The following is a 287,733-nucleotide window of genomic DNA, read 5'->3' on the forward strand; positions in this document are numbered from 1 at the left end:
CAAACATTGCATAAAATGTGGCTCTCTCACCTTCAGGGCAGGGGTGGGGTGTGGTGGGGTGGGGAAGAAGTCAGGCATCCCTCATGGGGGAGGCCAACGCCTGCATCTTTCTCCTGCCAAGGACACCTGACTACCCTGCTGCGGCCCAGAGGTGCCATAGATACACCTGGGACAGCTCCAGCTTGGAGCTGAGTGTTGCTGGCCGGGGGACGAGAGTCACTCCCGAGTTCCCCAGGCTGAACAGACTATAACCTTTATTTCAGTCTGGCCTTTAGGCCTGCAGAGAGCCCACCCAGGACCTGGATGTGCCTTCTACATCTTGGCCACTTTAGCCTGAGAAGCTCAAGCCACTAGTCTCTGGGCTCACGTTTCATCTTCCTAGGACCACATACACAGGGTCTCTGTGGCATGGACATGCTCCTAGGCCGTTACATGTTTCTTATACAATCTACATTCACATGTATACCCAAGAGACATCTTGAGGGCCTCTGGTTTAGATGGAGAGAAGAAAACGTTTCTTCTCATTTCTGACCCCATACCTTCACTTCAACCGCTTCTCCCTCCTTTCTTCTACCATATATTTCTCAGTGCAAAGAATGGTCCCATTGCTTCTGGGACGGCCTAGACTTTCTTCCCTCAGTGCCCCGTGGCCCATCCATCCGATACCAACAACTTTTCACTTGGCTTTGCTGTTAGTGACTCACTGGGAGTGAAATCCAAGCGAATTGCCTGAAGGCTCTATGTCTCTTTTTGTCTCATTAGTGACATGTCTGGTCTGTTTTGTTCTTAGCCTTCCAGACAAGAAGCTTCTGCACCTCTCAAAGCCACTTGTACCTATGGTTTCTGACCTTTCCCATGGGGCCTGGAGCCTCACTCATGCTCCTTTGAGACTCAGGATGACTGTGGGTCACATCTAAGGGGATAGCTGCTGTTCTGTAAAAACACCTGGCAAATCTGTAAGAGCTAAACAAACAGCAAGAATTTAGGCTCTCTGCCTTCCTATTTCCCTGTGATATCCCTACATCCAGTGGTGTTTATGGCTGGACAGATATTTGCAGGTTGGTATCTTTCTGCCAATGGTCAGAGGAAGGACCTGGTATTTTCTTGGGACCCTGCCTTCAACCCTCTTTGGGACTTTGATCTTATCAGTTGGCTGTTTCCCAGGCCTCTCTGGTGGAACTTCAGGAAACATGCTGAACCTGACTGGTCCTGGCACCTGGCAGTAGGGGAAGGAGGAAGAAGGAGAGATTCCTCCTGAAGGAAAAGTGTACTTGGCTTTCTCATTAATGGGTTCCCCTTGGGCAACAGGCAAGCAGCAGATGTATGGGCAATGGCCAACTGATCCATTTGGAGATAGATTCAGGGTGTGGTGTTCCCTGTAAGCCTGGGCAGGTCCTGGGAAACAGGAGCAGGGCTAGATCTGCTAGCTGAAATTGGGCCTGAAATTGGGTAAGCAGCGTGGAACTTGAATATGCTGATTTCCCGTGTGCGAGCTCTGCTCCCAGTGGAGACTGGGTCTGGGGAGCTAGTGTGTCTGTTGCTCAAGCATGCTTCTCAAACATGGAGCTGCACTGATCATTTTCACTCATGAACACAGTAGCCAGCAAGGAGGCTTGGCTTGGCCCTTGAGAATCTCACTTCAGAGCAACTTAACAGTCCCTTCTCTCGATACTTGCCAGCACAAACCGTCTATCCCACTCCTGGATCCAAGGTCACTCCAGGCCTTCATATCTTTGGGCCTTGCCTCATGCCATTCTCTCTTCGTAGAATGTCTTTCCTCCTAGGAGACCACTAGAGTGGTCTTGGAGAAGCATCCCCCAATGCCCAGAGGCTCAATACGTCTCTCTCTCCTCTGTTCTCCTATGCCCCAGACTCACTCTGCTGGTCTCCGGTCTAGCCCTATTACGTTTACTTCGTGCCTGCCTCCAGTCATGCCCATGGGTAGTTCCCTGAGCTTTTTGCTCCTGCATGACCGGCTCCTTCTCATCCTTCAGGGTCAGCTCAAATATCATCTCCTCAACTAGGCCTTCCTTGACCATTCATACACATTCTGCCCCATTATCTGGGAGTTATCAACTTCGTGAAACTTAGCATCTGAAATTATCTTCATCTATATGTTGGCCTGGACTAGGTCTCTTCCTCTAGAATGTAAGGTCCTGGAGGGCAGAGATACAGCAGAATCAATTGATAAGTGGTTTGTGCCCAATAAATATCTGTTGATTGATTAAATGAAGGCAGGTATGGGGTATTCGAGTTGTCACCCTGAGGCCCTGGCACAGAGCCTGGCGCAATAAAGGTTGGCTGCTTGGAACGTTTGCTAGACGAATGAATGAACCAAGGAACAAACGAACCAAGGGATGCAGCGATCTGATTACTGACTGACAGGTTGACTGACAGTTGGGGGACGCTTGGCCCGCACACTGTTGATTGACGACTGACAGCTGAGTGGCAGCCAGCGGACCCGCATCGGTGCTCCTGATTGGCTGGTTGCTGCAGCCCCTGAAAGGGGAAGGGGAAGGGGAAGGGGCCTGAGGCTACTGCTCGGCGTGCGGAGGAGGCGGCACCAAGCGGCGGAAGGCGGCCCAACCGCCAGAAGCTGAGCGAGCAACAGTCGCCTCGAACCAGCAAACCGACGTCTCGCGCAAGGGCCCGGCGCGAGGGGCGGGGCGAGAGCGTCACGTGAGCGTGTTTTGGGCACGTGACCCGCGCGGGGCCAAAGCTGGCCCCCGCCCCCTCCTCTCCTCCTCTCAGCGGGTGTGAGCCGAGCGGCCTCGCCTCACCGCCTAGCGCCCCCCTCAGCCGCCGCCGCCTCCGCCCGTCGGCCATGTCCCCCGGCCGCCGCCGCCGCCGCTTCAGCGCGGCGCTCCGGTGGCCCAGCGCGCAGTGAGCGCGGGGCCCTCTCGCTGCTCGCCCGCCCCGGGGCCCCCTTGTTCTCAGCGCCGCCGCCGCCGCCGCCATGTTGGGTTTAGAGCCGCAGCGGAGCCGCCGCCGCCGCCGCGGGTGAGGGAGGCCGAGAGCGGAGCCCGCCCCGCCCCGGGGCCCAGGGCGCGGGGCCGCCTCGGAACCCGGCCTCTCCCCGCCAGACGCCTTCCCGGCCCGCCCGCCGTGCAAGCCAGCGACCGAGCGCCGGGCCGCGGCCGCGCCTTCCGCTCCCGGCCGGAGCGAGCCCGCCGCCTGTTCGTTCCCGCGCCGCCGCCGCCGGGCCCGGCCAGAGCCTGCAGCGGAGCCCACGAGAGTCAGCGCCATGGCGGAGCAGACCTACTCGTGGTGAGTGCGGGGCTTGGGAGGCCGGGGCGCGGCGCAGGTGGGGGTCGGGGCGCCGGCACGGCGGGCGGGGGGTGGGGGAGAGGAGGAGGAGGAACAGGTGCGCGTTGGGGGGGCGCGGGTTGGGGGTGCACGCCCCCCTCGTCCCCACCAGAGGGGGCGGCTGGCCCTAGTGGCGGGCGGTCAGCGCCCGGGGACCCAGAGTCCAAGACAGGGGATGCAGGCGGCGGCGGCGGCCGCGGCGGATGTCATTTGGTCATGGGCGGAGCAGGTGATGGAGAAGGGGAGCATGACCCCAAAGGTGGGAAGCCCACGGATGGGAAGCTGAATCCTGTGGGCACCCCGGAACTAACTTGAGGGGGTGGCTTCTGGGCAGGAGGGTTGAAGGGGTGGGTAGAGGCGGGTCGGGACAAGGGTGGGCCACCGGGTTGCGAGGAAGCTGGTGGGGAAAACAGGTGATAAGAGTCTGAACTTGGAAGTTGTGAGGGAGGAGGAGCCGTCTAACTGGGGGCCGCTGCTTATTAGCGCCGGGCTGGCTGAGTGAAGGGAGAGTTGGTAAGGTGGGCAGAAGCTCGGGTGTAACCGAAGGAAAACTGCGGAAGGAGTGTCTTGGGAACCATGGAGGGGAGTCCCTCGTGAAGAGGTTGGAAGGGGATCCTGTTTGGATAACCACGTTCTGGAAAGGAAGTCGTTGGTGGCAGTGAGGCATGAGTAGAATCTTTGTGAGGATTGGTACTCTCTTCTTCAGAATTTAAAGTGGCCTGCTGCCCTGGTTCAAGTATGGAAATGGAAGATCTACTAGTTATGTCCATTTTTATGGGACTTCTAAAGTTATTAAATAGATTGTTAAGGATTGAGAAGTGTATTCTGCGGCTTATGGAGTGAGAGCTTACCTATCCTGAGAAGGGAATGCAATGTTTGGGGAGAGGGGACTGAGAGGCCTCCCTTTAGCATGTGGAGGTGGAATAATTGCAGGAGGGGTTGAAGGATGATGATAGTTTCCTTGAAGAGTGGAAATCGGACAGTGGGGAGGAAGTAATAACCGGAGGTTAAGGAAAGAAGAAATGGAATGGTAAGTGTGGGATGGGAAACCTGGTTGCAATCTAGAGAGATTGTTTGAAGATGGTTTTACTCTTCCAAGCAAACGTGATTTGGGACGGAATTGTACTGCTTTCCCTTGTTAGAAAAAACACAATTGGGAAGAGCATGGCTTTCGGAGTTGGAAGACTTTGTTTGGAAGTCCTGTTCATCACTGACTTGCTTTGTAACTGGGCAGGAGAGTAAGTTCTCTGTTCCCCTTCCCTTACCTATTAGATAGGGAATTGCCTTTTTCATAGGTGGTAAAGATTAAATGAATAACTTTACAAAGCACACGGCAAACTGTAAAGTGTTGCATTTTATTACATTATAGCTAGGGAAACAGCAAAGAAATGGGTAATACATGAAAATGAAGAATGGTTTTAGGTAGAGGGCTTTAACGGAGTAGATGTTTTGTGGTGGTTGAGGTTATGATAGGTAAGTCAGGAACTCATTGTGTCTTCACATAGGGAAAGAGGGTTAGTGATGGAAGATGATAATTCAGAAGGGAACGTCAGTGCTCAAAAAGAAGATAACAGAGTCTGCAAAAAGTAACACTAAAAGAAGAATTAAAACATTGGTGAACAGTTGTGACTGCAAATGTATTTTTAAAAGTGTTAACTAATTGGATAGTTTTGAGCAGCAGTGAGCTGTCTCTCTTTAGCAGGTACTAATGGAACACAAGATCACAGTTTGAGCTTTCTTATGGACCAAATTAAGTCCCATAACTAACTTAACTAACTCATCTTGAGCTCTTAACACTGACTGGCCCAGCTGAGAGTTCTGATGGCTGCCCTTCTGCTTTTATTGTGCCATACAGTGACTGAATGGTTGAAGGGGTAAACACAGGGGCCAAGAAGTGGGGAAAATGAACATGTTTTGCTAGATATTTTGGCCACACACTATATGATGTTGGACAGCTCTACTAGTTAAGGGGAGACTACTTTGTGAAGTTTGGTATTTTATAATATTTATCCTTCTGAAATACTTCAAATCTTAGCTGCTTTTGCTTTATAGGCAAAGAATCTTCTTGAAATCAGAATGGTTATTAGCCTGCCACCTTTGGCAAGTTTTGAGATGGTGAAAGTTTTTACAGCATCTTGAGAGAGGGAGGTGTTTGAGGAGGGAGGATTGGGAAACCAAAGAGCATTCTAGGTTCTGATAGTTACCATAGGTAATTATCCATGTAAGGTACACGTTTAATTCTCACCAGTCCCTGAGGTAGGTGACCATTCTGTTTTATGGAGGAGGAAGCTTAGGCTGAGGAGACCAAATGGATTTGTCTGAGATACTTCACCTGTGATGCTTTATTTCATTTGACACAAATTCCCACATCATTGTTTTCATTCTCCTTGTAATATAAGTGTGGAAAAGGTATTCCAAAAGTACTTGTGAACTGAGTTTTGGATTATCTCTCGTTTTGCAATATCTTTGTCACTGTTCCTAGAAGTTGATTTTTTTTTTTTTTTTTAAACAGACTTGTACTTCACTCATTTGTATGTGGCCTTTAGGAAAATCAACCTTGTGGGGGCTATTGTGGTAGTATAGATTTGTCTGAGGATGAAGTCAGTGAAGAATGTAGAAAGTAGATGTTAGAAGAATGAAAATAGGTTCCTTAGGCTTTTCTTTTCTTTTTAAAGATTTTGTTTTTAGAATCTCTACACTTAAATGGGGCTCAAACACAATCCTAAGATCAAGAGTCAAAAGTTCCACTGATTGAGCCAGCCACGTGCCCCAGGATTGTCATATAATGATATGTAAATTATAAAGCAAAATTGGCCATGCGGTGGTGATTGTTGAAGCTTAGTGATGAGTACTTGGAGGTTTATTGCCATGTTTACATTTTTTATAATAAAAAGTTAATTTATGAAAACTAATACATGTTGTTCATGCAGTTTTCTGGTTTCTCGTGCTTGCTTTCTGTGTTGAGAAGCCAGAATGGGTGTGCTGAATTAAGAATATGAAGATTATGACCTGATGAATGAGGGGGCACAAGCCTCTCAGGTAGTTGGCAGGTAGTTTTCTCAGCATCTGAGCTCCCACTTTGGGGAAGGGAAATCCAGGGGGTCATTGCAGTTGTAGATGCAGTTTCAGTACACCCATACAGTGGAAGTACAGTAGCCCCCGTTATCTGTGGGGTTTACATGCCGGGATCCCAGTGGATGCCAGAGGTTGAGGGTAGTATAGAGCCCTATATGTACTGTGTTTTCTCTATATGTACATGCCTGTGGTAAAGTTCAAGTTATAATTTAGGCCTTGTAAGAGATTAATAACAAATAATAAAACAACTACAACAATACACTGTGATAAAAGTTATGTGAACGTGGCCTCAAAATACCTTATTGTACTGTATTCACCCTTGTAACATACGACCTGATAAAATGCTTATGTGATGAGATGAAGTGAGATGAATGACATAGGCACTGTGACATAGCATTAGGCTACTATCAACCCAAGGACAATACGTAAGGAGGAGAATCATCTGCTTCTAGACTGGTTGATCCTGGTAACTGAAGTGGTGAGGCTCAGTGAGCCAGGGAAAGGGCAGTCCTCTGTCCCAGGTCACAAACAGGAGATACAGAATAGGGTAGCAAACACCTATTACTTATAAGATGATGGAGGTGGAAGTCAGTAATTGGGGGTCTTACTTCTAGAGGTTATTTTTAAAGGTGCCCTGGGGAAAAGCAAAGCAGAGACTTGTGGGCCTCCTAAACTCAAATCGTTATCTAAATGTCCAGACTCTGGGTGTTATTACAGATAATCATACTGTAAAATGGCTGGGCACCAACTCTGAAAAACAAAATTCTTGTCTTTGAAAGTTGTTTTCCTCATCACGCTTTCTTCCAGCAAATTCTTTCAAAATCCCATTACCCAAGGTTCACCTGAAATTCCACATAGCTGAGAAGTATTTTCTGAACACCCCAACTGAAAGTGATCTCTTTGTTTTGGATACTTGTAGTCTGCATCTTTCCTTCTTTTACTTGTGTGAGTACCTAGCTTCTTCATTAGATTGTAAACTCCTTGAGGGAAAGGACACTGTTATGCTAGCTACCCTTTGTCCTCCCATATACTTAGCACATTGTCTTGCCCGTAGCTTCTACTTAAAACACGCTGACTGAATATGATAGGTTTAGACGGTGGTTCTTCCTTTGTTGAAAGAATATTTTAAGTGTAAGGGAAAAACTACAGATAGATAAGTATTTATTAAAATCCTTGTACTTATAAAAGAGAGCTTTTGGTAACTTAGTTTCCTGGTGTCACAGTGCTGTAAGAATGAGTAATGCCATCCTTAATAAAGTTTTAAATAAAAGCTATTGACAGATGGAATTAAAATAATTGGTAGTAACACCACAGTCTTTATCACCATGTACCCACAAGATTCATCTTGTGTTCTTTTTACTTGTATACTGAGGAAGAAAAAGAACTCATGTGAAAACACAAATAGAAGGTGCAAACTAGATTTTTATTAATTTGAGAAAAACACCTTGCTCAATATATATTTGTGAGCTTTATTTTAGCAAAAGTTCTGTGGAAAACAGGAACTTCTCTCTCTCTCTCTTTTTTTTAAAGGAACTTCTCTCTTGATGGAGTCAGTGCAGTACTTCAGTCTTGGTGGTAAAAATGATTTACGTTAGGATTAATATTGGTGTGGAAAGAAAAGGAAATAAGTACATGTTAACTTCGTCGAGATGAATTTTGTTACCAGAGTAGTATCATAATATTTTATTGTGTGTTTTCTGAGTGTTAGCTTTAAAGAATTGCTAAGTAAGGAAACTGAGGCTCAAGGAATTTAAGTAACTTGCCAAATAACATGTAAATGGTGAAAGGGCTCAAAGTCAAGACTGTTTAATGTGAAGATTCTGTCACTGAATCTGTCAACTTCATTTCCACAATCACTCCTCTAAGCCAGCCCAACTTTTGCTTGAGTTCCCTGTTAGCCTCCTCTCTGGGTCTCCCTTTCCCCATTCTCCACATGATGGCCATTCTCCTCAGTGGACTTTTTTTTTTTTTTTTTTTTTAAAGATCTTATTTATTTATTTGAAAGGGAGAGAGAGTGAGAGAGAGCATGAGAGGGGAGAAGGTCAGAGGGAGAAACAGACTCCCCATGGTGCTAGGAGCCCAAAGCAGGACTTGATCCCGGGACTCCAGGATTCTGACCTGAGCCGAAGGCAGTTGCTTAACCAGCGGAGCCACTCAGGCATCTCTGAGTGGTCTTCTGACAGTTTAACTTAGATTGTGCCTGTCCTCTGCTTAAAACTCTTCAGTGTTCATACTTGGAATAAAATCCAGGTTTCTCAGTGTGCTCATCATGGTCTCATCTTGTGTGTCTCTAAGGGTTGACAGACAATAAACAAATTAAAAGTTGCACAGTGACACAGAATCTTTCTATTTGGGTACTCTCTTGAGTGCCTGGCATGTAGTGGGTAGCTGGTAAATATTTATTGAACAAATGAGTGAGAATGCTTCTCCCTGGGCTAAGTATCCTAACATCTACTCTGAGGATTGCATTATATTGAGGTAATATACTGTGATGATAATGGGCTTTACCCTGCTGGGTATTTGCAAATAGTGCTACACCTGAGAATGAGAAATAACACAGATCTCTAGAACTTGATGGAAGTCACTTCCCTGCAATTACTGTTGTGTATTATCATTGTATCTCTTGATGAACATACCTGTTCTTTGTATCTTGTGATCTTTGCATCTTATGCAAGTTTTTAACCTACTGAGCCACCCAGGGGCCCCCTTATGCAGGTTTTTCAGAGAGAAACTATTTTGTTGAAAATGTGTGTCTTGCTACTGGGTATTTACCCCAAAGATACAGATGTAGTGAAAAGAAGGGCCATGTGTACCCCAATCTTTATAGCAGCAATGGCCACGGTCGCCAAACTGTGGAAAGAACCAAGATGCCCTTCAACGGATGAATGGATAAGGAAGATGTGGTCCATATACACTATGGAGTATTATGCCTCCATCAGAAAGGACGAATACCCAACTTTTGTAGCAACATGGATGAGATTGGAAGAGATTATGCTAAGTGAAATAAGTCAAGCAGAGAGAGTCAGTTATCATATGGTTTCACTTATTTGTGGAGCTTCAACAAATAGCATGGAGGACAAGGGGGGATGGAGAGGAGAAGTGAGTTGAGGGAAATTGGAAGCGGAGGTGAACCATGAGAGACTATGGACTCTGAAAAACAATCTGAGGGTTTTGAAGGGGCCGGGGGGTGGGAGGTTGGGGGAACCAGGTGGTGGGTATTAGAGAGGGTACAGATTGCATGGAGCACTGGGTGTGGTGCAAAAACAATCAATACTGTTAATGCTGAAAAGAAATTTAAAAAAAGAAAGAAAGAAAGAAAGAAAATGTGTGTCTTGGGATGCCTGGGTGGCTCAGTCGGTTAAGCCACTGCCTTCAGTCCGGGTGGTGATCCCAGGGTCCTGGGATCAAGTCCCACATCGGGCTCCTTGCTATGCAGGGAGCCTGCTTCTCTCTCTGCCTCTGCCTGCCACTCTGCCTGCTTGTTCTCTCTCTTCTCTCTCTCTGACAAATAAATAAATAAATAAAATCTGTAAAAAAAAGAAAAGAAAATGGGTGTCTAGCATTATAGACTTCAGATTTGCTCACTTTAAAAACATGTTTTGCTTATAGTTAAGGTGGTATAATAATGGTTTGGTGATGCGTGATTCAGACTGAAATTAACCAAAACTAAGACCAGAAATTTGTACTGAAATCATTTCCCTCAGGGTTTCTTATGAAGCCTGGGGATGGGGGAGAGGGAAGCTGGAGAGTCTGTAACCATATCAGCTTTTAATTTCCCAAATGGTGTTAGGAGTTAAAATGCCTAATGTCCATGCATTTCTTAGAACAGATTTCTATGTGACCATTTATTTTAGAGATGACAAATGCCACGAATTGAGGCATTAACGGAGCTCTGTGTAACTGTATTTTACTTCAACATTAGTAACTTAGTTTTTATCATTCTCCTGTTTCACCAAATCATCTCTTAGAAAATCAGGGGATGTTCTAAGAGGAGGGTGTCTAACCAAATACTCTTGGCTACATTTGGCATCTGAGCCTTATGTGATTGCTGTCCCCAGCAGTAGAGCCATAAGTATGACTTGATTTGTTAAATTCTAGAATATATTTTCTGGAGTTTAATGGTTGCTTCTTGGGAGTTAAAGGAAATAGTGGTTTTATATGTTGTATGTATAAATCAATAAATTTTTACAACTTCGCAACAAGTTTCTGTAATATTTTCCAATCCTCACTTAAAATGTTAGAGGTAGAGGGTGCCTGGGTGGCTCAGTGGGTTAAGCCGCTGCCTTTGGCTCAGGTCATGATCTCAGGGTCCTGGGATCGAGTCCCGCATCAGGCTCTCTGCTCAGCAGGGAGCCTGCTTCCTCCTCTCTCTCTGCCTGCCTCTCTGCCTACTTGTAATCTCTCTCTGTCAAATAAATAAACAAAATCTTTAAAAAAAAATTAAAAAAAAAAAAGTTAGAGGTAGAATGCTCTTCTTCTGTAATTTTAATCTCTTAGGTGTCTAGAGGGGCTTCAGGTACCAAATTCAGTTTTATAGGGAAAATCTACAGTTAGTCCCCAGGATCCTCACAATGAATTCTTACCTCCCAGATTTTATTAATAGGTCTCACTAGGGCCACAGCTTAAAACAGACCCATGCATTAGCTGTGATTAGACTAGATTGAGCACCTTTGAAAAGTTAGGTTAGAAAATATTTTTAAGGTATTAGGCCAATTAATATATATAAGCCTAGTAGAGACCTAATAGAAAATCCCATTTCTTGGTTTTTAGGTGTCACCCTAATTTGGTAAGGAGACTTGAGAATCTCTATTTTGGAGTTCTGGTATGGATAGTGAAGAACCGCTAAGGGATAAAAACCCAGAGTGTGCTAAAGTAGAGATGTGCTCTACTTGGTTTTTCTGTGTTTGTGAATTATATTGAATATAATTGGTTGCTCAAGAAGTATTCAGTTCTGCCAATTCCCCTGGTTAAATTTTTGTTTGAAATCAAAATTCTAAAATACGAGGATCTAATTCCGTTCTGGTTTCTTTGAATTGGGAAATTTTTTCTTTGAGGGTGATTTTTATCTCTGATGAACTGTGATCCTAGTCTTGTCTTTGAGTCACAGTATTGTATTCTGTACAGTGGTTATGCCTGTCCTACTCCGAAGAGTTGTTGCAAGGATTCAGTGAGATAATACATGTGCAAATGCTTTGTAAGTTACTAAGTGAAATATAAAAACAAGGTATTTGTGCTCTACATTGTTAGATCCAGAGAGGTTCCAAGTACAGAATTCCTCACTACAGAAATGATTTTTCTCGTTTCATAATATAACCAGTCTTTAAACTTTGAGATGTCCATTCTGAGAATTCTTTTGAGGATATCCAAATAATGCCATATATAAAAAGAAGGAGAATAGTTTGCATATTGTCATTGATTAATATAGTTGCCTTTGAAATGTGCTATAAGGCCATCTTCTTTTAGTCACATTTCCAAAAAGAAAAAAGAAAAATGGTGAATTGAATAAAACAGAGAAAAATAAGTTTTTTCATGTAAGTTTTATTTTGATCTTAAAGGCAATTTCCTTCATAATATACTCAGATGAGGGAAGAGGACAATGATGTAGATAATCATAGTCTTTCCCTGGTTTTCTTTGGAATGCACAGGATACTTATACCCTAAAATGCCCAAGGACGGGCTCTTAGCAGTCTCTTACCTGTTTCCTTACTCCACATTACTTATTCAAGGCACACCCACTTGCCCCTCATCTGAGGGCCTCAGACTTTGGGACATGTGCAGCAAAGTTTTAATTGTTTGTTCAATTTGGCTATACAGACATTTTGACTGAAGTATAGTGCTTGACTTTGTTGTTTTCTTGTCTTAATTTTTGCCCAAGTTGTCTAGCTTTCCAAACTTGTAAATCTTGGGGCTTTGTCGGACAGCCTTAACTTTTTTAAACCTTTGACTGTATGCTCTGCTGACTTACAAACTCCCCCAATTTACATTTATTTCTCAAAAGTGCTTGCAAAAATACTGTTAGAGGTAAAGGTTAGTTTTAGGCACACTTGGGGTGGCTCAGTCATCAGGGTCCTGGGATGAAGGCCCTGTGTTTGGCTCTCGGCTCAGCAGGGAGTCTGCTTCTTCCTCTCTCTCCCTCTGCATGCTCTCACCCTCTCTCAAATAAAATCTTTAAAAAAATTAATTTCAGAGATTGAATTCTCTTACCTCTGCATTGATTAGTGCAAGTGCCAGTACCTTAAAAGTATTAAGGTCAGATATCTTAAAAATATTTTCAAATGTAAGTTTTATAAGGACTCAAGTCTAGGCTTTTACAGAAATGCCACCTGGGACCACTGTGAGGCTAGTGAAAGTTAAAGATTTGAGATGGGGTCAGTTAACCAAGACGGAGAGAGTAGTTCTGAGGGCAGAATGGAGGCTTGGAAGTTGAGGCTTGGGAAACCTCACAGTTGAGAAATGGGAGGAAGAAGAGGAGTAAGAGGAAGCTCCATCAGAAGTAGGATAATTCGCAAAGCTCAACAGTGATGAAAGAAAAGGCATGGAGCATTTTGAGGGACAAGAGTGTAAAAGGCTACAGGGTTCAAAGAGAATGAAGAAAAAACAGGCTGTTGAATTTGCAAAGGAAGTCATTAGTGAAAGTGCACTAATAAAGATCAGAGTAGTGAGGGTGAAAGGCAGATTAGGTCAGGGTAATGAAGAAATAAAAGCATCCTTTGGGTATGGGCCATTTGTTGGCAAGATAAGATGAGAAAGACATAAGGAAAGAAGATAGGATGCTTGATATAGAGAGGGCCATAGTCTTGTGGTTTTCTTTTTTTTTCCTTTTCTTTCTTTCTTTCTTTTTTTTTTGGTAAGGGGAGAGAATTGTGCATTTGAAGCTAGAGAGGAGGAGAAACTGATCTTGGAAAGACTTTTCTGTTTTTAACTGTAGTTTAAATTTAGAGATTTTTATTTGTTTATTTTAATCACGGATTTCCATTAGGAGTTTTGAAGGGAACTTAATGGGGAATGTGTATACATTTACTCTTTGCTTCTCTGGTGTTTGTCTTTGTATTGCCACTAGTTCAGCTTATATTGCTTTTGAAGGTCTTGTTTCCTGTTTTGTGTGTGTGTGTTTAACTGTATCAGTGTAAAATCCAACCTCTTTGGTCTGACTTTCGAAACAGTCTTGCCTTGTAACCCTACTTCCCTGTATTTTCTTTAAAATGAAAATGCTTGTTATTTCTGCCAAACTGGGTTACTCATCATTTCCCCTTTTATATAAGATGACTCCTATACCTGGTTAGTCTTTCTCCCAAGTCTCTAAATATGTAAGTCCAAAGCATCTTTCAAGGTACTGTTGAAATGCTGTCCTCTTGTTACAGAACCTTCTGATTCGCCCAGGAGAAATATTCTTCTGATGCCTGTAGTTCTTTTTCTGATCCTGTGATGTGGCAGCCCTTTTATGATTTTTCTGACCTTGTATTGAATATATTTATGTGGCTGTCTTCCCACCCTGCATGAATTCTGTAAGCATAGGATTTTAGGTGTAAGGATCTACACATAGTAGAAGCTGTGATTTTCCCTTTTTTTTTTTTTTTAGATTTTATTTATTTTGACAGAACGAGACACAGCAAGAGAGGGATCACAAGCAGGGGGAGTGGGAGAAGCAGGCTTCCCACCTAGCAGGGAGCTTGAAGCGGAGCTCAAACCCAGGACCCCAGGATCATGACCTGAGCCGAGGGCAGATGACTGAGCCACCTAGGCGCCCCATAGATTTTCCTTTTTTTAAAGATTGGATATTTTGGAGGTGAAATTTACCAGGTGCTGGATTTAGAATAGACAGGACACACAGAAGAGAGAATACTTACCTAACATTTCACAACTCTTGGAAGAAAATACTAAAGTAAAATTGTTACTGTTAAGTTGGGTCAAGGGTTGTGACTGGATTTTGCCTAACTTACTAATATCCACACAGCACCTTGAGAAGAGAAAGTGGCTCAGCCCCTGAACGGAACACGTGAGGAAGACATTTACAGAGGACCACAGGCTCTTTAGAGTCACCATCTTTACTTATCTCATCTTCTTCAACTTGACCACAGACCAACTGCTACCAACTTAGTAATACTTTTATCTCCCAAACAGGCACTTTGTGACATATATTATTTTTTTTTTTAAAGGGGAAAAGCTCTGCCTTTTTTGTGCCGGGGGCAGGGGGAGGCTGGATGGTAATTAGGGAAAAGTTTCAATCTTGTGCTCAAATGAAATATTTTGCAGGAAATTTCCTTTAAGGTATGAGAAGAAATAAGCAATATGGAAAGTAACTTCTGAGCAATTTAACATTTTCTGTCTCTCTTGCTACAATTTCAGAAATTCATACTCCTATATTTAAGCTTTTGTTTTAAGGAGCTAAAAATATTTTAAAAATAGAAACTTATTTTGCCTTCATTTTTCCCCCCATTTCTAAGTCTATTTTCTCTTTTAAATCATTTCTTTTCTCTTGTTTAATAATTATAATTTAGAAAGGGCAATTAAAAAAAAATCTCTTGGCCTAGTGCATGCATATTTTGAATTTCATAGCTGCAGCAGTGCCTCAGTCTTAGTTCAGAATTAAATCAACTGGTCATCTGAATAGACATGAAACAGAAGTTTGGGGGATTAGAAGTTTGTTTTTGTTTTGTATCTTTGCTTGTTGTGCAATGGTGAAAATAACCTACAGACCTAAAGGTGATATATTAGAGCAGACTTAGAACAAAAGAGAGTAACAGGTAGAAGTGGGAGAGAGCAGTGAATAGCAGAGGTGATTGGACAGTAGAAGTAAGGTTAAGGTTAGAGACTCAGCATCAGGAAGCTCAGATAATGAGAGCAAATGGAAAAGATAGCCAGCTCCTAGAATAGGAAAGTCAATGAGAGTCATCATGTGGCAGAGATGCAAATGGCCTGCAAATCCAGCTTTGTGCTTCAGGGTAGACTTACCAACTTGCCATATGGAGACCTTGGAGACATTCTTAACCCTCATCAAACAAGTCAGTAAGTCTTGTTGATTTTATACATATAAAATTAAAAAAAATTATTTGTTTCTTTTTGAAGTATTAAGGACATGACTACATTTTATTTGTGTGTTTATTTTCAGTGATTTGACCCATAGTTTATTTAAATATTATTCCAGGGCACCTGGGTGGCTCAGTCAATCAAGTGACTCTTGATTTTGACTATGGTCGTGGTCTCAGGGTCGGATTCCTCACTGGGCATGGAGCCTGCTTAAGATTCTCTTTCTCTCCCTCTCCCTCTGTCCCTCTTCCCCATCTGAAAAAAAAAGTTTTTAAAAAAATTTAAAAGATTTTAAATACCTGATAGAGCATACAAGTGGGGGAAGCGGGAGGGAGAGAAGCAGACGCTGCTGAGCAGGGAGCCAAGTGTGGTGCTCCATCAGTCCCAGGACCCTGAGATCATGACCTGAGCTGAAGACAGGCGCTTAACCAACTGAGCCACCCAGGTGCCCGCCCCCAATTTTTTTCAAATAAATAAATATTTTGTATTTGATTTTTAAAAAAATAACCCTTAAAAAAGTAAAATTAGTAAGATGGGAAAGTATGTTGCTCTCAACTTTCAGTTTAAGAGCTCAAGGGGACAAGCATCAAATATCATTTGAGGTCAGTAGCTCACTGTTTATGCTAAGTAATTTAAAGTATCATTGTGCAGAATGTTAGGCCAGATCTGCCTTGATCATCACTGTTTAATTTATGGAACCTCTTCAAAATACAGTGGGAGTATTGGTTACTGTATTGGCTAGCTGTTGCTATCTTAATGCTGTATAACAAATTATCCCCACATTTAGTGGCTTAAAATAGCTGTCTGCACGTTGGCTGGTCAACTTCAGATCTGTATGTCAGCTGGGTAGCTCTGTTTCATGTGTATTTATTTTGAGGCCTAGACTGAATGGGCAGCAGCACCTAGGGGAAGTTCTTCTCATGACAGTTGACAGAAGCATAGGAAGGCAGGTGGAAATCTACAAGACTTCTTGAGGCTCACACTCAGAACTGGCATACATGACATTTCTGGGTCTTTCTTTCAACCAAGGCAAGTCATATGGGGGAAACCAAAGACAAGGAGCCACAAAATTAAGCCTTGCCCATTTGTGGGAGTAGCTGCAGAATCACAGGGCTAAGGAGTAGATTGCAGGAGGAGTGAGGAATCAGGGCCAGTAATGCAGTCAACCACAAGTGAAGTTCCCTCTTTGCTTTGGTATGACTAGTTGTCAAATATTTTCATTCAATTCTAAAATGAAGTGTAGTCCGATTTCATATAGGTCCCTTCTGTAGCATTCAGGTTTTGACTTTAATGTTTTATTTTATTTTCCGTTAATGTTTTCTATCTTTAAGAAAGCTTTTTTGAGATATAAGTCACATAACATACAATTCACTCTTTTAAAGTGTATAATTTAGTGGTCTTTGGTACTTTCACAGAGTTATGCAGCCATCGCCACAATCAATTTTAGAATTTTTTTTTCATCTCAAGTGAAACTCTGTACCCATTAGCAATTACTCTCTTTCCCCTGTTTCTCTCCAGCCCCTGGCAGCCAGTAATGTACTCTTGGTTTCTATGGATTTGCCTATTTCATATAAATGGAATAATTCGATAAAGAATTATTCGATAATTCGATAAATAATTCGATAAAGAAGTCTTTTGACTTCCTTCACTCAGTCTCCTGTCTTCAAGGTTCATCCATGTGGCATGTATTAGTGCTTCATTCCTTTCCATTGGCAGATATATTCCATTGCATGGATATCCCACATTCTACTTATCTGTTCTCAGGTGATGGTTTCCCTTTTTTTTTTTTTTTTTTTTTGCTATTATGAATAATGTTACTATGAACATTTGTGTTTGTACAGATGTATGTATGTTTACATTTCTCTTGGGTAAATATCTAGGAGTGGAATTGCTGGCTAATAGGGTTTCTCTGTGTTTAACATTTTGAGGAACTGCTGATTGTTGTCCAAAACATCTGTACCATTTTACATTCCTAACTGTAATGTGTGAGGGTTCTAATTTCTCCACCTCCTTACCAACACTTGTCATTGTTCGTGTTTTTTATTATAGCCAGTCTAATGAGTGTGAAGTAGTTTTTACTTCTGTAATGTTTATATTGAAGGGTTTATAGAGGATGAAAGCAATGGTTACAAATTAAATCTGTTTGTAAAAAAGTAAATAAAAAATAAAATGTTAAATCTCTTTGTACTTAACAGTGTAGTACTAAAGTCACGCTTCAGTTTTAGTTACCTAAAAAATCTAGCATTAGGGAAAAAATTTTTTTTGTCTCACACATTTTTCTTCAGACTACTCCTTTATTTTACATGCTAGAATCATTTAGGATGAAATTAACCTCAGATGATTGTTACATGAGTTCTTAATTTTTGGGTAAGTGAATGCCCAGATTACTCTGGCAACCTGCTGCATCCCAGTCGTCTTGGGACTATGACTGGTTTAATGACTGAAGTTGTTGGGTTGTTTTTGAGGAGGGGTGCGGGGAGTCCTCCATATCTATTCTTTGCCAGGAAGATAATCACTAGAGGAGTTAGTTGTAAAATATGACCTTTTGGGGCTTAGCACTGTCTGATAGAAATACAATATAAAGCACCTATGTCATTCATAGTATTCTAGTAGCTTAAAAAGTAAAACACATGAAATTAATTTTAATAATATAGTTGATTTAATCCAGTGTATCAAATATTTGTATCATTGATTATATGTAATCAATACAAAAATTATTAACAAGATATTTTACATTTTTTAATACAAAGTCTTCTCAGTTCAGGCTAGCTACATTTCACAAGCTCTGTAGCTACATGTGGCTAGCAGCTGCCATATTGAACAGCACCATCCTGGAGGTCTAAGAGCTTATGATCTGAATTTCTTCTCACAAGCATAATGATCCATATCTTCAGGAAAAACAGATGAGTGCTTGATCAGCCTGTATTTCTGATTCTTCAGTTTTACATTGTTACTGCATTTTCTCTTTTTTTTAAACATGGGAGAGAGTCTTCAGAGGGGTATAGAGACAAGCTCCTTACAGCGCAGATTTTTGGCTGTGAGTAGAGATTTGTTAGCAGGAGGAAGAAAAAACTGGTCTCCCTCATCATTAAGGATGCACCAGGTTCTATAGTTCTTAGCAAATAAAAGAACTACTGCTATTTGGTTGTTATTCTGATTATTTTAGATAGTCAGAGTCTCTTTTGGCCTGTTCTTGTACTGTCTGACCACATAGCTCACTTGGTTAGACAAAATAAAGCTGTAGATTTGATCTCTGTAATTAATGACTGACTTTATGCCTGCTGGGGCTTCACTATAGTAACTAAGGCAGAATAAACAGGATTCTCTGTTCCATGAGTTTACACTGTTTTTCGAGACTGCTGGCATTTGCTGGATCTAGTGCCAGCAAATGTAATTAAAACTTTAAGAGGAGATTTCAGAATGGGCCATTCATTGTATAGAAGGCATGTCTTAGAGGGACTGAATTTTGTCAGGTGTCTTAATAATTGAGCGCCTTCACCCATAACTTACATTTTCTAGTTTGCCTCAGTGCCTCCCACTTTATGTTGCTGTACCCTGAATCTCTACATCACTAGTTTTATATTATTTACCTAGCCCTTGGTGGCAATTGAGTGGTGACCCCTTGATGTCTGTGACCAGTTCTAGGTCATTGCCACAAAGGTGGGTTAGGGATAAGGAGATAGCTGATCAGTGCTCCAGTGACAGTAGATCAAAAAAAAGTCGTATCTTAAGAGCACATGCAACGTTAGACACAAAAAGTTTCCCCATACTTGACTATTGCATTAAATATTGCTGACTACTGGATGTCTTAAGGTTCTAACAAATGTTCCATTGGCCATGGTTCTGGTTTTTCTGAGCATTTACATGCAGTTATTCTAAATGGAATTCACTTGCTTTTATATTGTAGTCTGAATGGTTTTCTGATGGAGAGAACAATGTCACTATCTAATTGACATGATATATCCTATTGCATTCATTTTTGAATTCTTTTGAACTCTTTTCTGAACTTTTGAACTCTTGATATTTGTGATCGTGTGGACCCAGGGCCCATTTGTTGGGTTCATGGACTTGAATTTGAATTTTAAGTCCTTATGAGTTGTAGGTCCTCAGTGCACAATTGTGGAATTAAAGAATACCATGAGTGGTACTTTCTTTGGTCAATAGTTTACTGGGTGGCTATGTCAAATTTTTGATACACGTTATGATTTTGATAATCTCCAAATATTTTAGTTTGACACTTGTTTATTCATTTTTGAAATGTGCTTGAAAGCTTTAGCTTTATTAAGAGAAAAGTAATGTTTTTTAGTTTAGAATTTGAAATGCTTTGATTTATTGCTATTATGAAATATTCCTTTAACAGCTATTTTACTTGTTCTTAACTGAGTGCACAGCCTCCAGTGTCTAAGCTCCAAGTCGGTTGGCCCAGTGGGGACAGAATTGGAAGCCTTACTTCTCTGGTTCTGTGTACTAAACAATTCTACTCTTTTGGTGATAAAAGCCAATTTAAAGCTTTTCTGATGGCAAAAAAAAAAACAAAGACCTGATGTGAAGATTTTTTTGTTGTTGTTTTAAGATTTTATGTTTATTTGACAGAGAGCACAAGCAGGCAGAGCAGAGCAGCAGGCAGAAGGAGAGGGAAAGCAGGCTCCACTGAGTAGTGAGCCCGATGTGGGGCCTGATCTCAGAACCCTGGGATTATGACCTGAGCTGAAGACAGCCACGTAACTGGCCGAGCCACCCAGGTGCCCCATGAAATTCTTTGTATTTATCTGTTTATCCCTCTTAGTGTGACTCTTCACTCTGTGGCAGAAATATTTGTGTTTGATTATGGGACACTGCTTGATGTAAGGGTATGTTACATAATCCTAATACATGTTTTTGTGTTGCCTTTCTAAAAGAAAAAAGAAAACTGATTTCTGAAATGTCTCTGGCTACAAGAGTATCAGATAAGAGATTATAGAACCCTAATACATATATTATTGGTGCAGTTTTGGAAAATGCAGATGAACAGGAGAAGAAAAGAAAACCGCATATTCCTCTTCCATGTCCTCATTAAATTTGTTGCATATTTTTCAGGTCTTTTTTTTTCTTTTAAGATTTCATTTATTTGTCAGAGAATGGGGGAGAGAGCACAAGCAGGGGGAGCGGCAGGCAGAGGGAGAAGCAGGCTCCTCACTGACCAAGGAGCCCAATGCTGAAATCAGTCCCAGAACCCTGGGATTATAACCTGAGCCAAAGGCAGATGCTTAACTGACTGAGCCACCCAGGCATCCATTTTGCAGGTCTTTTAAAAATACATATGCTCGTGACTATTGTTTAATTACACACAAGTTCATAAAAAAATCGGACATCTCAGGTAATAAAAAAAATTGTCATTACCTAAAATTTAACCTACCTAGGAAATTCACGGAAAAATTTCATGCAACTCTTCTGGGTGTTGTAGGAATTATAGATCATTTTTTATACAAAAAGGGGAATCAGTTCATAGTGTATTTTCCTTCTTACATCATATGGGATACCTACTCTGTGTATATAAGTTATGAGACGAAATAAGCATTCATGAACCTCACTAACCACCTAAAGAACTACAGGATTACCAGTACTCTCTTTTTTTTTTTTTTTTTTTTTTTTTTTTAAAGATTTTATTTATTTATTTGACAGAGAGAAATCACAAGTAGATGGAGAGGCAGGCAGAGAGAGAGAGAGAGAGAGAGAGAGAGAGAGAGAAGCAGGCTCCCTGCTGAGCAGAGAGCCCGATGCGGGACTCGATCCCAGGACCCTGAGATCATGACCTGAGCCGAAGGCAGCGGCTTAACGCACTGAGCCACCCAGGCGCCCCACCAGTACTCTCTTGAAGCTCCTGTATACTCCTTGGTTCCTCCTCCTACCTGTTCTCCCTCTACTGCTGTCATGAATTCTGTATTTAGCATTCCCTTGCTTTTTTAAAAAATGGGTTTTACATTTACTGTGTATTAATGTTTTACTGTGTACAACATGTTTGTTTTTACTTTTTTTTTTTACAGTTAAGTGTGGTAAAGATAAAATATGTGGTCTTATACCTTGCTTTTTACAATCAATATTGTTTTCAAGTTGTGTCCTACTTATTGCACTCATTTTCATGAATGTATAATGTTCTACCCTGTGAATTATACCATAATTCATATATTTTCCTGTTATTATGGATATTTAGGTTTCTAGGTTGGAGCTGTTTCAAAGAGTTCTGTGATGTGTTCATGTTTATATATATAGTATATATTCCTGGGGTTTATGTTTTAGAGTTTTCCTAGGGTTTATACCTGTTGCTAGAATCTCTTTTTGGTGAGTGCTTTTGTGTCATAAGAAATCCTTTTCTGGCCCAAGGTCATATAGGAGAAGGTATTCTCCTATATTATAATTGGAGTGGGTTAGTGTTAACACTTTGCCTTTCATGTACAAGTTTTTAATCTAAAGTCTAGATTAAATTTAGAATTTAGCCTAAATTAACATGAATTTAGGTAAGAATTAAGACATGTGTAATTGTTGGGACGCCTGGGTGGCTCAGTTGGTTGGATGACTGCCTTCGGCTCAGGTCATGATCCCGGAGTCCTGGGATCGAGTCCCGCATCGGGCTCCCAGCTCTGCGGGGAGTTTGCTTCTCTCTCTGACCTTCTCCTCGCTCATGTTCTCTCTCACTGTCTCTCTCTCAAATAAATAAATAAAATCTTAAAAAAAAAAAGACATATGTAATTCTTAGTTAAACATAGGATAATAGGATTATTGATTATATTATTGTATCCTATTAGTAGAACGTAATAGGAATCCAATTGTCCCAGCTCTATTGAACAGTCCCTTCTTTTCTCACTGATCTCTGATGTCATCTCTGAGACTTTTTGGTGTGCTTTGTGTGTTTAAGTAATTTCGTTGGTAAATAATATTTTGTTATTAAATGACAAATGGTATTTTGTTATCCGCCTTTTTTCTGTTTAAAATTCCTTGAACATCTCTTCATACCATTAAATATTATAGATTAGTTTTTAGTGTATGTGTAGTAGACCACTATATTCAACGCCCCCCCCCCCCTTTTTAAAGATTTTATTTATTTATTTGACACACAGAGAGATCACAAGTAGGCAAAGAGGCAGGCAGAGAGAGAGAAGGGGAAGCAGGCTCCCTGCTGAGCAGAGAGCCCAATGCGGGGCTCTATCCCAGGACCCTGGTATCATGACCTGAGCCGAAGGCAGAGGCTTTAACCCACTGAGCCACCCAGATGCCCTTATTCAACCCCTTTTTATTTAGTCGTGTTCATTCCTTCTCCTCCAGTCTCCCTCTCCAGTAAAATTTACAATTAGCTTTCTCTCCATTCTTCTAGAAATGTATGCACATGTATAATCCTATGAAATCCTTTTTTAAAAAATTGTGGTAGCATATAGAAAATACAACATTTTCCATTTTAACCATTTCCAGAACTTTTTCATCTTACGGATTGGAAGCTCCATATCCATTAAACACTAATTCATTCTGACTTCTCCCTTTCTTGACAGCCACCATTCTCCTCTCTCAGTGAATTTGACTACTGTAAATATCTCATATAAATAGAATCATACTATTTCTCCTTTTGTGACTGGCTTATTTCACTTAGCATAATATCGTCAAGTTCCATCCAGGTTGTAGCATGAGTCAGAATTTCCTTCCTTTTTGAGGCTAAGTAACACTCAATTCTGTGTATATACCACATTCTTTTTATCCACTCATCTATCAGTTGGCTGTTGTATTATTGAATAATGCTGTTATGAACATGGTTATACAAATACCTCTTCAAGTCCCTGCTTTCAAATCTTTTGAATATATAATTGGAAGTGGGACTGCAGATAATGCAATAATTATTTAATTTTTTGAGGAACCGTCACAGTGTATTCCATGGTAGCTACACCATTTTATATTCTCACCAGCAGGGTTCCAGGCATAGGGTTCCAGTTTCTCCACATACTCTCTACTACCACTTGTCATTTTCTGTTTTTTTTGTGTTTTGTTTTGTTTTGTTTGGATAATTGCAATCATCCTAATGGTATGGTATCATTGTGCTTTTGATTTATATTTTCCTAATAATGAATGATGTTGAACATCTTTTCATGTATTTTTTGGCTATTTGTATATATTTGAAGAAATGTTTCTTTAAGTCCTTTGCCTATTCTTTATTCAGGTTGTTTGATTTTTGTTGTTGAGTTGTAGGAGTTCTTTATATATTCTGGATGTCTTTATATATTCTGGATGTCTTATTAGTCATGATTTTTTTTCATTCCCTAGGTTGCCTTTTCATTTTGTTAATAGTTTCCTCTGGTACGCAAAAGTTTTTAATTTTGATGAAGTATCAATTTATTTTTTCTTTCATTGCGTGTGTTTTTGGTGTCATATCCAGGAAATCATGGCCAAATCCCAGGTCATGAAGCTTTTCTTCTGTGTTTTCTTCTTTGAGTTTTATTGTGTTGGCTCTTATGTTTAGGACTTTGATCTATTTGGGATCCATTTTTGTGTATGATAAGCATTTGATTTCATTCTTTTGTTTAATCCCTTTTTAATGAAGTGATGGTGTGTTCTATACACCATGATGCCTGTGTCTTGCCTTTTTCACTTAGTAATGTATCTCAACCCTACTCACTCGTTTCTTTTTTGTTCTGTCTAGTATTGAGTTGAACAGTGTAAGTCAGTATATAGGAGAGCTTCTGGGTATGGCTGCCTTAAGTAACAGTTAAATGAAAAGAAAATCAAATAGGAATGTTAAACCCAGGAATGAAAACTCAAAGGAAAAGACAAAAGCAAGGAAGGGATAAAGAGAGGGAGATATGGGAATAAGTTCATTAATTTTTACTCTCTGGAAGACAAATTGCAATTTTGTGGAAAGTTATTGGTTTATTTATTCCTAATACTGTGTGTATGTAATTTATCTTTAAATCAGTCCTCTGAAGTATAGGTATTGCTTCCCCCACTACAATTTTACAGTTGAAAAACTGATTACTCACTCAAGATTATATAGTTAATGAATGGCAGAGCTAGAGTTTGAACACAGATAATTTTTAACTCCAAACCCTAGGCTCTTTGCCACTAATGGTTCTCTGAGAATAAAGGGAACCTTTAACCAAGTAAGCTTGAGAAAGGCTGCATGTTAAATCCTTCTCTTGGAAATTCATAGTCTGAACTAGTGTATTTTGAGGTCTGATAAGTCAGGTGGTAATAAAGAAACCTGTTTAATTTTGTTTTAAATATTAAAAGACACTTGCTCAGGGAAAGAGTTTGCTTGGCATCTTAATACCTAGAACAGTTCTCCATTAACACTATTTTGGGAAGTGCTGCTCTCAAGGTTGTGTTTTCTTTCTTGTATCAAATCTCATCAAAGGCTAAGGACAGGAAATTAAATCCTAACTTGGTGAAGAAAAGAAACACCCTATAGAACTATGTAACACAGACAGGCATGTCGTAGTTTGGAGAGTGAGAGTCAGCTTATATCCTAATATCTGTGAGGTGACTCAGATGGACAGCTAGCTGCTTTTCCAGAGGCAAATAACATGTGATTGCAACTTCTGTTGTCCACAGGACAAGTAAAAAAGTTCTAGCTTTATTTCAGTGTGTATGATATAGTAAAATTGTAATACAATAGAAGAATTTAAGACATTTATTTAGAAATATTTAAGAACAGATATTTGACCTGCAGTACTTCTTACATGTGAGATTTCTGTTAAGGATTCTATCTTGGTCATGAATTGTTCATTTTAGCTGTACCACAGAGCTAGGACTTAGGAAATGAAAGATTGTCTCTATTATGAGTGTGCCATTTAAACATTGAACAGAGGGATGCCGGGGTGGCTCAGTTGATTAAGTGTCTGTCTTTGGCTCAGGTCACGATCCCGGGGTCCTGGGATTAGGTCCCATGTGTGGCTCCTTGCTTGGTGGGGAGCCTGCTTCTCCCTCTGCCTGCTCTGCCTGCAGCTCTCCGTGCTTCTGCTCTCTCTCTCTCTCTGACAAATAAACAAATAAAATTCCCCCAAAAACAAAACAAAACATTGAACAGAAATTAGTGTCAGTGATTGTCAGCAAATGAATGAATCAGCAGCCTATTTGCATTTATTTTGCAAGAGAAAGTCATTTTTTAGTTTCCTTAAGCATTGCTTTAGTATAACATAGGGCTAATCTTATTTTCATGATTTAACAGATGCTCCTTGATTTTTCACTCATTTATTTTTCCAAGTGCTCAGGTTGTACCACATTCTTGTTAGTGTTCTAATTGGAGGTACGTTATATTTGTTTATTTTTAACTTGGACAGAATTGTCGTCTTCATGTTATGGTATATGTTCTATAACCAAGTTTTCTCCCTTTAAAGTTTAGTTTTTTTATATGTTCAGGACACCAGTTACTAAGTATTTTATACTTTTTGTTGCTCTTTTAATGGAGAGAGTTCCCCATTCTTTTTCTAGCTGGTTACTGATGCTGTATAGGGTTACATTGATCTTTGCAGACTCACTTTATACCCAACAACTGTAGTAGACAAATTATTCTGCTGATTCTTTGCTTAAATTTTATGCAGACTGAAGTAGTGATACCTATATTTCAGTAATTTTTTTAATTCTCTCGTTTTATTTGTACCTTAAAAAAATACTCTGGAGTAAAAAAAATTATTCTGGAGTAAAGAATATGTAATATATGCTATTATAAATAACTGAATAAGGCACTTCTTCATCTTTTAAGTGGAAGGCCACTAATGTTTAACCATCAAATTTGTGGTGTGGATTGTTTTAATTATATTGAGTAACAAGTATTTTATTGCTTTTTATAAAAAGGAATGGGATTGAGTTTTATAAAATATGTAGAGTCTATTGCTATCATCACATTTTGCTTAAATCTTTGTACACTATCAGTAATTTTACTTACTGGGCGCCTGGGTGGCTTAGTGGGTTAAGCCGCTGCCTTCGGCTCAGTTCATGATCTCAGGGTCCTGAGATTGAGTCCCGCATCCGGCTCTCTGCTTGGCGGGGAGCCTGCTTCCCTCTCTCTCTCTCTCTCTGCTGCCTCTCTGTCTACTTGTGATCTCTCTCTGTCAAATAAATAAATAAAATCTTTAAAAAAAATAATTTTACTTACTTAAAAAAACAGTGTTTGTATTTGTGGGACAAAACCTATTCAGTAGTTTCTAAAATCTCTTGAGGTATTGTTTAATTGCTTGAATTTTATTTCATATTTCTCACATCATTATTCATAAATAAGATTGTCTTGTAGTTTTCTATTTTAATTTTATGGTTTTTTTTGTTTTGTTTTGATTTTTTAATATCTTGTTAGAGAGCAAGCAATTGAGCACAGGGGAGAGCAGCAGGCAGAGGGCGAAGCAGGCTGCCTGCTTAGCAGGGAGCCTGATATGGGACTGGATCCCAGGACCCTGACACCATGACCCGAGCGCAGAGGCTTAACCCTCTGAGCCACCGAGGCGCCCCTTATTCCATGTAATTTTTAAAATTTCTTTCTGAGATATAATTGTCTGCAGTAAAATTCACCTATTTTATGTGTATAATTCTCTGAGTTTATGACCATACTCTTGTTGGATCTCCAGCACAATCAAAATACATTTCTTCCCAGCTCTCCAAGTAATCCTTTATGCCTCTCTCTCATTTCTAGGCCCTTAGCAATCACTGATTTGTTTGTCGTTGTTTTTGTTTTTGCTTGGAATTTCAAATAATGAATCATATAGCATACAGTCAATTCTAGCTTCTTTCACTTAGAAAAATGTTTTTGAGATCACCTGTGTTGTTGGGTGTATCAGAAGTTTTTGTTCTTTTTATTGCTGGATAGTAGTCCTTTGTATAGGTGTATCACCGTTTGTTTACTATTCACCATTTGTTGGGTACTATTTCTTGTTTGGGAGCTATTATAAATAAAACTGCTATGAATACTTAAGTATTTTCACAGTTCATGTTGCAGCTGGTAGTTTTGTCTTCTCATTTCTGCTAGGTTGTATCATTTGTTGGTATAATATTTTCTATTCTGATAATATTCTTATTTTGATAATCTTTCTTAATTTTTAACAATATTCTTTCTGGGGGCACCTGGGTGGCTCAGTGGGTTAAGCCTCTGCCTTCGGCCTAGGTCATGATCTCAGGGTCCTGGGATCAAGCCCCGCATCAGGCTCTCTGCTCAGTGGGGAGAGAGGCAGGCAGAGAGAGGAGGAAGCAGTCACCCTGCTGAGGAGAGAGCCTGACTCGGGGCTCCATCCCAGGACCCTAGGATCATGGCCTGAACCGAAGGCAAAGGCTTAACCCGCTGAGCCACTCAGGTGCCCTTGTTTTTTATATTTAAACTGTTTCTTATAGATAGCATATGGTTGGGGCTTGCTTTTTTATGCAGTTTGACAACATTTGTCTTTTAATTGAAGTAGACTGTTTATATTTTCTTTAATTATATACTTGTATTAAACATAAATTCAAGACCCCAAAATTAGGAGTTGCACGTTCTACTCACTGAGCTAGCCAGGCACCCCCATATTTTCCTTCTTGCTATTTGTTTTCTATTTGTTCCATGTGTTCTTTCTCCTTTCCTATATTTCCTCTTTTTTTTTTTAAACATTTGAGAATTTTTATGATTCCATTTTAGCTTTTTTTGCTTTACTTGGTTTATGTCTTTGTTTTATATTTTTAGTGGTTTATATAGGGCTTATAGTATACATCTTTAATTTCTTACTGTGTTGCAATAATGTTATACCACTTCACCTATAATTTACAGGATTTACGATGGCATACTTTAATTTTTCCTGTCCCAGTTACTTTCATGGCATAAGAAGTTATCAGTAACTTAGTGCCTAAAAACTATATACACTGTTAATTTTACAAACCTATTCTGATGGTGAGGTATTTGAATGGGGTATAGTGGGGACGATCCAATGATGTGACCTCTGCAGAAGGAGCTCAAAGCTGGGGGACTGGGATTATCTGAAGATTTTGCTCATTCACATGTTGAGTGGTTGAGGCTGGCTGAGACCTTAGCTTATTAGTCTGTTGGCTAGAACTCATATACATGAGCTCTTTATGTGGCCTAATTTTTTTTTAAAGTCTGGTAGTTGGGTTCCAAAGGCAAGTATCCTAACAAAAACCAGACAAATAGAAATTATTTTGCCTTTTATGATCTAGCCTTGATCTTGAGTCATGCAGTGTTTCTCTTGCTGTATTCTCTGGTGGAGGCAGTTACAAAGATTTGCCCAGGTTCAAGGAGAGGGAACATAGATGTCCCCCCAGCCCCCAATCACACATACCCTATCACCATCTTATTGGAGGAATATCAGTGTCACATTGGAAACAGAGCATATGGGTTGAGATGGGAGGCGATCTTTGGAAAATGCAGTCCAATATGCTCTCACATATCTCTGTTCCTCTGTTATCAGACATTTTAATTTTTTGTATGTTGTAAACACCACAATGTGTTACTTTGTTTTATTTTATTTATTTATTTATTTTTAAAGATTTTATTTATTTATTTGACAGAGAGAGCTCACAAGTAGGCAGAGAGGCAGGCAGAGAGAGGAGGAAGCAGTCTCCCTGCCGAGCAGAGAGTCCGATGCAGGCCTTGATCCCAGGACCCTGGGATCACGACCTGAGCCAAAGGCAGAGGCTTTAACCCACTGAGCTACCCCAGGTGGCCCTGTTATTTTGTTTTAAACATGCCTTTTATATTTATGCACATACTTACAATTTGTTTCACTCTTTATTCCTTTTTATAGATCCAAATTTATATCTGATAGTATTCTTTTTTTAAATTTTTTTATAAACATATAATATATTTTTATACCCAGAGGTACAGGTCTGTGAATCGCCAGGTTTACACACTTCACAGCACTCACCATAGCACATACCCTCCCCAATGTCCATACCCCACCCCCATTCTCCCAACCCCCTTTCCCCATATCTGATAGTATTCTAATGTGAAGAACTTCCTTTAACATTTGTTGTAGAAGGGGTCTGCACCTGATGAATCCTCTCAGCTTTTATTTGTCTAAAAGATTTATTTTGTCTTTGTGTTTAAAAACACTTCACTGGGTATAGAATTCTATGTTGACAAAATTTTTTTCTGTAGCGCTTTAGGATCTTACACTTTTTTCTGTCCTTTGTGATTTCTAGTAAGTCTGCTTTCATTTTCATCTGTGCTCTTATTTGAATAGTGTGGCCTTTTCCCCTGGATGCTGCTCAAAGTTTTCCTTATCATTTTTTCTTTTAAGCAGTTTGATGTACTTCAGTGTTTTTTCCCCTTTGTTTCTTCTGTATGAGACTTGGGTTTCTGGCTCTCTTACAGTTTTTACCAAGTGTGTCAGATTTTCAGCTATTACTTCTTCAAGGTTTTTTGTTTGTTTGTTTTTCTGCTCTCCCTTCAGTTTTTCTGGACTCTAGTTATCTGTGTTTGAACACTTGATAGTGCCCAACAGCTTACTGAGGCTCTGTTCTCTTTTTATTTCCCCAATCTTTTTCTCTATGGATAGTCTCTATTTGCTGTCTTCCACTTCACTAATATTATCTTCTGCAGTGTCTCATCTCTTTTCCCAGTCAAGGTAGAGTGTGTGAGGCAGCGCGTATGTGCGCGCACACACACACATACACACACACACAAGTGGTGCGGGGAGAGGCAGAAGGAGAGAGAGAGAATTTTAAGCAGACTTTGTGCTGAGTGTGGAGCCTGACTCCACGCTCAGTCCCATGACCCTGAGATCATGACTTGAGCCAAAATCAAGAGTTGGCCAGCCGTCCAACCAGTCAAGACACCAAGGTGCCCTGTATTTTTCATTTTAGATAGTATCTTCTTTAAAACCTCTACAAGTTCCATTGGGTCTTTTTTTTTTTTTTTTTTTTTTTAAAGATTTTATTTATTTATTTGTGAGAGAGAAAGAGTGAGAGCGAGCACAGGCAGACAGAGTGGAAGGCAGAGTCAGAGGGAGAAGCAGGCTCCCTGCGGAGCAAGGAGCCCGATGTGGGACTCGATCCCAGGACGATGGGATCATGACCTGAGCCGAAGGCAGCTGCTTAACCAACTGAGCCACCCAGGCATCCCTGGGTCTTTTTTTTTTATCTATTTCTTTTCTTTCCACTTCACATACATCTGAACCAGATTTATAATACAATATCTTTGTATTTTAAATCCATAATGTCCCATTTGTCTTTAATTCCATTTATGGTTCTGTTTCAGTTGATTTTGATTAACTTTCCTGGATGTGGATCATAGTTTTCCTCTTTCCTTTGTATGGCTGAACATTGTGAATTTTACATTTTACATTTCTGGGTACTGAATTTTGCTGTATTCCTTTAAAACATGTCAGACTTTGTTGTATACATAGTTAAGTAATTTTTAGGCCAGTTTGATCTTTGTGAAGCTTTGAAGGCTTATATGGCTGGTCACAGCAGTCTTTCTCCTTAGACTTTAGCCCCATGTTGGAGTGTGATCCTTCTAGTGACTCTGAGTTTCTCCATTTTGACTAATTGGATCACAGATGATTCCCAGCCCTGTGTGAGCTCTGAGAATTGTTGGACTGATTGCTTTTTGGTAATTTGTTCCTTGCTCTTGAGGAGAAGGTTTCTGAGATCAAAAGGAACTCCTTTATAGATCATTAGATCTCTACATGCATGCAGCTAGTTGCTTTTCAGCCCTTCATTCCTCAAATTCTGACTGCAAATTCTCAGCTTCCCCCTACTCTGTTTTTCTCTTCAATACAGTCAGACCTCTGAATCCTATTTCAAATTTCTGTCCCTGCAGTGAAGCCTAGTAATTGCCTCCAGGCAGTAAAGTTTGGTCAGTCATGGACTTTACTTTCTTTGCTTCCTTTTTCTCAAGGATCACAGTCTGTGCTGCTGTTTGTCCAATGTCTAAAAACTGCTATTTCATGTATTTTGTCAGGTTTTCTAGTTGTTTACAAGAGTAGGCCAATTCCTGTAGTAGTTACCACTTCATGTTCAGAATTAGAAGTCTTCCTGTTTAAATTGCATTTGTACTTTCAACGTTTTATCTGTTTCATTGGACAACAAATTTTTTTTTAAGATTTTATTTATTCATTTGAGAGAAAGAGAGCATGAGCAGAGGGAGGATCAGAGGGAGAGAGGGAGAAGCTGGCTCCCCACTGAGCAGGAAGCCCAAGGTGGGGCTTGATCACAACCTGAGCCAAAGGCAGATGCTTAACTGATTGAACCACCCAGGTGCCCCTCATTGGCCAACAAATTCTGTGTCAATTCTACTTTCTAATTTTTCAGCCCCCCCCCCATTGCATTGTTAAAATTGGTTTAGATATACAAATACATAAATATATAATAAAATATATTAACTGTATGTAACATAATGTAAATTAAAATGTACCATTTTAACTATAAGTGTACAGTTTGTGGCATTAAGTACATTCACATTGTTGTACAACCATCACATCGTTCATCTCCAGAACTTTTTCATTTTCTCAGACTCAAATTCAGTGCCCATTGAACACTCAACTCCTCATTGCACCCTCTCCCCAGGACTTGGCAACCACCATTTTACTTTCTGACTACTCTTATTTTAAATGGAGTCATACAGTGTTTCTCTGTATGTGACTGACTTATTTTACTTAGCATGGTGTCTTCAAGATTCATCCATGTTGTAGCATGTGTCAGAATTTTCTTCCTTTGTGAGGCTGAACATTTTATTGTATGGCTGTATCACATTTTGCATATCCATTTGTCTGTTGATAGATGTGGGTTATTTCTGCCTTTTGCTAATGCTGCTATGAACATGGCTTTACAGATACCTGTTGGACTCTGGTTTCGGTTGTTTTGGGTATATACCTAGGCCTTACTAATTTTTATGGACACATGCCTGAGAGAGTATTGAGACATTCAGGAACAGTTCCTGGTAGTGAGTAGATTGCTAATCCAGTAAAATCCAGTTTTTAAATATTCCTATTTTTGGATTCTCAGCTGTCTATTTGAAATCACTACATTTGAAATTCTTTTTGTTCCGGAAGATATATGTTTCCATTCTGGTATTTGAATCATGTTTGAGTACATATATATGTGATATGCTTAGATGTAGTATTTGTTTCTGTTTTTATAACTACTTCTATGTGAATCACTAAAGTGAGTTGTAGCTACAGAATAATACTGTGTAGTAGCAAAAATTCTAATTTAAGAAGTAAATAGTAGCATGCCAATGATTTTTAAATACCTAGCCTAGTTACTTAGCTCAGTAGTTCTCAGGTAGGATAGTGCTGTTGGCGGGGTGGGCAGGCATTTTTGGTTGTCACCACACTAGAGGTTGTTGTAGGTGACAGTGAGCTAAGTTTGCTAGATGTCTTACATTGTGCAGGATAGTGCTGTATAGTGAATAACGGTTCTGTCTCTTAGGAGGTTAGAATCTCCTCTGATGACCTCAGTCTAAAATATTCTACATACATATACAAGACATTTTTACGTGATGTTAATATATACTGCAGTCAATGAATGCAGTTGGTATGTACATCAGGGACTGAGTACATAGAGGTTTACAAAGAATTGTTTACCGTTTTGGAAAAATGGTTCACAGTGGTACCTCTTAGAGTATTTTGGTCACCATTTCATATACCTGATTGAGTTAGCATTTGTAGGTGTCAAGTTCATGGTGATTCATAGTATTGATGCAGACATTTTACTAGATCATATCTTCTGGTGTAGTGATGCTCAAGTTTTTACATGTTAGCGTTTTATGAGTCGGTTTCCTTTTCTCTTTCCTTCATATTATAGTTAGGGCATTGTATTTTTTTTTTTTTTTTAAGTTATGTGGCTAGGTAAGTTTTCAATATAATTTCAGGGTTTAGTAAAGGAACTGTTAAAAAGTTCATTGTAAATGGGAAGTTTTGAGTCTGGTAAGCTTGAAGGCCCTGAATTGATTGAATAGCAGAGAGGACTGAGCTGCAGAGTCCCTGTGGCACACACACACACCTTTAAGATTCCTGTAGTATTTCTATGAAAAGTTATCATTAATATTGTCTTACAGATACGTGTGAAAATACTCTTTTATCCGTATTCTTTGGAAGTTACCAATATCTCATGAATGGACATACCATTGGTACTTTGAGAAACAATGCCGTGTATCTTGTCTTTTATATATTGACCTTATTTTTTTCAGTTACTGTTTTTGTTGTAAATTCTTTATATGTAGTTTTTTACTCCAAGCCTCTTTTTGTTTTGTTTTAAATTATATTTACTGAGGCATAACTGACATACAACATAGTAGTTTCAGGTGTACTCCAAGGTGCTTTTTATTGTAGTTCAGTACTAAACTTTACCTTTCAGTCTGTCCTTTTTGAACAATTTGTTATTGAATTTGGGCTTTAATTCATTGCGATGAGACTTTTTATAAGGAAATCTGATCCTTTACATTTATCACTTTAATTTTCCTTTTTTAACTTTAATTTTCTTATATATAAATTATCTGATACTATAAGCCCAACTGTGGAATGAATGTTTTTTAACACTTTTAAACATTTTTGATGTGCCTTTGCAGTCCTTAATGGCAAGTGAAGTTTGCGATTTACTGGTGGATAACTTTGTACTGCAGTTGTCACTGGCTGCTTATATGTCAGTTTAGCCATGTGTAAAGGTGTCTTTTCACTCACTTGCCACCTCAGTTATTTGCACTGGCAACATTACACATGGCTGAATTTTAAGTTAAATTTAGGTTAGAACTTGTGTATTCAACGGGAATGTGATACAAAGATTTTTTTATGTACAGGAAGCAACCTGTACAAGGACAGATGATACAGTTAAAAGAGATAAAGTTGTTAACACATCTTAGAGTTTGAAAGGTAAGGAAGTTGAGTATGACGAAAGGTAAGGAGGTTGAGTGTGACGATTCATGATTTGTGGTGGATTATAACCCGAGTGCTGACATCTTTTATTTTTTTTTAAGATTTTATTTATTTGACAGAGATCACAAGTAGGCAGAGAAGCAGGCAGAGAGAGAGGAGGAAGCAGCCTCCCTGCTGAGCAGAGAGCCCAAAGTGGGGCTTGATCCCAGAACCCTGGGATCATGACCTGAGCCAAAGGCAGAGGCTTTAACCCACTGAGCCACCCAGGTGCCCCAAGTGCTGACATCTTTAAAAATCCTAATTTTTAAACAGAAATTGCTCAACATCTTGCGGTCTAGTTAAGAAAAAATGAAACAGTATAACCACGTACAAAATTTAGTAGTATACTAAAAAGTATAACCACGTACAAAATGTAGAAGATTCCCTGATATTTCTTTGTTTGCCTCAAAGTTATGTGTTCTGAGGTTGTGAAAGAGAATGCAATTAGTTTTTAAAAAGTGACATGTTAATCTGATAAGACAGGACTGCTGATGGCCAGAAGTTCAGAAAAATTGTTAAATTTTGAATTTGAAGAAAGTTTCAGTTCAAACTTCGATCAGCTTTTGAAGAGGAAAGTCGTATGTAATTGTTTTGAGAAATGTGTTGCCATGATTTCACAGTGGATGGCCCCTTAGAATGGAAGAAATGAGTTATTTCTCCCTTTTAAATCTTTCCTGTTTTCAAACATGCTTTTTTCAAGATAGATTATGCCTTACCATTCAGTTTATTCAGAAACTGACTTTATATTATCAACCTTTTATTTATTTACTTATTTTTAAAAGATTTTATTTATTTTAAAGAGAAAGCGTGCATGTGAGCGGGGAGGGGCAAAGGGGAAGGAAGAGGAGAGGGAGAAAAAAACTGAACTAGACTCTTCACTGAGCTTAGAGCCTGATGTGGGGTTTGAGCCCATGACCTCAAGATCCTGACCTGAGCTGATCTCAAGAGTCTCTTGCTCAACTGACTGAACCATCCAGGTGCCCCATGTGTCAGCCTTTTAATAGTTACATTTGTAATTAATTTCATGCTTTTTAGAGAATAAAATATATAAATTGTGTGACTATAGGTAGGATCTAAATTCCTCAATTACAGTGTTTCTTCTAAAGTATGTTTCCTGCCCTCACATGATCATAAGAATCCCTAACATGTTGCTGCATAGGATTCCCAGGCTTCTTCCTTGAAGTTTCTGGTCTACTAAGTCTGTGGTAGAGCCCAGGAATCTAGATTTGTAGGCACCCTAGGTGATTCTTCAGGATAGTTTGGGAACTGCTAGAGAGCCTAGGCTCATTCCTGGGAGTGCTGCCTAATTTTGACTGCTATACAAAATTTTCTTTGCTACAATTTAGGATACATCTGTTCTAGTTAAAGAGATATTTTGACTATTACTGATATTTTGCAAGTACTTCTTTTGTATCAGGCCCCATGCTAAACACTGAATGGGTTGAATCCTCACAACTCTTAGACGTATAGGTACTATTATTCTCATTTTGTAAATAAGGGTAAATAATTTGTATAAGGTCTTTGCTAGTAAGTGATAAACCCAGGATTGGAGCCCAGACAAACAGACTTAAAGCCAGTGCTCTTAACCACACTATATTGGCTGTTGCAAGTCAGATGCTGAGCTAAGCTGGTTGTGCAGTACGTTGTAGAATAATGTACAGTTCACTGTGTGTACAAGGTGAAAGACATAGTAGAACATAGGTTGAAAGTCCAGCAGTGTTGTCTTCTAAATATGTGAGAGTCCGAGGGGAAAACAGTAACCAAACCTGAAAGATCACAAAAGGATCAGTTAGATAACTATTAATGATAGAGATTAACAGTTTTCAACATGTGGTATCTGTACTCCTGGAAACCCTGAAACCCTTTCATGGGGTCCTCAGGGTCAAACGTTTTATAACATTATTGAGAAATTCTGACTTTTTCTGTGTGCTAGTAACATTTGTACTGCTGGTACAGCTGCACTGGTAGATAAAGTGTTGGTGCCTAAGCACAAAACAGGGCATTGGCACCAGATTGTCTAGTAGCCATTTTACTCTTCACTGCCGTATATTCAATAGTTAAAAAAAAATAAAGGTCCATTTCATTAAGGAATGCCCTTATTGAAGTAAAAAATAGAGTAAAAGAGTATGTGTCCTTTGATTTGTCTGTATAAGGTAATGGGGAGTATATAGATGGCACTTTTGCATATTTATATACCAAGGTGGTTTTAAGGAAAAACACTTGGAGGATTAGAGTTGCATACTGATCTAGCAGATTTCTTCATGGAACACTGTATTTATTTATTTACTTGAGAGAGAGGAGAGCCCGCACACATGTGGGGGAGGGGCAGAGGAAGAGGAACAAATAGACTGGCTGAGTGCAGAACCAACATGGCCAGTCCCACAACCCTCAGTTCATGACCTGAGCTGAAATCAGGAGTCAGTTGCCTAACTAACTGAGCCACCCATTTTTACTTGAAAGATTAATTGAAAGAAAAATTATAGTTATTCTGATTTGGGTATTTAGCAGACATTTTCTCAAAAATGAAAAGTCGGAAGTAGGAGGTTCTGGGTGACTTTGGATGTCATTCATCCTTACCATAGGGACTACTTAGTGCCAGACCTTGCAGATTTGATCTTTTCTCCTTCTGGACCTGAGGCCTCTACTGCAGCCATGTTATGTCAGATCCTAAGGCATCCAAGCTTTTATGTCAGTGGGTTAGGAAGAATAACCCAGAATCCTGGAACAAACTGGATGTTGGTGATTAAAGCAAGTTCTACTCAGTGAATGTTGATTATAGCAAGCTGAAGAAAGGAGTCCAAACTTCTAAATGAAATGTTTCACTATATAAAGCTGCCTTGAATGAAGCCATCTGCACAGTTTTCCACTTATCTAGGAAATATTTCCTCTCTAAATGTGAAATCATGTTGGTGTATTGTGTTGGGGTTTACACGAATTAATAAATCTATGAAACTTGCGGTAGGGGAGTAATGAAAGAACTGAGTGGAGAGGGGTGCGCCTGGGTGGCTCAGTTGGTTGAGCGTCTGACTCTTGATTTTGGCTCAGGTTATGATTTCAGAGTCTTGAGATCAAGCCCCATGTTGGGCTCAGCACTGACTGAGAGTCTGCTTCAGAGTCTCCCTCTGCCCCTTCCCCCCATGCACGTGCATTTTCTCTTTCTAAAATAAATAAAATCTTAAAAAGAAAAAACTGATAGTATTTGTTGCCGATGGTAAAATTTGAGCTTCCCAGTATTTAAAGGCTTTTCTGAAGAGATCGGTGGTAATGTTAAGAAATAAGAATTTTTGATATTGAATAAGGAAATGTGTTAATGTTTTGAAGAGCTCTATAACTCAGTGAAATAATAATTGCTGACTAAAGATCCAAAGTGCAACGTAGACCGGTAGATTTTAATGTAACATTGATGTGGTTTCAGGTTCCATATTGTGTGTTATCTTTAAGAAACTACCATCTTTTGAGCTTTGTTTCAGTACTGAAGAAGAATATCCATAATTTTCTGAAAAGCTATTTACAAACTCCCTTTTTAAACTACAGATTCGTGTGAGGCTATATTTTTCTTATATATTTCATCCAAAGCAAATTATTGCAACAGATTAATTGCTGAAGTAGATGTGAGAATGCAGCCAACTTCAGACGTTAAAGATATTTGCAAAAATGTAAAAACAGTGCCACTATTCTAACTTAAGAAAAACCTATGTTTCATTAATATGTGATTTATGTGCATATGTATTGGGCTTATTATTGTTTTAAAATAAATATTTTTAATGTTCTCAGTTCTAATTCTAAAATACATATCTGTATATATAATGTACATAACAAAAGCCTTTTGGGTCCCCAGTAGAGTCCTAAAATAAAAAAAGATGGCGAACAGCTTCTATAGACACTGTGGGATTATTTTACAGTACAGTATTTTAATTATTGTTGACTTGTTTATTGTTGTTTTAAAGTCTTAATTCCTTCAAGTGTGTGCCCAAAATTCTAGAATTGAAACCATGTGGAAAACATGAAAATGTCGAGAACCACCACCCAAAGCCATATTCTTAATCCTTTCACAGTTCTCTTTTATCCCAACTCTCTTTTAGGCTTCCTTACCTTCTTTTTAGTATCTCAAACTCTTGGGTATCAAGGATCCAGAGCATATTTTGAAAGGTACTTTCTGCTCTTCCCTTCTTCCCTTCTGCATCTGTTATACTTATTGCTCTTGTAATCTAGTTATTGACCCTCAGTTTGAGAGATTTTTCTTGAGAGATATTAAAGATATCTTTAAAGTTTTATTTATTTCAGATAGTTGGAAGTCTGAATGCTGGTGGGGTTTTTGTTCTTTGTTACATATATTGAGGAAATCTTGGTCTGGTGAGAAAGCCTGAATAATAGGGATCAGGAAATCTGGATTGTGGTCTTGAATCCACTTTTAACCAGTTACGAAATTTCTTGTTCCCTTGGTTTCATCATCTGTGAAAGGCAGATACGAATCACCCGCCCCCACCACCGTTAGATCTTATTCAGCAAATAGTTGACTTTTTAAAATGTGCTTAGTAGAAGAGATACAAAGAAAAATCAGCATGAATTCTGCTCTCAAGTAACTTAAGGTCTAGTAGGAAAAGTAATGTAATTTTTACCTTGCATTTTGGCTATTTATAGATGCATCTTATTTTAATCATTAGAATATAACTTTTTTTAAAGGCAAACCTATTTTTACACCCTCAGTAATGGATACCACCAACAGAGCTTTGTACCTATTAGGTACAGAAACTATTTCATAACACAAATAATAAGGGACAGGAGAAATCTATTGGGAAATTGGATTGTTTATTATATGTTATGATTTTAAGGATGTGGGTTTTTTGTTTTAATCTACTGGAGATTTGGTTGTATGCTAAGTGTAAAAGCAGACTGTATCCTCCCCTGCCACATAAATCAGGATTCAATCCTTTGCTCTGATGCGTGTAAATGAAGGCATCTTACTTATGTAGTATCACCACAAGACTGTAGTTTACTGTAATAAAGCAAGGATCCACCATAGCCTGGTTAACTAAAAATGACTACTGGCATAGCTAAATGAAATCTAGATTACATTGATAACAGTCTCTTCAGATTTGGATTCTAAAATTCTTACTCTTTTCCCCTTCCTGTCTTTGGTAAAACCTTTCCAAGGTTTTTGTCCTTTGAGAGAATTTTATGCTTTGTCTCCTTCTTCCTCCTATTTTTCTTCAATGTTATACAGTACAGGAATCAGTGAATATGGCCTATAGGCCAAATCTGACCCACCAACTGTATGTGTAAATAAAGTTTTATTGTAACACAGCCATACCCCTTTATTTTCATATCATCTATAACTGCTTTCATGCTGTAATGGTAGAGGTTAATCATTGGAGCAGAGACCCTATGGTTTGCAATCTAAAGTATTTACTGTCTAGCCCTTTTAAGGAAAAGCATGTTGGATTCTGCTTCTCACGCTATTGCTGATAAAGTGCCAGTTTCTCATTCCTCCCTGCCCCCAATTTGTCATGAGCACATATTTTGGTAAAATACACTAAAATAAATTATCAGGAAAAAAAAGTAATAAAAGCTTACAAAATGCGCACCCCCAATTTCATTATTAGAGGGAACAGACATAAAATTACCAAATTCCTTTAAAGGTTTCGAAATCATTTATTCTGTTTTTGTACTTGAAGTAGGTCAGTTACCAGTAGTTTTTGAACCAGCACCAATGCTGAATCACATTTTGAATAGCCCTGTTCTAGGGACACCTGGGTGGCTCAGTTGGTTGAGTGTCTGCCTTCCACTCAGATCATGATCCCAGGGTCTTGGGATTGAGTACCTCATCAAGCACCTTGCTTGGTGGGGAACCTGCTTCTCCCTCTCACCCATGTTCCCCCTACTTGTGCTGTCTCTCTGACAATAAAATCTTAAAAAAAAAAAATGAATAGCCCTGTTCTAATAATCAGTCTATTATTTAAGGACTTTTGCATTTATATAATTTATTCAGTTTGTTTAATAATTATAAAAGTATTTGTGTAACTTACTTGGCATAGTATGCTAAAGATATATCCGGAAAATGATGTGTTTTCCACAGGTGAGCCAAGTCTTTCCTGGGTAATTTTATGTGTTCTTTTTTTTTTTTTTTTAAAGATTTTATTTATTTATTTGACAGAGATCACAAGTAGGCAGAGAGTCAGGTGGGGTGGGGGCAGGGAAGCAGGCTCTTGATGCAGGGCTCGATCCCAGGACCCTGGGATCACGACCTGAGCTGAAGGCAGAGGCTTTAACCCACTGAGCTACCCAGGCACCCCTGTGTATTCTTCATCAGCTTGAAGACTTTGCTTAGTGACTGAGTAGACCCTTTTTTTTTTTTTAAGATTTTATTCATGCATCTGACAGATACAGCACAAGCAGGCAGAGGGAGAGGGAGAAGCAGGCTCTCCTGTGAGCAAGGAGCCCAACACAGGGCTCGATCCCAGGACCCAGGGATCATGACCCAACCAACTGAGCCACCCAGGCACTGTCTGAGTAGACTTTTTGACTCTGTGTTTTATATTGTATTTGAACTTAGTATAGCTTCCTTATTAATGGGGACAATATGTCTAGAGATATAAGTGTTCAAAAAGAATTTTTTTAAATTAGTGGTTTTTCTTTTCTTTTTCTTTTTAATTTTTTATTTGTCAGGGAAAGAGGGAACAAGTGGAGGGGAGAGGCAGGCAGAGGGAGAAACAGACTTCCTGCCAAGCAATGAGCCTGATGTAGCTCTCGATCCCAGGACCCTTAGGATCATGATCTGAGCTGAAGGCAGCCACTTGACTAACTGAGACACCCAGGCATCCCAAATTAGTAGTTTTTATAGGATTTTTGTTTCAGGTGGTACTTTTTCAGGAGGTCAAAATAAACCATATATACCCAGACACACTACTATATATGGTACACATGTGTGTGTATATATAACACAAATAACTTCAGTTACTGCTTGAAAACATTTGGATTCAGTAACCTTTACCTTATTTAGGAAGAGATGTAAGCACTTAATTTTATATTTTGCTTATAATAAGCACTCTAAGTTTTCTTTATAGATAAAACCTCCCCATTAGAAATTTTTCTTACCGTGCCTCCTAGAAACATGATGAGACTAAAATAAAAAATGAAAGCATAACTTTTTATTTTAAGGACCCTAAATAGAGTGACTAAGTAAAGGAAACCCTAATAGATTATAAAAAGAAACTGGTTCATAAAAAGTTAAGCGATGTACTGTATGACCCTACAGTTTTATTCCCACTAGTTTGGCTGCCTATAAATTCTTGGCTCACATTTGGTTTTTTCTGTTGTCTTCTGCCATATTGTATTACTGTCCAGGATTAAAGATATTCTGATAGTTCTTACAAGTGATTTGGTCTTTTTGCCTGGATGCCAGAGTTTTTGCTGGCTGTTTTTCAAAATCTAGTCATTTACTAGAGTGTCCTAGTAGTGGTCATTAGGGCTTAATAGATTCGATATATAGTTTTTTTTGTTTTGTTTTAAAATTTTATTTATTTATCAGAGAGAGAGGGGGGGAGAGAGCGAGCACAGGCAGACAGAATGGCAGGCAGAGGCAGAGGGAGAAGCAGGCTCCCCGCTGAGCAAGGAGCCCCGATGTGGGACTCGATCCCAGGATGCTGGGATCATGACCTGAGCCGAAGGCAGCTGCTTAACCAACTGAGCCACCCAGGCGTCCCAGTTTGTTTTTTTATTTCATAAAATTTTTCTCAAATTATGTTTCAGTATTTTTTATGTTCCATTCCTTTGCTTTTGTTTTTTTTTTCATTATGTTATTATGTCATTTACTTAAAATTTTAAAGCTGATTTTGAAATATTTTGTTAGAATTTTCATAAAGACATGTTTTTCTAGTATGCTTTCATTGCCTTTAAGGATGGTATCTGCCTCCTCCCCCACCCAACCCCTTTAAAAAAGATTTATTTATTTATTTGACAGAGAGAGAGAGAGACAGGGGGAGAGGGAATATAAGCAGGGGAAGCAGGAGAGGGAGAAACAGGCCTCCCTCCCACGGAGCAGGGAGCCTGACGAGATGCTGGGCTCCTGACCTGAGCAGAAGGCAGACACTTAATGACTGAGCCACCCAGGTGCCCCACCCTTTTCTTTGAGTAACTTTGAGATACAACCCCTGTGCTTTCCCTTGCTCATTTGTAAGTGAAATTAATTTCCTGAACTATTAGAAAAAATAAAGAGTCATGAAAACTTTTCTAGCTTCATGATTCTAGCTCCCTATTCCGAATTTTCTGGTTGGGGGCACAGAGGTAAGCTTGTACTTGCACAGAGGTAAGCTTGTACTTGTACTTTCCTGGCCCTTACTCCTCCCGTTGTTTATCCTGACCACCCTACTCCTCCCGTTGTTTATCCTGGCCACTGTCTTCCTTTCCCTCTCTTGTCTCTTTGATGCTTAACAAGGCTTTGTCCTGAAAGGGAGCTTTAGATGGGCTAGCTTTGAGTTTGTAGGGCCAGAGTACTCCATCCCCTTCAGACCTCCACAGTCTCCTTGAAGCTACCCATAAGTTGGAATGTATAAAATTCCTTTTATTTTCAACTGCTGTTCTCAGTTGTCAGGCTGCACTTTCCATATAGTGCGTGTCATCTCTTTTGGGGTTCTCCTGATTTCAGGTTCGTCAGATATCTTGTTGCTTCCCTCTGCTGCTTCTCAAATGAATGGCAGTTGCACGTGGGTCTTTAGCAGGCAGTAGTTGGCCCCTACCTGCTTGTATATTGGGTTTCATAAGCACACCTTATTTCTTAATTTTGTTGTAAATGTAGATTTTCAGTTTTGCTAACCAGATTGCTCAGTTTGTTTTTATGGGAGAATTCAGGAGGAGTCAAAAACAACTATGCCCTTGCTGCTGCCATTATTCTAGAATCCTGTCCTGTAATGAAATATTTTTAAAATACTTTTTTGAGCAGAAGGGTAGCAAAATTGAAAATGATAGTATTTTGGTTTTGCTTTTTATGTCAGATATGCGTGTCTTTTAACACAATATAGCGGGGAAAAGCTCTGGTGTGATATGCTATCTTGATTCATTAGGAGTACCAAACAGATTTAAATTATTTCACTTTGGAAGCATGATTTAATCTGTTTATATGATTAGCAGAATTCATGTTTAAGGGACTGTTCTTTGGTTTGAGAACGGTTAGGTAACTTAAGTACTGTGTATTTTGTAATTCATACAAAGCAGTAGAGAGAGAGAGATACATGGAGGAGAAATTAAGTTAGAAAAATACTCTGTTTTTACCAATACCTTAATAATTATACCTTAAATTCATCATTGGATGGTAGTGTACAGGTGGTTAGTTTACTGTTGACCATATTTGTTTGTTTCTTCATAGTCTGTCCTTAATACATGTTAACAAAATGATTTTTAGCAAAGTACTTATGACCCATTATTTAGGATATAATTGTTTGGAGGTGCAAATTTGGAATTGACATCAATGTCTGATCATTATATATTTTTTCACTGCTGTATGGAGAGAGACAGTTTACTTCCTCCACTTTTTCATTCTTTTATGAATTGCTGTATCTTCAGTATCATTAACAATAGTCCTGACCTAACTGACATAACAAAAACTTACTGAATTCATATTGTCAGGATTTTTTATCTGTTGTGCTTATTGCAATATCTCTAGTCAGTACTTAGGAAATATCTGAATAAATGAAAATATCTAAAATACCTAAGTAAATAGATGAAAATATTATCTCCATAATAGAGGTTGGGCAGCTCAGTGATAGTACCAGGGGCCCATATTCTTTCCATTCTTCTGCTCTCCTCTCCAGTGTATCTGCCTTATCTGTAGGCTTGCTGCTCTCCTGTTTGCAAGATGGCTGCAACATTTCCTAGACATCACTTCCTCGAGACCACATCTAGTGGCAGAAGAATCTTTTCTCCCTGTGTATGGGGGCGGAAGGTGTTTGGATTTTGCTTTGTTTTGTTTTAGATCAGGGAAGACCTTTTCTTCTGATCTCATTGGCCAGAATTGTATCATAAGCCTAAGCCAGATCACTGTCAAGGGGACTGGAATCTCCAGAATTTGCTTAGACCTGTGCTGTCCAATAAAGTAGACTCTAGCCACATGTGGTTATTTAAATTTAAATTCACTAAAATTAAGTAGAATTATAGATTCAGTGGCACTCACCGTGTTTCACTTATTGGCCAGGGCAGATACAGAATGTTTCATCATCACAGAAAGTTCTGTTGGACCGCGTGGGCTTAGGTTAACATGATTTATCCTCTGGGCCTTTTAGAATTACATTCACTCTTAAAACTGGAATTCTCTCTGTGACCTTCCAGCCTTCCAGGGACATCTGCATAATGAATATGTACAGTATCTGACAGTGATTCCACCCTGGTGTGGCTCTTGGGCTACAGGTACACCTCTACTCCCTTTGCAGGGTGATGTATTTCCTCCGTGTGTGAAAAAGAGTAAGATTTTTCTGCCTGAAAGAGAATCTCACACATTTTTTGAAGCAAATGTTGTTTCCACTCGAGACCAGTAACTTTATTTGAAAATAAAGCTTGGAGTCAAAATGCTGAGTAGCAGAGAGCTATGATTTACTGGACAAAAACTGATTTTTATACATTTGTCGATTTTTTTTAAAAATAAAGATTTTATTTATTTATTCCAGACACAGTGAGAGAGGGAACACAAGCAGGGGGAATGGGAGAGGGAGAAGTAGGCTGCCTGCTGAGTTATTTATAGATTTGGGATACGAGCACTTTATCTGATACGTCATTTGCAAATATCTTCTCCACTCTTCTCCATTTTCTTTTGGTTTTGTCGACTGTTATCTTGATGAAGTCCTAGTAGTTCATTTTTGCTTTAGTTTCCCTTACGTTTGAAGACGTGTCTAGGAAGAAGTTGCTGCAGCCAAGGTAGAAGAGGTAGTACTATGCTGAATAGCAGTGACGAGAGTGGAACATCCCTGGTGTATTTTGACCTTAGGGAAAAAGCTCTCAGTTTTTCTCCATTGAGAATGATATTTGCCTATGGGCTTTTCATAGATGGTTTTTATGATATTGAGATATGTTCCCTCTATCCCTACACTGTGAAGAGTTTTAATCAAGAAGGGGTGCTGAAAAGCATTCCTTTTTTTAATCAAAAAGGAATGCAAGAAAAATGCTTTTTCTGCATCAGTTGAGAGTATCATATGGTTCTTGTCCTTTCTTTTATTAATGTGGCTTGTCATATTGATTGATTAGAGGATGTTGAAACGCCCTTGCAGCCCAGGAATAAATCCGACTTGGTCGGGGTGAATAGTCCTCTTAATGTACTATTGGATCCTGTTGGCTAGTATGTTGGTGAGAATTTTGGCATCCATGTTCATCAGAGATGTTGGTCTGTAATTCTCCTTTTTTGTGGGATCTTTGGTTTGGGGATCAAGGTAATGCTGACCTCATAGAGTTTCCTTTCCTTCCATTTCTAGTTTTTGAAACAGCTTCAGAAGTATAGGTATTAATCTTCAAATGTTTGGTAGAATTCCCCTGCCTTGCCCCCACCTGTGTTCACTCCCTCTCTCTCTCTCTCAAATAAATAAATACAGTTTTAAAAAAATAAATAAAATGAAAAAGAGTAAAGGAAATTTAGTTTTTCATTATTGATAAACTTTGCAAAGTTCTGTAATTTAATGATACTTAGACTTTGGGGCATTCACGCTGACTTATTTTTTTTAAGAGGAGGGAGGGGCATAGAAGGAATCTTTTTTTTTTTTTTTTAATTTTTTCAATTTATTTATTTTCAGAAAAACAGTATTCATCATTTTTTCACCACACCCAGTGCTCCATGCAATCCGTGCCCTCTACAATACCCACCACCTGGTACCCCAACCTCCCACACCCCCGCCACTTCAAACCCCTCAGATTGTTTTTCAGAGTCCATAGTCTCTCATGATTAACCTCCCCTTCCAATTTACCCAACTCCCTTCTCCTCTCTAACACCCCTTGTCCTCCATTATATTTGTTATGCTCCACAAATAAGTGAAACCATATGATAATTGACTCTCTCTGCTTGACTTATTTCACTCAGCATAATCTCTTCCAGTCCCGTCCATGTTGCTACAAAAGTTGGGTATTCGTCCTTTCTGATGGAGGCATAATACTCCATAGTGTATATGGACCACATCTTCCTTATTTATTTGTCCGTTGAAGGGCATCTTGGTTCTTTCCATAGTTTGGCGACCGGGGCCATTGCTGCTATAAACATTGGAGTACAGATGGCCCTTCTTTTCACGACATCTGTATCTTTGGGGTAAATACCCAGGAGTGCAATTGCAGGGTCATAGGGAAGCTCCATTTTTAATTTCTTGAGGAATCTCCACACTGTTCTCCCAAGAGGCTGCACCAACTTGCATTCCCACCAGCAGTGTAAGAGGGTTCCCCTTTCTCCACATCCTCTCCAACACATGTTGTTTCCTGTCTTGCTAATTTTGGCCATTCTAACTGGTGTAAGGTGATATCTCAATGTGGTTTTAATTTGAATCTCCCTGAGGGCTAATGATGATGAACATCTTTTCATGTGTCTGATAGCCATTTGTATGTCTTGATTGGAGAAGTGTCTGTTCATATCTTCTTCCCATTTTTTGATATATTTGCCTGTTTCGTGTGCGTTGAGTTTGAGGAGTTCATTATAGATCCTGGATATCAACCTTTTGTCTGTACTGTCATTTGCACATATCTTCTCCCATTCCGTGGGTTGCCTCTTTGTTGTTGTTGTTTTTTTTTTAAGATTTTATTTATTTATTTGACAGAGAGATCACAAGTAGGCAGAGAGGCAGGCAGAGAGAGAGAGGAGGAAGCAGGCTCCCTGCTGAGCAGAGAGGCCTCTTTGTTTTTTTGACTGTTTCCTTTGCTGCGCAGAAGCTTTTGATTTTGTTGAAGTCCCAAAAGTCATAGAAAAAATCTTAAGCAGGTTCCAAGCCCAGTGCAGAGCCAGGTGCGGGGCTTGATCTCACAATCCTGAGATTATGACCTGTGCCAAAATCCAGAGTCTAGATGCTTAACTGACTGAGCCGCCAGGGCACCCCCAGGCTGACTAATTTTACTTTATTTTTAAAGATTTTATTTATTTGAGAGAGAGAACAGGAGTGGGAAGAGGAGCATAGGGAGAGGGAGACTGCTGGGCATTTGAACTCCCTCCTGGAGCCAGATGCAGGGGCTCAATTACAGGACCCTGGAATCATGACCAAAGGCAGACATTTAACTGAGTCATTCAGGCGTCCCCAGGCTAACTAATTTTAGACTGAACCAGTTAACTGCCTTTCTGTTTGTTTGTTTAGTATTGGGATGCTTTCTTGCCTTAATAAAATATGCCAACACAATTTGACATTTAGTTGATTAAGGATTTGATAACACCTCTTACTCCTGTTTGTCATTTACTGTTTTACTGATTTTAAATGTTGGTGTTGTAAAAGACAGGTGAGCAACACAGCACATCTCCCCTTGATTAACAAACAAAACCAAACCAAAAAAACCTGCTGCCTCCTTGCATACTTCTCCATTTTATGTCCGCAGGACTAGATTTACTTCTATCTATTCGAGTGTAATTTAACAAACACCACCAAAACCTACTTGTTTCTTCATTCTGAAGCAGTTGAGGGATGAACAAATATTCTGAAGTCTTTACAAATGTAATAACCTCCCACTGGATGTGGAAAATTATTCTCATGCTTGATGGTGAACCCTGGGGCTTTTCTGAGCTTTCGTTTCCTCTGCCCGCCGCCCAGCTGGCTACTGCGTGTATGTATTGTCTCACTGCGCAGAGCAGTCAGTAAAGGGTAAATTGATAACTTGCACAGACCATGAGGAGCTCAATTTGAGTTGGCTCAGTTTTCTTGTTTGGGAAAGTACTGACTGTCACTGTGTTTTGTTTCCCCCTGGGTGTTTTTGTTGTTGTTTGTGGTGGGTTTTTGTGGTTATTTTGCAGTTTCAAATGTAGTTTTGTTTCCTCACCAGCTTTCATAATTACTAGCTTTCTGGTGCCATGAATATCTGAATTTTATCTAAAACAGCATTTCTTTTAAAGTATGGTCCTTGTACTAGCAGCATCTGCATCACCAGGGAACTTTTTAAAAATGTAAATTCTTGACTCTGCCCCAGGTCTACTGAACCAGAAACTTGGGGGAGTGAGGCCCAATTGTCTGTGTTTTAATAAATCTTTCAGGTGGTTTTAATGTACCCTCAGGTTTGAGATCTCTCTCTGATCTAGAAGATCCATGGATTTGCATCATTTGGATCAAGCTCTGAAACTTTCTCTCCATGTGCTTTGATCTGCTTCTCTTCCTAACAGTCTTAAAATGATACCACAAAAATAAGGAAATAAGATAATTTATGTTGAGAGTTTTTTACTTTACTAATATTGTGTACATTTTTTAAAGATTTTATTTATTTATTTGACAGAGAGAGATCACAAGTAGGCAGAGAGAGGGGGAAGCAGGCTCCCTGCTGAGCAGAGAGCCCAATGTGGGGCTCGATCCGAGGACCCTAAGACCATGACCTGAGCTGAAGGCAGAGGCTTTAACCCACTGAGCCACCCAGGCACCCCTATTGTGTACATTTTTAAAGTTTGTGAATTTTTGATGTTTGGTATCAGGTGTTCTTGTGATATCTTAATGAGTAAGTAAATTCATTTGGGCAGATAAAAATGTTAGTGGATCTTACTTGTCTTAACACAGAAGTTCTCTGCTTTTAGATGCAGCATACTCCTGGAGAATTATAAATAAAAGTCCTTACTATATACAGATACTTTCTTTGAGCTGCTCGCGTGTTCTCTCAGGAGAATATGATGAGCAGATATGGTGGTGATAAGGAATGTATTTTTAGTAGAAAATGTCAAATGGGATGCCTGGTGACTCAGTTGGTTAGGCAACTAACCTAACCTTCGGCTCAGGTCATGATCTCCTGGGATTGATCCTTGCATGGAGCTCCCTGCTCAGCAGGGAGTCTGCTTCTCCCTCTGACTCTCCCCCACTTGTGCTCTCTCTCTCTCTCAAAATCTTAAAAAAAATAAAGAAGAAAATGTCAAATTGGCATGCCAGTATGTATAGTAACAGACAGGGAGCTCTCTATATTGTCTTAGCCCATTATCCAGAAATACAGCTATCATTTTTCATACCAAATAGCATATCCCCATAGGTCCAAATAATTTACCTGTATGCTGTGGCGTGCCTCAGCAAAATCATATGGGCATCACAGGATATTTTTAATTTTCCAGGAAACACAGTAACATCTGTCAGACATCATGCAAATTGCTGGTGTAATGTAGTTCGCAATTCAACATTAAATCACTGCATTCCTTTATATAGGATGTTGTATTTTTGCAAAGCTGGGATTTTGACCATTGCTGTAACCAAGCAAGTACTGTATTATGAAAATCAGTGTGAAGCAGGAAATAAGGGAGGCAATTTCCAATCTGATTCTAAGACTCAGAACTTGAGAAGTTGAGAGTACCCAAAAGGTGCTAAGTTGTTAGGACATACTTAGTATACTTGGAGCTAACAGAACTATTTGGCATTTCTTTTGGCCCAGTGGACACCATAAGATAATGACCAAGGTTATAAGGGAACAATGACCTGAAGAAGTGAGGGAACATCTGGTGTGAATTAAGTTTTCTTTGATAAATTGCTGTTTGGACTTCAGGTATGGTAAAAAGTTGTACAAGAAAACAAGAGGAAGAAAGTGAGATGATTGTAAACAGCACAGTCTAGGAGAAGGCAGTATGTGGTGATGTGTGTTGTCTTCAGGACCATATACTCTTGTTTTCAGTCCTGGTTTTTTGGCTAACTATATGACTGAGTGAGAAATTGACTTTTCTAGACCTGCCTTAATATTCATAAAATAGGAATGATTAACATCGCATAAGATTTAAGTGAGACATTCTAGGTTAAGTATGCTTTATAGAACTTAAAATCTCTAGACATGTTGAGGGTAGGCTCAGTAATGTTTCCTCAGAGATGTCCATATTCTAATTCCTGTTACCCTAAATATGGTAAAATAGACTTTGCAGATGAAATTAAGTTAAGGATCTTGAGAGGGGGAAGTTATCCTGGATTATCCAGGTGGGTCCTTAAAAGAAGGCAGGAGATCCAAGTGAATAGTAGTAGAGTTGATGGTAGAAGCAAGAGGAGGGGGTGATGTAATTAAGGGGGCATGAGCCAGAGTACAGGAGGGCCTCTAGAAGCTGAAAAAGGCAAGGAGACTAATTACCCCTCAGAGCCTCCAGAAGGAACCAGCCCTGCCAACACATTAATTTTTAGTCCTGTGGGACTCACTGCAGATTTATGACCTCCAGAATGATAATAAATTTGTGTTGTTTTAAGTCACTGAGTTTGTGGTAATTTGTTATAGGAACAATAGAAAATGAATACAGGGTGTTACTGAACAGGGGACAGTTTCTTTAAGAAACCATTAGACCAGTATCAGAAGACTCATTTTTTATCATACCATGAAGTCTGGAATAGCAGCATGTGGCTTCTCTACACTGTGACATAAACTTCCACCATGTGTATATGTTGAGATTTCCTTTGGCCTTAACACTCAGATGGCTCTAGAGACTAAGAAATTAGATTTGATAGGGATGGTGGGGAGGATTTCTAAACCTCTGGAACATCTAAAATAAGAGCATCTCCAGAAGACTTAATGCAATGGAAAGGGTTCCAGGAACGGGAGCTTCCTTGGCAGCTCCCCATCTGTCTGTCCTTTACTGATCATCCATCCTGATGAGTTTGGTGCAGCAAGTTATTTTAGAGAAGTTTCTCCAAGCCTAATGGTAATTTAAGTTTGCACACTGGCGGGTAGTATTTCAGAGCCTCTCTAAAGTGCAAAGTTGGGGTTTTTCATAGCCCACTGATTGAGCTCTGAGGGAAGCATCTGACCGGTGTCTGCTTGTATGTATCTGTTACACTGTTAAGAATGGTTATTTTCACTGAGTTTTTGTCAACAACTTTTCAGTCATAGATTTTTAGATAAAATTTGTTCACACTAGATATGGATTTATAAAGCAGTAGCTGTCATAAAGAAGTGGTACGTTTTGAGGACATGAAAACTTTAAGGGGATGGTATGTGTGAGAAAATTTAGAGCCTATAACCCAGAGTTGTTTTCAGGAGTCTAAGCTAACTAGGGTTTTCCTAGTCCCAAAAGGTATAGACCATATGTATCATTTGCTAGTCAAGGTAGTTCACAGCTTAACTAGAATGCCTGTACAAGCCAGACATTTTCTTGGACATAGTCTCAGTGCCATATGGAAATATCATACAGAATATGTTAGTCTCTGGTTTTTGACCAGTTTTTGGATTTTTAAAGTGAAAGTCATAATTTTACTTGTATTTGCTACATATTGGTAATTTAACTGCCTTAAATCTTTTTTCTTTTTTTTCAAGCTCTATTTATTTTAGAGAGCATGTGCATGAGGGGGAGGGATATAGGGAGGGGGAAACTCAACCAGACTCCCTGCTGAGCGGGGAGCCTGACATAGGACTTGATCCCACTACCCTGAGATCATGACCTGAGCCAAAATCAAGACATATAACTGACTGAACCATCCAGGTGCACACTGGCCCCAGATCTTTTAAGCAGTTGCTAGGGTAAACAGATCACCCATTTCCACTGCTTCTGTGGTGGCTCACTAATCATTAGTAGCTACCTAAACAGTAGCTTAGGAAACTGCCCTGCCAATTGGATATAGCTTTGTAGAAGTTGGTACTAATTACATGAAACTATTTTTTACCTTAGAAGACTGGCTTAGATGGTTTGATACACCGTAAAGCTTTTTAGAGTTATGATCCCATTTCTGGTAACTTTGTTGGAGGGAAGTGAGTATGAGAGATACAGGGTTTTTTTTTTTTGGGGGGGGGGTTGTTTGTTTGTTTGTTTTTAAGATTTTATTTATTTATTTGACAGGTAGAGATCACAGGTAGGCAGAGAAGCAGGCTCTCTGCAGAGCAGAGAGCCCGATGTGGGGCTTGATCCCAGGACCCTGCGATCATGACCCGAACGAAGGCAGAGGCTTTAGCCCACTGAGCCACCCAGGTACCCCGTATGAGAGGTATATATGTAAGTTTAGCTTTAGTTTTACTTTATTGATGTAAAAATGTTTACACGGTAACCAAGTTCATATTATGCCCTGAGCCCCAGAAGGTGGTTAAAAAAATAAAATAGGATGTCATACAAATCATCTATAGCTTGCTCATTTTTTGATTACTGGTGTTATTTATCATATAGAGGTAATAAAGAGTAGTTTCTGCACCAGTTTGTTTAGAATTTTATCCTTACTGTTTGCTTACTTTCTTTACTATTCCTTATACTTTAGATGTAATTAGATATGTTAGAAGAACAGTAATTTTAAAGCACGTGTAAGAAATCTAGCGTTTAAAAAAAAAAGAAATCTAGCCTTTTCCTTTGGAATCTTCTTAGTATGACTTTGGAAATGAAACAATCAGAAAGTAGTTATGAAAGCTATACATTTGTCTTCCTTTAATCTTAAATATATAGATTAATTTTACAAGTCCACGCAAAATATGTTGGATGATTAAAGTAATAAACAATTCTGATACTTGTAAAGGAGGCTTACTTGGTGGGGTAGGGAGACAAGTAAATTAGTTAAAATAAACTCTTGCCATTCTCTTAATGGTACCAATGTTCTAAGTCATTGAGACTGGACGAGAAATAGCAGTGCTGGTGTGTCACCTGCCTTGGGCGAAGCTTCCCATGTTGAAGGACTTTAATTTGAGCTTAGTTCTGTGATTTTGAGAATCATTATAGACCCACACACATCCCTGTAGTCTTCAACTTCATTCTAAGACTTTAAGATCTAGAGCTGATCCTAAATGGCTGTGGTTTGGCCTGCTTTCTCAGACCTTTTCCTTGAGATTTATATCTTGATCCTGGTATATTAGAAAGTAGCCTCTGGAGAAAACAAGGTTAGACACTGCAAGTACAACTTTGTTTACGGTGCCAAGTAGAGCAGGCTTGAGATTCTCTATCAAGGCCTTGCTAGTAATGTTCTTTTACCAGGTTCTTGCTGCTCTATTCATCAAGAGGTGGTAGATAGTCTAGGTCTGAAGCTACTCTTGGACACATGTAAAAACACCTTCTAACTCACTCCAGTGTTCATGGGTAAGACTAGTTTTGAAGTTTCTCGTGGTTCCCCCCTACACCGTGTTTGGTATGGGGGGCATGCATAATGCTTTCTCTTTTCTGTCACCAGACATTCAGCAGTCTATAAAAAATCACTCTCAGGCGCCTGGGTGGCTCAGTTGGTTAAGCGTCTGCCTTTGGCTTAGGTCATGATCCCAAGCCCCCTGTTGGGCTCTCCCTCAGTGGGAAGTCTGCTTCTCCCTCTGTCTCTCTCTGTTGTCCTACTCTCCATTCTCTGTCTTTCTCTCTCTCAAATAAATAAAGCCTTAAAAAATATATATATCACTCTCTATCAAACCAGAGCTTATCCCCTTTATCTCAACAGTTAAAAGGAATACATTTTGTGTTTACTGTGGCAATTTCAAAGCAAGGGCACACACCCAAGGTTTATGGTATGTAGTTACAGGAGAAGAGGAAGACCAGTGCCCTGCTGTGGAACATGAGTTATGAATATCAGCACTACTTTTTTGTTAGATTAAAAGCTGATTCAAATGGCTGCCTTAAAAAATAAACCTAATGGATATTTCTGTTAGGCTAACTAAATTTGTCTTTTTCTTTCTTTATTTCCTTTCTCTCTAGTTAGCATGGAAATCAGTGTTATATCTTCTTTTGGTTTCTTTTGTTTCTGGAGTCTCCCTTTCTCCTTTTTTCCATCTGTTTGCTTCTGTGCATAGTGAAGCTCAGGGCTCTCTGTGCAGGCATTGAGTAGCTTAAGTTATGAGTAACTTACGTTACTTATTTGTGTCAGAATCCTATTTCACTTCTTCCTGAGCCTGAAGAGAAATCTTAGAAAAGTCCATTGAGATTTAAGTTTTAAACACACTAAATTACTCCACAAGCTTAACCACAGAGTTTGCTTTCACAATATAAACACCCAGAAGAGGGCCTGAAGGAAGCCTCCACACTTCTACCCTTGTGAACTCCCTTGGATTTTCTGTCCTGCCCTCTATCTGGCAAACAAAAGTATGGAATCCATTCCAAGAGCTACTGTAGAACTGGCTTAGAAACTTTTTAAATGGCTCAATGAAATGCTCAAAACTCTACTAATTCTATTCCGTTTTACCAGCTTTCCCCAAACCATTTTTTAACTTAAAAAAAAAAAAAGGTTATTTTTCTTGAAAACTTTGTGATTGTATTCTTAAGACATTCTGTTTGCCTTCCTGCCAAGTTTTTAAAACTCCTAATTTTAAGACTTCTCTTTCTCATCTTAAATTATATATACTAAATAAGCAAAAAACATCTCTGACTCACTATTTTACTCTCCAGAGTCTTTATAGGATAAAACATGTTCGGGCTTTTAAATTCTAAGGCAACTATTTTAAATTGAAAGAGCAGCTATGTAAGTAAACCAGAGACTGTGGGTGGTTTCATCAGTTTAAAATAGTAACATTTCATTGCCTTCAATACAATTAAAAATCTACTTGAAGAGCTCAACATAATATCTTCAAAAAAAAAAAATCAAATGACATACTAAACAAATGTGTCATACTATGTATGTGTTTGAAATGAATTTGTGAAATGAGATTATTTTATCAGTCCTCTCATAGTGTTCCTACTTTCCAATTATTCAGTCATTTGAAATATTTACTGTGCTCTATTTATGTCAGGCACTGTTTTAGGTGCTGGGGGTTTACTAGAACAAGGTGTCAAGCCCCTGCTCTAGTCTAGCTGTAGGGAGCAGTAAACAGGGAAGATACCAATAATGAATTCTAAGCACAGAATTAATATAGAATGATACAGTGATGGGATGACTGAAATTGGGTAGGCAGGAAATAACTGCCTGAGAAGGTGACATTTAAGCTGATGTCTGAATAGCAAGAGTCAGCTATGCAAAGATCAGAGGAAACATATTCTAAGCAGAAGGATTAGTCCTAAAGTGGACATGAGTTGAGTATTCAGAAACAGAAAGGTGGCCAGTGAGGCTGAATCGTAGTGTTTGTATTGGTAAGGCATGGGGTGTGGGGCACTGAGTTGGGGTGATTCAGGAAAAAGAATAAGATTTTGGTCAGATGGGTATATAGGAGCTTGGATTTTATCCCTGTGGTGAATGCCACTGGGGGATTTTTAAACACAGGCGCAACAGTGCTGTTTAGACATGAAGAGAGAGAGAGAGAGAGTGTGTGTGTGTGTGTGTGTTGGGGGGGGAAAGAGATGGAAGTAAGGAAGACCAGTTAAGACTGTTGCTGTGGTTCAGGGTAGAAATTGAGTTGAGCCAGAATGCTTATAATGGAGATGGAGGTGAAAGGATTTGGGGATATGTTTGGGGGGTATGATTGATTTACTTGTGTTGTAGATTTTAACTTGAGTACCCAGAGGGTGATGCCTTTACTGATGTAGTAAAAACTGGGGAAGAGAAGCTTTTTGAGAAAAGCCAAGAGTTTCTGTTTTGTCCATTTAAGATTTTTTTAAAAGATTTTATTTATTTATTTGACAGAGATCACAAGTAGGCAGAGAGGCAGGCGCAGAGAGAGGAGGAAGCAGGCTCCCTGCTGAGCAGAGAGCCCGATGCGGCGCTCGATCCCAGGACCCTGGTATCATGACCTGAGCCGAAGGCAGAGGCTTAACCCACTGAGCCACCCAGGCGCCCCGTCCATTTAAGATTTTTTTTAAAGACTTTATTTTATTCATTTGAGAAACAGAAAGCATGAGTTGGGGGAGGGGCAGAGAGAAAAGGACAAGCAGACTCTCCTCTGAATGTGGCTGGATCCTACCACCCTGAATTCATGAGTCAGTTGCTTAACCGACTGAGCCACCCAGGTGCCTCTTATTCATTTGAAGTTTAAGATACCTGTTATTAGCCAACTGGAGATCTTAAATTAGCAACTGAATAAATGACTCTGGAGTTGCAGGACACGGACAAATGGAGAAGTATTAAGTAGTAGAGAGCAGGTGTTTCAAACCACCGGACTTGTAAAATGGAGGAAATTGTGTAGATTGAGAAGAAGAGGAGAGCTAGTACCCTGGGGACCCCAGAAGAAAGCCAGCAAAAGTGACTGAGGAGGAACAACCACTGTGGTGGAGGGAAACCAGTGATTTGTGGCAACAAAACTGAAAGTTGAAAGTTTCAAGAAGGAGGAGTAGAAACTGCCAAACACTCCTGAGGGTCAAGTTATATAAGAACTACAGGGATGCTGGCTTTGAGAGCCATCCATGATCTTCATCAGAACATTCTCAGTGGAGTTGATACGAATGAATGTCAGGGGAGAATAGAAGCAAGGAAGGAGACAGTTATTGACAACTTTCAGATTACAAAGGATTATGTCAAGAATAGATAGAACAGGAAATAATGTTTTGTAAGAGTGAACTGGGATAACAGACATATTTTGTTCCTAATGCAAATCTACAGAAATGTCACTATATAATTTATAGGTACCTCTCTCCCCGTGGACCCAGACATGCATTAGTAGAACTGTAATCCATCACCATAAGAACGCTATTGAATGTGGCATAGACCATGTTGAGAACCTTACTTACTAGTTTGAGGATGTAATTCAATATATTTCAAGTTAGGAACAGTGCATAGTGCATAGTTGATTGGTATGTGGATGTGTGTGTATGTTGTATTGCCTCCTCCAGCTTCCAAATCACTGGTCAGCAAGCTCTTCTGTATTTAAAACAAAAACTAAAGCAAACAAACAAAAAACCTCCTTGGTGTTTTTTTTCCAGTAACTGAATGTTTGCTAGAACTCTCTCTTCAGCACTATATTTTCCCCTTTCACTATTTTTGAAAAATAATTTGTTCAGGAACATTTTTATAGGAACATTTTATAAGCTATTGGTAAGGTTCCTTTCTCCCTTCCCCCACCATCTGTAGCTTCTTGGGGGTGTATTTTAATGTTCTGCCACTATCCTAGCCTGAGGAACACGAGTTTCTGACATTTTGTTTGTACATGTGTATAACTTTTTTATGGTACCTGTTGGCATTATTATTTGTATCAGTCAACTAGATCATTGGGATCTTTATGACTTATTTCTCTCTTCTTACTCTACCTAAAAAGTACTAACTTCCTGTCTGTGAGTGTGACCCATCATTTCAAAAATTGAGCTCTTCATTTCATCACAGGTGGTAGCTGTGCTTTATTTTTTGTTTGTACTGTAATAGTCCAGCAGAAGAGACCTAGACAGTATGTGTTGGTGACCAGAATTAATTGAACCTGCAGATCCTTAGAGTTACTATTTCATAATGATAAGATAATATTGGGGCATGATAGAAGCTTAGGACATAAAACAATTAACTCATATTTTGCCATAAATGTCTAATAGTACTGTGCACATTTCAACGTACAAACCAATAGTTATATGACTCAGGTTCTTGATTAGTAGTAAAAATAGAAAGGTAGATATATTTTAAGATTTTACTGATTTGAGAGAGAGATCACGAGCAAGAGAGTACAAGCAGTGGGAGCAGCAGAGGGAGAGGGAGAAGCAGACTTTTCCACTGAGCAGGGAGCCTGATGTAGGGCTCCATCTCAGGACCCTGAGATCATGACCAAAGGCAGCCACTTAACCGACTGAGTCACCCAGACATCTGGTGAAAGCAGAAAACAGAAAGGTATTTACGTTGATGCTTATTTTGCTTTGAAGAAAGAAGTTGTATTGCTGGGTATTGCTGGGTAGTCAAATACTGAGACTCTCTGACTAAAGGACAGTTCGGTTATCACTCCCTGTCTGACCTTTCACTTTTCAGACTCAGAAGCTGAATAGATTTGGACAACAAGGGATACTTGTTTTGTAACATTGGGCTAATTGTATAAAGCAGAGGCTGGGACTTACCCAATTAACACATTTTGTTTCATATTCCAGAACTTCTGACTTACACAGTCAAGTAATTTAACCTAATTCACATGAATGTGCAAGCTAGGCGGTGTCTCTTTTTTACTCTTTTAAGGAAAGTATGTAACTTGGCTCTTTATTTCTCATCCTTTTACAACACGAATGTCTCAGGAATCTGTAACAACGTAAACTGAGTTGGAGGAAGGAGACACCCTCCTGTATAAGTAATAAGTAATCTGTTCTCTTCACTTGAAAATGCATAGCAGAGGGGCACCTGGCTGGTTTAGTGGGTTAAAGCCTCTGCCTTCGGCTCAGGTCATGATCCCAGGGTCCTGGGATCGAGCACCCCATTGGGCTCTCTGCTCAGCAGGGAGCCTGCTTGCTCCTCTCTCTCTGCCTGCCTACTTGTGATCTCTGTCAAATAAATAAATAAAATCTTTTAAAAAAAATGCATAGCAGAGAAAATCAATGAATAATAAAGATTTGAACAGTTCAAAGCTTTTATTCTTTTTTAATACCAATTTTATTGAGATATAATTCACATACTATAAAATTCAACCTTTCCTATCTACTTCACTGTTTTTAGTTGCATAGCCATCATCATCTCATTTTCATTCCCCCCATGAGAGATCCATGGGTCCTAGCTGTCACTTTCCATTTCCTTATCCCCTACCCCAACCTTAAGCCACTAACCTGCTTTTTACTGATTCATCTCTTCTGTAAGGCGACTCCTACAAAATGTGGCCTGTGTGTCTGACTTTTCTCCCTTAGCATAATGTTTTCAAGGTTCATCCATGTTGTAGCACATATCAGTGCTTCATTTCCTTTTTATGGCCCCAAATAGTCCTTTGCATGGATTATACCAGTTTGTTTATCTATTCCTCAGGGGTGAATATTGAATTGTTTCCACTTTTGAGTTATTATGAATAATGCTGATATAGGAGCATCTGTGTACATGTTTGTGTGTGTGAACATGTTTTCAGTTTTCTTGAGTATGTACCAAAGAATGGAATTTCTCCATTTTGCAGTCTATTTTATTGTTTCTTAAATAATTGTTATTTACAGTTGTTTCTTAAATAACAATCACTGTTGACTAGCCCAGTGAATGGAATGTGATAGATGTACTTACATACTGAAAAAATAATTTATCCACTGAGCTAAGCATATTCTTATGCTGTTTTCCACCTTTGGTTATTTAAAGACAAAGACTCCTTCATTTATTATGAGTTGAGGAAAATTGATTGGGTTTTTTGAGTCTGCCTTTCTTGGAATGATGGCTATGCACTTTGGTAATACCTTTAATTCTAATTTCACATTTGCTTCCTGATTACTCTAACAATTTTTGCTAGTTGAATATTTGGTTAACTAGGAATGAGGCTTCTTTAGTGCAGTGACTGAAAAGTCCAGGTAGTCCTGCCTTGGGGCCTTCCACTCTTAAGATGAGTTCCCTGATGGCTTTAACAGAAGTCCCAGTTGAATAGTATGTCCATGATTGATCTGCCTTGGGTAGTGTGCTCTTCTTTGGTCAGGATTTGGGTTAAACTAGAACTGGGAATGAGTACACTCCAGGTTAGGGTTCTGTTAGGGAAAGAAGAATGTGTGTTTGAGATGTACCCAACAAGGGCCCATTACATAGTCACATTTCTCTTTCTGTAGAGCAGATAAGGGAAAAATAAATTCACATCTCACTGCCGTTGAGCCTGAACCTGATAACCTACCAAATTCAGGAAACCCATCTTTCCTCAAGAGATCAACAACCCTTTTCTAGACTTTCCTGGAGATCTGTGATGTCTGAACCTCTTTATTCTTGAGTATTTGTTTTGATAAAGCGTTTTATAACTTGTTAGATAAAAATGGTTCCTTCTCTTTTAAGTAGTATGTGTGGGCTTTATTCATAAATCACTGGGTCTGAGTTTTAATACTAAAGAGACACCTGCCATGGTGAAGAATGTTTTATTTTTGCTCAGTGATAGTCTTGCTTAGTATTAAGAGTTGGGTTTTTAGTGACCAGTGCAACTTGAATTTAAACAGCATCCCTATATGACTCTTCCAGCTCATTCTTTTTTTTTTTTTTTAAATTTTTATTTATTCATTTGAGAGACATACAGAGGTACAGACAGAGAGAGCCAAGCTGAGGGAGAGGGAGAGAGAGAAGCAGACTCCTTGCTGTGCTGGGAGTCCTCCCAGGAACTGGAGATCATGACCTGAGCTGAAGGCAGATGCTTAACCATCTGAGCTACCCAAGTGCCCCTAGCTTATTCTAATAACTAACAGGGCAAGGCAGTATATGGGGTGGCTTAAATATTCTTTTCTGGGCATCAGTGACAAGAATGCAGATAAGCATTCTGTGTATAATACAAATTTTATTCAGTTTAATAACTTTCCTTGTATAGCTTTTTTTTCTTTTTTCTTTTTTTTGTTTTTTGTTTTTTTTTTTTTAAGATTTTTTTTTTTTTTTTAAAGATTTTATTTATTTATTTGACAGAGAGAAATCACAAGTAGATGGAGAGGCAGGCAGAGAGAGAGAGGGAAGCAGGCTCTCCGCTGAGCAGAGAGCCCGATGCGGGACTCGATCCCAGGACTCTGAGATCATGACCTGAGCCGAAGGCAGCGGCTTAACCCACTGAGCCACCCAGGCGCCCCATCTTTTTTCTTTTTTTTTTTTTTTGGATGCTGCATAACCCCAAAATCTCAGTGAATTACAGCCAACATTTATTTTTGTTCATATGGGTTTTTGAGTTGGTGCATTTCCTCTATAGGCTTTGCTTATCTAGGCCAGGCTCAGTTTCTATTTCACAAGTTTTTGAAAATAGTTTGAAAAAACTATTTCACAAGTTTTTGTTCTGGGGCCTGGGCTGAGAGGCATTGGCTATCTGGGTACAGGGCTACATGTTTTTGTCATATAGGCTCACAGGAATATGAGAAGGGTGAGTAGAAACATGCAGTGTCTCTTAAGGCTTTATCTGGGAATTAGCACACTGATACTTCCTCCCAGTTTTATTAGCCAAAGTAAATTATATGGCCAAGCCCAAAATTAATGGGGTCAGGAAATACGCAGCTCCCACAGTGGGAGGCATTGTAAAGTCACGCAGCAGGGAACATGGGTGTATAATTCTAACCAGGGGTTGAATAAAGTATTGGGAATGATAATCTGCTTAGCTATAGGTATTATCCCAGAAATAATGGTGCATGAAACTACCTGACAAAAGCAGACTTCTTAGAGTGAGTAAATTCAGATTATGTAAGAGTATAATTGGGTACATTTTAATCTGATTAAAACCATAAATGTTCAAACTAAAATTAATGATATTTTATTTACTGCTACCTCTCAGAAAGCAACCTTGGTTGGTACTATGCTCAGTCCTCATCTCAGGGTCTGAAGACACTTGCTAAATTGCTTAATGATTGTTAGTACTGGCTTTTTTGTATTAATAGTAAGAAGGGTTGAAATCCTTGTTTGTGGTCAGTCTTAAATTACTAACCAACTCTTATTATTCCCATACTTTAGAATTTAGCAAACTACTAATCAGTCAATTTATATATCAGCTGTTGCAAGGATCTCATAACAGCTAGAACATAGAATTAGTGAAAAGGTGAGGCATCTAAAATTATATTTAGAGGGACACCTGGGTGGCTCAGTTGGTTAAGCACTTGCCTCTGGGTCAGGTCATGATCCCAGAATCCTAGGATTGAGTCCCCGAATCAGGCTTCCTGCTTGGCGGGGAGCCTGGTTCTCCCTCTCTTTGCCTGCCGCTCTGCCTACTTGTGTTCTTGCTCTGTCTAAATAAATAGATAGATAAATAAAAATAATCAAAAACAAAAAAATAAAATAAAGTTACATTTAGAAACATTTAGGTCATCTAAGGAACATTTCAGGAACACTGTATACATTCTCCTAGACAGAATTGTTGGTTTGTGTTTGTCATTTTGAAAGTTTCCAATGCTGGTAGAAAAGTGATTTTGTAGACTTTGAGCAATGTAGGTTTTAATGGGTAGGATGGTGTTTTTCCTACTCGTTTATATACGGAACTCTTTCACAAAAAAAGGATATTTTCAAAAACTAAGATTCCTGAGGGGTATGTTTTGGAAAACACTGTTATAGTCTTTATTTATTAGCTGAGATTAATTTAACTATATGTTATTTAAAAACTCAAGATAATGGCGGCTTATACGTGAACTGTAGAAAGCAAAATTATTTTGTGTTTCGAAATGTAGTTAAATATATATTTGGACTTTAAAAGAGCTCAGATTTTAATGTAATGTGTTTCAGCTCATCTGAGACTGTGGATTTAAAATGGACCATTATTGGGGCATATGGATGGCTCTTTCGGCTAAGCGTCTACCTTTGGCTCAGATCATGATACAGGGGTCCCGTTGTCTGTTCTCTGCTCAGTGGGAAGTCTGCTTCTCTCTCTCCCTCTGTCCATCACCCCAACTCGTGCTCTCTCTCTCTCAGGCTTTCTCGCTCTCAATTAATAAATAAAATCTTTAAAATGAACCATATGTTTGCACTACTAAGGAAAAAAATGCTGTCAACTGTAAAATAACAGTCCAATTTCAGAGATGTTAAGACATGGAAAAGGGTGCTTGTTAACAGTATTAACCTTTTTCATGTTTGGTTTTGTCACACCCCCCCCCCCCCCCATTTCTAACTAGCCTGTTGAAGGAATAACTGTTGCATGCAGTTGAGAAATGTTTGGTCAGATGCAGATGAAATTAGGCAAAAATAATGCACCATACTAATAATAGTACTTGTTAGCATCAGTTATATATCCAGTTACTGTTTTCTTATAAAACTAAGCTAACAAGTTACATTAAAATATTACCACTCTGTATCAGTTATTTTTTGCTATATACTTAAATATTTTTAGTTGACATTTTTATTGAGGTAATTGGATTCCTATGCAGTTGTAAAAAAAAAAAAAAATGCAGAGAGATCCCATGTATCCTTTGCCTATTTTTCCCCAGTGGTAAATTTTGCAAAACTTTAGTGTAGTATTACTGCCAGGATTCTGGCATTGATCTAACCCACTGATCTTATTCGAATTTCACCAGTTTTACTTGCCCGTGTATGTGTGTGTGTGTGTTAGGTCTGAACAATTTTAACATTTGTGTATGTTTGTATATCCACCAGAGTCAAGGTGCTGAGTAGGACTAACACTAAAAGTACCCTTCATATTGCTCTTTTGTAACCATACTCACCTCCCTCTCAGTGCTGACATGCCACTCTCACTTCCATCCCCTAACCCCTGGCAATTACTGTCTTTTAATTTTGTCTTTTCAGAAATATTTGCTCATGATTGCATGGATCTGCCTTTGGAGCAGGGTTCAGTTGGGATGGTTTGTCTTTGCTCCACAGAGTATCCACTGGACTCTACTAGCACTGAAGAATCCAAGATGGTCTTGGTCACTTGCCTACAGTCTTGATACTGGCTTTCAGTTTGGGTGTTTCTCATGACCTTTCTCATGTAGCCTTCTCTCCTACGGGCCCTTTTCCCACATGGCTCCTTGTTTCTAGCAGTAGAGTTGGGACTTCCTTACATGTGAGCTCAGGGCTCTAAGAAAGCAAAAATTGGAAGCTGCGAGGTCTCTCTCAGTCTAAGTCCAGAACTGGCACAACTTCACTTCTATAAGCAGCCTGTTGGTTGGAGCAATCACGAGGATAGCCCAGGTTCAAGGGGAGGGGAAACAGGTGCTGTCTTTTGGTGGGAGGAGCAGCAGGTGTGTGCAGGGATTGTTGCTCAGCTTTGCATATAGTCTCTCATTTTAAAGCTTGAATTCCATAAAAAGTACAAAGAATATAAAATTCGTAGTTTTCTGCTGTTAATGCCTGTTTCAAATAGAACAGTTCCTTTGGAGGGCAAGTTGCCAGAGTTCAAGTTATCTACCAAATCTAAGGATTCCCAAGGGGCCTGTGGTATTTACAGAACAAGTGGTTGCTTGAAGTGGCTGTTAAGGTGTTAGAAATGGTTCACCTCTCTTTTATTTTCCCAGGCTAGCTGTTTTCTTGGAATCTTAGAATAGCAGGGGCTTATATACATACTTCAGATTTCTGCAATGCTAACTTTGAGAGACCATACAGATATCTTTCTTTTTATTAAACTTTTTAGGTAAGGCATAACGGTATTTTTTTAAGATACTTTGACTTAATAGAAAAGGTCTTTTAAATAGGGAATAAAGTTGTAGAAGGAGACACTCATTTCAGCCAAGAATTTCATTTTCTCAAGATTTTTTGGACTGTGAAATGTTACTTACTCTGAGAGGGTTCATTTTGCTGTGAGAGTGGCAGTAGAGTGGGTCAAGGGTTAGGTCCTGGACTTGGTTGGAAGAATCATTGTTTATTTATTACACTGTAAGGAATAAGTATTCTTAGAATTTCTAGAATAACAGGTAACTAAAGAGCTGTTGCCCAGTGAGGGCCACATGCTTAGAAAGTCTTTAGTGAATCATGAGGGTGTATAGTTGTGATTTCAAATATAGAAATGAATTTTTCAACTCTGAGTTGTAGACCAGTGTGTTATTTGATTGTTTCCTTTCTGACTTCTTTTGAGTGATAACTGACTCTACAGACATTTACTATACACTCTATATTGGGGCACTTTGTTAGACATCATTAAAGGAAAGTTGGAACAGGGCAAATAAGATGCACACAAATATCTGATATATAATACCAAGGTGATAACATAGAAGTTCAAAACAAGTAGAGAACATTACCGGCAACAGGCTGAGCTGCCGGAATTTTCACCCCTGTGAAACCAATGTGGACGGGCTCTCTTTGAGTAATCTAAAGTATTATAATTCTGAAATGTCTGCCTTAATGATTAGTTAGTGGTTTATCGTTTCTTTCTTTTTTTAAAAAAGATTTTCTTTAGAGAGAGAGAGAGACAGATATGTGCATTTATGAATAGGGGGAGCGGCAGGAAAGGGAGAGGGAAAATCCCAAGCAGACTCTTCATGGAGCTCAGAGCCTTGATGCTGGGCCCAATCTTGCGACCGAACTGAAACCAAGTCAGCCACTCAACCAACTGAGCCACTCAGACACCCCAAGTTTATACTTTCTTATAAGATGTATCAGATTCCATGTGATGTTCTGATGTTCTGAAAGATTTATTGTAATTTTGGCATGTTTTACCCACTGTGCGTACGCAGTTATGGACACCAGTTTTAATATTTGTTGATAAAACAACAAATTACATTCATTAATGAAATACAGAAAAGGAAACAAAAGTTTTTTTTTATTTTTGGTTAAACTAGAATAGTTTAAGACTTTCATTTAGTGCTTCTCAGATACTAGGGGTGAGAATGGCATAGCTGATTCCTGTTTACTCTGCTATAAAAGGAGAATGAATTAAAAATTACAGAAGGTAGTTTTACCTAGACAGTGAGAAGGAAAGGCCTTCCTTTGTTTTAGTAGACATTGCTAACTTCTTTGGTGACATCCATGTCCTCTTTTGCTTCCTACCTCCTGAATGTTAGGTGTTGACATGGAAGCTGCTCATGGTCCATCTGTCTGTCTTCCCAGCAGTCTCTCAAAGAGTACTTCAGAGGGCAGAATCACTGTCCCCACCCCCCCCAACCCCTTTCAGAGACAGCCATGCAGCCTTCATGGACCATTGAGCCCTCTCCTCACCCTGCTGTCCCCTGTTAACCATGGCACAGTTGGTTTCAGACTGTGTAGCATACATGATTGGGCTGAAGAGATCAGGGAGCTACGAGGAGTAAGAATGAACTGAATGATTGTCATACTGGCTTGGTTGTCTGTTAAGAACTGAAGACTTTTGAAACATTACCTGTGGGATATTTCCTTTGTTTCTGCTTTACAGATTGTGGTTAAAACCAGTTCTAACTGAAGTTATTAGCTAGGCAGCATTTATAGGCCAAATATTATTGTTTCAGGAAATGGTGATAAGTAATCATGTGAGATAAATGCTGTCTATTTTATTAGGATTAAAGGAGAATGTAAGTGAAAGTGTCTAATCCTTGACATATGTTTATTTTGAGTCTTCAAAGAGTCAACACTATGCAAATTTACCAGCAGTTGGGGGTGGGGGGCGGGTGTGGGGGGGGTGTGGGTATTAGGGTGAAATCTCAATCCTGAGTGCTAACCCCACATTTGGAGCTCACTGCAGTTACGTAAAATACAAGTGGATCTCACCATTGAAATGTTCCTCTATCACTTGAAACTCAGTGTATAAAAAATAGCACTCGGGGCGCCTGGGAGGCTCAGTGGGTTAAGCCACTGTCTTCGGCTCAGGTCACGATCCCAGGGTCCTGGGATCGAGTTCCGCGTCGGGCTCTCTGCTCAGTGGGGAGCCTGCTTCCCTATCTCTCTCTCTGTCTGCCTCTCCATCTACTTGTAATTTGTCTCTGTCAAATTAATAAATAAAATCTTAAAAAAAAAAAAAACAGCACTCCTTTCCCTGTCCCTACTCACATGCATCTGTTTCTCCTCCTTTGCTGCATATTTTTATCACTGTATTACCATCCTCTCATTTACCCAGCCTCATTCGCATTTCACTGTTGTTTCACCATACCATGTCAGCTGCCAGACCCTGCTGTCTGTTTTACCTTTTAAAATGTTTTCTGGTGTCAGCCTTGATTCAGGTGTTCTCCTAGAATATTAAAATCACTCTTCCTCTATGCTCTCTGCTGCTGTCACAGCCCAGCTTAACTTGTCTGGCCAATCTTATTTTCTAAGGTTTCCTCTCAAGGCCCCATGCTCCATGTGAAGTACTGAACACCCCCCACACTTCCATCCCATCCACACTTCCTTGTCATCATGTCATTATTCTTGTTGTACCCTTTGCTTCTGAATGTTCTTCTCTCTGCTGGATTCCACATATCCAGATCCTACTTATCCTTTAAGAACATTTCAAATATTACCTCTTCAGAAGAGGATAATTTGATGTCTGTATTTGGAAGTAGTTTCTTTCTTGTCTCCGGTAGCTATCTTTTCCTTTTTTTGTTATTTAATTATCCCTGGCTTATTTAGAGTTATTTGTGTGCATTTTTATCTCCCCACTTAGATTGTAATCTGGAGGTCAGGAGCCGTGAGTTATCACCATATTCCTATAGTGCTGATGTGGTGCCTAAAGTAATCTCTCATACTTTGGAAGGGCTCCGTAAAACATCTGTCCAATACACTATTTTAAAATAGTGTCTTCCTGTGCATTTAGATATCTGATACTAAACTACAGTGTAAAACAAGGTGCCTGTATAGTGTAGGGAGCTCTCAATTGCTGTGAGGACAACCTCGAGTTCCCTCGAGGATTATTACAAGGATTTCCAAGCAAAATAAAAAATATTTTCATTTCCATAAATGTGATATTTTCAAATAACCTGTTTTCTTTAAGAGCAGGCACACCTGTATTTTTCTTCCTCCTCCTCCTCTTCTTCTTCTTCTTCTTTTTTTTTTAATGTCAGAGCCAGAAAATAACAGTATAAGGCAAAAACCACTTTTTCTAATCCTTTGGGGACTAATTAAATGTCATACTCTTTAGTATAATGCCAAAATATTGGTCATTCAAACCAAATTTTAGGTACTTGGTGCTTGCTTACTTCTAAGGTTAACATATATCTTTGTTTTTATAAATGTTACCTTGAATACGAACTTTACATGAATAAAATAGGAGTAAAGATAATGGTAACTTTGTCACAGGGTTATTTTGAGTATTAAATGGGCTAATTTATTTAAAGCACTTAGCACAGCACCCCACGCATATTAAATTGTCAGTAAACCCAAGCAGCTGTAATTACCATCAGGAATTTACAATTTGAGATTTTGCTTGGTAATGGTGTAAAGGCAAGTGCTGCTGCTGGTTTTTATGTTTTGAACTCTGTGGAGTAGTTTCCTAGTAATTAGATTAGCTCTAAATGTTATGTCAGCTGAGAATTTTGGTTTCTAGGTGACAGTAGTGTAGTAGGAAACAGGACTGGCTCTCCCTTCAGAGAAAAAAACTTTCATTGGGAATCCATGGTGGCTTTTTTTGTTTTGTTATCAGGTTCTTTCTTCCCACCTTTCAGATTAAAATGATAGTCAGTGAGGGGCACCTGGGTGGGTCAGTCAGGTTAAGCATCTGACTCTTGATTTTGTTGAGGTCATGGTTTCTGGATGGTGAGTTGGGCCCCATATAGGACTCTATGTTCAGCAGGGAGTCTGCTTGAAATTCTCACTCCATCTCCCTCTTCCTGTACCCCCCCCCCCCGCCCCGTAAATAAATCTTAAAAATTAAAATGATAGTGTAAAGGAGAGAATAGGGAGCCTCTGAAAGGATCAGGACCTACAGAACTTTAGAGGAACTGACTCACTGAAGAGATGGGAGAAACAAGCAGTTTTTTCTTTGTTTTTGTGTTTCAAGCATACCGTTTACTAGTGGAAATGTTGAACTCTATAATAGGAAGAGAATGCTGTATCAGAGATACAGGTGATTCTGACATGAATCCCCAAAGTATCCAACCTCTCCCTTGCATAAACAGTGGGGCAAACAGTGGGCATAATAATTGAAGTATAGAAATAGTGATGTGGGGGTGCCTGGGTGGCTCAGTATGTTAAGCCGCTGCCTTCAGCTCGGGTCATGATCTCAGGGTCCTGGGATCGAGCCCCACATCAGGCTCTCTGCTCAGCAGGGAGCCAGCTTCTTCCTCTCTCTCTGCCTGCCTCTCTGCCTGCTTGTCATCTCTCTCTGTCAAATAAATAAATAAATAAATGAATAAATAAATCTTTAAAAAAAGAAAGAAAGAAATAGTGACATGAGAGAATTTCTGTTAGAGGGTTTGTGAGACCTGAGTAAATAGGAGCCATGGACAGTGGACACATTTTTGCCTTTGATTTAAGAAGAGTATGCTTCGCTTGGAAATGATTGCTGGTAGTACCATTAAGCTACCATGAGCAGAATATATGATGACTAGGCTTCCTTCTAAGGTCACAACCAAGTCTACATGGTAGGACTTCGGACTGAAATGGAGGAATACAGGGGCATATACAAAAAACACATAAACATGCAAAACCATGAGATGGGTAACATTATCTGTCTTTGATAGCAGACTGGAGCTTAGAAGTGAACTCCTGATCAAACTCCATCCCTCCTCCCCCCACCCTTGTTCCCATTGTAGTCATCCAGTGTCAGTTGATGGTGGCTTCATGTTTCCAGTTGCTCGGGCCAACCATGGTAGACATCCTTGGTTTCTGATTCTCTTCATGCTCCATTTTCAGTCTGTCAGGAAATCCTATAGACTTTTCTTCAAAATAAAACTAGATCAGATCACTTCTTACACTACCATGACTTTCATTTGGTGCCAGCCACTGTCTATTGTTGTTTGCCTGGATTACCACAGTAGTCTATTTTCTCTCCTCCTACCTTAACCCATAATATCTGTTCTTACTATTATCAGCCAGTCATTCCCTTTTTTGTCCAATTTTTTAAAAAGTCACATTTCTTAAGGTATACTTTACAAACAGTAAAAATTAACTTTTTTAAGCATAGAGTTTATGAATTTTGATACCACAGAATCTTGTACCGGCCACCATAATCAAATAGAGGGAACACAAGTTAGATTTCTACCTCAGTCTGTGCCTTCCAAATTTCTAATTGCTCAAATAAATGCCTGTTTGCAGAAGGAAAGAAAAGAGGGAGGAGGGAAAGAGAACATTTCCATTGCCCCAGAAAGTTCCCTCATGCTCTTTTGTAATCATTGTCATTAGTCCCCTCATCTGATCCCTGGTCCCTGGCAACAGGTCTCTTTCCTCTCTTTTTAGTTTTATGTTTTTCTGGAATGTCTTATAAATAAGATGAGGTTTTGCAGTCTTTTGAGTCTGGCTTCCTTGCCTTAGCATAAGGAGATTCATCCACATGTATCTATTAGTAGTCTGTATCTTTTTATTTCTGAGTAGTACTCTGCTATGTAAAAGTTCCATAATTTTCTCTTCCCTAGTTGATGGACATTTAGATTATTTCCAGGTTTGGCAGTTCTGGGTAAAGCTGCTGAAAAGATTCATTCACATTGAAGATTTTCTGTGGATATATGTTTTCATTTCTCTTGAGTCCTAGGGTAACTTGTTTCATTTTATATGAAGCCCAAACTGTTGCTAAAATGACTGCTATTTTGCATCCCCACTGGCATTGTTTACAGTTTCCAGTAGTAGCTCAGCTTCCTTCTCAGCACTTGTTACAGTCACTTTTTGTTTTTTAATTTGAACCATTCTGATAGGTACCTAGTTGTATCTTTTTTTTTTTTTTTTTTTTTTTTTTAATTTGACAGAGAGAGAGAGATCACAAGTAGGCAGAGAGGCAGGCGGGGCCGGGGCAGGGGGCAGTGAAGCAGGCTCCCCGCTGAGCGGACAGCCCAACCCAGGGCTAGATCCCAGGACCCTGAGATCATGACCCTAGCCGAAGGCAGAGGCTCAATCCACTGAGCGACCCAGGTGCCCCAACATAGTTGTATCTTGATATAAGTTTTAATTTTCATTTCCGTAATGATTAGTGGTGGTTGAGCATCTCTTTATGTATTTATTTGCCAACTGTATCTCTTATTGGTGAATTATCTGTTCAGATCTTTTACTTATTTTTTATACTGGGCTATCTGTTTTCTTACCGAGTTGGGAATGTCATTTGTGTATTTGGTTAGCAGTTCTTTATCTGATAACTATTTGCGAATTTTCTCCCATAGCTTGTCTTTTTATCTTCTCCACAGTGTCTTTTGAAGAGCAGAAGTTTTTATTTTATTTTATTTTTTTGGTAAAGATTTTATGTATTTATTTGAGAGAGAGAACAGGCAGGGGGAATGGCAGAGGCAAAGGGAGAAATAGGCTCCCTCGATCCCAGGACTCTAGGATCACCATCTGAGCCACCCAGGTGCCCCCAGAAATTTTTATTTTTATAAAATCCGATTTACCCATTTTTCTTTTATGATTAGTGTGTTTTATGTCTTAAGAAGCCTTTACCTAACCCAGTGTCACAAAGGTTTTTCTCCTCTCTTTTCGTCTAGAAGCTTTGTGGATTTCAATTTTACATTTAAGTTTATGGCTCATTTTGAGTTAATTTTTGAATCTAATATGAGGTTTTTGTCAGTTTGCATTTGAATGTCCAGTTGTTCAAACACTGTTGAAAAAGACTATTCCTTCCCACTTGGCATCTGTGTCAAAAATCAGTTATGTGACCATAACTTTTTGGATTTCTGGACTCTCTCTGTTTTGTTCCATAGAACAGTATATATATTCTTCATCAGTTATCATGGTATGAATACTGTAGTTTTGTAGTAAGTCTTGAAATCAGTTCATGTTAGTCTTCCAACTTTTTCCCCCCAAATTGTTTTGGCTGTTCTAATTCCTTTGCCTCCCTAAAAATTGGAATTAGCTTATTGATATCTATAGAAATCTTCTGGTTTTCAATTTCATTGATTTCTGCTCCATACTATTTCTTCTTCTACTTGCTTTGAGTTTAATTTGCCTTTTTTTTTTTTTTCCTGGTTTCCTAAGGTAGAAGCTAGATCATTGTTCTTTCCTAAGGTAGAAGTTAGATCACTGATTTTTAAACATTTTTTCTTTTCCTGTATAATGATTTAATGCTGTAGATTTCCCTCTGTGAGCTGCCTTAGCTGCGTTTCACATAGTTTAGTATGTTTTGTTTTCATCTTCCATCAGTTCAAGATATTTTCTAATATCCCATGTGATCTCTTATTTTGATCTATGGATTCTTTAAAAGTGTGTTGTTTAATTTCCAGATATTTGGGGATTTCACAGATTTTCTGTGGGTGATTTCTAATTTAATCCCATTGTAGTTAGAGAATATACTGTGTATGATCTCAGTTCTTTTAAATGTTTCTTTTTTTTTTTTTTAATTTATTTATTTGACAGAGAGAGAGATCACAGGTAGACAGGCAGTCAGAGAGAGAGGAGGGAAGCAGGCTCCCCGCTGAGCAGAGAGCCCTATGTGGGGCTCGATCCCAGGACCCTGGGATCATGACCCGAGCTGAAGGCAGAGGCTTTAACCTGCTCAGCCACCCAGGTGCCCCCTTTTAAATGTTTTTATGGCCTAGCATGTAGCTTATCCTTGAAAATGGTCCATGTGTGCTGTGTTTATTGTTAGCACTTAAAAGGTGTGTTTTGATCCATCGTACACAATTTAATGATCTGGGCTGTGGTTGGGGAATAAACAAAGTTGGGGAGGAAGATTCTGCAGTGGTTTAGAGCATGACCTCTGAATCTAGAGTCAGATTGCCTGGGTTGGCTTGCTAGCTCTTCTCCCTCTTTAGGGGTAAGGTAGTTTATCTCTCTGCACTTCCCATCCCTTCGTCTCTAGAGCTGGTAATCTAATTGCCTTCTTCAGAGGGATGTAGTACAGGTAAAATGAGTTGGATGTTAACAGCTTGTACAATGTCTAACAATATAAGACACCCCCCCCAAATAGTAGCTCTTGGAATTGTTACTATTATTATGTGATAGCATTGTAATTTCTTGGTCTCACAGAACTTTTTTTTTTTTTTTAAGATTTTATTTATTTGTGAGAGAGAACAAGCGAGTGTGCAAATGAGAGGAGAGAGGTCAGCAGAAGCAGACTCCCTGCAGAGCAGGGAGCCCGATGCAGGACTCATCCTGGGACTCCAGGATCATGACCTGAGCTGAAGGCAGTCGCTTAACCAACTGAGCCACCTCACAGGACTTTCAGATAGGGCTTGGTTTGGTTGCTTGGATACTTTTTAAAGAATTACTACTCCCCTTTTAAAGGTTCTTCTCGTGTTAATTATTTATGGGAAGACAGATAACACTTGTTTGGGGGTTTGTGTCATGTATGCAGAAAATGGAAAGTTTGGAAAATCTATATAACCCAACCTTTTAAAACATCACAATTGAAACAAGAATGTGACTCTTAGTCAACAGTTGCCTCTGAAAATATCCTCATACGTCGCAGAAATCTCCAATTACAGAATTGAGTCCCATTATCATTATAGCTACCAACTAAAAATAGTCTTTTCTCAGTGTGACTTTTAAATATTGACATTTGTCTTATGAATATCTCATTTTTGTTTAAGATTAATCAGAAAATTCATAAGTAAAATCACCTATGGCTTCTTGTTCTTGTTTCTGTTTCTAATAGTATATTTTTATTGCGTCTCCTACCCCACCCTGCTCCCTGGAGTCCTGGACAGTAGTTAATTGATCTGAATCTTTTTAGAGTAGTGAAAGTAGATTAATTCCAGCTAAAGACTTCAGTCACTGATATTTTGCATGTATCTCTGAAAAAAGCAGGGAATTAAATATTCTTGTTATTGCTAAGGACAGAAGAGTCCTCTCTAGACAATAGAGTGTCTGCTTTTTGCATTTACTTAGCACAGAGTATGTTAGAGCTCTGGGCTCAAATAGCCTGGATTTGAATCCAGACTGTGTCACCTACTAATTTTGTACCATTGAACAAGTTCTTTTTTTTTTTTTTTTTTTTAAAGACTATTTATTTAGGGGTGCCTGGGTGGCTCAGTGGGTTAAGCCTCTGCCTTTGGCTCAGGTCATAATCTCAGGGTCCTAGGATCGAGCCCCACATCAGGCTCTCTGCTCAACAGGGAGCCTGCTTTCCCCTCTCTCTCTGCCTGCCTCTCTGCCTACTTGTGATCTCTCTCTCTCTCTCTGTCAAATAAATAAATAAAATCTTAAAATTAAAAAAAAAAAATTATTTATTTATTTTAGAGATCCCATGAGTAGGGGGAGGAGCAGGGGGAGAGAAACCTCAAGCTGACTTCCTGCTGACCAGGGAAGACCATCAGTGAGGCTGGATCTCATGATCCTCAAATCATGATCTGAATGGAAACCAAGAGTTGGACACTTAACCAACTGAGCCACCCAGATGCCCCAAACAAGTTCTTGAACACCTTTCTGGTCAGTAGTGTCATCATCTTAAATTAAGGATAATGAAAGTTACCTGTTTTATAGGGTGGTAATGAGAAATAATTTAAAGGGGCGCCTGTGTGGCTCAGTGGGTTAAGCCTCTGCCTTCGGCTCAGGTCATGATCTCAGGCAGGGTCTTGGGATCAAGTGTGGCATTGGGCTCTCTGCTCAGCAGGAAGCCTGCTTCGCCTCTTTCTCTCTGCCTGTCTCTCAGCCTACTTGTGTTCGATCTCATTCTGTCAAATAAAATCTTTAAAAATTTTTTAAAAAATAATAATGAAATTAAAGTACTGAAGGATGGATACTTGGCATATAATAAATGCTTAACAAATATTATTTGCTATTATGATTGTGGTTGTTATTTGTGTTTAGTTTGTCCCATCCAAGTACTAACTAGGCCTGACCCTGCTTAGCTTCCGAGATCTGAAGAAATCAGGCGCGTTTGGAGCCGTACACTTGTGTTTAGTTTCTGAATGAAGAGTTAGAGACCAAGTTTTTACCTGACTTTGTGTTGGCAAAAAGACTCCTTTTAGAGCAGAGCTTCTCCAGGAATGCACTGTAGAGTATAAAACTTCCTCTAAGGAAAAAAGGGGGAGAAGTATAAGTTCTGTGGAAAAATAATATGATGAGGGGACCTTGGTGGTTCAGATGGTTTAGCAATAGCCTTCAGCTCAAGTCATGATCTTAGGGACCTGGGATCCAGTGCCGCTTGGGGTTGCCAGCTCCTGCTTCTCCCTTTGCCTCTGTCTCTTGTGAATAAAATAAATTCTTAAAAAGAAAAAAACATACATGATGAGCAGCAGGAAGTTCTCTACTTAAAAACAACAACAACAGCCCATAGTGGTATAGCTCAGCATTTAACAAGCCTGCTTGTCCATTACTGGTTTTAGTCATGCAAATCAAATAAATTGCCTAAGAAGCTTTTGTCAGCATAGATTCTGGGAAACACTATTTATTAGGTTTGTTGTTGTTCTTGTTTAGTGATAACGAAATGTGCCAGATGTTTTCCTCTTATCACCCTTGTATTTGTTGTAAGGCATTAGTTCAGCTCTGACCAATTTTATCAAGGTTCTTACTTACCATTTCTGTTTCTTCTGAATCACTGAATTCTGGGTATAATCAGGGCAGTGGTGAAATAGACAACTGCATTTCTCTTTCTGCATGGGCCTATGCTGTGCAAGCTCAGGAGTATAAGTTGGGCTGCTGTCCAAATAAGGGTGATATGGGGCTTCGGGGAGCTTGGAATTCAAGTATGACCTTAAAGTAAACATGTGTTTATAATATTGGGAAAGCAGCAACAAAGCTTTTTTAATTGGTTTTGGAAAATTTGTGTGTTACATGAATGTTGCACAGTGAGTTGCCTTTTACATTGAGTTGATAAATGTTGGCCTTTTTAACATGCTGTAACTAAAATATTCAGGTTATAGATTCCTTATAAAATATATTGGAAATAGAATAAAAGGTAATGTTAAAACTTTCAGAATGCTATAAGCTATTACTTTTAAATATATTATTGGAAACCTTATACTTTATTACTGATTTGGAGGCAAATTGCTGAATGACCTCCAGTTTAGTTGAAACACAAATTATTTATGTTTTCTGTTGTGGACCTTCATCTGTGGCCAGTTCTGGCACCTGATACATTAAGGGTAGGTATGCCTTTTCCTCATACTCCAGAGTAATATCTAATTCAGGTAGAATCCAGCTGAATAAATTGGGTGAGTTCAAGATGAAGTAAAACATTAGCACTTGAAAATGTGGTAGTACAACTAGAAGTGGAAAAGGATGGAGGGACTAAGTAGTCAAATGGGAGTATATATTCCTAGTGGGAGATACAGAAGAGTTTAACCTCAACGGGGTTAATAACATTTCTTCCACCCACCTCCCTACTGCAAGCAGCCCTAAGTCACTGCAGTAATTCAGCATAGCTTTGGGTCTCTGGAAAAAACCAGGCCCTGGCGCTGATCTTGATTTGTTGCTGGAAAATGACAAATAATCGTATCTGCAGACAGTCCTTGATTATTTTCACTAACAAAGGGAAGCCTTTACTTGGGAAATACAAATGGCAGCTATTCAGAGTAAACAGAGTACTTTAAAGTTTCTGTACCCCAACTGTCTGGATTTGAATCCAGACTCTTGTCACTTAATACTTTGTAACCTAAGCAAGATAGTTCACCTCCGTATTCCTTAGTTTCCCTCTATGTAAATTAGGGATAATAAAAGATACTTCCTGTAGTGGTAATGAGGATTAAATAACAGAATTATTCAGAATGAGCCAGATCTTTTTCTTAAAAAAGATTTTATTTATTCATTTGACAGATCACAGGTAGGCAAAGCAGCAGGTGGGGGCAGGGGGGAGCAGGAAACGGGCTCCCCACTCAGCAGAGAGCCCAATGTGAGGCTCAATCCCAGGACCCTGAGAACATGACCTCAGCTAAAGGCAGAGGTTTAACCCACTGAGCCACCCATGTGCCACCAGAATGAGCCACATCTTTAGTAGAGATTAGCTCTTACCCTCTATAGAATTATTAAAATAAATTTCTCTACTTTTCTCTTTTCATAATCACTTAGCTGAAGAATATGTGATTCCCAGGAACAGTAAACTTATAACTCCATCTCCCAGGTAACTTTGAGAGTAATGGTGTTATTATCATCCTCATTTTACAGGTGACAACACTGAAGAGTAGAGAGGTGAAATAACTCGCCCAAAGTCTTAGTTGGCAAAGGACAGTTAGGATTTGAACCCAGGACATCTGACTATAGAACCTGCTGTCTTACCTGTACTATCTCATAAGGCACTTCTGTCCACTCCACGTGTTTCATTGACCCAGTTCTCATATTTTCATTAGGTATTTATCCTCCTCAAGTCAAATCAGTTGTGCATTTCCATCTCCTTACCATTTTATGAGTCATTTCTTCTGCTTAAAATACCTCCCTTTTTCAACCAGTCTTCTGGGACACCTTGCACACTGTTCACCTCACCCAACACTTGATGTCTTTCTTTGGCATCTTTACCTGGCTGATTTCTGTAGTGCTTAGATACTCATTATTCTTTGAAGGGAATTCAAGTGTCCCTTTTTATCTATTAATTCAGTGTGAAGATTTTCTAACATGAATCTTATAAAAGTACATGATTAATTTATCTTATGAAACCAAGCTGTGAATTTAAGGAAATTTCTTTCTTTCTTTCTTTTAAGATTTTATTTATTTATTTGACAGAGAGAGAGATCACAAGGGGGGGAAGCAGGCTCCCTGCTGAACAGAGAGCCCAATGCAGGGCTTGATCCCAGGACCCTAAGATCATGACCTGAGCCAAAAGCAGAGGCTTAACCCACTGAGCCACCCAGGCGCCCCTCAAGGAAATTTCTGCTTACAGTACTTTCAAACATGCTCTTTTCTTTGAACTTGTACCATCTTTACTTCATACTGAACAACTAACTCTGCATCCTACTTTATGGAGAAGATTGAGATCTTCTGGCATGAGTACTTTCATAAAACCTCATCTGTACTTCAGCCCATTATTGCTTATCTGACCTTTCTGGTCTTGGTAGAGAAGGTGTTTTTTTCACTCCTGTCTAAAGCTAACCCTTTCTTTCCTATTTTCTGTGGAATCTTGTCCACATAGTCATTTCTCTCCTCTGGTGCCCTTAATCTCTCTTTCTCTAAGAATTTCTGGTTTTGCTTCATTCCAAGTGGCATAGGTCTCCCATCTTTAAAAGTGTATCAGTAAATAAAGTCACCCTACTTACCTTTTACATTACCATTCAGTTGCATTCCAGTCTTCTAGTCGTGGACCTCCGCCAGCAGTGAAGGGACTTAGCACTTCACAGTCTATTTGCCATTCATGGAAACTGCTCTAGAAAATAACCTATAATCTCTTTTAAACCAAATGACCTATTCTCAACACTCATGCTCTTCTTTTTTTTTTTTTTTTTTTTTGAGAGATAATATGGGGTATTGGTTAGAAGTGTGGGCCTTTGGAGCCATACTATGTTCACATACTGTTTCTGATGCTTTCTGTATAACTTGGGTCAAATACCTTATCATCGGCCTGTCTCACTGCCCCAGCTTGCTCAGTACATATGCCCAGAATTTTTAACTCTTCTTTGTTCTAAATCCAAATGACGTTTTTTCCCCCCTCGACTTTCAACTCTCTCTGTTGTAATTCCTAATTTCCATTGTGCCATTGTTCAAGATAATTGAAACCAAAGATTAAATGCTGGTTTAAAATGTCAGAGTCATTTTGCTGTCGGAGAGTGAACCCAGTCCAGCGGAGTCTAGGCTCAAGAAGATGAGATTTAAAGAAGAGGAAGTGGATTAAGGCTTTTGCTGTCAAAAGATAGCAGAGTATCTTAGTTCCTTATTAGGAAGGTGGAGTGTGGGGGGGTTTGCAGGTTGCCCGCACTTATTGATTAAGGAAGCATTGGGCCGGGAGGAGATGGTCTATCTAGAGGATTTTTCTGTCTTGGTTTGTGATTTTCCAGCTGCCTCTTCTACCAATATGAGGTACCTGGACCTGGATTCTGGTGTCCAGTCAGGTGTCCCCACCATCAGGCTAAGTGGCCCAATCACTGTTTGTCATACTGCAGAAATTTTCACTCTCGGCTCTTCTTCATTCCCTTTGCCCAGTGTTGTCACCAGGCCTCTTTGGTATTTCTTTCAAAATATAGTTTGTAGGGGCGCATGGGTGGCTCAGTCGGTTGGGTATCTGTCTTCAGCTCGGGTCATGGTCCCGCGGTCCTGGGATTGAGCCCTGCATTGGCTCCCTGCTTCGTGGGGAGCCTGCTTCTCCCTCTCCCACTCCCCCTGCTTGTGTTCCTTCTCTCACTGTCTTTCTCTCTCTCTCTCTCTCTGTTAATAAAATCTCTAAAAAAAAATTATGTAGAGAGAGAGAAACTGTATTAGCTCTTCTGTTTCCACTTCTTTTTCTTTTTTCTTTTTTTCTTTTTTTTATTTTTTTAAAGATTTTATTTATTTATTTGACAGAGAGAGATCACAAGTAGGCAGAGAGCTAGGCAGAGAGAGAAGGGGAAGCAGGCTCCCCGCTGAGCAGAGAGCCCGATGCGGGGCTCAATCCCAGGACACTGAGATCATGACCTGAGCCAAAGGCAGCGGTTTAATCCACTGAGCCACCCAGGCGCCCCCTGTTTCCACTTCTTATTAATCAGGCTTTCTCACTTAAGGCCTGGATTGCATAAGAATTTTAGTTACTCTCCTTCATTCCAGTCTCATTTCTTCTGTCCCTTCCTTCTACATTGGATATTTCTACCTGACTGATTTTCCAGAATATTATTGTATCATTTTTATGATTTATTCTATTAACAAAAGTAGTATTTCTAGGTGAGATCAAAACTCCAGCAGATAAAATCCTACTGACAAACCCAGAACCCTAGTACACCATATTTTAACCTGCTCACTTAAATAGAAGCTAAACTTTCAGTTAGTCTCTCTGGAATTCCACTCTTCTGTGAGACAAGAGAAACTTGCTCCTATTGATGTATTCTCCTTATGTACCTATATCCTCTTCCCAGAGTTTAAGACTTTAGTAATAAAGATGTCCATTTGTGCTACTAAATATAATGACTGTCCAATAGATTTAAGGTAAAGTCACGTAGGGGAGGGCATACTATGGGAAAGAGACTGAGGGGTCTGTCTACTCTTTAATGTTTGCTCAGCCCCATCTGCAAATAACCTTTCTAAAAATGTTCTTAAAAATCTGTTACAGGGGCTTCTGGGTGGCTCAGTGGGTTGAGTGTCCAAATCTTGGTTTTGGCTTAGGTCATGGTCTCGGGATCATGAAATTGAGCTCCATTATGGGTCTGTGTTGGCACCCAGCTGGCAGTCTGCTTTAGATTCTCTCTCCCTCTGCCTTTCCACCCACTTACATGCTCTCACTCACTCAGTAAAGAAATAAAATCTTTTTTAAAAATCTGATATATGGGCTCCATCTTGTGCTCAGGTCCTCAAGTCATGATCTCCAGGTCCTGGGATGGAGCCTCGTATTGGGCTCCCTGCTCAACAGGGAGTCGTCTTCTCCCTCTGACTCTTCCCTCAGCTGTTTCTCTCTCTCTCTCTCTGTCTCTCTCAAGTGAATAAATCTTTTTAAAAATCTGTTACAGTAGCTGCTTAAATATTTTTAAGCTGCCTTTTCAAATAAATTAGAGTATGAGAGTATGTTGCCATTTCCTGTGTGAAAAGAGGGGTCAGTAACTAGAAAAATAACATTTACCTGCAAGTAGCATTTAGTGCTGAATCAAGATCTCAATTGATGTGACTGTATGACTAAATAAATCTTAAAATACGAATGTAATCGTAATGTTGGTGCTTTTAAAGTTTAAGAAAACCTTTATCTTTAAAATTGGCTTTTTAAAAATAAATTCTATAGATGGGATGTTACGTTTAACTGTAGAACATAAGCTTTTAGCATTTGGTTAAAAATAAATGAAAAATATAGCCAAATCAGAAATCATAAGCACTTCTTTTTCTTAACATGTCTTCTAAGATCCTAGACACAGTTTTTTAAAAATTTAAATGTTTGTGTTACTTTAAAAATGCACATAATATAAAAATGTGAAATAGTACATCCCATTTTTTTTTAAAGATTTTATTTATTTATTTGACAGAGATCACAAGTAGGCAGAGAGGCAGGTAGAGAGAGAGGAGGAAGCAGGCTCCCCACTGAGCAGAGAGCCTGATGCGGGGCTCCATCACAGGACCCTGGGATCATGACCTGAGCCGAAGGCAGAGGCTTTAACCCACTGAGCCACTCAGGCGCCCCAGTACATCCCATTTTTAATAAAAGTAGGATTATGTGGTATATTGGTCTTTAGCCTGCTTCTTCCTGTAATAGTTTCTATGGTCTCCTTTTAAAATTTCTTCATCGTGAGTGAATTATACAAAGTTGAAAGAGAAAGGTTGATTAAAAGAGAAAGAGAAAGGTTGATTTCTACAAAGTAGAAAGAGAAAGGTTGATTAACCTCACTATGTTTCAGTTTCTTCAGTCGCTTGATGCAGTGCTCAGTGGAAGATTGTTATTGCTTTAGAGGAGGGAGTCATCAGCCTGTAAAGATGGTAGCTGAACACACAACAGTGGACAGTGTCACCCAAAGACAATGTGTAAGATAAGAAGGGAAGAGAACTGATGACAGAACCCTGATGGGCTGAGGAAAAGGAGACCAAGTAGGAGCCAGAGGGATAGGAAGAAATCCAGAAGAAAACTATGGAAGCTGGAACAAAATTGTTTCAGGAAAAGGAGGCAGTCACTGTTGCCTAGATCCTGCAAGGGGCCAGAGGGAGCATGTCAAGTAAGATACTGACTGAAGTTTAATAGATGAAATAAAATTGTTGCTGATCTTGGGGGAGGGGAAGAAGAGCATGTTGCATGGAGTACTGAAGGCAGAAGACAGATTGTGTCAGAAAGACACTAGTAGCGTTGGCAATCCAGCCTGAATCCCTCAAAGACTGGACCTGGCCTATTTAACTTTTCTGGCCGTTTGTCTTTTCACTACATCACCACACACCCTCCCCCTTCCCTAACCGGTATAAACCCCAACAGATACTTTTGTGGGAGTACATTCTTTTTTTTTTTTTTTTTTTAATATTTTATTTATTTATTTGAGAGAGAGACAGTGAGAGAGAGCATGAGCGAGGAGAAGGTCAGAGAGCGAAGCAGACTCCCCATGGAGCTGGGAGCCTGATGCGGGACTCGATCCCGGGACTCCGGGATCATGACCTGAGCTGAAGGCAGTCGTCCAACCAACTGAGCCACCCAGGCGTCCCAATGTGGGAGTACATTCTTGCTCTATCTTTCCAATCCATTCTTGCTGCCTCACATCTCTTGGTTCTCTTGCTCAGTCTTCTCTAGCTCAGCTGAACTACTGAACTATTTGTAACCTCCCAGCGGACCAGAGTCTCCCATAGGCCTCCAAGCTGAACCTTTACACATATCCACTCAACTTGATAGCATGTTTATTTCTCTTTTTCCTTAGTGGGTGATAGGGGGCTGGGTCTTTATCTTGGAGTGCCAGCACTTACCAGAGTACTAATTTCAATAGTCATGCATGCAGTGATGCATTGGATAGGATGGGATAGTGACAAGCAGTTATTACTGTTGGAGCGCATATAACAGACGTTAGATTTTGCAAGGTGATGGGGAGATTTGTTTGGTTTTAGATGTGTTGAATTTGAGGTGACCGCAGTCTATGGAGGTGGAACTGCCTTCATGGGCATTGGAGATTTTTTACTGAAATTTAGACTATCTTAGAAATTCCCCTTGTTCTGGGACATTTCCTTTTAACTCTGGTTTATCTTGACAGAAGTAATGGAGGCTCCGTGACTTAAATTGTCAGGCACCTTTTTGCTTGTCTACAGAAATAGATTCATCACTAGGAGAGGTTAGCTACCAGGAGATGACTAAATGTCAACCTGTAGCATTCACTTTTTTTTTTTTTTTTTTTTTTAGATTTATTTATTTACTTTAGAAAGCACACATTCACCCACAAGGGGGAAGAGGGTGAGAATCTCAAGCAGACACCCTGCGGAGCACGGAGCCTGAAGCAGAACTTGATCTCAGGACCCTGAGATCATGACCCGAGCCAAAATCAAGAGTCAGGGGGCGCCTGGGTGGCTCAGTGGGTTAGGGCCTTTGCCTTCGTCCAGCTCAGGTCATGATCCCAGGGTCCTGGGATCAAGTCCCGAATCTCCTGAATCTGGCTCTCTGCTCCGCAGAGAGCCTGCTTCCTCCTCTCTCTCTGCCTGCGTCTCTGCCTAGTTGTGATTTCTCTCTGTCAAATAAATAAAATATTTTTAAAAAATCAAGAGTCAGATGCTTAACTGACTGAGTCACAAGGCACCCCTGCAGCACTGACTTTTACAAGGCATTGCAGAATTTCTTCTTAAAGTCCAGATTTTGGAATTGTGTGCATGCTTTCAAGACTTTGTTTACAGAATAATACGTAAAATTATTATATTATCAGCATTAAATGGCAGAGAATAATCTTGCAATGACACTCACGAAGTGAAAATCAGTTTGCTGCATGTTTTTAAGAGCAATGTTAAAAACTAATTCCCTTCTTGTTAAAAAAAAAAAATGTGATGGGGCGCCTGGGTGGCTTAGTGGATTAAGCCCCACCTTCATTCGGCTCAGGTCTTGAGGTTGAGCCCGGAATCAGGCTCTCTGCTTGGCAGTGGGTCTGCTTCCCCCCACCCTCTGCCTGCTCCTCTCCCTACTTGTGATCTCTCTCTCTCTCTCTCTGTCAAATTAAAAAAAAAAAAAAAATTTTTTTAATGTGATAAATACAGAAGTTACCAGTTTAGTCATTTGTAAGTGGCATTAAATCCATTCACTTAGGTTGTTGTGCAGCTGTCACCACTATCCATTTTCAGAGCCTTTTCATCATCTCAAACAGAATTCTGTACCCATTGAATAATAATTCCCAGTTCTGGCTACCTCTACTCTACTTCCTCTATGAATTTATTTTTAATTTTTTAAAAAAGATTTTATTTATTTGTCAGAGAGAGAGCATGCCCACAAGCAGGCAGAGAGACAGGCAGAGGAGGAGAGAGAAGCAGGCTCCCTGCAGAGGAAGGAGCCTAATGTGGGACTTAATCCCAGGACCCTGGGATCACGACCTGAGCCAAAGGCAGTGGCTTAATTGACTGAACCCCCAGGTGTCCCTCTCTCTATGAATTTAGCTCTTCTAGACCCCTCGTATAAGTGGAATCAAACACTATTTGTCCTTTTGTGTCTTGCTTATTTCACTTTGCATGTTTTCAGAGCTCATCTGTGTTGTAGCATGTATCGAAGTTGACTTTTTTAAGGCTGCATAATATTCATTTGGATATATATACATTCCACATTTGCTTTATCCATTCATTTGTTGTTGGATAGTTTGGTTGCTTCCACCTTTAGGCTGTTGTCAATAATGTTGCTATGAACATGTATTCAAGTATTTGTTGAGTCCCTGCTTTCAGTTGTTTTGGGTATACATAGGCCTTACTAAGTTTTATGGGCATATATCATGAGAAAGTGTATAGACATCCAGGTATAGTTCCTTCATGAAATATTAATCTTGGCCAGCATGTTAACACAAATTTTTGTAAATTTGTAAGGATATTTATTTAGTTCAAGTTCTCAAGCAGTCTTGGATAGTGATACAAAAATGTCTTTGAAAGCTGCATTATAAGTTTCGTTTCCAAAAATGAATTCCTTGGTCAAATGAAAATATACAAACCACTTTACTCCAGCCTGTACCTGTCTACCTTGAGAAAACCAATTGCCTAGGTTTTTCCCTTGCCTTAAAAATACATCTGTTACAGCTAATACAGGTCTATTTCTGGCTGCTGGTGTATTAACACAGAGGTCACAATTAAGTTGCTGGGTGTATGCTCAAATCACAAAAAAATGCACATGCTTTTGAAATTGTAATATGAGGGCATATCTAAAAGAGTAATTAATAGGAAAAAATGAAAGCATAGTGCCATGGAATCCTTCAGTATTGGGTCTTCTTATTTCACAGGAGCATTGTATACCCTTTCTTATCTGTCCTATGCAGTAAAATCCATCTGAAAACAAAATGACTACAACTCATCTTTACTGCCATGGAGAGTAATACCTTTCTTTCATAGGAATTTGCTCATTCCACAGATTTTGTATTTCTTTTTTTTTTTTTTAAGATTTTATTTATTATTTATTTGATAGAGAGAGATCACAAGTAGGGAGAGAAGCAGGCAGAGAGAGAGAGGAGGAAGCAGGCTCCCCGCTGAGCAGAGACCCCCGATGCAGGACTCGATCCCAGGACCCTGAGATCTCATGACCTGAGCCGAAGGCAGCGGCCTAACCCACTGAGCCACCCAGGCGCCCAGATTTTGCATTTCTGATGGAAATGATTTTTTACTGTACTGTTTGGGTAAAATGTGAAATATTAACATATGGTACATCTCATATATGTTCTTTCCATAAAGTATTTGGTGCTAGTGAAGGGATATGAACGAATGAAAATTCTTCTTTTCTGATCCAAAAATACTTTGATATTGGAAATCCACCCATCTTCATGTTGTGACTCAGAGATGTTCGTGACTCTTGATAGCCTACATACATACACCTCTTTGGCAAAGCAGGAAATAGTGCCTCCATGACTGAGTGGACTCAGGCTCATAAATAATCACCTTTGTGAAATGAAAAGATGCCACTCCTACCAGGTAGTTGCATCCATCCACTAGGAGACAAGGTCATGCTTATCAAGCTTTGTACCGAATGTCAAGCTGCATCCTCTGGGAGGAAAGGACATGTTGTATTTTGACATTTTCTCTCCCTAGTAGCCAGGTGGCCTTGTACAGTAACAACAGTAATACAAGAGTGAGCAGACTGTTTCCATGTAGGACTAGATAGTAAATATTTTGGGCCTTGTGAGCCATGTGCAGATTGTCACAACTTTACAACTCTGCCAGTGAGGCACTTAGACAGCAATAAACAATACTTTAATGGATGAACTTAACTAATGTTTACTGAATAGCAGTAGGCCGTAATTTGCCCACTCTTAGTATGTAGCAACCCATAGCACCTCCCATAACACTTTATTAAAACATTGCATTCTGGGGCACCGGGGTGACTCCGTCAGTTAAGCTGCTGCCTTCGGCTCAGGTCATGTTTCCAGGGTCCTGGGATCAAGTCCTGCATTGGGCTCCTTGCTCAGCGGGAAACCTACTTCTCTCTCTGCCTCTGCCTGCCACTCTGCCTGCTTGTGCTCTCTCTTTCTCTGACAAATAAATCAATAAATAAAATCTTTTTTAAAAAAAAAGGAATTGCATATTAAAAATGCTAGCAGTCTGTATAGCCAGGGCTGTGGGTAAATGTGTAAGGCAGCAGTTCTCAAAGTGTGAACTTTGAATCTCTCAGGGTTCCTCAGACCCTTTCAGGGGGCTTTAGGGTCAAACTGTATAACGCCATTAAATTTTTTGTCTTTTTCATTTTGAAGTGGTTTTTTTTTTTCTCCTTATGGTAAGTGGTGATCGGTAAAACCACTGCTGGACAGGAATCAAGGTAGTGTCATCAAAACTATGGTAGTTGGGGCACCTGGGTGGCTCAGTGGGTTAAGCCGATGCCTTCGGCTCAGGTCATGATCTCGGAGTCCTGGGATCTAGCCCCACATCGGGCTCTCTGCTCAGTGGGGAGCCTGCTTCCCTCTCTCTCTCTCTCTCTGCCTGCCTCTCTGCCTACTTGTGATCTCTCTCTGTCAAATAAATAAATAAAACCTTAAAAAAAAAAAAACTATGGTAGTAACCACTGTATTCTTCACCATCATGCACACATTGTTTAAAAAAGACAACAAGGGCAGTTTCACTGAGGGTGAAACTGTGAAAATTACTTTTATTAAATCTAAACCCTTGAGAACACATTTTTTATTATTTTTTAAAGATTTTATATATTTATTTGACAGAGAGAGATCACAAGTAGGCAGCGAGGCATGCAGAGAGGAGGAAGCAGGCTCCCTGCTGAACAGAGAGCCCATTGCGGGACTCGATCCCAGGACCCTGAGATCATGACCTGAGCCGAAGGCAGAGGCTTAATGCACTGAGCAACCCAGGCGCCCCAAGAACACATTTTTTAATAATAAAATGGAAAGTTCTCATTAAGCACTTTGCTATATACTAAAGTACCATGGGTTTTCTTGAAAAAACACTTATGCAGTCAAGTGAGATGCTTGCCAAACTGGCTACTTTTTTCTTAGAACACTATTTTTACTTAGAGAATGACTAGTGGACAAACTAGAGTTACTCACACTTTGATGTTTGACAGTTTATGCAAAATGAATAAAAGTAAGCCTGTCACTTAAAACACATACACACACAGTACTTTCGCCACTGATAAAATTTGAAGTTTTTAGTGAAAATTAGAATTTTGGAAAATTTATATGTTATCATTAGCCTGAGGAATGATACTAACAAATGTGGTTTTCAGATACTGTATAATGAAATGTGACAACATGTGGAATAGCTACATAACTCAATGAACCAGTATTTTCCAGATGATCAATACGTAGATGTTACAAAAATTATCCATAGGTAGAGGATCCGTTCAAAGTATAGCATAATCCACTGGATTTTAACATATGATCCATTGGATTTTAACATAATAACAAAAAAATTCACTGATATGGTGTCAGATTTCACTTTGAAACTAACCTTTAAGAAATTACCACTTGCTGAAGTTCAGTGTAGTATCAAAGAAGAGTATCCTCATTTATCTAAAAATGTTATTATAATACCCCTCCCTTTTCCTACTACCCATCTATGTAATGCCAGATTTCCTTCTCTGAAGCATTCAACTAAAGCAATGTATGGCAACAGAATGAATGCAGAGGCAGTTAAGGAAGAATCTGGCTGTCTTCCTTTTAAGCCAGCCATTAAAGAGGTACGCAGAAATGTAAGAGAATGCCATCCCCTTGTCTCACTAAATTCTTTTTTGTTTTGGAAAATAGTTCTTTTTCTTTTAAAAAAATTTGTGCTCAGGGCACTTGGGTGGTGCAGTTGGTTGAGCTTCTAAGTCTTGGTTTTAGCTCAGGTCATGATCTCTGGGTCGTGAGTTAAAACCCCATGTTGAGCCCTGAGCTCACTGCCAACTCAAGGCAAAGTCTGCTTGAGACTCTCTCTCTCTATCTCTCTCTCTCTCTCTCTCTGCCCCTACCCCCTGTTCTCTCTTTCTCTAAAGTAAATAAATTTTTAAAAAAATTATGCTCCTATGTAATGGTTTGTTATATTTAAATGAGTTAGTAAATGTTTTTAATTTTTCTCAGTTTTAATTTCTGTTATTACCCACAGGAACAAAAACACTAAAGGGTCTTCACTTCAAGAGTATAAATAGTTTCAAGATGAGAAAGTTTGTAGAGTGCTAGTGTAGGGCACTGTCTGTGCCGGGTTGGAATATTAGTTGCTTGGTTTGTTGGATGGATAAGAATGCTTTCATTGTATAGCTGGAAGGCTGACACATAGAACACATTATAGAACAGTACTCTCTGTGTCTCAGTTTGGCATGTGTTATAAGAACTTGCTGGTAAAACATCTAGAAATAGATGTTTGATTGTAGAGCAATTACTAAGTAAAATCCAGCATGGTTCTAAAAATCTTTGGGTGTAGAATATAATCTTACTGTATATGAGAGAACTTTCTAGTAGCTTTTTGTCTTTGTCTATTAAGGTTGGGGGAATGTAGTAAAGGAATTAGGAGTTTTCATAGTGACCATATAAAATAGCTCAATAGCTAACCTGTACTAATACATTACTTGGCACAATCTCCCAAGTCTGTCTTTGGTACATTTGGCTAACCTGATTTTGGCATGTCTAAAATACATGTATTTAGTTTCTTTTTGCATTTCAGTAGGAATTCCTTTGTTTCAGGGTGTAGAGTATGTTCCTGTCTTTAATGTGCATCAAGTCTCTGGAAGAAACACCTCACTAGGAGGTCTTGAGAGATGACACATTTCTGCTGATGGCTTTGGCAGAGTTTGAAGTATGGGATAGGAAGAGGTTATAAAATAAAGAAGATCACAGGGCTTTGATTTCCTAGATTTGATTTCCAAGAATTGGCCAGACTACCATTTTCTTGGGAATGTCTTTCCCTCTCTGCCTACTGTACTCTGGTTGTACCCCCAAAGCCCAGACCCCAATTCTGTTGTAAAGTTCTAGGATCTCTGCATACTTCTGAAGTGGTGACAATTCTTTCTTCACTGCTTTTTGTGGACCAAGAGAAGAGAAGAAAGAGGTATGGACCCGACACTCTTCTCCCATCATTATCAGCAGTGAAAACCTTTATCGAACAATCTGTTTGACAAAGGAACAAAAGAGCCGTGGGTTAGACCCTAGAGCTGGCCAGTTTTTTTAGAAAGTGACTCAGAAGGATTTTCCCTGGGTTGATTAAACCAACCAGTTATGGAATTAATAAGTCACAGAAATAAAAGGCACAGCACAAGAAATATAAGCAATGATATTATAATAGTTGTATGTAACAATTGTATGGTAGCTTGTGGTGAACATAGCATAATGTGTAAACTTGGCGAATCACTATGTTGTATGCCTGAAACTAATTTAATATTGTGTCAACCATACTAAAAATAAATATCAATTTTCAGTTGCCTGAAAACAGTACTGATTTACCTATAACATGCCAGCGATCAGCCAAACATAAATGGATATTTTTGGAAGGACTTAAAATTTTTGGAAGAAAAACACAATATAAAAACCTGGAATCTTTTTTTTTTTTTTTTTAAGATTTTATTTACATATTTGACAGACAAGTAGGCAGAGAAGCAGGCAGAGACAGAGAGAAGAGGAAGCAGGCTCCCCGCTGAGCAGAGAGCCAGATGCGGGGCTCAATCCCAGGACCCTGGGATCATGACCTGAGCTGAAGGCAGAGGCTTTAACCCACTGGGCCACCCAGGCACCCCTAAAAACCTAGAATCTTAAAAATAAAAACTAGTTGGGCCTTCAAGTTTATTGAGGACAAAGGAGGATTTTATAGAGACCAGGAAGATGTAAAGCCTTGCCCAGGAAAGATCACATGGCTAGTTACAGTGTAATTAAAAATAGAAAGAAACTGGAGCTTCCTGACTCCCAACATTGTCATCAGATGATCAAGTCAGTTTGGGAGAGTCTGGAGTAAGGCTGCATGTGTTCAGAACTGCACCTGGCTCCTCACCTCAAAATGGTGATCATCACACAGGTCCACAATTCCCAAACCCCAAGTTCTGAAAACCCAGAGTTTTTCTGTAATTCTTTTGGAAGCAAAACCTGACCTAAGCTGATATGAAGCAGTTTCTAATCTTCATTTATCTTACTTTGGTTATTCATGTTTCGCTACAGAAACATTAATATTTGATTATGAGGTACTGTACTAGACCCAAGTGAGGGTGTTTTCTGTGTAAGATCCAAAAAATTTGAATTCTGCAGCACATCTGTTCACAAAGTATTGTTTTGGCTAAGGAGTTGTGGACACGTAGGACCTAACCTCACAGAATGGTTGTGAGAATTAAGCACTCAGTAAAATGTCAGATGTTGCTCTTAACCACCAAGAAAGCGCCAGAAGCCCAGTTTTGAAGTAAAATATGGGCCTCTTCCTATACAAGTGTATGTCAGGGCAGTCATGAGAGCTTTCTCCTTTGGTGGAAATGTTACCTGGCCATTCAGTACAGTAGCCACCAGCTATTGGACACTTGAAATTCAACTAGTATAACCAATGAGCCAAATTTTTAATTAAATTTAAATAACCACATGTGTCTAGTGGCCGTTTTAGTGCCAGTGGCTGCTATATTGGACAGTGCAGTTTGGTATTTGAGTTCATGTTCCATTCAGTCTTTACATTTGCTATTTTTGTCATTACTTCTTTGTATTGATTAAGATACAACATGACCCAGCAGACTGTTTGGTAAGACAGCTGGTGTGAGGAGGAGAACTTATGTTTCTAACTACATTCTAGGCTTATCATCAGCTGAATAGTTCTTTTGTCCTCAGGGATTTTTAAAGACTTAATAGTAAAGTGTACATATTGCTACTTAAACTTGACATGGGCAATCTCTAGTGAAATAAATGTAAGTGATTCATAAAACATAATGCATCTATGCGAAGAAGTCCCTAAACTTAGAGAATGTAAGTGGCAGAAGGTTTTCTGGTAAATGTGAAAAGAGAAAAACTTCATCGTGAAGTTTTTAGAATAGCAGAATGTGCTAACATGTTCAATGTCCGTGACAAAATGTGCTAGCATGTTCACATTTCATAAGCAGATGTTATTGTCCAAAAATACAGATTTGAAATGTAATATTATGTATAATATCAATGTTTTCAATAACCTCTAGGCTGGCAGGAGTCATTAGAGTGCATCTATCAAAGCACAAGATACAGTGTTTCCTCCTGTTTTCCACAGGAGATTTGACTCTTCGGTGTCAGGACATGGATGTTATCTTTAACTGTTTGCCTTTCCATGGTTTTTGCCTTTGAAAAAAGGACAATAGAAACGTTCCTGTCTTCACTAAATCTTAAATTGACAAAAAAGAGCAACACAGGCACAGGCATCCATTTGTTTCTGTTGAGGTTAGAAACAACAGTCTACCCTCCTAATATAGAAAGTCAAGTGAGATGAAAAAGTGTGAAGCATTGGGAGATCCTGCCATTGTTAATACCTCAGAAATAAGAATGTTTAGATGGTGTGTATGTGGTTAAAAGTTGTGAAGGAAAAGGAAAAGAAGAATGCTTTCTAAATTGTCAGGTTTTCCATGTCTTAATTTTATACCCAAAGACCAATAAGGTAAGGCAGTAGAAAAGAACAGTTCCTGGTACATAGTTGAGTTTTCAGAAAAAGTAGGTTGTAGAAGAATGTGTGTGTGTCCCGATTTTATGGCTGTGTATATATTTTGCAATTTATGGAGAAGGATGCACACACCAGATTGTAAACAGTGTCTGCTCATAGGGAATGGGAGTGCAAAGGAGGAGGAGGGAGGAGACGGTTGTATTTTTGCTTCTTAACTTATTTGTTACAATGAACATGAATTGTTTTTGTAATTTTTTAAAAAAATATTTTTGCTTATTTATCTGAGTGTGCAGCTTGAACAGGGGAAGGAGCAGAGGGAGAGGGACAGACTCTGACCTCAGCATAGAACTGTCTCAGTGGGGCTGTCTCAATGACCCCGAGATCACGACTGAGCTGAAATAAAGTTTCGGAATCTCAGCTGACTGAGCCACCCAGATGTGCCCCATTTTGGCAATTTTTTAAAAAGAAAATCACTACTGTTTTTAAAATGCAAATTGGCCAAAAATAATTTTAAACTGTACTCTGTATAAGTTCTTTGTGTTAAAAAGCTTTTGTAAAACTTCCATAATGGTAGAGTTGAAAATATATGACATTTCAAATAACCCCATGAAATAATTTATAACTTCTAATTATGTGATAATTGGTACAGTTTGCAGTGTGATAACTTTTTTAAGTGTTACTATAAATTACAAAATACCATGGATATATCAGGAGCCAGCTTTCACCAGATTTTCTTGTATAGATTGGAAAAATAAAACTGTTCAGTCTAGACAAAGCCATTTTCTGAAGCTGTGCTACAGTGGGTAACGTGCTTATTGGCTGGTAGCCCTGGTCAGCCTCTTTAGAAGGCATTTTGCACATGGTCAGACCTTTGCCTTGAAAAAGACTGAAGAACGTTGGTGACTACAAGATGGTCAACCACAAAGACAAGAGCATAGTCCAAAGGATCTGTGGAAGATAAAGAGCTGGTTTAGTAACAGTTCATCCCCAAACTTTTAGAAATCTTAACTGATGAGTCTTTGGAGAGTCTCCACTGATTGGAGAGATGTAGCAAAAGGAATAAACAATGGTATGAGATCTTAAGATACTGAGTTTGAGGGGTGCCTCGGTGCTCAGTGGGTAAGCCTCTGCCTTCAGCTCAGATCATGATCTCAGGGTCCTGGGATCGAGCCCCACATCGGGCTCTCTGCTCATCAGGGAGTCTACTCTCCCCCCACCCCCCTCTTGCCTATCTGCCTACTGTGATCTCTCTCTCTCTGTCAAGTAAATAAGTAAAAATCTTAAGAAAAAAAAAAGATGCTGAGTTTGGGAAGTTTAGACTTTAATATACCTTTTTGGTGATGAGGCTTCAGAATACAAAGGGTATAAAAAAACCAAGGCATCCAATCCAAGTAAAACACCAGCAAAAAAGGGGGTGCCTGGGTGGCTCAGTGGGTTAAAGCCTCTTCCTTGATGATCCCAGGGTCCTGGGATGAAGCCCCACAATGGGCTCTCTGCTCATCAGGGAACCTGCTTCCCCCCCTCCCCTCTCTCCGCCTGCCTCTCTGCCTACTTGTGATCTCTGTCAAATAAATAAATAAAAGCTTTAAAAAAGAAAAAAAAAACAGCAAAAGAAAGGATCCTTTAAAAAAAAGTATGCCTTAAAAAAATAAATAAATAAATAAATAAAAATTTAAAAAAGTATGCCTTTGTTTTTTATAGCCTTGGAATCTGGAAAAAATTTTAAATTAAAAAAAATGCCTACTAGCCTTTAATCATGTGAAAAGCTGCTTAAGCTCACTTTTAATCAATTTTTAAAATTTTAATTACATCAGGAAATTAATGCAAATAAAAGCCATATTGAGATACCAATTTTCATGTTTCAGATTGGTAAAAATTCTGAAATTAGAGACACCATTGACAAGGCTTTGGAAAGAAGAACTCTAATCTGTTGCTGATGAGAATGCAAAATGATGCAATGTCTCTGGAGGGCAGTTTGGTAGTATCTATCAAATTGCATGTGTATTTCCTCTGTGATAGGCAGTCTCACTTTTAAAACCTTTGTTCTAAACAGATGTGTCATTTCATGTGTGCATTGCAGATATAATTTACTCCGCTTTTTTTTTGGGGGGGGGGTAGAAGTGTGGTTAAGAGAATTTTTGGAAACAACCAGTGTCTATCTAAAAGAGATTTGTTTAAAAACAAACAAACAAAAAACTGTGTTTCAGTGTATCCACACAATAGAATACTATGCAGCTTAAAGAAAACAAAAAAGAGAAAATCCACACATACTAACATATAGGAAGATCTGTACGTTATACTGTAAAAGGAGGATGGGGAAGTACAGAGTCTTGGCTTTTGTGTAAGAAATGGTGAGAAATAATGTGTTTATATTATATATTCTAGAAGGCTCTACAAGAAACTAAAGTGGTTATCCAAAGAGGAGCTGGGGGAAACTAGATGGGAATGGGACTTACTGGTGTGTCCCTTTTGATATATGTAGTTTTGATTTTTGTATCATATGATTACATGATGTTTTCCAAAAATTTGTTAATTTTAAGAAAATATTCCTTCTAGGGGCGCCTGGGTGGCTCAGTGGGTTAAGCCCTCTGCCTTTGGCTTAGGTCATAATCTCAGGGTCCTGGGATCAAGCCCCACATCAGGCTCTCTGCTCAGCGGGGAGCCTGCTTTACCCCCTCTCTCTGCCTGCCTCTCTGCTTACTTGTGATCCCTCTCTGTCAAATAAATAAATAAAATCTTAAAAAAGAAAAAAGAAAGAAAGAAAATGTTCCTTCTAAACAGAGGTCATTTGTTTTCAGAATTTTAAGAGATGTACAAAAGCGATTATGTCAAAGCAAGAAACTCAATTCTAAAATAAAGAGACATTGATTGAATTTGTTTTCCTAATATATGAAATGTAGTCTTGTGGTGGGTAAGCCCTGTCTATGTTGTCTGGTTGTCTGCCTGAAAGAGGACACATTGGCCAGTCAGAGCTGCATGGCTGAACACAGGCTGGCAGAGCAGCTAGGGTGGCTGTCCTGTTGCCTGCATCTCCAATTCCTCTGCTGACTGAAATTTTAGGAAGGGGTGATTGCCTGCTGTGGGGTGCTGTGGTTCAGAACTCATGATCCAGAACAGATGTTCCTGTATCCATTTGCCTCTCACACTTTTAACTGTCTCACCAATTTTCATGTTGCTGTGAAAAAAAGATGTTTTTTTTTTTCCTTTTTTAACTTTTTATTGTGGAAGTTTTCAAAATACACAAAAGTAGAGGGAAGAGTATAATTGACTCTTGAATAACATGGGTTTGAACTGCATAGGTCCACTTATACATGGATTTTTTTTTCCAGTAAATACACTACAGGACTGTAAATGCACTTTTCTTACAATTTTCTTAACATTTCTCTAACTTTATTATAAGAATACAACATGTAATATAACATAAAAAATATCAGTCAACTGTTGATGTTATTGGTTAACAGTAGTTTAGAAACAGTTAAATATCTGGGGAGTCAGAAGTTGTATGATTTTCAACTGTGAAGGGGGTTCAGCATCCCTAACCCCTAGGTTGCTCAAGGGTCAGCTTTATAATGAATTCCCATCTACCTATCATTCTAGCATCAATAACTAAAAATTTTGCCTTAAAAAAAACTATCCCTACCCCCCCCCCACCCCCGGACATTTAAAGCAAACCTTAAATCATTTCACCCAGAGTCACTGCAGTATGTGCCTCTAAAAACTGAAGATCAAAAAAAAAAATGACACTACCATTGAATTTCACTGTGTGTCCTATTTTTTACAAAGGTTAAAACTCCTCTGTATTCACCAGTTTTTCTCTTCTCACTGGGATAATTTCCAGTCAGCCTACACAAAATGTTGAGTATCTCCTATCTTTAAAAAAAAAAAAAAAATCAGACCTGGGGACCCTGGGTGGCACAGTCGGTTAAGTGTCATACTGGTTTTGGTTCAGGTTGTGATCTCAGGCAGTTGTGGGATCGAGCCCCCTCCTCGAAGAGTCTGCTTGTCTGCTTAAGACTCTCCCTCTTGGGGCGCCTGGGTGGCTCAGTGGGTTAAGCCGCTGCCTTCGGCTCGGGTCATGATCTCAGAGTCCTGCATCGGGCTCTCTGCTCAGCAGGGAGCCTGCTTCCTCCTCTCTCTCTCTGCCTGCTTGTGATCTCTCTCTGTCAAATAAATAAATAAAATCTTAAAAAAAAAAAAAAAAGACTCTCCCTCTTTCCCTCCCACCCCCTGCACATGCATGGGGTATCTCTCTCTCAAATAAGTAAATCTTTAAAACAAATTTTTTCCAGGCCTCCCTAATCCTTACCTTCCCCTCCTACTGCTGTTCCCTTCTTTGTGCCTTTCAAAAAAGATGTCAGTGTCCATTTGCTTGATTATCATTCTCAGCCAGTTCCAACCTGACTCCATCACTGCCATGCCTTAAAATGTTCTTGTTTGGTTTATTTTTTTTAAGATTTTATTTATTTAGTTGACAGACAGAGATCAAAAGTAGGCGGAGCAGCAGGCAGAGGGGGGTGGGCGGGAAGCAGGCTCCCTGACGTGGGGCCTCCATCCAAGGACCCCAGGTTCATGATCTGAGCCGAAGGCAGAGGCTTTAACCCACTGAGCCACCCAGGCACTCCATAAAGTGTTCTTGTTAAGGTCATAGGTGACTTAGATGGTAAATAAATCCAGTGGATACCAGTTTTTATCTTACTTGCTATCTCCTCAGCCTTCAGCACAGGTGACCTCTCCCTCCTAACACTAACAGTGATTGTTAGTTCAGCTGTTCAGCTCTTCGTAGGAATTGTCTCAAGGGGGAGCGGCAGAAGGAGAAGCAGGTTAGATGTGAGCCTGATGTGAGGCTTGATTCCAGAACTCAAGGATCAGAACCCGAGCCGTAGGCAAATACTTAACCAGCTGAGCCATGCAGTGTCCCTCATTTGATTGTTTAATATCTATTTAAGGTAGGTGCCATTATTTGCGTTTTATAGGTGAAGAGGCTGAACGTAGGTTGAGTAACTACTGGTAAGTGGTAAAGCAAGGGTTTAAATTCAGGCACCATCCGATCCTGCTGCCTCTGTGAAACACTCTCATCACGTTGTGCTATCCTGGGTTTTCTGGGTTTTCTTCTTTTTTCTCGTTCATTTTGGGAGGTATTTCTTTGTGTTTTCCAGCTTCTCCTTTTTGACCTTTATATTTTATAGAAGTTTCTCAGGCTTTCCTCCTGGGTCCTCTTACTGCTGCTGCGCAGTCTCATGAACACCTATGGTTTCAATTAACATGTTGAAGGTGATGAGCTCCCAATATATATCTTTGTCCTAAAGCTGCTTCTGAGCTCTAGACCCACATACCCACCTGTCGACTCAACGATCCAAAACCCAACATACAAGGAATTTGCTTCTGTATGTTGCCTTTTTTGCTTAATGGTACAGCCATTCAGCAGCTGCTCCCCAGAAAGATGGGAATGCTCTTAACTCTTAAAAACAATTACCAAGTCCATTACTGTGTCTTTTATCTCATTGTTCATCTGTTACCCTAAGGAAAGTCCCTCACCCCCGTTTTTTCAGTAGGACCCACCTATTATATATTCTCAGAGGACCTTGTACTTGTCTCTCTCCCCTTTACAACATTTTTCATGATGATATTTACTTGTTTTAAACTTTTTGTTTTCATTCCTTTGGAGAGAACGGAGTTTAATTTTTTCATTCCTTTAGAACATTCAGTATGGGACCGAGACAGTCTTGTTTGTTACTGTGTCCCCAGTCAATAGCAGAGTACCAGCATAGAGGCATCATCAAATATTTGGTGAATGAAAAAAAAATGAGAAATTTGTTTTAGGAAAATCGTGAACAAAAATGATTAGTGTGAAGGGTTAACTCCTGGAGACAGGCTTATACACAAGAATTTTGTTGGTCAAGCCCTAGAAGAGAGCTGAAGAATTGGCCAGTAGGATTTAGAGAAGTGGGATGGTTGGGGATGTGGCAGTTGCAAGATTTGCTGATGTTGTTAATGTGTAAAGAGAATGGGGTGTCAAGAATGCAGCCAACTTCTAGCTTTGAACTGAGGGAATTGTAATTCCATTCCTTAAGAGGATCAAGTATGAAGGGAAGTATACTGACTTTAATTTTGGACCTTGTTGTCTTGGAAGAACGCCTGTAGGACACCTGGATGGGGAGAACCCAGTGGGCAATTAAAAAATGGAAATAGAATACAGGGAAGAGATACAGGCTTCACCTCATCACTGAGGGAAAGCAGTAAAATACTATTAACAGTTCAAGTGTAAACTGTTAACAGTTTAATCACTGAGACTTTTTATCTTTGGCACAGTGATGGTATATATTTTGGTACTTCTTAAATTGGGAGTGGATGTTGTAGGCATATGTGGTATACAGAGGTGGGATTTTTACATTATATCATTTAACATCCTGAGAGTGTTAACTAATGATAGCTGCGAATCTACACACGTATTCTTTATATTAAACTAGCAGACCTCATTTTAATTATGCTGTTTGTTCATGCTAATTTACATTTTATTTTTTAACTTAAAGACAATAATGAAGCTTAGTGGGATCCAACTCCACCAGACTGTAAACTCCATGAGGACTTGTAGCATGTGATCTAATTTTTTTTCCCTCTTTATTTCTCTAGGGCCTATTCCCTGGTGGATTCCAGTCAAGTGTCTACATTTCTGATTTCAATTCTGCTTATAGTCTATGGTAGTTTCAGGTGAGTTGCTCTCAATATGTATGGATTTCAGTTGGAGCTAGAAGAAGCCTTGCTTTGAAAGTGTGAAAACTTACTGCTCTGTGAATAGAAACATGACTAACAAGAATTGAGTTAGAGTGGGAGAATTCTGATATTTATTCTTTGGTTGGCTGCTGTTAAAACATTTTAATCCAAACATGTAAAAATTGCTTAAAAATTAAAATTTAAAATTGCTTTAATTCTGGTTCTAGAAATAATGACTCACATAAATGTATTCATTGAAAAGATCAATGAGAGAATCCTTGGTAGTGATTCTACAGAGTTTGAAAGGGGGCAGAAAGTTTTCCTTAATATAGAGGAATTGACATTGGTTGAGCCATATGCAGTTACTGATGGTCTATTCTTTTGACCTGCAGAAATTATTTCATACGGTTTAACCTATTATTTTTAGGATTGTGCCAAGATCCTTCACCAAGTATTCTACTAATCTTGGCAGTGCTGAGACTGGATCCTCTTGAAATCCCTGTCCTACCAGACAGCCCTAGGAATGGAATACTAAGGGAAATCCAGAAGCTGGAGGCTTCTTCTTCTCCCTCCTTACTTGAGAGAGAGGAAATTAGTGGTTGTATAACTCAGGTGTTTTATGGATTATATATTTACAAATGAAGGCTGCCTGAGAAGTTTTAAAGAGAGAACTTGGAATGGGTTGACAGTGACAAATGAAATAATCAGGTGTGAGGATTTTTTTTTTTAATGACTTTATTTATGTATTTGACAGACAGAGATCACAAGTAGGCAGAGAGGCAAGCAGAGAGAGAGAGGAGAAAGCAGGCTCCCCTCTGAGCAGAGAGCCCGATGCGGGGCTCGATCCCAGGACCCTGAAATCATGACCTGAGCCAAAGACAGAGGCTCAACCCACTGAGCCACCCAGGTGCCCCAGGTGTGAGGATTTTGAACTGCCCAGTATTATAGCTGTATTTGAATGACCACTCGATAAAATCATACTTCTAGGCTTAATCTCAAAAACTGGGTAGAATGGTAAAATAGTATTGATAATTCCAGTATCAGCTGGTGAAAGTTTGAATGACTAAGATTTCTACTGAGAGCCCTAGAATCATAACCACTCTTAGGAAGCATTAATCAAGCTAGAGTAATTTAGAACCTTATCAACATAATCTTGATATTTTGTATCATACTTGGGATGTGTTTCTGTTTTTTTCTCTTTGAGTATATAATATATTAACATTACAAAATCTACTTTGCCATTAAAAACAAGATCTTGGGCGCCTGGGTGGCTCAGTGGGTTAAGCAGGGAGCCTGCTTCCTCCTCTCTCTCTCTGCCTACTTGTGATCTCTCTCTGTCAAATAAATAAAATCATTGAAAAAAAGAAAAACAACAAGATCTTGTAGATTCAAAATTCTGATACTACTTTCATTAGTAGAAATGACTTTGGTGTATAATTTATATACAATGTACATTTTCATCTTTAAATCATTTACTTTCTGATTATTTTTACCTAACAAAAAATATTTTCCATAATCTTCATACTAAGTTTTAGTAAGTTGATATTTCTTTGTGTTACTGTCTTATTTCACTATTGTTGGGCATGTGGATTGTTAAAGTGACCATCTTTTTATGTGCTCTTTGACTGGTTGAATTATTTTCTTAAGACAAATATCCAGAAGTTGAAAAACTTTGCCAGAGAGTGTGAACTGGCTCTTACTACATACATATTGCCATATTGTTTTCCCGAAAGGTAATACCAATTATACGACTGGGCAGATTTTAAACAAAATTGATGTAATGGGTGTACCATAAAATTATATAGATGGAAAGGATTCTCTGCTCAACTCTTTTATTTTACAAATGAAGGAACTGAAGCCCAACAAGATGGAGTAACTTGACAAAGATTACACAACCAATTGGTAACAAACTCCGGACTAGAACCCAGTTCTTAATACTTCTGGTCCAGTACCTTATATCTTTTATACTTTAAGGAATTTAAATTGACCTCACTAAATAAGTCTGGAAGTGTTTTCTTCTGTTTCCTGGAAAAGATTATGCAAAATTGTTACTTCTTTTTTATGTATATGCTAGAACTCACCAGTAATACCATCTAAAGCCTGGCTTTTCTCTTTGTGGGAAGATGATTTTTGTTTTCTCCTACTTTGTTCACTACTTTCTTTCTTTCTCTCTCTCTTTAAGTATTAGGACTGTAAAAAATTTTTTATTGTGATAAAATATAATGTAAAATTTACTATTTTTAACCATTTTTAATTATACAGTTCAGTAGCCAGTTTGAGCCTTTTTTAGCACACGTTACTGTTCTTTTATTCTAGCCATTTTAGTACTAGGATGTGAAGTGATAACTCATTTTGGCTTTGGTTGCATTTCCCTAATAATTCAGATTGGAATGTTGAAAAGTTGTTGAGCATCTTTTCATGTGCTCTCTTGGCCATATGCTTTTCTTCTTTGGTGAAATGTCTATTCAGATCTTTGGCCATTTTTAAATTGGGTTGTTTTTGTTATATTGAGTTGTAACATTTCTTTAAATAGTCTGGATACAAGTTCTCTCTCAGTCCTAGGATTTGCAGATGTCTTCTCCCAATCTCTGCCTTTCATCATCTTGATACTGTCTTTCATAGTGTGTAAGCATCTTTAATTTTAATAAAGTCCATCTTACCAACTTTTTGTTTCATGGATCATGTTTTTGGTGAAAAGTTGTTTCCTAATCCATGGGCACAAAGAGTTTCTCATGTTTTCTTTAAAAATTTTTTCTAGTTTTACTGCTTTCATTTAAGTCCATAATTCATTGTGAGTTAATTTTTCTGTGTGGCATGAAGTAAAATGTAAGTTTATTTTATGAATGTGGCTGTCCAGTTGTCGTGGCACCAGTTATTGAAAAGTCTGTCTGTTTCCCCATCAAATTGCATCAGCGCCACTGTGAAAACACAGTTGACTGTAAATGTGGATACCGATTTCTGTTCTTTGGTCCATATATGTCTCCTTAGGCCAGTACCACAGTGTCTTTCTTGATTGCTGTAGCTTTTATAATTGTTGAATTCGATCGTGCTTGTCTTAACAACTTAGTACTTTTAAAGAATTTTTGCTATTCTAGATCTTCTGTATTTCCATGTAAATTTATATTTAGCTGGTGATTTTCTACCAAAAAAAGTATACTGAGATTTTGAAGGTATTGTGGATATGCAGATCACTTCAGGGAGTGGCTCTCCTAAAACTGAGTCTTCAGTTCAGAGACCTCAACTATCTCTCCATTTACTTAGAGCTTTACTTTTTCTTAGTCATGCTTTGTAATTTTCTGTGTACAAGGCTTGTACTTCTGTTAAGTATGTCATTCTTTTAGATATTCCTAAGAATTTCGTTCTCTTTGGATATAGTATTTGATGAAATTTTCTTCTTGGTTTCATTTTTGGGTTTTTCATTGGTGAGTATGTAGAACCATGCTTGATTTTGTATGTTGATCTGGTATCCTTTGGCCTTGATGAATTCATTTATTGTGCTGATAGTTTTTTGTATACAGACTCCTTAGGTTTTTCTACACACAGGATAATGTGGTTTGCAAATAAAGACAATTTTGTTTCTTCTTTTCAAATCTGAATGCCTTTAATTTTTCCTCCTCCTCCTTTTCCCACCCTTATTGCATAGGATAGAGCCTTCAGTACAGTGTTGAATAGAAAGTGAGAAGAGCACACTTCCATCCTTCTTTGCTTTGTTCCTCATCTTAAGGCGAAAGCATTTCATTGTTCACCAGTAAGTGCAGTGTTACCCGTATGTTTTTCATAAATACCTTTATCTATCAGTGAGGAAATTTCTTCCTTTGTCTAGTTTGTGGAGAGTTCTTATCATGAATGGGTTTTGTCATGTATTTTCATGCTTTTACTGAGATAGTCATGTGGCTTTTATGCATTGTTCTATTAATACAGTATATTAATTTTTTAATGTTGAACCAACTTTGTATTCCTGGGGTAAATCTCAGCTTATGATTATATACCCTTTTAAACGTTGCTCATATTTTGTTAAAGACTTTTGTGTCTATATTCATGAGGGATATTGATCTGTTCTGTTCTTGTTATCCATCTTCTTATGATTTTGGTACCTAGATAATACTGACTTCATTGAATGAGTTGGGAAGTGTTTCCTCTTTTATTTTCCTGAAAAGATTGTGTTAGAATTGTATTATTTCTGGGGCGCCTGGGTGGCTCAGTGGGTTAAGCCTCTACCTTCAGCTTGGGTCATGATCCCAGGGGCCTGGGATCGAGTCCCGCATGGGGCTCTCTGCTCAGCAGGGAGCCTGCTTCTCCTCATCTCTCTCTCTCCCTATTTGTGATCTCTCTCTCTGTCAAATAAATAAATAAAATCTTTTATTAAAAAAAAAAGAATTGTATTATTTCTTCTTTAAATATTTGTTTGAGTTTACCTAAGGCCGGGCTTTCCTTTGTGGGAACCTTTTTTTGGTTTTGTTTTTTTCCTACTTGGTTCACTACTTTATTCCTTTTTCTTTTTTTTAAGTATTAGTAGGGTTTTTTGTGGGGTTTTTTTTTTTTTTAAGATTTTATTTATTTATTTGACAGACAGAGATCACAGGTAGGCTGAGAGGCAGGCAGAGAGAGAGAGAGGAGAAAGCAGTTTCCCTGCAGAGCAGAGAGCCTGATGTGGGGCTCGATTCCAAGACCCTGGGATCATGACCTGAGCCAAAGGCAGAGGCTTAACCCACTGAGCCACCCAGGCGTCCCTAGTAGGATGTTTTTTTAAATAGCTTTATGCATATCTATACATAGATAAAATTCTCCTATGTAAAGTGTGCAATTTTAGTATTTACAATTTTAGTATTTACAAAATTGTGCAACTGTTACCAATTGTAGAACAATTTTATCATCCCAGAGGAAGCCTTGTATCCATTAGCAGTCATTCCCCTTTGCCTTATCCCTTGTTCTAGGCAACCACTAATCTGTTTTTTGTCTCTATATAGATTTGCCTATTCTGGAAATTTACATTTAAGTAGAATCTGCAATACATGGCCTTTTGTGCCTGGCTCTTTCACTTAATGTTCTTAAAGTTTATTCATGTTGTAGCATGTGTCAGTACTTCATTCCTTTTTATTGCCCAGTATCTTGTTTAACCATGCATCAGTTGATAGATATTTAGGTTGTTTCTACATTTGGGCAGCTGTGAACATTCGTGTATAAGTTTGTGTGGGGACATAAGTTTTCATTTCTTTTGAGTAGATACCTAGGACTGGAATTGCTTGATCATATTGGCAACTTTTAACATTTTGAGAAACTGCCACTGTTTTTCAAAGCAGCTGCATCATTTTACATTCCTACTGGCAATGTATGAGGATTCTGATTTCTGTTATTATCTGTCTTTTGATTATAGATACTGTATTCTGTTTTGGTGAATAGGAGGTGGTATCTCACTGTGGTTTTGATTTGCATTTCCTTAGGGACTAATGATGTGTTGACCATCTTTTCATGTGCTTATTTACCATATGTGTGTCTTCTTTAGTGAAGTGTCTATTCATATCTTTTATCCATTTTAAAATTGTATCACCTTCTTATTATTGTTCTGAGAATTCTTTTTATATATTATGGGTCCAAGTCCTTTATCAGATAAATGCTTGCAGAGAGTTTTTCCTACCGATGGCTTTGTCTTTTCACTTTCTGTTTGTTTATGATTTTTATATTTTCCTAATAGATTGAGATAAAATGTCACTTTTTAGAAATAATTTTTGTCATGAAAGTCCTATATTATCTGATGTTAGTATGACCACTCCAGTTCTCTTATGGTTGAATGTGGAAAGATTTTTAATTACCAATTTTATTTCTTCTTCTAAGTCTACTTAGATTTTCTGTTTCTTTTTGAGTTGGTTTTGGTAATTTGTGTCTTTCTAGGATTTGTGCATCTTTTCTAAATGATTTCATTTGTTGACATCAATTTGTTCATATTGTTCATGTATAATTCATTTAATTTTTATTGATCAGTAGTGAGTGATGTTCTTTTAATTTTTTATCGTAGTCATTTGTATCTTTAGTCTTTTTTTTTCCTTGATCACTCTAGCTAAAGGCTTATCAATTTTGTTGATCTTATCAAAGAAACAGGTTTTGGTTTCATTATTTTTTCTTCTTTTTTTTTTTTTTTCTATTTTTTGACTTAATTGATCTCCACTTTAATTTTTATTATTCCTTCCATCAGCTTGCTGTGGCTTTAGTTTGTGCTGCTTTTCCTAGTTCCTTAAAGAAGCTGAAGTTACTGATTTGAAACCTTTCTTCTTTTTTAACATAGGCAATTAGAGCTGCAGATTTCTCTCTAAACATTGCTTTAACTGCATCCCAGACATTTTTTTATGTTGTATTTTGTTTCATTCCATTCAAGATACTTTCTAACTTCCCTGGTGATTTTTTCTTCTCGGGTGATTTATAAGTGTGTTGCTTACTTTCCTACTATTTGGAAATATTTCAAAATTCTCTCTGAAAGGAATTTTAAGAGCCTAATTCAATTCCACTGTGGCCAGAGACATTATGATTTCAGTCTTTTTAAATTTATTGAGGCTCATTTTATGGCCTAACATATGATCTGTCCTAGAAAATGTTCCATGTGCAGTTGGAAAAATCGGCCTACAACAGAGAGTTGAGAGCAGGAAGTGACATAATCTGGTTTGTGTTTTAGAAAGATTGTTGTGGGTTCTGTATGAGAAATAGCTTTTTGGATAAGAGGGAAACGTGAAATAAGGGAAACTGGGAGTGTGTTGCCCTCGTACAGGCAAGAAATCATGATGGCTTTAACTGGGTTAATAGTAGTAGAGTGAAATGTCAGTGGATTTGGGACAAGACGGCTGATAGAATGGATAGTATGTGTGAGAGAGGAGTCAAGGAAGACTCCAAGGTTTATGGCCGAAGCAACTGGATCCAGTGATGATGCCATTTCTGAGATGGAAAGCTCTATAAAAAAAAGCAGACTTTTCGTGGAAACACAAATATTACAAAGCAGATACGATTTATCAAGAGACTGATGTCGGTTCTGTTCTCTTCCTTCTCTTTAATTTAGGACAAGAAATTTAACCTTTGTAGACCCCTATCTGGATGGTTGTTAATTTGATTAATTAATGAGTATTACTATGATTTATAATAATAGTAGTGTCATTTATTCTGACTTAATAACGGTATCTCTCTTTACGGTTTCCAGAGGAAGTTGGAAGTATGTTTTAGTAGTACTTTACCAAATTTAGTAGTGCTTTCACATCTTTTTCTTTCTGAAAGAAAGTAAACAAGGGATACTGCAATTACTGTTTTGGTAGGTCAAAACTTGTCAAATATTGGCAGTTTTATGTAGTTCAACCTGATAGATTCTTTTTACTCATTGACTAGGATCATGTAGGGTTTTATGTATTTCTTTTCTCAAAAATACCTCTTTGTGATAACAGAAGTGAAAATTGAAGTCATCATTGAGGTAAAACTAGTAGCAAAGTAATTTCCTTAATTCTTGCTTTCACATAAACGTCGGATAGCTGGATGAAGAACTGGCCTGTGACTTCTTTGTACATAGATTCCTTGATGAAAATATTTACAGAGAGTTCATTGAGGCAAAGCCTGTGTGTACCCTGCTTCCCAGTCTACATGCTGTCTGATTCCTACTGTTTGGGTTTTCTGCAGTTGAGATGCTTTATAATTGTTGTGAGTTGACTTTTGTTACTTACTGTGAGGGGGTTGGGTGGAGATGTATGATTTTTGTTGGCTCTCATAATCTTTTTACTGTGATATTAACTGAATTTTAAAATGTGACAAAGATGAAGAAAACAGCTAATAGTTTGCTCAGCATTTATGTGACAGGTATGGTGCTAAGTGCTTTACATAAAGTCTCATTTAATCCTTATATTAATTCAATAAAATACATATTGTTATTCCCATTTTACAGGTGAGGACACTGGGCCCAGAAATGTTTAAGTGGTCAAGTGTAATAAGTGACGAAGCTGGGATTTAAGTACTTTACTACTGCCAACTATTGAGAATAGTAACAATTTCAAATCTGAACCAAATAAATTGATCTGGTAGTAAACTCAGAAGGAATGAGAAGCTTTCTTATAAACCTCTTTTTTGTGATTTTTTTTTCCTTCAGCTGTGGTCTTCAGGCCTTATTGTGCATAAAAATCACCAGGGAAAGATTGCTTCACTAGGCTTTGAATGGGAACCTAACACCCGAGCCTGTTCAAGTGGCCTGTGTGACACACTTTGTGCAGACTCTTTCCTGACTTTCTAAGTTGTTAGTTCTTAATTGCTGGTAGCATTTTCAGGGCCCATTTGTTGATATGTTGTTTATCCTTTACAGATCTATTTGAAACTCTCCTGAAGTTCTCAAAGTTTTTCTCTTTTGCTAAAAAGAAAAAAAATTCCCCTCCAGTCTTTTTTTTTTTTTTTTTTAAAGATTTTATTTATTTGAGAGAGAGCATGCTAAAGAGAGGGAGAGTACACAAACAGAAGCAGTGGAGAGGGGGAGAGGGAGAGGGAGAAGCAGAATCCCACAGAGCAGGGAGCCCAATGCAAGGCTCTGTGGGGTCATGACCTGAGCCAAAGGCAGACGATTGACCAACTGAGCCACCCCGGTGCCCCCCAGTCTTTATTCTTGGTTTACCACCACCTGCTACTGAAATTTTCTCCATTAGTTTCATGATTCACTTTTCATGCTATCCTCCATTTAGGACATGCACAAAAACATTCCTGAATTTGAATAGAACAGTTTGTATTATTCCCCTTCCCCCACTACCCAACCAGATATGTTCATATCTCCTCTGAGACCATAAGACTATATTATTTACTCATTCAAATGATCACATTTTTACTCAGAGCTGTGAAGACATGGGGAATATCATAAAATATAGGATAAAAGATTTGTGAATTGTATGGGTTATTTCTTACCAGGCTTTCATGTTTTTAAGTACAGAAGGAAAAACTATTCTGTGTAAAACTAGATTCTAAAAGCCAAAGCCAATCCTCAGTTTAGGAACCCTTATGTTTGCCATCCCTTGGCTGAGCTTTGCTAGATTTCCTGTATTACTTAAACTGACACCTGTATCTCCTTAGTCTTTCCACTTGCTCAGGAAAAAATATATCATAATTACTCATTTAATCAATATGTCCCTGAAGAGTTTGACAAACTATGACAAACTACAGAAGAGCACTAACAGTGAGAGAGAGAAACAGAATAAACTTCCAACCACAGCTCATTAGTGGCAAGATATTTAAGTTCTGTTTCATCAGGAATCACAGCCACAGAAATAACAGGTTTGAAATAGATCTAAAAGAAAATCCAAAGGAAGACATATTTTATATCCTATCTCTCTAGGAAGATAATTATTTAATATATATTTATCTATAATCCCTATATAAAGTTACTGTATGAAGGAAGAACAGAACTTCTGTAACTGTAGGGTAATTACTACCCTTTTCCTAGGACAAGCACTTACCTGTGCTTTCTTTAATGGCAAAGGCAATTTATTTTCTTATACCCAGACCTACTCTAGGAAGACAATGTTGTCAAGTTAGTGAGACTGCAAAGAGTATTAAGAAAAACACTTTCTGGGGGCGCCTGTGTGGCGCAGTGGGTTAAAGCCTCTGCCTTCGGCTCAGGTCATGATTCCATGGTTCTGGAATCGAGCCCCACATCGGGCTCTCTGCTTAGCAGAGAGCCTGCTTCCCCCCCTCTCTCTACCTGCCTCTCTGCCTTCTTGTGATCTCTGTCTCTCAAATAAATAAAAATCTTTAAAAAAAGAAAAGAAAAAAAAGAAAAGCACTTTCTATGATTGTGTTGGCCTTCACACTAAATGTGTATCACTGTAGAGTCAGACCGGGTTAATAGAAACAAATTCCATTGTGGTCCACAGTGTCATGACAGGTGTTGATCACACAGTGCTGTGGCATTTGATGTGTTACCTTTTGAACTGCTCTTATTGCCACCTCATAATCTCTCCGACCTTCAGAAAACATCATATACTGGGGCACCTGGGTGGCTCAGTTTGTTAAGCATCTGCCTTCAGCTCTGGTCATGATCCCAAGATCCTGGGATTGAGCCGCACATCAGGCTCCCTGCTTGGCAGGAAACCTACTTTTCCCTCTCCCATTCCCCCTTCTTATATTCCCTCTCTCACTGTCTTTCTCTCTGGCAAATAAATAAATAAAATCTTTTTGAAAATCATATACAGAAATCTGAATTTATTAGGGAATGATTATGTACATTGTAATGTCTATGGACAAGTTCCTTGATATACTTAAGTTTCATCAGCTCTTTTTAAAATGTTCCATTTATTTAAAAAAAACACTTGAGTTTTCTAGAAACACACATCAAGCTTAAGTCCAACTCAGCCATGTAGTTTTCTCTGACCAACTGAATTCCTCTCTTCATTGCACCTGCTTCTGATAGTAGAATGATTAAAAAACATGGTATTATTAAAATATTAAGATAAAAAATCCCAATTTGCCTGTCTTCTCCAGTACTCACAGTGTACTCTGTTTTCAAAATTCAAATGAAATGAACAAGTATAACTCAGCAAATACGTTCTCAGCTCCATTTTGCTTCCTGCAATTGTTTATTTTTGCTCTGCCCTGTTCAAAAGGCTTTCAGGCCATTTGCTAGAGTTTTCCAACTTTTGATGAGATAAGGTAAATTAAAAAGGGGCCAAAGAAAAGAAAAAGCATGGGTGGAGACAGAGAGCCAAAAATAATTCTAAAAATGCAAACCATACTGGCCAACACCTTTATTACTGGTGGTCCACAAATAGCACAGTAAGCCTTCTAGCAGCCAACTTTAAGAAGAAAAGAAAACCTTTACACTGCTGTTGAATAAAAAGAACCTAGTTGTTCAGGTGAATTACAACTGTTGTTGGTCTTAAGATCAGACAGACATTTATCCTGAAGATCCTCAGAAAGAGGAGAAACTTTGAATTTCATAGCAGTTCAAAATAAGCATTCAGATGTTTGTTGAATGAATTACAGTGCCCTTCAAAATCAGCTAGAAGGTCGTTTCATGAAAGTACATTTCAGCAAAAGTAATTTTGCTAAAATTAGAGGCACACAGCCAGCAGCAGAAAGTTGTGGTTCAGATTGCTAGCTTACTCTGGTCTAACATTATATTTTAGAATATCTAGGGAAATGAATGGGTTGTTCGTTCTTCAAATGATTATTCCTGAATATTGATCTCTTGATAAATGTTGGCAGCAGTCCAGACATGTACTCTCTGTTGCCAGGCGAATACAGACCTCTTTGTCTTAACAGTGCTCAGAGCACATTTGTATTTTCATCAGAACTAAGGAACCTAAAAAGGCCTAATGATAAGCCCATATTTCCTCTTATTCTAGGCAAGCAGTGGAAATTCCCACGGGCCTAGGACTTTCTTTAGAAAATCCTTTATAATCCAGTCCAGTACATAAAGACATGAGTAGTTGATTTCCTAAAGTTCTGTTACTTGCATCTGAATTAGTTTTAGTCTAAAAAATTTAGAGCAAATACGACCAGATTTCCAGCTCAGCCAAAATAAAATCTTATTAAAGCACTCAGAGAACATTAAACCACTTCCTCGTGTAGTTAGTGTCTGTGATATATTACTTGTGACATGTACGTCAAAGTGACCCCAAAAAGGCACACTTAAGATTTTCACTTATTCACAAATTTAAATTTGAAGAACATTGATCATTTGGTTCTTTCTGACACTAATTAGCCGGCAGGCTCAGTTATCAGTTGAACCCTTCCCAGTTCAGTATAAAACCATATCATCTTATTATAAAAGGGTGCTTGTGTAATAAGGTAGGATATATGTAGTTCATCCAAAAATGGTATCAGGTTAAGTTAACTCAAGGAGAAATACTGTGTAGTTTGTTTCTTATGGGTTGTTGTTGTTGTTGTTGTTGTTGTTGTTTTAATGAGAAAAAAACTAATGTGTATTGATGTAAAAAGACATCCTTGTCTTTTGGAATAGTCTTCAACTATTCCAAATATTAATTTGTGAAATAATACTGAATTGATCCTCATTTTTAAAAAAGATTTACCTGCATTCTTAGTAGTAGATTCTTCATATAGGTTCTTTGCTATCGTCAATAATTAGAAATTTGTATGCCTCCTACAGCTTGACCCATAACTATTTTCTATTCAGTCATAGTTGATGACAAGGCAACTAAAAATAGCAAATGATATGCTATAATTTAGATGGCTTTTTCTGCAGTGGTAGGTGGTTGTGATGAAATAGCCACAGCTCAGGTCTTTCTGTGAGTGTTTGAACATTGATTTCAGTAACCCAGATTTGCTGTTAAGCAAATAGCCAAGATACAATTTGGCTGGAATGTCTACTGATAACACTGATGAATTAATGTGTGTTATTGTGTAGTAATAACAGTGAGGTTGTGATGGCAGAGAATGAGGGGGTGGAGTTAAAGATAGTCTTTTATGAAGATGGAACAAATGCTTCTAGGTCCATACAAGCAATTTCATGTCTGTAGAGTTAATAAAGATCACCAAGTAAGGCGGGATAAAGGCTCATCATTCCACTCAGGAAGCAGCCAAGACTTTATTTAAACAGCTGAAGTTGGCTGTCACTTGCTCAGTGTGGGTAACTGTTGCTGGACCCCAGTAACAGTGGCCTGGAATCTGCTAAACCTAGGTTGTCCATTGATCTTGTTTTGTAAAGCTACAATACATGAATCTTCCTGTTTGAGCAAATACATGGGGCCCCACAACCTCATTTAACCAGATTTCTGTTTTGTAGAGTAGTGACCCATGGTCTGTTTATCAAGCAGTGCTTGATTTTAGCTAAGCTTAGTTGTGGCAGTAAGAAACCCAAAGTAAGCTTCAAACCATATACATGCTTGCTTACCCCACACCCCTACCTTGTACCTCATTAGCCTATCTAAAACTTTCAGGTTTCAGGTTTTCTGCAATGGTTCTTACCAGACTAGGGTCTAAGAAAATGTTACAGCTAAAACTGGTTTTAAGTTAATCCCAACCTACTAGTAATTGGAAAGAAGGGGAATTCTTGCCTTAAAACAGCCAGGTAGTCTTAAATAGTCCTTAGTTAATAACAAATTGAACTGTAGTTAGTTATCACCACTAAGCCTATCTGACAGTACTCAGCAGCCAGTCTCATTTACCCAACGTTAAGACAGAAGCTTTGTACTAGCTGTGCCGAGGGTCAAACCAGAAAGATGACTGGAACTTTCCAGTCCAGACATCATTATAATGGCCAGGAGAAAGCATAGGAAAAACTAACAATTTGTAATAGCCAGCCCCAGTGGTTGAGATGCGGGTTAACAATTTCTGTACATGTATCATGCTGTCTTCAAGATTCTAAGCAGAATAGGCATAACAAATGTTGTTGTGATTTCCACTCGTAAGTGAACTTGAAAAATGCAATTTAAATTAATACAGGTCTTCACCAAAGCATCCCCACAGGGAAGAAGTGGTCTTCATATTCCCATGGCTCCAGATAGGTCCTCATGAATTATATCACCCATTTTAGAGTTTAACTTTCTTAGCTTTTCCACAAGAAACATGGATTAAAGTTTAAAAACCCAGAAACTGAAAACTAGGACCAATGGCTTAGCAGGAGAAATATTTGCAAAACATTGTGTCTAGTTAGTTGTGGAACTAATCAAAGTTGACTGGGTAGAGTTTGTCCCTGGAGCCAGTGGCTGTAGCAGTAACTAGGGCTGACTGAGGTGCGAACAGCTTGTATACTTCTTAATTGCTGTTAAAGTGTCTTCTTCTCATTGCTGGAGGAATAGAAATCCCTAATACTAGATATGAATACTAGATATGAATGTTCTAAAATACAGGGCTGCTTTTTTTTTTTTTTTTTTTGTAATTATAAACTCCCAGGAAGGCCAATGCATCAGAGTCCTGACCGTATTCAGAAGAGCAGTGTTACTATCCATGTTTTAAAGTGTGTTGCCGTTTGCAACCACATGGATGGAACCAGAGGGTATTATGCTAAGCAAAATAAGTCAGTCAGAGAAAGACAATGATCATATGATCTGCAGACACCGGAGGGTTAGGGGTAAGGGAACAGATTGTTCAAAGGGTACAAACCTTCAGGTACAAGATGAATAAGTTCTGGAGACCTAATGTACATTGTGGTGACTATAGTTAATGTACTTCTGTACTTAAAACTTGCTTAGAGAATAGATTTCTGGTGTCTGACCATGAGAAAAAGAGATAATTGTGGGAAGCAGTGGATATGTTAATTAGTTTTATTGTGGTAATCATTTCACAGTGTATACATGTATCCAAACATCATGTTGTATACCATAAATAGTACAGTTTTTACAAGTCAAAAATAAATTTAAGGGGCGCCTGGGTGGCTCATTCGTTAAGCGTCTGCCTTCAACTCAGGTCATGGTCCCAGGGTCCTGGGATCAAGCCCCATGTCGGGCTCCCTACTCAGTGGAGCTTGCTTCTCCTTTCCTACTCCCCCTGCTCGTGTTCCCTCTCTTGCTGTCTCTCTCTCTCTCTATCAAAGAAATAAATAAGTAAATAAATAAATAGATATAAAATAAATTTAAGAAAAAGGGAAAACATTAAAGACAATTCCTAGGTAATGGTGTAGGGAGAGACATCCCTTTCCTCAAAAAGACAGCTGAGAGTCGAGGAAACATAAGGCAGCCAGAGTTAATAGGACAGAGTATGAAAGACAAAAGTGTTTAAAGCCAGAAATCCCCAGAGATCTGCAGGTGCACCGTTTGAGAAGTCATGGGAGTATTGATCACTGCATGCTTGTGAGGACGTTACCTGAAGCTAAGGAAAGAATAATGTGGAAAGAGTAGAAGAAGAGTGCCTACTCCCTCAGCTGGTTGGAAAACCTTATGATTCATGTGGCATTGGATAGAGTACCTCAGTTGGTAGAGAGTAATTACCCTAAATTGAGCACTGCCTAATAAATTACAACAGCAATACCTGAATACACACTACGTCTGAGTAACTAACAGCATTCCAGAAACAAAGCTCAAGAAGATTTGTGGGAATATAAAAATATCAGATAGTCAGCAGGAATATAAAAATATTCAGACAAAGTAAAACTCATAATGTCTGGCATACAAGCAGAGATGACCAGGCAGCAAAGAAGGAGGAAAACATGACCAGTGATGAATCTTCAGTCAAAACCAACCCAGAACTGACACATATGTTGGAATTACTAAAGAAGTACATTAAACTGTACAAAAATTACATTCAATCTGTACAAAAAGTTAGAGAGATACATGGATAAATAAAATAATACCCAAAGTCAAGCCTCTGGAAGTGAAAAACAGCAACATCTGAGATTTAAAAAAATATATATGCGGAATGGGAACTCAGTGGCAGCCACTGCTCAGACCAGACACTGCTTGCTCATGCACCTCACTCTGCTTCCTCTGTAACCATGTCTCACAAACCTGATATGGTTGAGATTGGGAAATTCAGTAAGTCAAAATTGAAGAAGATAAAAATGGAAGAGAAAAATTACCTACCCTCAAACAACAGAAGGAGCAAGCAGGAAAATTCTAATAGGGCATGTACTGCCAATATTCACTATACTCCAGGAGCATTGTGTATTTTACTGCTTCTAGCTGTTTATAAGATACAAAGAGTTTGGGTCAAGTTAATGACTGCTGCCCCTTTTCACATCAAAGAATCGAAGACTATGGACAACAAAGGTCACATACTTCTCTCATCTGCCTGTCTGGCTGGCAGGAAAGGAAAACTTGGATGCTACTGAGAGAAGCTGGGTGGGACAACAGTGAAATCTAAAGGAAAATCAAGCTGTCCTAAGGGGTCTCGTAGGCTGCAAAATGCTGTTTAATCGTGGGGTGGGGGGGGGGGGTTGTTCAAATGATTTTAATTATTGGACTGCACACAGTTTTAAATATGTAAGTAAGTTTTAAAACCTGAACAAAATACACTGGGAGGGATTAATGGCAATTAGACATTACAGAAGAAAGGATTAGGAACTTGAAGGCACAGTGACAGAAAATATCCAAAACAAAATACAGAAAAGAGGGAAAAAAATGTTCTTAATGGAAAGGGTGCCTTTGACCTATGGCCATCACAGAACAACCCCCAGGGGGGGCTAATATATGGGCAATCAGAATCTGCAAGAGAGAAGAAAGGGAAGGAGAGAAAAATCCTTGAAGAATTAATGGCCAAAATTTTTCCAAACTTGAAGAAAACTATCACCCACAGATCTAAGAAACTTAAACTCATAGTACACAAAAACATGAAGAAAACTACTCCAGGGCATAGCATAATCAAGTCACTCAAAAGCAGTCATAATAGAAAAAATCTACAAAGGAGCCAGGGGTGAGTGGGGGTGGGCAGAAGAACATGTTACATAGAGAGGAACAAAGATCAGAATAAACACCAGATTTCTCAGTGAAAATAATGTAAGTGAGAAGACAGTGGAACAACAGCCTTAAAGCACAGAAAGGAAAAGCCATCAACATAAAATTCTGTGTTGGCAAATTCTGTTGGCAAAAAAATCTTTCAAAAATGAAGGCAAAATACAGATGTTTGCAGATAACACAAAACCACTTTGCCCTATAAGAAATGTGAAGGGAATTACTTCATGCAGATTAAAAATGGTACTGCTAGAGATCTGGATCTACATAAAGGAATAAAGATCACCAGAAATGGTAACAATGTTGATAAATATAAAAGGACTATTTTCTTAATATTTAAAGTTTTTTAGAATATATTTATGTAAAAAAAAATAATTATGTAAACAAAACTAACAGTATATTGTACAGTTTATAGCATAACATGTAAAAGTAAAATGCATGGAAATAGTACAAAGGTTCAGGGTAACAAATGTAAACTTGTCAGGTTTTTATACTACACATGAAGTACCATAATATAACTTGAAGGTACACTGTATGGGTTAAAGATGTTTTAATATAAATACTCAGTGACCACTAAAATAACAAGTTACAGATAGTAAGACAACAAAAGAGATAAAAAGAGAATCATTTAAATGCTCTTAATCCAGGCGCCTGGGTGGCTCAGTGGGTTAAGCCGCTGCCTTTGGCTCAGGTCATGATCTGAGGGTCCTGGGATGAGTTCCACATCCGGCTCTCTGCTCAGCAGGGAGCCTGCTTCCTCCTCTCTCTCTCTCTGCCTGCCTCTGCCTGCTTGTGATCTCTCTCTGTCAAATAAATAAATAAAATCTTTAAAAAAAAAAGAAAAGGTGACCAACTTATGAAACCCTTTTGAGTCTTAATTTTAGTCCACGGTTAGTGGGGTCCACCGGCAGTGGCTCCCATTTCTGGGGGGTGTCCTTGTTTTCGGCTCATTTGACGTGACACGCATGAATCCAAGCCCTGATGCCTTCTACTTTTACTGCTGTGGGGGTGGTCTGGATGACCATGAATGGTCCCTTCCAGCGGGGCTCCAAGTTTTCCACTCGGTGATGGCATATCCAAACCAAGTCTCCGGGTTGGTAAGGATGTGGTTCTACCTCCGTCTCCGTCTCAGTGTAGGCAGCTCGATGCCCTGCGTGGGCTCTTTTTAAGACAAACTGTAATGCCTGCAGTGACTCGAGTATAGACTGATTGGTCATTTCTGCTAGGGCAACCTTTTGTAGCCATGGGCAGAGTGGAGGGGGTCGCCCAAACGTTATTTTAAATGGGGTAACCTTGTTTAAGTAGGGTATACATCATGCCCTAAGAAGGGCAAAGGGAAGAAGATCCACCCATCCTCCGCCAGTGTTCAGAATTAACTTTGTTAAGGTCTCTTTCAGAGTCCGGTTCATTCTCTCTACTTGTCCAGAGCTCTGGGGCCGGTAGGCACAGTGTAGTTTCCAATTAGTGCCCATGGCATTGGCCAGTGCCTTTGAGACTGAACTCACAAATGGAGGGCCATTGTCTGACCCGATCGCGAGAGGCAACCCAAACCTAGGAATTATTTTTTCTAATAGTTTTTTTGGCTACCATTCCTGCCGTTTCATGTTTGGTGGAAAAAGCCTCTACCCAGCCTGAAAGGGTATCCACAAAAACTAACATATACTTGTGTCCATACTTTCCCTGTTTCATCTCTGTAAAATCTACTTCCCAATAAATTCCTGGTTCCCTTCCTCTTACTCTTTTTCCTCTTCCCATCCTGGTTTCTCCCGCATTTACTGCCTGACATCGAACGCATCTATCAACCACATCCTGAGCCATACACCCTAATTTAGAAACCTGGAACTGTTGACCCATGAGCTCCTTAAGCTTGCGTGTCCCTAAATGAGTGCCCTGATGTATTTGGCTTACTAATTTTTTTTTCCTAGTCTTCAAGGAAGAATTAACTTTCCTGCCCTAGTCTTAGCCCGATCCCCTTCATAGTCTAATTTAGTCAATTTTTGTAAATATTTTAAACCTGCCACTGAATAATCTGTTTTTTTCTGGTAGGGCTGGAGCCTGGAGTATAACCAGTTCTTGACCCAGTTTCCCTGGCTGCTTGCTTTGCTGTTTGATCTGCTTATTGGTTTCCTTTTGAAATCAGATTAGTCCCCTTTTGGTGCCCCAGGAAATGCATAACGGCCACCTCTTTTGGGTCCCAAATAGCTTGGAGGAGAGCCAGGATTTCTTTTCTGTTTTTAATTTATTTTCCTTCTGCTGTTAATAGGCCCCTTTCTTTATAAATAGTCCCATGTATATGGAGAGTAGCAAAGGCATACCTGCTGTCCGTATAGATGTTGGCGGGCTTACCCTTGGCCATCTGCAGTGCCTTGGTGAGTGCAATCAGCTCCGCTTTTTGTGCCGAGGTTCCCTGTGGCAGGGCCACCTTTCAGAGTTCTGTTCAGGAGAAACCACCGCAGGCCCCGCATACCTCTTTCCATCGGCCATGAGGCTACTCCCATCTGTGAACAGACAGAGTCATCTCTGCATCCGGGAGGGGAGTGTCTCTGAGGTCAGGCCTTATTTCTATGATCTGGGTTAGGACCTCCCCACAGTCCTGTGGGTTATCAGCTAGCTTTTCTGGCAGCAACGTGGCTGGATTTAGCACCGCAGGGGGCCTGAAAATCACTTTCGGTTCGTTGAAGAGGAGGGCTTGATACCTGTCGCTCGGGCGTTTGTCATCCATTGGTCTGGTGGGGTCCAGAGGAGGCCTTCGATAATGTGAGGAGTGGTCAAGATGAAATTTTGATCCAAAGTTAATTTACTTGAATCCTTGACCAGGAGGGCCGTGACAGCAATTATGCAGAGGCAAGGGGGAAACCTGGCCGCTACTGGATCTAGGTTTTTTTTGCTAAGATAGGCTACTGGCTTTTGCTAAGGCCCCAGAGTCTAAGTCAAAACCCCTTTGGCCACCCCTGCCTTCTCCATGAAAAGTGGAAGGGCTTGGTAACATCTGGGATGGTCAGCACTGGGGCACTCAGTAAGGCTGTTTGTAATTTTCGAAATGCTCCTTTTGCCTCAGCTGTCCACTCTACCGTAGTGAGTCCTCCCTTAATCAGTTCGTAGGGGGGTTGGGCAATTTCCGCTAACCGCGGTATCCACAGTCTGCAGTAGCCCACCGTCCCAAGAAACTCCCTCATTTGTTGGGGCGTGGTGGGGCGGCAGTATCGGGTGATCGCCTGTTTCCTGAACTCAGACAGTGAGCACACTCCCTCGTGGAGATCAAAGCCTAAATAAGTGGCGTGGCTCTGACAAAGCTGTGCTTTCTTTGCTGACACCAGATACCTTTTTTTTCTGCAGTCTGTAAGAGTTTTCGTCCCCCCTCAAGCATGACTCATAGTCCCCAGTGGCTATTAGCAAGTCATCAACATACTGTAACAGAGTGACTCCCAGGTTGGTGATTCTGTACTCACACAAATCCTCGTGTAGGGTCTCGTCAAAGATGGTGGGTGAATTTTTGAATCCTTGGGGAAGTCTTGTCCAGGTGTGCTGGCCCTGGAACCCTTCCTGTGGGTCAGACTACTCAGAAGCAAAGAGGGGTTGAGACTCCCTTGCTAAAGGTATACAGAAAAATGCATCCTTGAGATCTAAGACCTTATACACAGTTCTTTTGGGGCCTAGGAGGGAGAGTAGGGTATAGGGGTTGGGCACCGTCATGTGGGTCTCTTCAACCCGTTTGTTAGCTTCCCGCAAGTCCTGAACGGGTCGGTACTCCCCAGTTTCAGACTTTTTGACGTTCAGTAAAGGTGTGTTCCATGGAGACTTGCAAGGAACTAGGATCCCGTCTCCTCGGAGGTGGTTAATGTGTTTTCTGATCCCTTCCTTTGCTTCCCAGGGGAGGGAGTACTGCCGGACTCGAACGGCTGTAGCTGTTGCTTTTAACTGTACCACTACTGGAGGCCGTCCCTTGGCCAGGCCAGGAGGCCTCCCTTCTGCTCAGACTTTGGGAAATTCAACCTGTAGGTTTGGAGAAGGCTTCCCTCCCTTATCTCCTCTGGTTTTGAGACTAGCTTGTAAAGGAGATGTTCATCTGCTGCTGCCACAAGCATCTGCACAGTGGGTTGTCCCAAAGTCACAGTCATGTCTCCTTCCAAAAACTGAATGCCAGCCCGTAGTTTGTGGAGGAGATGGCTTCCCATCAGGTTATACGGGGCATTAGGGAGGACCAAGAATTGATGTTTGACTACTCCCGAGGCCAAATTTAAAGTCCTTTCTGTTGTCCATTTCTGTCTTTCTGTGCCATTTGCCCCTTGTACCCAGACTCCTCTCTAGATAGTTTTCCCATAGGCTTTAGTAATGATGAAAATTGGGCTCCTTTGTCCACCAAAAAATCAATTGATTTCCCCTCCACCTCAATTTTAACCAGAGGTTCAGGGAGGGGCTCTGAACCACGGCCCCTTCAGTCTTTGGTGGCCAGTATTGCACTTTCTTCTTAGGGCACTCGCCGGCCCAGTGTCCTTTTTTCCTTGCAGTAAGCACACTGATCTGAATCTAAGCCTTCCCACCTGCTTTCTCTGTGTTTAGGCTTTTTTTTTCCATTGACCATCTCCTACCTGCCTTTTTCTTTTCCACTGACTTTTATTTCCTGTCTCCTTCCCGCCTCATGTAATGTCAAAACTTTAACTATTTTTTTTAGCCTGTTTTTCATCTTCTTGTGTATCCCTGTTGTTAAACACCTTTTCTGCTATTGCCACTAACTCAGATTCTTCCCTTCAAATCCTTTAATTTTCTGAAGTTTCTTCCTTATATCTGGGGCTGACTGACTGGCAAAGGCAAGATTTACTGCCCTCTAATTTTAACATTTACTTGAATTGATCACCAATATAGATTTGCCATGACACAGGGCTTTAGTCTTCCTTCTTTAAATACTATGTCTCATTTGAACAGAAACATTTTATAGGAAAAAATTTAGTAGTCTTTTTTCCTTTCTTGTGAATAAATCATCAAAACTGATCTAAGATGGTCAGATTTTTAACATATTTCATTGTTTCCTTTCAAACCTATAAACCAAGGCAAATAAAAGTCACTTACTTTCCCCAAGCCTTCTACGACTTACTATATATCCTCAAGTTTAGTTTTTATTATCTCCTTTCATCTTCTGGTGCAACCAGATATTTTTACTTTAAGACAAAACTATTTACTCTCTTAGGCCCTCTTTTTTGTGTGTAGAGTTTTTTTTTAAACTTACTATCAGTCAACTGCCTTTCCTCTGGTTTTTCAGACAACATTACAACTTTTAATAAAAATCCTTAGGGCGTTTTTCTTTTGGTAGTCCATCCTGACCATACCTAAATTTATTTTTCTTTTTTTTTTTTTAATTTCCCTTCACAAACCTTTTACAACTTTCTTTTGTATCCAGGTTTTGTCCCAGGCCATTTCCTTTTAAACAACCATCTCATTTAGGACAAAATTACCTTTTCTTAAACAAAATATATTCCCGTTCCTTATCTTTCTTATGTATCTCCTCTACTTTTTTACATATAGGGTTATTTCCCTTACTTCCATCAGTCTTAGTTACAGTTAGCAGAATTTTCTATTCTTAGAAACATTTCGGTTTCTAGTGATGGTTAGTATTAACCAATTGTGAACAGTTACAACAGAAGTCTGTAGATGGCAAATGTTATGAATCAGTTAAGCACAAAACATGTTTACCAACAGATTTAAATATTCTTCGTTTCTTTGCAGTAAGAAGTCAAAAGCACAAACCTATATCAAGTACTCAATGCTTTAGCATTTTATCCCATTTGGTTAAGACCTAGGTGTCCAACAAATTAATTCCAGTTGTCATCCAACCAAAACTTTGAAGTTTCAGGTTACCAAAGACTTTGAAAGTTACCTTAACAATTACCCATTAAAACTTTGAGACAGACAATTAACCATCAGTTCAGTTATTTCTTTGCTAACAGATTTTATCAAAGAGCATGAGCTTATTTGACCTTCAGGGAACTTTGATTGAAGTTTCATATTTACTGCTATAACTTTAAAGACATGTCTATCTTAATTAAACCAACAAACTTAACTTAGTTCAAATACTGATTTACGTTTCATCTGGACCCACTCCATTTTTAATGTTTACCTGAGACACGGATGGGAAGATCTGGAGTGGGGGGTGTTAGGTCCAGGAGCAGCTCTTCTTGCTCCTTGACAGTGAAGAGGGAAGGAGCCATGGTGCAGGAAGCACCGAGGATGGTCTAGAGGCCAGTTATGCAGGCCACACCCAAGTTGGTGCAGAAACAGAAGGGGGAGTGCTGCCAGAAGGCAGAGAAAGGATTCCCAGTTCTATAGAGAGTTTTCCTGGGTAAACCTTGTCACCCAACTGGGTAGTTTTACCTTGAAAATCCTTGAAATGCTGGAGAACAAGACTTAGGGGTGTCATAGGCCCCTTACTTTCTGCTTGCCCCATTTCTTCAAACACAACAAACAATACAACAGACAACAAAAAGACAAGACAAAGACATCCGCAGACCAGGCCCAGCAGCCCTTCCTCAACCAGATAACAAGTCTAAGGGTGTGCAAGATATACAACCTGCTGCTGGTGGGGATTTTCTCAGTCCCCTGACCGCCTAGGGGGACTCGAACCCCCTGGCAGTCTCCCAGTGGCAGGATGGGGCGTCCCCACATCCACTCCAGCCCTGGGGAGCAATGCTGTGTCCAGCTTCTCCCCAATGGGCTATACCCTGGAGCTCCACAACCAGACAGACCAGATCCTGCAGGATAAAATCTCGAGATCTTACCTCCAGAGGCTTACCAGAAATTCTGATGCTGAGTCAGTTCTCGTCCTTTAATCCCGGACGAGCCCCCAGAATGTTGGGGTCCATTATCAAAGGAACGCAACTGAGACAAAGTGAAAGTTACGCAGAGCCTTATTCTATGCCAAGCATTAGAAATTAGACTGACTGGCCAGGGCCGTCTCTGAAGAAAGCGACCCCCTCCCGATCTCACAGGCTGGTTTTATAGGACATAACCACAGACCCAAGGTACGCGGCTTCTATTGTTAAGGCATTTACTCCCAGAATCGATTCCCGGAACCATACCAGGAACTAGGGGGGCATTTATTCCTGGAATGAAGTCCATGGATGTAAACAACAGTATGGCTACCTAGGCAATATGGAGTTGCTCTGGCTAAGCAGGCCCTAATAGTTAAACAGGTTTTAACATTAAATTGGCCCTAACACCTAACAGCTCACAGTTGAATCAAATTAGGGATCAATAACAGAAAGAGGTCTAAAAAATTCCCAAATATTTGGAAACAAAAATAACACTTCCATGCATCAAAAAAGAAGGAAAATAGGGGCGCCTGGGTGGCTCAGTGGGTTAAGCCGCTGCCTTCGGCTCAGGTCATGATCTCAGGGTCCTGGGATCGAGTCCCGCATCGGGCTCTCTGCTCATGGAGAGCCTACTTCCTCCTCTCTCTCTCTCTCTCTCTGCCTGCCTCTCTGCCTACTTGTGATCTCTCTCTGTCAAATAAATAAATAAAATCTTTAAAAAAAAAAAAAAAAAGAAGGAAAATACATTGAATTAAAGTGAAAACACACTAAATTTATGGGTCGCTGCAAAAGCAGTACTTAGGGAGGAATTATACCTCTAAATGCATAGGTTAGAATAGAAGAAAAAGGTATCAGTGATCTAAACTTTAACCTTAATAAACTAGGCAAGAAGAGAGTAAATTAAACCCAACTTAGCAGTAGGCAAACGGTAAGAATAAAGATCAAAGCCAAAATAAGTGAAATATTTTCTCTAGGGGTAGAGAAAAATCCGTGAAACCACAAGCTGATTTTTAAAGACCAATAAAAGTGGTAATCTCTGGCCTGACTAATCAGGAAGAAGAGAAGCCATAAAACCAGTATCAGGAGTAATAGAGGGGTTATTACTAGAGCCTCCGGTATTAAAACAATAATAAGGGACCACTGTCAACAACTTTATGCCAGTAAATTTGATGACTTAGATGAAATGGACCAATTCTTTGAGAGAGACAATCTGCTAAAGCTCACTCAAGGAGAAATCAATAACCTGAATAGCCCTATATTTATTAAAGAAATTGAAAATGTCAGACTGTTTTCCAGAGTGTCTGCACCAATTTAAATTCTGACTAGCAATGTCCTTGCTGACATTTGGTTTATTATCTGATTTTTCTGGTTGTACCATCCTGGTGGGTATGAAGTGCTATCTCATTCTGTTTGGCTGTGTATTTCCCTGACATTTAATGATGTGAAAAATCTTTTCGTGTGCTTACTGGCAGTCATTTGCGTATCTTCTTCGGGGAAGTATTTATTCAGATCCTTTGCTTATTGTTTAATGGGTTGTTTTTTTATTATTGAATTGCAGGAGTTCTTACATGTTCTGAATACAAGGCCCTTATCAGACATATGATAGCAGGTATCTTATCCTATCCTCTGTGTTGGGACCTTTTTGATTGTGACCTTTGAAGCATAAGATTTTTATGATGATTAAGTCCATTTTATCAGTTTTTGGCTGGGTCTTTGGCATCATGTATAAGAATTCCCTGACAGGGCACCTGGTTGGCTCAGTGGGTTAAAGCCTCTGCCTTCAGCTCAGGTCATGATCCCAGGGTGCTAGGATCGAGCCCCACATCAGGCTCTCTGCTCAGCAGGGAGCCTGCCCCCTCTCTTTCTCTGCCTGCCTCTCTGCCTACTTGTGATCTCTGTCTGTCAAATAAATAAAATCTTTAAAAAAAAAAAAAATCCACTGACAAATCCAAAGATCATGAAGATTTATCCCTACGTTTCATCTAAGAATTTTATAGTTACAGCTCCCATATTATTTAAATTAATTTTGCCCTCCCACATATTAAGTGCTCGTGTGGCTGATGTCTCCCCAGTGCAGATAAAGAATGCTTCCATCATTGCAGAAAGTTCTTTTAAGATTTTATTTATTTGAGAGAGAACAAGTGAGAGAGAGCATGAGCAAGTGAGAGGGGCAAAGGGAGAAATAGACTTCCCACCAAGCAGGGAGCCCGATGTGGGGCTCTGTCCCAGGACCCCGGGATCATAACCTGAGCTGAAAACAGCTGCTCGACTCACTGAGCCACCCAGACACCCCTGCAGGAAGTTCTTTAGGACATAAACACTTTAACATAGATGAAGATGAGCTAAGGACTTGAACAGTTAGTTAACCAAAAAATGAGTGAACTCATGTACACTAAACTGTTCAGTAGTTAAAGAATGCAATATTAGAACAGAGATTGCATTGTTAGTTCCCCAGATGGACAGTGACTACTTCCTTCAGGTCTTGACTTAAAAATCACATCAGTGAGGCCTTCCCAACCCACCCTATTTAAAATTTCAAACTTAGTCTTTTCATTTCCTGCATTTTCTCATTAGCTGTTACCATATATATATTGAACTTATTTTCTTGTTTATTGTCAGTGTCCCCCCCCCCCCAACTTTGAATGTAGAATCCATGAAAGCCTGTTTTATGCACTATTTATTGTTCCTCCAATTTGTAAAACAGTTCTATGTATAGAAATACAGGGGCACCTGGGTGGCTCAGGGGGTTAAAGCCTCTGCTTTCAGCTCAGGTCATGATCCTGGGGTCCTGGGATCAAACCCCGCATCGCATCGGGCCTTCTGCTCGGCAGGGAGCCTGCTTCCCTTCCCCCTCTCTGCCTGCCTCTCTGCCTACTCGTGATCTCTGTCGGTCAAATAAATAAATAAAATCTTTTTTTTAAAAAGCATATTAAAAAAAAGAAACTCAAATACATGTTGTTAAATGAAAGCTGACAAGGTGTAGAGAAAACAATGTTCTCATATACTGCTATCAAGGAGTAAATTTGGTACAACCTTGTTGGTGGTAGTTGTGTAGTATGTTAAAGTCTCAAAATTGCGCTTGCCCTTTGACCTAACTTTTCTCTTTCTAGGTATTTATCATAAGGAAATAATTAAGGATGTGCACAGAGATATGGCTGGAAGATTTGGCCACAATGGAATGCTTTTATCTGCAGTCTGAACTCTTGAACTGACATACCAGAAGGAATGTAGATTGTTTTCAAAATGTGATGACAAGAACTGTTTTTGCAGAGTTGTTCAAAGGAGCCTTTCCTGTCTTCCATAATGCCTTAGCGTATTAAAATATTGTCTCATTACTGACTTGTGGACCTACTTTCTTTCTTAAGCAAAATTAAAACTTGTCTATGTAATTTTTTCCACAGGTCCCTTAATATGGACTTTGAAAATCAAGATAAAGAGAAAGACAATAGCAGTTCTTCTGGGTCTTTCAATGGCAACAGCACCAATAATAGTAAGGCATTTTTATGTCAATTAACTTTAATACATATAGTGGTCTTAATTAGATTCTTCCTATAACCCCAGTTAATTTACCGGGTTTAAGGATTTATGTTTAATTATAATAATAAAATCTAATCTGTATTGGTATAATTTGTAAAAATTCCTATGTTCTGAATCTAAACCAATGATTTCTCATTAGTGCTTTTAACTCATGCCTAAAAGCTTGCTGCTGAGATTATTTTCTTAAAAACAAGTAGGATAGTAAAGATTTTGTAAGAATGTTGAGTTATAAGAAATAGAAGTGTGCTAGATAGCAAATGTTTGGCAGCATTGTTTATAATGGCCAAAAAGTAGAAACATGACTCAGAGACCAATAAACTCATTGATGGATAAACAAAATATGGCCTATCCATGCAATGGAATACTATTCAGCATTAAAGAGAATGAAGTACTGACAGAAGTACTGATACCGATACATGATATGAACCTCAAAACATTATGTTAAGAAGTCAGAAAAGAGTATATATTGTGTGAGTCCACTTAAATGAAATTTCCAAAAAGGCAAATATGGAGAAACTGAAAGTGCATTTGTAGTTTCCTGGCAAGTATTGGACACTAAAGATGGGTGAATTTTGCCATATGTAAATTGTGCCTCAGTAGAGTTATAGAAAATTGGTGATGTTTATTATAAGGGGAATTTAATTATAAATAAGGAGACTTAATTTGATCATCAAGAGCTTGATACTGGGTTCCTACCATGCAGTTTATTAGATATATATTTTTAAGATATTCTATTAGATATTTTGAAAGCTGCCAAAGCACAAGAGCCTGGTACCCAAGCTGTCACTAGGCACTGTGGCCAAAACACTTTGTGAGGCATTAATAAAGTGCTGAGACAGAGATAGTAAATACCACTTCCTGTCCCTAGAACAGGAACATTCTCTCACAGACCCTTACCGTAGCCTCAGAGTACTTCTAACAAGCATCTGCTATCAGTAGATCAGAGTAAGCCCTAGAGATGAACTCATTTGACATCCATGTACAGAGAGAGCAAAGAGAAAGGCAAGTCAGGGTAAGCCACATGGGTCAATTTAATAAGGGATTCCCGTGCCAGAGAAGGTGAGTTTGATCTGAAATTTGAAATGGTGTACTTGGATTGCTGGAGAAGTCATTCTGGATGGGAAGAGCATGTGATTAACAGGCACAGAGGAGAGAATGAGCGTGACTTACAGAACAGCCTCAAGTCACCACCTAACAGGGAGGAAATATTGAGGATCCAGGATAAAGGTAGAATACTGATAGAGAATTTTAGAACTTAAATGTAAAGAGATCACTTATTTTCTCTAGTTACTGCCCCGCCCACCAAATTATACTTGCCTAGCTTTTACCCAGTTAAATGTGTTCATTGTACCCAGGAATGTAAAGTGGGCATTGCAAATACATTAAGTAGAATTATTTAAATATAATGAGTCTATTCTTAAACTTAAGACACAGATTCTTTTTTTTTTTTTAAAGATTGTATTTATTTATTTGACAGAGAGAGATCACAAGTAGGCAGAGAGGCAGGCAGAGTGAGAGGGAGAAGCAGGCTCCCTGCTGAGCAGAGAGCCCGATGTGGGACTCGATCCCAGGACCCTGAGATCATGACCTGAGCCGAAGGCAGCGGCTTAACCCACTGAGCCACCCAGGTGCCCAAGACACAGATTCTTGTATGAGGTAAAATACCATATCAGTAACTTACAGGGAAACCAGGTAAAACCCAGTATCAATACCCGATTTTCAGGTTAAATGATTACATAGCGTTTATCGTCTGTCAACATTTTAAGCCAAATCAGTTTTACAACTGAAACTCCTTTGCAAGTCCTGTGTTATGTAGCATATATGCGTATGATGTGTTTTAACCAGACTATAAAGCCATTGTACATTGAATCACAGAAACCTAAGAGAAATGGACACTGTGTGTCTAAGTACTATTTTATCCTCAAATAATTGATTAGGTCAGTCCATACAGTAGAAGGAAGTTACCTAGTGACATGAGTCTTCATTTCTCACTGCTGATGTCTAAAGAGTAGTAAATGCTTGTTGAAGTGGTCTTTTTTTTTTTTTTTTAAGATTTTATTTATTTATTTGACAGAGATCACAAGTAGGCAGAGAGAGATGAGGAAGCAGGCTCCCTGCTGAGCAGAGAGCCCAATGCGGGACTCAGTCCCAGGACCTGGAGATCATGACCTGAGCCGAAGGCAGCTGCTTAACCCACTGAGCCACCCAGGCGCCCGAAGTGGTCATTTTCTTAAATCTACCTCCTGTGTTGTGCTAAATGATCCTCACAAATGTATTTCCTCATCTGGGAAATACAGATGAGTGCCTCATCTGGGCCATGGATACCAGAAGAGATAGATTAGGAGAGAATGCAGTCCTCTTCCACAAAATCAGGAAAAACACAATGAAAGAAATGACTGTTGCAGCAGGGAAGGCCAGTATTTGATCATGGGGCATGACACCATTCCAGATTGAAGGGACAGCATGGAACATGGGGTACATTTATCAAAATCAAAGAAATAATAACAGCCAAAAGGATGAACAGAGAAACAAGAAACTGTGTGGGTGATGAAGAGATTGAAGTCCTGAATGATAACCAATGTAGAAGAATTACAGGTTTGTTCTCAGGAAAGGAAGGTATGAGTTTAGTATTCAGATTTTGGCAAGAGTCTCGATTGAAGGAGAAAGTGTAAATAGGTAGAAGTTGTTGTTAAAGGTTGCAATATTAAAAAGAAAAAAAAAAGGTTGCAGTTGCCTAATCCCAAAATAAATAAGAATCAAGGAATTTGTGAAAAAGACAACAAAAATGAGTGACGTACGGTTTCCTAGACAGCATGGATGCTGATAACAGTATTGAACAAAAGGAAGCCAGACACACAAAAACACATGCTACGTATCAGTGTATGCAATAAGCTCAAAAAATAAGCAAAATAAATACTAGTATTTTAGAATGTGCAGTTGAGTAGAAAACATATAAAACAGAGCAAAGAAGAAAGTGTCATAAAGGCCAAGGTAGTAGTTCCTTTTGGGGAAAAGAATGGGGACTTAGGAGGGGCACAGGAAAGACTTCTGGGCTTGGCAGGGTTGTTCCCTGACCTGGGTGGTATTTGCTGATTGATTGAACTCGACATCTTTGTTTTATGTACTTTGTTTTATGCCTGTTGTGTTTTTAAGATTTTTATTTATTTATTTGACAGAGACCGTCAGCGAGAGAGGGAACACAAATAGGAGGAGTAGGAGAGGGAGGAGAAGCAGGCTTCCCACTGAGCAGGGATGGCGGGGCTTGATCCCAGGACCCTGGGACCATGACGTGAGCAGAAGGCAGCCGCTTAACAACTCAGCCACCCAGTTTCCCCCGTATGCTGTTGTGTTCTACAATAAAAAGGGTTAGAAAGAAAGCGGGGAAGGGGAGTGCCCTCCAGGTTCTGTCTGATTTTCCTGAACCTGGTTCTAAATCTGTCTCATCCCTATATCTGCCCCAAGAAACCTATATATTTTTCCTTCTGGCACATCAACCCTTCATTTAATCAGTATTAAGTGAGTTTAAAAAAGGACAGCTCCCACCCTTGGCCCCATTATCTGACATTTTGAAGTCCTTACCAGGCTTCCCATGTAATTTATCCGAACTCTGAAGACTGTACAGCTTTTCAAAGCCCTCATGTTACCTACTGTGTAATAGGTGCTTAGTAAATAGTGAAAAGCATACTTCTTTCATGGAGGTACAAAATCAGTAACTTTCTTAGTGATTATCAATAATATGCTGGTGTATATTATTGTTCAGTATCTATTTCATGACCATGTATTTAGCCTGTAGCCTTGTTCAGTAAATGCTAAAAATAATTTCTCTACATAATTTTTTCCATCACCCTGCCTATTTTTTCTTCCTTTTTTTTTTTTTTAAAACGACTGCCCTCCATCTCTGTGCTCCAGCAGTTTCTTGCCACTGTCCTAAAAGTACTTTATCTCTAGGGTCCACCTTGAAGTAAAAAACCGTGCCTATTTCTTACATTAATTTTGGCTTTAAAGGTAATGCCAACTGCTTTTGAGTAACTCCTCCTAATTATGACAACTCTGTTTTGCTTTGGTCTGTTTTGTTTTGAAGTCACTGAAGTTTGCCCAAAATTTCTATTAGCTCCATCCCTTTCAGGACCATTATCTTCAGACCTTTAGGAAGTACAGTATTAACGTTGTGTACATTTTTTTAGGTAGCATATTATCAGCAACTAAAGGAACTCTACTTGCCCTGTGACATTGCCGTTTGGTAAACTCCCTTGGGCATTCTTCTATAAAACTAATGGAAGCAGTGCCTCATACCTCCTGGTTTAAAATCTGTGCTTTTAAAAAACAAAAATCTGTGCATTCTCTCTAACACTCTAGAAAGGCTCTTTGTATTCAGTTTTGCATTTTTTTTTTAAGATTTTATTTTATTTGACAGAGATCACAAGTAGGCAGAGAAGGCAGGCAGAGAGAGAGGGGGAAGCAGGCTCCCCACTGAGCAGAGAGCCTGATGTGGGGCTTGATCCCAGGATCCTGAGACTAGGACCCAAGCCAAAGGCAGAGGCCTCCAGTTTTGCATTTTAATTGCAGACTGAACTTCTAAAATTTAGTTTTTTTATAAACAAATACTTATCATATACCTGACTCACTAAAGTCTTTATTCTAGCCAGCCATTTAAGTTTTCTGTTCATGTTTTAAACCAATTAATCTGTAGACTATATGATGTTTTGTTTTACAAAAGAGGGGGGTGTGGATGTATATTTTAAGACTTACAGTTTTTTAAAGATTTGTTTCTCTTAAAAGATTTGTTTCTCTTCATATAGCAATTACTTATTTGTGAAACTATTATTTTCTGTTGTGAAAGGCACCTAAAATCTTTAGTTTCCTCTAGTAGTTCTTTGACATAGTATAGAGTACTTAGACCAACTAGGTGAAATTCAGTTAGAAATTTCATGGAGTTGTGTCTCATAAACGTCCGTAAGACACTTCACTTTAAGTAAGGTACCACCCCTAACTAACCCCACCCCCCCCACCCACTCCTATATACACACACAGATGATCCAGGCCAAGTGAAGGAGTTTGACTGCAGTTCTGGTCAGCAGCCATCTTCCTTTTTTTTTTTTTTTAAATTTGAGAGAGAATGAGTGAGAGAGAACATGAGAGAGGAGAAGGTCAGAGGGAGAAGCAGACTCCCCCAAGGAGCTGGGAGCCCGAGGCAGGACTCAATGTGGGACTCAATCCTGAAAGTCCGGGATCATGACCTGAGCCAAAGGCAGTCGCTCAACCAACTGAGCCACCCAGGTGCCCAGCAGCCATCTTCTTAAGAGCATCTCTGTCTTGACACATAGATCACTCCTCCTCAATTGAAATGCCCTATTCCTACGTGAATTGACTCCTCCACCTAGCCAGTAAGAAACAATTCTGTTTTGTAGAAATATTTAATATTTTATTTAACTAAAATGCCTAAGTAGCCTTCTTGGGACAGATAAACTTAAATACCAAAGAGCAGTTTTTAAGCATTGGTTGATGATTGCAACCCTTCGTGCATAGTTATGTTCTTCCTGGTCACATTATATCTTATTCATAGCCTTAATTTAATGAAGAGAGACTTCTGGTATTTCTTTATAATAGTTTCATATGAATATTTTTTCTTTGATTCCTCTCAAGAACTTTATATCTCTGCAGGGTTAATTTGGAAGTAGATCACACACAAGATTAATAATTTTTTCTTTTAATAAAGTGGTTATCAGATATAGCCATGTTTTCTCTACCAAATATTTTTTTAATGCTATTCAACTCTGTATGCAAAATAAAATTTTCTGGGAGTTTTTAGTTGGGCCTATTAACCCCTAGAGATTTCAGTTTCATTGGTCTGGGGTTGGGCCTGGGCACTGTAATTGTTACAGCTCTGCAGGTGATTCTAATGAGTAACCAAGAACTGAAAACCACTGTGCTAAATCCTGTACCCCAAGTAATTGTTTTCTCCCATTTATCCTTTAAGTGTTCCCATAAAATTTTTCTGATTTTCGGTTTTCAGATGTCTTATTCCCTCCACTCCCCAACTCTACTCAGCAACAGTGGGGAAGAATGAATATGAATAAACCCGTAGATGATGAGAAATGATTTTAGTCATTGGATTTAAACCATCTCTTTTACCAGACCTGCACATGAGACCACGAATGTACTCAAATTGACTAATCTGATTTTTTTTCCCTAAGATTTTATTTATTTGAAAAAGAGCTCAAGCCAGGGGAACCACAGATGGAGGGAGGGAAAGGGAAAAGCAGGCTCCCTGCCAGGCGAGAAGCCTGATGCAGGGGTTTGATACCAGGACCCTGGGGCCATGACTTGAGCCAGAGGTAGACACTTAACTGAGACACCCAAGTGTTAATACAAATTTTTACTACCTGTTGATGTTCTTGGTTTTTCGTTTTTGTTTGTTTGAGGGTTTTTTTGGTGCCCTGTCAACCAGATTGTTAGCACCAGGAGGTAGATAATGAAGGCACCATGAGGAGAGCAAGGAGTTCATGATCTCAGTGGGAAGGAAAGAATCAGAGGTCCCAGATAAACTGTATTTTACATACTAACTCCTGGAACTTTTAAAGTGTCTGGAGTACATGGGCACAGTGCCTGTTACTTAAGTCATTAATCTGTCCCTTTTTCTCTTTCAGGTATCCAAACTATTGACTCTACCCAGGCCCTCTTCCTTCCAATTGGAGCATCTGTCTCTCTCCTAGTAATGTTCTTCTTCTTTGACTCAGTTCAAGTAGTTTTTACAATATGTACAGCAGGTAAATGAGTTTCTTCTCTATTCTCAAACTTTAACCTAGAAGGAATTATTTTCACCTCTTTAATCATCATTCAAAACTTAAGATTTATACACCATGCCATGCAAGTTTTTCTTCTTAAGTCTGTTTTTTCTCCCCATACTTCTCCTTGAACCACTGGATACACATAACATCAGTTTGGGACTGCCAGTACAGCATGAACAAAAGACCAGGGGGTTTGAAAACTTGCAGACTTTATGATATTAGAATAGGACCTTTTTTGACTGTGGCTTCTTGTCTGGGGGGTTACTAGAAGATCCAGTGTGACAAAGTGGTCATTGGCAACCCCCACTGATGTTTCTGTAGTAGACAGACACAGTGATAACTAATCAAAGTAATTTGACTGTCAGCCTCTGATCAGTTTTTAAGCAGAGAGGTGATGTAAGTGTATATAACATCAGCAAAATGCTGGACATGTCAGATCATCCCCTGGCCCGCTGTTTCTCTTTTCATATTAAGATAGAAGAGAATGAGAAACCTAGATGTCTCTGCCTCCCCTACTTCAAATCAGGTACTTCTTTCTTCTCAAGACTTTATCTGTATGGTGCTAATGGAAGACATTTTTTATCTCTAGTTAGTTAATTGTATCTACTTATTGAGAAAAGTTTTCTGGGCAGTCAGTGTTTCCATAAGTCATGCCATTTTTCTTAGGTTATTGAAAATAAACAACAAAACCTAACCATACATTTTCTTTCTCTAGTTCTTGCAACAATAGCTTTTGCTTTCCTCCTCCTCCCGATGTGCCAGTATTTAACAAGACCCTGTTCACCTCAGAATAAGTAAGGACTTGGGATTTTCTTCTAAATTATGAATTTGTATATGTTTTTATCTTAGACTTGATAGCATTGTTGGGAGTCTCAATTTCTGGTATTGACCAGAGGACACAAATGCCAGAAGACTGGGAAGGGAGATATTTGATCTTTTTTTTTTTTTTTTTAAAGATTTTATTTATTTATTTGACAGAGAGAGATTACAAGTAGACAGAGAGGCAGGCAGAGAGAGAGAGAGAGAGGCAAGCAGGCTCCGTGCTGAGCAGAGAACCCGATGCGGGACTCGATCCCAGGACGCTGAGATCATGACCTGAGCCGAAGGCAGCGGCTTAACCCACTGAGCCACCCAGGTGCCCGAGATGTTTGATCTTTAAGACTAGAAGACAGTACTTCCTTTTGTACCTTTCCATAGCAGAGGAAATGTAAACAAATCTTACAAAGTCTGAGTCGTTGAAATATGCTTCCTGCTTAGATTACTGAAAGATGAGCAGTTTTATTTTGAAGCAATATTCTTATTCCTTTACTAGGGAGTTAACGGGATGTGAAAATAGTGGTTGACTCAAACATTTTTTGCCTTTCATCTTTGGTGGCCTAAAATATACACTAGCCACTTAGGTTCAAACCCCATGTGCATACCTTTCACTCCTTAACTCCCAAAGCCGTTGCTCCATAGAAACAAAATGCTGTGCTAACAGAAATGCTGTATGCACTTAGGAAACCCATCACTTGGGGCAACTGATTTTCCCAGGAATTAGTGATAGCCAAAGAGAGTTATTGCAGATTTTTTTAAATATGTATTCATCGTTCATTGCCCAGTGGATTGAAGGTCAGTACTTTTTCATTTTGTTTTCCTCATAAGAACAGAATTTCCCCTATAATTTATTTAATTCTCCAAAGATTGGTGTTGTCACTTAAAATTTCTAAACACCCATGCTGGTAATTTCGGATAAAAAGTACAATCAGATGGGTGCAGAAGTATAATTAATTACTCTTTTTTTTTTTAGCTTTTTTTTTTTTTATGATTTTATTTATTTATTTGACAGAGAGATCACAAGTAGGCAGAAAGGCAGACGGAGAGAGACGGGGAAGCAGGCTCCCTGCTGAGCAGAGAGCCCAATGCAGGGCTCGATCCCAGGACCCTAGGATCATGACCCAGCCGAAGGCAGAGGCTTTTACCCACTGAGCCACTCAGCTGCCCCTAATTAATTCCTCTTTGTTTCTGTAGCTTACTCCAAGGAGGTTTGGGTATTTTCGAATTCCAGGTGTCTGGGTATTGCCTAATGTTCTTATCTGGCCATATGAGCTCTGATCATAAAGGACCAAGGTAGAGTTTGGTTATTGAAATATAATGTATTGCCTATTAGTCCAATAAATGGTGTGTGTTTTCCAGGATTTCCTTTGGTTGCTGTGGGCGTTTCACTGCTGCTGAACTACTATCATTCTCTCTGTCTGTCATGCTCGTCCTTATCTGGGTTCTCACTGGCCATTGGCTTCTTATGGATGGTGAGTAACATGTGAAAATTTGAAGTTTTAATGTAGTTTATACAGTTATATTTGTCCTCCCTTCCTCTACTGTGTTTAGTAATATTTCCCCCATTTACTGTGAACATTAGGTGTCCTTAGGCGGTGCTACCCATTGTTTTTACCCACATTCCTTTTTTTTTTTTAAGATTTTATTTATTTATTTGGCAGACAGAGATCACAAGTAGGCGAGGAGGCAGTCAGTGGGGGGAAAGCAGGCTCCCTGCTGAGCAGAGAGCCCAATTCAGGGCTCGATTCCGGGACTCTGGGATCATGACCTGAGCCGAAGGCAGAGGCTTTAACCCAGTGAGCCACCCAGGTGCCCCTTTTTACCCACATTCTTAAGATATTTTTGAATAACAGCTTTTTGAGGTATAATGTCCAAGTGTATAAAAGTACAATTCATTGGTTTTTAGTATATTCAGAGAGTTGTGCAACCATCACTCCAGTCAATATTGAAGCATTTTCATCACCCACCCTCCAAACCCCATACCTAGCAGTCACTCCCACTGGCCCACCCAAGCCCCAGGCATCCACTAATCTACTTCTCTATGGATCTGCCTCTTCTGAACATTGCACATAAATAAAATCATACATTATATGACCTGTGTGTCTGCCTTCTTTCACTTAGCATGATGTTTTCTAGATTCATTCATGCCATAATCTGAACCCGTACTTCATTTCTTTCTCTGGCCAATACTACTCATTGCATAGCTATGCCAGTTTTATTTATCCATTCATCAGTTTTTTCCACTTTTTTGCTTTTATGAATAATGCTGCTGTGAACATGTTTTTGTTTTTGTGGAGACTCTAGTACATAAATGGAGTAATACTGTAATATATATAAATACATATGTGGAATATATGTTATATATGTGTTATATACCACAGACTTTTTATGTAATGATATAAATACATGTCTGTATCATTACATAAAGGTAGCATATCCTTCTTAATAATTCAGGAGTATTCGGTTGTATGTTACTTCACTATTGCTGGACCCTTAGATTGCTCTTAATCATCTCTTATAAACAACCTGAGGTAAACATTGTTCTACTTGTGGATATACATGACAGATTACTTAAAACAGTTATTTCTGTGGAGGAGTTCCTAGATATGAAATTCCTAGATGAGAGGATTTTTGTATTAAAATTTTTTTTCTCTGTTACCGTAATGCCTTTCAGAAAAGCAGTAGCACATTATACTCCTACCTGTAGCGCATGAGACTCCCTCTTTGTTGGTGATAATTAGGATGAACTAAAAATGTCATGAGGAGCTAACATTTGTTGAGTGCTATGCATTGGCCACTTTCCTGGATGTTTACATGGAGTATCTCATTTAATCCTGAAAAGTCTTTGAAGTAGATACTTCCGTTCCCACTTGACAGAAGAGGAAACAGGTTCAGAGAAGTCCCTTATCCAGTCACAGAACTGGATATTTCATGTATATTTCATACTTCTCATCAGAATATCTTGAAGGGACATTTCCAGAAATCCCCCTTTATTCTTTTCTCTCCCTTAAGACTTTTTTTTTTTAAAAAAGATTTTATTTAGGGCGCCTGGGTGGCTCAGTGGGTTAAGCCGCTGCCTTCGGCTCAGGTCATGATCTCAGGGTCCTGGGATCGAGTCCCGCATCGGGCTCTCTGCTCAGCAGGGAGCCTGCTTCCTTCTCTCTCTCTCTGCCTGCCTCTCAATGTACTTGTAATTTCTCTCTGTCAAATAAATAAATAAAATCTTTAAAAAAAAAAATTTTATTTATTTGACAGACAGAGATCACAAGGAGGCAGAGAGGCAGGCAGAGAGAGAGGGGGAAGCAGGCTCCCATTGAGCAGAGAGCCGGATGCGGGACTCGATCCCAGGACCCTGAGATCATGACCCGAGCCAAAGGCAGAGGCTTTGGCTGAGACCACTGAGACCACATAAGCATTTCCACCTCCTTTTTCATTCAGTCCTTAATTTCACACTTCACGTTCTTGATCTCAAGAAGCTTTATCTAACTGCTTTTGCCCCACAAGGTCTGTTCTCTTTTTCCTTTCTTCTGGTGTTTCAGAAGAGGAGGAAGTTAAAATACAAAAGACAGTTTTATGTAATTTGTAATACTATCTAAGGAATATTTAAGGGAGGATTTTGAAAATCAGAGATGATGGGTACAGATCACACTTATTCCTGTTATCCATTTCAAGCAAACACAAGGCTAATCAAGACTTTGGAAACAGGGCTCTTTGGAGGCTCCTGTCCTCCAAGACTCTGTCCTCACAGCTCTGAGAATGGCTCAGCTATTGTAGACTCATGGTCATCTAAGCACAGAGCCACCCAAGCGTGGTGCTCCCTATCCATGTAAGGAGTAGGAAACATTTGTGTCACAATGTTCTGCTCATGGTCAAATCAGATAGAATTTGACAAAAAGGATTTTAAACTGCATGTGTGTGTAAGTGTGCAATCTAAACCTTGACAAGGAAGTAATCTTAAATCTTGAGGAAAACTAAAAACATATTTTTGTTTCAAGGGATTTTTTTTTCCTCATAATTTACTTGGACTAGTTGAGGGATTTGAAATTTATGTGTGTGAAGTTAACTGGCGAAACAATATTATGAGGGAACAGGCTGTCAAGTGGTTTGAGAGCTCTGTAAAGCTATATTAAAATGGCACATCATTTTAACTCAAGGTGATAATTATGGAGAAAGGATTTTTCAAATTGTAAACCATACAAATATCTGATACACTTCTTCAGAAAGTATTTTTTAAAATAATAAGGGGACACCTGGGTGGCTCAGTTGGTTAAGCAGCTGCCTTCGGCTCAGGTCATGATCCCAGCGTCCTGGGATCGAGTCCCACATCGGGCTCCTTGCTCAGCGGGGAGCCTGCTTCTCCCTCTGCCTCTGCCTGCCATTCTGTGGGCCTGTGCTCGCTCTCTCCCTCTCTCTCTCTGACAAATAAATAAAATCTTTTAAAAAAAAAAAAAAAAAAGAATTACGGTGATGGAGAAACGGGTGAGTGGTTGCCAGTGGTTATATAATAATCATAATTTTATAAATATATAATTTGTATATTGTCATAGTTCCTTGTTCCAACAGTTGTCACTATTCCATTGTTCCTTGCTTTTTTGAGTGCCTACCATATACCAACCTGTTGATACTCAAAAGTAGTTCCTTGAGGTTGCAGATCAAGTTACCTCTTTGATTTATATAGAGACCTTTAATGAATTGGAATGGAAGGCAGAGTCAGAATCACTAGTGTCTGACCATGCAGTAATTGACATTTGCTGATTTCTGACAGGTTTGGTCTCTCGTTTTAGCTTCTTAAGTTGCTTTGTAAAAAACATTTCTGTGGTCATTTGCTTTGGAATGTGTATAAACATCCTGAAGTTTGCAGTGTTTAGGATTTTTAAATGGTTACCAGAACTACTCAGTTTCCCAAGTCAAGTATCAGTGCTTTCAGTATTCCTACGGATTGGTGTTTGATACATCAGTGCTTGTGGAGATTGATAAAGAGTTAAGTTTGAGGGAACAAAATTACATCTAAAGTCACATAAGTTGCTGGCCTGGTAGAAGAGTGAATGCCAGTTTTTATATACTAGGCATTGAGTATTGAGAAATACCAGGTATGTACATTTGACTTTTCCTAAGATTAACTCTTGATATCTGCAGAATGATTTAACCTAAAAGCAGTAGGTGATTTTGAAAGACTTTAATAGAGCATAATCTCTTTAAATCTGTGTTATAGAAAATTAAGGAGTCTTAGTCATGATGATTGGAGTAAGGATAGTAACTGATTAGTCCAAATCAGTCTCATAGCTGCTTTTATGATTATATCCTTTAATCTCACCTAAACCAGTGCTTCCTGATGAGGAAACAAGCAGTTTAGATATTTCTCCTCTACTACTTCTGAACAAAAATATTTAGAAATGCTGGTTGGTTGGTTAATATCTAAATCAGATTACTTCAGTCTGTTTAAAATCACTGGATGACTGTTAGCTATATACTCTTAAGAGAAACTGGTCTGTGTTGACGTCCTTAAATGAAAGAGTCCACTCCCATAAATATTACACATAAATGATCTCCCTATACAAATACTGTGATTAAATGAGATGACAGGAGCTTCAGGTGCCACTGTTTTAACTAGAGTAATAGCAGACAGTCATCACCTAACCAGACTGATTAGTTTCAAAGCCGACATACTCAAAGTCCAGATGGTGCTTAAGCTCCATTGAAGTCTCTCAGCTTCCTCTGAGGTTCTTTGTAATCCCACTGACTTCTGGTGACTCTGTACTTTCGTGGAACTCTTTATTCATGTGTCCAGACACACATGTTACTATCTGTAGGCTTTGCTAAGGGTTTTAGTTTACCAAGCTGCTGACCCGCAAAGATTAGATACCTCTCAAAGCAGCAAGCAGTGTGTTTATACTCTCATCTCTGCTCTTCCCAAGCATTGCAGAGAACAGAGAAATACATATTTTCTAGTAGTATATAACTAAAAGAGAAAAGGTTGGCATTGGAAGGTGACATTCTTTTCAAGATCCACTGATTTACACAGCCATCTGAAGTACATACTTGAGAAAGATAAGCAGAATTTTCCTCATTGTAACTCTGCAGGCAGGGCTAGGGACAGGCTTACTAGACTCACTAAAAGAAGAAACGGATAAGCAGATCTCTGTAAGATAGAATGCAGAGTCCATTGCACTACAGGATTTCCTGTAGACTGTAGAGTTCCTGAGAGCTGCCCATACAATACAACTTTCTTTTCCCAGTGACCACTGTCGGAAATACATTTCCATTCTCAAATTCACCTGATAGCTTAAATTCTTTGAGGGTTCAGTGAGGTTCCCCAAACCCCACTTAACCCGAATGTGTGGATGTTTTTATCACCTTTTGTCATTATTGCTGGTCCCCAAAATTTACTTGTCTAGGAGTCTCTTCTCCCCACCAGTTTGCACTGGTTAAACGGCCTTTGTAACCAAAAATAGAGTTCTCTCCCTACCTGGTCCCCCGAAAAGGGGAACCTTTGAGCTTTTTAAAATTGTTTCTCAGACTCTAGTGTTCAGTGTGTGTGTGTGACTTGTTTTCTGCTGTTAAGAAGAATCTGGAACTGGTTCTTTTCTGACATGGAAATTATCTTTGTAGATGTCTCTGCAGAATCAGAATCATCATAGGGAGTGATAATTTGGTAGTAGAATTTTTTAAAAAATGAATGTTTCTCAATGAAAGCCTGTTTCTTGAAGTTAGAGTGAAAACAGAATGATAAATGTGGTTGTTTTAGGGCAAGGCATGAAGTATATTTTCAGGCTTATATACTAAAAAGCATTAGTAAGAGACTTAAGCATGTTCTTGAACTAAACCTAGAGTATTTTATCTACTTTCACCTTCATCTGGCAAATTAACCTTTTAAATTTGGGAAGCCTTGAAAGAATTTGACCAATGGGTGGTGTGGTACATTAGCTAAAAGTTGATGAATCTTGTGCACACACATTTACTGTTCAAAGATTATTACACCAGGTCCATAGTGTATGTCCACTAACCAGTTCAGGGACTAGAAGTCTTGAATAGATGTCTAGTCCAGCCACCTCATTTAATATGCTTGTTACTAATCTATGATTAGAAAATGTACAATGCCAAAAATCTAGTAATTGGTTTGTTTTAAAATGCTAGACTCGGGCAATTAGTCCACATAAGGCTAAGATAAAGACTCTACAGTTCTACAGAACAGAGTACTGCCTAAGATCTTACTACAGGTTACATGTTTCTCTTCAAGAACATTTTGGCTCGGTTCGGTGTTGTTGTCTTTGTCCCTGGCCCTACTGGTCATGGAAGGCAAAGTGACACAAAGATTATATCAATAATACGTTGAAAGTAATTCTAGATAGCTGGCTAAGAATAATAATTTAATTAACAATTTTGGTTATTTTACATTTAACCAAAAGTTAAGGTTGGTCTTGAGTTTCTCAAAAAGTCAAGTCTTAGGCACCTGGGTGGCTCAGTGGGTTAAAACCTCTGCCTTCGGCTCAGGTCATGATCTCAGGGTCCTGGGATCAAGTCCTGCATCGGGCTCTCTGCTCAGCAGGGAGCCTGCTTCCTCCTCTCTCTCTGCCTGCCTCTCTGCCTACTTGTGATCTCTCTCTGTCAAAGAAAGAAATAAAATCTTAAAAAAAAAAAAAAAAAAAGTCAAGTCTTCAGTTTCTCAACCAGCATGGAATGAGGGAAAGCTACCACCCCTTTTCATTTTGGCTTGGAAAAGCCCTAAGGAGGAGGTGAGACTTTGAAGGGTTATTTAATTGAAAGCATGAAGAAAAAGAGAGGCAAACTAGGCAAACACCTGTGTTTCAGGGATGTGACAGATTGTGGCAATATTTGTTTGGGGGTAGGAGTGATACTGTGAGAGTCAGGAGGGATGCATTTTGCCTCTTCAAATGTGGAGCTCACAGCACAGTGGGGATGGTTGGTCGGAGTGACTGGCAGAGGGTACGCTCAGCTTAGCTGGAGACGAAACAGTAGCTGAGGAATGGGAGCAAAGAAAGGCAGACTCTGAAACCTCACTGTGAGTTGTGCCCAAGGCCATGGGACTTATAATTAGACTAGACCCATCACAGAGTAGGGAACCTAGTACCATATGCAAGAAACACACAGTGATTGTTTCCAGTGGCAGGGAAGAATTAAGTGGGAGAGAAGCCAGAGTGGGAAAGGATGCATGTCAAACTAGGGAGGTGTAGGGAAGCGTGAATAAGTGTACTGTGGCCACAAAGGGTGGCACCCAGAATGCCTGCAGCGTGAGTGTACATGATGAGAGACTGTGGAAAACTGAAAACAGACCCAGAGTTTCTAGTTTGGAAGATAAGAAACTGAATGGCATTGTCTGGAATCATGGAAAATCCTGTCACTAAGCAGTTCTATCTTGTCCGTGGGTGGTTTCCTCTCTGGTGGGGTAGGATTAGTGTAAGAGGATTGGCAAAGCAACAAGTGGATGCTTAAACCATATGGCCAGAAAGGCTTCTCCAATTTAGGATTAAGTAACTGTATGGCAAGTTGAAAAGTTCTAGAACAGACCAGTCACCTGCATGTGTCACAGAGGCATATACATTTAACTTGGGAACCTGCCATTTTGCTTGTCTGTCCCTTTCGTTAGCATAATACCTCTTTTTCAGGTGTCATCAGTCCACTGACCTCCACTGGCCACATGCCTGTCCCCTGTATGTCCATCTCAGACCTTCATTTCTCTTTCTTCCCTTGATATGCTTCGCACTCCACATATGCACTTGTCTACGTTTCTGAACAGATCACTTCTTGTTCCCCTACCCCTGCATCACCCCTGCATCTGCCCCCAGGGCTTCCCACCCTCCACTGACCACTGTTGTTCCTCAAGTCAGCTGAGCTTATCCCTGCCCGTGTCCTGAGTATTGATTCACAGCATAGCCTACTCTTTTTTCCGAAGATCATTATAATGGAAAATATCATTATTAAAAAACAGGTATGAGTTGATTATATCAGGGTCCTTCGTTGTTTTTATGAATTTATTAAAAATTAAAGGGGACCCTAGTAAAATGAGCACATCCTAGATTATTGTAAAATCAGAAATTATGTTTGACCACCTCTCTCCAAAACATACACACAGTGCACACCATGGAGATTAGTGAATACTTCATAACAATAATGACAGGGGAAATTGAGATAGTTTGCTCTTCTTCCCAGTTTTAGTGTTGTCTTCCAGGGATGGGAGTGGTTGTTCTCATTTGTTTGTGCAACACCATTCCCATGGTAGGAACTCACCAAATACTAGTTGAATTGTTGCGTCTAGGGTCCACCGAACTGCTGTATTTGCCCACTTAGTTACATGTATTGACAATTTACCACCAATTCTATTAAAATGATATCCATCTGTTAATACGGTCTTGCTTTTCTTACCTTCCTTAGAATTAATTTGAAATTTAAAGTAGACAGCAGAATTTTTCATTCATTCAGCAAATATTTGTTGAGTGACTACTCTGTTAAGTGCTGGGGCTTCACAGAAAGAATAAGCCATGGTTTCTGTCTACCAGGAGCACTGAGTTTAGGGAACAAATTCACTTGTATATAAATTAATCACACTGTTACAGAATGGATGAACGTGTTGAGAGAGAGAGTTCTGTAGCATCACAAGAAGTGTTTCCTTAATCTGATTGGATCAGGAAAGACTTCCCTGAAGAGGGCTTTTTGTGAACAAGAAGGAACATAGTTGAGAGGTGTGATCATATTTAGGTGACTAGAGAACAGAGCCAGAGCACTGCCTGCTGAGGGCAGGGGACTTGGGCAGTGGAGAGCGCCCTCCCTTACATCCCTGTCAGTGCCCATCCAAGTTTTCTGACCTTTGTTCCACTGTGAGAACCCACAGGAAGTACAGAAGCAGCTGAAGTGGTCTGATCAGACCTGTGTTTCAGAAGAATGGAGGAGAGCTGAAGGCAGGGAGAGACCATTCATCTGCGTGACCTGTTCTGGTCTCCCGGGATGCAGCAGGGAACCATGCCCTCAAGGACCTGGTATTTTAGTTGAGAGAGAATTTAAACACACATATATATAGTGTATGTCAGATTTTGAGAGGTGTGAGAAAAAAAATAAGGCCAGAATAGGAGAATGAATTGCTGAGTAAATAAAAGGGGATGTGATCCAGACCACGTAAAGTCAGGAGCAAGGGGAAGGCCAGAAGCAGAGCCAGGAAGTCTTAAACTGGGCCTGGCCAAGAGCTTTATCATTCAGAACAGAATCTCCTGGGTCTTACACAGTTAGCACTATCCAAGAACATGAAAAAAAGGATGTTCCCAAAGACCAAGCAGGTCAGAATTGGCTCAAGTGGGCTATCTGCACAAGTAGAGTATAAATGTCTTAAACTGGAGCTTAAACTGAGCTGCTTGGTTTTTGAGGGGACTTATAAACTGTTAGGTGTATAAGCAAAATAGCTTGTGGAAAGAGGATGAGCCCATACGCCACACTGACCAATGTCTGCGGTCTCCTCCCCAGCCCTGGCCATGGGTCTCTGTGTAGCCATGATCGCCTTTGTCCGCCTGCCCAGCCTCAAGGTGTCCTGCCTGCTCCTCTCAGGGCTTCTAATCTACGATGTCTTTTGGGTAAGTGTCTGTTTCCCCGAAGCCACCGCTCTCTCTTGTGTTTAATTGGAGTGTTGATTCCTGAAAGTTCTTAACTTTAAGTATCCAAATGCTGTCTGGCTGGAGTACCTCCTGCCTAAGATCACTCCATCCAGTCCTGATGTACATCCTAAGGGGGGGCAGGCATCTGTCCCCACCTGTTTGTTGAGATGTGTTAAACAGATAATGCATCTGTGTCTCTTGGGGTGAGGGAGAGACCAGGCAGACAAGATTCTCTGCCACGGGAACAAATATTTTTTTCTTCTCCGAGCATGCAGTCAAAGAAGCCTGATGTTAGCCCAGAAATAGACCCTCAACTCTGTGGTCAACTAATCTTCAACAAAGCAGGAAAGAATGTCCAAAGGAAAAAAGTCTCTTCAACAAATGGTGTTGGGAAAGTTGGACAGCCACATGCAGAAAAAATGAAACTGGATCATTTCCTTACACCACACACAAAAGTAGACTCAAAATGGATGAAGGACCTCAATGTGAGAAAGGAATCCATCAAAATCCTTGAGGGAGAACACGGGCAGCAACCTCTTCGACCTCAGCCGCAGCAACTTCTTCCTAGGAACATCACCAAAGGCAAGGGAAACAAGGGCAAAAATGAACTATTGGGACTTCATCAAGATAAAAGCTTTTGCACAGCAAAGGAAACAGTCAACAAAACCAAAAGACAACGGACAGAGTGGGAGAAGATATTTGCAAACAACAGATCAGATAAAGGGCTAGTATCCATAATCTAGAAAGAACTTGTCAAACTCAACACCCAAAGAACAAATGATCCAATCAAGAAATAGGCAGAGGACATGAACAGACATTTCTGCAAAGAAGACATCCAGATGGCCAGTAGACCCATGAAAGAGTGTTCCACATCACTCGGCATCAGGGAACTACCAATTAAAACCACAATGAGATACCACCTCACACCAGTCAGAATGGCTAAAATTAACAAGTCAGGAAATGACAGATGCTGGCCAGGATGCGGAGAAAGGAGAACCCTTCTACACTGTTGATGGGAATGCAAGCTGGTGCAGCCACTCTGGAAAAGAGCATGGAGGTTCCTCAAAAAGTTGAAAATAGAGCTACCCTATGACCCAGCAGTCACACTACTGGATATTTACCATAAAGATACAAATGTAGTGATCCAAAGGGGCACATGCACCCAGATGTTTATAGCAGCAATGTCTGCAATAGCCAAACTATGGAAAGAACCTAGATGTCCATCAACAGGTGAATGGATAAAGAAGATGTGGTATACATATACAGTGGAATACTACACAGCCATCAAAAGAAATGAAATCTTGCTATTTGCAGTGACATGGATGGAACTAGAGGGTATTATGCTGAGCAAAATAAGTCAATTGGAGAAAGATAATTATATGATCTCCCTGATAGAAGAATTTGAGTAGCAGCGCTGGGGGTTGGGGGTAGGGAAGGAAAAAAGGAAACAAGATGGCATCAGGAGGGAGACAAACCATAAGAGACTCTTAATCTCACAAAACAAACAGGGTTGCTGGTTGGGGGGGAAGAGGTGGTGGGGTTATGGACATTGGGGAGGGTATGTGCTATGGTGAGTGCTGAAGTGTGTAAACCTGGCAATTCACAGACCTGTACCCCTGGGGCTAATAATATATGTTAATTGAAAAACTCTTGACATTGCATTATTCTGAGACCTTGCTCTTAAGAACAAGGAGGGTTGATGCTGAAATCAAGGTGCTCCCAGCTTCCTCTGTTAAACACATCTCTCCATTTGGCTTTCGGCAGGTGTTTTTTTCTGCCTACATCTTCAATAGCAATGTCATGGTGAAGGTGGCCACGCAACCGGCTGACAATCCCCTTGACGTTCTATCCCGGAAGCTCCACCTGGGGCCCAATGTTGGGCGTGATGTTCCTCGCCTGTCTCTGCCTGGAAAACTGGTATTCCCAAGGTAGGACTGGCATGTCAGGCCTCACGTTGTGATAGTGAACACTGTCTTCCTGTTCCTCTGTGTTCCTAATCAAGGAACACAGAGGAACAGGAAGACAGTGTTCATCAACATTCTTATCCTAGACGGGAAAAGAGATGTGAGTCATCCTCTCTGTTTTACGAATGAGGAAGAGAATACTGATTTGAGTATTTATCATTAAATGATACAGGTGCTGCTTTTTATTATTGATTAATGTTATCAAAAAGCCGTATGCTACTATTGTTAGTATATTTTAGAGTTGCTGGAGGAAATCAACAGGAGACTCTGAATCTTTTTTATTTCTAAAGCATTTGTAAAAATATGTCCGAATGCTAAAATTATGCAGTTGCTGATGATACAATCTTAGGAAAAATTATGTTGCTTTAATATCCATGTCTGTGAGTAGTCAGGTGCTTGTTTAAAGTCACAGCAGTGAATGTGTGACAAAATATGGAATTGCTTGACATTTCTGGAAGACGCATTACTTAAACAGATGAATTCAGCAGTCACTTTAGAGGTACTCTCCCTGAAGCAGTGAGGGGCCTGGTTGAAGACATCTGTTGCCAGTAATCTTATGGCTTGTGATCTCTAAAAACTCTTAAAAACTATTGTTCCACCTCTAGAGATTTCCATCTCCCATTCAGGTAAGTCCAACTTCTTAAAAAGCTGACAGACGACTCTGCACAGGAGGAGGAGAAATAGGATTGTTGAGGGTAGCATCCCTGACCTATGACACTGCATTCCAGCTCCACTGGCAGTCACTTCTCTATGTTGGGCATTGGGGACATCGTGATGCCTGGACTCCTGTTGTGCTTTGTCCTTCGTTATGACAACTACAAAAAACAAGCCAACGGCGACTCCTGCGGTGCCTCTGGACCTGCCAATATCTCTGGACGCATGCAGAAGGTCTCCTACTTTCACTGCACTCTCATTGGATACTTTGTAGGTAAGAGAGCTGGAGAGCCTGCATGGGATCCCCTGACTGTCCTCCAGGCCCTGGAGTTAAATCAGGTCTTCTAGCTGCAGACACTAGGTGGAAGGAGAGCAATACTCTGGTTGCTGTTCTTGACAGCCACAGAGAAAGAAATACGTGGCCCATGACATGACAGATGCTGTCTCTACTGGCCAGCCCAGTTCCCTATCCACCAATCTGAAGACCATTGTGGAAAGACTGATCAGGCCTCAGAGTTAGAAACATCTACCACTCAATGATCGTGGATCATTCTGTGTGCTGAATTAAATCTTCAGCTTGAGGTTAATCAATGTCATGTTTATTTCCCGCCTCATGAAACAGGTATTTCCCTTTATTTGTGACTTGTCTGTCACTTCTAACTTTAGACTCTCCCTGGGCCAGTTCTTCTCTAGCTGGCTCACTTACAGACAGGGAAGACCCACATAATGGGGCTGTAGGAATGGTGGGAACCTATCTGCTGCTCCAGTGGCTGGCTACAGCAGGGTGCATCATTTCAGCACTGAGGCTCAGAGAGTTGAAACGCCATGACCCAGGTGACAACGCTTGCAGAAGGAGCAGAGTCAGAACTTGAACCCACCTCTTTGCCTCTGAGTTTGGCATCACCTACCACACAAGACTGGAGGACCAGGCACATTCAGGGCAGAAGTAAGGGCTTAGACTAGGAAGCTAAGCACTGAGGGGCACCTGGGCCGCTCACGGGTCCTTGGAATTGTAGGACTTTAAAAGCTGTGCTGCTCCACCCTGGGCAGAGATCACAAGCAGGGCCTCTCCCTGGGCATCCCTCTAGACAGCACACTTCACAGGAGAGCTGTCCGATCAAGACCCTGGCGGGTTATCAGCCAGGTAGCAGGCCTTCCTCACTGAGGGTTGACCCCTCAGTGTTGTATATGAATGTTTCTCCCTTCATAGGTCTGCTCACTGCAACCGTGGCGTCCCGCATTCACCGAGCGGCCCAGCCCGCCCTTCTCTATTTGGTGCCGTTCACCTTATTGCCGCTCCTCACAATGGCCTATTTAAAGGTGAGAGAAGCAGTTAGAAACCTGTGAAAGCAGTAACTTGGCATTGACTCAGCACTTGGGTATGTATTCTCCTTGCCAGAGGTGGGTCTCCTTAAGCCCCACAGCTCTTGACCTTGATGGTGGGTTGGTGGGTCTTTGTTCACCTGGTATGAGCAGCCTCTTCCAGCCTGTTGCAGACACTGGCACAAAATGCTAGTGAATTAGACTACTATGCCTCTCCGTCATGAGTGAACTTATTGAAGTCCCTAGAGCCCAGCTGCAGAGACTTCCCTTAAAAGCAGCATCATATTGTTACCTAATAGCTTTTTACTACTTTGCATTAAAATTTTAAGATAGTTAAGAAATGTATGATTACAGCTAGACTTGGAACATTACCTGATACATAAGATTTGTATTATCCTCATTTTACAGAGGGGGAAACAGAGGTAAAACTAGCTTGGCTTTAGCATCTCTCTCTTAAATGATAGAACTTATACCCTTCTTTACTAGAGGGGCCTAAGAGCTCTTCTAGAGAGTTCTTCAAAGAATGATAGATAGGTTACTTTTCATTGAATAAAATTTGCATGTTCTTTGATTCTTCACAGAAGCCGGCTGATCTGAGATCAAGAATCAGAAAGGACTTATAGATGTGTGTGGCTCATGTTTAAATCTATAACTTAGTAAAGTTCCTTCTTCCCCAGGGTGACCTTCGGCGGATGTGGTCTGAGCCATTCCACTCCAAGTCCAGCAGTTCCCGATTCCTGGAAGTATGATGGATCCCAGACAGTGACCAGAATGGCCATCTGAGTCCTTTTCTGTCAACGCGTGGTTTTGTTTCCTCTTAGAGCTGGCCTGGTACTTGGAGATGTACCTGTATAAGGAACTGATGTGTGACTGGAATTTGCGTTTGCAGGGAGCTTGTGTGCAGGAGCAAGGTGCTGGAGCCCTGCTTCGTTTTTTCTCTTCCTGCCGTTGTAGAGGCGGAGCCCTTCCTGAAGTGACAGGCCCTCCCCAGCGCTCCTTCCTCCCCCGTTTTTATGAATCTGCACCAGACTGTTACCTGTGGGGGATGGAGATATGACTGCTTAAAACTGACCATGGCAAGGAGTCGATCTATACCTTTTGAACACTAAAAAGGATGAAAAATATTAGCAAACCGAAGTTTCTTCAGTGAACCCTCAAGAACTTTGGAACCAGTTTCCTATGGGGGACTCCGTTTCAGAGAACTGAGACAGAAGCTCTTCTGTCATTATATTCTTTCCTTTTTCTGGATTTATTAAATATTTTCTGTGGTGTGAAGTGACTTATTAAAAATCCACAGACATTGAGTGACTTCTTAAAACATACAAATAAGAATTTGTTGTAATGAGTTCATGTCCACCCAGATGTTGTGTCGGCAGTGAACGAGGGCACGGTTTTATACATACACACACGCACACACCGATACATATGAATAAACAGAATTAAAACCTGCTAAGATCATGCTGTGTAGCAGACAGGGACTTGCTGTAATTTTTAGCATGTAAAGCAGTTTATTCCGGCTTCCTTGTATATGGATACGCTGCTGTCTCTCCCCTCCACAACTGAACATGCAGTTAAAAAACCAGTATAGTATTCGTACTGATATACTCATGGACTTTCGGGGGCTCTTGTTTGGTTTTGATCAGTGTAGCCAATTAGGGATGAAAAGTTCAAACTTTTTGGCCCTTTTTTTGTTTTGTTTTTACAGGCTTCTCCCTTACAGGGTTTTTAGTAGTTTCTTCTTGAACCAATGCATGTAATATAGCAGCAGGTGTCTTTGTGCTTTCTGATCATAGTAATGTACTACTTGTAAATACATTTTTCTATTTTCTATTGTTTTTGTATTTTCTTTCTTTTTTTTTCTGGGTTTTTTTGTTTTTTTGTTTTTTTGGGTTTTTTTTTTGGCATTTTGTTTCATTGGTGTGCTGTATTTCCCATGCCCTCACTCCTTGAAGAAAAAAAGGAAAAAAGCAACATGATCCTGTCCTTACTGTTGTGATTATAGTCTCGGTTTACCTGTGGTGACAACTGGGTATTGGGGACAAATGTCAGTTTCCCCTCTGAGCTGGGCCCTACATTGCAGGCATGGCAGAAGGAGCAGGCTGCTCTGTCCCCTTAGAATCTGACCGTGTGCTGTGTGGTCTCTGCTGGAGAGCCATGGTATTCTGGTAGTAACTACTGTGATCATGTCAGCTCGCTTTTGTCTTGGCAACCCCAGCCTGATAAGAAATGGCCCACTATAGAGGCAGAAGCCTGGCTACCTGACAGCAGAAGTGGGAGAAGGGCCCACATGTACCCCTCTCCCCCTTCAGCAGGTAACCTGCCACCGCTTTGACCTGTGCAATGAACTGGTGTGCTGTGCCTCCCCGCGGACAGAGCTCATAGGCAGTGCGTGTCGCGTGGTCATGGGGACGTAAAGCGATTAAGACTATGCGTTCACCTGTTGTGTCTTCAAATCCTGCTGAGGGCCGTTTCGTTTTTTGTTGTTTTGTTGGTTTTGTTCTGTTTTTGTTTTTTAATAAATGACTCCTTTCTAGCCTTTGTCACCTCATCTTCACTTTTGGTTGCTGGTACCACACAGAGCCTTTCGTCACCTCCCACCCGCTGTGCCTGTTCCAGAAGACTGACGGGAAGACCTTGTTTTCAGACAAGGTTACCTATAGCTCTGGTTGATTTCAGTCCTAGAGATGTCAAAGAACTGAAGCTTCCGTTGTCCACAGAACCCGAAACAGCCTCTGGAGTTAGTGAAGACCAAAGGTACACTGGTGTGCTTGCTGCTTATCAGCTGTTCTTCCTTAGCCCTCCCTGATGCTAGTGACTAATTAAACGGGGCAGGAGTCGGGGGACTCTACCAAAATTACTCTGATTAAGGGTAAGTGCCAATAATAGTTAAAAGTAGTATCCTGGCAGTTGGTCATTTTGATTTTTCTATCTTTTCGTAAAAAAACTAAATTCCAGACAGAAGGAATATAATTTTTTGTCATCCTTACTTCTGTGCAGGTTTAGGGGGAAAAATACCCACTTGGGTCTCCTGGATGTAATCTGGATCCCAGCTGGTAGTTCTCAAAGCCCTTAAAACTTTGGCAGAGGAACCACAAATAACTCCTTTTGTTTTAACACAGAAGACACATTAGAACTTCCCTGGTTCTGGAAGTAGTGCTGTTGTGGAGGGGTGGGAGGTGCTGCAGTTACAGCACACGATTTTTGTCTTTCCTTATCCAGTCTTCTCCCCTGCCCTGCCTGATGCAGATTTATGTCCTCAGCTTTTTTTCTTTTTTTCTCTTCTGGTTTCTCAGATGGTCTGAGTTCTGTGGTCTTCTAAGAAGTCTTTGCATTAGGCAAGGCATGTTGACAAAGTTCTAGCACAGACCACCTTTCTTCCTCACTGGTCTGAGTTTCTTCCTCCTCCAAAGAGACTGCATGCTGGGACTCCTCATTTACATAGTAACTTTATTCTAATCTGAGCTAATGAAGATAGTTTATGCAAAGCCTAGTATATTCCATTACTGTTACTACAGCTTCTGCTTTTCTGAATAAGATAGCTGCACAGCTCGCTGTGTAGGGGAGTTCAAACCAGCACTGGAGGGTGTGGGGGTAGGCTACTATCTAAATTTCCTTTGTAGCATGCCAGCACAAACCTTGGTTAAACAGGTAAGTTATGGCACCCATAAGAAAAAAGACTAGTTCTCTGTGAGGGTGGAGGGAAGGGAGTTCTGTTTTGTCAATAAAATGTCAAAAATAGAATCTGCCGTGTCTGCATAGCAGCTCTCACATTACTGCTAACCAGATCCAGTGTTGTATGTCGACATTTGTGTTTGGTAAAGGCCAACATTTACGTCAGAGCCTTGGAATGTAGCCGTTTTGTATATACATGAAGCGTACTCTTCAAGAATGTCCACTGCAATTCTCCTTCCCCGTAGAAGCAGGGCAGACAGTACAGGCTCCGAAGGAAAGCTACCTGTCCTACTTCTGATCTTCCAGTGCATACTGGCCTGGACAGACTCAGTCACATTGCCTTTGCAATTTCCAACAATGAAATCACTTCAAGAACAATGGCTCTTACACAGGTGGCAGCCTTGCCCCAGAGTCTGTACGAAGTCCTGCAGATCTCCCTGTAGTGCTCAGCCCTCTTTCCTCTTTTGGGAGTGATAAGCCAGGTAAGAGGTTTTTTATCCAGAAATTATTTCTATTCCTGTGCAATTTATATACTGCTGTTTGCAGGACTGAATGAACACTTCTTCAGATTCGGACTTTTAACTTCTCACATATATGGAGCCTCTCCCCAGAACAGTTCATTGATGACTCCTCCTCGTGGCTGTCAGCCATAATTTGTTTCCTCCTCATTTCCCCTGGAATTCAAAACCCTTTCCTGCCCACTGGTGGTCATTTCAGAGTTGTTTCAACTTAAGCTGTGTCAGGCACTGGGTGCTCCGGGGAACAAAACCAAACAGCTGATCCCTAGTGCCCCACGGCAGGGGTGCCTTACCAGGCTGGGCACGTGGGGAACGTGGTCTCCATAGATGAGGTCACTCAGCAATGTAGCATTGAGTTCAAGAGAGAGAGTGTCAACCTGAAATCGTTAGGAAGCAATAATTAAGTACAGCTATTTGGGATATACAGATTTGGGTAGCAATCCAAATAGTGTCCCACTAGGGAGCAAAAACCAGAGTTAGTTTTGTTTTTTGTTTAACAGAGCATTGATATTATTTACAAAGACTTCTGATTGGTGGTGGCAGAAGACTAATCTTGGCTGAACATAATTGGTTGCTAAGGCTGTCCCCGAAAGCAAAAATCTGTTCCTGTACGAAGTTGCAGATATGTACAGAGTCCTTCAGAGGATCTGTGATTTAGCCCAGTCCAGAAGTTCATGGTTCCATCCGGTGAGGATGTGCATAAGGCCCACCTCCTTAACGGCCTCCTGGCTCCTTTTAAAACTCCTTGACAGAAGTGATCTTATTTCACCTTTGACAAGTAGAATCTAGAGCTTTTGGTCCATGACTCTGGACTTTCCTGTAAATAGCAAAGGCATAGCTGGGAATGCAGGACTGGATCCTGCAGCTAACAAAGGGAAAGCAGGGCTATACATGCTCCTTTTCCCTGCACCATGGTGCTCCCGGACAAATACATAAAACCGCATTAGACAGGAGCTCTGAGCATGTGATCTCTGTGCAGCATGGTTTAGGAATCTTAACTAAAGCCAGCAGTTCTAACTTTATGCAGTACTTTCTCGTAGTGATCACTTTGGTGTGCTATACAGAGCTTTTAGGTATTTGAGTTATTAAAAATTCATGTGGCTGACTCAGGCTTAGTTTATGGCTCCTCTGATTACAATGCTGCCTAGTCAATTGTTGAAGTTCCAGGAAGTCTAGCCCCTGTCAAGGAGAAACTGTATCACTTGCCACTGGTTTGCAAGTGAACAGTGTTCCTGAGAGGAATCCATGGGCTTGCTCCAGCCCCCACAGAGTCCTGGGATTCTCACTAGATCTCAAGAAGACAGAGGAATGGGAATCAGTTGGGGAGAGGAAACAAGGCTTGAGACTGGGAGCTGGGAAGTTTGCCAAGCAATGGGCTTTTGCCTTGTGAGGAATGAAAGACAGGAAGTGGGTGTCCAGAGGACAAAGAGATGGAGAGGGGGCAGCAAGGTGGCCGCGTGCCAGCATTCCGGCCGGGATTCTGAATGCCAGTTCTCTGCCTTCCCAAACACTCTGGCTCCAGGCAAGTTACCTCTCCACCCTCTAATGAGACGGTTCACTCAACCCACCTGGACTTGGAGATGCAGGTAGCACATGTAGCTAACTTTTAGCCTGTGTGGTTGAACCTTTCCATCGGAGACCATGGATTCCCTCCCTCTTCCAGTTGGTGGTGCAGCTTGTTTGGGATATTTTCTGTGGGTATATAATAGCACATCCTGGAGCAGCTGTGCCCGGCTTTACAGGCTTCCTGGCGAGGGCAGACACCTAATTTCAAAAAGAGGTTAAGGACTTGCTTTTATGAGGAGCACTCCTGGCCTCCTCTAAGGATAAGTCACGGTCTTGCTAGCTTGACAGTGGGGGGAAAAGTGCCACCCACCCCAAGGCTGGTGGCAGGTTTGGCCAGGTCTGAAGGAACACCTCACGCTGGCCAAGAGCCCCAGGCCCCCCGGAAGCCTGGGGAATGAAGAAACACCTTTCCCCCCACAATGCCCCACTCCTTTCAACAACTACAGGTGTAATCAGGGCCTATGCCACTGGATGTCATCCAGTGGGTCTTCCTGCTGCCATTCTGTCCGGCTTTCACCATCGTCTTCAAGGAGCTGTTCTGTCAGCAGGCCTCCCTGCATGCAGAGCACAGGGACTGGAAGGTGACACCACAGCTTTTGACCTGAACACTTAATTGCCAAAACTGAGAGAAAGGAAAGACAGAGGAGGAGTTCTGGTTCAGTCAGTAAAGCAGCTAAAGAACTGGAGTGTCTTAAATATAGAAATATACATTCCCCAAGGCTTTAAATACCAAGATGATCTCAATAGTGAGAGGAAGGAAAATGACTCCCAAGTCAGCATTTAGCCTCACACAACCACATGTGGCCTGGGGTTAGTGATAAAGCCCCTCTGGGCCCTGGCGATAAAGGTGCGTTATTTCAAGTACCAAATGAATACTAGGCACTTCTCTGGTCTGTTGAGTTTTCATGTACTCTACACAATTTACCAGTCTCTGTGGAGTTAGAATGTAATTAAAATTATCAGATTTAAACAAATAGACATGCTTTGATTATCAAAGCAAGCACAGCTTCTGTAAGTGCTTCCAGTTCATCACTGAGGAAACTGGTTGGCTGGCACTTGAATTTGAATCCTAGTCTGGGTGTTCAAAACAGAGCAGATTCTTTATAGAGAATAGGATCTTTGCCATAAAACTAGGCCAGCCCAGGATCTTGACATTTTCCGGTGTGCACTGTAGGACTTGGTACAAAGCAGGATGCTGCTGAGCGTGTCTAACAGTTCCCACATGTGTGAGTCCTGCAATGTCTGGGCAGGGCCCAACAGTGAGCCTCACCCTGGTTAAGTTTAAGGAGTGGCCTCCCAGAGCCTTTAGGGCCTTCCTTGAGCCATTCTCTGAGGTCAGTTTACGCCTTAATTGTTTGCAGCCTGGACTTAGCAAAATGCTCACAACAGAAACATGATATGTCCTCAGCAGTGAACATAGAGGCCCTTACAAGAAGCCACTTGTTCTCTGCAATAACTCAAATGCGACAGGTTCTGTGTAATAGGTCCTTAACATTTTGGCTGCCTAAGGCCAAGGGTATCAACCTCTAATCAGATTCTGCAAACCAGTGGTGATGTTTTTGTTTTTCGGAATAAACACTACCTGTGCCCTTTCTCACTTCATGTACTTTAGAGTCCTGCTACTTATTTTGAGGGAAAAGTTAATCACTGCATTGTGAAGCTCCCCATCAGTCATTGTGAGCTTGTATTAGTTCCCAAATCTGCAGGCTTTTCTTGAACAGCCTTGGAACAAAAGATTCAATGGGCCAAACTCCCAGTCTATTTTAAAATAAAGAGCAGTGTCATTCTAAGCCACTTGGCTGAAGTCAGTCCACAAGATAGAAGAGGGACAGAAGCCAGAGTCAGTAGAAAGCAAGAGTAGATTCAGCAAAGCATTTAGAAAATTATCCTCAGGGACAAGGTGGGGAAGTCAAGGCTGAGGTATCATTGATAAAATAGGTTAATAACTTGTTAAATGACTCTGTTCCAAATAAGCAAAGGAAGGGCCTGGCAGTAACTCAGAGCAGCAGCCCTGGCCTTTGTTTTCAGCCCCACCCAGTAGTTTCCCTGACTGTGTGGCTGAGGCAATGCCTGCTAGGCTTAGCAAATTGGAGGAGGACCTGAAGCGAGGAGCCACAACCATGATCCAAAGAGAACGTAGAGGGCTAGAAGTAGTTAATCCTACGTGGAATTTTGATGGTGAGGGCCACTACCATCACCAGTTTTACAGAGGAACTCAACGAGGCTTCCAAGATCACTACCTGATAGCTCCAAACACTGGCCTGTGCCCTTAACCCCTGTACTTGCTCTCCAGCACACTGTTATAGATAGTCCCCAACCTCCGAAAATACAGTCATTAGACTCTCTGTGGTAGCTGACTGGCTTAGTAGCCCCAAAACATTTTAAATCTAACCATTGCCCAAAATGAATGATGATTGTTGCAACCACCTCTGCCCTGGTCTTCTCAAATCCAGTCCATATTCCACGTTTGTAAACCAAAATGGTAATCACCTCATATTTTTAATAAAACCTCATGATACAGACGAAGAAGATTTTATTACCCATTTTATATACCAAAAAAACTTTCAAGGTCAGTTTGCCTCAGGTGTTCCTACCGTCTTTGTCCAGCTTATCAGAAGGTAATCACATCCCGGTGTTGTAGATGTGACTTGTGTGGCTTAAACAAAAGGGGGATAGGGGTGTCTATAAACAGAGGACTGTGCAAACAACATTCTGTTGGAGGAGGTGAGGGACCACCAACCCTATTAGGCAAAGAAGGGCTGGAGTTTGGGCTGCCTGGGCCCTTCTGACTCAGCTGCTGTCCGGAGATGTATGCAGATGTATGCAGAGACTTCATTCCCAGCCGTGTTGTGGACTACTACTACTACAAGAGTACGGTCTTGTATAAATCAGGAGTCCCTAGGAAGGAAGGGGCCAGGACCAAACACCTCTTTGAGGCATCTGAAGCAACCAGATTTCAGTGTTAAAATTTTGAATCCCCATTGCTGTCATTAAAACAACAAACCATAAAAATAAATGAAAATAACTGCCAGCCACTGTTTCAATCTCCAGCAATGGTGAGCTGTAAATTAAACAATCCTTCTGCTAAAAATAACTTTAAACTATAGAAAATGTCTTTTACAAAGCAGTGAAGAAGGTTCTGCTTCTGCTAATGGTGGAAGAGCTTCTACTCGTCCAACCCTCCCACAAATGACAACTATAGATTCTCAACAAAATGAAGAAAACAAGTACCTTAAGGCAGTGAAGACCAACCAACCAAATGGGAGTTGCCCTTTGGAAGGAAATGCCACTGAGTTCCCATTTTTATGGCTTTTTGCCTGAGGACAGTCCCCAGTTGCCACCATAAGGTAGTTAAAATTGGATAGAAACCTGCAATCTCTCTGGAAAACAGCATGGAGTTTCCTCAAAAAGTTGAAAATAGAGCTATCCTACGACCCAGCAATTGCACTACTGGGTATTTACCCTAAAGATACAAATGTAGTGATCCAAAGGGGCACGTGCACTGGAATGTTTATAGCAGCAATGTCCACAATAGCCAAACTATGGAAAGAACGTAGATGTCCATCAACAGATGAATGGATAAAGATGATGTGGTGTGTGTATACACACACACACACACACACACACAATGGAATACTACACAGCCATGAAAAGAAATGAAATCTTGCCATTCATGACAACATGGATGGAACTAGAGGGTATTATGCTGAGTGAAATAAGTCCATCGGAGAAAGACAATTATACAATCTCCCTGATATGAGGAAGTGGAGATACAATGTGGGGGGGTTGGGGAGTAGGAAAAGAATAAATGAAACAAGATGGGATTGGGAAGGAGACAAACCGTAAGAGACTCTTAATCTCACAAAACAAACTGAGGGTTGCCGGGGGTAAGGGGGTAGGGAGAGGGTGGTGGGGTTATAGACATTGGAGAAAGTATGTGCTATGAAGCGTATAAACCTGGTGATTCACAGACCTATACCCCTGGGGCTAATAATACATTATATGTTAATTAATTATTAAAAATAAATAAAAAGAAACCTGCAATCTTAGCTTCAGTCACCAAAGGAAATGGTTTGGAATCACCCCAGTACCTTAAAAGTGAGGGAGTCAATCTCTGAAAGAGTGAGTGAGTACCCATGGTCTGTGTATAAACTCTGCCTAAATCTTTAATCTCTAAATATAGTAGACTCCAAGCAGCCCACTGAAAGAGCTGAAAAGAAAGACCAACTGCTGCCCACCACAGGGGAATCCAAGTTTTAAGTCTGAGTTCAGCCAAGTGCCTGTTTTTAAAATATTCTTCAGAACTTCTTCACTGTATTATCACACTATCTAGGAAATAATTTGAAATTACTACAGAGGAAAATGTGATCCATACCAAAGAGAGAAGGTAATTAACGTAAACTGACTTGGAGATGACCCAGATGTTATTAACACTCAAGATTTTTTTTTTTTTTTTTCAAGATTTTATTTATCTATTTGACAGAGAGAGATCACAAGTAGGCAGAGAGGCAGGCAGAGAGAGAGAGAGGAGGAAGCAGGCTCCCTGCCGAGCAGAGAGCCCGATGCGGGACTCGATCCCAGGACCCTGAGATCATGACCTGAGCTGAAGGCAGCGGCTTAACCCACTGAGCCACCCAGGCGCCCAACACTCAAGATTTTTAAATCAACTATTACAATGATGCCAAAGAATGTAAGGGAAAATAAGCTTATAATGGATGCACACATAGGAATTGTCAGCAGACAAAAAGTAATGAACCCAATAAAATTCTAAACAAATATACAGTACCATAACTAAATTCAATAAGTGGGATTAATAGCACATTGAAGATGACATGTTGAAGGATCATTAAGCTTGAAGGAAAAAAAAAAAAGCAGGGGCTACGAAACATTTTCTGCAAAGGATCATAGTACTTGTGGCTTTGAGGGTCAAAAGTTTCCATTACAACTACTCGTCTCTGCCACTGCAGTGTGAAAGCAGCTAAGTAAATGAATAGGGATAAACAAATTTGGCCTAGATGGATCAAGTTTCTTAACTCTGAAAAAGAGTGATAGACATCCAATCTAAAGAACAGAGGAAAAATAGCTATTCTTCTGAAGCTGTTTCAAAAATCAAAATGGAAGGAAAACTTCAAAACTCTATGAGGTCAGCATTACCTTGATCCCAAAACCAGACAAAGACCCCACCAAAAAATTATAGGCCAACAGGCTAGAAGTCCTAGCCTCAGCAATCAGACAACAAAAAGAAATAAAAGACATCTGATTTGGCAAAGAAGTCAAACTCTTACTCTTTGCAGATGATATGATACTGTGTGTGGAAAACCCAAAAGGACTTCACCCCCAAATTACTAGGTCTCATACAGGAATTCAGCAAAGTGGCAGGATATAAAATCAATGCACAGAAATCAGTTGCATTTCTACATACCAATGAGACAGAAGAAAGAGAAATTAAGGAGTTGATCCCATTTACAACTGCACCCAAAACCATAAGATACCTAGGAATAAACCTAACCAAAGAGACAAAGGATCTATACTCCAAAAACTATAGAACACTCATGAAAAAAATTGAGGAAGACACAAAAAAATGGAGAAACATTCCATGCTCATGGATTGGAAGAAAAATATTGTTAAAATGTCTATGCTAGGGGCACCTGGGTGGCTCAGTGGGTTAGGGCCTCTGCCTTCGGCTCAGGTCATGATCCCAGGGTCCTGGGATCAAGTCCGGCATCGGGCTCTCTGCTCAGCAGGGAGCCTGCTTCCTCCTCTCTCTCTGCCTACTTGTGATCTCTTTCTGTCAAATAAAGAAATAAAATTTTTTTAAAAAATGTCTATGCTACTAGAGCAACCTACACATTTAATGCAATCCCTATCAAAATACCATCAACCTTTTTTGCAAAACTACAACAAATAATCCTTAAATTTGTATGGAACCAGAAAAGATCCTGAATAGCCAGAGGAACACTGAAATAGAAAACCAAAACTGGCGGCCTCATAATCCCAGACTTCAAGCCTTATTACAAAGCTGTAATCATCAAGACGGTATGATTCTGACACAAAAACAGACACATAGATCAACGGAACAGATTAGAGAGCCCAGAAATGGACCCTCAACTCTATGGTCCACTAATCATTGACAAAGACAGGAAAGACTATGCAATAGAAAAAAGTCTCTTCAACAAATGGTGCTGGCAAAACTGGACAGCCAAATGCAGAAGAATGAAACTGGACCATTTCTTTACATCATACACAAAAATGAACTCAAAATGGATGAAAGACCTAAATGTGAGACAGGAATCCACCCAAAATCCTAGAGGAGAATACAGGCAGCAACCTCTTCAATGTTGGCCACAGCAACTTCTTGCTAGACATGTCTCCAAAGGTAAGGGAAACAAAGGCAAAAATGAACTATTGGAACTTCATCAATATCAAAAGCTTTTACACAGCAAAGGAAACAGTCAACAGAACAAAAATTTGAGAGGCGCCTGGGTGACTCAGTTGGTTAAGAGACTGCCTTCAGCTCAGGTCATGATCCCAGAGTCCTGGGATCAAGTCCCTCATCGGGCTCCCAGCTCCATGAGGAGTCTGCTTCTCCCTCTGACCTAATCCCCTCTCATGCTCTCTCACTCTCTCTCTCAAATAAATAAATCTTGGGACGCCTGGGTGGCTTGTTGGTTAAGCAGCTGCCTTCGGCTCAGGTCATGATCCCAGCGTCCTGGGATCGAGTCCCACATCGGGCTCCTTGCTTCACAGGGAGCCTGCCTCTCCCTCTGACTCTGCCTACCACTCTGCCTGTGCTCGCTCTCTCTCTCTCTCTCTGACAAATAAATAAATAAATAAATCTTACAAAAAAATTTTGATAAATGACAATGGGAGAAGATATTTGTGAATGACAGATAAAGGGCTAGTATCCAAAAACTATAAAGGACTTATCAAACTCGACACCCAAGAAACAATCCAGTCAAGAAATGGACAGAAGACTCTACATCACTCAGCATCAGGGGAACAAATGAAAACCACAATGAGATACCATCTCATCCCAGTGAGAATGGCTAAAATTAACAAGTTAGATAACAACAGATATTGGCAAGTATGCAGAAAAGGGGAACCCTCACACACTGCTGGTGGAAATGCAAGCTGGTGTACCAGCGTGAAAAACTCAAAAAGTTGAAAACAGAGCTACCCTATGACCCAGCAATTGCACTATTGGGTATTTACCCAAAGACAGAAATGTAGTGATCTGAAGGGACATGTGCACCCCAATGTTTATAGCCCAATGTCCATAATAGCCTAACTTTGGAAAGAGCCAGATGTCCATCAACAGATGAATGGATAAAGATGATGTGATACGTGTACACACACACACACACACACAAACACACACACAATGGAATATTATACAGCTATCAAAAAATGAAATCTTGCCATTAGCAAGACATGGATGGAACTAGAGGGTATTATGCTAAGCAAAGTCAGTCAGTCAGAGAAAGACAATTATCAGATGATCTCATTGATAAGTCGAATTTAAGAAACAAGGCAGAGGATCACTGGGGAAGAGAGGGGAAAAATGGAACAAGATGAAAGCAGAGAGGGAGACAAACCATAAGAGAATCTAACGAACAGCATTTCTGGAGGGGAAGGTGGGGAAGGGATGGAGTAACTGGGTGATGGACACTGGAGAGGGTATGTGTTGTAACGAGCACTGGCTATTACATAAGACTGATGAATCACAGGCCTGTACCCCTGAACAAATAATACATTATATGTTAATTTAAATTAAAAAAAATTTTTTTAAACGTGAAAAAAAAATGGTCAGAGCATCTTGGGACATCAAACAGTCTAGCATACTTATAAATAATTGGGATCCCAGAAGGAGAAGAAGGAAGGCATTAGGCAGAAACGGGGTGGTTTTTTGCTTTTAAGTAGGCTCCATGCCCAACTTGGGGCATGAACTCACGACCCTGAGATCAAGAGTCACATGCTCTACTGAGCTAGCCCAGGGCCCCAGAGATTTTTTTAATAATGGCCAAAATTTTCCAAATTTGGAGAAAGTTCTAGAATCATAACAAACCCCTAATGGAATAAATACAAAGAGAGCTGTACCCAAGGACTTCATTGTCAAGTTGCTGGAAACTAAAAATAGAAAATTTTGAAGGCAACAAAAATGACACACTTAAAAAACCACATTTCAATTATATACTGCAATATTCTGCAGTATATTGCAATACTGCAAGCTTCTCATCAGAAGTCACGGTCATTAAAAGACAATGGGATAACCTCTTTAAAGGTATGAAAATAAAACATGTCAACCCAGAATTCTATTACCAAGTGGGAATATTCTTGAAAATGCAGGTGAAATATAGACATTTTCAGATAAAAGGAAGAGTCAGCAAGCAGCAGAGCTGCATTACAGGAATTACTAAAAAGTTCTTCAGGGGCATCTGGATGGCTCCGTTGGTTAAGCAGCTGCCTTTTGCTCAGGTCATGGTCCCAGGGTTGTGGGATTGAGCCCTACATTGGGCTCCTTGCTCAGCAAGAAGCTTGCTTCTCCCTTGCCTGCCATTCCCCCACTGCTTATAGCTTGCATGCTCTGTGTCAAAAAAAAAAAAAAAAAAATCATTAAAAAAAATTTTCTTTCAGGTCAAGGGAAAAGAGACCAGTTGGGAATTGAGGTTTACAGAAATTAAGCCAGTTGGCCTAGTAATTTCAAAATGATCTCAGTAATCCTTTCTCTCTGTTATTTATCTCTTCTATATAGTTCCCTCCCACACCATCAGGACTGGTCTGTTTGACCACCAGAATATGAAGTGAGAGTGTAAGATGTCCAAAGTGAGGTCATTAAAGACATTGACATAGGCATAAATCTTCATGACCTTGGATTAAGCATGAATTTTTGAGAAATAACTAAAACACATACAATCAAGGAAATAATAGATAATTGGACTAAAATAATTTAAAATAAAAATTTAAAACATTTGTGCTTTAAAGACACAACCAAGAATGTAAAAAACAAAAAATAGTCCAAGGAATTGGATAAATTATTTGTAAATCACAGATAAAGTCTTAGTATCCAGAACATTTAAAGAACACTTACAGGGGCGCCTGGGTGGCTCAGTGGGTTGGGCCGCTGCCTTCGGCTCGGGTCATGGTCTCGGGGTCCTGGGATCGAGTCCCGCGTCGGGCTCTCTGCTCGGCGGGGAGCCTGCTTCCTCCTCTCTCTCTGCCTGCCTCTCTGCCTAACTTGTGATCTCTCTCTCTGTCAAATAAATAAATAAATCTTTAAAAAAAAAAAAATAAATAAAGAACACTTACAACTCAACTTTTTTTTTTTTTTTACAACTCAACCATTTAAAAAATCCAATTATTATGTGGGCAAAAGAACTTGAATAGACATTTCTCCAAAGAAGATATATAAATGGCCAAAATAAATGGCCAATAAGATCATGAAAAGTTGCTCAACACCATTAATCATTAGGGAAATACAAATCAGTCATGAGATACCACTTCACATCTACTAGGATGACAATAATAATAATAATAATAAACCAGACAATAACAATGCTAGCCAGGATGTAGAGAAACCAGAACTCTCCTACATTGCTAGTGGGACTATAAAATGGTGCCGCTGTTTTGGAAAACAGTTTGGCAGTTCCACAAAAAGTAAAACATGGAGTTACCACATGATCTAACAATTCCACTAGTGGTTATATACACAAGAGAATTTAAAAAATATATATCCACACAAAAACCTGTACACAAAGGTTCACAGTAGCATTATTCATAATAGCCAAAAAGGGGAGATGACCCAAATGTTCAACTGACATATGGATAGACATGTATCCATACAATGGAGTGTTATTTAGTAATAAAAAAGAATAAAGCATATACATACAATGATAGATAATACAACATGGATAAGCCTTGGAAACATTATGCTAAGAAGCCAGACACAAAAGGCCACATAAAATACTGTTTCACCTATATCAAATGTCAAAAACGGGCAAATCCTTAGGGACAGAAAGGAGATTAGTGGTTGCCAGGGTAAGGTGAAATGGTAATAACAGTTAACAGGTGGAGGGTTTCCTTTTAGGGTGATGAAAATATTCTGGAATTAAACCACAGTGGTGATTCCATAGCTTTGTGAATACACTAAATATCCACTGAATTATACACTTTAAAAGTGTGACTTTTAGGGGCGCTTGGGTGGCTCAGTGGGTTAAGCCTCTGCCTTCAGCTCAGGTCATAATCTCAGGGTTCTGGGATCAAGTCCCACATCAGGCTCTCTGCTCGGCAGGGAGCCTGCTTCCTCCTCTCTCTCTCTCTGCCTGCCTCTCTACCTATTTGTGATCTCTGTCTGTCAAATAAATAAATTTTTTTTTAAAAAAGTGTGACTTTTAGGGACACCTGAGGGGCTCACTCAGTTAAATGTCTGCCTTAAGCTTGGGTCATGATCTCAGGGTCCTGAAATCAAGTCCCACATCGGGCTCCTTGCTCAGTGGGGATCCTGCTTCTCCCTCTGCCTGCTGCTCCCCCTGCTTGTGCTCTCTGGCAAATAAATTTTTTTTTAAAGTGTGAGTTTTACAGTATGAGAATTATATCTCAATTTACAGTAACACTAAACAAACCTCCCACTTCCATCTTTCTCAGAACATTCACATTGGGAGAAGCCAGATGTCATGTCATGACAGCACTCAATCAGCTTTATGGGGAGGCCCATATGGCAAGAAACGTAATCAGTATGCTGTGAGGTAAGAACTTGGAAGCAGATCCTCTAGCTCGAGTCAACCCTGTAAATGACTGCAGCTCTGACCAGTATTTTGACTGTAATCTCCTAAGAAGGTACAAGCCAGAATCATCTAGCAAAGCCAATTCTGATTCCTGCCTCACAGAAACTGTGGAATAAATGTTTATTATTATAAGTCACTAAGATAGGAGGTAACTTGCTATGCAGTAATAGATAACTAATACAATTGTCAATTGATTAAAAGATTTTTCTCTAAATTTCATTAATATACCTGTAACTGAGTGGAAAACTCAACATTGTATAGTGGGGTTTCTGATATATGAAGATCTAATACCTATAACAACTATTGCATAAAATACGGGTGATGGGTAAATGGACCTCTATGGTTGCAATATTTTTATATTTTTTGTGAACTAACAAAATATTAATAACTCTAGGTAGATTGTGAAAAGTTTTTCATGTATATTGTAATCCTTAAAGCAAATACTTAGTAAAGTGCAAAAAGTATAACTAAAAAAGTCTAATATGAGGAATTAAAATGGAATACTAAAAACTAAAGAAATCAGGAAAACAGAAAATTAAGATGGACAAATAGGAAAATAGCAAAAGAACCAACCTAAATATGACCGTATCAATAATTACATTAAACATTAATAGGCTAAAAGAATATTAATGGGCTGATAACCCAATTCTGACTAAAGGAATAAAAAGGAGTTTAACCCTCCCACCTTAAACAACTAAAACGTGAAATATATGAAACAACAGGTCTCAGACAGACAACAGGCAGTACAGGACAGAGATCTCTGACAGAAGGAAAACTAATGACATAAACCCTACAACTGCCCCAAAATACAATGTGTAGAGCATTTCCAAACCATGGATCAGAGAGAACATAACAAAACAGAACCCAGAAGTTTCCTTGGAATGCCTAGAATTGTGGGACAAGGTAAAAGAATTTCAGAGGGAAAGAAATCACTGAAAATCTGCAAAGGTTCACCTTGATTTTAGTACATCTGTATGAGAAACTATCGAGGCCAGAAAAGGAACTGGAAGAAAGGAGCAGGGCTCCACAGAGCTCACACATAGCCAGGAATATTTCACACTCTCAACACCAGAATAGAAAGACTAACACATGAGGCATCAATTAGTGTTCTCAAAAAGGTGTTGTCTCAATGCGGAAATTAGCCACAGATGAAAGGACATTCTGGACCCATCTAATAAAACATAAAAGTATTTCCAAGTAACTGTCACAGGACAAAGCTCAAGAACATTTAAAGGAACACAAATGATACAAAACATCCAACAGTGTAAAATACACAGTGTCTGGAACCCAATAAAAATTACGAGGCATATGAAGGAGCAGGAAAGTAAGACCCATATAGGAGAGAAAAATCCACCAACAGGAATAGACCCAAGAGTTATTTAGATGATAGAATTAGTAGATTAGAATATTTAAAAAGTGGTTATACACTGTATATCCAAAAAAGTAAAGGAGACCATGAACAGGCTGAGAGAAAAAATGTAAGATATAAAGAAGACCTAAGTCAAAATTACAGAAATGAAAACTACAGTGTCCGAGATACAAAATATACTGGTTGGGAAGAACAGAACATTGGATACTGCAGAAGAAAAGATTTGTAGCCTTGAATACCTCAAAGAAACTATCAACAAAAAACATAAAAAGACTGGGGAAAACAGCATCAGTGAATTATAAGACAACATTAAGCAGCTCCACATATGTGTAATTAGAGTGTCAATAGAGGGCGCCTGGATGGCTCAGTTGTGAACTGTCCACTTTTGGCTCACGCCATGATCACAGGGTCCAGAATCGAGCCCCACATTGGGCTTCCTGCTCTGCAAGGAGCCTGCTTCTCCCTCTCCCACTCCCCCTGCTTCTGTTCCCTCTCTTGCTGTCTCTCTCTCCCTGTCAAATAAATAATAAAATCCCTTAAAAAAGAGAAGTGTCAAGAGAAAGATGTAAAACAGAAAAAGATGGTAAGAAAATAATGGCCAAATTATTCTCTGGATTTGTTTTGTTTTGTTTTGTTTTTCTATTTTGGAGAAAACTGTAAACCCCAAAATCCAAGAAGTTCAATTAACCCCAAGTAGAATAAACAGGAAAACCACACCAAGGTATTCATAATCAAATGCTGAAAATACATGATAAAATAATTGTAAGTAGGGGCACCTGGGTAGCTCAGTCAGTTAAGTGTCTGACTCTTGATTTATGCTCAGGCCATGATCTCAGTCATGAGATTGGGCCCCATGTTGGCTCCCATGTCAGGTTCCACACTCAGCACAGTCAGCTTGAGATTCTCTCTCTCTCTCCCCCGACTCACCTGCTCTTTAAAATAAATTAATAAAACCTTTTTTTAAAGTAATTGTAAGTAGCCATGTGGTGGGTGAAGGGGGCGGGATGAAAATACGGAGCAAAGGTGAGAATGACAGAAGAGTTCTCATCAGAAACAATTCAAGCGAGAGGAGACAGGAGAGCAACATTTTTAAAGGACTGAAAGAAAACAAGTCCCCAACCAGAATTACGAAGAATTCTAAATTTTCTCAGAATTTTAAAAGAATGTTTTTCAGAAATGAAGATGCAACTCATAAAAACTTAAGGGATGCAACAAAAGCAGTACTCAAGGAAACTTTATCACTGTGAAGAAAGTCAGGGCACCTGGGTGGCTCAGTGGGTTAAGCCGCTGCCTTCGGCTCAGGTCATGATCTCAGGGTCCTAGGATCGAGTCCTGCATCGGGCTCTCCGCTCAGCGGGGAGCCTGCTTCCCTCTCTCTCTCTCTGCCTACTTGTGATCTTTCTCTGTCAAATAAATAAATAAAATCTTTTTTAAAAAAATGAAGAAAGTCTTGGGGTGCCTGGTTAGCTCAGTCAGTTAAGCATCAGACTCGATCTCAGCTCAGGTCTTAGTCTCAGGATTGTGAGTTTGAGCTCCTTGTTGGGCTCCACACTGGGCACAGAGCTTACTTGAAAATAAATGAAGAAAGATCTCAAGTCAATAATAACTTACACCTTAAGAAACTACAAAAAGAAGAGCAAGCTAAACACAAATCTAGCATAATGAAGAAAATAATAAAAATTAGAGAGAAGACAAAGTAGGAAATGGAAAAATAAAAAATCAATAAAACCAAAAGCTGGTTTTTTGAAAAGATGAGCAAAAGTGACAAAACCTTAGACTGACAAAGAGACAAATAATTAAATTGAAAATGAAAGTAAAGACATTCAATAATGACTTTACAGAAATAAAAAGGATTACAAGTGAATACTGTGAAGAACTCTATGTCAACAAATTCTATAATCTGGAAAAAAATAGACAAATTCCTTAAAAGATACAAATTACTTAAACTGGTTCAAGAAATAGAAAATCTCAACAGATCTCTAACAAGTAAAAAGATTAAATAAGTAATGATAAAGCTCCCAAAAAAGAAAAATTCTGTACCAGATGGCTTCCCCAGTGAATTCTACTAAACAAAGAATTAACACCAATCCTCAAATTTTTCCAGAAACTGAAAAGAAAGGAACACATCATATCTCATTCTATGAGGCAACCATTAATCTGATACCAAAGCCAGTTAAAGACATCACAAGTAAAGAAATTTGCAGGCCAATATTGCTTATGAATATAGATGCAAAAATTCTCAATACTAACAGATCTTTCCCAACAGCACATTAAAACATTCACCATGACCAAATGGGACTCATACCAGGGACACAACATAAAGAAAGTTCAACATAAGAAAATCTTAGTTCAACATAAGAAAATCAGTAAATGTTAATACATCACATTACCAGAACAAAAGGGGGAAAAAAACCCAGATGAACATCTCCATTAGTGCAGAAAAGGCATTTGATAATCCAACACCCTTTCATGATAAAAACTCACAGAAAACTAGAAATAGGGAGAAAATTTCTCAGCATGAGAAATGGTACTTAGGAAAATCCCACAGTTAACCTCATCTGCAATGATCAAAGCCTGAAAGCTTTAGGATGAGGAAAGAGACAAAGATGCCCACTTTCACTGCTGCTATTCAACTTTGTACTGGTAGTTCTAGCCAGACCTAGGAGACGAGAAGTAAAAGGTATCCAAATCAGAAAGGAACAGATAAAACTATCTCTATTCACAGAAGACATGATCCTATATAAAGAAAATGTCAAGAAAGTCCACAAGAAAGCTATTACAGTTAATGAATTAATTCAACAACAAAACAATAAATTAATTCAACCAAGTTGCAGGGCATAAGATCAACACATAAAAATCAATTGTATTGGGGCGCCTGGGTGGCTCAGTGGGTTAAGCCTCTGCCCTTCGGCTCAGGTCATGATCTCAGGGTCCTGGGATCGAGCCCCGCATCGGGCTCTCTCCTTGGTGGGGAGCCTGCTCCCTCCTCTCTCCCTCTCTGCCTGCCTCTCTGCCTACTTGTGATCTCCCTCTGTCAAATAAGTAAATAAAATCTTAAAAAAAAAAAAAATCAGTTGTATTGCTATACACCAGCAATGAAAAATCTGCAAAGCTAATTAGGAAAGCCATTCCATTTACAATAGCATTAAAAAGAATAAAATAATTATTTAACCAAAGAGATGAAATATGTACACTGAAACTATAAAATATTGCTGAGAGAAATTAAAAACAAATAAATAGACATCCTGTGTTCAAGGATAACAATACTTAATATTGTTGGGGCACCTGGGTGGCTCAGTCCGTTGAGCATCCAACTCTTGATGTGGGCTCCGGTCATGACCTCAGAGTTGTGAGATCAAGCCCCATGTCATGGTGCCTGCTTAAGATTCTCTCTCTCTCTCTCTCTCTCTCTTTCTCTCTCTCCCTCTCTCTCCCCCTTCCTCCATCCCTGCTCACACTCTTAAAAAAAAAAAAAAAAAAAAAAACTTAAATTGTTAAACGTCAACACTACCCAAAGCAATCTATAGATTCAATGCAATCCCTATCAAAATTTAAGTAGTCTTTGCAGAAATGGAAAAACCAGTTCCCAAATTCATATGGAATGGCAAGGGGACTCAAGTAACCAAAACAATCTTGAAAAAGAAGAAAGTTGGAGGAGTCACACTAACCAACTTTGAAAATTTACTACAAGCTACAGTAGTTATAACAGTATGATAATGGCATCAGGACAGACATATAGACCAATGTTATTGTATAGAGAGTCCAGGAATAAAATTTTACACATACAGTAAATTTATTTTCAACAAGAGTACCAAGACCATTCAATAGGAAAAGGACAGTTTTCAACAAATCATGGTGGGAAAACTAAATATCCACATGCAAAAGAATGAAATTGGACCATTGCCTTACGCCATTTACAAAATTAGCTGAAAATGGATCAAAATCCTAAACTTAAGAACTGAAACTATAAAACTCTTAGAAGAAAACACTGAAGAAAATCTTCATGACATTGGATTTGGCAGCAATTTCATAGATATGACATGGAAAACAGGCAGCAATAGAAAGAAGAAAGATAAATTAGATTTCATCAAAATTAAGACTGCATCAAAGGATACTATCAAAAAATTGAAGTCTGGGGTACCTGGGTGGCTCAGTGGGTTAAGCCTCTGCCTTCGGCTCAGGTCATGATGCCAGGGTCCTGCGATCAAGCCCCACATCGGGCTCTCTGCTCAGCGGGGAGCCTGCTTCCCCTCTCTCTGCCTGCCTCTCTGCCTACTTGTGATCTCTCTCTCTCTCTGTCAAATAAATAAGTAAAATCTTTTAAAAAAATTGAAGTCAACTTACTGAATGGCAGAAAATATCTGATAAGAGGTTAATATCCAGAACTTATGAAGAACTCCTCCAATGACAAGCCAATCTAAAAACTTTGTAAAGGATTTGAATTGATATTTCTCCAAAGAAGATGTATAAATGGCCAATAAACACATGAAAGTATGCTCAATCTCACTAGTCATTAGAGAAACCATACATCAAAAGGATAATGAGATACCATTTCACATCCCCTCATTATGATGGCTATTATATTAAAACACACACAGCTAAAAACAAGTGCTGGTGAGGATGTGGACAAAATGGAACCCTCGTGCATCACTGATGGGAGTATAAAATGGTAAAGCCACTGTGGAAAACACTTTGGAAGTTTCTCAGAAGGTTAAACCCAGAACAGCCATATGATCCAGCCACACAACCCCTAGGTATAAATCCATAAGAACTGAAGGCTTGGACTGATATTTGTACACCCATGTTCATAGCACTGTTATTCACAATAGTCAAAAGGTGAAACCAACCCAAGTGTCCATCATATTAAAATGAGGATAACTAAATTGTGGTATATACATACAATGGAATACCATTTAGCCAGAAAAGGGAATGAAATTTTGATATTGCTACAACATGGACAGAACTTGAAAACATTATGCTAAAAGAAGTAAGCCAGACACACAAAAGGAGAAATGGTATATGAATCCTTTTATGTGAGGTACCTCAAATAGGCCAATTCACTGAGATGGAATGGAGGTTATGAGAGGCTGGAGAAAGGGGAGGAGAGTTATTGTTCAGTGACTATGGAGTTTTTGTTGGAGATGATGAGAAACTTTTGGGTATAATGAGTGGTGATGGTTATACAACACTGAATGTATTTAACACCACCTAATTGTACACTTATGTGACAGATTTTTTAAACAATTTTTTTAAAGATTTTATTTATTTCTTTGGCAGAGACAGATCACAAGTAGGCAGAGAGGCAGGCAGAGAGAGAGGAGGAAGCAGGCTCCCTGCCGAGCAGAGAGCCCGATGCGGGGCTCGATCCCAGGACCCTGAGATCATGACCTGAGCCGAAGGGCAGAGGCTTAACCCACTGAGCCACCCAGGGTCCCAAGTATGACAGATTTTTTTAAAAGATTTTATTATTTGAGATGGGGAGATCACAAGCAGGGGGAGGGGCAGAGGGAGAGAAAGAAGCAGACACCCCACTGAGCAAGGAGCCAGACTTGGGGCTCGATCCCACGACCCTGAGATCATGAGCTGAGCTGAAGTCCGACACTTAACCAACTGAGCCACCCAGGTGCCCCTAATTATAATAAATATTTTGTATATTCGACATACACAAATAAAAAATTTTTTAATTGAAAGTGAAATAAAGACTTTTTCAGTTCAGGCCTATAAAAGCAAAAAGAATTCATCATTATCAGACAGTAATGCAAGAAATGTTAAAAGAATTTCTTCAGGCAGCACAATGCTACCATATGGAAACTGTATCTACACCAAAGAATGATGAGCACTAGGAACAGAAAATATGTGGATAAATATAAAAGACTTGCATTTTCAATCTCATTAAAAGATAATGGACTGGTTGGAACAAAAGAAGAAAGATATGTTGTGGGTTCATAAATATAAAGCTAAAACGTATGGCAGTAATCTCACAAAAGTTGGAAGGGAAATGGAAACACACTATTTTAACATTCTTCTATGTCAGGTGGTATAATATTATTTGAACATAAGCTGAGATAAGGTATACTGTAAATCACAGAATAACGCTAAAATAAAATAAGCCAAATGTCGGGAGCCGGTACAGGAGGCCTACTCTAAGAGCCGTAAGGGACTGAATATGATTGGCTGTTCATTTAGGTCCACTCTCGCGGGAGGTGCATGAGCACTGCATTGTGATTGGGTAACACTGCCTGTATAAAAACGCATGCGCCGAGGATAAAAGGAGAGAAGAAAAAAGCGATTAAAGAAGAAGGTTCGCCACTACGTGAGTCTCCGAGTCGTTCTTGCGGGCCGAGAGCGACAGCCAAAGAATGAGATAAAATGGAATCATAAAATAATCTAAAATAAGGGAGGAAACAAGAAAGAGAGGAGACATCTTTATCCATTCATCACTTGAGGAAGGTATCAGCTCTTTCCCTAATTTGGCTGTTGTTGATAATGCGGGCCTAAGTGTCCGGATGCATGCATCCCTGGGAGTCAGTATGTTTGTATCCTTTGGGTAATACCCAGTAGGACAACTGCTAGATCATAGGGTAGCTCTACTTTTAACTTTTTGAGGACTCTCTGCATTACTTCAGAGTGGCTGCACCAGTCCGCATGCCCACGGACAGTGTAAGAGCGTTTCCCTTTCGCCGCGGCCTGGCCAATAGCTGTTGTTTTTTGCGTTGTTAATTTTAGCCATTCTGACTGGGGTGAGGTGGTATCTCACTGTAGCTTTGATTTACACTTCCCTGATGATGAATGATGTTGAGCACATTTTCATGTGTCTGTTGGCCATCTGGATGTCTTCTGTGTAAAAATATCTACTTGTGTCTTCTGCCCATTTCTTAACTGGATTATTTGGTTTTTTGGGTGTTGAGTTTGGTAAATTCTTTATGGATTTTGGATAATAATCCTTTATCAGATATGTCATTTGCAAATATTTTCTCCCACTCCACAGGCCACCACCTTTTAGTTTTGTTGATTGTTTCCTTCACTCTGTGGCAAAAGAGATGAACAGGGAGGGCAGGTGGAAAGTGGGGTTGGGGGAGCGGTGCAGGGAGGCAACCCATAAGAGACTCTAACTACAGAGAATAAACTTAGCGGTGGTGGAGGGATGGTGGGTGGAGGGATGAGCTAAATGGGTGATGGATACTAAGGAGGTCACTTTCTGTGATGAGCACTGGGTATTACATGTTAGTGATGAATCACTAAATTCTACTCCGGAAACCAATAATACCCTATATGTTAATAAATAGAATTTAAATAAAAGTGTGAAAAAAAGAAAAATGGAAAATATATATCATGCTAACACAAATCATAAGAAAACTGAGTGTCTCGGGTGTCTGGGTGGCTCAGTGGGTTAAGCCGCTGCCTTCGGCTCAGATCATGATCTCAGGGTCCTGGGATCGAGCCCCGCATCGGGCTCTCTGCTCAGCGGGGAGCTTGCTTCCTCCTCTCTCTCTGCCTGCCTCTCTGCCTGCTTGTGATCTCTGTCTGTCAAATAAATAAATAAAAAATCTTTAAAAAAAGAAAACTGAGTGTCTACATTAATATCAAAATAGTTTTCAGAACAAGCAGCATTACCAAGAATAAAGCAAATCATTCCACAATAATAAGATGATTAATTTATCAGAAGCACATATTTCTAAATGTTTATGCAGCTAATAATATAATTTCAAAACACATGAAGCAAAAATTGATAGAAATATAAGTAGTCTCATCTACAACTGTAGTTAAGATTTCAATATCCCTCTCACTAATTCATAGAGCAAGTAAACAGAAAATGAGTGAGGGGGCGCCTGGTGGCTCAGTCGTTAAGCCTCTGCCTTCAGCTCAGGTCGTGATCCCAGGGTCCTGGAATCAAGCCCCACATCAGGTCTCCCTGCTCAGCGGGAAGCCTGCTTCTCCCTTTGTCCCTGCTTGCACTCTCTCTCAAACACATAAATAAAGTCTTTAAGAAAAAAAATGAGAACATAGAAGATTTAAACAACACAATCAACTACTGTAACCCGATTAATATTTATAGAACACTGCACCCAACAACAGAATATATATTCATCTCAAGTGCAGAAAGAACATATACAAAGATAGACCATATTCTGAGCTGTAAGATAAGTTAATAAATGAAAAAGGAGTGAAATCATGCAAAGGCTGTCCTCTACCACAAAAAAATTAAAAATCATTAACAAAGATCTTAAAAATCCTCAAATACATGAAAACTTAAGTAGCTCACTTCTAAACAACCCATGGATCAAAAGAGGGTAAGAAGACAATCACAGGAAAATGTAGGGGGAAAAATACATTTAGAATGGAAAGAAAATGAAAATACTACATGTCAAATTTGTGGGGTATAGCCAAAGCAGCGCTTAGAGGGAATTTATGGCATTAAATGTTCATATTTGAAATGAGGAAAAGTCTCCAATACATTACCTAAGCTTGTGCCTTAATAAACTAGAGTGGGAAAACCAAATCAAACCTCAAGCGAACACAAGAAGAAATAATAAAGATAAAAGCAGAAATATCAGAAAATACAGGAAAAAAAAGATAAAAATTAAGCCAAAAGCTGATACTTTGAGAAGATCAATGAAATTCATAAATATTTAACCACACTAATGAGGGGGAGCACAAATTACCAATATCAAGAACAAGAGTAGAAACATTTCCAGAGTTGGTAGCTATGGAAATGATATTAATAAATTTTATGAACTGGGCGCCTGGGTGGCTCAGTGGGTTAAAGCCTCTGCCTTCGGCTCAAGTCATGATCCCAGGGTCCTGGGATCGAGCCCCGCATCGGGCTCTCTGCTCAGTGCAGAGCCTGCTTCTCTCTCTCTCTCTCTCTCTCTCTCTCCTGGGATCGAGCCCCGCATCGGGCTCTCTGCTCAGTGCAGAGCCTGCTTCTCTCTCTCTCTCTCTCTCTCTCTCTCTCTCTGCCTGCCTCTCTGCCTACTTGTGTTCTCTGTCAAATAAATAAAATCTTAAAAAAAAAAAAAAAAAAAAAAAAAAGAACAAGACAGACCCACCTCCTCCTCTTTCCCATGAAAATAAGATCATAAAATGGATGTCGCTTGTCATCACTCCTAAAGTAGAGGATACATGATGCAGTAATAAGCTATGGGGACAAAAACTCAGAGATTCACCCACAAATGTGTGAGGTGAAGGGCAGAGGAAAAAGCAGAAATGCCTGGTTATTTCTTCTTCTAGGAGAAGTCAGTATCCTGACCCATTTCTGAAGACGAAAAACTGGAAATACAGACCTAAATATATTATTTAAAGTTAAAGATAATAACTAGGAGAACTAAAAATGTCAATTTTCCAAATTACGCAGGGAAAGACATTGCAGCAAAGGATGAAAAGCAAAGCAAACAACAAGCATGCAAAGAAAAGGTGATAGTGTGAAAAAGGTGAAAGCTAAGATCAAGAATCTGGTACTAACTTAAGGTGGATAAAGTCACTTGTTAGAAGAAAAAAATTCGTATCAAACCGGAAAGATAAATCTACCCACTGAGAAATGACTCAAAATTTTGTTCCAAAGTAAAAGTTCGAGCAAAGATGTACCAAGCAAATACGTGTGAGAAGAAGGGACATGATACTCAGATCCAGCAAAGCTGAATTTGGGTGAAAAGCATTAAGTACACATTTCATAATGGTGCGGACCCTCATCCACACTGAGTATTTCATTATCCACCCCAAGCTGTAAGCCAAGTTTTCCTTTCAGAGAGCGGAAGGCGGGGGGGGGGGGCATAAATAGGGACTATCCACAATTTTGAGTGCTTCGTGGCCATGTTTTCATTGTTATTATTTCAATAATTAATTTTTTTAAATGAAGATTTATTTGTCAAAGAGAAAGAGCACAAGCAGGGGGAGCAGTAAGCAGAGGGAAAAGCAGGCTCCCCACTGAACAGAGAGTCCAATGCAGAACTCAGTCCCAAGACCCTGGGATCAAGACCTGAGCTGAAGGCTGACCCTTAACCAACTGAGTCACCCAGGCGTCCCAAAAATAAAAATCTTAAAATCTGACACTGTTAGGAACTTTTACTGCCAAACATATCAAACTATATAAGCCAAAATGCAACACAAGAAATTGATAAAAATGTGCACAGAAAGGTTCACCATGTCTGGGACAAATCTTGTGCTCTCCCCAATATCACTGCTAAGAATGATGCCCCTTTTCTGCATGAAAGACCCCACCATCCTGCCAGCTGGACACGTTCCTCCGCTCCCATGACCAGTCATTCTCTCACTGGCTCCTGTCCGTTTACCTTCCTAAATGTCCCTGGGACCCATCCATTTGTCTCCATCTCCTCTGTCTTCACCGTGGTCCAAGATGCTACTGTCAGACCCCTAGATTATTTTAAGATTTTATTTATTTGACAGAAAGAAACAGAGATCACAAGAAGGCAGAGAGGCAGGCAGAGAGAGAGGGGGAAGCAGGCTCCCCGCTGAGCAGCGAGCCCCATGCGGGGCTCGATCCCAGGACCCTGAGATCATGACCTGAGCTGAAGGCAGACGCTTAACCCACTGAGCCACCCAGGCGCCCCTTACCCCTAGATTATTACAGGAGCCTTCTCTCTGACCAACCCCTCTTCTGTCTCCCATCACCTGCTCTATACACCACACCCAGAGTGATCTTTCCAAAATGGAAATATTCTCATACCACCCCTCTGAGTCAAGTGGGCCAAGGGCTTCCTGTTGCTCTCAAGGTAAGGCAGAAATCTCTAATGTGATCCATAGGGCCAGGGCCACATGGTCCTCCCTGCATCTCTAGGCTCCTTTCACACCATGCTCCTCTCCCCCCATAGGGCATTTGCACAAGCCATACCCTAGACCTGGACTGTTCACCTCTAGGCTCTCTGTCTCATTAATGCCAATTCACGGGTCACCTTGTCAGGAAGCCTTCTGTGACCTGCCATTCTAGCTCAGATTCCTCTATGTTATGCTCTCACAGAACTCTGTTCCTTTCTTGTGTTTTATTTATCCCATTTGGGCTATTACTCGATTGCCTGCCCTGCCGCCCACCATCATCGTCATTATTCTAGAAGGACAGTTTTTTTCCTGTTTTCCCCAATGGCTTGCACAGGATCTCAAATGTACTAGGTGCTATAGGAAAACAAATCTGAATCAAATTATTAACATTTATTGGATCTTATTAATACCTACTTATTGTCATAGAAATCATAACCTTTTAGTTCTTATGAAATATTGAAGAAAACTGCCTCCTCATCTGAAAAGTAGAGACAGCTGACCACTTTCTCCGACTACTGCACAGAAGTGCATATGAGAAAAAGCGAAACCCAGCGAGGGCTCTGTCTTGCTCACTGCTGTGTCTCCGGCACCTGTCGCAGGTGCTCGGTGCACGTGTGTCGAACAGTACGAACGGAAAGATGAAAGTGAAGACCCTCAAGATATAGGACAAAGAGACAAAGAAGGGTAAAAGAAAAGGAAATCAGAGATTCAGTCAAAAAGAGCCGACATCAGATTCATGGGAATTTCAGAAAGAAAACAAAAAAGAGAGAATAAAATGACCAAAGAATATACTATTTCCAAGAAGCTCAGAACATGAATCTCCAGGCTGAGAGCAGCAGCCAAGCACTCAGCTCACTGGGTGAAAACTGAGCCACATCAAGGCATGTTGCTTTAACATCTCAGGACACGGGACACAGGGAGAGGATGCTACAGATGCTCAGACAGAAAACACAGTTCACCTACAAAGGTTCAAGAACAGAACGGCTCTGGTCTTCTAAATGGTAACATTAGAAGCTAAAAGACAATGCCTTCAAAATTCTGTGAATTTTGAAACTAGAATTCTATACCCTAACTACCAAGGATTAAATAAAGAATGGATTAAAAATATCCAGGCCATGTGCGGCACCTGGGTGGCTCAGTTGGTTAAGCATCTGACTTTGGCTCAGGTCACGGTCTCGGGGTCCTGGCATCGAGTCCTGAGTCTGGCTCCCCGGTTGACAGGAAATCTGCTTTTCCCTCTCCCTTTGCTCCTCCCCCATCTCATGTGCTCACTTGCTTGCTCTCTAATGAATGAATAAAAGTCTTTAAAATATTTAAGATATTCACCATCTTTAAAAAATTGCCTCCATTCATCTTTTCTCTGGAAGCTACGGAAGGAACTATTCCACCAACACTAGGTAATAAAACAAAAAAGAGCCAGGATCCAAGAAACAAGGAACATGGCAAGGAGTGTTCCAGAATGATACTGTGGGTAGTGGGTTCAGATTAACCAAAGGAGAAGGTTCGGGGCCATGAAAATGCACCTGTCAGAACACAACTGACCGAGGGCCTCAGCTGCTCGCCTTTAAAGTCCCTGCTGCCGTTTGCCCCAAGGCTACCTCCCACAGGTCGCTCCCAGACAGAGACTGAGTACCACAGGGATTCTAAGGCAGATCCATTCCAGGGAGACAGGGGACTCCTCCAGTGGCTCCGTTTGGCTAGAAAACGCCCTGAAGGCTATGCTGAACTTTCCCGCCACTGCACTAAAGCCTAAGATGCTTCTACGCAAACTTCTCTCCTTCACTTGGGGCCGGATGGCTCACCCAGCCTTCTCCGACTCCCCCGCCAACATCTTCCATCAGAGGGGCATCCCTCCTGATAAATTCCCCCGTTTAGTCCCGCCATGCTGTCTGCTCCTGCGAGGACTCAGCCGATCACAGGCGAAACCAAGAGTGCGCTAAGAGAACAGGCAGTAAGACCGGCGGTTTGAAGCCGCCTCACCAGCAGCGGCAAGGGAAGAAGACACGGTCCCAGCCGGCGGGCGGCGTGGACAGATCCTGGCCCCAGCGATGGCTGACCCAGGAAAGCTCTCACCCGCGGTGACCGGGGGCATGTTGTGGTTGGGGAGGAGGGATGCTGTGGCAGCTGTGGTGACGCAGGCATGGGAAGACTATCCAGGGCACGAGTGTGGGGGACAGAAACAGCAGAGTGGCCGTCCGTATTATTGACTGTCTGGATGCCCTGTAGATGCTAGTGAGAAACTGAGTGCTGTTACCAGTGAGAGGGCCTTGAACCTGAACAGCGTATAAGGAGGCTCCTTCTCTTCAGTTACTGAGATACGGTTAACACGGAACGTTGTGTAAGTTTAAGGGACACAACACACCGATTCGATACGTTCACAGATGGCAGCGATTACCACCCAGCGCCCGCTAACACCCGGCACTTGCGGTTCTCTCTAAAGAGGCTCCTACCACCGGCCGCAGAAGGGCAGACGCGGCTGAGTGACAAGACCGGACCTCAGCGTCAGAGCTCGAGACCCGATGCTCAGCCAAGGCAGGTCTGCTCTGCCAAGGTGAGGGGCGTGGTGGGGAACACCTGGAGCCATTGGGTCGGGAGCCCCACCGGTGAGATTCTCCCCGCTCCAGCCCAGACTCTCTGGGCTCGCAGAGGGAGCGCTGCCGCAGCGCTGCCTCTCGCCATCTCAGGTGCCCCCTCAGAAGCCGCCCCCGCCCCTCCTGGCAGCCAAGGCACTACATGTGGTTAAGCCCTAGCATAACCCAATGCAGGATATGCTGGTCCTGCCCAGGGAGCTGAGAGACTCACGTTCTACTGCAGCAAACAAAACTACCCGGGTCTCAGTGGCTTTCAAAGTGCCTCAGTGGCTCAGTCGGTTAAGTGTCCGACTCTTGATTTCAGTTCAGGTCATGTTCTCAGGATCGTGAAATTGAGTCCCACATCAGTCTCCATGCCCAGTCTCTCTCCTGGGGTGCCTGGGTAGCACAGTCAGTTGAGCATCAGACTCTTGGTTTTGGCTCAGGTTGTGATCAAGTCCTGCATCAGACTCCACGTTCAGGGGGGAGTCGGCTTGGAGAGTCTCTCCCTCTGACCCTTCCCCCACTCACACACATTCCAAGATAAATCTTTTTTTTTTTTTTTTAAAGATTTTATTTATTTATTTGACAGAAAGAGAGACACAGCGAGAGAGGGAACAGAAGCACAGAGAGTGGGAGAAGCAGGTTTCCCGCAAGCAGGGAGCCTGATGTGAGGCTCGATCCCAGGACTCTGGGATCATGACCTGAGCCGAAGACAGATGCTTAACGACTGAGCCACCCAGGCACCCCAAGATAAATCTTAAAACAAAAAATGTTGGGGCGCCTGGGTGACTCAGTGGGTTAAAGCCTCAGCCTTTGGCTCAGGTCATGATCCCAGGGTCCTGGGATCAAGCCCCCCATTGGGCTCTCTGCTCACCAGGGAGCCTGCTTCCTCCTCTCTCTCTGCCTGCCTCTCTGCCTACTTGTGATCTCTGTCAAATAAATAAATAAAATCTTTTTAAAAAGAAGAAGAAGAAGAAGAGCGAACACTTATTTAAAAAAAAAAAATAACGTTTCTCTCCCCCTCACCCTCTGGCTCTCCCACCCACCCCCCAAAAAACAAAACACAGTGCCCATTTATTATCAGTCAGTGCCCATAGTTTAGGAATCTGGGCACAGCTTAGCTAGATCCTCCGCTCGGGGCCTCACAGAGCTGTGGTCAAGATGGAAGCTGGGCCTGCATCTCATCTGAGACTCAGGGCTGTCTCCCAAGCCCGTATGCTTGTCAGAATTCAGTTCCTGGTGGCTATAAGACAGTTATAAGACAGTTGTCCCTGACAACTGGAGTTCCCCTCAGCTCTTAGGGGCCGGGCAGTTCTGGACATACTTCCCTCACACGGGCCCTCCTCTCACATGGCAGCATGCTTCCTCAAAGCCAGCAACAAAGCATCTGTGAACTATAACTTTCAGTTTAAAAGCTCACCTGAGGAGGTATGGCCCACCCAGGATCAATTCCCTTTTGATTAATTCATAATAAACTGATCTGGGATCCTAACTGCAGTGGTACAAACTTCTCAAGAACTTTGCTAGTCACCTATGTATGTCACAAGGATTCACATCAGTGGACAAGAGGCTCATCCACAGATCGTTCCTACATAATCACATCTCTATTTCTGGTTTCTGCTGAGGTGACTCCAGGGATCTGAGTCACACACGTTATCTCTTCTGAGAAATCTGTCTGGGACCCGCTGACTGAAAAAGTGCCCAGGTTCTTAGGAGGGAGGACACCTGAGCCACACACCACAGATCCCGTAACATCACAGCAAGCACGTAACCCATGAGCATCCCCCCCACAGTCATCCCCCAAAGGAAGTGTGGTTATTGACTTGCGTGACTGTACACTGGGAGGAAAGGGGCCCACCAGATACTAAAGGACTACTAGACACAGGCTCTGAGTTGACACTGATGTCCAGAGGCCCAGAGTTTCAGCACAGTGCCCCCTCCTTAGAGTGGGGGCTCACGGGGTCAGGTCCCAGACAGACTCCTAGCTGAAGTCCCACTCACGGTGGGTGCCGCAGGTCTGCAGAGTCCAGAGTCCACAGTCATCGCTCTGGTCCCCGCATGTGTAATTGGCATTGGTAAACTTGGCCATTGAAGCGATGCGTGTATTAGGTCCCTGGGTGTGGAGGAAGGGCTGTCACAGGAGGGAGGCCCAGCGGAAACCTCTGAAACTCAGATATATACACACATCTCAGCTCCCCATCAGGCAGAGGCACCGAACAACCAAGCAAGCAAAATGACTTCGTGAGTCGACATCAGCCAGCGTTCACCACCAGCCACCCCAACGCCAGCACAACAGGTGCCCCCAACAGCATGGCCTGTCACTTATCGAAACTGATCTAGCTGCTCTTGCCGCAGAAGGCCCAGCAGGTCGGCACCAGAGACCAGCACTGCGCTCGCATTATGGCGCTGCGCCTTCAGAAGACCACGTGGTAGCAAGTCAACATGGATCCCTCTCCCTCCTGGAAGGGCTGGTGGCTCGTCCTCACAGGGACAGATGGCTACAGAGTCGCCGCCATGCCTGTCCCCAGGGCTGGACGGCATGCCCGATGCCCGGGCCGGGAGATCCCACACAGCAAGCCCGGCGCACAGCCGTGAAGCAGGTGCAGGAGGGCGCCCACCATCCTGTGAGCCCCTGGGAGGGGTCACATTCCAGAAGCAGACTCACAGAAAACTCCAGGGGCCTGAAGGCACAGCTCAAAGGCAAGCTTAGCAAACATTCTCAAAGGACAGGTGCTACCTGTCAGGACACTGGGTTTCTATTACGTCAGGCATGGCTGTCTAGGTCTGAGTCTGCGCAGGAAGGACACATGGTTCTCAGAACGAAGACTGGGAGCAGGAGTTGCCCCACGTGCCATTTTGTGCTTCTCACCCCACAACTCTGGGCTCTGAGGAGTTGGAAGTCACGGTCACCAAAGGGGTGACCACTGTCATACTACCATTCCAGCAGCTGCCGGGCAGGTGGATGTCTGAAGGAACGCAGCAGGAGGAAAAGAGGATCCCGCGCAGGCACAGGTAACACCAGCAGGAGGAGGCTGTTTTCACACGAGGAAGACGGGAAACAAGGTGCATGGAATCCAGGTGACCCTCCTGGACCCCTCCTGGCATTCTGCCCTGCGCCAGCCCGGAACAGACCTGGGCCAAGCAGGCTCCGCCCACCAGGAAGTGCTCAGACCCTTCCGAGATGAAGGTCGGGACTCCTCCACTAGGCAGAACCGCCAGCACATGCCAAGGTGACCACAGGGGGTGAGAGGCACGGGGAACGGACCGTGGAGGAGAACGAGGAGGAACGCAATTGCAAACTCAAAGTCAGCGCAGCGAAGGGAGCTGCAGTTCACCTCACGGACTTCCTCCTTCTGAATTTCCCCAGAAGAAGGAAGGCCCCCGAACCGCAGAAGTGCTGCCCCGCACAGCTCTGGAGAGAAGCAGGACCGAGACACGCCTCACAGGCCTCCAGCACCAGGGAGCCGAGCTGACCAGCAGCGCCAGCTGCTAAGTTTCGAACCGCACCCTCTGGTTTCCGGGGAGGCTTTGCCGGCCATGAACCCCTCCCAGTCCAGGACACAGGACAGCCGGGCTACTGAGGCAGAGGACCCAGGACTCCTGTAACCGTTGATTTTAGCTTCAGGATTCCCTAACAGCTTTGCAGAGACTTCCTGCAGGTGCACAGCAATCCAGGTTGCTTCCGCTCAGCCTTCTCTTCTGCTCTCCCCCACTTGGTGTGGTTACAGCTCAGCCTGGTGGTCAAAATCAAGAGTTGGAGGCGTACCCAACTGAGCCCTCCCAGTGCCCCTCAAAACACATTTGAAAAATTTGCAACCCAGGTGCACCAGGCTCAGGTCATGATCTCAGGGTCCTGGGATTGAGTCCCGCATTGGGCTCTGTGCTCAACAGGGAGCCTGCTTCCTCCTCTCTCTCCCTCTCTGCCTGCCTCTCTGCCTACTTGTGATCTCTGTCTCTGTCAAATAAATAATCTTTTTAAAAAATTTGCAACCCATTCTTCATTAAAAAGAAAAACCTCTTCCTAAACTAGAAACACATGGAAATGTTCTTCGCTCACTAAAGGTTCTACCCAGAAATGTCCGACAAAGAGATGTGAGACCTAACAGCGACGCATCTGAGGCCTTCCCAGTAAAGCAGGGGCGGCCATGCAGTGTCAGTGCAACGTGCCAAGAAAAAGAAAAGAGGGATGTCACATAGAAAGGATCACTGGCAGTGATGACTTAGCTTTTCTGAGTAGGCAATCTATTCAAAGAGCTGACAAGAAAGCTCTTCAGCATAACCAGATAAACACACAGAAATACAAGAACGTCAACGACATCAGCCATCGAGGATTTCTGAAAAAAAAAAAAAATAATAATGGAGGGCTTCTGGTTTCGACAAGCGGGAGAACTGGGGAAGGCTGCCGGCCCCGCCTCAGCCGGGCTCAGAATGCTCTCGAGGTGAAAGGCGCGCACGCGGCATTAAGGAACTCCAGTGTGAAGAGCACCAGAAAATTCCTGGGAGCGAGGGTAGTTGACACCAGGGATAGAAAGAACCACAGCAGCCCAGAGAAGAGTCAGGGGACACCCGTGGCAGGGGTCCTGTGACCAATCCTCAACTCCGGTGACCCACTAGAAGGCCTGGGCGGACCTGGTACCAAGTTACCTCACGGCTAAGGTTTGTTGTTGTTGTTTTTTTTAAGAATTTTTTTTTTTAATTTATTTGACAGAGATCACAAGTAGGCAGAGAGGCAGGAGGAAGCAGCCTCCCTGCTGAGCAGAGAGCCTGATGCGGGGCTCAATCCCAGGACCCTGAGATCATGACCTGAGCCGAAGGCAGAGGATTTAACCTGCTGAGCCACCCAGGCACCCACAGCTAAGGTATCCTAAGCAAAGGATATAACACAGAAGCAGCAAGAGAACGATATGCACAGCTAAGGCCCTGAGAGGTCAGGAGCAGACCTTCTGTAAGTGTTGCACAGATTTTTTTAAATTTTATTTTTTAATTTTATTTGAGAGAGAGAGAGAGAGCCCAAGCGGGGAGGGGAGGGGCAGAAGGAGAGGGAGAAGCAGACTCCCCCCTGAGCAGGGAACCCACGTGGGGCTCCATGCCAGGACTCTGGGATCGTGACCTGAGCTGAAGGCAGATGCTTAACCAACAAACTGAACCAACCAGGTGCCCCCCAGATTTTTTTTTTTTAGATGAAGTGCTTATTTTTAGACCAAATATATTTCATTAAAAAAACCCTTTAAGGGGTGCCTGGATGGCTCAGTGGATTAAAGCCTCTTCCTTCGGCTCAGGTCGTGATCCCGGGGTCTTGGGATCGAGCCCCACATCGGGCTCTCTACTAGGCGGGGAGCTGGCTTCCCCCCCCCCCCTCTCTGCCTGCCTCTCTGCCTACTTGTGATCTCTGTCTGTCAAATAAATAAATCAAATCTTAAAAAAAAAAAAATCCTTTAATATACAAACCATAATCACAATAGCATTCCCAGAGCTGGAAGGGAATAGGGAATGGGGAATGGCAGAGAGTACGGCGGGGGAGGGAAGGTTTTCAGGGTCCCTTCTGCTTCCATAGCCTGTGAGATTAGGAGGCCTTAGCGGAGAGCAGATCGAGGCAGCCAGAGGCCGGGGGTCCTGACACCATCACTGAGAAAGAGTGAGCAGAGTCAAGCCCCTCCAATGTGCCATCTCCCCACTGTGGCTGCCTCCCGGGACAGCCAGATTCAGCTAGGAGGTAAGGGGGGTGGCTGTGACGGACAGCAGAGTCAACGGTCATTCCTCAGCATCCCACAGAATGTACCCTGGGAACAGAGTCTTTCAGGCACCCTCAGTGCAGCACAGAGAAGCAGCAGGTGCCCAGGGAAAGCCACTCAGGTCGTGGAACCCAGAGCTCTGGTAAGACGTGGACATGGCACCTTCCTGCTACATGAGTAGCAGTGGTAAGTGAGACTTGGGACTCCCAAACAGATACCAGCCGTGCGACACAAGCCCTAAGAGTCATGTTAAATATCCTAACATCTGATCATTGCAGGGCCTAGGGATTGTGGAGTACACAGTTTACTCTGCCATGATGCTATACCCAAGAATGTCGCAGAGTTAAAGACAGACAAGGACAAAGGCTCAGTGAGTGTTATACAAACCAAATGATAAAAATCCCACCTCCAAGGGTGCCCAGGCAGCTCAGTGAAGCCTCCAGACTCTTGATCTCAGCTCAGGTCTTGATCTCAGTATCGTGAGATCAGGCCCTATCACCTATCACCTCCTATCACCAAGCACTTTATGGTTTAACTTAAGAACCTCAAAAAGAAAAAGAAAAACAATGGAAGGACTTCTAGAGATAAAAAGCAGATAATTTATAACAGAAAAGGAAAAAAATAGGGCCAGAAGCAAGAAGACAAAGATATTCTGAGATTTCAGAAAAGTTTCTATACAAAGGAGCTCAGTAAATCAATCTTGGATAAAGTCCTTCAGTAAGAATATAAATAAGTCCACAAGAATGTGGAGATGCATGAAAATAAGAGAAACTGCCTTGATCATTCACAGTGACTGGGAGGGAGGGAAGGGGAGGTAGAGTCTTGAACAACCCTGAACCAATACACCAGAAGTGAATGGTGGGGTGGGGGGGATTGGTAGAAGAGAAAGGAGAGACCAGACAATGAGAGAATGCTCCAAGTTCTTTACCTGTCTTAAGAAAGGATGTAGATAGAAGTTAAATAAGTTGATAGGAAAAATTAAAAATAATTACTGATCTAAGTTACCTTAACCAGCAGAAGAATAAAACTAGAATGCATAGGGCGCCTGGGTGGCTCAGTGGGTTAAGCCGCTGCCTTCGGCTCCGGTCATGGTCTCAGGGTCCTGGGATCGAGTCCTGCATCGGGCTCCCTGCTCAGCAGGGAGTCTGCTTCCTCCTATCTCTCTCTCTGCCTGCCTCTCTGCCTACTTGTGATCTCTCTCTGTCAAATAAATAAATAAAATCTAAAAAAAAAAAAAAAAAAACTAGAATGCATGCATTTTAAAAATAAGAAAATTCAATGTATTCAATAAAAGACAGAAAGGGAAAAAAATGAAAACAAAATAAAATGGAAAGGGGAAAATATAAAATGGCAGAAATAGGTCCAAATATGAAACAATTACAACAGATATAAATGGGTTAAACTTGCCAAGCAGAATGGGGACCCAGATTTGGGTAAAGTTGGGGTGGGGGGGAGATCCAATAAAAGGTTTTCCAGGGAGACGTGCTTACAATAACAATGTAAGGCTGAAAACAAAAGCAAAAACAAAAAGAAATTTTATATATTGGGAAAATACGAACCAAAAAACGCAAGGGTTCCTCAAGAAGATAAACATAGTTACTATATGACCCAGCACTCTGGGGTACACAGAACTGAAAACATAGGTTCACACAAAAACCTGTACACAAATGTCCACAGCTGCATTATTTGTAAGAACCAAAACAAAAAAGAAACAACCCAAACGGATAAATAGGAGAGATTATTTGGCCATAAAAAGGAATTAAATGCTGACAAATGATATAACATAAATGGTCATAAAAGGCCATGCGGGGCCCGATCCCAGGACCCTGGGATCATGACCTGAGCCAAAGGCAGAGGCTTTAACCCACTGAGCCCCCCAGGTGCCCCCAAAACCATTTTTTAAAGTATTTATTTATTTATTTAGTGCAGCTTGGGGGAGGGGCAGAGGGAGAGGGAGAGGCCCTCACACAGACTCTCTGGCAAGGGCAGACTGGATCCCACGGCCCTGAGATCATGACCTGTGCCAAAATCAAGAGTCGGACACTTAACTGACTGAGCCACCCAGGTGCTCCTGCAAAAGCATTTTAAAAAGTGGAAGCCACACACTATAGGAGCCTTTGTGCAACTAGACAGCTGACAAATGATTAGCGTCTGAAATACAAGCCATGAGACAATTCCGAATCAACCAGGGAAGGAGCAAAGGATGGGAACGCCCTTTCCCAGCAGAAACCACAATGGCCAATAAACATGTGAAAAACAAGTGCAAGAACAACCAAGGAAATGCAAGTTAAAATCAGTCAGGTGGAAGCAGCAGCGTGAAGTCAGTGATACTGAGTGAGGGTTGCACTCCTGCGCGGCTGGAAGGGGCGAGCTGACCCATCTGCTGCGGAAGGCAGCTTGGCGATATCTGGTGAAGCTGAAGAAATAAACAGCCCAAAGATCATCAAAGACCACTTCTACTTACATACTCAAAAGTTGTCTCCTGTGACCAAGGAGACACATTCCAGAATGTTCTCTGCACCACGGTTTGTGTCAGTGAAAAGCTGGAAATTTTCTAAGTATATTTATACAATGCAGCAATCAAAATAAACAAACTAATGTATCAAAGTGGAAAAAAGAATTTTTTTTTCCTGAAAATAGAAGCTTTTTTTTTTAGTATTGAGTTTTTTGTTTTTGCTTTTTATTTAAATTCAATTAGCCAACGTATAGTACATCATTGGGTTTTGGCGTAGTGTTCAATGGTTCATTAGTTGCATATAACACTCTGTGCTCATCACGTCAAAAAGAATCTCTTAAACAATACTTGGTTTTTTACCAAAAAAAGTGACTTAGGGACCATGAAGTAAATCTCGATACATTTCAAATAATTTAGATAATCGGGAAATGTTCTAAGACCACAATGCACTTAAGGTAAAAATCATTAAGAATGGGTACGGAGTTTTCTTCTGGGGTGACAAAAGTGTTCTGGAATGAGATAGTGTGGAAGATTACACACACTATGCATGTGCTAAATGCCACTGAATTGTACATTTTTTAAGAAAAATGGTGAATTTTACATTATGTGTGTTTTACCACAATTTAAAAAAAAAAAAATCAGTAACAAAAAATACCAAGGAAAATACCATGTTAATACTCCTCCTCTCAGTAACTGATAAGTCAAAGGAGAAGAATACCGAAAGAATGAAAATACAATATATCAAGGTTTTGGAAGTTAAGCTAAAGCCATGCCTAGAGAGAAATGTAGGACTTTAAATTCATTTATTAGAAAAAAGACTGGAAAAATCCATGAACATTCAGCCCAGAAAGCTGGAAAAAGCACAACATATGAAACCCAAAAATAGAAGGAAACAAAGCGTCAAACGAGATAAAACTTAGAACCACAATACCCAAAGTCAGTAAAGCCAAAAGCCGTTTCTTTAGAGACACTGCGAACACTGCGAAACCTCGCCTTTATTCGGAAAAGGGTAACGGAACTAACAATGGAAGTCAGCAGTGAAACCGGACTCCCCCACGTTCTCACCGCCAAAAACACGACCACGAAGCCATAGCCAGTCCTGGAGAAACCACCAGAACGAGGCGCAGCCTGGGATCCAACCGGCCCGGCCACTTCCAACACGCCCGTGTCTGACCCACAGATGCAGTCTGGGAACCTGTCCTGGACTGAAGGGGACAAGAGACCTCTCGCTGCAACAATGGACCCCCCGACCCTGAAAAACAAAACCGAGAAAGACCTAGTGACAACGTACAAGTGTGCAGGCGTCGGCAGCTGGACCCCCCTGGGGGGGAACGGCCCGGCGTGGTGAAAGCGAACGTCCCGGGCCTTAGGAAACACGCACGGGATACTGGGCACAAAGGGACCGGAGGTCCGAGACCTTCTGCAGCGGTTCAGCCGCAGACGGACCCAGGGGCGGAGGTCAGCCTTTGGTCCTACGCTGAGGGGCTTCCACGAACGGAGGCCGCTCCTCGTCAAAGCCAAGACTCCGGGAGTCGGCGTCCCCGCCCCGCGACAGCTCCTGGAGGCACCAGAGTGCGGGCTGGACGCTGGCTCGGCGCCCGGGGACCAGCGCCGGGCAGGACACTCCAGGAGAGCAGATCCCCAGCGGCGACTTGGAAGGCAAGCCGGTCCCTTCGCGCGCAGCCCTTCGCCTTAGCTGGGTTAGGGTTCGTAGGCGGGGCGGGTGGGCCTGAAGCCTGAGCGGGAGGGCTGGCTTTCCAGCTCGGCTACCTGGCTCGGGGTGCGCTCCCTCTGCTCGCCTCTGAGCCGCCACATCACCCGCGCCCCACCCCCACCCGGACGGACGGCCCAGGCCCCACGAACCACTGCCTGGGAGCCCGTGCTACCTGGAGGAAGGGGTCACAGAGCCACCCGAACGCCCCCGCCCGGCAGCCCGTGGGGGTCAGTGGCTCAGGGACTGGGTGTCCATCTACCTCCCAAGTGGCGTAGGTCAAACTTGGTCGCTCCTGGGGAGAAGCCCCGAATCCCACCCCGCACCCCGCACCTTCGGCTTGCACCTGAGCCCAGGGCGGCGACCGCGGCGGGTGCCCGCGGAGGTGTGAGCTGGGAGCCCCTCGGGGCGCTCACCTGTTGCAGGAAGAGGCTTAGATCACCGGGACATCCGCGGGCCGGCCTGAGCTGGAGCGCGCGCACGGAAGCCGCGAGCCGCCGCGGGTGCGTCTTGTTGGCGGGACGCCGCATCTGCTGCGGGGCGGGGCGGGCCGCACGAGGGCACCGCCCAGCCGCGCAGGGGAGACCCCACCTCCAAGCCTCGCGCCACGCGCCTCTGGGCGTCCGGGCCCGGGTCAAAGGCAGGGCCCCAGGGGAGGCGCGCGGCTCCCCGCGACGTCGTCCGCCAAGACCGTCGAGGATGTTCGGCGCCCACGTGATGGGGGCTCCAAATGGGTCACGTCTCTGTCCCCAAGTCTCTGAGACCTCACCGCGATGACAGGCCCGCTTCCCCGCCCTGCGGAGGGCTGACCCCAGCTCCCTTGAAGTCTCTCTTGCTAGGTTTCTCTTCCGGCTGCCTCACCGCATTAGGTGGCAGTCGTTAAGAGTTGGGCTCCGGCTCTAGGGGCATCAGGTCCCTGTCATCAGCGAAGGCTGTGGAGGCCCCATGTCCACCTTTCCGCAGCCGGGCTTGCAGGCCTGTACGGCTTTTCCCAGTCCCCTAGAGCCCTCTGCAGCTGTGACGCACCCTCCCTCCCTGCTGCTCAGGGGTTGGATCCACCCGCCCTCCCTGTGCAGTAGTCACTGTCCTAGACCCTCACCCCTGCCGGAGGACCCAGCTCTGTACCTTCCTGCAGGAAGGTACTGGTGCTGAAGCTCTCCCTCCAGAGGGATGCCCCTGCAGTCAGCCATGCTTGCGCGGGCGCGCTCGGACACACACACACACACACACACACACAGGTGGCAGCGGTCCGAGAACACACTATGAGACCACGTCCCCTCCCCAGCAGTGCCCAGGGAAGGACACAAGGACCAGGGCACAGGTACATTTTATTACTTAGTTTCCACAATCGATTGTCCTCAAGAAATTCAGACCCCCTTCTACTCATTGATAATTTATGAAGAACCAGCTAATGGGTTCCAGGTGCTTCGGCCGGGACCACCAGCCTTCCCTAAACACCCGGGCATTCTGTCCCCCACCCCCAACATTCCTCCTCCTGACCCCTAAGCTCAGGGAAAGAACAAGGGCAGCCAAGAGGCTGTCCCACCTGGGTCTCCTTCTGAGAAAGGAAATGGGGGTCCTTCCCAAGGCCCCGCCTCCAGAGGCCAGGTCCACTTGAAGACAACAAGGCACAGGTGTGAAGAGGAAGCAATGTCAAAAACCTGAGCTGAAAATGGGGCCCCTCACCTTTCCTTTCTCACAGACTCGGCCCCAGGCGGTTAGGTCTGGGGTCGGGGGGGAAGGTGAGGAGCCGGGTGGTCCTAGCAAGAAGAGGCACAGAGGGTCCCGGACCCAGCATCAGGGTTAAGGCCTCGTGGCTCCTGCCTCCTTTGCGGTGGTCCACAGGCCGATCTGGCCCCCAAGTGGGGCGTCCCTGGGCCCTGCATCTCGGCTCAGCTCCGGTAGGCTCTGAGCAGGTGCCCGGCAATCACCAGCCTCTGGATCTCGCTGGTGCCTTCGTAAATCTCGGTGATGCGTGCGTCGCGGTAGTGGCGCTCGGCTGGCATCTCTGTCACATAGCCCATGCCTCCCAGGATCTGGATGGCCTACCGGGGACAGTGGGGTGTCAGGGGCAAGATCGGCCACACGGGGGACCAGCAGGGGAGGGGCCGCTGGCCCACTTCTTACCACTCAACCTTGGGGGCCCCCTTCATGCCCCCTTCGTGCACCAGGACGCTCACCTGGTGGCTGATGGCGGTTGCGGCCTCCGATGCAGCCAGCTTGGCCATGGCCGCTTCCTAAGCACAGGGGACGGTGGGGTCAGACACATCACTTTGGGGAGGAGCTGCCAGCACATGGCCCTACTGCAGGGCCTCCCCCTGCGGCAATAAACCCACAGGCCCAAGGAACTGGAACCCCAGCCACACTTCCCCCTCCGCACACCAAAGCTCCCGGCCGCACCTGAGGAGACCCTTCCCCACAGGCACCTTGGTGAAAGGCTTCTTATTATCCTTCAGCATTGCAGCACGCCAGGTCAGCAGCCGGGCACTCTCCAGGGCCAGGGCCATGTCCGCCAACTTGAACTGCAATGCCCCAAACCCCCGTGGAAGTCAGTGGCTGTCCCTCCCTCCCAGGAGAGGAGGGAAGAGGATGGAGAGCCCAGGAGACCCAGAGAGGAAAGGGCGAGCTGCCCCCTTTCCAGCATCCACGCGAGGCTCCCCTTGTTACCTGGATGCCTTGGAGCTTGGTGAGCGGCGCCCCAAAGGCCCTGCGGTTCTCAGCGTAGTTCACGGCACAATCGAGGGCAGCCTGGGCGATGCCCAGGGCCTGGGAGGCGATGCCAATGCGCCCCATGTCCAGGGTTTGCTGTGCAGAAGGCCCCGGTCAGTGGCTGGCCAGCTGGGCCCCAGGGCCCGGGCCCCACTGCCAGGCTCACCATGGCTATCTTGAAGCCCATCCCAGGCTCGCCCAGCAGGCTGTCCTTGGGGATGCGACAGTCCTCAAAGATGAGGTTGGCCGTGGATGAGGCCCGGATGCCCAGCTTGTCCTCCTTCTTCCCCAGCGTGAGCCCAGGTGTCGGCATGGGAACCAGAAAGGCACTGATGCCCTAAAAGGCCCAGACATGGGCAGTGACGTTATCAGAGACCAGCCTTGGTCACGGCCCTTACTCAAGGGCACCAGACCCAAACTAGACCCTTCCCGCCACCTCCCTCAAACCTCAGCCCTCAGCCCAGGGTATCCTCTGCTGGCTGCCCGGGGGAAAGTACAGATGGGCCTCAGGCCACCAGCAGGCTAGAGAGGGAAAGGGGCAGCCCCAAGGGGTGTGAGGGCAGGAACAGCTCCCCTGAGCCACGGTGGGATTCACATAGAGAAGCTTCAAAACGTCTACAGCCCAGAAGTCTCACCGACCCTCTCCCCAGGGACCCCACCTTGTTCTGCAAGGATCTGTCTGTGCTGGCGAAGACCACGGCGGCGGAGGCCTCCCAGGAATTGGTGATCCAGGCCTTGGTGCCGTTCAGGACCCACGAGTCCCCGTCTGCTCGGGCGGTGGTGGAGGCAGCTCCCGCGTCGCTGCCGTTCCCTGCCCCACACCCAGATTCAGAATCCACTGCTTCTGCTCCCAAAGGGCGCTGCCGCCCGCGAGCAGAGGACCATCCTTCGCCCCCAACTACAGCACAAAGACCTTCTGACCTGGCCTCCAAGCAATGTGGCTCCCAAGAGTGAGCTCCTGGGCCACACCAGCTGCCAGAGCTCTCAGAGACTAGTCCAATGGCAGGGTGTGGGGGGGCAATATACCACAGCGGGGCATCTTCACACCCAAGGGATCCCAGAGTCTGGAGCGGACCATGTGATCCTGGGCACCACCACCCCCATCGAGGGCCTGTGCCCTCATGTCACATGGCCTGGCTCCTGCCTCTGCCCCAGCTCCAGCCCAGTCTGTCACTTTGATTCTGTGCCGGGGACGGGGGCCAACCACGGTTCCACGTGGTACCTGGTTCACTCAGTGCAAAGCAGCCAATTTTGTCGCCACCGGTAAAAGGGGTGATCCACTGTTGCTTCTGCTCCTTGGAGCCAAACTTCAGGATAGGCCCCAAGTAGAGGGACTGTGGAGGTGGGAGAAGGGGTAGGTGGCTGTTCAGAGAGGGCCTGCGGACCCCACTCCAAGACCTGTTCTCTCCAGGGCCCGACCTGAAAGAACTGAGCCCAGAGAGGTAGGGGGCTAGGTGCCGTGCCTGGAACGCCAGGACACATGGCCTGAGTGCCCATCTGTCCCTGGGAGCCTCCCTGCCACCTGTGAGTCCCGGGACCCAGGAGTGGGGACTCACGTTGTTGACGCTCATGATGACTCCTGTCGAGGCACAGCCCCGGCTGATCTCCTCCATGGCAATGGCATAGGCCAGGTAATCGAGGCCGGCACCACTGAACTCCTCAGGCACATCCATGGCCAGAAGCCCCAGCTCACCCATCTTCTTCACCTGGCCACAAGGACATCATGGCAAGGGTAGTTGGGGGCCAGTGTCCAGCCCTCCCAAGTCCAAACCCTCCTGCTCCTGAGCCAGTGCCTGCAGAAACTCAGGCCATGTGGCCCCATCCACCCATACCCTGAACCTCACGCAGATGCTGAAGCCCAGCCTCAGCTCAGGTCTGCATGATGCAGTGGGTATCTAAGCTGTTCTGGCACCACACTCCACACTGGCTCACCTCTGTGTCCACAGCCACAGCCAGCAAGCAGGCAGAAGTCACAGGAAAACTTCAGGGGCCCCCAGGATAAGGAGCAGGACAGCACAACGTCATATACACCTTCTCTCAGCTCTACACACATACTCCTGCCTCCCCACCACAGGGCCTTTACACGAGCCATTTCCTGTCAGTAATGCCCTTTATCAGCTAGTTGTTGTGGTCTCCTTCCCTCCAGATCTCAGCTCAAGCCTCACTTCTTGCAGCTGCTGTGTCCCCTAACCAGGTGTTCTCCCAGAACCTGTGCCTTTCCAGCGCGGGGCTTATGCGACTGGAAGTTCACACCTGTCACCCTGCTGGGTTTGGTTAAGATTCTCCCCTCTGACCATGAGGGCAGAGACTGGTTTTTGCTTGCTGCGATACTTGCAGTGCCCATGACTAAGTGAACGAATGCTAAATGCTTGGAGTCTCTGATGTGGAACCACAGTAATAGTAACGGCCAGCCAGCAAGTGCCTACTGTGCACCCAGCTCTGCATCTGAGTCTCTCCAGAGCCCAGACACATGGAGCAACCTGCTTGGGGCCAGAGCCTGAGAATAACGCTACCAGACCGCAGCCCAGGCGGTGACTCTGGGGTCGCAACCAGCTCCATCCCTCCGACCTGAGACAGCCTGCCTTCTAGGGGCCTGACACGGACCACCCAGAACATCCTAAGCTTCACAAAGAAGCAACTAAAACCAGCTGCCTGTGGGGAGCAGCAGAGGGCAGGGGAAGAAGGATGCCACAGCTCTCCATGAGCCCCTCGCTGTCACTGGATTGCTGTCACTGTGTTTTTTGGTTTTTTTTTTTAGATTTTATTTATTTATTTGACAGAGAGAGAAAGAGATCACAAGTAGGCAGAGAGGTGGGCAGAGGGAGAGGAGGAAGCAGGCTCCCCACTGAGCAGAGAGCCTGATGCGGGGCTCGATCCCAGGACCCCAGGATCATGACTAGAGCCAAGGCAGAGGCTTAACCCACTGAGCCACCCAAGTGCCCCCTGGAACCGTGTTCTTACACAAGTTGACTTAAAAGAAACTAACATAAGAATGTTCACAATATTTTCTCAGTTTTCTTTAATTAATAGGACTTCCATGATTACAGGTGTCGCACCCCCTCGGCAGAGCAGCTGTGACAGGGAACTGCTTGCTGAAGGACGGAGAAAATACGTGCAGTGCAGAGCCTTGATGCCAGCGCAGTTGGGGTGAGTCGCTCACAGTCAGGAAGCGGCTGACCAGGGCTCACTGGGAAGACACTGATCGCGACAAGGAGCATGTCCATCATGGTGTGCAGGCCCCTCTATGAAATTCTGAAATTCTTACCCTTAGCATGGGGGGGGGACAGTGGGCAGGCAGGGTGCAGCCGCCCACCCGCCAAGCAGGCAAGTGCCATGGCACCCTGCGGCCACAAGAGGGCAGATCCGGGTGCCTCTGCTGGGGATATTAAGTTAAAGATCTTGGATTACCCAGGGGGACCCAGGGTCATCTCAAGGATCCTTATGAGGGGAAGAAGGAGACAAGAGGAATGAGAGGTGACAATGGAAGCAGGGCTCAGAGCGACCAGAGTGCTGGCTGGAGGGGGGTCACGGGCGGGTAGCCCCGCAGGCCTCCACATGCTGGAAGGGGGAAGGCCCTTCTCCAGGGCCGCCAGCACGCTAATTTCGGTCCATCAAGACCCACTCTGGATTTCCAACCTCCAGGAAGTGTTGGATAATACGCTCATGTTTTAAGCCACTAGTCTCTCGTCTGTGGTCGTTTGTCACAACAGCAAGAGGAAACTGACAGAAATCGGCTGAGGTGGGACACCCGAGTGACTCAGTTAGTGAAGCGTCAGACTCTTGGTTTCAGCTCAGGTCACGATCTCAGGGTCATGGGATCAAGCCCTGAGTTGGGCCCCATGCTGGGCAAGGAACCTGCTTAAGAGAGAGAGTGAGTCCCTACAACTCACTCTCTCTCTTAAAGAAAAAAGGCGGGGGACTCAGAGGTACCCCAGATGTGTCATTCTGAGGATCTCTAAAAAGCCAAATACTCCGTGGTGACCACAGCTGCAGCTGGAGAGGGTGGGCCTGCTCAGAGACATGGCAGCCCATGGGCAGAAAGCACCCCAGCCTGCAGGGGAGCCGAAATTCGAGAGGTCTACACAGCACCTTATCTCAGTCCACGCAGGGGTGCTCACGGGGCCTGATGCCAGCAGGAACATGGCCTCAAACCAGAATGGTCAGACCCACCCTTCAAGGCAGCCCACAAATGCAGGCCAGGGAGACACAGCGTCTCCTCGGGGAAGGAGCTGCGGGGTCAGGAACCTGGGCCACACTGCACCTGGCGCTGGAAGCACACGCCGGCCTCGCCAGGCACCTCGCTGGAAGGCTGTCTCTGGCCTCCTGGCCAAACTGTTCCACGCTACTGGTGCCACTGAAGCTCCTCTTCATCCCAAAGCCCTCTGGGTACAGCCCTGGAGTAAAGGACGGACTCATTCCACACCCCACAACTCCACTTTCCCCCAAGAAACAAAAAGGGAACTGAAATCCACAGGTGGGGTGCAGGGAGCTCCCACAGAGGTGACACCTCCGAGACACAAGGAAGCCAGAGCTCGGGGCCCTCTCCCCTTGACCGTGCCCTACCCCCCCGCCCAGGCTCTCCTGACGGATCACAGCAGGAGCTCACTGCACCCCGTCACACCCCTCAAGGGTCACCCAGGTCCGTTCTGCCCCTGCTATATGCCACCAGGGTTTGCCTGAAAAGACTCCAGCGCCAGCTTGCTGGAGGGCGGGAGCCGCCCCCCCCCCCCCCCCCCCCGCCCAGGCCTGGCGCCTGGTCGCAATCGGCTCACCCAGTTTCATCAGTGATGCCTGGCTCTGCTCTTCCAACCTTTCTACTCAGAAAGCCCAGGGGCGCCTGGGTGGCTTGGTCAGTTAGGCATCCAGCTCTTAATTTCAGCTCAGATCATGATCTCAGGGAAGAGACGACAGTATTGAAAACATTAAGAGACCAGGGACTAGATGTAAAGCAGCAGAAACAGAAAGAACATGCGTGTCCCTCCCGTCGGGAGAATGTTGAGCAGGCACTTCCCAAAGAAATGCGTCTGTAAGGCACTTCTAGCACTCACACCTTCACAAAATCAAATTTATCCAGAGTTTGCGTAAGCTCAGCAGAGACAAAACTGATTCCCTTCAGAGATTCCAGTGCCCTCACTTACGGGAGACTTGCCTCTTATTCAAGGGAAAGAAGCCCCATCTGCAGCCGCCTCCAGTGTCCGCTGGTGCCAAGTGCTACGTGTTGGGCCAGACCCGCCACGCAGGGCCACCTCGCCCCCCTGTTCAGTCAGCAACCCGCTGCTGACTGTTGGGCCACTTCCCAAGGGCACTGTATGTGCAGACAGGGACATGCGGCAGGAACAGGAAGCTGAGTGCCAGTAACAGCACACAGCGACCTGCTGGGCACATAGCCACTGGGTCGTGGGTGAGGAACGGGCTGCTCCCGGGGCACACACAGATGAATTCGCTTGGGACAAATGGGAGGTGGCATTCAGACACATTTCCAGGGAGTAGTTAACAAGATTCAGCGGGTAGGAAGAAGAAAATGGGGTATGGTTCTAGAAGTTCCTAAGCGGCTAACTGGATCAGGGAAGCACCATCACCGGAGAGAGGACATCAGGAGGAAGAGCAGGTCTTGCACCTGGTCTAGGAAAGCTATTCAATAAATAGTCACTGAATGAAGAAGAAACGTGGCTCAGTGTTTTGTTTTGTTTCATTTTTAAAGTAGGCTCCACACCCAGGATGGGGCTCGAACTCATGACCCTGAGATCAAGAGTCGCATGCTCTACTACTAACTGAGCCAGCCCCTCGTGGGGCTCAGTTTTATACAATAAATATACAGCCCCCGCGTACTGAAGGCTGGTGAGTACAAGCTCAGCTGAAACACCATTTTATTTCTTATTTCCCTTTATAATAAAAAAATTTTATAAATTTTCCGTAGTTTCCTTGTTTCCTTTCTTCTTTTTTTTCTTTTCTTTCTTTCTTTCTTTCTTTCTTTTTTTTTTTTTTTTTTTTTGTTTGAATACAGAAAAACTGAAGCTCGACTGAGGTCTCCAAACCAGCAAAGCAAGCAGAAATTGGTACTAGCCTTCCACCTAATTCTTGGCCTGCCTCCCTCAATTCTTCTCCCCTTGAATATTCCCCCATAAACCCACTTTTTCTGGGAGGAAGGGGTAGATAAAAAATTCTTCAGGGACGGGGCGCCTGGGTGACTCAGTGGATTAAGCCTCTTCCTTCAGCTCAGGTCATGATCTCAGGATCCTGGGATCGAGCCCATCGGGCTCTCTGCTCAGCGGGGAGCCTGCTTCCCTCTCTCTCTGTCTCTGCCTGCCTCTCTGTCTACTTGTGATCTCTGTCAAATAAATAAATAAAATCTAAAAAAAAAAAAAATTCTTCAGGGAAAACTACTAGAAATCACTAACCAAGCACCTACTCTAGCCCAGGCAGGCCACCTAGGTGGCTACTGCACAAGAAACTTAACCTCTAGCTTCAGTTTCTTCATCTGAACACAGGAGATACTCTAACCTCCCCAAAGTATGGTGCTAAAGACGGGATATTCTAGCACCCAGAATACAGCAGCCCCCAAATGACAGCTAGTCCTGTTCTTACTACCGCTGCACTGGGAAACTTAGGTGGTCTTATTATCGAGTTTGGCGACCTGCCACATTAGCTGGTGTCGAGTTCTCTGACCCCTCTGCCAGCCGGAGCCCTGGACTCCCTTCTGAGCCTGGGCGCTCAGCTGCTACAAAGGAGGAACGGAGGCCAGGGTAAAAGCACAAACCCAGGTTTCAGTCTGCTGGAAGGGACAAGGATTAACCTCTGGATCCCATCAGCCACTGAGACAAGAGTCCGGGGGTGGTGACAGGGGTGGTGACAAGCTCAGAAGATGAGGCACGACTCCTCCCTAGGTCTATAGCCCAGGCAATTCAAACAGGAGCCGCCTAAGGAAATGGAAAAGCAATCCCAACCCACGGGAAGGGGGGGGCTGTCGCCACAGCCTTCGCCCTCCACACCTGTGTCTGCCATGGCTCCGAGGGGTAGCCTGCAAGTTCCCAAGCCCCAGGAAGCCCAAGCCAAAGGACCAGTTCAAAGGAGCTTGGAGGAAGAATCTGTTTCTACTGCCAGCGTTCCTGTCCAGAGCAAATCTACGTCTGTCATCTGAGTAAGAATTTCAGGAATAGCACAGGAAAAGTAAGTCAAGCCATCTGTCTTTTGGTCGGAGAAGCCCCAACACACAGCCATGTCTCAGGCAACTGCTCCAGGGGCAACGTCTCGAAACTCATCCTGCTTTTCCATGGCTGCTCTGCTTAATCCCATCCTCTGCTCACAAAGAGACCGAGTTTGGTCACATCTCCCTTAACGCACTGAACGATGATGGGAACGTGCCAGGTGGGGTCACGGAGGGCAGAAGGGCAGTTTAAGCCCTTGACCGGAAAATTCCCAACTAGAAGAGGCCTTCCCTGCCCATCAGCCAGGCTACTGGACCAACCACGTGGAGAGTGGATGGAGAAGATGGTTCTGGAACCAGCCAGGCTTGGGATGTGCATGGGAATCAGATGTGCAGGTGAGGGTGTCCTCAGGACCAGCCGGGATGATGCATGGGGATAAGTGCTCCACACCCGGAAGGTACCAGCCGGTGTCAGTGCCCAGAGCGCCACCTGCCCACCTCACTCTGAGCTCCCCGCGCATCACCACACTCCCGGCACAGTCCCCAAGACGCTGTGAAACAACGCAGTATTTTCTAAGCTGGAAAAGGGGTCCCAGAGCCCAGGAGACATGAAATGGCATCCAGAAAACTCTGGAACTCCTTAGAAGGCAAGCAACTTGTAAGCTTAACCATGGCCACCAGCATGATGCCCAGCCACCCTTATTATTGTTATTGTGGAAATTAAAGCCTGGGCTATGGGCCTCGTGCAGGATGAAGGAAACCTCCAGAGCATCTTCTGGGTTCCAGGACCCGCCTTAGGATTCCTGGCTGGGAGTCTCTGGGCATCTAGCGGTGACTGTCACCGCTAATCCAGCAGCAGCAGGCAGACCACCCTAGGGTGCTGCTGCGGTTGGAACTCTCACCTGGGCCGTCGGGAAGCGATGCTCCTTGTCCACCTGGGCCGCAATGGGAACCAGCTCCTTCTCAGCAAATTCCCGGCAGGTCTGACGCAGCATCTGGTGCGTCTCAGGCAGCTCCACCGACTGGTAGATGGTATGTAACTGACGGCAGGCCCGAGGACGCAGAGCTGACGGCAAGAAGAGCAGGTAGTAGTGAGAGGGGGACACTGGAGGCCCTGCTGCATAATCAACATAATGGCCATCCCGTGACTCGGTGGGCCTCCCCCAGGGATGCTTTTGCCCCCCCCCCCCACTAGCCCCCACCCCCAGGACATCTGGCAGTGTCTGGAAACATTTCTTGTAGTTGCAGCTGAAGGGCGGAATGCTGCTACTGTGGAGGGGGTAGAGGACAGGGATATTGCCTAACACTCTACAATGTACAGGGCAGACCCCACAACGAAGAATTATCGGTCCAAAATGTCAAGCACGCTATTTAGAAACCCACACCAGCTGAATGCTTCCTCGAACTGCAACACGCTTGCTCCACAACTCACCCACCCCATCTTCACACCCATTGTACTAAGACCACAGCTTTGCTACTTAGGCAAAGATCTTAACTTCACTGAGCCTCTGTGCCTAGAAAACCTGGCCGCCAGCAGTACTGAGCTCCTGGGGGTGGGTGGGTGGGAGAGATGCTGACCGAGGTACTCAGCACGGGGCCTGGCAGAGACAGCTCTCCGTGGGGGTCCCCTTACTGTTGTCCTGCAGGCAAAGGAAGCCCTGGCCACGTGTGTCACTGCTGCTACAGCGGGAGAGAAATAAACCGGGAAGGGTGCGACGGGAAATAACCAACGAGCCTTCACAGTTCTGAGCGCCATCTGACAGGCGCTGTGCTGAGTGTTTTACACAGCCTGGTCCTTGTAACAAGTCCACGAGAAGAGTGACACATACTGGGACCATTTTACACACGGGCCAAATGAGGCGGACGGGCCGAGCGTCTGGCCCAAGGTCACAGACACCGAGTCTGGGTTCAGTCCCAGGCCTGGCTCAGGAGGAGGGGCCCCCCTGAGCCCTCAAGGGCCGGGAACTTGCAGGGGTGGGGTGTGAGGGGGCAGTGTGGATGCCTAGGCGAGAGCGGGGCGGTGGGCGCGAGTGGAGCGGGAGCCGGGGCCGCGCAAGCGCCAGCAGCGGCCCAAGTGGGGCAAAGGCCGCGCGTGCTCCAGGAAGGGGTGCCGCCCTGCCGCCGCTGCCGCCGCAGGGGAGAACCCGGCCGCCGGGACTCGCTCCCGCTCGGCCAGCCCGGGCCGCCCTCGCCCCCCCAACCCCGGCTCCGCAGGAGCGCACTCACCTCCGCGGCTAGGGCCGCAGGCCCGGGCGAGCAGCGCGGCGGCCATGGACGCGGACACGGCGCGGGGATTCTGCTCGCCGACCTCCCGCGGGAGCGCACCGGTTCCGGCCCGCGGGGGCGGGGCGGGGGCGGGCCGTCACGCCCCCTAGCCCCGGGGGCGGGGCCCACCGCCGCTCCTCCCGGCCCTGCCTCCTTTCCCGGAGCGCAAACCGCGTTCTCCCAGTTCGCTAGGTCTCCGCGGTCCGCCTTCATCCTTTCTCAAAACCCGCCGACGGTGGCCCATCTCTCCTAAAATCCAATTCCGCGACCTAAAATAGGATCATATGACCAACCCGCACCTACCTCTCTTGCCCCGAGCCCACCGTCCCCTCGCTTTGCTCCAGCTGCAGAAGGCAGCTCCAACACCCTGGCTTGTTCCTGCCTCCGCGTCCGCGCAATCCCTGTTCTTCTACCTGGAAAGCTCCTTCCTTCCATCGAGGTCTCACTCTCGCTGAGGCCTGCCCTGACCACACATTCTCCATCCCAGCGTCTTACTTGTTCCAGCGTCTGACATCTTCTCGACTGCTCCCTGTAGTCTGTGAGCTCCGAGAAGTACAAGGTCTGCCCTGATGCTCATTCTTCATGCCCAGGGAACTGGGTTGCCTGGGATGGGATATCTCTCTTCTCCAGAAGTTGTGCAGGTGGGGTGGAAGTGTCACCCTCATTCCACTGGCGTCCCATCTGTCCCCCCACCTGTGGGGTAGAGCCCATTTGGAAGCACCAGGCACTGCCCCCAAGCATTTGGTCTTTGGCATCCTTGTCAAGACCGCTTCACCCTCCCCAGTAAACTGGAAACTCCGGTGCCCTGACAAGGGTCTCCCCTCAGCACAAGCCTGAGTCAGACTTCCCCACCCTAACAGGCATCCCTCTATCTCTGTCTTTATGCCTCTGTAGCTCAGCAAGGCTCCCGTCCCCAGCACTGACGCCCACGCCAAAATTTGTCTTCCAAGACCATGCTCTCCTCCCCGAGATCAATAAAAAGATGCAGCAAAGCCCTTTATATGTTACCTCTCATTTTAAAAGCAAGCCTCTAAATTACCCAAACAGATGGCTGTGGTTGGCTAATGCTCCAAGGCTTTACTTACTCTCTGCTGCCCTGCCCCAAGGCCTGCAAGAAGGAAAAGGCAGAAGGGGAAATCAGGGAAAGGACACCAGCCAATGACTGCTTCTGCTGCCACAGACCATCCAAACCAGACTTACTTTAACAGTGTATTGTCACCCTACACAACAGTGTTAGTTTTATATTACAAGTATGCCAATTTCCCTGTAGAGACAGAAACCAGATAATGGTTTCACGGGAACTGGCCTTTGAAGGAACTTTGTGGGGGGTGAAACAACAGCCCTGGATCATGACCGTGATGGGGTAATAAAGCTGCATGTTCGTCCCGATGTAGCTTAAACCAGGGGAGTTCTACCAGTAAATGGACACCTCAATAACCCTAACGTTAAAATTACATATTTCTCAAAGCCCACCCCCCAGCAAAACAAAGCAAAAAGGGGCACCTGGGTGGCTCAGTTGGTTAAGTGTCTGCCTTTGGCTCAGGTCATGGTCTCAGAGTCCTGGGATGGAGCCCCACGTTGGGTTCCCTGCTTGGAGTAGGTCTGCTTCTCCCTCTCCCTCTCCCTCTGCCTGCTGCTCCCCTTGCTTGTGCTTACTTTCTCTCTGTCAAATAAATTAAAAAAAAAAAAAAAAAAAAGCAACAATATTAAACCTAGAGCCCAATACTGTTCCTTGATGATTCTACAAATCAGCTATACTCCTGATTTACAGAAAGGTCGTGTAAAGAAACTCAAAGCCCACCTCCACCCCACACCTGCTCCCTCCAGCAACCCACAGGACCCAGATGACAAGAGAAGAGGCACGTACTGTGAAAATCTTTTATTACTGTCTCTTGTGGCAAAATAACATTTTGTACAAATAAGTCACCTAGTTTACTCTGGACACAAAGACAATACAAACTGGAATGAAGATCTTAGGTGAAGGGGAAAGAGGAGGGAGGACAGATCTGGTCATTGACATTCTTATATTCTGTGAAAAATAGATTTACGGGGAAAAAAATAGACTTTCACAACTTCAATGACTTTACATGATCCTTTGTAAAACAAGGGGTTAAATCCGCCTCCACCAGAACCTTCTTGGGGCACAGATGTTCTGTGACATGGAATGTGAAGAAACGATGAGCGAGACGAGCAGGCACTTAGCAGGGACCGCAGCAGCCTCTGCATCCGGAATGCTTGGGCCCCGGCAAGGAATCCGTGCTGTGGTTCTGGGGACAGACTGTCTCCAGTCCCCAGACCTCACTGCCATCATGGTGACAAGAGCCACCAAAAGAAAGTGACTTGACAAGAGAAAAAAAAAAGAGTACCCTGGCAGCCTCTTGGGGATGGCCGGACACACTAAGGCAAGACTCCCCCCCAACTTGTCTGTTACACACCGCCTATTAAATCCAGCCCAGAAACCAATTCCACTTCAACTGGAAAAGCTGACGATTTCCCGTCACTGCCATTTCAAGAATCACTAGTCTACAGTTAGCCCCACCTTCCCTAAATCACTGCCCCTGCTGGAGAACCAGACAGCCCAAAGGCTGGAGGTGTCTTTCTGGAGTTCTGCAGGCCCCCAATGCTGCTTTCTCTCAAGGTACCACTGAGCTAACACATAAGGACAGGACGGCCTACTTTAGCCCACAACTACTTTTACTGGTTATTTCTTCTGTCAGCTCTTTAAGGACAAAATGAGATCAACAGGGATCTTCTTTGGAGAAGCAAGAAGGGCATCACAGCCCAAAGGCTCCAAGGAAAAGAGAGATGTTCTTCCTAGAGATTCCAAGGCAGAGGGACAGGAGCAGGACTGCGGAAGAAAAGGTGCAGGCACCTGGCCCCGTGGCACCGGGAGGGCCTGCCAGGCTGCTGGAACATATCCCTCCAGGAGCTGCCACTCAGATGCCAGCTCCGAACAGGAGACATGGTCTCCCGTGCAGGTCACTTTTCCCCTTCCCCCTGTAGCATCCCCAGACAACTACTCTCAACAGGCCCAATTCCTTACTAACATGGCCTCCGGATTCAACTTCTGACTGCTTCAGCTACTTTCAGAGAAAGGAGGACTTCCAAGTCTCTCCCCAGGTCAGGTCCAAAAGCTTGAATTCCAAACTCACCCCGGTTAACACCCCAGAGCAGTGATGCTTCTCGAGATTTCTTGAATACTGAGACACAAGAACCCAGACTACCAGGTACAGAACACCAGACAGACCTCCTGGACCCGAAGGCATATCCCTGTCCTCCTGGGCAGAGAGGGAGCACAAGGCCTCAAGATGGTCTCCAGGGAGACCAAGGCAAGCTAATGGGGAAGAGGATAGAGCACTGCTCAGGCCAGAATGCCTGCCTCCCCTGCCCTCCCCATAGCAATGGCGAACACTGCGTGTAAGAGATGGCCCACTAGTCCACAAGACCGTGGTCTGCCCTGGGACACATTTCCAAGACACACGCTATTGAGCGGAGCTCTGGACAGCTCCGGAAACCACATCCTAGATAATTAAATGTCAAAGAGTAGCTAATCTCCCAATGAGGCTACTGTCCCACAGAGAGGGGGTGACCCTGAAGCTCAGTAAGCACAGACAAATCGGCTAGAGGAGCCACAGGGAGATCCAGGGAAGGAGGCAATACTGATGTCCATCCATAGACGGGGAGGGAGGGAGGACAATGCAGCTCTTCCCAGCAGCAAGTGGGGCAGAGCCACAGTAAGGCACCTGGATTTGTAGTTGACTCCAGTTCTGAGAGTCACCTGGTCTGGCGATGAGGAAAGCGTGCGCAGGGTGCCTGGTCTCTTCCCTCCCTCAGTGGCTGGATCCAGTGCCAGCACACAGGGGGAAGGGTTTTCCCAGCGAGAGAGCCGCCAGCACCTGGCACAGCCCAGACTCTGGCTGGGACACAGCACGGGGCCCAGGTTCAAGGCCACTCACACTCTAGAATCCAAAGAGGGAGCAACACTGGTTAGTGAATACACGGGAGGCTTCTGCGGCCGAGCGCCGGCCCTTCTATCCTGGGCCCCGTGTGGCCTTTGTCCCCAGCACCTTGGGAGACTGCTCCCCTTCGGCTACTCTGATGCTTCACAGGGACTAGGACCACACACACGGGCCCCCCCTATCAATGTGAAGCCCCGGCCACAGCAACAATCTTATCAGAGGGTCAGCCCCCCAGTCAGACAACCAGGAGGCGCGGAGGTGGTAAGAAGCCATCCAGGAAGGGTATGAGGACAAAAGCAGCCCACGAGGAAGTGCGAGGAAGGTTTTCTGAGAACTCCTTCTGAGAGCCACCTTTGGCTACTTCGTCCACCCTTTCCAAACACTCGAAAGCATTCCCAGCTAGCAGTAGGAAGGATCAGAATATGCGTTACTGAGATCTGACCTGTCAGGATGGTCCCAGAAATTACTTCAGGAGAATGGCAGACAGGAAAATCCTCCTAAATAAGAAATCTACAGAGTTTCAGAGGCAAGTCCGCATCGAAAGCCAATCCTGCAGGCTCTCCCGTGTAGGGAAAATCAAATCCCTTCTTTAAGCAGCTGCTGGTCTGTAACTATCCCGGGCCCCAACATGAGCCAGATTAGCCCCAGGTGCCTCTTTAATACTATCAGAAGTCTAACCACACATCACATATGCTGGGAACACCATGGTCCTCTTATAAAACCTCCCCAAAAGAAGATTGGGGAACAAAACGAAACACAAAATACAAGGCCTGCTGCAGCCTCAAGAGATCCTACTGTTCTAAGAGCACAAAACCGATGGTCTATTTCAGGAGATACTCGGAAGTAAGAGCCAGGACAAGCAGAGCAAACTCATCTGTCCTCCAAGATGGGCAACAGGAAGGCACGGCCAGGCTGAAACCTCAGTGTGTACCTAGGAGGGCTGGTAGAGGATCCTAGAAGTCCGACAGAGAAGCAGGCCTCGCCACGACACAGACCTTTCAGTTTGGCAGCCCTAGCGGCCCCCAGCGCCCCCACTCTTGGTGCCCCTCCACCACCCTCTTTCCAGTTGCTGTAGAACTACACACAAGCTGAGGTCAGACTATGCTGACAGCAGCACTGTGAGAGGAGGAAGCGCCTAGAAGAGGCCCGGTTTCAGTTTCTCGCTGAGCCCAGGATCCTACAGAGAAGCCCCTGAGCCAGGAGGGGGCCAGAGCCTCCTCACCCTGACGCAGCTACACCACAGAGACCCAGGCTCACCAGCACAACCAGCAGGCAACTAGGAACTAGGACAACAGGAAAACAAACTTGCTTTCTTCTCTGGACTCCAGGAGACTGACCCTAATTCTTTACTCTAGTACCTCTGTGACCTACAGGGCAGGGAAAAGGGAAGAAAAAATATTGGGGAAGAAAACACAGCACTGCTTGGCACCTCTCTTGAGCGCAGGAAACTACCACCCCAGTCCTGGCTTCCTGGGACCAGGCTCCAGACATGTGCTGAGGAACAGCAGGTTCAAATGCCTCTGTGTGCCAGGACCTTGGGCCACAGCAAAGCACCTCCCCGTCTGTTCCTGCAGCGGTCACTGGCCTCCGTTATAGGCATAGTCGGCCTTGTTGTGCATTATCAGCTTGTTGTCGACAAAGTAGAAGCTGTCAGAGCGGGTCTCATAGGGGTTTTCAATCATCAGACGAACTGCAAGTCAAAGAAAGGGAAACAGCAAGAACACACGTGTGAGTCCGCCCCCTGGGCTAGGTGGGAAAAACCACAATAATAATTCATAAGCCCACCCTGGACAGCTGCAGAGAGCCACAGAGGCCCCCAAATGAAACACGATACCCACCTCAACGTAAGGATGCAAGCAACCCTGATGTGGCACTCCCGGGGCATCTCCAGCCCTTCGTCAGAACCCCAGGGAAACAGGATCGTCCTTTTGCCAACATGGACCATCAAAGACTGTTTACTCAGTACTTTGGTCTGTCCCCCACCTCTAGACATTCTGGTCCAAATTCCACAAGCTGTGCCTCATGGGGCCCCCTTCCTGGGGCTCTGCTGACAACCAAAGGAAGCCTAGGTGTGCATGAGTGCGGGGGGACCACAGGTGAGGAGCCTTTAACAGGCATGGCTCGGCGTACTAAATCGCAAATGATCCCTCGAAAGACCTGCTATCTTGGGATCCAGATTTAAATCTTCTGTTTGCTCAGGCAACTGCCCAGACGTCTTCAGGCATAACAGAGAGTCAAGACAATGAACAGTCACTACCTCTGATCGTTCTGAGTTAATGATCACGTGCTATTCTGGTTCCTCTGGAGGAAACATGCTTGTTTACCACAATTCTCAAAAGATGAAACAGATTGTTTAAAGTCCTTTGAACCCACTCAGGCTGAAGTTATTTGGTTTATATCCAGATTATTGACCTCCACACTTTTTCAGCATATTTGGTTTCAAGAAGAAAAGTCCTACTGCCTTGGATAAAAACTGGAAAAAATATACACGATCCTTTCTTGCAAGCTGTCTACAGCTCCTGGCCCAGTGTGGGGAGCAGGGTCAGCTGCAGTCATAAACAGCTGGCCCCACGTCGGCAATCCTTGTTTTATCTGGAAACAGCACCATCAGTGTGAGTGAAGAATATTCTGGTTCTCGGAATGTAACCGTTTTAAGGATCTGGGATTCTGAGAAAACCAGTCAGTGTGTGTAGATCCTTCCCTACAATTCAGCCAAACTCCCCCTGTCACAGGATCCTGCTCACAGTCTCATTGTTCTGCAGCCATTTTCGCTAGTTACCAACGAGAACGCTGAGTGCGCTCCACCAGTCACAGGAATGATAAAGCCTAATCTTTCTCTCCATGAGTCCACCTCTTCCCTTTCTTCAGCTTCTCACTCTGGTGCCTCCCCAGTTTTTCCTCCCCAGAACTACAGGATTAACTCTTCCTAAGACACTGCTTCCATCCGGCCACTCCTGCTGCTCCAAACTCCATAATAATTCCCCATTTCCTGCAGGTCTATTCTGACAGCAGAGGATGAGGAAGCCCTCTGATTCTAGTTAGCGCCCAGCTTCACTTCTCCCCCTGACGAAGGAGGAAGGGGAGGGCAAACAAAGAGTGCCAGGCAGGAGCGAATGACCAGAACACAGTGAAAAACCAGAGGCTTGGAGAGGTGCTCCAGCTAACACTAGGCCCAGGGATGGTCAGGGGCCTCCCCTCCTCTCCCTCAGTCATCCCTTTCCTCCAGCAGGCACCTAAAGCAAACAGCCTCCATTATTTTTTTTTTTTTTTCCACAGACAGTCCTTTTGATACAGTGAATAATGTTTTCCCCTTTGGGGGCACGTGTAAATGGATTTCCAACTGTTTTTTTTTTTTAATTTTTTTTTTTTAAAGATTTTATTTATTTATTTGACAGACAGAGATCACAAGTAGGCAGAGAGGCAGGCAGAGAGAGAGAGAGAGAGAGGGAAGCAGGCTTCCTGCGGAGCAGGGAGCCCGATGCGGGGCTCAATCCCAGGACCCTGAGATCATGACCCGAGCCGAAGGCAGCAGCCCAAACCACTGAGCCACCCAGGCGCCCCTTTTTTTTAATTTTTTTTAACATGTACTCTATTATTAGCCCCAGAGGTACAGGTCTGTGAATCGTCAGGCGTACACACTTCACAGCACTCACGATAGCACATACCCACCCCATTTCCACAACCCAACCGCCCTCTCCCTACCTGCCTCCCCTGGAAACCCTCGGTTTGTTTTGTGAGATTAAGAGTCTCTTATGGGGGATGCCTGGGTGGCTCAGTTGGTTGGATGACTGCCTTCGGCTCAGGTCATGATCCCGGAGTCCCGGGATCGAGTCCCACATCGGGCTCCCAGCTGCATGGAGAGTCTGCTTCTCCCTCTGACCTTCTCCTCGCTCATGCTCTCTCTCTCACTGTCTCTCTCTCAAATAAATAAATAAAATCTTTAAAAAAAAAAAAAAAAAAAAGAGTCTCTTATGGTTTGTCTCCCTCCCGATCCCATCCTGTTTCATTTCTTCCTTCCCACCCCCCACATTGCCTTTCCAATTCCTCATATCAGGAAGATCATATGATAACTGTCTTTCTCTCATTGACTTATTTCGCTCGGCACAATACCCTCTAGTTCCATCCACATCATTGCAAATGACAGCTGCATTATTAAAACCTTCGATGCTCCCATACAGGCAGAGTTTGAAACCCTAGACAAGAGTGCTAGGGAATGAGAAGCCTGAGGTCAAATGCCTAGAAAGGCATCTTGTCACCGCCTCCCTGCTCTGCCAAATGAGGACATTGGACCAGATAGGACTCCAAGGTTTGTTCCTTCCAGCCCTAAGACTCTAGAATGGTACAGAAATCAAGCGATACATACTGACATCCTCTGAAAGCTGGGGAAACTCATAGATATGTTCACAAGTGTTCCTACTGCTGGGGATGCAGAAGCCGAAATCGAAGTCAAAGTTTTTCAGCAAGTGTTCCCGGAAATAGTGCCGCTCGATCATCCGAAAGTTCGACACAGGTTTGTCTCCCACTGTGAACTCCACTCTGCAAAATAAAAATTTGTGAGCCCCGCTTGGCCTCCTCCCTCCTCCCTTCTCTAAAGCCAATCCAGAACCCAACAGAGAACATTCTTTGTGGACAAGCAAGTGTTCTCCCCTCCAGAAATACTGGTACTCACGTCGCCCCGACTGTCCGGAGGCGGAGAAAGGCTGGTGTGAACTGATAGCGGACAAAACGTCCTGCGCTGATATCCACGTCTCCACCTTCGTCGTCTTCCTCCTCCTCTTGGTCTGAAAGAGAACACAGCGACTTGAGTGTACGGTCTCGGCGCCACTGGTCCCAACAGCACAACCAATGGACGGTACTAACACCCACAGCAGGACGGCCAATATCGACTGCGCCTTTGATACAGACCAGGCCTTGTGCTGATCACTTCCCAGGGTCCTCAGAACAACCCTGTGGGGTGTCATCATCATCTCCATGTTACAGATCAGGATGCAGAAGCTCAGAGACGTTAAGTCATACATCCACAGTCTCCCAAATAGTAAATGGAGGAAGCAGGGATTTGAACCCAGGGACTCGAAGCTTGTTCTCAAACACTAAACTATTTACCTTTTATGTAGCTTAGGGGTCTGGGCCATATCCTAAGGCAGCCAGCCTGGAATACAAGCCAGGAGCTAGGCCCCTGGCATGGTGGACAGCATACAGATAGGTCTGCTGGTGATGAGGGGCACTGCTAGCTGCCAACCAGAAGAATAAGACTATAAAGGTTGAAACTCGTCAAAAGGCCAATTCAAAGAATGCAAAAATTTCTGACAGGCAGCAAAGACAACCCCTAGAAATACTCTTGTTATTTAAGTGCAAGAAACAGGCCTCCAGACTTGGGATATTGTAAAGCCTGCTACAGGCCACGCCAGGTCTAACACCAACTACCTGGGAAACAGCGAGGCTGATGGGCAATGGACCGAAATGCGGGACCTGAATGAGGGTGACTCTAGCCCATTCCGGAACCCAGAAACTGGAAGTTCTGTAAAATGAGCCAGAGAACCATTCTAATGTGAAAAACAAGTAGTAGCCATCCAGTATCCAGCAAAAGTATTTTCTCCAGGTATAGACTGAATGTGGGTGCAACTTATCTTTTAGTCCCAAACATCTCCACCTATGACACAACCCCAAGAGCATATGGGCAACACTGAGCAGGGGTTCAGAGCCAGCCTGGAGCATCCTCGTTCCAACAATGTGATTCGGAGAAAATCAGACCAAATCTTCTCAGGGATTCAAACTCCTCAGAATGAGTGCAGCAGGAGGTTACAATTTGGTGGGAGCATACTCTAAGTGAATCAAGTTCTTAAAGGTAAAGACTGGAAAAGTTGAAAATCGGGGGCGCCTGGGTGGCTCAGTGGGTTAAGCCGCTGCCTTCGGCTCAGGTCATGATCTCAGAGTCCTGGGATCGAGTCCCGCATCGGGCTCTCTGCTCAGCAGAGAGCCTGCTTCCCTCTCTCTCTCTGCCTGCCTCTCCATCTACTTGTGATTTCTCTCTGTCAAATAAATAAATAAAATCTTAAAAAAAAAAAAAAAAAGAAAAGTTGAAAATCAAGGATCTGCAGCTGACTGTCTTGAGACAGTTCAATTTTATACTGAAATGACTACTACGGGCCCCGTCTAATCCGAGTCTACACACCTGAAGCGGCCCTGGGGTCCTTGAAACGTCCAAAGTGCTGGGACGTGTCACCCAGAGATGTGAACGCCACACCACCAGAAAGAAGCTGGCTGGCCCTGATCCTCCCAACTCCAGCTAAGTCCCCACCAGCTGGAGTCGTGGGGTGCCTCGGTCAGCTTTAGATTATGAGAGCATAAAGGATGCCGGATGGGGCTGGAGCTGCAGCCTTGGCTGTACAATGAACCTGAGCGGAGACCTTCTCAGGAAAGCCTTTTGACCCATGCAGGATACTAATACCTGCTTCACCAAATTTACAGGCTCTTTCTGAGCAGCAAATCAGATGAGAAGAGCTTTGCAAAAAAAATTATGAATACAGACTTCAGTGAATACTCTGGAGTCATCTGTGCTGGAGTTCTAACAACGAACACCAGAGGGTGCTCCGTCTCCGGTGATGAGCTCCAAGACAGGAGGTCCCTTGGCCAGGAATGAGTCACCCTGGGGCTACATCACAAGCACCAGAAGCATCTATTCAAAGCTAATTTAAGGAATCCCAAGTAGTTCATAGGTCTGGGCTTTCTAGTCACCAGAAAATGGTGAAGATTAAAACCCAAACTATACTTACAGGGAAATAGGAGGAAAGCGATGGAGAAGATGGGGAGCCTGGCCTGGGACTCTCAACATCATCCTTCCAGCATCCCCAGGAACCAAGGTTCAGGGGAATCTTTCCTCATTCTACTTTAATTCCAATGTTTCCTTTGCTAAGTGGAGGCAACATGGTAGGATGAACAAGCACAGGACCTTAGGAAAGTCACTTGGAAATTCTGGGCCTCAGTTTCCTTACCTGTAAAATGGGAAAAATAGCTCCTCCCAGAAATGGGAGGATTAGAGAGCCCGATGCAAACAGAAACACGTGTACAACCAGCAGAGGGTACATACTCAACAAATACCAGCCTCTCAGTGCTTCTGATCAGCAGGGCGGACAGGCCAGGCTTCAGGAGGAGGCCTGGCAGCAGACATGCTGGAGTCCAAGCCGGTGGACGCAATGGCTCTCACAGATGGAAGCCAAGAGCCTCGGAGACATTCTCAAGGAGGGGGCGACCATACTGAGGCCTACCTGAAACACAGGGTTTGGCGATCTCAAAGAGCACTGTCCCTGTCTCCAAGTCTCGAATTTTGAAACGAGTGAAATCAATACTGTAGATGTTATCCTCAGGTTTACATAAATAATCTGAAAATAAGAGACAAACGCTGTTAAATAGCCCTCCAAACCTACCATTTCCTTCTTTCTTAAGTTTTGAAGCAAACTCAGGGTTTTTCTTCTTACACAATTCACTTAAAATACACCCCAAAACTTCCTCTTATGTTATTAGCAAAAGTTGTGTGACAAGAGTAAGGGGACTGAAGAAAGAAAAAAAGAGCATGGATTTGGATGGGATGAAATAATATCATAACACTTTTAGAGACAGGGAAACTCAAGGGGGCTTCCTTTGGAAACACCCCCAAAAATGGCCTACAAAGCTTCCATGATCTATTAACTTTTTTTTTAAGGACAGAATTTTTTTACAAATCCATTTGAAAACTTTATGCCGATCTAATGGCCAATATAGTGCCTGTCTGCCAGCCACATCGCACAGCAAAAAGCAGTTGCAGACAACCTGCAAATATAAATGAGTATGGCTGTAGTCCAATAAAACTATTTACAGAAGCTGAAATATAAATTGCATATAACCACGTGTGCTGAGATCTTTTTTCCCCCTCTACTATTTAAAAATGTAAAAACCATTCTTAGCTTGTGGACTGCACAAAATCAGGCGGTGGGCCATACCTACACGGGTGACAGGGCAGATCTGCTGGAAGGACACTGGGCCAAAGTGCAGTGGAGTCCGTGACTACCTGAGCAGCTTATCAATATGATACCCATCATAGAAAACTTCCCTGATTTCTTTCTAAGACAACTCCTGATAGCATCTTCTCCACAACTCATTTGAGCACTTTTTCTTACATTGTTCGCTTGTGTTAGCTGTTCCACATTTTACAAGCTGTCTTTCCAGTAATATGGCAAACTTTAAAGCCGCTGATGATCTGTAAATCCTAAAAAGACTGAGATGGGTTCTGCACCTTTTGAGGGTATTCAATAAATAACTTGTTGAATGGAACAGACATGAACAAAATCCAGAGGTCACCGACTCTGACCTGTGGCTCTCTCCAGTAGGCTTCTGGGGTGAGTCTGAGCACAAGTACCAACCCCAAGCTCCTACACCTGAGTGTCCACTGAGAATGCCACGTAGGGCCAGGCATTAGAATGGCCCGATTCACCCTTGGTATCAGGAGAAAGCAGGAGGCTAGAATGCTGAGGTGCTGAGCACTTCCGGACCTTCAGAGCCCCAAATGAAAATGGGGACAGAACAGAAGTAGCGTTTTCACAATGTTTCAGTAAACTGATTAGCAAGACCTTCTGAAGATATACTCAGGCATGCAAAGGACAGACCAAATCACAGGAACTGCCACCAGCTACCTGAGGTACACTTGAGCAGCAGCATTCATCATCATCACCACCACCACCACCACCACCCCGCCCCCAGCCCCAACAGCTAAAGCAAGCTGGGTTTAACCAGGGAGGGGGGAAATGGCAGCAAGGAAAAGGGCGGCAAGTCAGGGTTGGCTTGGGAGAGAACACGAATAGGGAGGAGAGCCAAGACAGGGGGTGGGCAATGTATTTCTTCCCAGCCTTCCTTATTATCAATGAAACCCTGTGCGATGGTTGCATTCCGGGCAAGAAATGCATTTCTTAAACCCTGACACGTTCTTAATTTACTAGAACAGGTGTCAAAAGCCGGAGTCACATTTTGGACTGGGTACATAAACTGAAACTTCATTACATATTTTCTAATGTGGGAGTTTTCACTTTGCATGAAATGCCATGGCAATATGTTTGAGGAAGGAAAGGGCCCCCCGCCCCTGCACACAAAGGGGCAAGGCTTGGGACCAAAGGAGTAAGGGGGCCAAGGAAGGCTGGAGAGGGGCCTGTCAGGGGACGGGGTGGAGGGAAAGGCAGAGAAAGCAGGTAGAGGTCTGGGCCGGCAGAGGCTGCACAGGCTGGGAGTGGGCAGGCTGAGGGAGCCTGGCTGAGCAGGAAGTTCACTGGTACCTGTGGGTCTCCCAGGACGAGGGGGCAACGGTCCCACTTAACCAGGTTCAGGAGGCTCCCCTTAAGCTAAGGGGGCTCCCTACCCAAAGGGATCCAGCTTAGGAGGAGAACGGCCCGGCCTGGAGGCCCAGCTGGGGCCCGCCCCTGAGGAGCCTGGCGTGACCGGACACAGGAGAGCGCGGTCAAGCTCAAGGCGAACCCCTTTCCAACCAGGTCTGGGTAAGAGTGGGGAGCACCGAGCTGGCCCGTCTAAGAGCCGGGCGACGCGGCCTGGCCGGCTGAGGGGGCCTGGGTGGTCCCCCGGGCCGGTCAGGTGGCGAGCGGCCGGCTCCGCTGAAAACGACAAGGGGCCCGGGGCCCGGTGCGAGGGTAGGGCGCGGTCGGGCCGGCACTCACTCTCGGTGACCCGGCTGAGGCGAAGGACGTGCTCGGGCCGGATGGTGTCGAGAGCCAACAGCTCCTGCTCCGTGACCGCCGCCCCGATGCCGTCCTCTGCCGCGTGGTGGGGCGCCTGCCGCCGCGCCTTGAGTCGGTTCAGGACGCCGCCGCCAGTCTTCTTCTTCTCTTCCTTGCCGGTCACCAGCCCCCCAGACCCAGCCGCCGACCCCGCGGCCGCAGCCTTAGGGTTCGACCCGCTCATCTCTCCGCCGCCAAGATGGCCGCCGCCTCCGCAGCGCCGTAACTATGGAGAGCGGGGGCGGGGCCCCGAGGGGCACCCGGGGGCGGGGCGGGGCGGGGCGGGGGCGGGGCGGGGGCGGGGAGGGGCGGGGCCTGCGGGCAGGGGCCAGCCGCCTGCTCTGCCCACTCGGTCCCCGCCAGGTGTGAGCCCTAGTGGCCGCGGGTGCCAACCCATCAGACTCCATCAGAACCCCCAAGATCACCCCAAATGTCTTTAAAATATTTCATATAGTCAAATGACTTTGTCATGTAAACTAGACAAGGCATCTTGAGGAAATGTTTTCTGATCTTTAGCACAAAAGTTAAAACAAGTGCTTGCTATGCAACAGAGGCTTCCCAATTAGATTACCATTTCTAAACCTTACTGTGTCAGGCTTTGAGCTAGACATCAGGTTAGACTACAAGAAATATGAGAATATGAACCAGGGCTGGGATTAGGTCCACCTTATTCACTATTGTAGTCTGGCCGTAGAGTTCATGTCTGACACAGTTGGTGCTCAATAGGACTGCATGAGTGAGTGAAGGAATGCCCTGCTATGAAGGAGCACCCCTTTGTTGGGGAAGACTGTGAAGTACAGATTTCATTATGTGGACACTCCTCTTGACCAGCCCAGCATGAATGAACTAGAAGATGAACCAGACTGCTAACTAATTGCTCTAACAGAGGTACAGCAATGGTGCAGAACACACAGGAGTGGTCTGACCCAATGGAAGAGGCTTCACAGAGGTAACATCTGCACAGAACTCTGGAAGTTAATCACAATTTCACTAAGTGGAGTAGGTGGACCAGGGGGTTGGGCAGGCAGATGGAGGGTGGTTCAGGCTGCCCTCTCACACCCCAAGTGGCTCCTTCTCTAGACATTCTGGGCCAACAATCTTCTGTGTTAAAGACCTGGGTCCAAATGTTGTACTGCATCTGCTAGGTCAGGTATCACCTCTCAGCCAGACTGATCAGAGTGAAATTCCACCCCTTTCCCCTGAGACCAGCTTCAAGATTTGGTTTTTGCCAGGCCTGGCTGAGTCCCTCTCACTTTATGTAAGGGGCTTGGGAGGGGCTGACAGGCCTAGCCCAGTTCCTGGACAAAATCCAAACCTGACTCCACCCAGGGAGGCCCAGCCTAGTGGAACAGTGTAAGGCCAAGTTCCTATCTAAATGTCGCCCTATCTTAGAGAGATTACCACTGGGTGGCATTTACCAAACCATTCAGGGAAATTTTATTTATTTATTTATAAAGATTTTATTCATTTGAGAGAATGAGAGATCACGAGCAGGGGGAGGGGTAGAGGGAGGAGCAGACTCTCCGCTGAGCAGGGAGACCCCATGCGGACTCAATCCCAGGACCCTGTGATCATGACCAGAGCCAAAGGCAGACCCTTAACTGACTGAGCCACCCGGGAGCCCAGTTCAGGAAAATTTTAATAGATGTGTACAAAGAATTAAAGTCCTTCCCTTTGCAAACAATTCTTTTTAAACCACTAATCAGTGAATGGTTACTGAAGAATTTCCAGAACTTTTAATATGCTATTTAATTGTGAATCACTAGGAGAGAGGCTCAGCTTGCAGCCATTTCCCACACTCACTTGCTCACTAAAACTTTGTTCTCAGAACACTACGACTAGTTACCTGGATCTCCGCTTTCATTTCTAGGGATGATAACAAATGTATTACCCCCCTCCTTACCTGCAACTTCAGATCCTTTAGCACAAAGATGTTTACCACAAGCCACATGTAACACTGAAAAATTACAATAAATTATAGTTGCATCCATTCATGTTATGCAGCTGTTAAAAAGAATGAGATCCATCTATGCCAGTATAGAGAGCTTAAAGATATATTAAGTGGTGGGGGGGGGAACAAGGCACAGAATCCCACTTGTTTAAAAATAAAAAGGACATGGATATACAGATTTATATTTGTAACTGCAAAGGAAAAATTCTGGAAATTCACTAAAGTGTTAACTCCTCTGAAGAGGAGAGCATTAGAAGGAACTCAAATGGAAATGTGGGGTGCCTGGGTGGCTCAGAGGGTTAAGCCTCTGCCTTCGGCTCAGGTCATGGTCCCAGGGTCCTTGGATTGAGCCCCACATCCGGCTCTCTGCTCAGTGGGGAGCCTGCTTCTCCCTCCCTCTCTGCCTGCTGCTCTACTTGTGATCTCCCTCTCTGTCAAATAAATAAAATCTTAAAAAAAATAAAAAATAAAAAAATAAAATGGGAATGTATTCACTTTTGACACGAGAGCTACTTATGTTCTGTTTTATCACAGCAGGCATAAGATCATGGGTTGCTCGTATATTAAAAAAATATCTTAGGATCTCTGGAAGAAAATGCTAAGCCAAAGTAGCCTTAGCTTCTCTTAAAATTTAAAAGCAACTTAACACTTGATCACTTCTTTTCAAAAGAAAGTTAAATAAAAAGTGTCATATAGGGGCGCCTGGTGGCTCAGTCATTAGGCGTCTGCCTTCGGCTCAGGTCATGGCCAGAGTCATGGGATCAAGCCCCGATTTCGGGCTCCCTGCTCAGCGGGAAGCCTGCTTTTCCCTCTCCTGCTCCCCCTGCTTGTGTTCCCTCTCTGACTGTATCTCTCTCTGTGAAATAAATATTAAAATCTTTAAAAAAAAAAAAAACCTGCCATATAAGGGAGTTAGGGCCTGTACTCTCTCCAGATGCCACCTATGAACTGTGATTAAAAGGCTAAAAAAAAGGAAAAGGCTGTCTTCAGAAAAGACACACAAAAATAATACATATATAATATAGTACATGTATTATATATAATATATAATATATATAATAATATAGTGTTATGTATTTTATATATTATACATATACAGAAGGAGCAGGAAAAACAAGGGCTATAAACTCCAATCTACCTCTGCTTCTCTTCACCAAATCTTCCTGCGGTCTATCAAAAGGCTCTTTTAACAAAATTTTGGGAAGTACATAAACTAAAGCTGTATTTGGGGGAGAGAGGACAACCGAGACCTACTGCATTAAATAGTAACCCCAAGGTTTCCCTGGGCTAGACAGGTGAAGACTGGAGTGGAAAGAATGGCCTTCCTTTCACCGCAGCTCTGCAAGTCCCTCTCCTTCAGCTGGCTATCTTCCTCACTGTAAGAAGTGTGACAGGGGCTGTTTTCCAGGGCAGCCCCAGGGTAACCAGGCAGTCTGCCTCAGATCAGACCAGGCAGGTGCGGCCTGGAGCTGGTGCAGCCAAGGTAAGCAAGACATCAAAGGGCTTTTTTCTGGCAAGACAGGGAAATTCAGTCCTCCTTCCTACTGCCTCCTAAAGGTGCCATGCCTCGAGTCAGTGGGTTAGGCTGCGGCTGCAGGCTGGCCTTGTGGTCTGGGACTGAGAGCTGGTATTTTCCTAGTATCCTAGTCACCACTCTCCCTAGCTAAGGGTTGTTTTTACAAAGCATTAATTTATTATTTATAACCCACCTGTTTCCAAAAAGGATATCTGGCCTATTCCCAAGTCATACAGTGCAAGATTGGTGAGTAAAAATTCATGGAGCCTCGTGAAGGGTAGTACTTTCAAATCTGTAAATGCATGTACTGTTTAAACCCAGTAATTCCCTAATGGAGTCTGAAGAAACACTTGTAAGTGTGCATAATATGTGAAAATATGTGCATATGGACATATAGAAAAAATACATATAAAAGGAAATATACACATTGGACTGTCACCTGTATTATCCTCTAGGGATTAGACAGGTAGATATGAGAATGAGGGAGTTTTCACATTTTGCACCCCATGAAACTTTAAAAAATATATGTTTATGAATTTCCTGTATCAGTAAGTCTTAAAGGGTTACTTTCTTTTCCAGAGAAGGAATGATATGATAAACCTCCATGTAACCATCACCCAGCATCATTAGTTACCTTCCTTCAAACAATTCTTAAAGGACAGCCCGTGGCAGCGAGAAGTTCGACAGTCCCAGTCAGTCCTCACTCGGCCACTGACCAGCTGTGGGACTTCGCCTGGGTCATCCATCCCCTCTGAGCCTTCCTTTCCCCTCCTTTGCAAGTGGAGCCAGTCACACATCTCCCCGAGGGCTGTAGTGAAGAGACAAGAAACTGCAACGAAAAGCACGACGCTGGTGTCAGGAAGTATGTCTCATGAACGGTCACTCTGCCAACCTATTTCAGCGGCCCTTCTGCAGGACCCCTCTGTGGAGGGCACGAAGACACGGAGCTGGACGGGAGAGCATGCTGACTGGAAAGAGCTGGGGAAAAACGAGCTGGGGACCGGGTTTGAGAAAGTGACACATGGACTCCAGAGGCAACAGCAAGAATCCGAGAAGAGCAAGTCTGAGCACAAGGCCAAGCGGAAAATCAAGTGGGGTTATTTTTTTTACTAACATACGTGTGGGCAGCAACACACAAAACTATGGCTCTTGGGCCCCGATTCCTGCAGTGAGGTGCCTCGCATCTCGGGTTGCTAGAGAGCAGAGGCAGTCCTGCTCCAGAACCTCCCTGCCCCACCTCCTCTCTGCCTTGACCCCTCACCACTAAAAGCAACAAGATTTCCAGTAAATGTGGGGAAAACTCATCTCTCTTCCTCTGTAAAAGGTGGAGGGGGGCGGGGTACTAAAAATGGAGAAAGGTCCACCACACCAACTCCAGCCAACCGGGAGCCTGATTTCCTTAGCGAGATTAAGATCTGGACCCAAGGAGTGGTTTAACCCAACCCCCCAGCACTTGGCCCAAGATCTTGTCAGTTTTCCTCCTGGAACTCCCTAGAGCAAGGCTTCTTCAGGTCTCTTCCCCCATTTTGGCAGCTCATGGAAAACTGCCTGAAATAGTAACAGCTAGGTCTGAATTAGTAAAGAACTCTAGTTATGGGTGGGCTTGAGCTAAGAAAGAAGTTCCATGGGCCTCCTGGTTTATTTGGGCCCTGAGAACAGACTCCACCAACTCTAGCCTCAGAATTCTTGAATTCTGCCCTTTAAGGCCAAACTTTCCCGCCCTCTCTTCATAGCAGCAGCCTCCACAGCTGCTGGGGAAATTTAGCAGGTACATTCTAGAGCCTGGAGCCAGTTGCATAGCGTTGTGGGGTAAGCAGAGGTAATGAGAGTAGTGAGTAATGATCAGGAGCCAGAGTCTGGGTGTAAAATCCCAGCTCTGTCTTTTGCTAGCTGTATGGCCTTGGGCAAGTCACTTCACCCATGAAAGGCTCATACCAACTGGTGTGTTGAAGATTAAACAGGCGTTAACATCTGTGTAAGTGCTTGACATTGTGCCCCGTCCATTTCATATCCCATAAGGGATATCTACAATTATCCTTACAGCCTTAGAAAGAACAGAGGCAGAGTTTGAAGCCTGCCTTGATTGTTTACTAACTAGCCTGTGGAAAATTACCTAATTTTTTAAGTTTCATGTTCCTCAGCTGTAAAACGAGGTGGGTAAATTACAGGAAAAACATCCTTTGGTCCTTCTGCCCCTTCCCAATGTATACTCAACACTCAACACTGACAACACACTAGAAAAAGAGCATGCAGTTAGGGTACGTGAGTGGCTCAGTTGGTTAAGTATCTGACTCTTGATGTTGGCTCAGGATATGATCTCAAGGTTGTGAGACTGAACCCTGTGTTGAGCCCACGCCAAGCCTGCTCAAGATTCTCTCCCTCTCCCCCTGTTCACTCCCCACTCCAACCCCAAAGCATACGCTCTCACTCCCTCAAAAAAAAAAAAAAAAAAGAGAGAGAGAGAGAGTGAGAGAAACCTGTCCCAGGGCTTGATCTGTCCACAGGCTGTCACGGAAGCTGAGGGAAAAATGTGCACTGGGAGGGAGACAGTCATGTCCTGGTGTAGTGGTGAAGTGGAAAACAAAACAACTGTTTATTTTTCCCTGAATGCACTGCTGGCTGAAATGGCCAGGCAGTTTTACAGAACTTCATTCCCTTAACCAAACATCCCGGCTGAAATGGGCAAAAGCCCTTAGACTTGTCACAGGAGAGCCCTTTGCAGCCAAGTGAGCCCCCTTGGTTTCCCCTTTCCCACCCCATCACTTCATCTCTCTGCAATCAAGTTCAAATTCAATCTCAACAGTGTCACTGCAAATTGTTTATTAAAACACAAAGCAATGGACAGTGAAAAACATCCTGATTTTTTTTACTTTTTGGTGGGAGTAGGATGGGGCATGTAAAGGGTAGGGACATTGGAGAAAGCCCAGAAGGAAAGACAGCTCTATCCACCCCTACTGCTTTCCCGGGCCAGCCAGGTTCAAAGCCCCTCAGTCACATCTCACTGTGCTGCTGCAAATGCATGTTGTGGCTACAGATGAAGGGTTGGTTTGACCTCCGCAGGGAGAAGATGGGAATCTAGGAGCTACCAGGGCTACTAAGAACTTGACACTATTCTCCAGTACTTGGTACAGAATAGAGCAGCCAGGCCCGATCTGGAGGGGCGGGATGGGTTTCCTGACAAGTCAGGTTAGGTCAGTAATCGTTGAAGAGGCTGCTCTGAGCTCAGAATGGGCAGCTGGTCCTAGTGCGTGAGAATATAGTAGAAGGAAAATCCAAGGAGCGGACTAATCCAGGGTCAAATTTCTTTTCATTCCCTGGATCATGACACACCAGGGAAGAGAAGAGTCAAAAATGCCTCATTCCTGGTTTGCCGTGAAGATCTCCCTGCCAATTCTCCCCTCCCACCTGGCAACTCAGCTCTCCTTTCCCGACAGTTGTCCTTTAAAAGGACGGAAAGCACACTTCAGTTTGTTGTTGTTTTCCCTCATACTGAAATAACGCACTGACGCTCAAAATAGAGGTGAGAATGAAGTTCGGCTTCTCCTGGTGCTATGTGCCCCCATCTCACAAGCCTGCCTGGATGTTTGAGGTGCCAGGGCCCTCCCTGCCAACTCGAACAGGACTACTGTTTCCCCGGCTACCAGCACAATCCTGGCTCCTTGTTTTTATACTCCTGGGGGGCAGGGGGGTGAGGGGGGGTGGACTGTCCCAAGAGATCCATTCTGCTCTTTTCCTGCCAACCCAGCCAGTCCCCAAATCATCTGCTCTTATCAAAATGATTTGGCAACCAAAGGCAGGCGAGCCAAAAGGCAGCTGGGGAAGGACAAACTAGATCGGCAGCAAGCCACCCATGTACAAAGAAACCCGCCCTAGCTGGGCAGCTGACCCACTGATGCCAATCTGGTCTCCTAATAAAATGAGGAAATCTAGCCCTCTTGCCCCAGGAGAGGTCTAAATACAGAAAGAGTCCGAGCTCGGATGGATAGGGAAAAATTACTCTGATCTCTCTGAAGCATGAACATTAAGGCTTCTTTGCAATTTTCTTAGAGCTCTCTGAACCCTAATTAGATCTTTCCATAGAAGAGAAGCAGACTTCTTCTAAGAGTTCTGAACACATCCCAGGTGTTTGATTCTGCTTCTGCACTACCACTTAGCCTTACCCTAGGCTCCTTCCCTAGGGCCACAGCAGGAGGAGGCCCAAAGCATCTCCTCCTTCCCTCTTTTTGAACAGGAGCATCTGTTAGTCTCTCACTTTGGAAAGCTCACCTGCTCTCCCAGGTCCTTTGGAGAGACATGGAGGACAATATTACATGTTGCCACTTGATACCATTAAGGCTCCTCGAGGCAAGAAGACACTTGAATTAGGTCAGAGCCAGCCAGCAAAGGGTAAGGGGGGAGGGATGGGGAAGCAGCCCCACAGCAGGGACTGTAAGACCCCTGCCCAGACCTGAATCTAGAGGGAATGCCCACCCTGGCTCAGAGCAGGAGAGGAAAAGGCACTGTGCTGACCGGGGTGGGTCCTGCCCCAATCTCCAGGGAGGGTAGAGAACTTGTGGACTCTTTCCCTGGACTTCCCAAGGTGAGCCAATTTCTAGACAAAGGAGTCTATCTGCTAGGAAAGGGAAAATACTGCTGTTGTTTTCTGGAGTTCAACTGAGATTCTAGAAGCCATGGCCAGGCCTTCTCAGGAGAAAGCAGAGGCAGGATAAGAAGGAAGAGAAATTCCTTAAAACAGAAGCTTCTCCAAAAAGATAAAGAAGTCCAAACACAATTCTGAAACTGGATTAAACAGTTTCCAGGCACAGAAAGGGGGAGGTAAACTTAAACTTCACCTTATCTCTTCAAAGCTTAATTGACCTCTAATGCGATCCCCCAATTTCAGGCCAGTATCTCTTACGCAAACAGCGGGGAAAAAGAGAACAAGGTCACACTCTCAAAACCAGCCAGTGGCCCTGCAGGCCCTATGGCCCCCCTGGGAGTCTGACACCGCTGACACTTGAAGATAACCATCTTTCAAGTCACCAGAATTCAAGATATCCACTGAGCAGCCTCTCCTCCATAGCGGAGACTTTATGGGAAAATGGATCTGGTTTAGAGGACATGTGTCCCACAGATTATTTCCTGGCACAACGTTTCAGCCAGCATGAGTAAAACCCAAAATGGCCAGCTGGCCCCTGACCCAAATCAGAACTAGGCTCACACTCTCAGCCCATCCCCAGAAGACATCTTTGTGTAGTCCACCCAGAAACTGAACCGAAAAAGGAGCTTCATCTTGGCCATCTGCTCTTGGCTTTGGCCAGCTGGGGTCCGGGAAATCTAAAAACCTAGGAGAGCATGGATCCAGGAGAATAGCCCAGATCTCCCTTTCTCCAGGCTTAAGTGGCATCCCTCATCACCTCCCCGACCCTAGATAGACTCCCTACAGCATAGCCGCCTGGTCCTAGCACTAGCTCAAAATATAGGCAGGGGAACAAACAGTGCAAAAAGCAAATGATGAACAGAGTAATTCATGACACACACAATACAAAAATAAAAATAAAGAGTGCCCCACCCCACCCCTTTAACCTAAACTTCATGTACCTATATCATCTTGGAGGAGCCAAAAACAAAAACAAAAACAAAAACAAAGCTTTCAAGTTCAGCATCATGGGCCAGTTGTGACTGGCCCTGGGCAGCTCTGTTAGCTGGGTGGGCTTGGCTCCAGGGGACTCTACCCCAGCCCCCACCATACTTCTTCCTGTTTCCTCACTTCTCCTTTCGTTTTTGTGAGCCATAGAGAGATGTTCCTTCCTTTCGGACACAAGTAGAGGAAAATGCCCATCCCTGTCCCTGAGCTCAGGGGAAAGGAGTGGGCTTGGAAACAGGGGTGGGCTTGGAAGCAAAGCTGCTTGGCTTACAGTACCATTAGGAAATGGCCCCAGGAGCCAGAGTTTCCTTCTGAGACTCTGAGTCACTGAAGGAATGGGATGAGGTGAGGAGGCGGGACCCCTCCTTCCTCAGAGACCCAGGCAAACTAACAAACAAGGCAAAATGGAGGCAGCCCGCCCTCCTTCCCCAGCTCGTCTACTCCACTGGCAGTGGCCTACAGCTGTGGGGAGTTCTGATGGAAGAGAAACTGATGCCACTGTCGGGAGCCCAATTAATCGTCAGGATGTCCACTGCCCCAGGCAGGGTGTCCCCAGGACCAAGGCCACAGACGTCATCCTTTAAAGCAGGGAGCTTTGTGAAGCACTCCAGAAGCGTTCCCTTAGCACAGCCTCAGGCCATAGCCATCCAGATGCCTGACTCAATACCCTACTGCTGAGGCCTAAGTCACAGCTAAAATAAAGGGCTCCAACTCTAAGGACTAAATGCTGGCCCAGAGTAACTCATCAAGAGTCAAAACCCAGAACATGAGCCCAAAGGCTACTTAATTTGTCACATGACGAATAGTTCAAATATATGGAGCTCTTTAAAAACACTGAAGAAAACAAAAAAGACAAAATTAAACACATTCTAAAGCGATGAGCCTTGTCTTGAGATTCTATGCTGCTCGAGCCCAAGCAGAAGCTAATCCTGCTGCCTTCCATTCACAGAATTCCTTGTAGCTTGGCTGGGTGCTCCCTCATTGCTGCCTAACTGGGAAAAGGGTAACAGCGACCAGAAAGGAAGGGAACAGGGAAGCTTCATTTCCTGCAGAAGTTTTTCCAGGGAATTTAAGACAGATGCTTAGATGCTAAGGTTGGCTTCAAAGCTGCCAGGACTATGGTGGACTATGGGCAGAACTTCAGCCCCGTCACACCAAGAACCCAAATGTAACTTGGATAGGGAGATGAAAGGGCACAGGGGTATACTATTAAGATCAGTGAGAGGCGCCCCTGGGCCATATACAGACAATCGGTCTAGTTCTGTGGGACAGCCCTGGGCATGAATCAAAACTGGTTGACTTGTGCCACAGACACAAGATGGGAATAAATGTACATCAGGTACTAGACACTCTAAACAGTGGTCAGTCACTTAGTAGGGTTCAAGTCTCTGAGGTGGCTCTTAAGTTATGCTAACGTAAGCCTTTTCTAATCCAGAGACCAGAAAAGACTTTTAAGGTCAAGTGTTCTGTTGCTGCAGGCTGGAAAGCATCCCTGTCCCCTGGCAGCAAGACCCTACAGAGGGGCCAGTAAAAGAACTGCTGGGTCAGGTCCTCCTGGCTGCTGGCTCAGAGATCCAGGGAGGGAGGTACCAACAAGGTGAGACGGTAGAGGATAAGACATTCAAGCAAAGGGAACCTCAGATCCCCATGTCTCCTTCCCTTCTTGGCATTAACTTAGCGGGATGACTGAGAGAGATTTCAAATGAGCCAGATTAAGGGGGTGAAAAATGAGAGGAAATCAAGTCCCCAACAGGCACTGAAATCAAAATGATTTGTTGTGGTAACAAGTCAGAGGCAACTTGAGGACCTGACATAAACTAATCGTCTTGGATACCAGACAGTCCTCTAACTGGCACATGTCAGGGAGACAGGCAATGACAAAGCGCAAACACTGAAGGTGGAACCATCATTGGGCTGAAACCAGAAAGGCTTCCAAGTAAGGGAGTATCTACTTTTCTTTCTTGTTTTCTTTAATCCCCCTCTGTTTTCGTCTTTATCATACAAATTATACACCTTCACACGTACACAAAGCACACACACTTTCAATCCCAGGACATCTGAAAACTTATCTAGACATCACTTCAGAACATACCCAACTCCCAGTGCTGGTCTTCTCAGGTAATAAGATGACATTTCCCTGCTGTTAATTTCTAATCTAAAAAAAAAAAAAGGAACCATGTTTGCTCTGGGTTCAGAGTCCTTTCCACTAGGTGTGCAGACTAGGATCCTTGAACGTGTAGGATCCACTTTACCCTAAGTACCCTGGAGAGGAAAGAGACGGCTGGGGCCAGCCACAAAGAGAGCACAAGGACTGAAGCAGGGCTGGGACCAGTGGTGGATGAGGGCTGCTCTCTACCCACTCTGCCTCTTTTTTTCTCCTTTAATTTTTGTATGTGTTTTTTGTTTGTTTTGTTAATCACTGTGAAAAAATACAGAAACCAAAACCAGTATGTTTGGTTTCTTTCCCTCACCCCTCCACCCAGTTCAGGATGGTATTTGTTCTCACAACCGGCAGAGGCAGAAAAGGGTTGGAATGAAGACTCCGAAGGCCACCAGGATGGGAAACATGAGGCTGCTGTTGTCTGAGGCATAGGGGTTGGGCGTGCGGGGGCCTGACTGCACCCGGTTCTTATTGGTCTGTCTTTTGAGATTAGACCCTTCATCGTATTCTTCTTCTTCCTCTTCCTCCTCTTTCTTCTCCAGTCCTGGATGAGGCTGCAGCTTTGGTACATCTGACACAAGAAAACAGACACCTGTTAGGTAAGACCCACAGCATTTAAGTGAGACCCTTAAGAGCCATAAATGAGCCACAATAAAGAGATGATGTGACCTAAGCGGGGTCCACAGGAAAAAAGAGAAGTAGCAGAAATAGCTGCTGGCCTAGAGAGAATAGCAGATTGCTGCAAACAGTACTCTTCTTTAGATTTAACTAAAGCACAGTAAAAGCCCTATGCCCGGGGAGGCTCGCTATCTCCCCTTCCTGTCCTATATTTTCAGAACCACGGGAGAATCAGACTGAACAGAGACAATGACCCGACACCCAAAACTTAACCTTTTCAAATCCCTCCTGCAGCCTCCACAATCCCACATTCCCTTTCTGATCCACCCAGCAACTGAGGAAAGGCTGAGCCACAAAGCCTTGGGTTGTCAGCACACACTACCCCTCTGCTCTGCCTCCTCCTCAGGGACTCAAGCTACAAATCTGTCTTTGTGGCAGGACATCTGCCTAGATGTCAGAATGCCGCATCTGGGGACACATCAAGACAACAGGATGAGCTCCCTGGTGCATTCAGGAAGAGCTGGGAAAACGTACAGAGGCGGAATGGAGGAGAAAAGTCACTAAGACACAAGCTTTCCCTGCAAAAAACCAGCCTGAGAAGCTGGCGGGCAGGATCATCACAACGCTGAGAAAGCGATACACCCTAAGGCTTGGTCCCAAGGACCAGGAGACATTGGTAATTGAACTCCTGTCTAGTGCAGTCCAGCAATTCTGGACTCTCAGAGCATACCAAGACGCAAAAGGACACCTCCTTTTCCCTTTTTGCCCCCCAGGAAATAGAGGTCAAAGAAAGAGACTAAGGACAAGTTTTAGGCAATTCCAAAAGACTACAAGGGTCAGTGCACACTAATAGGTACCATTATTAGGCCAAATTTACAGTGAAGTTAAAGGAATTTGTCCAAAACCAAAGACCTGATTAAGTGGGAACAGCAAAATTTAAACAACAGAGCTTACTCCAAAGTTTATGGCCAGCACCACACTGCACTTCATCCCCATCCAAACTCCCCACAGTTTGGCTTTAAGTGTTCTCTCAAGAGTGATCAGCTAAATTATTTCCCCAAGGGTTTCCTCAACTATATTCTTCACCCCAAGGGAAAAAGAAGGTTAAAGGTTAAAATGCCACTTACCATCCACTGTCCCAGCCATGATGTAGAGTGCACAAACTTTCGGATTATCATAGTACCCCTAGGAAACGGGAAACTATGGTCAGCACCACACGGCAATAAACATTCCCCTGCACCCATTCCTTTTAAACATTTACTCCGCTGGAGGGCAGAGGGAAGACATTACCTTAACAAACTCGATGTAAAGTTTCCCTGTGAAGGTGGACACCTCCCCTTGGACACTCAGCTTCCCCTTTCTGATGCTCATAGGGATGATTTCATCATGAGCTGTGCTGTGCCCAACACGATCAAAGATATCCAAGTCCTTCACCACAACATGGCCATTCAATCGCACATCAAATACCTCCCATGATTAAAAAAAAAGAGAGACAATGTCAAAACCATTAGCTTCATACCCCTTTAGCAGCTGGACATCATATACCTGCCCGGGCTTCAAGTTCAGAAATAATTTTTTAAATGACAGGGCTGGACACAGTCAAGGGTACAGATTTCTTTACATGAGCTAAATCAAAGCCATGTTCTTTCACTGTCCAGATCTCATACTGGCCTTAGGGAACGAAGAATATAAAAAAAAGCTCGACATGAACAGAAGGAAATTCACAAGAAGAGACAGGAAAAAAATTAGGCTAAAATCAAGAAGGCGCTAACAATCGAGAAGGACAATCGGGATCGGTTAATTGCCAAAAATAGGGGGCGCCTGGGTGGCTCAGTGGGTTAAAGCCTCTGCTTTCGGCTCAGGTCATGATCCCAGGGTCCTGGGATCGAGCCCTGCATCGGGCTCTCTGCTCAGCAGGGAGCCTGCTTCCCCCTCTCTCTCTGCCTGCCTCTCTGCCTACTTGTGATCTCTGTCTGTCAAATAAATAAATAAAATCTTAAAAAAAAAAAAAATTGCCAAAAATAGTAAGATTCTGGCATTGCCTCTGTCACCAACCCCCAGGGCAGATGCAGCCTTGTGAGCTATGGGACATTGCTTCTCTAGGGGCAGAAGGAATCCAGCTTTTCCTCAAAGCTCACCTGTTCCTCCCTTCTGGGGAGGCTCTTACATTCTCTGGCCCATAGCAGGGGACTATCCAAGAGTGGCAATGTCCCACTGACCAGGCCTCACCTTCTGCTGGGACTGTGCAAAGTAGACCTCAGCAAATTTCAACACCAGCACGTAGTCCCCCTCTTCTTTAACGGGCACTTCATAGCCAAAAGTCTCCTCATTGTACCGCTCTGTTTGATACAGGATCTGGTCCTCTGGGTTGGAACGCAGGATTGGCAGTTTCATACCATAGTCAGAGGCTGGGGACAAAAAACAAAGAGAGACCACATCAGAGGCAAGGCACACAAAAAGAGCAGAGACCCCAGAACTGCCATTCCCAGGGCAATGCTAGTAACCCTCCCAGGGTAAAGGACTACCCCTTCTCTGCCTAGCTCTAAAGAGACCGGACACAAAGGCAAGAATCAGAGAGCCACTACCAAGGAAGAATAAAGTGAAAGAAACCAAACACTAATAATCCCAAAAGCTCCCTAACCCTCAGAGCAGAACTTTTAAAAAACCTATTAAAATGACTTTCCTCAACTGCACAGAGTGACAGGAAAACTACAGGCGATAGCTACAGCTCCTGACTCCCTGAAAACAGGAGCTTCAGAGAAACCTCATAAAACAGGGGGGATGGCCAAGAACTCTGCAAGACGATTAAGTTCAAAAAATGTTTTTTTTTTTTTTTTTTCAATTCAGAGAAGCGCAAGAGTCTAAAACAGTTTATGTTAGGAAAGTCATTTCTGCATTGTTTTTACTGTAAGTAAGATACAAGGTTAGCCGCTTTTTATAATTTTCATTCACAGAGTTCCAAAGCTGGTAAAGAAAAACATGCTCATAAAAAGAAGGGTGTGATGTTAATTTCCTTTACGTGTAAGTACCTAACTTCTCACAAACTCAAAAATACTCAATGTCACCTATTCTCTCTTGCACATTCCTCCAGTTAAACCTTTGGTTTAAGTTAAAAGTTTTGAAGGAAAAAAGTTCCTATTGTGTCCCCAGCACCTAACAAGGTGGCTGGCACATAAGCAGGAACCAGTATGATTTGCTGAACGAACAAACAACAACAAAGGAGGTACCTGCGGACCAGTGAAGCCACGCTATTCTCAGCACAGGGCTAGAGCCAGCCTAGCAAGAAAAAAATCTGCCAAGTTCCAATGGCACCTTTGGCCTAAGATGCCGAAGTCCTTGGGGAGCCACCTTTCCCATTTCACAGACTGACAAGGCTTATTGCAGGGTAAAAGTAAAAAAAAAACGCATAGGTGGCGCAGCTGGTAGAGCATGCAGCTCTAGATCTCAGAGTCATGAATATTCAAGCCCCATTTTGGGGATAGAGTTTACACTAAAAAAAAAAAAAAAAAAAAAAAAAAAGGTAAAAAGTTACATACCCTGGGTCAGTCTCCTGCCCCGTAACAAAGTAGACTGGGGTCTTTCCTCAAACATAAGACACCAACCATACTCCAGCCCCAGAGATGAATAGTTATGCTTCCTCCTTCCAAAAGTAGCTTCTCTGATTCCTTTATCATGTAAGCACAATGAGGCTTTCCAGTGCTCCATAAATCTACTTTCCAACTACAGACTTTGCAGTGATTTTGGTACAGGCTCAGTCTCTCCTCCAGCCTGGAATTAAGATTTTAAGACCACCTTCCAGTCTCACACAGGGACTCTGAAGACATTTGGCACCTAGATCCTTTGGGAGATGTCCACGAGCAGTCATCCCTGGAGCTTTATTTTCTGAACCACCAAAACTCCAAGGGGATCTTTTATCTCCAAGGGAGGTAAAAGAGTAACTAAAAGAGCCAGTGACTAAGGTCAAGCCCTCAAAAAAATAAACATAACTGTTAGTTCCTGTAAGTGAACAGTTAGCCATGACATCAGATGGACCTGATGAGACAATGCAACAGGAAACTCCTTGCACTTTTGTCTTCAGACTTTTTCCTTCTTACTTCTTCTCAAGAAATCAAAGAAGGGTGCTAAGAAGCACTACAAAGGATGCACTGCCAACATGCCTCAGCTCTTTCCCAGGCTCAAACCACAAGGGCACAAACCCATAAAGATTAAAAAACTGCTATTTCTCTTCCACTTGAGTTCTAAGAATTTCCTTCTTCCATGAGAACCATGATTTCTACAAATTTGAACATTAACCAGATTTGTTTTTTAGATACACACAAAATGTTGTGCATGTGTGGGGAATCTTTTTTTTTCCTGCCGAGTGGAAAAAGTGAAAAACTGACAGTAATGTAATCTGTAACAGCCTTAGTCTCACAACTAAGAAAACTCAGCCATGTGAGTAAAAACTACTTAACAATCATGGAATTAGCTTTAAATATTTTCCCTTTAAAACCCAAGTCGCTTTCCCAGGAGATCTGCCACATGTAAAGTTGCATTTGCCTAAGTCCCAAGAGACACAGCGGCAAAAAGGACATTTTTCTTTCTTCCTTAGACTTTATGTATTCACAGCTAAACAGATTTCTCTAAAATACAGTGAAGTGTACATAATCACCATACTGCTGAAACTGGCCCAATAGAATTCAGCCAGTTAACCAGAAAGGAAGGAGGCCAAAGGGCCTACATTTTGTCTGCTCCTGCTTAGTTCAGGACAATGGAGGAGCCAGGCTGCTTGAAAAATTCAGCCTGTTTTCCTGTAAGACAGGCCTGGATCTGAATTCTGGCTCTGCCGCCTATGATGTGATCTGGAACAGAATTATTTTCTCCAGGTCTTTTATCACCTGTAAAATGGGGCATACCACCGATCTGAATTCTCTACCTATGAAATTCTGCTACTTGGAGGGCACTGCAGATGAAGCCTGCCTCTTAGGTGACAGTATAGGGAGAGAATTCTAAACAAATCCCAAGCCTTGAGCAAATCAGAAGGAGCAGTGACTCTCTCATCCACTTTTAAGTTCCATTCTCCCCAAAGCCAGATCCCTCCCCAGCCAAAAGGAAGGTTGCCCAGCAAAGGGTCTTCCTTAGGCTTGCTGAATTAGTAATCTGTTGGGCTCATGCTCTAAGCCACCCTTTTACTCCTCTGGAACTATGATGTCCCCTAGCTGTAACTTCATGTAAAAGGTCATCAAGCACAGAAAGGAGACACTTTAACCCAAAGGACAGTTTTCAGATGGGGGCCACTGACTTCTAAAACAATGGTAAGTTATACTAAAAAAAGAAAACAAAGCCCACAGAGGTAAATCATGTTTTTCAAGGTCATACAAATGACCAGCAGGTATCTTTCTATGAAGAGGAAACAGCCTCTCCTAAAACCAAGCCAAGTTCTATGCTCTCAGGCCAAATAATGAAGTCTTTTCCTCCTCACTCAGGAGGAACCCAGAATGAGCAAGTTGAAAAGAACCTAGAACGTTCAGCATGCCAAAAAACCCAAGTTGAGCACTGCCGAAGCATAGTGGTACTCCCATCTGGTGAAGCACACAAGTTGAAAAAGCCTTTCCCAGGCTATAAGTATCTCCGATGAGCACTAGCTATCCTCAAGGCAGAATGAAATTGAATAAATATTATGGAGTGTCTATGAAAGCAAAAGCCACTAGGTGCCCTAGGCCACTCACAGTTACAAGAATGCTGAACTACAAAGACACTACAGAGAAACACCAAGTTCAAAAGCAGGCCAAACCCTTATCTGGATTAACTTGGCAACAAATACCTGAATTCAGTCAACATAAAATGAACTTTCTTCAGCACACTAGAAGCAATACCACAGGCATGTGGTAAAGGAAATAAAACAGCAGTTCCTCCTGCAACCAGTGTAAAAAGCCGCATGAAGCAAGGGTCTCCAAGAACGTGGCACACCCCTCCTAACCAGTGCCAGAGAAGGGAAGGCAGAGTGAACAGCTACCCTTCCTTGGTGGTGCCAACTCCTTAGCACAGAAACAAATTAGAGAGCTGCCTCCTGAGAGTGAAAGCTGAATCACATTTCAGGCCCAGATCTAAGGCCACCAAAAATTACTCTCAGGAACCCAGTAAGCACAACCTTGCAATAGGCTGGTCCAAGCTGCAGCTGACGACGAGCCTCTACTCCTTGTCTATCCTTTCCTACTGCTACAATTCACAGTCCACGTTTGCCATACTCTGATGGGAGTGGAGCAAGGGACCTCTCTGTTTATAGAGTGCCCCAAAGGCCGGGGTCCAAGATAGGGCTCCGGTACACATGGGCTTGGATAGGTCTTGTGTAATTTTACCTGCTACAATAAACTCCAAAGACTGCAACCATGAACCAATAACCTCAAGAATGTAGAGCCTAGCCTCACTGAATGCTGACCAGCAACAGCACATCCCCCTTCCCACCCCCAAAATCACCTACACCAGCAAATTAAAACCAGGATTTCCGAATAAGAGAAGCTGGGAACTAAACCTGTATTCTCAGCTTTTTCCTCCACACAATAAACCTAACAGGATAATGTAACCTACGTGAAGCCTGGTATCTGTTAAGTGAAAGAAACCATCTGCACGCTGTCCTCACCACTGCTATCTCAAGAGGCAAAGTCCACAAACGGTCTCGAGTTTCCTCAAGGGCTCCTTCCTCCCTGCCCACACCCATGAAGAAAGAGGAAGGGTCCAGGATGGAGATAGTAATGACCTCCTGCTTCTGTGAAGTCTGGCTTTGGCTGCTGTTACAGCTTGCTAAAGATTGGAGCCCTGACTCAGCTGAACCCAGGCTACTGAGACCTACATGCCAGGGCTAACTAAATTCCAAGACAAACATAGAACTTCAGAAAACAGCCCTGTGTCCCAACACTCTCACATGTATGGAAGCAATAAACTCACTAATAGAACAAACTCCAGGACACTGCAATTATCTTGGAAGAACGAAGTTAAACCCTTTCCTAAAAGCAAGAGCCAAATCTGGGCATCGTGGAAAGAATGAGAGAAAGTCTGTCTCTTGGTTTTCTGGAGATGGCGTACTGCCAATCTGGCAGCCTCTGAACCCAGCATACAACATAAATCTCCTTCCAACACACGAAGCAAGGAGCTTCCCTCTTAAACTGTTGTCCAATCCCATTTACAGAAGATACAGAGTCTAGGGCAGATTTTTTCCCAAAGTCTGGTCTGGGGATGACCAACATCAAAAGCTCCTGGTGCAGAAACGTGGGTTTAATCTATCAGGCCCAGAATTTGCATTTTTAACCAGCTCCGCCGGCTATTCTTACACTAGCTTTGAGAACTGCGCAGCTCTCTAAAAACTGCTGTTGCTCCTCAGTTGAGTCAAAATCATTTTTCCCATATACTGAAATCCTACCTTTCAAGGCCGCTCAGGACAGGATCTACACAATGTGGGACACAATACTCAAGATCTTACACTGGCGGACTGGTTGACACACTTAATCAGCCTCACGTGCAGGATGGCTTCAATATAAACCACCCTCTGAGGGGCCTCAACTTCCACCTTTAAGCACACAGATTCCCAGCTCTAAAGGGGAGGGGGGCGCGGAGGAGACTACAATCAAACTCTCCTGGCCCATCCTCTTCGAAGATTCCTTTCTAGGCTAAGGATCAAGCCCCGCTCCTGCAGAAGGGGTAAGGAAAGTGGCTGGTTTCTGGGATGGCAGGAATCTACCAGGAACCGTCTTGATAGGAGAGCAAAACCATCCCAGCCTGGGACTCCGATAACCGACAACCCGTGAGGCCTCGAGGTAGTAGGAGGCCGCCCTCGACTTTACTTTCCCAGATCGGGTGGAAGTGAGGGGTTAAGAAAATGCAGGATGTGAGGTCCAAATATAACTTCTCGCCAACTCTGCCTCAATCGTTCTTCGCAGCTTCGAGTCAGCGCCAGGCTCTGAGCTCGGACCGGGTCCCTGAGCAAACTGCAGAGAGACTTGGCTCCAGAGACGTGGCCCCAGGGTCGAGGAAGGAGCTCAGGGCCCGCAGCCCTCAGCCGGCTGCGCCCAGCACGGCAGGCCCTGATCCCACGGCTCGGCTGAGGGGCTCTCACCTCGGCCCACCCGGCCTTCCAAAGGGTCCTTGCGGAAGTGGATCCCGTGCACGTCCACATGCGCCTCGCCGCCCGCGTTGACGGCCCAAATGACGCTCTCGGGGAGCCCGGCCCCTGCCGAGCCGACCACACCGAGCCCCGGCCCCGGGAGCGCCGGCAGCAGCAGCAGCAGTAGCAGTCGCAGGAGCGCCACGGCGGCTCCTTCAACCGCCTGGGCCCCCAGCATGGCGGCCACCACAGCGAGGGCAGCCTCCGCCGACCCTCGTCCTCAGCCGGCCGCCAGGCCGCCCCGACTCAGAAAGACAGCGCCACGAGCCGCTCTGCCTCAGCCGCCGGGGACATGTCGCTCTCAGGCCTCCTTCTCAGCCACGGGTGCCGCCTCCCACCTCAGGAACAACCTACCCCGTCGCCCAGCCCCCGGCCACGATCCTGCAGCCAATCAGCGCCCGACCCTCATTAATTACCCATCACCCCGCCGGGAAACGCCCGTCCATTGGCTGCCAGGCGAGGGGAAGGGCGTGGCTACTCCCAGGCGCCGGCCCAACCATCAGGCTCGAGAGAGAGCGCGCGCAGAGGTTGGGAGTTCGGTTGAAGCGGCGGTTCAATGCGGAAGTGGCGGGGTGCAGCGCCCAGGCGGCCCCGGAATCCCGCAGCTGAATAGGAAAGGTGGCCTAGGAGGGAAGGTTTAGAGTAGGGCGCACTGACACGTCGCCAACACTTCCGGTGCTCCAGATCTTGGGACCGAATGGGCTCCGGAGGGGGCGTTGCCGACTTTTCCGCCCCCTCTTCCTTTCTCAGGGAGAGGAATGAACATAAGCTCTAGTAGGAGTAGCAGTGGACACTCTTCCGACCTGAGCCTCGGTCTTTTTCTCCCTGTGAGGCAGAAAACCCATCCTCCCTAGAGAGAGAGGCCACAAGCACAGGTCTTCAGGGCACAGGTCCCACGAGGACAACACCCTGCCCCCACCCCTTAGCGGGCTCAGGGCCGGTGGTAGCGTCCAGGAGGCCGTCCAATCAGAAGGCTCCAACGCAGCGGAAATGCGTGGCCTTGTGGGGGAGGGGCTCTCCAGGCTACCAGTGTATCCATGGCGACAGCCTCGTGCCCGCCCCAGCGACTCAGGGGCGGGATCGGGGCTTCCCCCGCCTTGCTGTTGGGAGTCTTGCGCGGTGCCCAGTCCGGAGATGTATGCTCCACCGGAGCTCCTTCTCTGCTCTTTGGCAGTTCACCCAGCACTTTGCTGCATTGGCGATCCCTGCACTGTGGTCGCTGTCCGAACTCCCCCCTTTTCAGACAGAGAAAGCGAGGCCCAGAGAGGGTCGCAGCGCTGGCCAAACGGTCACACCACAAGTCTAGGGCACAGCCAGGGCAAATTCTGCAAACACTTTTCGCGATCCTCCTACTATGCTTGGCAGATTTAACAGATAAAATACAGGAAGTGCAGTTCAGTTTGAATTTTAGATGAACAAGCAGGACATAAATAAAATAATTCGTATTTTGTTTAAAATCCAAATTTAACTGGGATTTTTGCATTTTCTGGGACAGCCTTACCTACTACGTGCCAGGCAATGAGTTTTGTGCGGCAGCGCACAAAACACACCCATGGTCCTGAGTGAGAATTGCAGACTTTGAACCACCCACTGCTCAATTATTTAGTTAGAACAAAAAGGAACAAAATGCGATATCAAAATGGAGAGTATCAGTGAGGGATTTAAGTGCCCCATAATTCCTTCCCCAGCCCCTAGGGTCAGATCCTACAGGAGTAACTTTTGGAGTATCCCTTCTTGGTTCCACTTCCCCCCTGTATCCAGCAAGGATCTGGACTGGGTTCCTGGCACAGACATGTTTCACTCCTCAAGGCACCTCTGGAGTCCTGTACTAGGATGTCTTATCCTACTCCCCATTCTCAAAACTCTTTGGGGGAACCTGATAAGTCAGTACTTGACTAGCCCTCAGAGCAGGGTATGGCATTAATGGGGATCACAGGTACAAAGAGGTGATGGGGGCTTCCTCCCTCCCAGGCAGTTGACCTGCAGAGCCCATGTTCTAGCCACATACTACCTCCAGGAGCTCATGTTTATTTTATTCTTAAGCCAGCCTCGTCCAGGAGAAACTATCACAAAAATGGATTAAATCTTTGGGGATGCTTCAAAAGACCTAACCTTGGGCCTCCTCTTTGTTCCCCAGATCCTTGGTCACCCCACAAGATGAATAAGATACTTAGCTAATCCTCGGTTGGGCTCCTCAGATTCCATTCCTGGCTGGGTTACCTGTGGACAGAGGAGCCTGGCCCAGTTTTTTGAGACTCAGTAGCTGATGGATTATACTACCTCTTTAGTAAAACACAAGTTCAGAGACCCAGAGGCATGATAAGCATGGAATCTGAGTTAGATGGCCTGGGTTCCAAGCCCTGCTCCACCATTTACTCACTGTGTAGCCTTGGGCAAGTGAAATACACCTGAGTTTTAGTTTGCTCAAGGCAAAAGTAATTAGTTCCTACTTTGAAGGTCAATCTGAGGCTTATAGAAGGTAATGAAACCCTTTGACCAAGCAAGTTCACTCCATTTCACCCAAAAAATGAAAACATGTGTCCACAGAAAAACTTGTATACGAATGTTCATAGCAGCAAAAGTGGAAGCAACCCAAGAGCCCATCAACTGATGAATGGATAAACAAAATGTGGTCTACCTATACAATAAATTATTGTTGAACCAGAAAAAGTAATGAAATACTAATATACTTACAACATGGGTGAACCTTGAAAACATTACACTGAATGAAAGAAGCTAAACATAAAAGGCCACAAACTGTATTACTGAACTTATATAAAATGTTCAGAATAGGTAGATCTATAGAGACAGAATTTACCTAAAGTTATTTTAATAATTTACTTGAAGTACCCTCTCAGGATGGAGAACTTGCCCTCCATGGAGGGACAGGAACTGAGATTTTGGAGTCAGACAGAACTGAGTTCAGTTCCTTTCTCAGTGGCTTCCCAACTAAATCTGTTACTCCTTTTCTCTGTAATCACCTCTCTTCTAAAATGCTTATAAGATAATCTACCTAACAGTTGTTGTAAGGATTAACAATATTTTAACTCTGAATTATCTGAAAAAGAAATAAAGAAATCAATTCTATTTGCAACAGCATCAAAAACAATAATGGAGCACCTGGGTGGCTCAGTCAGTTAAGCATCCGACTCTTAGTTTCAGCTCAGGTCATAATCTCAGGGTTCTGAGATACAGCCCTGCCTCTGGTCCTATGCTCAGGGGAAGTCTGCTTAGGATTCTTTCCCTCGGTCTCCCTCTGCTCCTCCCCCTTGTGCACACACATTCTCTCTTTCTCTCTCAAATAAATCAATCTTGGGTGGGGGGGGGGATGAAATACTTGGGGATAAACTTAACTAAGTGAAAGATCTCTGAAAACTATTAAGACATCAGTGAAAGAAATTGAAGAAGACACAAATAAATGGAAAGATATTCCATGTTCATGGATTGGAAGAACTAACATTGTTAAAATGTCAATACTACCAAAGCCATCTTTTTCAACCAGTTCAATCCCTGTGAAAATTCCAACGGCATTTTTGTACAGAAGTAGAAAAAACACTCCTAAAATCACAAAAGATCCCAAATAGCCAAAGAAATCTTGAGAAAGAAGAATAAAACAGGAAGCATCACAATTCCTGATTTCAAGCTATCCTATAAAGCTATAGTCATTGAAAAAAAAAAAATTGGTGTCCATCAATCAATTCCCACTAAAATTGGAAAAATACAAAAAATTTTGGGGGTGCCTGGGTGGCTCAGTGGGTTGAGGCCTCTGCCTTCGGCTCAGGTCATGATCCCAGCCAGGGTCCTGGGATCGAGCCCCACATCGGGCTCTCTGCTCAGCGGGGAACCTGCTTCCTCCTCTCTCTCTGCCTGCCTCTCTGCCTCCTTGTGATCTCTGTCTGTCAAATGAATAAATAAAATCTTTAAAAAAAAGAAAAAAGAAAAGAAAAGAAAAATACAAAAAATTTTTGTAGACTTTTTTAATTTGTGGAAGAAAAACACACTTTTTGTGGAAAATTTAGACAACTCGGAAGGGAATTTTAAAAAGATAAAATTCATTATAATTCACCAAAAATGGGGTAAAGCCTATGAACCCGGGCCCTGATAGACATTTTCTGTATAACCATTAGTTCCCACCCACTTATTCTCACAGCCACCAAAAGAAGTTGGGAAAATAATGTCCAGCATTTTGCAGATGCAAAGCTAAATTTCAGAAGGGTTAGGTGACTTGCCCACACAGTGAGGGCCAAAATCTGTTTTGTTGTTGTTGTTGTTGTTGTTGTTGTTTCTCATCTAGTACTAAGCCTCTGAACCAGGCTACCTCTCAGATACCACTTGGTGCAAATCACAGCTCTGCCATTAAATACTGTGTGACTTCGGGTAAATTAATTCACCTCTTTGAGCCTCAGTTTCCTCATCTGTGAAATGGATAGAATAATTGTACATAGCTTGTATAATTATGAAAACTAAGAAGACATGTTTTAAACAAGAAAAACAAAAGGGACATGCTTTACAAGCTAGCTTGGTGGGCCCTGGAAGTCCATAGTTAAATGCTCAATAAATATTAGTCATGGGTGTTTGGGGGCATATAGCCCTGGATTTGAAGCCTAGCTCTACTGTTTTAAAGCTATGTGGCCTCAGGAAAGTCATTTCTCCTCTCGGGCCTTGGTTGCCTCATCTGTACAATGGAAATAATTAGAAGAAGCACCATACTAGGGTGATAGGACCTCTTAACAGAATGCCTGGCCCATAGTAGGTCCTCAGTGCACAGTAGCTATTAATTACATTAGAAGAAATAATTATAACATATAATACTGGCAACTGAATAAATAGAAAAGGTCTTGGCTAAAAAGTTGGGAAAACCCCTCCCACACACAGGAGAGGGGAAAAACCAAAGGGAACCAGAGTTCAAAGTGGAAAATGGAGCAGCTGCTGGTAAGCCCCCAGAGGCAGTTTCACCTTGACCCACAAAACCGAAAAGAGGTGTGTCTTCCTGAACAGATAAGGATCAGAAGAACAAAGCATGCTATTAATTAAGTCTTGCCTATTTTAAGTTTATGGAATATTCTTTCCCTTCAAGATAAGCTCACAATTAAAGTTCAAAAGGTAAACACAGAAAGGGGGTGGAGGCTAGTCGTGCCTTCTGCTCAGCACCCACTGCCAACCCTTGGATTCAGAAGTGGGTGGTCTGGTCCCAAAGCCAAGTTTCCTTACCCAGGGCCTCTAGCCATCAGACAGCAGGGGAACCAGATCTACCCAGAGAGCCTGGGAACCAATCCCTGGTGTCTCCTGGCCCTGGCTCCCAGCAAGCAACTAGAATTGAACTTCAGGGGAGGGAGAATGGACTCGGCTTTTCCTCACTTCCCCCAGGAGGATATGAGTCATGGGGAAGAAGCCAGGCAGGACTGGAGTTGCCTAGGATGTGGACAGAAAAAGCAAGCACCTTCCCATCTGGGTGGCCTTGGGCAAGTCACTTCCCTCCTGCATCTGGGTTCCCTCACCTGTAAATGAGGTGATAACAACCTTCAGCCTCCTAAGGTTGGAATGAGCATTATAGAAAGTAAAATTCGAGAGAGTGACTTCCATGGACATCGGAAGTGCTCCACATAACCTAAATGTTATTATCTCCCAAATTCTTTTTATTGTGTTGAGGACACAATTTATGGAGCCAGGAACATCAGGGAGTATTTCCTGTCTACTCTAGGTGTGAGCTTGGCAAGTCACATCCCCTCCTTGAACCTTAGTCCCCTCATCTGTAAAACGAGGTGATTGTAAAGATGGAGTGAATTGATGAATTTAAAAAAAAAACTTAACCTATATCCAGCAATACCACATAAATAAATAAAGCCCTGCTTTTTCCTTTCTGTTCTCTCCCCCAGAGCTGGGCAAATTAGGGAGGCGATAAGAAATATGATAGCCAGTGCTCACACATTGGCTTGTAAGCAGCTAGTTTAATTGTCAGCAATCCCTTTATATCAGAACTTTCTATCATGATGGAAATGTACTACATTTGCCCCATCTAGAACAGTAGCCACTAGCAACCTATGGCTACGGAACATCTGAAAAGTGGTTGGTTTATGTGCAGTACTAAATTTTTTTTAAGGGAATTTTTTTTTAAGGATTTTATTTATCAGAGAGAGAGAGGGAGAGAGAGCGAGCACAGGCAGACAGAATGGCAGGCAGAGGCAGAGGGAGAAGCAGGCTCCCTGCTGAGCAAGGAGCCCGATGTGGGACTCGATCCCAGGACACTGGGACCACGACCCGAGCCGAAGGCAGCTGCTTAACCAACTGAGCCACCCAGGCGTCCCTAAGGGAATTTTTTTTTTAAAGATTGTATTTATTTATTTGACAGACAGAGATCACAAGTAGGCACAAGAGAGGCAGGTGGCGGGGGGCGGGGGGGAGCAGACTCCCTGCTGAGCAGAGAGCCTGATGCGATCCCAGGACCTTGGGATCATGACCTGAGCTGAAGGCAGAGGCTTTAACCCACTGAGCCATCCAGGTGCCCCTAATTAATTTAAATTTAAATAGCCACATGTAGCTAGTGACTACCATGCTGGACAGTACAGTTTGGATTGTAAGCTCCATGAAACCAGTCACTAAATCTGTCTTTTTGTCTTTCTATCCCAAACACCCAACAGAGGACCTGGCACATAGTATACGCTCAGTGTATATTTGCTGACTGAAAGAATTACCAGAAATGCACGCACACACACACACACACACACACACACACACAATGGAATATTATGCAGCCATCAAAAAACCCTCAAATCTTGCCATTTGCAGTGACATGGATAAAACTAGAAGATATTATGCTAAATGAAATAAGTCAATTAGAGAAAGACAATTATCATATGATCTCACTGATATGAGGAATTTGAGAAACAAGACAGAGGATCATAGGGGAAGGGAGAGAAAATTGAAACAAGATAAAACCAGAGAGGGAGACAAACCATAAGAGTCTCTTAATCTCAGGGAATAGACTGAGGGTTGCTGGAGAGGAGAAGGGTGGGAGGGATGGGGTGGCTGGGTGATGGACATGGGGTTAGGCTATGTGCTATGGTGAGTGCTGTGAATTGTGTAAGACGGATGAATCACAGCCCTGTGCCCTTGAAAAAATACATTATATGTTAATTAATTAAAAAAAAAAAATTACCAGAAGCAGGAACTGACCAAAAAACATTCCAAGATTTGTTTCCTTCTTTCTGCGGTTTCCAAGACTTACCTGTAAAATGGGGATAATAGGAGTTTCTCTCTCCTAGAGTTATAATGAGAATTCACAAGTTAATATTTGTAAAGGGCTTGCTAGAACGTCAGCAACAGAGCTGGTGTTGTACAAGTGTTTGTTAATTAAAATAAAACCCAGGGACGCCTGGGTGGCTCAGTGGGTTAAGCCGCTGCCTTCGGCTCAGGTCATGATTCCGGGGTCCTGGGATCGAGTCCCACATCGGGCTCTCTGCTCAGCAGGGGGCCTGCTTCCCTTCCTCTCTCTCTGCCTGCCTCTCTGCCTACTTGTGATTTCCCTCTGTCAAATAAATAAATAAATAAATAAACCCATCTAGGGGTGCCTGAGTGGGCTCAGTCCGTTAAGCCTCCGACTCTTGATTTCGGCTCAGGTCCTGATGTCAGGGTAGTGAAATTGAGCAAGCCCAGAGTCCCAGCTCAGCGGGTAGTCTGCTCTCCTTCACCCTCTGCCTCTGCCCTCCACACCCCTCCCCCCATCCCAGCTCATGTTCTCTCTCTCCCTCTCTCAAATAAATAAATCTTAAAAAAAAAAATCTAGCCCAAGTGAATTTGTCTTTTACAGAATGTATCCATTATATTTAAATGTGGTTGCAAATGAAAGAAACTTTCCAAGGGATAATGGCTTAAAAGACACCTTTTTTTTCCTCTGGTAAAGGGCTCTGGAGGGGGTCTCCTAAAAGTTGTCAGGGACTCAGCCTCCTTCTATATTGGTGTTGCACTGACTCCACCTCAGTATTGGCTTCTTCCTCATGGTCCAAGATGGCTGCTCAGGCTCCAAGCTTCGAGGCCACATTCCAGCTACCTTGGAGGAAGAAAGGCAAAGGAACCCACGTCTTCCTTTTAAGGACACTTCCTGGAAACTGCACACACTTCTATCCCATCAACCAGAATGTGGGCACAGGCCACAACAAGCTGCAAAGAAGGCTGGGAAATGTAGTCTTGATCCTGAACATCACAAAAATTGAGAGTTTTATTACTAAGGAAGATGTAGAGAACAATGTTGATGGACACCCAGCAGCATCCCCCCAGAATTTGAGTTTCACCCTAGGATTTGGTTTTCAATGGCTGTTTTCAGAAGCCTCTGTAGCTACTAATGTACATGTGTATGGGACTCTTCGACCCACATTGGGCTTTCATGCCTGCTACCTGATCTGACCACTAAAACCCTTCCAGGCAAACATGTTGTTATTGTTGCTATGGTTATTATTTGGAACAGATGAGAAAATGGAAGCCTCACCAACTAGCTCCAGGTCCCAGAGATTGTACAAGATAGGTCAAGGACAAGAATCTAGGTCTGTCCAGCTCCCAATCCTTGGTCTGCTTCCCATTCCACAACACATGCCTTCATAACTTCACTGCCCCCCACAGCACAGAAAATGACCCCAAAAGACCCGACACTGGAGTAGATCAAGACCTGAGGTCGGGAGGATCACCGAGGATGGGGTCTGGAGCCCTTCCTGCATCTGAGGGCAACAGTGACAAATGCCGCCCTCTGGACCCCACGCTTACATCCATCTGACAAGTATTTACTGGGCATGCAGTACGCACCTGGCCAAGCGTAAGGGGTTCAGGAGACCCAGTGAAGAATGGGTCAGATAAGATCGGGCACATTCGTCCCTCACACACCAGTCTGGGAAAACAGGTGATAGAGGAGCAAACAAATATATTTATTTATATATTCATGGATTTTGTCCATTTATTCAATAAATAATTGCTTAAATATCTCCTTGACTGGAGGTACTGCAGTGAACAAGGCACAAGTGGTCTCTGCCAGGACAGAGCATCCTTTCTCATGAAGGGTAAGGGGGTGTCACACAATAAGCAGAAAACAAAAAATGTGTTGTAATAAAATAAACATAATATGTCAGGCCATGAATTTCATCTCTCTCTAAATAGTATAAATGGGATATAGCCATGGCTTCCTACCTTCCTTCAATAGGGAAGTCAAGGAGATATTGAAGCACAGTTCTCCCCTCACCCAAACGAGAAGGACCCAGCTATTGGAAGAAGTGCAGGGAAAAGCATTCTAGGCAGAAAGAACAGCATGTGTGAGGGTCTTGAGCCAGGCCCACCACTGAACATTGTACAGGGATTGTCTCTTTACCACCACCCCACCAGGCACATGCAATTATTATTGTTAATAATAGATAATGAGGCTCAGAGAGGAAGACAGACTACTTGAAAACATACAACTCTTTTTTTTTTTTTTAAGATTTTTATTTATTTATTTGACAGCACAAGCAGGCAAAGAGGCAGGCAGGGAGAGAAGGAGGGGAAGCCCACTGAGCAGAGAGCCTGAGCCCAAGACCGTGAGATCATGACCTGAGCTAAAAGCAAAGGCTTAACCCACTGAGCCACCCAGGCATCCTGAAAACATACAACTCTTAACTCCCTTACATGGTAAAGCTGGGTTGCAAACCCAGGTTCACGTTACCACTGAAGCCCATGCCTCCGTCATGAGACTCAGCTCCTCTGAACTCTCTCTAAGAAAGACGGGCATTAGAGGAGCATGGGAGCAGGTGGCAAGCAGCTCCAGAGGGGGTGAAGAGATATTCTGGTTCTACAGCCTCGGCCACAGGCACAGCCAACACCATCAAGGCCACTTGGCAGGACCACACTGTGCGGACAGTCACTCCCTGGTCATAGAGCCAGATCCCCAGTTTAAGCTGATTATCTCGTCACTGTCCACAAAGAGGCTCTGCCACAGCAGTTACAGAATACCATAGCTGGCTCTCTTTCCCCCCTTCCTTGAGAGAGAATCATGGAAGCATGAGGACATATGGGAGAGATGGGTAGGGAAATGGGGAATAACAACACAACAATAATAGCAAAAACTTTTATAATGCTTCTGGTGCTAGGTACTGTCCCAAGCGCTTCCTTTATGCTAACTTGCTTAATCTTAGAAACGAACCTCTAACACCATTTTACAGGTAAGGAAACTGAGGCCCAGAGGGTCTTACCACTTACCTAAGATGACACAGCTGATAAACGGCAGCACAGGGATTTGAACCCAGGCGGCTGACTCTGGAACTCACACTTCCTTTAGCCTTTTTATTACAAAAGAAGACAAACAGAAAAACACACAGAACAAATGAATAACCTTGTGAATTCTTATAAGGCAAACACCCTTGTAAGCAGCAACACGGATCGAGAACTAGAACTTTGCCAGAAAGCCCGGAAGCCCATCTGTGCTCCCCTCCCAGGCACAGTCCCTCCCGGCCCCTCTCTAAAGTCAACCGTAATTGGGATCTTTATAGGAAGGTTTGTTGTTCTTTTGTTGTTTGGGTTTTTTAAGGAAGAATTCCCTGTGTTTCTCTACAGTTTTCTCGCCTGAGTGTATATCCCTAGCCACTGGTGGTTAGTCAGCCCCATCTTTTAATTTGGTACCTTTTAAGTCTCTTTCAATCTACATGTTCTCCCTGCATCCCTCTCTTTTTCTTGTAATTTATTTATGGCTGTGGAGTTTCCCAGCCTGGATTTTGCTGGTGGAATACTCACGGTACAACTCAGCATGTTACTCTGTCCTCTGAGTTTTCTGCCAACTGCCCGCTGGATCTAGAGGCATGCCAGACTCAGGTTCTATCCTTTCTGGCAAGGGGGGAGGCGGGGCAGGGCACGTATTCTTCCATCAGGGGCATGGAATGTCTCTTTTCCTCCGTCTTTGATCAGAGCCCATGCTATTAACCGCATTGCTATAGAGATGCTTCCCGGGTGTCCTCAGCTGCTCCGTGATTTACTCCACCCCCTGGACATATCTGTCTCCAAAAGCGAGCCTTTTATAGGCACCACTGATTCTGCTGCCATGGGGCTGGCTGACACTTGAAAGCAGCCCTTCAGAGGTCCCACCTGAGCTTCTCCACACTCCAGGGGCTGTGCTGGATGGGTCCCTGCCTCCCAGATGAGCGTCATCTCTGTCTGCTCCTCCCTCCAGCCCCGTTCACCAGGCAGATGGAATTCTACTTCCAAGAGACCCACGTTCTCCCTGACCGCTGGGCCTTTGCTGATGCTGTTGCCTCAACCAGAAACACTCTTCCCCTGCCCTCCTCTGACTGAGCACGGCTGATCCTTCTGGTCCTAGCACATCTGTCCTTCCCACTCTATCCCCACCCTGCCAGATTACCTTTTACACAGCCCCTCTTCTCCCCGGCTAACCTGGTAAGTAGCCTAGTAAGCGGCAACAGTAACATTACACTATACCTGCTTGTTTTCTTAACCGTTTTCCCTGCTAGAGGCAGGGATCCTCTAACATCACAGGACCTGGCATAGAGTAGGGGGCACAGTGAATGTCTGCCCAATGCATGCTTGCACCGATGAATCACATGGAGGCAAATCTAGGCTCCGACCAAAGAAGCCTTCAGACCCTGAGAGCCCTTCTAAGATGACACCCACCTAGTATCCCCCTCCACCCACCCCCTGCCCAGGGTGGGTAGTTAAGCAGCTGTGCAGATCACAGAAAGAACTCTCACCTGGGTGGCTCAGTCAGTTAAACAACTGACTTCAGCTCAGGTCCTGATCCCAGGGTTCTGAGATTGAGCCCCATGTTGGCCTCCCTGTTTGGGGGGGAGTCTGTTTCTCTTTCCCATTCCTAGCTCCAGCTCTCTCTCAAATTAATAAAATCTTTTTAAAAAAAAGAAAAAAGAATTCCCACCTGAGATAGAGTCCATCCAGAAAAATGAGTCTTGGTTCTTGGAACACAGAAGAATCTCCTCTTCAAACAATCTTACTAGGAACCACTAAATAAAAGACAAGTTCAAGAGAGGAGTCTGCATTTCAGCACTGGAGGAGGCAGAGGCCCAGCCCCTGGGCTTTCCCTTGTCCTGAGCACTAGGGTTTCTCTGAACAGTGGCCTGGGTTTATTTTCAAGTCGCTTTACCGTAGCCACTGTGTCTGCGATTAGGAGGTTACCACACTGGGGAAAGACGCATCCCAGCTGACGGCCTAACTCCACCACAGGGGTTCATCCCATCAGCTGACGGGGTGCCCACGGAAGCCCTCTTTCTATGAAGTAAGTTCTCCTCTGGCCCTCCAAGACCATTGCATTTCTGAAACCATGTAGATCGGAGGGCTCTGGGCCAAGCCAAGCCAAGAGAGGAGCAGGCAGAGCTGCAGGCCTGCCTTTCGGGGCGCAGAGCCAAGGGCTTAGTCTTGGAATTGGATTATGAGAGTGAATTTGGAACTCCCAGGCCCCCTTCCGCCCCGCCTGGCCTCAGGACACAGGGATTACCCAGGCCTCTGGCCAGCGGTCCTCAGTCCTTCCCACATTCCCTGCCAAGTCTGAGAACAAGAATCCTGCCTCTGCACAGGGAGTTGTCTGCCCACCACCCACTTCCAGCCTTTAGCCCACAGCCTCCCCCAACCCCCACCCTGCTCTGGGAGCACACCTGCCTCCCACGTGTCTGGGATGATTTGTGGTATTTAAATCGTAGCCCAGCAGTTAGAAGGACTCACTTCAGTGCCCTTTCCTAGGGATAAGGCTTTTGTTCCACGAGAATGTACCACCTGCCTCTAGAGCCACGGCTGGGGAATTCAATGCTTTGGTGAAATTCATATTCTCTGTTCTCTGGCAAAACTATTCATTATGCTTATGTCATGGGCACTCTTGATTTGTTGAGGCTTTTAAAAACCAAAGTGTGGTCCTCGGCTGGCAGCAAGAACACCCCCTAGGATCCTGTTAGAGATGCAAGTTCTCGGGCCCTGAATCAGAATCAGAATCACTAGGGTGGGGCCCAGATCCAAGGTTGAACAAAAATCTCCAGGTGACTGTCACACGCTGAAGTTTGAGAGCCACGGGCTTGGAGTACACAGATCCGTCCTACACACCTGTCTGCTTTCACCTTAACCCTGTCAACAATTCTGGGCAACTTCTACCCACTAACATCTCCCTTAGACTCCTTCAACCCTTCACTGATGGGAATTAGTGACAGTGATGACAAACGGGTCCTCTTTGAGACTGCCTTGTCGGGCTGTTCTGTGAATGGCCGCCCTTGGAGAGGAGCAATGCGATGTCCTTCCCGGGGATTTTATTAGCCTTTATTATTCCCCTACTACACGTGGGGCTCAGAGAGGGGACATGACTGGCCCAAAGTTACACAGCAAATAAACCCAGGGACTAACCACTCTGCTCTCCTGCGCCCCACTCTGCCAAGCCAGGGGGAGCTGTTAGGACATCTGTTTCACACACACCCGGGATTTCCTCTGTGGCAAACACTTTGTCATGGTGTCATGGCTTCCTCTGCTGACCACCCCAGAGGATGCCTGGCCTCCTTTTTAGAGCCAACCACAGGTCCCTGCATTTTTCCCTCAGAAAAGCATCACAATTTGACCCACGTATTGAAGTACTTCGTGTCTGTCTTCCCGCCAGGAAGACAGGAAGTGGGCAGACCCTGCTGGATGCTCACCCGGGATCTATTCTCCTTTTCTTAGAGAGCCTGACTTTGCTTGGGGCAGCTGGGTACCCAGGCTCCCCTCCGGTTAGAGAGGTACGGAGGCTCTGGCTTCGGAGATGACAGTGGGTCCCTAACAGTGCTCAGTAAATGCACATTGAATGCAGGACTACAGGCCGGCTCTGGGCTCAGAGTTGGCACTCAGGAAATACGCATCATCTGACCAGACCCAAGAAGCAAAAGACCCCCACAGCTGCCCTTGCCTTGGAAATACTTTTATTGGTTCTGAGAGAACAGGGCTGTGGCGAGCTGGGACGGGCACAGAGCGAAGGAGGGCGGCGAAAGGCTTTGCCCCGGGGCGGACATGCTGTGTGGGGGCTGCTGGCGGGCTCCCTGGCCCGCCCCGCCAGCAGCGGCTGGGTCCATGGCACTTGGCACCCGGCGTCACCTCTGCTGGTTTGGCACAGTGGCCTCCTCGGCGGCGGGCGCCCCCCGTTTCCAGTTGCAGGAATTGTGAGTCTTTCACAGTGCGGAGGGGTGGGGGTCCGGGGTGGGCACCTCCCCGGGGTGCAGGCAGGCCCCGTCCGCCAGTCCATCCTGGGCTCTCGGCGGCTGCGGCGGAGTGAGGCGCGCTCCGGCTCCTCTTCTCCCACCGGGGAGCTTGGCAGTCCTGGAGGGGCCCTTGCGGCCTCAGCGGGACATCATCCGGACAAACTCTGCGAAGGCACAGGACCAGGTGGGGAGAAAATAGCAGAGTCAGGCCCAGCTCAGGCTGCCCCTTCCAAGTCTTCTCGGGATCTGAGCCCCCCAACCATCACCACTGCCCCGCTGGGCCCCTCCAGCCATTCGGCTTCTTCCAATCCATCTTGTGCACAGCAGCTGGCGGGGGCCTGTCTTATCTACCTGGCCCCTCTGAAACCTCTCAGGGCTCCCCGTGGGAAAATGTCCAATATCCTGTTGCTGGCCTCAAGGCCCTCCATGCTGTGGCCCCAGCTGATGTCTCTCTCTCACAGTTCATTCTCCCCCCCAACCCCCCACCCCTGCCCCGCGCTCCAACCATGCTGATCTCCCTGTCAGGGCAGCTGGCACACTCACTCTCCCTCTGCCTCTCAGCTTGCCTACAACCTGTCTCTTCTCTCTCCTTTTCCTTTTAACTAGACTTGATTATTTGGAACAGTTTTAGGTTCCCGGAAAAATGATGCAGAAAGTACAGAGTTCCCATTCACAGGGGGCATGCCCCACCCATGCACAGCCTCCCCTACCATCACCACCCCGCACCAGAGAGGGACATGTGTTACAATCAATGAACTGACACGGATGTGTCATTACCCAGAGACCACAGTAACACTCAGCTTCCCCCTCAATGCTGTCCATTCTGTGATCTGGGGCAAATGCCTAAGGATGCGTATCCACCACTACAGGGTCCTACAGAACGGCCTCACAGCCCTAAAACTCCTCTGTGCTCCACCAGCTCAGCCCTCCCTCCCCCTAAACCCCTGGCAACCACTGATCTTTTCATCGTCTATAGTTTTGTCTTTTCGAGAATGTCATACAGTTGGAATCACACACGATGTAGCCCTTTCAGATTGGCTTCTTTCACTTAGTGATATGCACTTAAGATTTCTCTGTGTCTTTTCGTGGTTTGATAGCTCATTTCTTTTTAGTGTGGATAATACTCCATTGTCACAGTTTATTATCCACTCACCAGCTAAAGGACACCTTGGTTACTTCCAGGTTTTGGCAACTGTAAATAAAGCTGCTATAAATATCCATGTGTAGGTTTCCGTGTGGACATAAGTTTCAGTTCATTTGGGTGAATATCCCTTCCTTCTTTTTCACCTGGTTGGTCCTACTCATCCCTTAGGGTTCTACTGATTTATAGCCCCCTCCAGGAAGCCTTCCTTAATTCCCCCACCAGTTTAGCACAGATGCCGCCTCTGTGCCCCACAGCTTGCTGTATTTCCCCCAAAACAGCATGCACTATACTGTTGGCTTCTGTTTTCCTTGCTGGTCTTGGGCTCCTCAAGGCGGATCTCGGCATATGGTAGGTATACGATACAAGCTAGAAGAATAAACGGGGGATGCTGGGCTTGTACGGAAGGGCCATTGTCTGGGGGGGGGGGCACTACCATGACACAGGGTGACCTGGAATTTTCAGATCTGGTGGCAGCAAAGCCTCCTTTCCATGTAGCCACACTGTCTTCGAACTTGGAATCTACCTGCTCCTCAAGAAAGACAGCCCAACTTTTGTGTTCTGGATACACTCACACTCCAGTGCATGCTTATCTTGACTTTCTGCTCAGAATGCCAGTTCCTGGAGTAGAGAGTCAATGTTTTACCATATTTTTGCCCTGCATCCCATAGTTGTCCTGAATGGCGTCACGCAGTGTGACATAGGTGGTGGTTGAGATTCCAGGCCTGGCATAAGATCCAGCTCTGCGTCTTAATAGTGAGGCAATCTCAAGCAAGTCGTATGACTTCTCTGAGCCTTAGAGTCCTCCTCTGCATCATGAGGCAATAAGAGTGCAATCCAGAGAGTTGTTGTGAGAATAAAACAGGATAATATATGGAAGTGTACTTAGTACAGTGACTGGTACATAACATGTATACAATAAATGATAGCTATTGGGGTTATTACTGACTTATTTTAAAAAAAAAACACTTTTACTGAGCATTAACTATGGCCAGGTACTGAATTATGAGGAAATACAGAGATCAGAGATAAAATGTTCTTCTCCAGAAGTTCTGTCAAGAGGAGATACAGCTAGCACTTGAGGGACAGTGTGAAGAACGAGAGAGAGCCTGAGGTGTTATAAAAGCCCAGGAAAAAGGAATTCAGCCTAGAACCAGTGATGAAGTTCCAGAGGAAGACCCACTGCTGAGTCTTGAGGGGTTAAGAGAATTTAGTCCAGGCGAAGAACAGAATAAAAACATCCTGACCAAAAGGATAGAGCATCCAAACGAGAGCTTGGCAGGATCATGGACCACAAGTACTGGGGTTTGGCTTTAAGGTGGAGAGTGAGTGAAGAAACAGCAGGATCTGCGACTGGGGAGGTGAGCTGTGGCCAATCTCAGGGGGCCTGAGTGTCAGACTAAGGAAAGGGGTGTTCCGAAAGTAGCGTGGATGGAGGGAGGAGTAAGTGGACAGATAATGCGTAGAGAGGGATGGGGTCAGTAGACACAGGATGGATGGATGGATCGATCGATTGCTTGATCGATGAGAAGATGGATGTAGATGGGGAAATGACTACAGACAAATCAACAGAAGTGTGGGTAGAGGCATAGATGGATGGAGATACACGAACGTATGAACAGAGACGCAGAAGTATAGATGTATGGACAGACAGTACATGGGTGACTGGATACCCGGAACAATGTGCAGAAGAATGAACAGATGCATAGATAGATCTATAAATGCATGAATAAACAGTAGTATGGATAACTGTTTAGAGACAGATGAGTGGATAGACACCTAGACACACAAAGAGATGGATGAATGAACATATGGAGAGAGAGATTTGGCAAGATGGACAAATGGATGGGGGTAGGAATGAATGGGAAGGTGGATTACAGGGATTCGTGGATGGAGGAGTAAGAGAATGGAAGGGTAGGAGCATGGACAGTTGGAATCATGATGGATACACAGCTGGGAGTCTCCATGGATCATCACTACTGCTTTGGCTTCTCTTCCACATTCAAGCCCCACCTACCTTCAAAGTCTACTCGTCCATCCCCATTGAGGTCCACGTCTCGGATAATTTCCTCTATGTCTCGGTGTCCCACCTGATGACCCAGGAGTTTCCTCATGGCCTCTCGCAACTCACTGGTGCTTATCTCTCCATCACCATTGGTATCAAACTAGAGAGGGCAGAGAGGAGAGAGGAAGAGCTACAACGTGGGGAATGTAGCATTGGATCCCAATGTTGGGCTCCTTTTCCAGCCTCGTTGTCCCCCCTTCCCCCAAAGACCCTTCTCTGTCCAAGCTCATTCCCCTAGAATGCGATCCAGGGCTTGGATTTCCCTTGAAGTAACCATGCTGGGGTCGGAATTCTAACAACCCCTGCACCCCTGCCTGTCCAGTGTCCATTACTCACCTCTCGGAAAGCATCTCGCAGTTCCTTCACTCCAATCATATCTGCTGTTTCTGCCAGGAGTTTAGGTCCCATTAATTCTACGAAGTCATCAAAATCCACATGGCCACCCACTAGAGACAGAGGAAAGGGCTAGGTTATCCATCCAACCACTCCCCATGTCTAGGCCTAACCCCTCCTTGACCTATCTAGTGCCAAGTCCAGGGTACAACCAAAGGCCAAATGAGGACAGAGAGGTGACGATGGACAGGTGGTCTGTCAAAGAATGGCTCAGGGGAGTGGCCAGGGTTAGGCCAAGGAAACCAGCCAGGAGGTGGACAGAAGTAGATACAGATGAAAGAAACAAACACTTTTGTTTGTTTGGGGTAGAGAGATGGGCAAAGAATTTCAGAGACAGAAAGCCAAAGACACACAAACAGAAAGGCAGAGAAAGAAGTTAGGAGCACCTGGCTCACTTGTCCCAAGCTTTACTCTTGTTGTGCCAATGGAAAGTCAACTCCAAGACCCCCCAGCAGGTAGGAGTGCTGGAGAACTGACTCCCCTCCCCCCCCACCCAAAACATCTTTCAGCCAATGACTTAATACCTGGCTGGGGAGGTGAGGGCCCTAAGTTCAGGGCGCACACGCTGCACGGACTCCGGGAGCTGCCTAGTAAATGAGACTCGGCACTCTCCGTGCTAGCTGGCTTGAAAGACCACTCCCTGTGGCCTCCATCTCTTCATGGTCTCACCTCCCTGATCCCTCCTGACGCTTCCCTTCACCTTCACATAAACTGCTCACACTCAAACCCTTGCTTCTGGGAGAACCCACACTGAGACAGAGAGCAATATAGGAGAATAATAGAGGAATAATATGCCTTCTGCTTAACAATCCCCATGTGCCGCCCACGTGTGGGACTGTTTGGCAGATATTCCCTCACAGACTTCCTGTGCTCCTCTCATTTTACAGTTTACACCAGAGAAAAGAGGCTCAGAGAGGCTAAGTGGTTTGCCCCAGCTCACAGAGCCCAGAAGAGATGGGCCCAGAACCGAGCCAAGGGGCCGTGTGACTGCAGAGGATGGGGGTGGCGGGGACGGGAAGGGAAGGAGGTGCACCGGGGAAAGACTCACGGTTCATGTTGATCTGCTGGGACAGCTCGATGAGCTCCATCTCGGTGGGCATGTAGCCCATGGTCCGCATGCAGTTGCCCAGGTCCCGACAGTTGATGTAGCCGTCCTTGTCCTTGTCAAATTCTCGGAAGGCCTCTCGGAGCTCTGAGGAAAAGAATAAAAATGGGCATGGTTGAATGAAAGAAGAAAGGTGGGATCCCACAGAGCCTACGGGCAGAGGTGGCCTGAGTGCCCACCGGCCAGGACAGCCAGACCCTGGAGCCGCTGGGACTGCCCTGCTCTGACCCCTGGCCCCGTAGAGAATGCCCAGCCCTGGATCAGGCCATGTCCCCAGGAGGCCAAGATGTCTCTGCCTCTCTTCCCAGCAATCTCCCTTCCCTCACCTTTCTGGACTGCTGAGCAACCCTTTCGCCTTAGGGGCTGGGTCTTACCTTCGATCTCCTCTGGCCGCAGTGATCTGTCCTGAAACAAAAGAACATGTTCTGTTAGCAGCTGTGAGGTGCCTGGACATCACAAAATGCCCAACCTGGGGACCATCCAAGCGACACCAACCACCGGGTGGGGAGAGTGCCTGGACCATGTCTTTGAGGGAGAAAGGTACAGCCCCACATCTCCCACAGACACAGGAGATAACCAGGGACCCCAGAGCCCCATCTGTGTTGTGTCCCCATTCCAGACACAAGAATGTTGTCAGGGAACAGAGTTGGTCTGGAGGCAAAAACCTGTAAATAAAGCAGGGTGGGCGGGTTGTTGTGGTCACAAAAGAGGAAAAAGTCTGCAAGATAACGGGAGAAGGGCTGGAGGGACAGAAAGCTGGGACCAGACAGGATGCCCAAGAGGGAAGAAGAGGAGGAGGAGCCACGGGTGTGGAGGCAGAATTAGGGCTGTGCCCTGCTTCTTGGGCATGGCCCACCTTCTCCAACCTGACCCCCATCCTATACCTTGCCCCGTACTGGGACACAGCATAGGACCCTGGGGGCTGCCAGGGCTGGTGGCTGCCGCCGGGGTCCAAAGCACACATCTCCAGCTTTGAGCCGTGCCTAGGTCTCCTTGGGGACTCCAGGAAGCCCTGGGTCTAGGCATCCGAACAGATGGCAGAAAAGTCTCCAAAGAGCAGCCCGGAGGATGCCCCCGGGGTAGGCTCTGGCTGGTGAGGTGCCAGCTACCCCAGGCCTTCCCAGGAGGCAGGCAGACTAGCACGAACTGCATGCCTACCAGCAGGACCTGTTCCATAGGCTCCAAAACTGGTGCCCAGGGCTCATCCGTCCCATGTATCACAGCTCTATGACTTTGGGTGGGAGGAACGTGGGGCAGGGTGTGCCCGGCTGAGGAAGCACATGCCAGCTGGGGGCACACCTATCGTGAACACAGACACGCAGGCAGGCCCCAGCATCTCAGCTGTGCCTGAGGCATCTCAGCTGTGCACACAGGCAGACCCTGACCCAACAGGGTCAAGGCAGGCAAGAGACAACTTCTGCCCACCCATTGTAAACTGGCCCCAGAGCAAGAGATGCCAGCTCCAGAAACTCTCAGATCTTCTAGAAAGGGGCCACTGAGGGACGCCTGGGTGGCTAGGTCAGTTAAGCGTCTGCCTTTGGCTCCGGTCATGATCCCAGGGTCCTGGGATCAAGTCCTACATGAGGCTCCTTGCTCAGTAGGGAGCCTGCTTCTCCCTCTGCCAGCTGCTCCCCCTGCTTGTTCTCTCCCTCTCTGACAAGTAAATAAAAATTTTTTTAAAGGCAGGGGTGCTGATGAGCAACATCTTGGGTGGCCAGAAAGGATGGTTTTTGCAATGCCCCATACTCCCAGCAAGGGAAGTGAGCAAGTAGACCAGTGTATGTGTGCATACACCCTAGGACAAGTCATCAGACCTGAGTCCTTTCCCACCCTTCAAGCCTCAAGCCACCTCCACTTCTCTAAGACCTGGCTCTGCAGGACTGGAGAAGAACAGGTGCTGCTGACCCCCACTGCAGCCCTCTCCCCTTCTTGCAGAGCCGGAGCCAGGGAGCAGGAAAGCATTGCTCCATGTGCCTCTGGCAGAGCTGCTCCGGTGGAGCCCAGGCGGCTGGCCCTTGGATCGCCCACTCCCCTCGAGGAGCAGTGGGGGTATGTGCAGTAGAACTGGGGATGCCCATCAGTGTGACAGGGAAACCATGAGCACCATTCCCAGGGGTCAGATGGGAAGAGAGCACACGCACACTTCTTTCTCCCCAACATCTGTAGTCTGGGAGAAGAGGTTGACCTCTAGAGTCAAACACAAGCTCAAAGTCCAGATCTGATACTTCCTAGCTGTGGGGCCTTGAGCAGGTCACTTGACCTCTGTGAGCCACAGTCTCCTCATCTGTAAAATAGGTTAATGACAGTACCCATGTCACAGGGCCTTTGAGAGCATCTCATCCCCTGAGACAAGATATGTAAAGCGTTTCACATGTGGCATTCAGTAAGTAGAACCTGCAAATATTTGTGTCTGTAACAACATCATTATTACCCTCCTCCCTGTGACTGTTCAGACATCTAGAAGAGGCTGCACGGACATAGTAGCCACGTGTGGCTATTGAGATTAGAACCAGAAAGCAATGAAATGAACAATTCACTCAAATTGCAATAGCCACATTTCAAGTGCTCAATAGCCATGTGTACCTGGTGGCTACTGTATTGGGCAACACAGATCATAGACTGTTTCCCCCACTGTAGGATGGGCAGGCCTGTGTACTCAGTACTGCTGTTAAGAGAACAGGAAGCCTTGGAGTCAGACTCCCCAGTGTCAGACCACCCACTAATTGTTATCTTGATCATGTTTGCCTCTCCAACTCATTTTCCTCATCTGTAAAATGGGGATGATAATAGGACTTACCTCTCGGAGTTGCTCTGAATCTTACAAGAGGCGACGCAAAGCTCTTAGCACAGAGCCTCGCACAGTGTATGTGCTCAAAAAAACAAGCAAGCAAGAAAACAGAATGTCACCTGTTCATTACTTCTTGCCAGTGGACGTGGACTCACCACTGCTTTGCAACCATGGGTGGGAGATTTTGGGCGGGGGGGTCAGGTTCGCAAGTTGAGGGCTTAGGAACTATCCATGAGGGCACACGCTTTGTTGCGGACAGAGCCCCTCTTCTTCCCAGCACCTCCTCATGCCCTCTGAAGCCAAGCTCGCTGCGGCTCCATGGGGGCCAACTTACGTACAGGCTGTCTGTTCTCAGCGAAGCCCTTGCGCAGGAAAATGCAGGCAGGGCCCAGCAGGTTGTGCATAACGGCGCAGTTCTGGGCCAGCATCAGGAGCGGTCCTGGGAGCTCACTGCTGGCTGCAAGCCCCTCCTCACTCGTCTGCACCACCTCGTAGCTGCTCTTCTCCTCCTGGAGCATCTTCAGCCAGCACCCAGCAAATACAAAAGAGAGGCAGGGGTCATCACCCTGTCTCACTGGCCCTCCTGGCCTCAGCGTGGCTCTGGGTCCTAGAAGGTGCTCTCCTCAGGAAGAGACCCTTGAGAGTCAAACAGTGGGGTTCAGAGAGCTCTCAGGATACACGGCAGGAGTCAAATCGGTTCAACAGATGGAGTCTCATCCTTGACTGCCACAGACGCTCCGGGGAGAGCTTGGGGGGGACACCCGCTGTGTGGCACATGGGCACACACATGCTCAGGACACACACACGCACAGGATCACACACTCACATGCACGTGGAAGCTTACAGAGAGAAGGAGGTGCAGGGGGGCTTCTGCTCCAGCCAATGGGAAGTGCTCACTCAGAGACTAATGAGTACCCGCCTTGGCCAAGATGCTTTTTTTTTTTTTTTAAAGATTTTATTTATTTATTTGACAGAGAGAAATCACAAGTAGATGGAGAGGCAGACAGAGAGAGAGAGAGGGAAGCAGGCTCCCTGCTGCGCAGAGAGCCCGATGCGGGACTCGATCCCAGGACCCGGAGATCATGACCTGAGCCGAAGGCAGCGGCTTAACCCACTGAGCCACCCAGGCGCCCCGGGCCAAGATGCTCTTAAACAGATTTGCTGCCCTGCCCCCGCTGGACCCTACTGGAAGACAGTGAGGACAGTCCGAGCTGGGACCACGCAGAGCAGACTCACGCAGGCTGCTGGACTGAAAGGCGCCAACACAGGGGCCTCGCTGATGGAACCAAGCAGGCAGGGGAAGAGGGAAGCCTGGGGCAAAATGGAGGCTGTCAGTCCCCTCTGAAGGGGCAGCGCTATTTAACTCAGTCCAGTGTTTCCTTCTGATTTAAAGCACTGGCTGGGCCAGGCAAAGCCCATCTGTGGGTCACATTCTTCCCAGTTTGCAGCCTCAAGACTAGACACTGCCTGCCCCCAGCAGCTCTCCTTCTTCCCCCTCCCGTCTGTCTCTGGCTCTCCGCCCAGCTTGCCCGACCTCTAGAGGCTGAGGCAGGGGCCCTCTCTGCTTACCGAATATAGCTGTGCTCCCAGGCCCTGGTCCTCCCCTCCTCCTCTGTGATGGTTCCCATGCAGCTATAAAAAGTCAGCACTGCCCACAGACTGTCCCCTTAGGACAACTGCAGCAACCAGACACAACATTCTATTCCACGCTGGCCTCCCTAGGATGCCCAAGGCCCCCCAGCATCTAGGACAGGGCACTTTGCCTTCAGTCCTGAGCTCGGATACCTCCCTTCAGTGTGAAGACTTGGAGGCAAAACTTCCCAAGAAGAAACAGAGCAGCTAAATCTTGGAGGGCTGTCTTTGTCCTTGAACCCCAGGGCTGCAGACCCTACCCTTCCATCCTGCTGCCAGGGTCCTCCAGCTCACAGAAGGTCATGCCCAGGAGAAGATCCTGTGACCGAGGGGGTACCCTGTCCTCCAAGGCTGAGAAGAAGAACCAGCTCCCTGCCAGCTTACCTCGTCCTCCCCCTCCTCTCGTCCCTCTCCTCCTCAAAGACCCACACTCTGGGGCTACAGACTAGACTCCCTTCCAGTTTCCCAAGCCTCTTTTAGGCCTAGAGAGGGAGGAGTAGTATCCTGGTTCAGACCCTAGGCGAAGGTCCTCAGTGCAAAGCCCGAGTTCGGTGAATGCAATAAGGGTGGGTCTTCAGTGGTCTCAGAACCTGAGAGAGGTCAGAGAGACCAAGGGCCATTCTGGTTTGACGTCTAAAAGAGTTCAGAGCCTCGCTGACACTCGCACAGGCTTCCAGGACCCAGGCTAGAGTGAGGGCAGAACCAGAGAGACTTTCCCACCTGGGAGGCTGGCTAGGAGGAAGCCCGGGAGTAGAGAGCGGCTGGACCCCAAGAGGCACTCTCCCAAGATGTGTGTAGAGAATCAGCCTTTTTGCTTCTGGCTGAGTCTCGCACACTTGGCTCAGAGCGAACACAAGGCAGGAGGGAGGAGGCAGCAGGCAGCAAAGAACTCTGAAAGGCCACTTAGTACACTGGTTTGGTCTCCAACAGTCTTGGGGACAAATTCTGGCTCTGCCGCTTCCTTGCTATGTGACCTTGGACAGGTAACTTCACCTCTCTGTGTTCTAGTTTCCTTCTCTGCCCAGCGGGGAACAATGTGGCCACTTGCGGGATTCTTGGGAGAAATAAGTGAGCTACTGCATAGTGCCTGGAGCCTGGTTAGAGCTGAACACATGGAGTTGCCATGGGAATGACAATGACGGTGATGACGATGGTGGAGATGCAACATGAAAGATGCTGGGAGCCAGAAGGCATTTACTGCTGGCTCCAGAGGAAGTGGGAGAATATTTGCCAATCAGAGAAGAACTGAAAAGGGATGGAGAAGAACGTGTTCCCACGAAGGAGGCACCAGTGGTGGCTGGGGAATTTCCACTGCGTCTCTTGATCATAATACCGCCTGGCACCAAGTTGCCCGGGGAGGCTGCTGTTCTTCCCCGGCCAGTGATGGCACCCGACAGCCTGGTCCTGCACTGTACAAAGCCCACAGCAGGCCACCTCTCCCCGTTCCTGGCTCCCCGGTTACCACACTCAGAAGCCAAGTGGGCAGCAGCCCACAGGCTGACAGTGTCTCCTGGCACCAAGGGGACATCTCCCGAGTGTAGCATGGCAACAAGAGGGGTCAGCTGGCCTCATGACCCAACAGCTTTCTAACAATGCAAGCCGGCCAGGAGAAGGGAGGTCAGAGCTCTCGCTCCCCAAAGGTATTCAAGGACGGGTTAAATGAATAAGGGCTTGGCAAAGTGGGAGAGGAAATCACTGCGGTGAGTGGGAATCCAGACGACTTGTAAGGTCAGATGCAGGAATCTATGAAAAACACTTCTGACAGCAGGAAAGAGAGAGACAGCCCCTTAGGGAGGTTAAAATACAAATCAAATACCAGCTATGGATTCACACAGACTAGCATTTCAAAACTCTCAACTCCGCGTCCACTGGACTGTGTGGCCTTAGGAAAGCTCCTTTCTGTATGAAATAGCCAAGAGAACTACTTGGTGGGAAAGAGCAAATGAGATCAGAGATGCTGGGTGTTTGGAGCTGCCTGGAAGAAAGCAATTATTACTGTCACAAACAAACACAACATTGAGTGCAATGTGCTTTATTGTCTTCTACCTTATTCCACCGACTTAAACAAAACCTCTCCTATTTGCCTTTTTCCCTCCACCCCTTCTCCGAACACCCAGAGTGGAAAAATTAGGATCATGATGTCGGTAACACTAGCTCCATTTACTGAGGACTCTGTTCCTGGCACTGTGCACAGCACTTTATTTGCTTCCACCCTCCCCCAAGAGGTAAATAATAGTATTTCCACCTGGTGGTTGGGGGAACTGAGGCCCAGAGAGGTCAAGTAACTTGCCCAAGGCCACACAGCTGGAAAGGAAGGATCTGAAAAGTGCGGTTCTTAAGCACTCTGTGGGGTACGGGGTACGGGAGAGATGGGCGGGGTGGGGCAAAGGGACGCTGCCTGTTCTAAGTTCACCTCTTTAAGCTCCGGACAGAACTCCGGGGAAACGCTTTCCCCCTGGTCCTCTAGACTAATTCGGGTCAGCTCCTGCTTCTCTGCAACAGCATGGAGGCCACCTGTGGTGCTAAAGTCTCCCCTAAGATGACAGATGATGTGGGTTGTATGCACAGAAGAAGCAGTCAACCCTCCGAAGGATCCAAGGGACCCGTGAAGATTAAAGAGAATTTCATGTGAGTGGCTTAGCTAAACGAGGAAGACGATGAGCAGAAAAGCCCGGAATGTCCTAAATTAAAAAGACTATCGAACCGACTCAGGAGGTGGTACAGGGTTAGGGGCAGAGATGCCATTAGTTAACCTGATACCTTGGGTAAGTCACTTTACTCCAGTGGTAATCAAATTCCTTAACTGGAAAACAACAGAACTAGAGGAAAACATTGCTATCTTTCCTTCTTCCTTTAAATAATATCCATGAGTTTCTTCTCCAGCTTGACTACAGAGGGCTAGAAACACAGGCAGAGCCTACTTGAAGCAAAACCGGATAGATGTAAGCCGAGCTTTGCATAAAAAATGTTTTGAGGTGGTAATTTGCTTTCCAAGAGGAATTCTTGCAAAAGCATATTATCCTGGTGTATAAGCAATAATTCCACATCAAAAAGCGACTTACAGACACCTTTGCTCAACATCCTATTTCTCAGTGAAAACAATCCGGGGTTCTGAACCAGCCTGATCCTAGTTGAGATTCTCTGACCGGATTCAGGAATTACTGAAGGTAGCAGGACATATCCCAGTAGCAATGGGATCTACTTCAAGACCCACAAATCAGAAGGCTTAGAGACCACCACAGAGAAGACCAGAGACTTTCAAAGAGATGAATGACACCCGCCCCTGCCCCCCGCCCGCTGCTACCCTACAGTTGGGAAGGAGCGGCAGGGTCAAAAGCCCAGATCAACTGTCTTCCTTTAAAGCAGCCCCGAGGGGGTCCACCCACTCACATTCTATGGACCTGTGCTTGTCATCTTATGGCCCAGGAACTACCTGGTTTCTTTCCTAAATCGTGTGCTAATTTCCAAACACAGCCCCCATGTAGCTTTAAGTCCCAACTTAAGCTCAGAGCCTGAGACACAGAAAACCGGGGGGATTGGAGGGAATCTGGAGGTGGGAACAGGGACACAGCTCTCAACAAAACCCGTAAAAAGGATAGCAAGCTTCAGATGCCCATCCCCTCCGTCCCCAACTCTGGGACAGATGGCAAGATGCCCCCTTCCCCTGCCCCTGTCTTGGGAACTCCAGAAACATACCTTCCTTGAGAGATTTCTCAGTGGAGACTTGACACAGTTGCCCATCCTAAGCTGAGGCAGCCCCTCTCAGGATCCCCCGGTCCATGAAGGAGGCTCCTGGGGACTAAGAGACCTTAGTCCCTGTCACGGCCAACCCCAGCCTCTCTCTGCCTGCGCAGCTCTTCCTCCTGGCCCGTTCTGAGACCTCTCTCTTGCGCGCGTGCTCTCTTACTCGTCTGCCTGCTCCTGCTCTCTGATTTTTTTTTTTTTGTGGATTGTGTGTGTGTTTGTGTGTCTGGGTTTAACTTTCTGGACACTTTCTTAAGGAGATGAAGGCAGGAGGGGAAGAGTGCAGGGCACAGAGAAAATCGCCTGGGGAGCTAATGGCAGAGGGCAGCAAGCTGGGGGAAGGCTGCCGGATCATCTACATCAGATTAGAGCTCAGTCCTCTCTCTGGTTCATTTCCCTTCCCTCAGCCCCTCCTCTCCTGCTGCCAAATCTGCAGAGAGATTGGTTCAGGGAGGGGGGCCCAGAATGGCAGCTGCAGCTGGGAATGAGGCCAGCAGACCCAGAAGGGGAAGCAGGCTAGTTTGGGCCACCAAAGCCAGGTTGCCTTCCAGCTCCCAGCCTTGTGTGTGCATGCATACACACACACACACACACACACACACACACATCTGCACACAAACATGCATAAGCAAGCACTCAGGGACAAACACACATCCTAACTGCCCCCTGGCAATTGCAGCTGGATTGAGAGCAGGCAGTTCCAGTTGAGGGCCTGGAAGATCTTGTGACATCCCCATCACGCTCCATTTTTCACACTTGCTTCATCACTGAAATGGGATGAGGCTCCGGGGCTGGAAGAAGCACAAGCTGAGCCAACAGCGGCGAGCAGATCCTTCTGCTCCCTTTGCTACTCGGGGTCTCTCCAACCCAAGAGAAACCAAAAGATGGAGATGAGGGAGCCTGATGGAGGTAGTGCTGGTGTGACAGAGGGCTGCCAACCTTCAAACAATCCTCTGCCTAATCCTGAGCGAGGATCTTTCAAGGCTTCCTTGGGCCGCAAAGCTGAGAGGCCGCCCTTTGCAAAGTGGTCTTCAAGGTCCTACGACTGGAACTTTTTAGGTGAGTGGCTCTTCTTCGTCCCTCTTGGTTCCAGGTCTCATGAGAACTCATCTTCAGCCTCAGGTGTCACACCCAAGACCTACAGCCAGAGCCAGATGACCCGAGTGGAGGTGTCCCTGTTTCCCGGCAGCCAGCTTCTCCCAGCAGGGGGCACCAGAGAGGACATGGGAAGCCGAACTCTCCCTGCCCTTGATGAAACAAACAGTCCCTGCACACAGCGCTGAAAGTGTTTTCACTACGGAGAGGCTGCTTTTCCACAGACTTTTTGTCCAGCTTCGGTGCCTGGTCAGAAGCCCCATTAGGGGAGTGGGTGGGCGCTGCCTAGAAGGTGCCACAGGCTCCCCGCTCCCAGAGAGCCGTGGGAGGAAGTCCCTGGATAGCTCTTGACGTCTGTGCTGTTGCTGACGATGGAACGGTTTCATCAGGGGAGTTACTCAGCAGCCTTGTTTGGACCAAACCTCCAGAGGAGGTGCGAGAAGGAGGGGCAGCCCCTGAGGACAGAGGGAGGAGCCTGGGGTGGTGTTGACGCCCAAAGGGCAGGAAAGACACTGGGGAGCTGAAACTGAAGAGTGAACAGCTAACATAAGTGCCTTCTCCAAAGATGTGTTGCTCCACAAGGGAGCATGAACCAGACTCTCTGCGGGACCCGGGGGTCAGAGTCATTAGACTCAGGTGCGTGAGAAGGGACAGCAGGCCTGGGGTTGAATCCTGGCTCTGTCACCAGCTTCTGACTTCTCACATTCCAGAGCCTCTGTTTCCTTGCCTGGAAAAGGGGGTTTCCCCTTATCTTGCTTATAAAGCAAATGTGGGCATGTACCTGGCGCACGATAAATACTCATGAGTAATTCTTAAAATGGAAAATAGAACTATCATTTGTCCAGTTATATATGGGCCAGGCACTGTGCCTGGCTCTGGGAATGCTGTGGGGAGCAAGATAGGCATGGCCCCGGCTTTCAGGGGGCTTACACTCCAGCAGGCAGGCAAGAGCTGTTAAAGAGTTATGAATGCACTTACTGAATCACGTTTCAGGTAAATGCTATGAAGGCGGAAGGAAACACAAAACCTCCAAGAACGTGAGACAGAAGAATGTGACTTAGTCTGTAGGGGATCGGAAAAGACTTGGAGGTCAAGCCCAGGAAACCAGCCATCTGCAGACTCTTGACAAGCTGGGACTCACCAGGGACCCCAGAGGGAAGTCAGGTTAGGTTCCAGGTACAAACCCAATTCATATTAACTACCTGGGCAGACATATGTAAAAGCAGCACAGTGTCAAGCAGAGAGTCTCAGTGCCAGGGGCAGGTGACTCTGATATAATAGCTGCAGGTGAACTCTGGACAGGGGTGGTGGTTAGTGCTCTGGGTTATTCTAATCTGCAGCCAGTGTTGAGGACCACAGACACGGATGCTAAGAGCCTGCAATGCAGGGGTAGACAGACCTGGGTTCAAATCTTGCCCTGTTGTCTAGCAAGCTCTATGACCTTGAGGACTTGTGAATCTCTCTGTGCCTCAGTTTCTTTATTAAATGGGTACATTAATAACCCTTCCCTCCTAGGGATGTTGTGAGGAGTTAATGAGATAATACACACAAAAGGCTTGGGCACACTACCAGCCACCTAGAAGGTGCCCCTTTCGGCCCAGCATTGATCTTACAGGGCCAGCTGCTCCCACCTCTCCATACTCAGCTGAACACCCACTCCGTCAGACCTGGTGACTCCTGCCCCCTGCAGGCCAGTCCCGATCACAGCACCCACTTGCCGACCTTGGAATATGCCTGTCCTTGGAAGCAGAAGACAGGAAACAGCAAAAACAGAACCCCAGGGAAAAGTCATGCACTTTGAATAAATCCCACCCTTCTTTTCAGGGAAGGATGCTGACCCCAGCTTGAGGCTGAAGGCAGCAAGGGACTCAGGGGTTCAAACTCAGAGCTTCCCTTAACCACTGAGCCACCCAGGCGCCCTCAGAGCTTCCCTTAAACTGGGCAGGTCAGGCCGAGGTGGTCCTGAGTGACAGGGATAACTGCGATCTGGAAGAAACAGGTGGCTTGACCTTTAGCAGGCATTTTTAAAAAGGGCTGAATGGTAGTGGCTTCTCTAAGGAGCAAAGCACATCACATAGCCCCACCTTCCTGGCACTCATCAATGTGGCAGCAGCCCCTGGGCCTCCGGAAGCCTACACTTCGAGTTCTGGAATGGAATAATAGGATCAGAGGGATGAGAAGGATAAACCGGGTGCCGATTATTCCTGATTAGGAGGAAGGCTGGCCTCCAGCCCTGATCAGTTCTATCACCAGTCTTCAAACTTAGATGACGCCCAGGGTGAACACACTCAGGGAAAGCTGGGTCGTAACCTGAGAGGTCCTTTGTGGATGCTTCTGACAAATAGGAAACACTCTCAGGTGACTTCCCACCCAACTGGTTCTTTAGAGATCACAGTCGTGTCATTTACTTACTGTGTGGCCTTTAGACAAGCCACTTCCCCCCTCTTGATACTGTCTCCTCATCTCTAACGTGGAAGGTGAGAATGCCACCTCACGGGTGACTAAGAAGATACTAGGGCAATTGTTCAATGAGGTCTCGTCTGAGGTCTCAAGCACCCTTTTGGCTTCCCCCACACAGCCAGAGGCGAACGCAGCTGTCCTGGAGGACTCTGCAAGATTGATATCAACCCCAAGCTGACCTCTTTCCCCTTCCCCAGGCCCCAGGGGAAAGACAGTAGTAGGTGCTTCTCACCCAAGTAGGGAGAGACTTGGCAAGGAAAGAGTGAATAATATACACAGCCCTCATCCTAGGAACAAAGGCTTAGTATGATAGAATCTATTAGGACCAAACTTATGGTCTTTCTCCCTCATCTAAGCTGTAGGAATTAATACACCTCTGCAGACCAGAGGTTAGAGACACTTGTCATTCATTCACCTATTAGATACTGCGATCGTGTTATGTGCAAAGCAGCTTGGAAATTGGGCTAGTCTATTCAAGTTGGGAGAGATGTCTCTAGAGCTAGAAAAAGGTGAAGGATGGGACAGAGATGTGGGTTTTATACACATATGCCTCTTCTACAGGGGCTGTTTCTTCTCTAGTTTAGAGTAAGGAGCAGAAAAACTGCTCTTAAAATAGTTTTACAAGTCCCAACGCCAAGAGTTGCCCCAAATCATGCTTATTCTGAGTTAATGTCTGATACCACATCTCTCTAGGCTGCTAGGTGACATGTCCTTAGCTGGCCATGCAGAGGGTACTAGGGAAGGTCCCTCGTCATTCAGCTCCTTCCCTTAATGGCCTTTCTCGCCTGGCTCAGAGACAGCTTTCAAAGTAACTTACACAGGTCCATATTCAGTCACTCTATTAATAATGTGAATGAAGGCTGCCCTTTTTTCCAGAACCTACTGGACCCAGACCATTTGACATAGTTAATCTTGTGTGGCCCTCATCAATAGCTCTGCAAGGTAGTTTTTGTCGATCTCAATTCTGGATGAACAAACCCAGACCAGAAAGAGAGAGAGAGGGAAGAGGCCCAAGGTCACAGCAATGGGAAATGACAGCACTGGGATTGGAACCTACAACTCTACTTTCTCCCAAGCTACCATGTTACGACTTCAACTCAACACCACACCATCTGCCTGCAGGCAGTAAGGGTGCTCTGGAAGGTCACTGAAAGGATCTTAATTCCTGTTCCCCCTAATATGGGAGTCTATCTTGGTCCCTTCAGTGTCACTTTGAGTACTAACTCTCCCTGACCACATTACAAATGGAAAGAAGGAGGTCCTGGACAGCACTTGGTAGTTAATCAACAATAACAATGATGACAACAACAACAATAATAATAACGAATATCGATGGAGCCCTTGCTCTGGACCATGCACTGGCCAAAATCTGTATATACCTCCATTTCCCATTTAATTCCCCCAAAACCCAGTGAGGTACTATGATTTTCCCTATTTTGCAAATAAAGAAACAGAAGCTTAATGAGGTTAAGCAATTCACTTAAGATTTAAAAAAAAAAAAAAAAAAAAGACCTTGGGAGACATGAGAAATAGACCTCTCCAGGACTACATTTTGCCTTAAACAGATTTCTATCTGATGTTTTCCGTATTCCTGATCCCTCCCTTCTCTTGGTCCTGGCCCAGTCTCTAAGGACAGAAATCTCAGCGCAGAGGAGGGAAGGAAAGACAAATTCCTCTCTGTCTCAGGAGACCAGAGACTCTGACCCAAAAGTCTCGGGCTCGGTTCTATTGTCATTGCTGTTCAACCAGATGCCTTAGAGCTGTCAGCAGGAAGCCCAAACCCAACGTGCTGAGCTTTACAGAAAAAGTCTGCAGCTCCAGAGACCAGAGCTTCCAGAGGGAGGTGGTAAATATTTGATGGGACCTTCCAGCTCTTCCTGACTCAGGTGACCCTGGTGACATTTCAGAACACTGGACTGGAGGACAGTCTTCATTAATGACTAAGAAAGCAGAAGGAGGAAGAAAACCAGGTAGCTGAAATGCTCTGAGCTCACAAAGAGCCCAGGCAGGCAAATTCTGTTAAGACTGGAAAAAGAAGAGCTCTTTCTCTAGGAACGCAGTCATGTCAGCAACAAAATGAATAACCAGAAAGTGAGCGATTCTGTGCGAGTGACTCCCCCCTCACAAACTGCTAGACTATAAGCTCCCAATAGCCAGAAGCCCATCTGTCTTTTTCACTGGTGTCTCCCTCATGTCCCGCAAATGCCTGGGCAAAGTAGATGCCCCCAAATATCTGATACACGTTTGACCAGATGTTACCAATTCCACAACCCAGACCTGCTCCACAGACCCCCGCCCAGATACCTGATGCCTCCTACCTCATACATAAGCCACCTCCGTGAACTTCCAGCACGACACATCATTGCGCTAACGCCCAAAGCTCTACCTCCACATCTCTACTCTGGAGAACGGCTTCCAGCTAACTCTGCTAACGAGGGCTCCCCACAGGAACAAAGCCGCACACCACTGCCCTGTCACACCGCACAGCAGCCCCACGCAACCCAAATCCATGTGCAGCTCCTTCATGTCAGACCTCAACCAGCCTCTGCCACCATGGAGTAGTATTTTGAAAAGGGATGTGCAGATCTGAAGCAGAACACACATGGCCTCCTTGGAATCCTGACCCTGCATGGCGAGCCAGGAGCCTCAAACGGCTACCCTACACTACATCCTAGCACAGAAATGCTCAGGGTCCCCTCTTCCTCCACACACCATGCAAACTCTGCCATCAGACCTCTGCATTACTGCCTTCTCGGCTGCCGCAGAACGGCCTCAATGCTGTGCCAATGAGTCTGAATTAATTATGGGCTCAGAACTAGAGGCAACCCTGGTTTTGCTCAGGAGTTCACAGGTTCCTTTCTGCAAACCTCCCTCGCCAGCAGCACACCCCAAAGTGGATTAGACCTGGATGAGAGGACAGAAGCTCAGCTTTCCAGGACCCTTGAGAGAAAGGCCTAGAGGAAAGAGAGTAGCCACTGGTGACCCCTTAATGACTTTTCTGACCCTAGAATGCATATCGACTAAGGCGAGGCTGTTATTATTCCACGTCCTGCGACCTGACACCTGCCCAACCGCCATCCTAGTGACATCCTGGGAGTGACAACCTCCTTAAAACACCCCCGAAGTACCGCTTTGAGCCACAGCTCTGTGTAGCCCTTCCTTGCCTACCCAGACCTCTCTCATTTCTCATATTTTTGAGTCTCCATCTAGCTCTCCTAACTTTTCCCAGATCTCTGGGACCACCACAGCCCATGACTAGTGTCCCCCATCCCCAAGCAAGGCTGCGTGCCCTGAGGTAGTCATTCTTATGCCCCAGACTCCAAACCCCTTGCTCCTTTGGGTCGCTCACTGGCAGTCTTGACAGGAGACCAAATAAGTGGATTTGGCGCCACCTGCTCCGAGCGCTCCTGCTGACCCCTGCAAGTCTCCGGACGGTTTGCGGCGGTCGTTCCCTTCCAAGACTGGCCTGTTCTGACGGATGGAGGGCGGCGAGACGCTGGTGCCTCACCCAGAAGAGGCCGGGAGCGTGGACAGCGCACAGGGTGCTGAATCAGGCACGGGGGAGGAGGAGTGCCGGCCAGGGCGCAGGGCTGCGGAACGACTACAGGGAGCGTGACCGGGGGCCGCGGGCAGCGGGAGGAGGGCTGTGGGCGCGCAGCCGTGCCAGGGTCCCGAGCGCCTTTCCCGGGAGCGCGGGCGGGAGGCGCGGCCCTTACCTGGCCGAAGGCGGAGCTGAGCATGGGGCGCAGCTGGTGGAGGAACGGGTCTGCCTCGGACGCGGCAGCTGGAGCGGAGTCTCCGCGACCCGGGGCTCGCAGCGAGCCCCGGAGGCCAAGCGCCGGGGACAGCCCCCGTTCCTCCCCATCCCGCCCGCGGGCCGGCGGCAGCGGCGACGGCGGCGAAGGTCGGGACGCCGCGGCCGGCAGCGCCTCCCGGGGCCTGCAGTGCGCCTGGGGGAGCCCGCGCCTGCTCTCCCGCGCGCCCTCCTCTCGCGGTGCGGGCCGGCACAGGGGCCTCCGCGAACTGGGGTCCCCGGACGGCGGCGGCGTGCCCGGGCCCGTGCCGGACAGCCGGCGGCCAGGCAGCCCTGGCTCTCGGGCAGGGCCGTGGCGGGGAACCCGGCTGCCCCCGCTCGCCGCCTTCAGCAGCGACGTCTTGGACTCGCTTTTGGCGATGTGCGAGCTCATCGCGGCGGGGCCCGCGCTCGCATGGCCCGGCGGGGGCGGCGCGGTGCGGCGCGGCGCGGGGCCCCCCGCGGGCAGAGAGCGGGGCGCCCGGCGGGAGCCAAGCCCGAGGACGCGCTGGAGGCGGGCGCCGTCCCCCGGCCGCTTAAATGCGGCCCCGTCGCCACCGCCCATGTGACAGCGCAGCCTCTACGCCCGGAGCCCCGAGCTTCCCGGCGGCTGGCGGTGCGGATCTGGGGGGGCCGCCGGCTGTCCCCGGAGAGCCCACCCACGGCTCCTCGGCGGCCCAGGTACCGCTGCGCCCCGCCCCTTTCCCCGCCCCTTGCTCGAGGAGCCCCGCTTCCGGGCGGCCCCTGGCGGCGGAGGGGGCACTGCGGCGCCGCGCCGGGAGCGCTAGGGAAGGGGCTTGGCAAATGGCCCCAAAGATGCCCGGACCTTGGTGGCCGGCAGTGCCCCTTAACACGCCGGAGAGACTCCCACAGTGACCCGGTGCCGCCGGAATCTCCAGAAATGCGGGCGGGGTGCACTCCCCAGGGAGTACAAGTTGGCAAGGAGGAGGTGCGGTAAACTGGCGACCTAAGGAGGAGGAAGGCACTCTATGACCGCACTATGTGCAGACACAGGAGCCAGGATGGCGTGGAAGGACACTGCTGGAAGGAGTGTCTAGGGAGTACTTCACCCACTCCACACCGTGGAGTGCGACCAGGATGACCCTGGTACAACAGCCAGAGAATTCTGTTTTCAAAACAGAAGAGAAGCCAGGTGGCATCTGTATAACCTGGACTTTGCAGGGCCTGGTGATCACCGAGTTTCAGGTAGGACCCATTTGCTGCCCCTCCAGCTGTTGTCCCCCCACCCCTGCGCACCCCACCTCCTCCTCCTTCTAGATGTTAGAAAAATCCCTGCTCTCAGTGAGTAGCCCGGGAGCCACACAGGCCTCAGATCCTAGCTCTGCCACTTACCATCTTGGTAAGTGTCATCAACCTCTCTGAACCTTGTTTTTCTCTTCTCTTAGATGCAGGTAACAACCCTAACTAACTCCTTGGTAACATCCAATGACACCATGCATGTAAAGGGCCCTGGATAAGGACTTGAAACAGAGTACACAGGGAGCTGGTTAGTTCCCTTCCCTCTGCACCTCCTGAGGCCCCATCTGCCACTCTTGTCTAGTAATGGGATACTTGAGATTTGACGGGGGGGAGGGGGGGGGGTGTTGAATGGGGTGTGAACCTCCCAGGCTCTCCCTGTTCTGGTCTCTGGTCCTGATGCCATCCATGCATGAGAATCGGGCAAATGTGGTCACCGCTTGGCCTCAAAAGGACTGATGGACAGATTGCCAATATGCTACACTTTGACCGTGCCAAGGGTGGCCACTGCTTGTTTCTTTTATATCTCCATATGCAAGGAATTAAGAACAACAAACAAAATGGGCCAGAAAAGCAACTGCCAGAGACCAAAGTGAACAAGAGAAGTGTGGCAAATCTTTCCCAGCTCACCCAGAACGGACGGAACTGCAGAATCAAAGCCACCTGGGTTTCTGAGGCACACACTAAGGCAGGCTGGGGTGCAGCAGCCGAGAAACCCCACTGCAACATCCGCTGCAGTATGAAGGCTGTAGAGGGCCCACCCTCTCAGAGTTTGGGGTCAATGTCTTACCTGTTCCAGCCCTCAGAATAATAATCTGGGTTCAGTCAGCAAGTGTACATTCTGTATAAATCACAGGAAAGAAAATACCTTATCAGATTCCCTCAGGAGCTGATGGGAGGCCAAGTCTTTGGAATAACAACTCTTGGTTGTCTTTAGAAATTCCCTCAGTATTCTTTTTTTTTTTTTTTAAGATATTATTTATTTATTTGACAGACAGAGATTACAAGTAGGCAGAGAAGCAGGCAGAGAGAGAGGAGGAAGCAGACTCCCTGCCAAGCAGAGAGCCCGATGTGGGGCTTGATCCTAGGACCCTGGGATCATGACCTGAGCCGAAGGCAGAGGCTTTAACCCTTTGAGCCACCCAGGCGCCCCTCTTCTTTTTTTTTTTTTAAGATTTTATTAATTATTTATTTGACAGAGAGAGACACAATGAGGGACGGAACTTAGGCAGGGGGAGTGAGAGAGGGAGAAGCAGGTACCCCGCTGAGCCCAGAGCCCAGTGTGGGGCTTGATCCCAGGACCCTGGGATCTCAACCTAAGCACAAGGCAGATGCTTAATGACTGAGCCACTCAGGCGCCCCCCACTCAAGTATTCTTTAAAAAAAAAAAAAAAGATTTTATTTATTTGATAGACAGATCACAAGAAGGCAGAGAGGCAGGCAGAGAGAGAGGTGGAAGCAGGCTCCCCACTAAGCAGAGAGCCCGATGCGGGACTCGATCCCAGGATCCTGGGATCATGACCTGAGCCGAAGGCAGAGGCTTTAACCCACTGAGCCACCCAGGCACCGCCCCCTCAAGTATTCTTGACCTCTGTCACCAAGCAGTTTTTGAAAATGTGATAAACCCAGTTTCATCACCTATGATATTAAATAAAAGCAATCAAGCTAATGCTCGTAGAACAAATGGATGAAACACTTGCACTCAGATCCTGGATCATCCTGGATATATGCCAAGATTCCATTTCATTTGTAAAATGGGCTAATTTGTTCATTCACTTAAGGATTTCTAGAACCAGGCACCACGTTAGTCACCTGGGACAGAAAGATTCATCCATTCATTCAACGAACACTTGAGTGCCTATCATTTGCCAGGCACTGTTCTAGGTACCACAGACATGGTCAGAGAGTCTCTCTCTTCATTGACAAATGAACAACTACATAAATGCGTGGGAAATCAATGGTGACAAACTGGTGGCATTTAGTGCCATAAAGAGAAATAAAGCAGGTAAGATAGGAGGGTGTAATGCAGGGTGATTGAGGAGGATTTCCCTGGGGACGGGACATCTGAGCAGGGACAACAGCGGGGTAATCAACAAGCCATGCATGCATCCAGGGGAAGAGCTTTCCTGGCAGAGGGGAGATGGTTCCTAAGCCCCAAGGAGAAAACAGCTTGGCATCGTCAAGGAGAAGCAAAGAGACAAATGGGGCTGGAGTGAGCAAGGGGGCGAGTGGTACAGATGAAATCAGAGGGGAAGCAGAGGCCAGACAGCCGGCAGCTTTGGGTTTTTTCTAAGTGTGAAGGAAAGCTGCTAGCAGGTTTGTGGTAGAGGAGGGGCATATGGTTGTTTACCTTGTTAAGAGATCACTGGCTGTTTTGCAGCGCGTCCTCTGTTGGACAGCAGTGTGGCAACGTGGATCCGGTCAGGTGCTGTCACATGGAACAGGTGGGACAGGATGGAGGCTTAACTAGAACGACTGGTAGGGGAGGTGGTAGGAAGTGGTCAGATTCGGGAGATTTTTAAAGAATGACAGTGAGATTCAGTCCCTGCTCTCAAGGAATTCACAGAAAAATCAAAAAAGGATGAAAGCCACTGTAATGTAATGGGAGACAGGCAATAAGGGAATGCCAAGCTGGGTATGAGAGCACCAAAACAGAACCTTTAGGGGAGCTGGGGAAGGCGTTGGAGAGGGTGACATTTGAGCTGTGTCTGGAGAAGTGAAATTCCACCAGGTGAATAAGGAAGGTAAAAGGAAGGTCATTCCGGGCAGAGGGAACAGCTTCAGTGAAGGTCTGGGAACATGGGCCTCCACGGTGTGTTTGGGAATCATTTGGGGACTGGGGGGGGGGGGGGGTGTTGAGGGCAGTGGACAAGGGCTGGAAGACTAGCCTGGAAAGGTGCTTGGAACTAAACCGCGAAGGAATTTGAATGTGACATTCAGGTGTGTGTCCTTTATTCTATCAAAAATAGAGTCTTTGAAGGTTTTGCAAGTATATACAGGACACAGGCAGAACTGTGTTCTGATGCATCGTGGAGTGGACTAGAAGGACCTGAGCGAATTAGCATTGTCTTCACAAAAATGAGTGAGTGCCCCCACCGCCACATGCCCTGTGAGCATCAGGAAGAGAGCCGTAGATAAATGGCCATTGTGCCTTTCTTTATGCATTTTAAGTCTGGCTGGGGAGGTAATAAGGACTAAATGTAGAGGCAGGGTCAGATTCAGGAAATGTTTTAGAAAATATTTCCCTGTCTTTAGAAAAGACAGGGAAAGTTCTGGGGGCACCTGGGTGGCTCAGTGGGTTGGACCTCTGCCTTCAGCTCAGGTCATGATCTCAGGGTCCTGGGATGGAGCCCACATCGGGCTCTCTGCTCAACTGGGAGCCTGCTTCCCCCTCTCTCTGCCTGCCTTTCTGCCTACTTGTGATCTCTCTGTCTCTCTCTCTCTGTTAAATAAATAAATAAAATATTAAAAAAAAAAAAAAAGACAGGGAAAGTTCTGGATGTGGAAAAGGAGAACAGCCTGCCTTTCTGATTGTGAGATACAATGGGAATACAATTACGGCAAAGTATCCTGTCTCAGAGAAATAATTTTTAAATAACCCATATGGGTTATATACACCTTTAGTGCTTCAAGAACCTTTTCACATAAAACGTCTCACTTGCCCTTAAGTGTTATACAAATGGTAATGATTAAATAATTATATGTTGTAATATTATTTGACTGCATAAACCTTGGTCAAAGCGATGCAAAAGAAAAGCTGTGTTTGGAACACTAGAAAGACATCCCGGCATACGAGGGCGGTTAATTCGAGAAGATGGGTCTGAGACTGTGGCAGCCGTGTAGAGGGCACAGTGTGTTTAGCTGTCTGCATGTCTTATTTCTAAGAGGCCATTCAGAAGGAGTAAGGCAGGGTAAAGGCAAAATTCTGAAAAATGTACATGGGTCTCTGCTTTAATACGTCCCGCCCTGATAATGTCACGTCCCTGTAGCAAACTCCTCTCAAAAAAACTGTGCTTCCCTGACCAGGACTGTGTGTCATATTCAGAGTCCAGAAAAGGTTGTGGAGCGTTTGCACAGTGGTGTCTGAATTAATTCTCCGTGACGTTTCTTGTCTAGCTCGTTCCTTTTGGCTGTTGTCAGAATCAAATTCCGCACTTAATCTCTCCCTTGTTTTCAGATGACAAAATCGCTGTTAGGTTTCAGAAAGCTGGGATTACAAAATGTTCTTATGGCTTTAAGTCCTCTGTGGTGATTGGGGAACTCAGGAAAGGATTGGATGAGAATTTTTTGTTGTTGTTTTTCACAGAGAAGGGGCAGCCGGTGGACTGAATAGGGGATTCCTTTCCAGAAATCTGCCTTTGTACCCAAATGTTCATCACTTAAGAGGATTCCAAGACTTTTAAAATAAAATGAAAAGGGATGTGGGTTACAGGAATATATGCATATGTCAAAACTGAACTATACAAGTAAGACTGTACATCTCACCATGTATAAATCATAACTCAATAAAAAGATAAGGGGCGCCTGGGTGGCTCAGTCGTTGAGTGTCTGCCTTCAGCTCAGGTCATGATCTCAGGGTCCTGGGATCGAGCCCCACATCAGGCTCCCTGTTCAGCAGGAAGCCTACTTCTCCCACTCCCCCTGCTTGTGTTCCTGCTCTTGCTGTGTCTCTCTCTGTCACATAAATAAATAAAATCTTAAAAATAAATAAAAAATCAATAACAAATCAATAAAAAGTTCAATCAAACAAGCAAGAATAGAGCAAAAATCACTAATACTGCCAAGTAGAACCAACTACTGGACTGTTGGAGGGATGTCAATTACGATATTCAAAATCGTAGCAACTGAACTCCGTTGGTTAAGAGCCTCTGACAGCGAGGTCAAGGTTGTCATGAGCTGATTCCTATGTAGGCCATTAGCTCTCCACAGTTTTGTGGGTGCAATTTGTACCACTCATCCTATCTAGCAAATTCTGTTTCCTGGTTTCAAGGACAAAGGAGAGAGAGAAAGTACAGATGAAGGAAGTTCTGTCTGCTTCACAGGACTGGTCAGAAGTTACCATCTATGTTGTTGCTGTTGTTGAAGTATAGTTGACCCCCAATGCTATGTGAGTTTCCAGCATACAACAGAGTGATTTGGGTCATGCTGTGCTCACCACTCATGTAGGTAGCTACCTGCTACCCCAGACAAGGCCACTGCAGTGCCACTGACTATATTCTGTATGCTGTACCTTTCATCCCTGTGACTGAATTCATTCCAGGACTGGTTACCATCCTCTAAGAACAGTATATCTGATCTCCAAATGTTAGAACACATCAGGACCATCGGTTTCATGCAGAATAGTCCTCCCTTTCCTTCCTTTATCTAGAGCATTTCTCAGTCTCTCTGAGCTCTTGAGTGGAGGGAGGCAGGAGTCATGACCCCCGCCACCCCCATGCCTTACTCTTCTAACACGGTACCACACGGACCGTCCACATACAACACACCGGAAGTCACCATTACAACCGTGCAGTTTCCATGAGCTGAAATGCAACCCATGTTCGGGTGGCCTGACAGTGCTCCGAGCATGGTGGCCTCCTATATTACCCATCTCCCCCACCAGACTATGTGCAACATGAAAGCAGAGACAGGCCTGTTTCAGTCACTAACGGTTATTTAGCACCCAACGTAGTGACTGACACATGGTAGATGTTCACCTAATATTTAGTGCATGAGTAACAAATCAAAAGCAGCAAAACATTACTGTTTGTACAGAGATGAGTCCCCTGTGCTTGGACTCGGCCGTGGGTGGGGGTGGGAGCGATGGAATTGAAAGATGATTCGACACGGTTTGGTTTTTCCCTTCAGAGAGATTGTTTCCGTGGTCTGTGTCTACAACCTGGATCCCGAGTGACCGGCCAGCAGGAAAGTCCACGTGACCTTTAGGGACCAGGTCTGTTTTTGCCACAGGCAGAAGGGTTCTATGCTCTAATTGCCTAGAGGTTTCATCCAAAACCAGAGTCAGCCAACAGTGCAGACTGTGAGCAGGGCGGTTACATCTGTGGCACTTGGAATTGTGCCTGGCCCTACAGCAAGGAGACCTCCTGGTACCGTGGGGTTGGAAACAAGGTGGGTTCAGCAAAGGAAGCGCAACACCGCCGCAGGAAGTGGCAGCCCCACTCATGACTTCGCCCAAAGTGAGACCCTGTGGTCTGTACACTTAAGTAGTAGCAGAGGGATGGGAGGCCTCGGGAGCTCAAAGATAGAACTATTTGCCAACTCATGTGGAAGTATGTCGGTATTTCACGATCAAAAGGCCATACCAAGCACATATCTGCTGACTTTCAGTCCCCAGTATTGGCAGATACATCCCCCAGCACGGGGTGTCTGAGAAGCCCCTCCTAACTCGGAAGCTGCAAGCTCCTGGTATTCAGAGGAGATGGATATGCAGTGTCTCTGCCTGGACATGTAAACACTACGGCACTGGCTGACAGGACCTTGAGGGAAGGCTCCTCACCTTACAGAGTCCGAGATAATTTTCCTTTGGCAAGGCTGACATCATTGGCCTGAAGGTGGATTCTAGGCAACTGCCCTATCTGGAGAATAATCATTCCTGCTGGTGTATGAGTCACTGTGAGAGAAAAAGAAATTCAGAGACCTTCTGAAGCACAACTCTGCTCCCCCAGCACTGACAGCCAGCCAGCCCTGTCCCTGGGCTATGTGTAACCCAGCAACAAAGACGGGGACAGGGACTGGGCTTGGATGAGGAAGTTGAAGGTCTGGAGCTAAAACCCCGAAGACACTCAGCCATTAATGGAGGAGGGCTTTTAGAAAAGATCTGGCAAATTCTCTGCCCTTTCAACTTCACTTTCTGTTCTCTTTTTATCTGCTTTCGGCATTTCCAATTAATCTTGGAATGAGAGCCCAGGGCAAGAAGCCAGTGGTGCCTGAGGAATGCTAAAGAGCAAACTGATCCAGGGAAACAAATGCCAGCGAGGGACCCCACAGCAAAGAGACAGCCTCTGTGAGCAACTCTCCTGTTACCATGAGGCTTGCGAGGCGTGCGCGCGCGGGTCTCCGCATTGGCACCATCTGCCAATTCCTCAGGAGGACAGAACAAACCAGCGAGGCATGAAGATTAGATTATGTAATGCTGGAGGATTGCTGTTTTCAAAGAGGAAACAAATGGAACGAATTGATTTGCTTGTCAGAGCCCTGTCAGGAAAGGAGACCGCTCCCTCCTCCTCCAAGAGGACCTCATTAAAGAGGGGCATGATTTCACAGATTCAGAACATGTGAGACCACAATCAACTCCATTCATAAGAGCAAGTCCAGCTTCCAGAGCAGCACTGATATAACTCCTACTCTGCTCCCCTTGCCTGAAAATGACTGTTCACTATGACCTAGTAGCTACCAACATGGCAAGGAACACAATAGCCAGGAGCCTCCCCAGAGATTCAGAACCTGCCCGCTTTGCCTGAACTGACCTCATTTGCTTCTGGGGGAGCAGTATCTAATTTTGAGACCAGTGGGGTCATGTTTACTATTCAGAGCTCTGAACAGGTGCTTTGATAGAGTGGGGATGTGTTCTTAAAAATACATGCATCAGTGACACTGTATGGTGACAGATGGTGACTACACTCATCCTGGTGAGAGCTGAGTAATGTACGGAATTGTTGAATCACTGTGCTGTGCACCTGAAGCTAATATAATATTGTATATCAACTATACTTTGATAATAAGTTTTTTTTTTTTTACAAACATGCATCAAGAAGGAAAATGCACTGCATGTCTGGGATTCTTCTGCCATTGCTGGATTTCTCGCAAAATGCCCAGCACAATGCTTATTATGGTATTTTTATGGTAGAAGAATGAACAAGTGAATGATAACCTTGAACCCACTACTATAATGCTGTTCCTAAAGGTTTTTTTCTTACTAAAATACCAAGATTTAAATGTCAAGTCTTTACTCAAGAAGGAAATGAAGTCTTCTCTACCGGATATTTTCCATTTGCCCCTTCAGATCCACTTTTCTACCCATCCTGCTGTTTGCCCTGTGGTGCTCAGCTTTCTAAACTACATCAGTGCAAGGTGCAAGGTGCCTGGGTGGCTCAGTGGGTTAAGTATCTGCCTTTGGCTCAGGTCATGATCCCAGGGTCCTGGGATCAAGTTCAGGATCAGGCTCCTTGCTCAGTGGGGAGTCTGCTGCTCCCTCTCCCTCTGTGCTTTTTCTCTCAAATAAATAAATAAATATGTTTTAAAAATCTACATCAACTCACTCCTTTGTCCTCTTAGCTTCCATTTGGGCACAGCAGAAGACTGGAGGGCAGAAGGAAGGTAAGGTCAAAGGGTCCTCCCACCCCACCCGCTGCAGTTCCCCCATACCAGATCACCTCGGGATCAGATAAGATTGTTTGTATCTATGGGGCGCCTGGGTGGCTCAGTGGGTTAAGCCGCTGCCTTCAGCTCAGGTCATGATCTCAGGGTCCTGGGATCGAGTCCCACATCGGGCTCTCTGCTCAGCAGGGAGCCTGCTTCCCTCTCTCTCTCTCTGCCTGCCTCTCCGACTACTTGTGATTTCTCTCTGTCAAATAAATAAATAAAATCTTTAAAAAAAAAAAAAAAGATTGTTTGTATCTATCAACAGCACATCACCGCTCCTCCTCAAGGGGGTCCTCTTTCTGGGTTCCATCATTTCTCCCCCTTTCAATATTCAGATCGAGAAGTGATAAAGACCAACGCTATGGCGAGCCTCCTGGTTACTGCATTATCCTTACGGTTTCCTGACACCCTACTGACCTTTGTACATAGTCTATTAAATCCTCCCCTAATTATCTAATTTGAGAGTGCCATCTGTTTCTTACAGACCCTGACTGATAAACCTACCATTGGTGTCAGTCTGTCCTAGGCCCTGCATGCAGTGTTTTTAAAAGGAGCGAAATTAATAATACGATATGCTACTACTTTATACTTATTCTCAACGTTCACCTTCTCACAAGGCTATAATAACAACTTAAAGATAAAACCTAATTCCTCTTTACAACATAATTGTGCAGTAGAGTTTGTATGAGCTAAATATAATTCAGAGAACAAGCTTTCTCATGCCATCAAAATTCATGTTAACAACTATAAAGCAAGAACCGCAGAACTGAGGCCCCCAACTTGAGATTTAGCAGAAAACATATTCCAGTATTTAAACCTATCACACAAATATTCAAAAGCCTATGATGTGGCCAGAAAAGCGGTGATCTTAGTAAGAAACAACAAAGAGGTGGGTTCTCACTTTGTGCAATTTGATCTCATTTTACGGGATAAATCTGCTCCTAAAGAAGTTCAATATGAATTTTATTTCCATAAATCAAAACACAGGTTGTACAATTGGGGCACGCTTAATATTTGAATAATCATTTGGAAAAATAATCACCTTTTGATCTTTTGAACTAATCCAGATTTTTCATCCACCTGGGATACTTCAAATGAAATTTATCGTCGGTCTGCAGGGAGGATCGGTCTCCTTCCGTGCTCCTGGAATAGGAGAAGTTGTGGAATGGAATTTAGAGGAAAGATAAGGGAACTACCATTTATAGAACACATATAGAATGCTAAGGAGTTTGCATCTGTTAGCACATTTAATTCTGGAGGTATATATGTAGTCCATTGTTCTCTTGTTCTCTACTTCTCAAAAAAAAAAAATTAGAATAGCAGGTGTGGAATTCAAAAATCCTTTTTTTTTTTTTTTGAATGAGAAGGAAAGGCAAAGTATTCAATGCAGGACTATAAAGATCACATTATTCCGCAGCTTCAATGACTTCCCACTGGTTAGGATCAAGTCCAAAATTCTTCACGTGGCCACCATCCCTGCCTCAGGACTCTCGACCAGCCAGGCTTCTTCCCACTTGAAGGCCTTTGGCCTTTCTGTCCCTAGGACTGTCTGCAACCACTTCTCCCTTCTTTCCTCAGACTAACTCAGACTCTTCCCTCTGCTTTCCGCTCAGTTTACACTTCCCAGGGAATGTCTGTCTCCCCAGCTGGGCCTATGTCACTGTATCCCTAGTGCTGAAAAACAGACAAAGGCTGAACACTCACGGGTGCCTCTTCCTCCGAACGAGGAAGGGTCGCCCAGCAGGGCTGGCGGGCTTCACGGCGGCCCTATCTCCAACTCCCCTAGCAGGGGTTTGCCTTGGCCCCAGGAACAGGGCAAAGTCTCCCTCAAAAATAGAAAGGCCAAAAGAACTTCGCCTGAAGTTCTAGAAAGTCTTTGCTTTCTCTCTCTCAATCAAGCGCACATCCACGGGCTCCAAGACCTGGAGTTCCAGCCGAGACGAGAACATAATAGTCCCATGTCGCCCAGCGGGAGCATGGCTTCCCTCCTGCCTCGCACCTGCGCACTTGTGTGGGCACCCAGCCACGTGATGTGGAAGGTGCGCGTGCGCGGGGGAACTGTTCGTCATGTGATCTCTTTGCCCTAGCCTGGATGTTGGGGTATTTCAACCTGGTCTGCTGGAGGGATGAAGGAACTGGGAGAGGGGGTTGCGAGGTTACTTGGGAGGTCAGGGTGGGCATGGGATGTACTGAACCTAGACCGGCACCAGGCATTGTGCTGAATATCGCAGTGAACACTGCCAGTGCCTCTGTGTAGTCTTAAGGGTTGATGTGACCGTTTTACAGATGGAGAAACTGAGACTTGTGTAGTAAAAACCAGGAACTTGTCTGAAAGCACAGTTAATGGCCCTCCTAGGATTTGAACTCAATTTTCTCTGTCTCCCAAATATCCAAACCCTCTGACACCCTGGCTCATCCTTTGAAAGCCAAATTTTCCCAAAGTGTGGTGGCCCCTGGGCAGGAGTACTCTCTCTCCTTCCCTGTTAAACCTGAGCCAACTATCTGCCAGGATTCATGTCCTGGCTGTGTGACTTTGGGCAAGTCATGTCACTGCTTAGCCTCTGTTTCATCTGTAAAATGACAATATTGCCTTCTGCCCATTACTTATGAAGATTAACTTTCCAACAAAAATGTAGCAGTACCTACCAGATGACAGGTACTGTGCTAGGTAGGCCTGGGGTGTGCCAAAGCAGAAGAGATCATGTAATTATGGGATAGTGTGTGAATATACCCTAATGCCCACCAATAATCTATACAGTGTGTTAGTTAATGGCAAGTGTCATGAAGAAAAATTGAGCAGGGTAGGGAGTAAGGAACGTATTGCATGGGTGCAGTTTTAGGCAGAATGGTCAGGGAAGGCCTCATGAAAAGTTGGCATTTGAGCAGAGACCTGAGGAGATGAAGGAGGAAGACCTGCCAGGGATTATTCTAGAAACCTGGGGAAGTTTGGACCCATCTCCCATTAAGAACAGATGAGATCTAAAAATGGGCCTGGCATCCCCATTGAAGCTCGCAGTTCTGCGGGCTTCCCTTATTGGAAGGTGGGCAGCTCTAGTGTGGGTTCCTCACAGCTGGTCCTGAGGAAGCGGAAACAGCCTGTTACAGGTATGGGGATTCACAGCCAACAAGCTCTTTCCTTGCATCTCCAGAGAAGTGAGTGTTTCCATTAGTTCATTTGAGAAGGGTCTGCCATGCCCTTGGAAATTCCTACTTTTTGCTTCATTGGAAACAAAAAAAAGCAGGAAGACAGAATTAGGACCTGTGTTGACATTTTGCTGGAATGCCCTATCTCTACCAGGTTCCCAACATGTTGAGGCTTGCTTCACACAAATGCATCTGCTCAAAGCCCCTCACAGATACGAGAGTGCTGGCACATGCCCGCTCACAGGCTTGAACACTTTGCACAGAGCAGTCTAGTCTGGGAGAAAAATATCAAGCCGGGCCTTGGCCAGTTCCCCTTCTAGCAAGTATTCATTCTGAAAAAAAAAAAAAACAACAACAACAACAACAACAACAACTCAGGAGCTGGGCTGAAGGGAGAGAGCCCTCGGATTGTCCAGACTGAAAGGCCACAGAGTCCATAACAGACTGAGGCTCAGAGAGGTGAAGTGAGCTATCCAAGCTTACACAGCAAGTCCATGAAAATCTCTGTGAACTCATGCAGTCTACAAATGTTCTGAGCTCTGTATAACCGCCAGGCACTGTGCTTGGCACTAGGGATACAGCAGTGGGCAAAAGAGACAGCAACTCCTGTTCCCTGGAACCGACATTCTAATAGAAGGAGACAGACAATAAAAAGGAGATATTAGTAATATATGTACTATAATAGATAATGGCAACTGTCATGGGAAAAAAACTGAGTAGGGAAACAGAATAAGGAGTGTATTGCATAGAAGCAGGGGTTTTTTTGTTGTTGCTGTTCTTGTTTTGAGAGAGAGAGAGCGAGCGAGTACACATGCGGGTGCGCATGCACATGCTGGGGTGGGGTAGAGAGGCCGAGGCCGAGGGAGAGAAAGAATCTTAAGCAGGCTCCGCACCGAGCAGGGAGTCCAATGCAGGGCTCATGAACCTGAGTTCATGACCTAAGCCAAAATCAAGAGTTGGACACTAACCGACTTTGTCATCTAGGCATCCCTGCGTGGGCGCAGTTTGAAGCAGAATGGTCAGGGAAGGCCTCGTGAGAAGGGGGCATTTGTGAAGAGACCCGAAGGAGGTAAGAGAGGAAAACATGCCAGTATCTGGGGGAAGAGCGTCCCAAGAGGAGGAAACAGAGCAGCGGCCCCAAGGCAGGAACACACTAGTATGTTCCCAAGAGCAGCAAAGAGGCCCCTAGAGTGAAGTAGGCAGGAGGGAGGCGAGGAAGTCAGAAGATGCAGGATCCAGATTGTGTATGAGTTTCTTAGGCCACTAATGAGGGCTTTGGCTTTTACTCCAAATGAGATGAAAAAGTACTGGAGAGTTTGGGGCAGAGAAATGATGTGATCTGACCCAATTAAAAAAAAAAAAAAAAAAAAAAACACCCTGCAGGGGTGCCTGAGTGGCTCAGTCAGCTAAGCCTCTTCCTTCAACTCAGGTCATGATCCCCGGGTCCTGGGATCGAGTCCCGCATCAGGCTCCCTGTTCAGCGGGGCAGTCTGTTTCTCCTTCTGCTTCTCCCCTCTTCTCCCTCTGCTCCTCCTCTGCATGTGCTCTCTTGCTCTCTCGTTCTGCTGTCTCTCTCTCTCTCTCTAATTAGTTGAATAATTAAAAAATAACAAGAAGAAGCCTGGAGCTGCTGCTCTTCATTCATTCAGTCATTCAAGCGTCTTAGGTGCCGGGCACTCTGCTGATGACAAGTGAGCCACGGGTCACTCACTCACTGGGATGTGCCTTTTGTGCTGATCGGAGCATCCAGACCAAGGAGAAAGGAGGCTCAGCGGGTGGCCTTCCCTCCATATGCCTTCCCCTCCTTGCCACACAGCCCTGGGAGAAGGGCCCCAGGTACCTGCAAGGCTCCATGCTCCAGAGGCTGCTAGAACCTGCAGGTTATAAATAGCATCCCCTGTGGCTGGGAATCAAGCTGCTCTGAGTGAGTCAGAGGCTCAGAGCCACAGCCCCTCAACCTGCAGCATCACTCCCTAACCCCACCCCACCCCCACTCCCTCACAGACCTCTTCATGAAGGTCAGGCCTCTGCTTCTCACCATGACCCTCTGTGGCCCTGTCACTCCCCACTTGTCCCAGGCTCTACCTCTCATAGCTCCAGAAAAGCCCACTGATTCCCTAGTCCTCAGAGGCAGAATGGCATACTGTTGAAAAGCCCAAGATCTTGATGTGAGTCTACCTGGGTTTCAGACCCAGGGCTGCTCCTTCTGTGCTGTGTGACCTTGGGCAAGTCACTTCCCCCTTGCACGCCACCTTTTCCTCACCCATAATAATAATAGTAAGATGATAATAATATGCTATTATGATAGTATTATGAAGACAATGATAATAGTCTACTTCCTGGAAATGGTATGGGGATGCAACACGATACCCCACCTAGAGTGTTTAGCCCAGAACCTGGGATATAGTAGTTATTCAGTTAACGGAGGGATGGTCCCTGTGAGTAATTAGATTAGAACTCAGAGAAAGGTAATAATAAATAAGAAAATGGCAGTTTTCACCTGTTCTGCTGAGCATCTACCACGGGTTTGAAGTTCAGGTTCCTGGCATGTAATGCTGCATCCCTAATCTTCATAACCAAGCAAACATCACCATCTCCATCTTACAGGGGAAGAAATGAGATTCGGAGAGAGCCGTGACTTGTCCAAGCCACACAGTACCTGTGAGGCAGAACCTGACGTCAGCAGAAAAGGCACAGCCACCTCCCCTCAGGCCCCGGGGGCATGTGCAACTGCTTGTTCCTAGCCCACCCCCACGTGACAAAGCACTGGGAGTAGAGCGGTGGGGAGAAGGGGAGCAGGTGGGTGGGAGTGCAAAATATCTCTGCTTCCCCTGGCATCCCTTCCACTTCCTGAGATGAGAAGTTTTCTGCCACTCCCCAAAGCACAGATCAGCTCTCCTTTGGGTGCTATTGAGTAAAACTCTCTGCCTAAAGGCTCCCAAAAAGATCTGCATAATAATTTTTCTGTGTCACACACATCGTTTAAAGATGAAGGTGATGGGGATAATTTGGCTTCATTGGCACCCCTACTTTGATCCTCCAGGGTTGTGTCTGGTCATCGCCCAGACCTAGGTCCCCAGGTTCCAGAGACACCCCCTCAAGTCCCCTCTTCCACCATGCTCAAGACATAAAATAGTAGAGGGGCGCCTGGGTGGCTCCATCAGTTAAGCATCTGCCTTCTGCTCAGGTCATGATCCCAGCCCCTGCTCAGCGAGGAGCCTGCTTCTCCCTCTGCTTGCTTTCCCCCCTGCTTGACCTTTCTCTCTCTCTGATAAATAAATAAATAAAATCTTCAAAAATATATCTTTAAAATAGTAGAAAGGGCATGTGCTTGGGAGTCAGACAAATCTGGGCTCCCTTCTGGCTTTGTCATTCCTAGCTGTGTGACCTTGAGCAAGTCACTTTACCTCTCTGAGCCTCATTCACTTATCCATTCATTCTAGTGAATGCATATTCAGCAACATCTATCATGTGCCAGGCTCTGCTGTAGACCCTGGTCCCATAGCAGTGGATTAGGGAGACAGAACCTCTGCCTTCGTGGGGCTTTCCTTTTGGTGGACGCAGAAGAGAGACATAAGCAAATAATTTCAAAAGTGATATGTGAGGGCGCCTGGGTGTCTCAGTCGGTTAAACATCTGCCTTCGGGTCAGATTATGATCCCGGAGTCTTGGGATCAAGGTCCCGCATCAGGCTCCCTACTGAGTAGGGAGTCTGCTTCTCCCTTTACCCCACGCTTGTGATCTCACTCTCTCAAGCTCTCTTTCTCTTTCAAATAAATAATAAAATCTCTTTTTTTAAGATTTTATTTATTTATTTCACAGACAGAGATCACAAGTAGGCAGAGAGGCAGCCAGAGAGAGAGGGAAGCAGGCTCCCTGCTGAGCAGGGAGCCCGATGTGGGGCTCGATCCCAGGACCCTGGGATCATGACCTGAGCTGAAGGCAGAGGCTTAAACCACTGAGCCACCCAGGCGCCCCAAATAAATAATAAAATCTTAAGGAAAAAAAAAAAAAGAAGAAGTGGTATGTGAATGAAGAAAATGAACCAAGGCAGCGTGCTCCTAACTGGGGTAGGTGTGAGGGTGAACTCTCAGACAAGGTGGTCAGGAAAATGTGGCGTCCCTTCTTCTGAGCCTTGGGAAGGAGCCGGCCATGAGACCTTGAGGCAGAGGGAAGTGCAGGCACGTGGGCCTTGAGAGGGGAATGAGTTTGGTGTTGGAGCTGGCATGGTGGGAGTGAAGTGAGCCAGGGGGAGAGAGTGAGGAGATGAGGTCAGAGAGGTAGGCAGGGGCTAGATCGCAGAGCACCCAATGACGAGCATCCCAGCTTCTCTGCGTTTGTGCGCACTTGCTGAGATGATGCGTACATCTAGCCCCGGACCTGGCGTACAGCGGCTGCTCCATACGCAGTGGCTGTTATGATTATGAGCCTTCCTTGTCCTTCTCTTCCTCCTCCTCCGGGGGACCCTCATGTCCCTCCCCTGCCTCTCGGGCCCCTTCTGCCCCACCGTCTCTCTCTGGTCCCAGGAAAAGGACAAGGACACTGGCAAGGATCACAGCAGGAAGGAGGAAGCACTTCCCACCCTCTCACTCACCCCCTTCCTCCTCCAGACCCTCCCACTGCAGCCCAGTGATTTTCCTGCCTCTCACAGGCGATTTTATTAAACATCTCGAAAAAATATTCTCTCACTCCCTCTCTCTTTATTTATAAAAATCAACTTAACACCCTGCTCCTTTGTTCTATTTGGAAACTGGAACAGCCTGGTTTATATTTAGCCAAAATCCTGCTCCTTTCCCCACAGACTCCAGCACAGCCCGATGAGCTAGAGGGGCTAAGGAAGGAGGAGTAGGGAGGCTGGGGGAGGAAAGGGTGCTGCGAAGGACAGAGGATGCCCCAGAGGCCCAGGTCTCAGCTAAGCCCAAAGGACCTGGCAGGGTAGGAGCTGAAGAGTCCTTCCCAAGACGCGGGGTGCCCCAATCCAGGCTTTGCCCTTCGTTCTGTCACCCTCTAGTCCCATCCAGATGTCCCCAGAAGCAGAAAGACAGGGGAGATAGAATACAGAAAAGAAAAAACCCCAACCCCAGTCTGGAGTAAGGCTTAGAAAGGCAGTCAGTACAAGGTGGTCCTTCCAGGAGTGGGTCCTGGTTCAAATCCAAACTTTCCTCTGCCCCTCAGTAGCTGGCTGACCCTGGAAAGTTAACACATGCATTACAATATGTGGCACATGGCATGAGTCTGATAAACAATGGTTATTAATCACTGTGGGCTCAAGGAGAATGCTCACCTCCTCGAACCTCAAGGCTCCACTCAAAAGTTGCTTCCTCCATGAAGCCTACCCAGATTAACACCTATCTGAACAGTGAGCTAAACACTGGTGCGCTATGAGCAGGAATGTACAGGGCCTTCAGAGTGACCAGGAATGGAAACACACGATCGCCAGAAAGCATACTAAGTTCCAGAAGAGACTTCGGCTCCACTTGGGCAGGGCTAATTCTTTGTTTTCTGTTGTCCCTGGAGAGCTAATGACAACACCAGGCACGTGGAAAGACATCATAGAATAATGGTTAAGAATACAGAGGGGTAGGAGCACCTGGGTGGCTCAGTGGGTTAAGCATCTGCCTTAGGTTCAGGTCATGGTCTCAGGGTCCTGGGATCGAGCCCCACATGGAGGGTCTCTGTTCATCAGGGAGCCTGTTTCCCTCTCTCTCTCTCTCTGCCTGCCTCTCTGCCTACTTGTGATCTCTGTCTGTCAAATAAGTAAAATCTTAAAAAAAAAAAAAAAAAAAAAAGAATACAGCTGGGTTAAGAAATTGTGGTGTTTCCATATAATGAGATACTATTCAGCCATAAAAAAGGAATCACATACTTCCACATGCCACAGTGTCAACCAATCTCAAAAATGTTATGCTAAGTCAAAGAAGCCAGACATGAGAGGTCACATATTGCACAACCCCATTTATACAAAGTGTCCAGAATAGGTAAATCCATAGAGATGGAACGCAAATTGATGGCTGCCAGGAGCTGTGAGGAGGGAGAATGGGGGGTAACTTCTTAATGGGGACAGGGTTTCCTTGTGGGGTGAGAAAAGTGTTTGGGAACTGGGTAGAGGCAGTGGTTAGGCAATGCCACGGAACCACTCACTTTAAAAACGGCTAATTATATGTTAGGTGAATCTCACCGCAATTTTTTTTTTTTTAAAGGATGTATCTGGGGCCACTTCATGATCATGCCAATTGATGTGAGAAAACATTTGATAAAATCAACACCCATTCATGATTTAAAAACAAAAACAAACTTGAGCAGGACCAAAATAAAGAGAATTTCTTTAACCAGCTGAAGGGCAGCTTCAGAATACCTACAGATGGGGCACTTCGCTGGCTCCATCAGTAGATCAGGCAACTCCTGATCTCTGGGTCATGAGTTCGAGCCCCACGAAGAGATTACTTAAAATAAATTTTTTTAGGGGCACCTAAGTGACTCAGTTGGTTTGGTGTCCGACTCTTGGTTTCAGCTGGGTTCATGATCTCATGGGTCATGGGATCAAGCCCCGTGACATGCTCAGCGAGAATTCAGCTTAAAGATTCTCCCCCTCTGCCCCTCCCTCCACTCACTCTCTCTTTCTCTCTCAAACAGATAAATAAAATCTTTTTAAAATTAATAAAAAAGAGGGAGGGACACCTGGGTGGCTCTGTCAGTTAAGCAT

General features: G+C 43.9%; 5 protein-coding genes and 1 long non-coding RNA gene across 12 annotated transcripts; 1 reads left to right on the plus strand and 5 right to left on the minus strand.

Moving 5' to 3' along the window:
• The first annotated feature begins 3,136 nt into the window (after nucleotides 1-3,136).
• Nucleotides 3,137-149,415, plus strand: SPPL3 (signal peptide peptidase like 3). Of its 4 annotated transcripts, none has more exons than XM_059140496.1 (11): nucleotides 3,137-3,267; nucleotides 97,976-98,053; nucleotides 124,604-124,692; nucleotides 131,387-131,506; nucleotides 132,243-132,321; nucleotides 133,703-133,815; nucleotides 142,814-142,920; nucleotides 144,706-144,869; nucleotides 145,634-145,833; nucleotides 146,770-146,879; nucleotides 147,560-149,415. In XM_059140496.1, the coding sequence occupies exons 1-11, from the start codon at nucleotides 3,245-3,247 to the stop codon at nucleotides 147,629-147,631; spliced, it is 1,155 nt and encodes a 384-aa protein (XP_058996479.1). In that variant the 5' UTR covers nucleotides 3,137-3,244; the 3' UTR covers nucleotides 147,632-149,415. The 4 variants fall into 4 exon arrangements, with proteins under 4 accessions (XP_058996479.1, XP_058996478.1, XP_058996480.1 ...); XM_059140495.1 differs by lacking the exon at nucleotides 3,137-3,267 and adding an exon at nucleotides 52,206-52,312; XM_059140497.1 differs by lacking the exon at nucleotides 3,137-3,267 and adding an exon at nucleotides 52,303-52,320.
• Nucleotides 149,416-189,342: 39,927 nt separating this feature from the next.
• On the minus strand, nucleotides 189,343-201,107 carry ACADS (acyl-CoA dehydrogenase short chain). 2 transcript variants are annotated; one of them, XM_059139176.1, is made up of 10 exons: nucleotides 200,112-201,107; nucleotides 198,788-198,951; nucleotides 192,298-192,447; nucleotides 191,964-192,075; nucleotides 191,401-191,552; nucleotides 190,908-191,078; nucleotides 190,700-190,837; nucleotides 190,433-190,554; nucleotides 190,213-190,269; nucleotides 189,343-190,077 (listed from the first exon to the last, which is right to left on the minus strand). In XM_059139176.1, exons 1-10 carry the CDS (start codon nucleotides 200,155-200,157, stop codon nucleotides 190,044-190,046), a joined length of 1,146 nt encoding a protein of 381 aa, XP_058995159.1. In that variant the 5' UTR covers nucleotides 200,158-201,107; the 3' UTR covers nucleotides 189,343-190,043. The 2 variants fall into 2 exon arrangements, with proteins under 2 accessions (XP_058995159.1, XP_058995157.1); XM_059139174.1 differs by having other exon boundaries at nucleotides 190,459-190,554; nucleotides 200,112-200,258.
• Nucleotides 201,108-202,014: 907 nt separating this feature from the next.
• On the minus strand, nucleotides 202,015-214,091 carry UNC119B (unc-119 lipid binding chaperone B). The gene is made up of 5 exons (XM_059139177.1): nucleotides 213,805-214,091; nucleotides 211,375-211,488; nucleotides 208,779-208,890; nucleotides 208,473-208,645; nucleotides 202,015-205,799 (listed from the first exon to the last, which is right to left on the minus strand). The coding sequence occupies exons 1-5, from the start codon at nucleotides 214,046-214,048 to the stop codon at nucleotides 205,687-205,689; spliced, it is 756 nt and encodes a 251-aa protein (XP_058995160.1). The 5' UTR covers nucleotides 214,049-214,091; the 3' UTR covers nucleotides 202,015-205,686.
• A 6,043-nt stretch (nucleotides 214,092-220,134) lies between these two features.
• On the minus strand, nucleotides 220,135-234,222 carry MLEC (malectin). The gene is made up of 5 exons (XM_059139326.1): nucleotides 233,826-234,222; nucleotides 227,966-228,144; nucleotides 227,027-227,203; nucleotides 226,864-226,921; nucleotides 220,135-225,689 (listed from the first exon to the last, which is right to left on the minus strand). Exons 1-5 carry the CDS (start codon nucleotides 234,049-234,051, stop codon nucleotides 225,460-225,462), a joined length of 870 nt encoding a protein of 289 aa, XP_058995309.1. The 5' UTR covers nucleotides 234,052-234,222; the 3' UTR covers nucleotides 220,135-225,459.
• Nucleotides 234,223-241,752: 7,530 nt separating this feature from the next.
• LOC131811759 (uncharacterized) lies at nucleotides 241,753-244,823 on the minus strand. The gene is made up of 4 exons (XR_009346102.1): nucleotides 244,617-244,823; nucleotides 244,086-244,165; nucleotides 242,667-242,748; nucleotides 241,753-242,063 (listed from the first exon to the last, which is right to left on the minus strand). It is a non-coding gene; the product is annotated as an uncharacterized LOC131811759 (long non-coding RNA).
• A 3,198-nt stretch (nucleotides 244,824-248,021) lies between these two features.
• Nucleotides 248,022-268,980, minus strand: CABP1 (calcium binding protein 1). Of its 3 annotated transcripts, XM_059139982.1 has the most exons (7): nucleotides 260,874-262,592; nucleotides 255,884-256,063; nucleotides 253,132-253,162; nucleotides 252,701-252,844; nucleotides 251,596-251,705; nucleotides 251,212-251,359; nucleotides 248,022-248,217 (listed from the first exon to the last, which is right to left on the minus strand). In XM_059139982.1, the coding sequence occupies exons 1-7, from the start codon at nucleotides 260,916-260,918 to the stop codon at nucleotides 248,192-248,194; spliced, it is 684 nt and encodes a 227-aa protein (XP_058995965.1). In that variant the 5' UTR covers nucleotides 260,919-262,592; the 3' UTR covers nucleotides 248,022-248,191. The 3 variants fall into 3 exon arrangements, with proteins under 3 accessions (XP_058995965.1, XP_058995964.1, XP_058995966.1); XM_059139981.1 differs by lacking the exons at nucleotides 255,884-256,063; nucleotides 260,874-262,592 and adding an exon at nucleotides 268,193-268,980; XM_059139983.1 differs by lacking the exons at nucleotides 255,884-256,063; nucleotides 260,874-262,592 and adding an exon at nucleotides 266,795-266,854.
• Between the last annotated feature and the right edge of the window lie 18,753 nt (nucleotides 268,981-287,733).

Source organism: Mustela lutreola, chromosome 11 (genome assembly GCF_030435805.1).
Source record: "Mustela lutreola isolate mMusLut2 chromosome 11, mMusLut2.pri, whole genome shotgun sequence".
NCBI classification, from domain to species: domain Eukaryota; kingdom Metazoa; phylum Chordata; class Mammalia; order Carnivora; family Mustelidae; genus Mustela; species Mustela lutreola.

What these genes read in the sequence shown, in the direction of transcription:
- ACADS (XM_059139174.1), bottom strand. Translation starts at nt 200,157, where the DNA reads ATGGCCGCCGCGCTGCTCGCCCGGGCCTGCGGCCCTAGCCGCGGAG. An exon ending in ATCGCTTCCCGACGGCCCAG is followed by an intron (nt 192,448 to 198,787) that starts GTGAGAGTTCCA and finishes CCTTGTGGCCAG; the next exon opens with GTGAAGAAGATGGGTGAGCT. An exon ending in TCATCATGAGCGTCAACAAC is followed by an intron (nt 192,076 to 192,297) that starts GTGAGTCCCCAC and finishes CCACCTCCACAG; the next exon opens with TCCCTCTACTTGGGGCCTAT.
- CABP1 (XM_059139981.1), bottom strand. Translation starts at nt 268,834, where the DNA reads ATGGGCGGTGGCGACGGGGCCGCATTTAAGCGGCCGGGGGACGGCGCC. An exon ending in TGCGAGATGCTTTCCGAGAG is followed by an intron (nt 251,360 to 251,595) that starts GTGAGTAATGGA and finishes TGCCCTCTCTAG; the next exon opens with TTTGATACCAATGGTGATGG. An exon ending in TGGACGAGTAGACTTTGAAG is followed by an intron (nt 248,218 to 251,211) that starts GTAGGTGGGGCT and finishes GTGCCTTCGCAG; the next exon opens with AGTTTGTCCGGATGATGTCC.
- MLEC (XM_059139326.1), bottom strand. Translation starts at nt 234,051, where the DNA reads ATGCTGGGGGCCCAGGCGGTTGAAGGAGCCGCCGTGGCGCTCCTGCGA. An exon ending in GGAAGGCCGGGTGGGCCGAG is followed by an intron (nt 228,145 to 233,825) that starts GTGAGAGCCCCT and finishes TTTTGTCCCCAG; the next exon opens with CCTCTGACTATGGTATGAAA. An exon ending in TTGCACAGTCCCAGCAGAAG is followed by an intron (nt 227,204 to 227,965) that starts GTGAGGCCTGGT and finishes TAATCATGGGAG; the next exon opens with GTATTTGATGTGCGATTGAA.
- UNC119B (XM_059139177.1), bottom strand. Translation starts at nt 214,048, where the DNA reads ATGAGCGGGTCGAACCCTAAGGCTGCGGCCGCGGGGTCGGCGGCTGGG. An exon ending in CCTCAGCCGGGTCACCGAGA is followed by an intron (nt 211,489 to 213,804) that starts GTGAGTGCCGGC and finishes TCTTATTTTCAG; the next exon opens with ATTATTTATGTAAACCTGAG. An exon ending in CTCCGGACAGTCGGGGCGAC is followed by an intron (nt 208,646 to 208,778) that starts GTGAGTACCAGT and finishes TTTATTTTGCAG; the next exon opens with AGTGGAGTTCACAGTGGGAG.
- SPPL3 (XM_059140495.1), top strand. Translation starts at nt 52,221, where the DNA reads ATGTGGGGCTTGATCCCAGGACCCTGCGATCATGACCCGAACGAAGGC. An exon ending in TAATCTACGATGTCTTTTGG is followed by an intron (nt 142,921 to 144,705) that starts GTAAGTGTCTGT and finishes GGCTTTCGGCAG; the next exon opens with GTGTTTTTTTCTGCCTACAT. An exon ending in GGAAAACTGGTATTCCCAAG is followed by an intron (nt 144,870 to 145,633) that starts GTAGGACTGGCA and finishes ACTGCATTCCAG; the next exon opens with CTCCACTGGCAGTCACTTCT.